The sequence below is a fragment of the Chlamydotis macqueenii genome, chromosome 5 (genome assembly GCF_036417535.1).
Source record: "Chlamydotis macqueenii isolate bChlMac1 chromosome 5, bChlMac1.mat, whole genome shotgun sequence".
Classification (NCBI taxonomy): Eukaryota; Metazoa; Chordata; class Aves; order Otidiformes; family Otididae; genus Chlamydotis; species Chlamydotis macqueenii.
Genome location: NC_141560.1, coordinates 11,217,575 through 11,473,129, shown reverse-complemented (window position 1 = coordinate 11,473,129; position 255,555 = coordinate 11,217,575). Strand labels below are relative to the sequence as shown.

Here is a 255,555-nt window from a genome sequence, read left to right as displayed (position 1 = left end):
ACAGCCAGGTTTTTGGCAGAGGCAGGCATTTTCTTCTTCTCTCTACTGGCCTACAGGACAAGGAGAAGGGCTATGTGTTGCCACCCCATCGGGACACCCAGCCGCACAGTCTGCAGGTACGGCTGCTCCGAGGTGGTGTGATGTGAAGCTGCCTGAGTGCTCCTGACCCCAGGGACCCTGCAGAGAGGAGAGCGGTGTGGTGCCATGGCAACAGCACAGCATCATTCCAGCCGCTGAAGACCTCAGCCTGAAGTTATTTTGGTGGGGACTGAGTGGGTTGATGCTAAATATCTTATTCCTTTATAGTTCTTAAGAGGGCGGTTTGCATGAATGGTTCCAGTGGAGCTGTGGAGAAGCTCTCCCCAGGGGTCCAGATAGCTGCAGGAAATGTCAGAGACCAGGACGGATGGAGCTTCTGCTCCCAGAGGTGCTGGCTGAGCAGTCAAAGCTACGTAAGTAGAGGAAGGAGCTTTTTCCATCTTTTTCTGATAGCGCCAATACTGATTCAGCATCAAGCGCATGTGCGTGACTAGTTCTCGTCAGCTAGGAGAAACTGTTGCTTTAGCAACCTCCCTTTGTATTCGGCACCATGCAGGAAGGGGAAGTCTGCGGTGGGATTTTCCTCTCTCTCCCTTCTGTTGCTTTGGGGAGACTGTAGTCTCCTGTCCTTCCATGAGTCAAAAGTACGTTAGCAGTAGTTACTCCTAAAGCAGGTGTCTGGGACTCGCCACGGCTGGTCCTTGGGCACGTGGAATGAAAGTTTGTGATGCTAAAATATTCTGAGCCAGAAATTACTTTATTCCACTTGGGGGAGTGAGAAAGATGATGAGATTGTAGGCTCTCTAGTATTTTTTATATGGGTCCCCCATGTCCTTAGAAATTGTCCATAAAGCACTATTTCAGAAAAATAAAAATAAAAATAAAAAAAAATCAGGAGCCACCTAATCCTAGGAATCAGCTGGATGTGAGAACCAAATCTGCTTGGAAGAAGCAGTAGCAAGGTAGTGAATGATTTCTGGGAGAAGGCTCCTCCTTTCCTGGCCTTTTGCAATGAAGAGGCAATTCCCCAGAAGGTTCCAGCTGCTCCTCTTAAAAGCTGTGGATCAGCAATGCTCATTAGTGAGGATGTCAGTTCAGTCAAGCTGTTTTAACAAGGTGTGTAGGCTGGGATCTACAACTGATAGAGTGGAAAGGAGGGCAGGAGAGGAAAAGAGATTTTTAAAGCATCTCCATTCAGTTCAACCTGTTGGGTTACACGAATGTCATGCTGTTGTCACAAGACTGGTCTAAATTATCTTAGCAAAATATACAATACACTTACATAATATGTGTAATACAAAAAAAGAATCACCTGCTTCAATACACTACTGGGCAAGAACAAGGGACAAGAAAGAGATTTGATCACCTGTGCTGAGAAATCTGGTTTAACTATGACACCAGTTGCACATTCTGCACATTGTCTTACTGTGTTTTGGTGGTTTTGTGTCTCCTGTCAGATCAGATGGAAACATTTAAGAAAATTGATAATACTTGAGTGGAATAAATACCCCACAAGCACACAAAGCATCGCAGATAGGAGATTGATTTCCAGTTTTTACCACCCAGTGCTCCCAGGAGGATCCTTCATTGACAACATTTCCTCATCAATCTTAGCAGCACTATAGACAGAGAGGAAATTGTCCTTTTTCAGCAAAGAGAGCAGATATTCACGTGGTTTGGGCTGATTGTGCTAAACGCTGCACATGGAGCCTGTCTCGAAGAGCTCACCAGCTGAGCCAGCCACGGGCTAAACAGACGTGGCGTGACCGGCGCACGACCTGCGGCGCATCAGCTAGCCCTGGGCTTTCTCCTGACCCCAGGAACAGCACTGGGTCTTGTGTGTTATCCTTCAGAGCATTTTCTGCCTCCAAGGGAATACGCAGGGCTCGGTGTTTCCTTCTGACTGAGCAAGTGCCTTTGTACCTGCCAGCTCTTTCTGTACCACTTCTGATAGAGGTATATTATAAGAGTCAAGGTGCAACATACCTCCCTAGGAGAAGAAAATGCAATTCTTCCGCATGATAAATCTCCATGTGAGACATTTCTCCTTTGTAAGGAAACAGTTCCTCATTTCTCATGCAGTTTGATTTTGATCCTGCAGACACGTACTCAGGGAGGGGAAAGGATTTGTAAAACGGCTGTGGCAGCAGACGGAAGTACCTGCTGCTGTTGTGTTGGTGGTACCTCCACGTTAGGGAGCTGCTGGCTGCCTGAAGAAAGAGCAGATTGATCAAAGCAGGTAAAGGGATTTCATGCCCCAGCTCCCTGACTTTCCCTACTCATTTATTTTGGTGGGATTTCAGCATGACTCCCTTGATGACGTCGCCCTGGTTGCATAGGCTTCTTTGGGAATCGTACAGCACCATACTCATTTTCAAAGCTGATGCATAAGGCGATCGTGCAAGTTGGTGGCAGGATGGAAAACAGGACCCGATGTCTCAGATCTTCCCTCTGCTAGAAGGGTCACAGCTTCTTCCTAAATAACAGTGCTCTCCTAATGCTAAGCAAGAATCAGCTCCAGAGCAAAGCTCTCACGTGGCGGCATCTTGTTGCCCACAAGTTCTTACAGTACCTGGATGCAAATACACTTAGATAATGTTCACCGTGTCATGACTCATTGCCAAATCAGAGCATGCAGCCATATCAATGCTTAATGATTTTCTGAAACTTTAATTCATTTTACTCTGTAGCCATTTTCATTAATTAGCTGGATTCATTTTATACAGATTAAAAATGTAAGTCGATCTCTTTGAAGAAGAAGAGTGGCATTTCAAAATCTATATTCTATCCCAAGCTTATAAATACATCTGCCTCATAGAAATCAGCTGGTTATGGTTGGTCTTGTAGCAGAGAGGATGACTCAAAGAGGCTTATGCGCTGCATTCTTTTTATCAGAGCTGAAAAAATCTCCCCAAATTCCCTGTGAATTAGAAGGATCAGTGACTATAGATAGATCCTGTGCTTTCCCCCCCCACCAGATGAAACATGGCACTGGTTTTGGAGAGTCTGGATCCAGTGCAGTCCCAGTAGCAGCAAACAGTCACATTTTGTTGCACTTTTACAGAATACCAGCCAGCATTTGATTTCCTCGAGTAAGAATCAACAAAGCAGAAATACCACAGAGGCTGCTAAGGGTCAAAACGCCTCGCAACCAGTGGTTTCCTCTCTCTCTGAACCACTTCATTATAGAGCACCTAAGAGTGGTTGAATTCAATTATACACCCCAAAATAATATTAAAAGACCATGAGTGAGGCTGCAGAGCCACCCATGCAAAAAGCTAAGGAATCTAATAGAATTAAGGCACTTTCTGAAGGCATTAGTTGTAGGATAAATAAGGCTAAGTAATGAGTTCAGGGATAAGGGACGGAGGGCAGAGGTCCTAGCTGGGTCTCGCAGGAGCATGGAGGTCACAAGTGGTGTCCCAGCATCCATGCTGGTAACTGTGCAGCTCAGCATCATTATAAATGACCTGGAAAAAGGGCTGAGCACTTAGCTGAGGAAGTCTGCTGATGGCACAAAGTTATTTATGGCAGTAAGGATGGGGACAGGTTGTAAAGAACTACAGAAAGACTTTACAGGTGAGTCCTTCTTATGAATGGCTGACTGGGCAGTAAGGGCAGGTGAAGCTCCATGTAGGTGAATGTAAAGGGCTACGAGAGGGAGGGGAAGGGAGGCAACTCTATTGGGAAGTGTGAGCCGATGGGTGTTGGGTACCAGATGTTGAGACTGCAGCACAGAGAGAGAAGCTCAGTGCTTAACAGCAGCTCACACCGTCGGCTGCTCCAGGCTGAGCGACACTGCCGAGAGAAGCACCGTCATCCTCTCCGAGGGAAGGACAAGCTCTTTCCTTTCCACAGGAGCAGTTTTAAACTTCCTAGCAGAACATGGAAGCTAATCTAGGAGCTCATGCCCATTTACTCCAAGGTCCCTCTGTACCCTCCTGGCAGTGATGGTGTAAAGCTCCCTGACACTTCCCAAAACATGTAATGGCTGCTTGCTGCAAGTCAGGGTCAAGTTCCAGTTGTGTTTTCAACCACAGTAACAAGATTTAGATCTGCAAAACGCTACTGGTTCTTAACAGCACATTTGCCCACTTGTAAGATGGGAGGTTTTCGTTATGACTTTGTTTCCTAAACATTTGAAAGCCTTTGAAAAGCAGAGGGCTTGCTCAGCTGTGTCCATAAACATTCCAATTATGCTTGACTTGTTTTCTACCCTGTATTTATCCTCTGAGTATGCGTGTTGCCGTTTAGCAAGTGCAGCAGTCCTGTGAGACCTATGATGGAAGAAGCCTCCTACCTGCAGCACAGCCTGGGAAGCTAAACCTCCTGGCTCCCATGCCTGAATTTGTGATGACCCAAAGAGTGAGACTTTTAAATTCCCTGTTTAAACGCTATTCTACCCCAAAAACAAGGGCAGCAACCACCACAGCGCTAGGAGGGGCACTGCCGAGTAGCACCTTTGGTTGCACTAACGGATGGAGAGCTGGGCAACCCTTCGTGTCCTGCGACTGCACCTCTCAGCCCGTTTACCTGCAACAGGGCTTGGGTGGCAAGTGGGTGGCTGCAGCGGGGAGCAGCCCTGTTCCCCTGCCAGGCAGCTCGAGTGACCTTGGGAGGTGGCACCATACAACAGGTACAGTTTGGTTTACAGGCATTAGGATTTTACCAGGATTTTTAACATCTGCTCTCTGCCTCAGGAGCAGGCGATGCAGCAAAGGCTGGTGACGCTGCTCTCCCCTATGAGACACCGCACAGCTGCAGGGAGTACCTGTTGCACTGCTTCTGATCACAGCTGCCCATGGCATTTCAGCTTTTTTCTGCCTACTACTAAGTGCAACTCTTCCACTTTGTTTGGGAAAAAAAAAATGCAATAAACACACACTACAATTTGCATGAAATTTTTCAACAGCCCAGGCTAAAATCAGTCTTTATGTACTTGGAATTTATTTAAAATAATTGCTATTTATGTTTTCTTTTTTTGGCTTTTTACCAGTCTAATCAGCATAATTTGACTGTGCTGGAACAAATCTACAAGGCTCCAGAACTGCTCTTGCAGATCATGCAGATTAAACATGAACTAATTAGTAGATTTCTGGATCTCTAGCTCCACAGCTTTGGAAAAAGCTGCCAATGCCCATCAGTCTTCCCATAAGAAGAGAGATAAAACCCATTTGCACCAGAAAAATGGCTATAGATGGAGATATGTGTGAGAAGTCTTCACAAAAGAAAAAAACAAAACAAAACAAAGACATCAGGAAATTAAGCAATAACAATTATTTTTTTCTTCTTCTAAACATTTCAAGAATAAGGACTTTAGTTCACTCTTCTGTGGAAATTAAACACGGTCCTGTAAGAACTAGTGGCCGTAAACTACTGTGGGATAAAAAGGAAAACATAGCAGAAGCTACGAAGATGAATATTGAATTCACCCACGAGTTAGTCCAAGCACATCCAAAAGCCATGACGTCAGTAAAAAGGAAAAACTCTGACTGTCACCCTGGGAACGAAACCAAAAATTCACTTTGCCAATATGCAAAGGCTTCTTCATTCTGAAAGTCTTCTAAAAGTTTCCTCAGGAGACAACAATAACTCAATCAGAAATGTTCCAGCAGATGATGAAGAACAATAACAGCTGCTCTGAAGCTCACGGCAAACAATGGAAAGTCCCCAGTTGATTTGCTCAGTCTTGAATGGGGTCCAAAATTCACAGAATTTTGGAGAAGAGGTAAAAGCAGCTGTCTGCCTGCAAGAGCAACGTTCACACAAGGAGGGAACTGGAATGGCCTGGTAATTCAAGCCCAGACCAACAACTGCCACTGACAGGCAAGAGTCTGAAAAAATGCTCTGGGAAAGTGGGTTCAGCACTGGTCTCGGAGAGGGATGCTGCCTTTCCAGACCCTGTGTTTAACGCGATAATGAGGACAAACTTGGAAGGGTCCCTCTAGAATTAGATCCATCATGCATAAGGTGACATTGTTAAAGCCCACGTGCATTAAAGAGGTGTTTTCACATTCCTGTTTGCACACGCAACGAGGGTGCCCTCCTGATCCCACCGGTACCAGTTCTATGGGAGATCTCTCAGTTGTAGTCGCTGGTGCTGAGCTTATCAAGCTGCCAGTCAGGGCTGATTGGACTGGACAGGCTCTGCTCTTTGATCTGATCTGATTAACGTCCCAGACGGTTTCACCTTCAGCAGATACCCGTACACCAGACTGCTCTAACAATTTCCCCTTGTCATTGCCACCAAAGGCCTTCCTTGCCACGCAAGAACAGGAGGCCACCATGTCTCTGCCCGCAGCCCCTGTTCTCATACCCAGTGCCATTACAGTTAATGAGGAAATGTAAACCAATGCCATCAGAAATTTGGCTCATTATCTTTGGAATACACACAAAAGACGCAAGATAGCTTCAAAAACATCTGAAGAATGTCCAGTGCTGGAGTCCGAGATTTACAGCTGCGTAATGGTGGCCAGAGCCGGCTGCCGGCACCCGGGGAGCGCCGGGCTGAGCTCCGCAGCCACACAGGCTGTGGTGCCAGGAATTTTGGTTCAGTTTACCTACCCATAGGGAAATGTGCTGCCACGGGAGTGACAGCATAGACGGTGGGTTTTGCCAGCGGAAGGACAAATTCCTGTTTCACCTCTTCAGGCCCTGGAACAATCCTGCGCAGCAAAGCTTTGGCCTTCGTCGCAGTTCAGAGCAGAGCAGCTTTGTGCAGCAGTACAGTAGCTGGGGAACATAAGCACGAACAAAGTGAATCCTAATAACATCTGCTTCACTTTCATAGCTCTGACTCTCTCCTAAAAAAACCCCAAGCATTTGGGAAGTCCAAGAGACTCTTTCTCCACGATGCAGCTTAAAGTCAGTTTCAAAAAAAGACCATGCTTCTCTGTAAATGAAGCTTTAACAGTGCAATTATTTCTTTAACAGGAAAATCAAGCCAAAGATAAAATAAAAATTAACCCTATTCCTGAGCCTTTCACTAGATACATGTTTATTTTGTAATTTGTCACAAAACTACATGGTCTTGTATTTGAAGGGAGCTTGTGTTGCTCATACCCTTTTGGCCAGGTACAATAAATACTCCTAAAAATAATCTTAGTAAACCTTGTGCAAACATGCACATTAGAAGCACGCTCCCTTCCGAAATTCCTGTCCCTGCCCCATGGAACTGAGATCAGGCTTTTTCCATGACATGGTTAAAGCCTGTGCACAGGCTGAGCAGAGGCTCTGGATCCTCATCCCTGTAGTTAAAATCCCTCTGGAATTTGTGTCAATTTATCCAGAGAGCCACTTGGAAATACTGCACAGGGCTTAAAACCCCCTCCCTCGTGCTATGTTCAAGCGCAAACTCTAGCAGCTCTGAAGCATTTATTCAAATTGCACCCACAACTTTTAATTTTGGTCCCTTTTTAATGTGTCAGTTTAACTCTCTTCCCCTGTCTCAGGCAGCTCTTGGGCTGCGCGGTGGCGTTGGGGCTGATGCCCGAGAGCAGGAAGGGTGCAAGGAGCTCTTGTGGCAGCAGCGGCACCGTGGGGATGCCTTTCCCATCTCAGGGCTTCGCACATCTTCATAGGCATGGGGTAGGTTGGTTTACACCTTGAAAGGCATGTCACTTTGGCATGTGTGGAGGCAATGCAGCCAGCAGCCTTTGCTTTATCTCCGTAATCACCTCTATCGCTTTACCTGTCTGCGTCATGTGCTGCAAATTCAGACATTAGTTATGGATGGGGTTTTTTTTTGCGTTAAAGGTTTTATTTGGGGAAAATGAAGCAGTTGTACCCTCACCACAAATAATTGCACTCTGTCATCAATACGCCCTTGCAAAGCAAAGGCTGGGCAGCAGCAGAAAATTCCCCCCTCAGCTGGATGTCCCCCAGAGACAACACTGCCATGAGCTGCAAGAGCGGGGGGAGCACACGCGTCCCTGTCACCTCCTGGGACACTGTGGGGGACTGATGTTACCCCGCTGGAGGAGCCACGTTTTGTCCCTGTCTGTCTCGCCAGCAGCAAGCAAGGAGGGAGGAGGCAACTTCAGAAACTCCAGCACCAGAACTGGGAAGGCTTTGGCTACGTTCCTTGCTGAAAATGGTCTTTCCACTTCTCTGCCAGTCCTCCTGCTCCCAGTCAGACCTGTCGCTGAGGAAATGCTAAATCCCAGGAACATCAGTGCCGATTTGGGGAGGGCATGGGCACAGAGGCTGCTTCCCCTCAGGGGAATCAATCCTTCCAACTGTAGGGGCAGTTTCTTAAAAATTCAAAACAAAGAAATCAAGGAAAATGTGATTACCTGTACAGGAAAGCTTCATTTGATGGAGCAAGGCCAGTGTCCCTGCTTGCTGCTGCCAAACCGGTCTCTGTATTTGACCTTGGGCGGGTTGCTCAGGTCCAGCACGGCACTATCACGGGCAAGGAGTCTGCCGTCCGCCAGCACGGGGCCAGATACTGCTGCTGGCTCTGCCCTTAGCATTCTGCTGTCTTTTTATTATTCCTATTAAACCTTCTGACATGCTTGTTTACAATATTAGTTCCTACTCTACAAAAGCCTGATGGACATGATCATCGATTACATGCAGAAATCAAACTGAAGGGTGCTTTATAAAGTCAGCATATTAGCATTTTATTCAGTAAATTAATGTATTTTAGAATGCTTATGTACATTGAAACAAAGATCTGTCATAAATTTCATAGTCTGGGCCTATGATTTATATCCAAGCTTTCTGAAAGCCAGGGAACAATCCAATATAATTCAGCCCTATCTGCACAAAATGAACGCTCTATGCTCTTCATCCAATATGGAAGCAAAGTGTTTGGAGGTCTCTGGAGCAGATTTGCAACAGCCAAGCTGAGCTGTAACATGCAGTAGCTGGAAGCCAGATGCGCTTGTGGTAGCCCAGATTAAAGAGAGCGTGGTGTGATGCAGCCCAGTGCATCCCCTGCTCCTCTCACCTGCATCCCACCAGCCTGGGTTGCACAGGAGCAATGCTTCAATTTAGCAAAGAAAATGTTCTGTCATTTTTCTCCAAATCTTCACAGGATATGGCCTGTTCTCAATGCAGATATCAAGAATCTCAAAAAACCCTCCCTCACAGCACACAGAGCAAAATGAAAATGTCTCTTCCTTAGAGCTGGCATCATTTAAGAAGCCTTAATGAGCCTCTCTTATTCATAAAAATGCTTTGTTTTTAAAAGCTTGCTGTTTCATATTTCAGTAACAGCTTTTAATGTCTTTTGCATCTCTCCAAATTTACAACTTTCTTCCTCCCGCCCTCCTCCAAAGTCCACGTTACGGGGCATTCACGATACACCCTTGCAGCTACCTCTCCCTGAGGAAAGTCCAACAACTCACCAAATGGCATCTAGGAGGAACTATCAGCAGGGAAAGTTAATTTTAATGAGAAGAAAGGAAAATGCCCAGAGACAAAAGTCAAAGCCAGCTTGCGCTACCAGTGGAAACCACTTTGTCCCGTGGGACCCCTGAAAGTCATACCCTGAGGACTCGACTCACACAAGCACCTTTGCCTGGCTGTCTCTCCAGCTGCTTCTTTTAAGGCACAGCACCACGTAACATGGACACCTTGCAACGCCGGCATGGTATCTCTCTGAATTCTGCCTGCCTGCAAGAAGTTGGGGAATTGGCATTCTCAGTTAATTTTTCTCCAAGCAAGAACTATTCTGTTAATTACAGGTTTTAATATGATACAATGTCACTCCTGTGCTCTCGCTCCTGTGTGCGTTTGCAGAGCAACAGCAGTGTCCTAGCAGTGATAAGATCTTTATAAACCCATTGTCCTTGTTAAACAAAGAGGACTTTGATTCCATAGTAACATTGCATTTGGTGAAAACTTTGTTTGCAGACAGTCCTTTCCCTTCAGCCTACTAGGAAACTCTACCATTGACCTTCAAAGGCCTTTGAACTCATGTCTAGCGAAGGAACTGCAAGGTGAGCACCTGGCTTTCAACCTGTTTGCCAGACCTGCCATTGCTGGCCCCACCTCAGCACGTAACCTTCAGCCGTGGACTCCAAGCTTGCAGTCAGCACTTTTACTCCTGAGCTCTTTGAAATGCCTTTCAACCCCATTGCAAATGGTAACACCGGTGATAGAGAGAGATTAAAGGCCGATGGGGATGTCATAGGAATTATGGTATCTCGCCAGTTCTCTGCCGATAATTTACAGGAGCCTATTTCCTCTTATATCAGGAGATTATTATTATTATTTTTTTTAAATCTATCTGCCTTCTGCAAATACTTCTTATCAGCAGATAAATGCACCTGCACCACCAGGCATACGCGATTAAGGAGCCTGGGCTCGAGGTGACACAGTGGCAGCACACAGTACTGTGCAGAACAGCTGGTGGACTCTTTCCATCTAAAAAGTTATTTGTACTGTAAGGAATGAACCGGTCACACAAATGACCATCTAGAAAAATACTTTACAGAGCACCCTTGAGTGGACCTTCTAATCTACCCTAACTGTGCCAGTTCAGGATCAGAGAGGGGGGAAAATGTCACTTTAATCTCTTAATGTCTTCAGATGGGCAAAATAATATAAATTTGTATAATACAAAACTAAATGTCCATGATCCAAGGTGCTATTGTGGCACCCAGGTGTTCATCAGCAGTGCTTCCTTTCTCAGGACAGTAATTTGGGGATCAGTTTCCAAGGCTGCAATGTATTCAGTGTTTTACTCCAAGAAACCACCCCCAGGATTTAGGGATCAGATCTAAACCCACAGATGTTGTTGGAAACCCTCCCATTGATTTCAGCAGCCTTTGAAGCAGCTCCCCGTTCCTGCAGGTGCTGCTGGAACAGGGATACACAGTGCCCTGCAGCCGTGTTTTTAAAAATGTATTTGGGATCATCGCTCCCTCTGGCAACCTTTAGTTTGGCAGCTTAATCATCAGGCAGGAACAGGAGTAGCTGAAAGATCTTCCACCTTCCTGCAATGAGTTAATTTTCTCCCCTGCTATATTAGCACTCACACATCTATATATACTGTCATTTGTTTCTTACCCTCCTCCAGATCAGGGAGCTGCTTAATCACCGCTTGTCAACTCCTGCCGTGCCATATTTCAACCTGCTCATTTAAAATGTTGTTATTCGTTCCCTGGGCAGCCGGTAGTAAACCAGAGAAGCAATCAATAAATGTCCTTAACTGGACCTCGGGCTGCAAGCGGAAGCATTGTCTAAAACAACAGAGGGAGGATAAATCCTTGTTTCCTTCCCCCGGCACCGCTGATTACACGTATGCACTGATTCACTTGTCAGCTTGCCATTAGCAGACCCATTCGCCTTCCCAAAGCAAAGGAGCTGTGAAAGAAGAGAGGGGAAAGCCACGTATGAGAGCAGCCAGTGCCTCCCTGGGCAAGCTAAACCTCCTCTCTGGGCTGGGCTCACACCTCCAGGACATCCCTCCCTGGGAAGGGTCTGGGTGCCTGCAGCCTGTCCCCATGCTGACCACCCAGGAGGTCCTGGTACTGGCTGGCATCTCATGGCCCTGCAGCATCCTAAAGGCAGGCCACTGCCCCAGGGAGAGCCCACAGCATGGCAGCAGCACACCAGCATCCCTGCTAAAGGCTGAGCTTTCCGATTGTCCTGCTCAGTGCCGCTCTGTCACTGCTGCTGCATCTCCCCACCGGACCCCCAGAACCTGCGGTGCAGGGCTTCCCAGTTAGAGCGGGTCTGGCAGACGGAGGAGCTGGGCAGGGACCATCCTTTGGCGATGCAGTGGGCAAGAGGCACAGGTGTCTAAGAAGCAACAAGGGGACATTTTCAAGGACAAGACACTAACTGCTTTTGCCGCTCCACAAGCCAAGACATCAGAGTGAACCTAAACCAGGGTGACCACAGCCACAGCCGGCAGCCCTGAGGACATGTGCTGGTTGGAGCTGCTGCCCCTACAGAAGCAGGGAGGAGCTGGTCTCCTCTCCATCATGACAGCATGTGCCAGGTGTCCCATCCTTCCCCACGTGTCACCTGCTGCGTAGCTCATCAGCAGGAGATGGAGATTTCCTTCTGGCCTCATGCAGCAGTACCTCTGCACCCCAAAGCCTCCAGACCCATAACTCTTGTTGCAAACACTGCTCAGATGCAAGTGACTTTCTCCTTCCCTTGCTGCCCTCCCAGCCCTGCTCTATCAGGATTCTTTAGATGCAAATAAATGTCGTTACACTCCCACCAGTTGTCCTTTTGGAAACTAGAGAGATTATTTGTCTTGCCTGCACTCTACCCTTGGACAATGCCACAAGATTGCAACAAAACAAAAGCAAAAATCCATCCTGAGTGTTGCCTGCTGCAGCTAAGCTCAAAGATGATGTCTAAACTGGGAAGTTGTCTCCTACTTGCCAATTAAATTGAGGCACCAAATGCCTCTTTAAATGGCAACCTAAATCAGGGTTGTTAATTCCGCTGGTGGCACAACCAGTAACTGACGTGGAAAATGGTTAGTGGGTGGAAAAATGGTAGAAAACAGTTTTATTTTGCTCTGCCAGTGATGGAGGTCATGTAGGTGACTCTGTCCCTGTGTCCCCTCACTCATGTCTGAAGCTCCTCCCTGTCAGCATGTGGGTCGTCACATTCCCATCTGGCCTGAGCTCCTGAGCTGATGCTTTCATGCCATTTAATGTCTCCGTAATGCACTTCATAAGGCAAAATCCTGGCATTAGGTGAGCACTGGGGACATAAGTCAGAAGCAGGAGCTACCCCTTCTGGGGCCAGCGAGCTGCCAGAGCGGCTCCCTGGGGTCAGGGATGCATGCTCAGAGGTATAAGCATCCCGGCAGCACCCACAGCCCCACCCACAGCAAAACTGGCACAGAAAGGGGGTGCCCAGCCTCAGCAAAGGGGTGAGAAATGCTGTGCCAATCACAAGTGTTTGTAGGCTTGAGCCCTATATTTAAGTGACTCCAAATGCTTAATGCCAATGTCTCGTTGGAGACAGTAAAAAGGCATCAGCCATGTGGAATGGGCTTGCGTGAGAGCTGTTTTACCCCACAGGCATTTCAATAATCACTACATTAATTGCATCCCAGTTTGTACATTTTAGCCCAGCAAAACTAAAAACAGTATCTGTCTTACACAGATGCATTTTAAGCCCACTTAAGCACACAAAGCTGTGAGAGGTGGTTGTCTTTCCTGCCACCTCTGCCTGCGATCCTGTGCATGTCTCAAATGTTTCAACTTGTTCCCCTTATCATAACATTTTCTTGATACAGTAGAATACTGGCGATATCTGTTAGATTTAATCCCAGTCCATAGAATGGATCTTCTCCAGTTTTAGCCTTATCTTTCTCTGTAAGCCCTCAAAAATAAGTGTTCAAAACTTATTCAGTGTTCCTGAGTTGACCTAGAGACAAAAGCTAGGCAAATGAAGATAATGGAACTACATTTTCCTAATAGACACACCTTTTAGGAAAGATTCAAATTAGAAATAATCTACTATTAAACAAGCAGGATACTTCCCTGTGGGTAAATCAGGCACTCCAAACTAGGAGCTGGGATAATTCCAGAGTTTGGGAAATGGAAAATACAGCTGATTTTCTCTCCTGATCATAATGGACATGGTTTAGTGGTGGACTTGGCAGCGTTAGGTTTATGGTTGGACTCAATGATCTTAAAGGTCTTTTCCAACTGAAATTATTCTATGATTCTATGATTGCACTTCACTGCAACAGCCTGAAATGGCTGGGTGGACTCTGCTTGTTTCAGTAGCCTTGTGTGGCCTGTGTTGAGCTCTGTAGGTGCAGATGCCACTTAGGTATTATTATTTTATTTTTAATTCATCACCTGTACTCCGATCATTGCTGTTGGCCCAAACCTAGCATGACAATTCTCCTACAAACCACAGAGACAGTTAGACAAGAGTCCCTTCCAAAGGGACTGGACTGCCTCAAGTCAGCAGAGGGATTCCCAGAGGTGCTAAAGCAGATCTGAAGTAGATATGTGATACAACAGCTACAAATAATGAAAGGGGGGAATATTGTGGGAAAAGAATACGGAAACAGAAGGATACACAGATTGCTCAAAATATCCTTTCATTCCTGCCAGCTATTAGTCAGTCTCGTCTCCAACCACAACACGTCTTCTACTAAAGCAGCCCTAAGAAACACTGTTCTCTGTCCTCCTTCTCCAAATGTGATCTGACATCTTCTGCCTTGCCACTGGAAGCTGGGAGCAGGCACTCATGCTGTCACTTTTGCAACTGTCAAGGTGGAGAGAAAAACTTTAGGCAATCCCAGCTGATCTATTCATGTCCCTCAGGCATCAGCTGTCAGCAGTGAGACACTGGCTGTCCACATTGTCCTGTCCCATACACACCCTGAAACCTGAGAGATGCACACACAGATGGACCTGGCCCACACTTTTAACAATTTTTTTCCTTCTGCCTCCATCTTCTCTTGCAACAAACCAGCTCTTCAGATGGCTCACGCTACAGAAATACTCCACTGCAACAGCTCTTAGATACAACCAAAGTTTGAGAGATGCTACCACAGTGCTGGCTGGAAGAAAAAATGTCTTGTCAACTCTGTTCTCAGATGACAATAAGTGTGACATGAATCATCACCATCCCAGCCAGAGAGCACTATTAGTGTCAAGGAGAAGAATAAAGAAGATAAGGAGCATGGAAGAGCACGTGCAGCCCACTCTAATCACTCCCATCATTAACAAGTCAATGATTCGAAGCATGCAAAAAGGTGTAAAGCTGAAGAAAGCCCCCTCTTATTCCCTTATGGACAGGGAGAAGGCTTTTATCAGCAGATCAAAGCCTCAAAAGCAGTAAGAAAAGTTGAGCTTGAAGTTGTGCTGGCCACACTGCGCCCTTGGGTGACTTTGAATAAAGTCAATCTCCCTTCTGCAAATAGAGATGGTGCCTCCTTTCCTGCACTGTTCCCCAATTGGATCTGTTGTTTTCCAAAGTTCTCCTGGTAGGTGACCACGCTCTATCCAGTGCAGAGGAACTCCCACCTCTAGGCAGAAATCCCTGAAACCTAAATAACAATCTGCACAAACTGTGGCTCCTCTGCATTAAATGTAGAGGCAATGAGGCATGAGGCTCTGTAGTGGGCTGAAGGTTACTAGGTGTACTCTCTGGGATCAGCACATTTCTGTGAGGAGATTGAAGGTGTCCTATTTAGTGCCCTTTCTCCAAGATGATCATCATTACTGCTCAAGAATACTCCTCTTTCTATTCCTCCCTCTTTTCTCCACTTCAAAGGGTCTGTGACATTACTGCAAAATGGCTGAGAATGAGAGCATCCAAGCAGTTTTTAATAAAATTGTGCAATTAGGGTCTTTCCCTTCTCACTCTGCCAGGCAAGGATGCTCACCATCACGCTCTGTTAATGCCCTCTGCTCTGGAGCAGAAATACCAGCTCAGACCTTGATTCAGGCCCTCCGTGTCTGGGAAGGAAGGGCTGTTTCACAGTCTGATTCAGAGCCTCCTGACACTCAGGAAAAGGGCTCGCTCCAGTCCTGATTCACGCTGTTGTGATCTGATTCAAACCCTCCTGGCCCAGAAGGGAAGTGGGATCGTGACTCAGATGTCCGGGTTCAGAGCAAGGTGACTCAGGGCTCTGGCAGACCACAGCTGGGAAGATTTCTTCAAAAACACCTCTGCAACTCTGCTACCTACTGGGGGGCACGCTGCTGCCTTGGCGCTTGGGATGAGCTGTTCTGAGATGCACCTTGGAGCAGATCAATTCAAAGAAGTCGTGTGTTCAGAGAACAGTAAGGCACCAGGATATCCAGGCTGAGGTTGCCCCATGGGTAAACAGATGCTAATCCACCTCTGGTGATCACTGCACTTTCAACCTGCTGCAAGAACCTGCTGGACATGGCCCCTCCTTCTGACACAGTGCCAGCTCCTGTTCTGCAGACGCTGCTGGATTGATGCCCTTTGCGTCCTGCCTTGAAGAATTCAATGAGCTTTTTCAGCATCAGCAGCTCAGGGCTGCTGGGTTTTGTACCTCGTGCTTACACTTATGGGACTTGACAGTGGCTCTTTAATTCTTAATCCTTCTGAGAAGCAGACTGTGTGTTCCTTCCAGCTCAGATCAGTCTGGACCTCATTAGCTTTTCTCACTCGGGTGTGCCTAGAGGAGGTGGCAAACGTACAGACCCAGGCAGAATTGCAGTCCTTCACTACAGTGTTACTGCAATCAAGGCCCATGAATTTTACCCTAAATTGGAACTGAACTCCTTGGTAAAGTCCCTGTAGCCTCCTCAGCATTTCTGATTTCCCTTGGTATATTTTCCTTTCTTGCCTTCCAGATTTCTAATTACATCAAAAATAGAGGTCAGGGCGGGCTGCAGGATATGAACTGGTGGTCCAGTCCAAGTAGGGGCCCTTACACTCAGTGGTAGGTGTTGACTGGCCCCACATCTTCAGGGATGGGTATTTGGGTGTGCATACATGGAGGAGGCTGAAAGATTTAGAAAATCTTGGCTGACATCCATCCTTCTCACAACAGTGAGAAGAGCAGACAAAAGCTGCTAGAGAATCCAGAGGAGGGTCAATAATCGTATCTTGCAAACAGGACAGTCCTCGACTGGTGCTGCTGGTAGGCGCTGTCCTTGGATGAGGTCTGGACAGGTCAGCTTTCAGGCGGGCTTGAGACATCAAACACTTCCCACTGGATCTTAGTGCCCTCCCCGGGGAACAGAGACACATTGCCCATTGGTATGTGCTGAGTTACAGGTCGATCACCCTTCCCTTGGAATCTCAGATCTGCAAACTGCGCTTATTTTTCAGAAAAAAAAAAAATTGTGTGAGGTGGGCTGTGAACTTTGGCAGCTGATTTGGGACTAGTGGGACCAGCCTGGTACCAAGAAACACCATGGCTGCAATCTGGGTTTGTGGAAGCTGTTAGCTAGATAGGTTCTCTAAAAGGACCAATGCTGATCAAAATCAAACACATAAAAATGTCACTAAACATAGCAGCACTTGAATCCTTCCCACGGGCCTGGGAGTCTGGAACCAAAGGAGAGCGGGATGTCTCTAACATCGGCTGCCTCTGGCTGTTGGCAGAGGGCAGGAGTGAGGGACTCAGCTCTCCATCCTGAAGCCTTCACACCACTGCGGGTCCAACCTCCTGCAAGGAGAACTGTGCCTTCTGAAGCCCAGTTCAGAGCAGATCCCCAGATGCGGCGAGACCAGTAAGCACTTTTAACATGGAATTTTATACCAAGACATACAGAGTTTCCTTCTGCTCTTTAAGTTTGCTTCCGCAGAGTAGTTTCTAGTTCAGAAAAGGAAAAAATGCCTGGCACGTCTGAGTGCTGCCTGAGCACTCATAATGGAAAAAGGCAGAACTTCTCCTGGGCACCGCAGCCCTGCGACTGTTTGCCTTACTAATAAAAGTGATCCTAACTTGTCTTAACCCTGAGATCCCTGGCGTTTTCCACAGAACATCAGACCAGTTGCAGAGAGCCGAGGCTGAGGGCTCAGCGTGGTGATTGCTGGCCAAGTGGGAACAACGTGCTCACTGTTACACAATGTAGATGGCAGCGTCCCCAGTTCAAGAAAAGTAAAATCCCTGCTCTATGGGCAACAGAAAACAGGCAGGGCCGTTTGTCCAGGGTGAGCAGGATTTGGGGTGGGCTTTCCAAAGAGGCAGGCATGGACCAGAGCCAGCTACCAGCATCATTTCTTAAAGATCCAAGTTTATTAAAATTTGAGAAACGCTTCATTCTTATTGCTGTTTTTGTCTTGACCCTGTTATGCTAAGCATGGCAGGGTCAGAGAGGAGAGGGAAAGATGTGTTAAGGACTTAAGTGTGCTTTCACACTGTATCTCAGGGAAACTGTCTTTCTCTCGTGTTGCTTATACTGGGGGGTTTCAAAACGCACCAGTCTTGGAGACTTAGCTCCAGCCTCCCAACAGTTAATGCAAAATAAACTGTAGCATGGTTAGGTAATCCTTTTTTACATGATGCAGCTGCAATTTATCCTTCATTGTCATTAAAAGCAAAAAAAAAAACTGGAAGTAAATTGTTTTACCCAAATCAGGACAGAGCTAAGTGACCAACAATCCCGCTGCTATGTTGGCCCTAAATGTTTTTTTTTTTTTTTTCCAGAGACTGAAGCAGGCTGAGCTACTTGCATTTGCTCACTCCCTCTCACATGATCAACACTGTTTCCCTCCCCCACTTTGCATTGCAAGAGGTATATTAGCAAATACGTAATCTATGCAGCTATACTACCGTTTTCCTCGCCGAAGAGCAGCGTGTGCACGGCAACAAATCACTAGCACGGGCAGAGTACAGAAATGCATCCCTGCGGGCTGCAGCGACAGCAGAGGTACCAGCCTGGCTTTACCGTTATGCTCAGCACCCTTGGGTGACCTCGCGGACATTTCAAGCCACACACGCCGTTTATCTGAGCAACGTGTGAGCCAAACGTAAGCCTGCATAGGGTTAAATGAACCTCACACTGCTTGAGTAAGAGCTATGTATGTCCATGTTTCCCTCCTGCTAGTGAAATCTTTCCTGGCCCCTTTTCCACAGGGGCAAAACTGGTAGATTGGGTGGAACCGAGATAAGTGCTGTCAATCTGAACACAGACAAACAAATGACTGGTTGTGTGGCTTACGCTGAATTAATAACCTGGGCCTCAGTTGATTTACATGAGTGTAGCTCCACTGCTTTCACTGCTCTCTGCCTGTTCATGTGAACTTTTTTTTGGCCCACACACTGAGGACCATTTTGTTGAAAGGTCCATCACCACTGCACCTCACCTGCCCTGCTCCTAGCCTCATCTTCAACACGAGCCTGCCAAGGGGCTTTGCACGCTGCAGCGGCCTGCTGGCATTGAAGTCACTCCCAAGATCCCTTTTTTAAATTAACAAATCAAAAGGAAGCACATTCATCAGAGAAATTACGGTTTTATATTTTCCACTGCCCATCTCTGGAAGGTGAGGGTACAAGAAAAATGCTGTTTGTGAAATAAATAGTGGTGACCCCATAGACTTTAGCTGAAAGAGGTTCAGCCTCTTGTTCCCAAATCCAAGAAATCCTAGCTTAGTTATTAAAGTTAGATCATCTTCCTTTACTTCTGATTTTTTTTTTATCCCATAAATGCACAGGTTTCCAGCCCCTGCTCTTGCCTGACCTTTACCGAATGACCCTTCCTAGACCCAGCTATTCAGTACCATGCTGTCAGGCATCTCCTGCCTTCACCAGCTGCATGGGAGCTGATTTATTTGCTCTTTAAAAAAATCATCTTCCCCTAGACATTTCTTCTAATTATCCAAACCTTTGTTTCCTTTCCAATGCCTGATAAGTGCTATTTATATCCACAGCTGCTGAAGTATCTTCTTCCCGATAGCAGGTGAAGAAGATTCCTATCACAGCACATGCTCTAAAAATCCTAATCTGTTTTCTAAAGTCATTTGATGCTACCTGTCTTTTGCCTTGCAAAATTGCCTCTCTGTATTTTGGTGGCATGCACAAAATGACAGGAATGTCCCTGAGAGGGGGGGGGGGAACAGTGGAAATTAAAGGAAAGCACCAGGACAATACAGCTAAGCTGATTGCAGAGCTAAAAATGGTGGTCCCACCTCCCCTCCCCTACAATGAAGCACTGGGGCTTATTCAGCTTTGTGGAGGAACCAGCCAGCTATTCTTCTTTTCCTTGTGGGAACAGTTTTCTGATTCTCCATCTCCTTGAACCCCCTCACTTTACTGGCACAAGAGGAAAAGTGGAAACAGCAAGGGAGGAAGACAGTGGAAGAAACACCCCTTCCAGCAGCAGCTATCCCATACTAGAAATATGCTTTGAAGATCTCTGTCCCGGGTAATTAATTTGATGGAGTCACAAATCTGCCCCAAACTCAGAGGAGACGTGGAATGGTCATACAGGAGGTCAGTTTCTTCTGGCCCTTGCAGCCTGTGCTGCAAACCTCATCCTATGCTGCAAACAAACCTCAGGCCATGCTGCAAACCTCACGTGGACCTGTTCCACACAGCTACATCCAGGCAAACATTCCCAGGGTCAGCACACCTGCGCTGCAAAGCCCAGAGTCAGATTTTCAGCTTCTTCCCTGTGGTATGAAGAAAACCAAACCTTTGTTGCACCTGGGGATTTTGAGCTCTGCCATTTGTTTGTCATACCACAGAGCAGAATTCACATCTGAATTCAAATGAGCTTGGTTCTCTTTTGTGTTGGTCAGGCTTCAAAGCAAATGTGGTTAAAATTGAAGCTTGTGTTAAAACTGACCCTTATATTGGCAATTTCACTGCAATTATTGAGAATCTTTTCTATTTAACCTGGCACAACAGAGCCTTCAGGCTCAGCTGCGTGACCAGTGATTAAAATTAGGAAGTCCATCCTAGAAAAATGAAGAATAATGCTATTGAACCAGCTGAGAAAGGAGTGCAAGCCCAGCTCTCTGTAGCTTAAAGGATGGGTTTTGCCACATGGAAAGTTGCAGACCAAAGGGCAGAGGCTCTGGTAAGAGCGTTGAACCTACCCACTGCAGCTATATGCCAGGCAACATAACTGTTATGGACTTCGTCCCGTAGGTACCTCAGCAAGATCCATCCAAGAGAGCCATTGCAGGATTCAACCTTCAAAATTGATGCCAATCGCATGAGCACACTAAAGTGCAGCGACTGGTCCTCAGTCTTTAAAGGTTTTGCAATTGCTCCTTGTGCCGAAGGAGGAATGAACCAACTGCAGCTCCATCCGGATAGAGGTCAGTAAGCTGCACTCCAGCAAATTGCCGATCTGATGATGGTCTCTGCTGGCTTCAGCTTTATCAGGCTCGTTCCAGGCACCCATGTGCTACAGCAATTAATTTTAATTCAAGTGCTGGCACCTTGTGCTCAAGTTCAATGTACTGGCATCTCATGTGAGACTGACAAGATGTATCACCGCTCCAGGAGCTATCTTAGTAACACTCCACTGCCAAATATTTCAAAGGAGTGTTGATGCTAAAGAGATGCTCTGCATTATTTGCACCAGAGGCAGCTTGGTGGACCCACTGTAACGTACATGAGGGCAACCTCCAAAATAATAATGAAAAGTGCAGAATATGTAATGATGATTCACCTGGAAACAAAAAGCAGATACTGCTGTGATCCCTGAGATATGCCATAAAGAAGGGCAATAATTCCAGATAAAGAGTTATAAAGTTATCCACAGAGGGCAAAGAGGAGGAAGTCAAAACAGAGCCATGAGAAGAAGAGAAGAATGTTCCTGAAAGAAATGTAGAAAAAGTCTTCAGAATGACCAATCCCTGGAAGGGAGCTGAAACGGCACAGCGAGAGCATTGAATAGACCATGATATGATCACATATCCCAACTCTGAGGGCAAAAATGCCAGTTTTGTGCAACCTCTGCCAGGACACATTTATTGTGGTTTCTACTTACTGTGCCAGGCCAGCATGCCAGTGCCCGTGCATCACTGACTGACACCAGTTAGGCAGCCGCTATAAAATGCTGTGCCCTGGGAATGCTGTACACAGACAAGCCTTCACGTGTGCACTGGTGATGAAGAAACTTTACATGTTATTGGAACCTAATAACCTCTACTCATAAAAGTCACTCACATTTTGGACCTCTCTGCCTTGGAAAACCAAGCCTAACACACCCTGAGAAACCACCTGATAAAATACAGTCCTTGCTGCAGCTCTTGCATTGGGCTCCTAGGAACAGGGGTTCCCAGATCCACCAGCCACGTTTCCCAGTAAGCACCCCGCGGGCAGCAGGAGGGACAGCCCTTCCTCTGCAGCAGGGACACCGCAGCACAGGTCCCTCCATGCTGTGGGGCTGGCCAGAGAGAGCGAATGCCCTTTGCTTTTGCCAGGATCTGTTGCCTCCCTCGGTGCAATGTCAGAGCCATTATTCAGAAATACTTTGTAAACAGAGGTGTGTTTGCTGCAGTGCGTTCCCGACTGGGCTGGTCGGAGCTACCCTGGCAGGGCAGAGGGAGTGGAGCAGCTGCCTTTTGTGTGATGCAAGACGTGTGCTGGTGCCAGCAGCAGCCACGTCATGGGGTTAGAGGCCCTTGGGCTTTCCTTAGAAAAGGTCCATCCTGGCCCCCCTCCACACCTACATTTGTCCATGAGTACTCCCCCTGCAAGGTGCTCTGAGCTCCCATGGGCCAGCACTGGCCCCCCACCAACCGCGTGCATCCCCTTCCTCCTCAAAGCATCCCTCCAATAGTCACCAAAACAGCCTGACCTCCTTTGTAGCAGCCTCCCCAAAGGTGGCACGCACAGAGACCTCCAGCCGTGCCAAAGATCTTCTGGCTGTGCCCAGCCAAGGAGGTTCACCTCCCCCCGTGCAACAGCCCAGCGCTGAGTACAAGAAATCCCGTCTGCCCCATCCCTTCCCAGGATGGATTTGCATATTGGGTCAGGCGAGTGTTTCCAGCCGCTTGATTTTCAGGGGATAATATTATTCATGAAGCTATTGGCAGCCCCCAAATCCTTGGTTGCTGTTTGTTTGCTTCTTTCTCGCTCCCTCTTCTTTCCCTTTTACTCCCCTTTGGCTGTTTGTCTCTTAAAAAAAAAAAGTTTCCCTTGGCTGTACTTTCCGTAGGACATTTTAAAGTCAGGCTGAGATGGGTATTAAATGAGGATGGATGCCAGGTTCCCTTTTGCTACATCCAAAACTACTAGAATAGCACCGAAAGCTGTAAATTAGGTCAGCTTTGCACAAGAGCTTCCTGAGCCTTTCCTGGGAGCGATGCTGCGCAGCCTTCGGGTGACTATCACTTTAAACGGATCTGGTGCAGCTCGTCTTGGGGGACTGGAGTGATGCAGCGAGATCTCTCCCAGGGCTGCCCCCTCTCCTATATAGACACGATTTGGGACCCAGATCTGCTCCTCTGAGGGTGCACAGTCAAGGGAAGGCATGGGAACCCCATGGCACCCCAGTGCTGGGGCCTGATAGCTGAAGGAGATAGTGAGCGTGAATATGGGGCAGGGTCCCAGCCTGCAGAGGAGAGAGGCTGCACAAAGGCAAGACGGGCAGCAGCAGCAGCAGCTGCATCTCTCGGATGAACAACAGCCTGAGCAGCAATGCTGAGGACTGAGATTGCCTGGGGGAGCTTCCCGTCAAGTCCTGCGCGGCTTCCAGCACATCGCTGTAGAGGCTCAAAAAGGGCTTTTCGGATACAACCAGGGAACCAGGAGGATTTCTGGTGCTGAGATGATGCATCCTGCGCCTGCGGGCAGAAGGACAGGCAGCCGGCTGCATGTGCTCTCTTGCCAGTCAAGCCACTGCCACCTTGGTACGCCATTCGCAAGGTGAAGCCGGTTCCCTGCTCCCTGCAGAGGAAGATTAGCTCCTTGGTTTTGGAAATGTGAAAGCGAGCAAGTGGGGATATGGGCAGAGGACATTTTGAGATAAATTCCCGTGGAAGAGAATTAATGGTCTCATATGACTTCTCTGACTTTGCAGAGCACTTGCTGGCGCAACTCAGGGGAGAGCTAAGAACGGAGCAAAAACATATGCTCCTTCCTCAGAACACTCACCCAGCTTCCTCCGACCTACAGCTGAGGGACGTCCTGTTTTAGGCCTGATGCCTGTGTGTTTAGTAGCCCTGGGCGTATTTGCCTTCAGTGAGTTTATCTAACTGCTTTTGGATCCGGTGTAACCTTGGGGCAACCTGTCCCACCCTTCACATGTGTGTTTGGGCATACACAGGCTCTCTCCTTTCTGCTCACTCAGATTTCGGAGTCCTGCCGCTTCCCACACGGCACCCTCAACGCTGGCTCTTTGCCCAGGGCAGGATCATCTCCTGGGCTGGGGACAGGTACGCCAGGAGGAGAGAAGGAAGGAGGAACAGGTCCAAGTCCTCAGCCATTAATGGAAACGCAGGAGCACGAGGAATGTAATTAGCGTCTTGGCATGGTACTTGGGAAAGCCAGAGAGGCACGTCAGAGGGAGGAGGAGGAAGGGATCAGAGGATAAGCTGGAGAGCAGAGATCACGAAAACAGAAAGGAAACACAGGGCCAACATTCTGAGGCTCCTAAAGGACAAAGGTCTCCTGGCTTGGGCAGCTCCACCGTGCCTCTCCTGGTGGCTTCAGGCACCCATGGGGACTCTGGGGATTTAGGTGACAAAGTTGATGGTGTGAAAGGCTTCTTCAAGGACCTGCGATCCTTTCCAAATCCTTTCTATCCTGAACGCCACTTCTGCGGTTTCCGTGGAGATGTCAGGGACAAGAGAGCGAGCTGAGGTCTACATGTCCTGGGTGGGAGGGACTGGCAAGAGCAATCTCATTCTCTTGCACCTATTACAAGTCTAAGGAAGTAAATAGATACAAATTAGGTATGAAAATTATCTCACTGCCCTGACGCTTGCAGGAAGCACAATGAAGGTTCACATGTGGTGTCTCTCTGAGATCTTTATGTGCTGGAGGCAGACAAGAGGAGATGGAGAGTGAGAGGAGTGGAGAGCTTCTTACTGCCTCCAGCTGAGCTCCCCAGCAGCAACATGGTCCAAAACAATAAGAAAATAACCTAGGCAACAGCAGACCTTCAGCAAAGGCTTCAGTTTACTTAAACTGCAGGAGCAACCCGCAGCTCCACTCAGAGAGGCCACCTGTCCCCACTCCCTCCCGAATGGTGCAGCCATTCTCTCCGCAGCACGGCCATCACACCCCAGGACTGAGCAGGGTGGTCTCAGTCGGCAGATAGAGAGAAGGGATGGCTTGGGCCTCACGGCCGAGTGTTTATTTGCAAGATGCTGTTGTGTTTGGATAGAGCTCCGGGCAGGATGTGTCTGCAGTAAACACAGGAAAAGGGCTGACGCTGGAGTAAAATGGAAGGGCTGGCAATAGTTTCAAGTTTTAATTAAAATGGCCCCTCTTGGATTATCATGTGCTTCCCGAAATGAGGGCTGATAAGGGCAGGCAGGTTGCTGAGGGGGTCCCTCTTCAGGATGCTGTGGAGGTGCCTTGGCCATTTGGGTCTCCTTTCTAGAAATGGCCCGAGAAGACACCAGATACGTCTGGGAAAACACGCATGGATTTAAAAACTGAAACCACTCTTGATAATTTCCTTTCACCTCCAAACCAAGCATCTGTTTGAGATAGAAACAAAATCTACGCTGTGCAGTCTCAGTTGTGGACAAGCCCTCCTCATTGCTGCTTCTTGGCCAGGGAATAAGAGGGACAGTAAGGAAACAGCAGCTTGCTGCTGTGGGCTCTGTCCTTTCACAGTCCCCATACCCAAAATGGCTGAAGGCCCGTAGAGGGATTTGCCATGGAGCACTGCCCCCTGCTGTGGACTCACCACTCCCACATTTCATTCCTCACAAACCCTCCCTGTAGGAATGATCTGCAAAATAATGGTGGTCTCACGAAATTCTGGGCCATTCGCCTAAAGGGGGCCTACAGGAAAGATGGGGAAAAACTCTTCAGTAGGGTTTGTTGTGACAGGGCAACGGGTAATGGTTTTAAAATAGAGGGAGGTAGATTCAGATTAGATATTAAGAAAAATTTTTTTACAGTGAGGGTGGTGGAACACTGGCACAGGTTGCCCAGAGAGGTGGTGGATGCCCCATCCCTGGAAACATTCAAGGCCAGGTTGGCCGGGGTTCTGAGCAGCCTGATCTGGTTGGAGATGTCCCTGCTCCTTGCAGGGGGGTTGGACTAAATGACCTTTGAAGGTCCCTTCTAACCCAAACCATTCTATGATTCTATTTGTCTGCTTGATGTCCTAAGGTCTGCCACAGAGCAGAGGCTTCCTCAAAATGTGAGGAAGACAAAATACCAACAGAACAAAAGGGAGGAACAAGGGGCAAAGGAATTCAGTCAATGTATCTCTTTACCTCAAGGAAATCCCTGACTGATACCTGAGATCAAGGGGCACCTGGGTCTGTAGCAGCTGCAGCCCAGGCCTTTGACACTGAGGCTTACTGCGCTGCGGAGGCACGTTGTGTGACTAATGCAGCAGCTGGAGACGGACAGGACCAGTTGAGCACAGTTGCTGGTGCCACCAGGGCAAGCCCATATGGATGTGAAGGGCTTGAGCTTGCTCAGCCGCAATAGAGGAAATACACTTCTCTAAAGCATCGCTCCTCTTAGTGCTAATAAGGGGCATGGGGTCAAACCCTCAGCTGTGATGCTTGGGGAGTTGTGGTCCTGCACAGCGGTGGGAGAGGCACCCCAGGAAAGTGCAGACTGCCTGCGGGGAGCAGCACTGTAGGAGCTGTGTCCAATGAAATCCTGCTGCCGGCACGCTCACAAAATTTTCACAACCAGTCAGGACGTAAAAATGCACCTCAATGACACTATATTCGTGGCAACCAAACCCTCCCATGTGGCTATCTCGCTTGCTGGTTCCAAGCAAGTTTATTTGGCACAACAATGTGATTTTCACAATATGATTCTTTTCTCAGCATTGCCAGGGCTAACGTTTAAAGTTTTTCCTGACAATTTAGCTACACTCAGGGTAAGTCTGCTAACACAAAAATCTAATTTCTGGTAACTCGATCTGTTGTTGAGTGAGTGGTCTGCCTGCAGCTGTGCTGCTGGACTGCCTCGTTTTTACGGTGGATAATGTATTTCAAAGGTGCCCTGAGGTCCCGTGGAGGTGATGTTGGTCTTCTCATTCCTAGTAGATGAACGCAGTAGCTAAAGACCCAGATTTCCACCTGCTGAAGTCCATCACAGCTTTGCCTTTGTCTTCAGGAGAAGCTGGTAGTGACTTTCCGTTAAAGAAGGAAGAGAAAAGGTAGAAGAATGAAACAAAGTCCTGTTAACATCCAAGCTGCAGGAGGAAGAGTTAAAATTTTTGTAAATAGAGGACACAGAGAGGACAGGAAGTTTGGGAAACCACACACAGTCTAGATTAAATGAGCTTAGCATGCATTTACTCTGAATAAACCATGAAATATCTTGGCAAAAGTCTACTCTACAGTAGATTGTAAAGTATTATACAGTAGATTATAAAATGACTAGTCGGAGAATACCTTGATTGGCAGATAAGAAGAGGTGGCTGCTGCAGTGCGATTCACAAAACGAAGCCCCGGGGCACTGCTACCTACAAAACAGTGATTCCACCCACACCACAAAGACATGGCTGGAAGCGAAGGGAAGGGAGAGGAGGGTTTCTCACGCAATTGTAATAGGGACCTTGGGTGAGCAGAGATGGAGATGGCTCTGGGAACGGTGTTTTTAGCCAGGAAGAAGGCACTTTTTTTTTGACATTTATACTGGGAAAGCCTGTTGGCGTTGGTAAACTGCCAAAGGCCACAAGAGCCATCACAGCATTCCTTGTTGGTCTGGGAGACACGAGGTTTGATTCTGCAACCTGGCTTCTTATTCCCCTTGCCAGCAACTCCCAGCAAAAGGCAGAAGATTTCTCTTTATAGTGGCATCTATGGCTGAGCTCAGAATTGAAATAGCAGGTACTGAGGAACATCTCTGCTGGCCTGGAAAAGTCACCAAAGTGATGCAGTGTAAGGTATATTTCTGCATCCTCCATCCACTTTGCAAAGTCTTTCTGAGGAAGCTTAAAGAAAAGGTTTGGGACTTTTTTTTTTTTTACCTCTTGTGTCATTTATTTTCTTGATGTGACACCCTGTTGTCATTAAATTAAATGTATCCAGGTTATAGGAAAGTGAATTTATGCAGGGATTAAAATAGGCTAGCAATATGTCATTGAAAAATTACTTAGCTTGCTACTGAATGAAAGCTCAGTGCTGACCTGCACAAGTATTTCTGCCCAGGAACAAAAACAGGTCTAAAAGACAGAAATGAGAAGACAGCTGGCAGGATGAAATGAAGAAAGAGAGAATGTCAGCTGCCTCTGCGGGGACCAGGCGTCTTTGAGATGAGCCCTGCCAGACAAAATAGAAGTTCTGTTGCTGGGCTCTTGGAAAATATTAGCAAAGGCCGGATCCTGTACGCCTCAGGGCTGGGGATATATCAGTGTAAGATAAAAGTGATAAGCAAGAGAGTAATGTGAATGCTCCAGCTCAGCATTAAGGCTTATGTCCCACCAGTCTCTGCTCGTCAGCACACCCAAGAGAGAAGGAACAAGTTTGCAATGGCCCTAAGACTGGCACCCATCAATGCTGTCCCCCTTGTGCTAACCTCCTGCAGAGGACCAGGGACAAGAAACTATGCCCAGAGCATAAGGAAGATGGACAGAGGGAGATCCAGTGTGGGTCTTCTCCTCAAACCACCATGATGAGCCGTCTCAGGTTTAAATAGGGTTTCCTGCTGACAAGCCACGCTATTAACTGATGTAGGTGAGCTGAGAAGCTTATTGAAATGTCCCAAAATAAGCGAAAAGTCTTTTTTTCCTTTATCATATTGGTATGGCTGAAATCTCAAAGCCAGAAGGGTTTTGGACTGAGGGAAGATCCTAACCCATCTCTGGCCATAATCATTTCAACACGGCTGCTGAGACAGGACATGGGCAGTCTTTATCCTGCCATCATTATTTTTTGCCGAAGTATGGTTTTTTATTGCTATATCCAGGAAACAAACTGTTATAGAATCCTTCATACTGCTAGCCATATGGGTCCATACTGTGCTATATAGGACAGATTAATAACAGACTTGTACTTATTTCTCTATAGATAAGAATAAATTTTCATCCTAACAGGGGATTTAACAGTTGGTAAATCCCCTTTCAACCACTGTATATAGTTCTACTACTACCTCCCGTAGTGCATAAATTGTACTGGTATAACTGATATGTATGTTTTAAATGGGAAGAGTTATTCCATTTCTGTACAGGAATAGATATCCTGATACAGAAGTATTCATACCAGCATGTCTGTGCCCACACAAAACGAGTTTTGCCACATTAATTGTGTGCACAGCTCAGTGTGAGGGCATCTTCCAGTCAGCAGAAGGTACCAAAGAGAAGATAATCTATTGTAACACGTACTCTGCTGCAAGAGATGATGAGCACCTTTCCTCTAGCAACACAGAGGCATGAGCAAGAAGTAGAGCTAGTGTTGAAAAAGAAGTAAAACAGGTGACTTATAATATCAGGAGAGTTTATTCAAAGAAATCATGTCTTTCCTCCAGTAGGGAAAGTAAAGTTGTTTACTCCTTTATTGGTCCAACAGCAGTGGATGTAATTAGAGGCAGCCAAAAGCATGGCCTGATTTCTTTGACTCATTGACGAACTGAATAGCTGCCCTGCATTTTGTTTGGCCGCACCAGAAGCCAACTTGGTGTACAGGGTGACACAAGGCTGAGGTATAATGGGTGAATAGCCCTATTTTTAAGAAGCTCCCTTTTCCCCCCTGAGCCACCAGGCTCTTTCAATGTTTGACACTTCTGGAGAGCTTTCCCCCCAGGGATTTTCCATCTTGCTTTTTTCGGGAGATTTCAGAAGTGCAGCGCAACTTTCGCCTGTTCAGCTTCTGTCTGACTGTAAAAAAGTCTCTCTGCATCACTAACCATCTAAGTGTTTGGTATTAAATTATCCATCAGAGCTCCTTTGGTAGCAGAGGGAGTTGATTGCACCGTCTTTACGGTGGATAAAAATAGCCAACCTCACAGGCAAGTGCAGCAGGGAGGGCTGAGGCAGGGCTAACAAAGGCAGTGGCACTTTTGCTGTGACTGCAGTTGGTATCTTCACCTGCAGACAGCAGGGACTGGTGAAAAAGGATCTCATTTCTGTAATCAATTGAAATGTAAATGGTAGTGTCTGAATTCATGCTGATGACCTTCATCTGTAAGGCAGGGAATGAGACACTGAATACTGCAAATTTTCCCACAGCAATGTGAAAATTCCCAGTCACCAGCCTAAAACCCCTGCCTGCTTCTTCAACTGCCTCCGGAAAACAACCCTGCTTTCCTTTTCAGTGCCAGCGCTGCGCTGAGCTCACACGCTGCAGCGTTTCAGGAGGCACAACAAGCTCCCTGGGCTCTGAGGAGGGGAACCAGCTCCTTGTAATGTTTGTAGCCGTTAAAGAAGTGGGGCAGCCTCCGTGGGACCCCCAGGCCCTGCCCACCCGCTTCCAGCTGCTCCACTCCTAATCCAGGCTCTGACATCCTCGCTCTACCAAGTCCATCGGCATCGTCGATGCAGTGCAGCAGCTCTCCCTCCAGACTTCGCTGAGAACTGACAAAGTCACTGTTGCTTGTAACCCAGAGGCAGAGCTGACATGCGGAGGCAGGAGTCATTTGCCGATAGCATGTCCTGAAGCAAGGAGGAGGTGGGATTTGCCTCCTTCGGCCCATGCACCAGCAAGCCCATGGACACCAGCATGCTGCGTGTTGCTCTCTCTGCTCCCTGCAATGGCCTGGCCCAGGAGAGCATAGCCATCTGGCAGCTCCTAAGTGTGAATGATGCCGCTAAAGAAATGAGCATTTCACATTCAGGTCCTTTTTGTGTGCAGAAGTGCCAATCAAGCACGTGCTCCTTGGGCTGGGAAAATGGTTTAAGAAGTTTGCCAGGATTAATGGAGCTTCGTATCAGTTCAGAGGGGAAAAACATCAATAGGAGCACATTTCCCTGCAAGTCCAGATCATTTTGGGCCCAGAATTCAGCTTTCCTGGGGCTAAAGTTCTGCATGGATATAGAAAAGACCCAGTTATCAGGAGTATTTCAGGAGACAACAGAAGAATACAGTGCAGGTATTTTACCTAAGCACAGATCAAAGTGCAGCTTTGGGTAGCGAGTTTATACCCTTTAACTGTGGACAGGAATGTGCTCTGGTAGCAGACCAGAATCAGATCTCTTTTTCACTGGTATGAGTGACTGGTGGCACAAATTTCAAGGATCTGAACCCACATCCTATGGTACAATAAAAGCTGAAAAGAATAGGCAGCGAATCCTTTACTGTTCCCTAGCACCTTCTAGGGCACTGTCAGAAATCGCACACTCCCACAGACGCACACCTGTTCAGCAGGGACATACCATTTATTTATCTGAGATTACTTTCTTGCAATATTAAGCTTTTATTAATCAATAACTGGATAGCTGTAGCATGTCTGTCTCAGAAATGCTGATGCTCTGTGGTCTTGATGTTGTACCTACAGCCAACAGCAATTCTTCCCCAAAAAGCAGACAGTGAACCTAATCCACCCACAACCCGTGTGCTGTCTAGGAGCACCTGTGCTCTAGTAGCTCAGGCGGTCTCTGAGAGCCCGTCTCAGGTTTTCACATCCACAAAGCTGCAGATACCATTGGAAACTGGCCATAGTACCGAGTTCCCAAGAACTTGCTCAGGAAGTGCAGAGCCAAACCAGCCCGGCAAAGTGTCAGCGCTACGGGCCAGCTCCTGAGGCTGTGACTCATCTGAAGAGTCCAGTGTTCCCACGTGGGTGTGAGGGAACAAGATTTTGAGACTTACAGATATCTGCACTGGACCTCAGTGAAGATCTGCTGTGTTCCCCATCCTCCCAACAGCTCAAACATTTCCAGGACGAGTGCTGAATGCAGAAGGCCATGGGGTGGGGGGAGCAAGTGGCCACACTTCAGGTGAACTTGGTTCACAGAAGCTGAGAATCTGCCTTCTCATTTGTATGATTAACCACAAGTTACGTATTCAGCCCTAGCACAGTTTCTCAACTGATGGAGACACTAAGGCATGGAGGATAAACAGTCCAAAATGATCCCAGTTTGCTAAAAGTTACATCTGCAACTTAAAAGCAAATTGCCATGGTAAATAGCTATCAGTAAGGCTGAATCATCTTCCCATCCTCTGCACATTTTCACTTTGACATTTGTTGTCCTTCTTCTGTTTAATGAGTGAGTGAAATATATTTGAAACTTGCGTCAGGGCATCCTAGCAGATGAAAAACTATTTTAAAGAAAAAAATACATTTAAACCAGCTTAAAGCTTCTCAGTGTAAAGAGAGCACATAGAATGATTCACCTAAGCTATTGTGCATTTTATTCTGGTCTGTAGCGCATCAGAAATAATAAATCTGAAGATCTAAAGCAATTAATACCTTATTTTCTCCCTGTCTTTCATTGGCGTCAGCTACACTAAGCATTGATACACTAAGCTTTGCCTAGGTGAACTAAGCTTTGATACATCAGTTTTACATATTTTGCATATGACATATGCATTGAGACATTAATTGGGAGCTATATCTCAATTCTGAGATACATTGTTTAGGAGAAAACTGAAGTTTAATGATACCTGTAAAAAAGATAGTGAGCATTTCATACAGAAGAGTTTTGTGAAGATAGCAATGTGATGACTGCTCTCTGGGTTACTCACACTCATTAGTCCTTTTTCCAGGCCATTACTAACATCAGGAAAAATGTGTCTTTCTGAATAACCTTCATTTGGGTGCAGTGTCACCAAGATCTTCACAAGGCAAATATCAAATGCAAAGGGCTCCAAGCCACTAGGTAAGGCAAACCAAGCCACTTGACTTTATATTCTCTCTGTGAACGTCCCAGTGGTGTGCAGACAACACTGCTTTCTTTTTTATAAATGGGAATAAATTGTTGCAGATTCAGGGCCCAAGTTACTGCTAGTATGAACTACTACTCTTTGCTGACTTAAAGAACTTGCACCAGAACATGGTAGGACCAAATAGGACCTAAAGCCAGCCTGATTAGATAACCCCTTAAAGGGAAAAATCAAGTATGCCCAAAAATTATTTTAAAAACAATTTTAATAGAATGTGGTAACACAACATAAATCACCTGGAAAATCCAGCTTTCTGCAAACAGACAGTAAAAGCAAAACAGTGAAACCTGATTGTTTATCAGCACCGGGAGCTGAACCTGGGAGCCCTGCGTGGAACGCGCAGAGCAGCCTACTCACGGCGTAACTGGAACTGTGGGGGGACCTTCACTTGGTGATCAGGGGCGGTTTGGAGCAACAACTTGTTTTGCACAGAGGAGCTGTGCCATGACGCATAGAGCCGTAGGCTCAGTTATTTATGAATCCTTGGGAGATCGGTGGGGATCCTTGTCAAAAGCTGCAGAGTATGTTGGAAACACGAAAAGGAGCTCTGCTAGTTAAACGAACAAGGAGCTCAGCTTGTTACCCAGTGACAACAGGATCTCCCCTGTGAAAGCCACCAATATGCTTCCCTAAACTCCAGGAGACGATGATCAGAAATATCAGGGAGCACCGCACCGACACTGAACTAGAGGATTAATGCCACCTCCTGAACCACCTATTCCAGCATGTAATGTGAACGCATGGACTGAGCTCACGGCTGCGCAGCCCCGGTGCGCTTGGCCTGCAAGGGTTCACGAGACCCTGCACCAGAGAGAGCACAGAGGCAGGCAGGGATGCTGGCAGGAGAGAAATGCGTTCCTTGTGACAACTGTCTGCCAGCAAGGAAGGCAGCTGGACGGTCAGGTATATCATCTCAAGGAAAACAAAGGTGAACACAAGCAGAGAGGGGGGCAAGGCATGCGCGCAGTCAGCTATAGCTACTGTTAAAGTGCAATTTAAAACAACAGGTGGATACAAATATTAATAAACAGAGTGCATAGCTGGTAACTGCTCAGATTTAGCTAGTACCTTTCTGTAGAAAAAGTAGAAGACGAGCCCTGAGAGTTACAGCCTGAATGGAGTCCTACAGGTAAGATCTGTAGGTCGTTCCCTCGTTAGCTCCAGACACAGCCAGCATCCAGTTGCCTGAAATGCCAGAGGGACATCAAACTCCTCCTGACATGTCCTTATCTTGCTGGAAGCTCCTGTGGCTGCCATGCCTGGTGCTCCCAGTGACACCTCAGGCCCTCTCCTTGCACAGAAACACCCGCTGCCTGATCAGGTATGAGATTTGCCAACAGCAGTACTTGAAACAACACATTTTCCATGAGCAATTTTCTTCCTTATGCTCATACTGCCCTTTTATTTACAAGGACAAGAAGAAAGAGTGTTTGTTCCCCACCTGAGGGAAATTCTGTTTGCAGGTCTTACACTGCTGAATAGGAAAATCTAATAATTATTCCCTTAACAGAGGTACTCTGCTCTTTGCAGAGATGCTCTACACTTAATTATTTCCTCAGTGCCTGAGGCATTACACCTTGCCAATTATATCAGTGCTGGCAACATATTTATCCTAGGGCTTGTAGGGCTCTACGTTATTCTTCATAACTCACAGGTATAAAATCTGTCCTCATGACCCCCTGACATTTCAAGCCAACATGGAATTGATAAAGCACACTGAATCACCAGCTTAAAAAATGAACTCAGCTGCAAACACCTTTGTAAGGGCGACAGAAGAGCGCTACTATTAAACAGTCAGAAGTGTCATTTATCCCCAGCTAGGTCCATCGCTCTGGTCTTTGGGGTATTTCAGAGCAATTCCTTTCCATCGTGTCACTTAAGCAGCAAAGGGGAACCTTTTATAAGCTGAGAAAGGGCCACGGTAGTAGTTGACATGATTTATGCTTAATAAAGGCCCTTCAGCACCAGGAAAGAGGGGCCCTGCCAAATCTCAGGCGTCTCGGGAGCCACTGCTATTGTCCCTGGGGCAGGAGCACTTTTTAGGTTCCCTCTCCATCTCTGTAAACAAAAGGACAGCTGTACGCTTGGCTGGCTCCGGACGGGGCTCTTTGTGCACGATTAGTACCCCGCGCACATCATTCATGGCTCTTGAATAAAGATGACCTCTCGCAGGACGGGAGGGGAGAAAAAAAGCCTCTTTATTCAGCAGGGCTTGAATTAGCATAAGGACAGGGAAACCGTTCCTTGGAAGTCACGGGAAGAGCTAGATAAATAAATAAGCAAACAACAGGTTCCCTGGAAATACGGGATGGTCAAGAGTTGGGGCTGGGAACTGTAAAAACCAAGGGAAGTTGTCCCTACAGGCAGTCGCTAATGCGTGTGCCACCCCTCGCTCTCCAGTCTGGGCTCTGTATGGCCCAGCCATCCATCTGCAACTGGGAAAACACTTTGTCACAAAGGTTGTGGCCCAAAAGAAGGAGAAATGAAGCATGCGATGCGGCCAAAGTGAACAAATTTCCACCACCTGATCCTTCCACCTCTCTCAGCTAGGCAGGACGATGCCTCGGTCGGTGGCTTGTGGAGTGGCACTAATATTTGCCTGTATTTTCCCAGTCCTGTGTGCAGAGGGCAGGTCGGGCAGCGAGCTATGCAAACAGACAATGACATACCAAATTTTTTCACATGCTGGGTTTCCTGGCCGATGAAAGGCAATTCAGCAGCTTATCACCATGTATGCTGCTGCAATTAAGAGCCCTGGGAACAGCGGCAAACGAAGCTCTCCCTCCCCAGCCCCCTCCACCTCCCGTCGCTCCCCCGTGCCCACAGGAACAGGCTGTCTCTCACCACCCACCACACCAGCACAATTACAACCCTTATGCTCAGCGCTGAGCTCCCCCGAATTTCCTCTGACCTAGCAGCCAGGGGCACAGCAATATGCACCAGGGTGTCCTCCAGACCCAACCTTCACATCGGATTAGTTTTCGGCTGAAGTCCTGCCATGTCAACTGCAACGGCCCTTAGAAACGCGAGTTTCTCTCCTGGAAGGCTTAGCAACAGCAGAGTTAGCTTGGGCTCAGAATGAGCTAAAGGCAGCAGAGAAGAAATGAGACAGGGTTTAAAACTAAATTAAATTCCAAAATCGTATTTAATGCGGTGTTGCCACCTTGTTTGGTTTTATCAGTGCTCACAGTAGTTGCTGTTCTTCTGCAGGTTTAATTTCCTGAAAATTATTCCTTCTTTCTTTTTGCCTTTTTAACTGCACTCTTTTTACTGAAAAAAAAAAAACCTGAAAATGTGGCCCTGGATGTAGCTGGAGGCTCCAAACGGAGGAGGCAAACAAATTTAAAAATATATATTATTTTATGACTTCTGATTTTATGTCAATCTCATTACTTCTAACCCTCTGCAGCCAGCAGCGCAATGAACAAGCGAGGCTCTTCACTGTCACTCTTGTGTTCTGTAAAAGCTTCCTGAGTCTCCCCAAGGAAGCTGCAGCAGAAAAATGTATAAAAACACAAAACAAAGTTAATTGCTGAGCCGGCATCTGACTCCTCCAGTCGTCTGGATTACTCTGGGGTGGAGATTAACACAGGCCAACTATACCCATAGGTATTGATATGATTTACCCAGGTGGACTTTTTTCCCCTCATTCTTAAAATCATGAGAGGCCAGGTGTCTTGCCCTGATGGTGTGGTTCGTCACTGGAAAACCGGGGAGTAGGCCATTACCACTTCATTTAAACCATGCACCCACACAGAAGGACATGACACACTGAAGACTTTTGACAGTGGGTGGCCAAGGAATATTGCTGGAATAAAGACATTTCCTGTTGTACATTAGCCTTTGGACCTCAAATGACAGAAAAACAGCCATTTTAAAGTTATTTCAGTGAAAATCACTTCCATGTTCCTCCCACTCTTGCCTTCTTCCAGCTCCCAGGCCTGCAACTCACGTGTGCCTTGCTTGTCACTGTTCATCGCTGATAGGAAAAAAAAGAATATCCTGAGTTTAATAGAGGGGGCTAAACTCAACATTTATGACAGGTATCTCTGATACATGTGATAACTCGATGTCTGCACCATGAACAGCCCTGTTGGAGTTGCAGCAAATCAATGAATGAGTCCGTAAAGAGCTGAAATACAATAAAAATCCATGAATGGGGCTGTAAGAAAGCTCAAGTGCATCAAAGGAGAAGCAGTAAAACTGAATGAAGTGACTTCTGAGAAAAGCAGCTAGTGAGAAATTATTATCAAAAGTGCTTGTTATTTAAGAATGTTATTAATGCAAGGGAACTCCTGCCATCCTGAGAGGTACTCTCCTCTCTGCTTCATTATGGAAATGCTTCCCTCAGGCCCCATCTGTCTGGTTTTCTGCTGCAGATGAAGTTGACCCAGAGGAAATTCATTACCACACATCTACGGCAAAGCAAGCCTTGCTGCAAATCAGACAGCACAGCCTGGTGAATGCTGCCTGAAGAGGCTCTGACAAACGTGTGGACTCCACCATCAAGAAGGTTCTCATGTGACAGCTTTCTGCTTCGCTCTCATGCAGCTGGACATCTTGGCAGCAGGCAGGGGTTTTGGGAGGGTGATATGACTCATGTAGGGTTTTTGCTGGGAACATGCTCCAACAGGACAGAAATCACAGAAATCCTTCTTGGATCAGATCTGTCTTGGATGCAGGTGAGACATGAGAGCTGTATACAAAGGAGATGCCTCTACCAGAGAAATCAGACAAAATGCTGTGGGTCTCAAATAAGGGAGAAAAAAAAATATATATATATAAAAAAAAATAAAATATAGATATTTGTCTCTCATCTTCCATCACTTTTCTATAAACATTCACAAATTAACCATCCAGTACAGCTGGGAGTACTAGGGCAGGCTTCACTAGCCAGTGTTCATAGAAAAAAACTGGGGCATAAAATCTGAAGTACTTCGTTAAAGGCCAACAAGAAGTTATAGACAGCTCTCCTGCCTGTTTTCCAGTATTCATGACAAACAAACAAAACCCAAAGAGTGGAGTTAGGCTTTGCTGGCTTTAAGGAAAAAGATAAAATATGTAGAGACAGACTTGGCAGTAAAAGAAAATCCCCATGTGACGAAGAGCGGTGGGACCCCCCCACTTCTAAGTAAAGCCAGGGCCCACCTGACCATCAGATTGCAAATACTTGGCATCTTTTAAATGCGTAAGTGAATTAGCAAAATGAATAATCTCGTGGCTTATATGTGTCATAAATCAGGGAGATGAGAGGTGGGTAGGAGCTGTATGCCAAACTTTGACTTTAATGTGGAAGATTAGCACAGCAACAGGATTATCTGGCAAACGCCATCCCAGGTACAGTTGAGTCAGGTCAAACAAGCAGTTGAAGTTAGTTTCTTGCCAAAAGTCTCAGTCACATAAAAACTGTCTGTAATGTTACACACCCTTATGACTCAGGCTCCTAGCATCTTCAATTTTATTCCACAATAAAAAGAAATACAAATGTGAGCCTCTACAACAGAGAGGCCCTTGCAGCTGTGGCCAACAGTATTTTATGAGGGTCCACCGTCCTGCAGGTCATACTGCCAGGCCAGCAGCTGACTGGTGTCTTTGCTCTAGTCCTCAGTTCTCAGGTTGGGATGGCTGGACCTACAAAAAGGAGACACTCAACTTTTCTGTGAGACTTTGCCCTACTCAGCCCCTGGTTCCTCTGCTGCTATTTTTGAGAGGGCGAGGGCCTGGTGGAGACATGGCATGCACCTGCAAGTTGCCAGGAGTGTTCCCAGCAGAGGATGAGCTCAGTGCTTTCTCCGTCAGGATGTCAGGCAAACAGCAGCTCTGGAGAGGTTTGGGGAAGGCGATGCCCTCTGCTCCAAGGCACGCCTGCTCCAAGCTCTGAGGCACCACGTCCTGCGAGAGGGTTGCCCGAGGAAGGGGGCCTGTTTTCTCCCCTCCAGTGTATAAATGGTTAACGACGTGCAGTGCTTAGTTTTTTCATGTATCCATGGAGCTGACTCTCTGATCTTCTGGGGTTTTTCCATCTTTACTAAACCCCAGTGATGGCTGAGGGATGTGGTCCTGCGGAGCATGTATGGGAGCAGGGGGAGGAGGAAGGATTGTGGCAGTGTGCAGGGGAGCAGGGCACATGGAGGAGACCTCACGGCACCAGTGGGAAGGGCAATCCAGTAATACAGGATTTCAAGGGCTGGTTTCTGCAGCCTGGACTATAAACCTTGAGGTCTATAATCTGTTGCAGTGGGAAAGCTGTGGTACTTTGCCTGTCTCCTGCCAGCTTCTTGTGGACTTTCTCCAGCTCCTTAAATTTCTAATCTGCTTCTTACTTCATTTCAGCATGGGGCTGTGAACTCAGTCTGGTCTGTGGCACGAGCCATGTGAAGAGCGATCGCAGAAACTTGTATTTTCTAGTGAGATGGCATTTGTGTGTCACTGGGTGGAAAGAGATGTCCAGGAGGCCACACGTCTCCTGCCATTGCGCTTAGCTGTGCCATGTCCAGCACAAAAATACAGGCAGACTCACACATCCAAACCGTACTTTTTGGAGTATGAACTGTCCTCAAAGACCTCAGCAAAAAAAGAGTTGCTTCAAGCCTCAACACAGGCTTTAAAGCAATGAATCCTAGTCTTTGCTGTAGTATGGCAAATCCACAGAGTGTTTACAAACATTTGCAGGCATAGCATGGTAAAACAAATGCTGCCAGTCCTCCAGCAAAATGCATGATTTATTTTCTATTTCACACACAAATATTTGTGCTGTTCTGTTCTTGAGAGCTGCTGAGTGAGAGCTGTGAAGCAGCCTCTCCAGCCGGCTGGGCCCGGGAGCTCTGGATGTACGCGTTGCCTCCAGCTCTGCGAGGGCAGAGATAATGCGAGTGGTCAAACTGGGACCCAGCCTGGCTCCCACAGTAGCAAATCATCCTGTAAAAATTTGTTTTGTACAGGCTGTTATCTTCCTGAATGGGAGGAAGGTGATATTTATACAAGATAAAACCCAACGGGGCTTTTTTTTTGCTAAAAAATAATAAGATAGAGTTCATCCCTTTGCTGTGATGGACAGAACTGGTGACAGATATATGAGGAAAATTGAACAAAAAGCTTGTGAGCATCTGCTCTGAGAATACAAGAATCCTCCAAAATGGTCCCATCTCCTTTTTCTCCCACTTCCAGCTGCTGCCCTCGGTGTTGCTGAAAGGGCTGGATGCCCGGTCCCTCTGCCCCACGGTGTGCCAGCTTACAGCCTTGGGCAGGAACACCAGCACGGGAGCGTTTCATTTCTTCTCCCATCCTCCCAGCACCGAAGCAGCTTGCAGAGGATTGCTGGGGGAAACAGCACTTGCAGCTCGTCAAACCACCGGCTGAAAAAAGTGCAGATAAATGCAAACATGATTTCCTTCTGATCCACAGCATTAGTAAGGGGTTTTCACCACAAGCGGACAGGATAGGGATATAAATACACTTACAGCTCAGGGGAATCTGCTGCATCATCTCCACTGCTGCAAGCCTCTCTGCAGGCTCCTTTTTTTAGGGAGAGCATTTCTCCCGGGCCCTGGGCAGGGCGGCTGCCCTTGCCAGGGTGGGATTTATGTGAAGATGTGGCTGTGGAGAGAGAAGGTCAGTTTTCGGGAGGTCTGGCATCCTCACCCCAAGAAGGCAGCAGAGCAGACAGGGCAGCAGGACACCAGGACTAAACGGCAGAAGGGCAGCAGAGCTGATGCAGGTGAATGCAGCATCCACAGGGAGACTTCGCATGCGGGGAAGGCTCAGCTCCTTCAGCCTGGGGCATCTACCAGAGCTTCTTAGGCTTTATGCAAGGGACAAGGAATTGGCCTCTATTTCTCTCCTAAATCATGTTCCCAGCTGTCATTGCTTCTGTATCCATGCTCTGTTTGTTTGGGCCGACAGCACGATCCCTGTCTGAGCAGTAACTGCTCACATTTACTGATCAGGGCAGGCTCAGGTCGGGCAGAGATGAGACCCTGGCAAATCTCTGTTGCCTACCACGCACTTCAGTTCAGCCCTCCCTTCCCCAGCCAGACCTAAGCAGCTCGTCCCTCCATCTAGAGTCTCTTGCGAGGATTAGATAGCGAACATAGCATGGTTACCTGAGACAGCCCAGGGCTGGATTCAGTGACTCAGGAGCTCCCTCTGTTCCTAATGTTTGCACAGACTTTTAAGAGAGAAGCACTAAGAAGTACCTGTAACGTGCTTGCTGATATTTGCAGCAAACAGGGATGCAGCTGGGGAACACTGCCAATGGATACGATGAGCAGTTGTGAGGAAGATGTTGCAGTCTGGCTGTTAGCAGGCATGACAGTGCACATACAGCTTTGATTTTTTTCACCTTGCAGAGGGTGCACATGGTGGGGTTTGCACCCCAGGGGCCCTCCGCAGCTGCAGGTGCAGCAGCCTGGGATGCTGCAGCTGAATGCACCAGCCACTTGACCTGGTGTCCCCACTCCACGGACCTTCCCCAGCCTACCCTCCCCCTGCCACCCTCGCCGTACCCTGTGGGCAATGAGACGTGGAGCCCCTCCAAGGGCAGGCAGGAGGGAAGGGGAGAGGACAGGGACAGTGGTGAGAGAAAGGGGGTGCCTGGGGGCTGTGGCAGCCCTGCACCCCAACACCAACCCCAGACAGGGATTGCTTGCTATAAAGGCTGGGTCACATTTGTCAGACACAGATTATTTTTATTTCATTTCCTGCATGAGCTGTGTCTAACTGCCTGCCCATATGTTGGCTCACTGGCAGCTCTGGGTACCTGGGGTGCGGAGTGCTCGCGGTCAGATGGTGAGTGGCTTCACCCATGCAGGGAGCTGGCTCTGAGCTGCATCCTCAGGTGTTGGCTCTGCTTTCCCATCTCCCATGTCACCAGCTTTCACAACAAGCCAGCCCTGACTATGGCATTATGCCCTACCAAGTGTCACCAAGGGACCCTACCACTGCTTACAGACCTGGCAGTATTCAGATATTGGCCTCTTCGGGATGCTTAAAATGAACAGTGAAGCCTGCCTCATTTTACAGAGTACTGCTGCCCTGAGTCCCCGTCCCGCTGTCAGGTTTGACTGGGAGTTTGCCTTGCTTCTGTGATAGCTTCATTTCTATTTCCGTGCTGTGTTCCCAACCTCCCAGCCCGAAGATGTAAATATCTGTTAAAAAGCAACCCCTGTGCAAGCATAATTTCCACGGTGTCTTATAACCCTGAATGATATTTAAATTGCTGAACCCGGGACTGCTTTGTGGTCATTATCCAGCTGTGACTTCAAGGGGGCTGAGAGGGACACCGTGGTAAAAGCCTTCCCCGCTCTCTTCTCAGGAAGAAAGGAAAGAGAACAACCAGCTCTGATTAAAAGCTTTTTTTTTTTTCTCTAAAGCAGTCTCTGCATGCAAAGATTTGGTTCAAGGAGCATTAAAATCACTGCTGTCAGTTCAGAAAGAAGGGGCTGAAGGAAATCTGGGCCATTGGCATTGTGCGAGGGTTGCTATGGCAATCCCCGCAGAAAGGCAGCTTAATAGGCTTTCTTCCCAGGAAACTCAAAACTGCAGCTCTCAGGCTGCAAAGCGGCGTGTGCAAAAATATTTTGATGAATAGCATCTCTGTGGAAAATTTTGTTGGCTGATTACATCCTCCCTTTGGAAGCAGGGTGGCAAGGAAGGTGTTTGAAGATCACCTAGCGGTGGCTGGTGACATAAAGAGGGTATAGGTGACGTAGTTTAGGGACCCACGGGCGGGCAGCAGCAATGCAAAGGGAACAGCGAATTTCTCCACACAAGACAGGCGTTGCGAGCAACTTCAAAACACGTACAGCGATGATCCGCCTTCGCACACTGAGAGATGCTTTAGCAAACAGACAGGACCAATGAGCTGTTTGCCCCGAATGCTGTGACTCCGCACCAGGTTATTCCCAAACGCAGCAAAACGCAACATGATGCTGTCTCTCAGCTCTTCCCCATAATACATACCATATTAAAAAAAATAATGACATTAGCTAAAATATTCATGAACATCAGTTGCTCACGCTCTGATTTTTTCCACTGGAAGCTTTAGAGAATACCAGGGATTCCAGGCTTACCTGAAAAAACCTTAAATATTGTGGATTAGGGAAACATATTTTATCTGAATCAAAAGGAAGAAAGATCAGGGATTAAAACATGAGACTGCAAGAGAGGATATCTCTGGGCTCTGGCAGACCTTCATTTCATGATGTCTGGCGAGTCACACAAATCCCTCCGTGCTCCTGTTCCTCCGTGCCACCTGTAAGCTGGTAATATTACAAGCAATTATTTACTTTCCTAGGCATTACAAGATTTAATGAGTTTGACATTTGTGATTGCATGTTAGTAATATTATATATAATTTATCATAAAGAAATGACTGTCAAATATGTACCTGCGCATCTTATTGGGAAAAATAAAAACTCTTCACTGGCCTGGCGTACAGCAAGGAAGATTTTCCTTTTCCTTCAGCGGTAGATGCTTTATGCTTTGGACCAAAGGGATCTGAGTATCTCTCTGCTAAAGCCAGGAAACTCCACGTTATCACAGTGTGCGGCAGAGCTTACCCACAAGTCTTAAAAGGTCATCAGTTAGGTTTAACCTGCTGTACTTTTTGCAGTAGCTCTATTTTCCATTTCATCTGCAATTCTAGGGCTGCTCTCTCTCAATGCAGGGATAATTAGTGCATTGGTTGAATCAAACCTGCACTTATTATAAAAGACAGCTGTGTGGCTGGGAGGAAAAAAAATCAAACCAGAATTACATTATATTTAACAATTTGAAGAAACCATAGAAAAAATTACTTGGGATGAGTCAGGATAGGAAAACAATAGATAAGGGTCTGAATGCTTCACTCCCCACTGAGTTCTGGGCCGCCTGGCAGAATTGTGCCATTTTGCCATGTTATGTAAAGAGATTATTGCCCTCACAGCATTAGGAGGATAGTCTGAGCTCCTAATTTTTAGATTCAAAGTCAGGCTCACGTTATGAAACTGAAATCAGAAAAGTGTGAAGACCTTGGCATCTATGTTTTTTTTTTGTAGGCTTTTCTCAGTTATAGGGAGGTTTTGAAGACAAAGAAGAGCAAAAATGATGCGCACGCCTTTTGCTTCTCTCTGCTCACCGAGACAAGTCAGATGTAGGAAATCCCAAACAAGGTATAGCAATCCTTCCTCTGTCACTAGTGGACTGTGGTGCCAAGAATGTAACGAGACATTAATTTTTAAGGGTTGGAAAAAATTATGTGTAGAGGAGCAAAACAAATCCCCCAAGCTCCCACAGCACATCACAAGCAAACCTGTGAAGATTTCTTGAACTTCAACACTGAACTTCTTTCTTAACTTGATTATATAACTTAGCTGGATTATGTAATACTAAAAATTCAGAAGTTTTTCTGCTCTTTAACGTACGAGATAATGAAAAGATGGTATGGAGGCAGAGCTACAGCTGCTCCGTTGTACCCAGGTGTGCAGTGGGAAAATTCCTACTGGCTGGTTGATTCTGTTCTTGGTAGTGAATGGCCACAGGACAGTGCCTCCCGTTTATCTTTCAAGCCCTTTCGAGTAATTAGTACACAAAAGGCCTCAGTTGCTTGATTTTCAGGAGCCAGACAGCGTGCATCGCTTTACCGAAGTTTCGTGCCTTGGAGCCACAGCTGGAGGAGACACTGTAGACATTTAGAAACCTCAAGATTGTCTCTAAATTGAAAGCTACAGAGAATCCAATTTTTAAAAAAGCAATTTGCATGTGATTATAACTCATCTGCATAAAATGCAGTTGTTTCACTGCTATTTTTGGCAAGCTTAAGCTTCAACAAGTCCCTTTCTTCGCACTTTAAAATTACTCATTTGCATTTCTCTTTTTCTCACCTTTGTTTCCCTGAAGCCCTGAATGGCAGAGGATCAAAGGATTATCTGGGTTACCTGGCTGTGCGGGTGCTGAAGACTACGCTGGGACCTTGCTTCCCTGACCCTCTAAGAGGTCTGGTATTTAGAGCCAAGACACAACTGTATTATCTGAATAACCCGGGCTTCCCTGCATTCAGAAAACCTATTCTTACAGCAGATACAAGGACTTAATCCACTCGGTTTTGCTCCCTGAAGATTCAGCCAAAGTTTATCCAGCGCTGGCTTGTCTGAAGGCATTCAGAAATTGCCACAAAACCTCATTTGGAGCAGCAGCTAAAGCGGCGGGCTGATTACAATGGATGAGCTCATGCTTTTCCTTGTAACAAGCGCGGCTTTGTTCAGGGCGCTGGGGATGGAGCCGTGAATGGTGGGGAATACACCAACTGTCAGGGTCAGATGATGCAGGAGTGAAAACTTAAATTGTTTTCAGTGGTGGGTTGGTTAGAAAGATTAAAAAAAAATAGGTTTTACAGATGTGCTGGATAGGAGAGGAGAGGTTTGTGCAAAAATCGTTCAGCCCTGCTCTCTCCTGCGGGTGAGTAGGGTTTGCCCATGCACTACAGAGCCTGTTCTCTCTCCCATTGATGCCAGTTACGAAATTCTGGCTTCAAGAAGCAGAATAGCAATTTTATAGTCTGCAGTGCTGTTCTGCGGTGCCAACCACGAGCCCTTTAATTTCACCCTTCAATTACTGAGACTACAATTTTTCCTATAGAAGCAGTAATGTAGAACTAACACACTAATAATAAACCACTGCTTGTATATCAAAGTAGAAGACATTCTACCAAAAAAAAAAAAAAAATCAAGGAGCTAACCAGAAAGGCATTTTGAATATTATGTTTTATCTAGATGTGTAATCCTACCAAAAAAACTCTCAAGTGAAATTCTTCCCAAGTGAAACCTCATGCAGAACAATAGTGGAGACTGCAAATACCATTAAATGGCTGAAAAGGTTAAGAAGGGATTTATGTGGAAAACCTGGAGACCATTAATTCAGGTTCCTATTTTGAGATCAGCTTGACAGTAGGAGATTAAGACAGAAACAAATTCAGAACAGATGCCAAGATATGCTCGTTTACTACAGAGAACAAATAATGGCATTAGTCTGCTTTGGCAAAAATATTAAGCCACGTAATAAATATTTAGATAAAGAAACATTAAGAAAACGTGGAATTGCTGTACTTCTCTTCATAGCACTCCTGTGTTTTAAAACAATGCAATAAATATAGCTGGATGATTAATTTTGCAGAAATAAAGAAAGGGTGTTAACCTGAAATGAATCACAGCTCATGAAGTTTATGTCGTATTACTGAATGGAAGGAATTTCCTCCAGCCCAGGAACATTTTGAGCGGCATCTCCGCTGAACAGCATGCTCCGAGTGCCACCTGATGGCCAAGCCTTGCTTTCCTCTCACCCCAGCTGCCTCCAAAATGTGGAGGGGCTGTCCATGATCTCATCACTGTTTTCCTAAGCAACGAGAAAAAGATTCTGCTTAAATAACAAATGCTCATTTGCTCAGGAAGGGCTATCTTCGGTGTTACATTCCTACCGGCTATTGTCAGTTAGATAAAGCAAAATTATTTTATTTATTATTTTATCGTCAGTTTGGCCTACACTGGATCTTCATGTCAGTGGGTGCATTTGGGGGACACGCTGTGGCACTCAGGGGAGCTCAGTGGGTCGGGGGGTCATCCATTCTGTCTAGGGAGGACAGGCTGGGGAGATCTTCCACAGCTCCAGGTCATTCCCAAATGGGATGGAGTCAGCTCCAAGCTTCAGAGACCAGTGGCCTATGGATTTTGAAAGACACCTCTGCATTTTGTGGATAAATAAAGCCATCCTCAGTTAATACTCCTTCCTGCCTTCTCAAACTCCACCAGATCTGGAAATGACCATGACTCCTTCTGGGAGCTTATGCTGGATGAGCCAGGTAACATCCACCGAGCTGCAGCCCGGATCTGATTCCTCTTTATTGACACTACAGAGAAAACATGAGATTTTTGATGGATCTCTGCCAAGACAGCAAAAGCAGCCTCTTCCTTCAGCACTCCGTACAGGAGTCAGACATGGTCACGTCCTTGAATGCATCATCCGCACTGGTGGCAACGGGGCCATGCTCCCACCCTCCCTTGCAGGTTTTGACAGAGGGGAAGGAGAGCCTTTGCTCTTCCACACTGAGGACAGCAGCCGTGAACTTGCTTTCTGGGCAGGGGATGGCAGGTGCCCTTCCAGACAGAGGCACAATTCCAGCTGACTTCTATAAGAAAAAGATCTCATTCTGTTTGATACCCAGTTTTCACACAGAGGGGCTCCACTTTGCCACCTGCATTGGCCAGTACCTGCTAAGACATAATGCAGCCTGAGGTTTGGCTTTCCGGCTGGAACAGGCAATCACAGAACAGCTGCAGAGGCTGTCCAAGCTGCCAGAATATAAAATAAGAATGATTGAAATATCACTTTGTGTTCTTACATATCTCTGGTTCTCCAGAGAAACTGCAGGGAATGCTTATATACAGCAAGTCACGGTTTTATTTTCCCAGAAGGAACCAAGAAAGAATCTAATATTTCTTTTTTAAATAACTATATTTAGTCTTTAAAACAGTGTTTCTCATTCCTCTGCTAGGGCATGAAGCTGTTAAGAATTCAGAATAAGTATTCACTATGGTACCATTTGTAGGAAACCAACATCAAGGACAATCTCACTTTATTTAAGGATCCTTGGAGGTAAAACGGAAATGCCTCTAGAATTTCATAGTCTCTAATGGAAAACAGAAACAGCACCATTCTTACAAGCCAGGTGTATCAGAGGAAGACAGATATTGAAACTGATATATAAGAAAACAGTATTTCACTATGACAGTGGTGAGACACTGGAGCAGAGGCCCAAAAACAGCTGAAATCTCCATCCCTGGAGATACTGAAACCTCAACGGGGAAATGTCTTGAGCAACTTAATCTAACTTCAGTCAGGCCTGTTTTGAGCAGGTTGGGCTACATGACCTCCAGGGGTCCCTTGCAACCTAGATTATTCCCTGACTCCACGATGCAGACAAGGTTTTGTGTCCTTTCATGGACAGGAAAACCATCCCACCCTTCCAGCAGTCCAGCAGTCAATGAATGCAACTTTGCCTCTCCGTCCTCAGGAAGGCTGCATCAATCTGGAGCCAACGAGTCGCTGATTCACCCAGCAGTCATGTCAAGCCAAGTCCTGCAGCATCACTCCTTAGGAAGCTCTTCTCGCTGAGGTTGACCAGCATGAGTGTGTGCTGTCCCACATGACAGTGAACTCCCAGAGACCACTACCTTTAAGCAAATGCAATACTTCAAATACAGCTGACAAAACAAAGTTTGGGGACCGTATAGCACACCCTTTCCTTTTGAAAATCCTCATTAAGTGCAGGCATATTTCTTACTCATCACACTAGCTTTCCCGCAAAACCTTCCTCCAACCTGTACATCAGAGCTGACCCTGTTTTCATCATCCAAAAGCAAAGCTTCTTCATTACAGCAGCTGCCAGTTCACCCAGCTGGGCCAAGCTGCAGCTCTTCTTGAGCCTATATGGACCTTTCCTCTGCCCAAACAGCATTTTGTTTCTGTTGCTTTTCTAAAGCCCATCTGAGATGGACAAAATATGAATTTCCATGAGATGACTTCTCTCCATTCTCCTGTGGAAAACACTCGTAAGGTTTTCTTCAGGCCAATGTTATGTTTGTTATCAAAGCTGTTTCTGCTTTGTCGTTGCATTCTAGGGATGCATGGTCCTATGAATACAACTACATCTGCACAGTGGATCTCTGCTGACTGTTTTGACCAGTTTTGACTGGAAAATTCCTGACCTGACACCTTTTTCTGCTCAGTTTTCACTGTAAATTTGCCTGCTTTTACAGCTACTCAGAGTGAACTTCTATGCACTGTAGAGCCTTTCGCAATCTGAAAACCTCGGAGACGGGCCGTGAAAAGGCACTGGGACATGCCTAAGAGGACACTCAGTGTCCCCTTATGGACGATGGTTAACCTCACACATTTCAGTGCGATGGTGTGAGAGGGAGTGAGCAAGCATTCCGCAGCACGCAGCCCGTGGCCAGGCATGTGCCAAAGGCAGGGCAGACTGGACCACTCCTGGACTCTGCTGCTGCCGGGGGTCCACCTCAGCAAGGTCCTTGAGGTCCAGGACAGATGAGGACTAACAGCATCCACTGCCTACCCTCCTGACATTGCTTAAATTACTCTCACTCTGCCAGACATGATTCACAGACTGTGAAAACCAGAGGGCCCACTGCAGCACTCCAGTGTGACTCCTGCGTAGCACAAGCCAAGGTCCCTGCCACTAACCCCTGCAGCAGAGGGAATTATTTTTCCCTTGTTATATGAACGTGTATCTGCTGGGACTCAAGCTCATGACATGCTGCGTCACGTGGAGTTACGAGCAAGGCAAATAAATGGGCTGTGTGTCATACTCAGAGATTAATTAAATGGCTATTGAGTAGCACAACTTCCTCAGCTAGCAAAAATCTTCAGAAGGTACTGGGATACATCAACCTCCAGCAATGTGTCATAGTATCACTGGTCACCATCCTCCCTCACTGAGGTCACTGAAACATTTGACAATGCACTGGTGCTTTCAGATCCCCTCTGAGAAAACAGAAATGACCAGTAGAGCCACCAGCTGACACCTTGTTCTTCAGAAATCTTGAGGTTTTAATAAGGGCCTGGAGGCAAAGTAAGGGAGGAGATGAGCCCATTGCAAAGTGCCCTGGTATTTCTGGAGGCACGTTCACTCAGACACAGACTCGCTGAGGGCTTGTGTTTGCTGACATCCTCTCCTCATCAAAGCACCATCAGAAACAAACCTGCCAGCTGAAACACCGTGTCCTTCACGCAAGCCAAAACGAGTATCAGCCGTGTGAGGATTGACTTTGTAACTGACATCAGTTCTTTCCATTAGCTCACGCAAACAGCTGCAAGGCATCTCTGAAAGTCACAGCCCTGGCTTCAGTGGAAGTGAAATAGAAACGGGGGGGAGATGTGCACAGGAGCTGGCGGGAGCAGAGGTAGCCTGCAAAGGCAGGCACTGGCTGCAGGGTTACTAATGCACCCGCCGAACAAGTTCATAAATTATTTCAGCAATCCCCTTCCTAATCCTTAATTCTGAAAAATCTGTGGATGAGCTGATAACCTTTACAAAGTGTACAAGGGCAGGAGGCACGGACAGAGTTATGCTCTCTCTTAAGGCACCCCAGGGGATTCCCATGAAGGTCCCTGGCCATCATGCCGCCAGCGCAGGGTTGAGCTCACCCACTGCCGTGGACACAGTCCCAAATGGAGGGGTTGGGGGCTCCGTGTAATTCCCAGAGCAGCTCTTATCACCCAGCCCTAGGCTGGCCAAAAGGTCTGTGGGAGGAGGAGGAAATATTGCAGGTGACAAAGGCAGGTGGCTGAGGGGATCAAGGTTACAGTGGGTGGTGGCTTGCTTGGATGTGAGTCTCATGGACATAAATACCTTGATTAAATGCTACGGAAAGGCATCTGTTGTGTCTGCCACTGATTTTGCTGCTTAATTCCAGGGAATTGTCCCAAAACCAGAGGAGACATTATATTGATTGCATGCAGTGCTAAGGAATTGCTGCAGACCTTTATCGTAGGGGCTTAGGAGATAGAAAGCTCTTAAGGTGGAAAATACAGTAGATAAAAAGTGAAATTAACCTGAAGGACAGAAGTCTGGACTGCCTGACATGAAGCACAGTGCAGAAAACACCAGTAGCAGGATTCAGGGAATATGCAGCTCAGGGCATGGGGACAAACTTTTACTTTGCACAGAGCTGGTGTTTCTGAGTTCCCATTTAATTGCAGGGAACAACAGAAAAGGCAGTCTGCCAGGGCTGCCTCTGTGGACAGCACAGCCCCGGGACAGCCAGAGCCCTGGTGTCCGAGGTCGCCAGAAGCCCCAGTTCCCCAGAGCATCCTCCACCTCCTGTGAGCTGAAGAGTCACGGGGCCACGTCGGCTTGCACCCATCACTTCCCCTGCTTGTACCATGGTTTGGTAACTTGTAAGAGAGAAGTGACGGCTGTGAAAATGCTTTTAGATCCATGTACGCAGAAGTGCAAGTGAAAGCTAGCAGCTGCTTCCTGCTAAGGCTGCCGCCACTGCTGTCTTTGGGAAGCGAGGCAGGGCTGTGAGACTTAGCTTGCTGATTTGTTAGCGGTTGAGTTTGCAAAGAGTAATTGAATACATGTAAGGCAGAAGTCAGACACCAAATTTCTTTAGTTTATTCCTCAAAATAAGCACATAAAAATGTAAATTCTTTCCGATTTCAGCCATGGGGAAAAACCCAAGGAGAGTCTACTTTCCCTGTCCAGCCTCCTCTGGTTGCACACCAGAGGGCAAAAGGTGAAGATGAGCCATTCTCCTCTGACATTCACCAGGTCTTATCTGTTTCATCTTCAGCCCAACCACACAAATGATGCTCTGCTCTCTCCCTCTTCATCCAGTCTCCCTTACCTGGCCACTCACGGGTGCACATACACAGCGTGGTTGCAGCTGGAGCCACAGCTTGCATCATGAACAGTTCCATCACTCAGAGGAGGAAAATCCAGAGCAGAAAAATTATGAGACTGCAGAGAGCATTCATGGATACAAGTGGATCAGCAGTTATCTGCCAGATCATGACTGCCCACTTCCAGGCTCCTTTGAGCATCTAACACCAGAGCTCTAAAAAGTTCTGTGGCTACCCAGAGAGCAGCCCTGCAGCCCTGAGCCACAACCACACTGATGCAGGAGCATGAATGTCCCTCTCCTTCCTCACAGATGGACTGACCGTGCTAAAGGACCTTCTAGCATCTCATGTTATTTTGCAGACAGAGGGCTGTCAGGCCTGGCTGTCGGTTGTCCTGCCTTGTCCCCGAGGCACATCAGTGGTGGCAGAGAAGTGGAAAATAACTGTCTCCCCTCTTCGCTTTTATTCAGGGAGGTTAAAATAAAAATGCTTAGTGGCAAAATTTGTAGAGTTAACTACAAGAGATCGATAGCTGCTAGATTTTGATATTGTTTGTGACTACTCAGCACAAGGATAACAGCTGTTTTTTTGCTTCTGAGAAATGTCTAGAAATAAATCATCACTCAGCTGTTCAGCCAGGTGCTTTTTATAAAATGAAAAGTCATTTGCTTCACAAGGAAAGGCTCCTAAATTTGGATTCACCTCATCAAGAGGGTACCAGGTACCTGCACTGCATGCTGCAAAGAAGGGTAGAAGAAAAATCCAGCCTTTGTGCATTAAATAGTTCTCTAGGGAGAGTGCGCGCTGGTGGGGCAAAAAATTAGCGAATGCACTATCAACAAGGGGAAATTAACATTGAACAGTGCTGTGTGTGGGTACATGTGTGACTGCGACACATCCTCTGTGGTAAGCCTTGTACAACCCTATTTATATCATTCTTCTCTGACCCAAATACAGCAAACACAGCACCCTGGCGCTGTCTCCACACAGCAGAGCTGGTTCTTGAAACAATATCCCTATTAAAGTACCTGCACCCCTCACACCCACTGACTTACATTCTGCATCTCTGGAGAAAGCGGGCAGTTTTTCAGTCTCCTGTGCAGGAGAGACAGGATTTACTTTCCTCAGTGCCCTGGGCAACAGTAGCTGCATGCAGCCAGGTTGGTGTTGCAGAGGGATGAATGAGAGGCAAGGCTCAGGATGTCTGTGGGGCAGCAGGGATGCAGTGGAGCAGGGACACCTCCATGTGAATTTTAACTAATGCATCTCGGTTGGTCGGTGTGACGTGGCCTGAACTCACAGAGACAGACCAGAGTTTGTAGTAGGCAAAGCAGCCAGGAATAAATTAATGCACAGATAAAACACTTGCTGAGGAAACGTGAGAGAGGTTTGGAGAAACAGTGATAAAGTTATTTATTGAGGAGCAGTCCTGCCACATTCAGACTGGCGAAATGTGCCCATGTGCCTGAAGATAGAGACTCTGAGGAAACCCTGCACAAACCATGCTGGGGAGGGCTGCTGTGTAAACACAAACCTACCCAGGGGAGGATGTGCTTCTGAAGCTAGAGGACAAAGCTAGCACAAGGACACATGATTATAAACTGGTTGTCAACAATCTTAGGTGGGACACTGCAAGGCCACAGCTAGCTGGGAGATTTGACAACAGGGTGGTGGGAGCAAAAATTATCTGTTTTGGGAGGAGGCTTGATTAGTTTAAGGAGGAGATTTGTACAAAGTGCTGTTTGCAATAGTCAGGGTCAGCAGGCAGTGACTCACAAAGTGCCAGCCAGCGCGACACTGCTGCATGTTCGCTCTGATCCCTGCAAGGGCAGGAGACGGTGTCTACTAATCTGGGTGCCTGGGCATGAGCCCGTGCTTCGCCTTGGATGATTTCGTGTGAAGGGTCTACGCTCCCGTCTGGCAGCTGTGAAGCTGTGAGCCGGCGATAGAGCAGTCGAGGAGCTGGAAGGATGCCCTGGGTGTGGCCCACTGCCTATCGCAGGGACTGAGGGCTTGAAATCGCCTTGTTTGCTTAACGTGCTGTAAAAACACATGGAAAGCAATTCTCGGAAGTGCTGCCCTTCATATGCTAAACCAGCAGGAGTGGAAGAACAAAACACCCGGGTCAGCATGTGGGACTTCACAAGTGCACATCAAGCACAAACTCGGGGTCAGATTTTTCACTGAGACTTCCTATGGTCCATTGCTGTTCTGGTGATTGTTATATTTATTTTTTGTTGTTGTTGAAAGGTGAATCTTCTGTTCTTTTATGGTCAGTATGGGGTGTTCTCAGCCAGTAAGACCTGGCTTAGGTTGGGTCTTCAGGTGATATCAACCCTGAGGTAAAAGCTCATAGTCCCAGGCAGTGTTTGTTCTGCTAAGCAAGTTGTAATGCAGTTAGCATCTTGCCTTTCATGCTGTCTCTTGTGTGTGGGTTTGCACATACAAATGACTTTGCTGGCTGAAGTCACAGTCTGCATTTCTGCCAGCCAGAAACAACTGAGAGACTGTTGTAGTTTAGCCCCATTCAGGACCAAGCTACGCGTCTCTTACTTACTCCCCTCACCCTCTGAGGGAATGGGGGAGAGATAATATTAAAAAAAAAAGGCTCGAGGTTTGAGATAAGGACAGGGAGAATCATTGAAGTTACTGTTACAGGCAAACCAGACTTGACCTGGGGAAAACAATTTATTTATTTTTATTATTAATAAAACTAAAGCAACAACTTCACCCCACCTCTCCCCTTCCCAGGCTTAACTTCATTTCATTTATCTCTACCTTCTTCCGCTACCCCAAGCGGCACAGGAGGGAATAGGGAATGGAGGTTCTGGTCAGTTCACCACATGTCATTTTCCATCACTCCTTTCTCTCCTCACATTCCTCCCCTGCTCCAGCGTGGGGTCCCTCCCACGGGCTGCAGTCCTTCATGAACTGCTCCAATGTGGGTCATTTCTCCACGGGGTGCAGTCCCTCCAGAACGGCTGCCCCAGCACGGGCCCTCCACGGGCCACAGCCTGCTTCAGGCATCCACCTGCCCCGGTGTGGGGTCTTCCATGGGCTGCAGGGGGATCTCTGCTCCTCCGTGGGCCTCCATGGGCTGCAGGGGGACAACCTGCTCCACCATGGGCTGCACCACAGGCTGCAGGGGAATCTCAGGCAGGAGCAACGTTTCTCCTCTCCTTCCTTCTTCTCTGACCTTGGCGTCTGCAGCCGTTCCTCTCACAAGAAATTCTTCACAATCGTCTCAGGCAGATGCCTCTCAGGTTCTCTTCACATCTCATCTCCTCTCCACTTCTTGCAGCCAGGCCGGGCCGAGTCAGCCAGTCGGCCGCCCAGCGGGAGGCCAGAGGGTGAGGGCCACTGACGTGCGGAAAACGGACTCCACAATCTGTAAGATTGTAAAGTAGGTATGTTTATTCAGCGCTGGGCAGCACAGGGGGGTAGTCCCACCAAAACCGTGCGCGCCTTACGTGGCAACTCACTTTAAATTTATACAACCAAATGTTACATATACATAAAGTTTCACAATACGCCTATACATATGCATGACCTATCCCCGCTTCGTATTAAAATTAGTCCCAAGGGGTCATTTTCATAAACTCCTCCTGTCTGGGCTTGCGCAGTGCCTCCTGGTGGTGGTCGTCGGGGGTCGTGGGGATGAAGGCAGGTGACTCCTCTTCGTCACCGCTAGTAACCTTTTGTTCTTGCGCAAACTCAGTTATCCCTTGGCTTTCATTCAAGCTGCAGGGTCGGTTTTAGCTGGTTCTTGAAGCGACCCCCCTAGTCCTTACCGGGAACTGTCTTTCGTGAAGAATTGCAAGACTTTCTGCTTCAAATAGTTTGCACAATGGTTAGCAAATTATTAAGCAAGTAGTTAACAAAACATTAAGCACTATTTATCAACTTGATTCCTTAGGATGCACAGCAATAATTAATCAATGCCATATCTATTAAGATTTCTTTAACTCCTTCTCTCACCACAAGGCTGACAAGGCTCACTCCTCCCCCTCTCTGCACCAGCTCAGCTTCTTCACTTCTTCCTCTTCTTTTTTCTTATTTTTTCCCTTCTTAGATACGTTATCACAGAGGTGTTATCACTGAACATTGCATCGCCAATTGGCTTGGCCTTCACCAGTGGTGGGTCTGCCCTAGGCCTGGCCGAGTCCACTGACACAAGGGAAACTTCTAGCAGCTTCTTGCAGAAGCTGGCACCGTAGCCCACCCGCCCCCCCCCCCCCCCCCCCCCCCCCAAACTAAACAAACACAGAGACAAAAAAAAAGCTGGCTAAGCATTAGTTTCATGATATTTTTTGAAAGGAACTCTATTAACTTAAGCTTCCTCTTGCTCACTGAACCTCTTAGTGCTTCTCCTACTATTTACTTTTGTGAAGAGCTTTTAAAAACCACCTTACATGCCAGCACTTACGCTGGTGAGTTATATATTTAAGACATCTACTCAGTCTGAAAAAATGTAGGCACATTCCTTTACTCCCATTTTATGGTTTCATTTTTGCAAAATCACAATCTTTTCTTCACCGGGCACTCAATGAGAGCAGCGGCAGGTCTCCTCTCTGAGCGGTTTATCAGACACCTCACAGCCTCACATCTTCAGGAATTTAACACCAGCAACTGAAGACATGACAGCACCCTATAAGCATCTGCCAATGCTTTCTTGGTACTGTGAGCAGACAGGCTGTCCCCTTTCTCCACACAGGCCAGGCCACTTGAAGTGAGGAGGCCCTGGAGATTTTGCAAGATTGCATCCCCAATAACTTTGGAGAACCATGTGTTGTGAGACGAAAGTCAGAGCTGAGTTCTCTAGCTAACTCCATCTGGAGCTGAATTCTGCTCCCTATAAACCCACAGGCAATAATCCCTCTGACTTCCTGCACTGCCAAAATGACATTAAACTACATTTATTTTATTTGTTCTACTAGCTGACTAGCTGCTTTGTAAAAAGAGGAAGCTAATAAAGACGTAAAACCCCTGCTGCTTTCAGTTAGAAAAGTAAGAAGTCAGGTTAGCAATAAAAGCCCTCATGAAAGCTGAGGAACTATGTTTCCTATTCTGCACCCCAGGACAATACAGCAGCCGCTAAGTACTGCAGCTTATTTTGGGAAGTGTGTCATGCTCTCCAGTTATATATAGAAAAGAGCAGATTTGGTGTTGCCCTGTTTCTTTCAAAACCCTTATGAGATTTAGAGGACCAGGCACAAGTCTGGTGGCCAAGTGCAGAGCATGTCAAAAAATAATGGTAAAGAAGAGAAGAAATTTAATTTCTCACACTCTGCAAGGTAGCAGCCATGCATGGTGGAGAGTGAGGATCTGGAGTGGTGTACAGAAATAGAAAGCTGGTACCGTTCCTGCCCTTCCTTCCTAAATGAAACCTGCTTCCATCAAACTGCAATAACACTGCAACTAAAAGCACACATGACTTCGTGCTTCAAAACAGAACCATCCTGGTAAGATTAAGAAGTCACAGCCGGTATCAAATCAGAAAGAAAATCAAGGAGTGGCACAAGACACTGGCAGGTGTTGCCAAAGGTGATTTTTCCACCCACAGAGAGGAGGAGAGATTAGACAACCTGCAGCAGAGAGTGATCTGCTGCCTTGAAGGAAAGAACAATAGTCCATGAAAACAACAGACACTCCCAACACACCCAGCAGCTCATACAATGGCTGGAAGTACCCAAATGCCTGTTGCAAATAAATGAAGTGTTTAACCCTTTGACATGAGAAAAGGAGTAGCTTTCATCCATACCAGTTGCACAAAAGGCTGGGGTTGCCGGTGTACTCCTGCGTTAGCTGGTTTCTCCAGGTGGGCTGATGGCCTCGCATCCCCATGGGAGGTGGGGACCTGCTGGGGAAGGAACTTCTCCCTAAAGAGTGGCTTCATCTGAGTCAGAGGCTGAGTTTAAGTTAAGGTTAGCTACGACAAGTAGGGGTTGTGGTGCGGGTGTTTATGCGGGAGGGTGTGTATCTCACAGAAAGGCACCTTTGAGAGAGCAAAGCTAGCATCTCAATATTTACATTTTAAAATCATATTAAAAACAGAGTCAGCGATCTGCGAACTGCTGTACTCCTGGGGAAGGCTGCTCTGCTATTGGTTGTGGGGGCTTATCTTCACGTGCCTCCAGCCAGACGCACCCAGGGTCGAAGTCGAGGTGGGTTACTGAAGTCAGGCTGGAAACGCCAGTTTGGCTATTGGGTTCGGATTGAGACAGTTACTGAAGTCATGCACAGCCATCTACCCTACTCCCCAGTGTCACCAGTCTAACTCCTCACTGTGCTGGGTATTCAACCAATACATAGAAAGAGCTAAGCACTAACCCAGGAACTGACAACTCAAGGGTCAGATATCAAAACAAGATTTTCCCAGGCCTGTGGTAATGATTGCCACCCACATCCATCTTCTTACTTTGAAATATTATTCCCTTCCAAGTTAGAACACAGATTAGAAATACAGAGTACACAGAGAAAGCTTCACCTTAAAACACAGCCTGCCAATCACTAATATACGTGATGCAATGCACTGTCTACCTTAATCCAGATTATGTGGAAGGGAATATGGTCATTGTCAATGAGCTACACAAGCCTATAAAACCCCAGATAAAGAGCTCTCTTTATTGACGGGAAGGCTAGAATGCCATAAAGCAGAAGGCACTCCTACTTTCAGCAGCTGAACATGTAAAAGTAAGAAAGGGTGTGGGAATCGGAAGGCTCAGCAACACGAAAAGAACCAAGATTTTAATGTGTTCCTAGTGAGTATGGAGATATTTTTCAGTGCCCTGTTAGAGCTCTCTGAGCAGTACTTTGTCTTCCGAAAACGCCTGGGAACTATCTCAATAAGGCCTCTTGAGGTTTCAGATCAAGTAGCTGAAATATGCTTCCTCCTCTGGATAAAGACCTTCCCTCCAGTTGCCAACCTTCATAATTCAGGGAAGTTTCTGTCTGAGTTCCGTTCTGACTGTCAAACTTTCAGAAGATGACAGCAACAGGAAAGGGTCTGGGGGTTGCAGGCTGTTCAAGCATTCATGTAAGTTAATGGCACATCAAGATGCCTGGCTGCGCAGGAGCTGTCTGGCACCTCCATTCACACCATGGGGCAGTGGGCACAGCTCCAGGCTGCAACAGGAGCGGTCTTCTTCTTGTGGGGGGGCTGGTTGGCAGTCAGCACAGCCTTAGTCAGTGAATCACGGATAGTGGCAACCAGCTGTGGATGGCACGCCGAGCCACGGTGCAGGCAGGAGGCTCTGCCTGGCACAGTAAATACGCGCTCTCGCCCTAGCTGCAGGCAGGCCGGAGTGGCATGAGTCCCACACTTGATGTGTGAGATCAGACAGGTCCAGGCTTATGCAGGATCATATGCTGAACCTGAGTCAACTGTGTGATGCTCTTGGAAGGAAGGTGTGTATTTGTAGGACTGTAAGAGCGAAAATATGAGAGGCAATTATGCCATGCTACTAATTGCTGATGACTCCCCAGGTGTAGTCTTGTGTCCATTTCTGGGAATAGTACTTCAAGAAATAGGCCCATGGCGAGTGTCTAGGGGAGAGCCACCTAAGGAACAGAAATTTAAATAACATGTGATGTTATTCTGTGATGGAAGACTGAAGATGTTTGGGTGCTTAATGCATTAAAGCAAGTGCTGAAAAGGGAACTGGAGAAACAGCTATTTTATGTGAACAATAAAAGATGAGTTATTTATTACCAATTATTACCTGATTATCCTCCAGATTCCTGGGGATAGACTAAGGTGGGAAAAAAATCAGTATTATTTATATCTTTAGATGAAAAAAAGAGTCAGGCTTTCAGGAAAAACTTGCTAACTGTAGAAGTAGTAAAGACCTAGAACAGGCTACCTGCAGAGGATGTGGATTATCTGAGAAGGTTTCACAAATATTGGTCACTCATGATCTGTTGATATTAATCCTCTCTTAATGCAAAGCGTTTTGTGAGATGATCTCTTTAGGTCCCTTCCAAGCTGATTCTGTGACTTAGTGTCTGCCAGACATCTGCTTTCTGTACTTCCTATTAAAAAAATGTTTCCATTTGGTGGCTGTGGGCTCCTGGAAAGTGTACTCCCACACAGTCAGTGAAGGCATGTTAGAGGTGCCCATCTAAATTTTAACATCCTGTGTACTAAGCATAGTGCAGTCTCCTACATGGACCAGTCTCCAAAGCCCTCATTGTTTAAAAAAGGGTAATCGCAACCTGCATGCATTGGGCAGCTGAATTAAAGTGCATGTCCTAAGTGAAAGTGCACTTCCTATGTTTTGAGGGTACTTTGAAGGCTTTACTTAGCCACATCACCATCAGAGCATGGCTGCTTGTCTGTAAGAATTTAAACAGAACCTTACAGCTACACTGAAGCGGATGGTGCATTATTTTCCAAAGAGTAAGCTAAATAGAAATACGTGACATGTACCAGCACATCCACAGAAGACTTAAGAATGAAGATACTCAAGGACTCAAAGGTACCTTTGGGGTAATCAAGTCAAGGGAACATCTCATATAGCTTCCTTCAGAAATTGTCTCTTCTCATTTCCAGCCTGGCTAATTTCTTTCCACTTGTATTTCTGCCCACAACATCCATTAGCTTAAGTAATTGCTTTTTCATCTTTGAGACTTGCCCTGCTATTTAGAGAGAGCAATTGTGTTTTCTCAGCTTTCATTTTGCTGGGCTACAAGATCCAACTCTTTTAATGCCTTCCACTAAAGCAGGTCCTTCATCCTCCTGGTCTGTTTTGCACCTCTCATAGTCATTAAGTTTTCCTGAGTGGGAGTGACCTGAAATGCATATGATATTTCACAGAGGGTTTCCCTACCGCCCTGTGCTTCCCTTTCCATACTGGAGATATTGTGTCTAGTGCATTGTAGGAACATTTTCAGATTCTTTATGGCCATATCATAGGGATAGCTGTGTAGAAAAACTCCAGAAAGCTCTGCATGAGGTAGTGCCAAACTTGAAAGCGATACTGCAGTGACCACCCAAATTTCCCTGTGAAGTTCTGTGCTTGTGTGAATCAAGATCAATATTCCATCTGCTAGTCTTCAGTCATATAGCATCATCCTATATAGCATCATCCCAAGTGGGAATGCAATTCCATCATGAACTTGTGGATCTGCTGGTGTGTGGCTGTTGTATCGTATGGTCAGAAATTGTGTAGTTACTGATAGTCCAGACCTTTTCCATGCTCAGGTCCTTGAGATATTCAGCAACTGCACAGCACTCTGAATTTATAGGAATGCAGTCTTATGAGGTGAGATCAAGAACAGATTTACTATAGTTTACCCTTGTGCCGACTCAATTGTTGATTATTTTGTATTACCAACTCTTCAGCAATGCCGTAACTACTTAGCAAAATCCATCTAAAACACAGCCATCTTTGACTATTCACATCCTTGATTATTTGGACTTGCTGATCGGGACCCTGACCCCCGCCCGCTGTCTGAGTTCCCTGCTTAACCTCAGGCCTGACTCACCACCAGCCTTCTCTGGCAATCTGGACTGCTAGTGGAGCCTGGATATTGTCACTGGACCTGCCCTGCCCTGCTGTCACGCTGCCTCCCGGCACCCCATCCCATTCTCTATCTTGTCCCCCAACTCTTTTCACCAGTGGAGTATTTCAGCAGTAGTATTTTGTTAGTCACTGTATTGCCTGTTCTTCTACCCTCCCGTGTTTTCTTATCTGTTGTTACAACCTCCTAATGTCCTCTTTTTCTGTACCAGGATGAAGTTCATAAAAGCCCTCCCAGCTGTCTTGTATCTTAGTTTAAATAGTTTCTTCATAATTACCAGAGCCTTGGTCCCAGAGATCCATGACACAGGAGCTCATTTGGCATGCATGTATTTTTTTGGTGTCTCCAAATCTGACCAAGTGAGTAAAATTGACCTTTGCCAGACACCTCAACTAATAAAAACATCCTGAATGTAAACTGTAAGGTTTCCACCAGGACAGAGAAAGATTTCAGTCATTGGTGAACTGGTGGAAATGGTATCCACAGAAGAATTAGTAACTTGGGAAACAACTTGTGCTTGGGAAGAACAAGATGGACCAGAAACAGAAATGAAGAAATCTGCCACAAAACTGAATTAAAGGGTTATAACGACAGACAGAGACAAAATACGTCAGAAACACAATAGCTCTGTGGAAATGAAAGAGACAATAATTTTGCTTCTGCTCTGAAAACAGGGATGCTGAGAAATGTTCCAAAACACTGAGTTGGAATGAGGCTGTTCTGAGGCGTCCTAAAGCAGCCGCTGGCTTTACTGCATTTCAGTAATCTTTTTTTTTTTAAAGATTATTGCCCTCATTACTGTAAACTTATTTAAACCAAGCAAGGAGCCACCTTACAGCTAGCATTCTGCAGACTTCATCCCTGGCATACTTTTAGAAGCTCCTAAAAGACAACTACTGTCAGTAGATTTTAATTTGTCATGTGTATTTTTTTTTGAGTTTATAAGAAGGTTGGAAACCACAGCACATGCACCATAAGAACGTTCACTTGTGTATGGATGTTCAGCGTGATCTTTTGTAGGTTATTAAATATGTTTTTCTCAAGAGTTTAGTACTACTAATAATTCAAATTTGAAAGCACATATATACATTATATCAATGCAAAGCATCTTTCTACACTATGGCCACACTTCATAAGTAGTCTCCTGTTTTAACTGATGATTTCAAAGATCTTTGTCATGAATTGGGGTCAGCTCTCCCTGGAGAAGCTTTTGATCTAGTTTGGATACTACTGCATTTGCCTCAATAAACTCATGCTTCCAGCCAAGTGAAATGATCAGTGATAGCTTCTGATCTAAAAACCACTCACACATGGTTGCTTCAAACACCACCACACCTGCAGTTGATGCAAAAAAAAAAAACCTATTAGAGGTTGAAAATGTTTCCACTCCCTTTCTGCAGGTCACTAAAAATTATTGATGGGTAGAGTATCCGAACAGCAAAACAGGCTGGGCATGAGGACAATGCCATGAAGAAAGTACTAAATATACATAGTTCTGTTTTTTACAATTGATGTTATATTCATTTTTTTAGACTTCCTTTGAAATAATGCATCAAAAGTGTACCTGTACTGACTCCTACTTAAGGTTGGAAGTTTTAGCATTAGATACGGTCAGAACTGGAAAAACTCCTGAAAAAAAAAAATGGAAAAAGACTATGAAGAATTTGCTTTGGATTCAGAGAGTAGAGATTTTCAAAGGAGCTCAGACTGTTTGGGTGTATTTGCTTGTTAGCCAAGCAAAACAGGAGCTGAGAGACAATTCAGCTGTGGCCAATAAATATATTCTAGACTACACGTTAAGGGAGAAGAAAAGCTTCTCATGAATATGTTTATACTGGAAATTAGGTGGTTACTCAATCCTCACAGCAATGATGCTTTGGAACAACTTTCCACTGGAGGAATGAGGGAAAGCCAACTTAAGTTGCAGCTTGATTAGCTGCAAGGATGATCCCATGGTTGTCTGTGACAAGAAACGACATGTGAGGGGTGTGTGGGTCTATAGATGGGCTCCTTTTCAAAACGTGGCCTTATCACAGTGGGAACTTTGGGATTCTGAGTATTCTGGAAAATCTGTCTTTTACTGGATGTCTGAAAGTGAGCAAAAGCCATTCATTAATATCCATAGACGGCAAAGCACGTCAAATCTCCTTTTCATGTGGTATTAACATGAGGCACCTGGAAGCTAAGAAGTAGGCATTCAATCATAGGCTACAGGCTGATTTGAATAAAACAATGTTATGAAGAACTTTCTTTAAAAAAAACTAAAAAATTCAGCATAAACACACAAATGATATCTTACTCAGACTTGCTATCAGTTACTATACTACCCCTTCCAACTACCAGTTTAGTACAGGATAGAACCTTCATGTTGCACACTGTCTTCTGCAAGGCACGCTGATATTCCAAGCACATGCAAAGAGTTGCCATGACCAGACATTTCAGAGAGAATGAGGGCAATCATGGCATCCCTGGAGATGGGTGGCACCGTCTTGCCCAAGGGCACACCAAGGCTAACCTCCATCAGCTAGAGGTTGGACCGTGCCCAGGAGGAGCACTTAGGGTGGCCCAGGGTAGAAAATAATGTTAAATTGCAGGGTGTAAACTAGGTACAACTGCCACAGGGCAAAAGGGAACTTTGCTTTGTTTGCTTTTCTTATGTCATAAAACTGGAAAAAAATCAGCCACACCACAGCCTGACAATTTTACTAGTCTTTTGTTTTGTTTTCCTCCAGCCTTTCTTGTCTCTCTCTAAGTTTTTCATTTGGCTTATAGACCTCTTGGTGGTCACGATCACAGATTTGCTTTGGGGTCTCTGTTCCAGAGTCAACACAACTGGGGAGATAAGTAAGATAGGACCTTATTAAGGACATTGCGCTGCATCATTGTGTTTCTTCCCTCATGAGATGCTTTTGATTAGTTGCCTGAAATACAGGTTTCACAGGGAACTCCTGTGGCGCAGAAGTTTGTCTGGCAAAACTAATTGAGGAGAAATGGCCCAATTAAGAAACTCATTGTACTTTTCCATTTCTAATGGCAAACTCTGCTACAATTTATGTCCTGTAGGAAGAGTCTGCAGACTTAGAAAGTGTTCTCATTATTTTTGCACTGACAAGGAGTGCAACTCATGCATTCATCCGTGTTTGGCAGGCCGCAGAACCAAACGCTGCAGAGAGAAACGGTAAGTGCTGTGCAAAGCATCAATGAAAGCACACCTCAGCCTCAGCTTCTTCAGTTAGTGACCAGCTTTCAGCTGACATGGTCATGCCTAGTAATGTAACTGAAAGCATTATGTACATTATTGTTTCATGTAGCAAAACAGAATGATATCCAAGCCAGCCAACAACTAGTACGTGCCCCCACTGTGGCTCAGCAAAAGCTTTAAATGTAATTTTTCAGCTTTAGCTGAAACAGAAAGCCTGACAGTATTTCATGGAATACTACCCCAAGAATCCTCTTTCTCAGTGAAAGCTCGTAAGCAACAGGAGAACAGGCACAGAGATTACTCAAAACATCAACTCTGAACATTTGGTCATGTCTCTGTTTCCTCAGTTTCCTCTAGCAGGAATGTTTTCCAGGATCCTGCCACTTAAATGTCTACTGCTGGCAGCCAGCTTAAACCCCCAGGCCTTTGATCCATGAGTTCAGTACTGAAGTCCTTCTACTCCTTCAAGTTCTCACCTGAGAATTCTCCAAAGGAGAGAATACACCTATATAGAAACAAAATACAGAATTTTTCCAGCTAAATCATTTCAGGCACCAAAATCTGCCTGTCCCAAACATACACACAAAAAATTCTCAGCAAGGCAAATTCTCTCCTTTGACAAGTCAACAGCTGATCAAGACAAACAGGTCAGCAGCTAGCTAAGCAACACCTAGGGCCATTGCCCAGATTATTTACCGGTCTTGGAAGAATGTATTTCCTTCAAATAAGTTATACTGTTGAAAGGGAGAGAAAGAAGATACAGTGAACTTGTTACCTGTAAGAACATTCAGCTTTTCTAAACCTTATTCTTATCCAATGTATTCTGGGTAAGACTTTTCCAGATTGTGTATAGTACTCCAACATGATCACTTGTGCTTTTCATTGGATGAACACTTACTGTGCAAGACAAAAGAGCAATTGAAAGCAACAGGTTTATTTTCCGTGCATGATTCATTTGTATTGCCTTCATCCATATCCCCATTACTAAAGCAGCAAATTCCTACCTGTCTGTAGGAATCGATAGTGTGACCGTCTCTCTTTCCTTCTCCTCCAAAAATTTAACTGTGCAGAAGGTTGATCTAATGACTTATTGCTACTGAAAATTTGCTCCCTAAGCCACGTGACCCACCCATTCATTTTGCAGTAGCTCTGGCCCCCATGAAGCTTTTCTACAAGCCAATTTGACTCACTAAAGCCACAGAAAACTCCCTCCTCCATTTTGTTTGTTTTCTCCTGTTTTATTGGATTACATCAACTCATAGAAGTTCGCCAAGCAGCAGAAACTGCACAAAGCCAGCAGCTTTCTGGGCAGAAAGAGAATTTCTGATTGCCATCAGCAGTGAGCTGGTAACTTGGCTCACTGCATCCTGAGAAACCATACTGAGGCATCAGAACAATCATGTGAACATGCCTCATCTACACAGTTTAAGACCAGATTAGCTTAACTCCTACTAACAGTTCTTTAATCCACATTGACTTTGCACATGAAGAGACTTTGTACCATCAGTTTTGCAGCTCATCTGTTAAAGCAGCATCCTTCAACAGAAAAGCAGCAAGATCTTAAAACAGCAACAAGCATTTTTGCAGTGATCACCCAGCTGAAGCCCAGGAGTATGCAAAGGTATCACTGAAGAAAGAATACAAGCAACAACGAATTATTGTAATGCAAGGCGGAATGCAGAGAAAACCAAAAGGCACCAGATTTAGCAAGCAGAGGTAGGAGTGGCTTCCATGCAAAGAACTTTATTTTCATAAATACAGCAGTGAAAAAGCAAACTTTTAAAGAAGGAGGAAAAAAAAGGAGAGCTTTATGTCTATATGTTTAATAAAAACCACTTTTTCTAAGACAAAAATAATTTACATTCTGATAACTCACATTCAAAAATAAATAAAGGCAGCAGGGCATAACATTCAAATGAATACCTAGTAAAAGGTGGCAATGTATTTTTATTAATAATCAAGAATATAACACTGCAATATTTAATCCTGAATCTGTATCTACAAATGCCATATCCAACACAGCAATAAATCAAGACATATACACCACAAGGAGCACGTACATAGAAATTGAAAAAGTAGGAACCACACTTCAACAAAAATCTCCTCCAAACTGGTAACATAGAAAAACCACTTTCAGTGGTAAACAACAAAAATAAACACTAAAATAACTAAAGAAAACTAGTTTAAAAAGAAATACAATTAACAAATAGGAATCACGATGTAGGATTACCTCTCCTCCAAATAGCCACTTATTTCGCTCTAAGGTAGATTACTCAACACACAGAAAAGTTACTGTATTTCTGTATAGTACTAAAATGCAAGCTTTTGGAATTTGGTCCATTTACATTTTGCTGATTATTTTAGCCTGCTGTATCAGAAAGAAAAGTTGTGTTCCCCTCAATCTTTGGATATAAAAAATGGAGAAATTACATTCTTCAGCACAAAAGCAGGATTTTGAGAAATCTGTGCTTTTTTTTTTTTTGGTTAAGCATATTTATTTTATTATTTTCATTCATGCAAAAACTGTGAATTAATCCCATTCCAGATGAGGATTTTACCATTGAATTTAAATAGTCTACTTATTAGATTATAGAACAATGGAAAAAAGCTTAATCCACACAATACCTTGCTACTGAACTCTACTCAGTCAAAATTACACTAACCTTATACATTTGCCTCCTTAGAGACGCAGGCGTAACAATTCATTCAGAAAAGCTAAAAGACATAAAAATTTAAAATAGAACAGATCTGAAAACTATACTTACTCATTTTCACATAAGAGGTTCAAACATTTATAAAGCTACACGTAACCTCCAAAGAACAGACACTGAGTTGTTAAACAATCTACAAGTCACCACTGACAGAAATCCTAAATTAATAATATCATTATGCTATCAAATTCTATTTCCTAAAAATGTTAGTGCAAATCAGAAGCTGCAGTTCAAATACGTAGAAAGCTTGAAATGAATAAAATAATACAGGTGTATAACATTATTAATATTCTGTGTTAGCCACATAACATATAAATATAGATTGGAATTTTAACTAGGGGAAATTATTTTTTTGAGGTCAGGAGAGATAAATTCAAGAAGGTTATACCTTTGAAGGAGCAGAGACAATCCTTCAACAAACATTCTGTCATTGCCAAATTGTGCCCTAGGCACTGTACTTAATTGAAAAAATAAAATCATTTTTGGCAAGTAAAATCACAAAGTAATCACCTGTACGATCACAAACAAAATACAGTCACACTCTGAAGTTACAAAGCCTTTCATCAACATCTCAAAGCATGTCATGGAGCAAACATATTATCTCCTTCTTGTAGGCATAGGCACAAAGACCTGGCCAAAGTTCCCCATCTCCACATCAATGCATTTGTTAGCAGAATTCCTATTTCCCAAATTTGATAATCATTCTCAGTACTCTATAAACAACTGCCATCTATCATATTATGTCAATTTGATCTATATTATAGTAGAATTATATATATTTGAGAGATCCAGTCTGCAAAGATTACAAATATATCAAGCTGCCAGTAAACACTTCCTATATCTACATAAGACGGTGCAAGTTAGTGGTGTCATGAAGGCACTTGTCTCTCACAGACAGTATTGTCTTCTCTAATCAGTCAAAAATAGATCTAAAAATATTTATTTTAACATTCGAAATGGTTTTTACTCCTTAAACTGGTGCAAATCGCCATCTATAGAACAATAATTAATTAATTCAACATGAAAGAGCTAAGTGCAAAATATTCATAATTAAATGTATATTTATAATTAATTTATTTTAATGCCATGCTCTCAAAAAAATGCCAAAACCCATGCTATAGCAGAAATGTGATTGGCACTAGCAGCCACAAATAAAAAGATAAGTGCACAAAATAGTACAAGTAAGCTTCCTTACGAAGTTACTAAAACAATTAAATGATGAGTTGCAAGGAGAGACATTTGCTGCAAGTCTTTTCCAAGATATGCTTGAAGCCACACCTGACCAGTAGGAAACACATATTTACATCATTAGGGACATCTTTATACCTAGCTACCTAATTTTACAAAAATAATTCCAAAATGCTCATTCACTTCAAAGTGAATTCTGTTTCTGTTTTCACCGAATGTGAAAAGACATGTCAAAACCAGATTTAATAGCAGAGTTTAAAAAGACACCTAAGCAGCCACTAAATAAAGTTCAGTGCTGTTTTCAGGGGTTTATGGATGGCAGTGTGAAATTCTCAAAATCCCATTTATCTGGTCAGTATTTATGTACAGTTTCCTCTCCGAGTCTCAGTATCTTAAAGCAATAATTTGAAAGCTTCCACCAAGAGAAGATCTGATTTTGCAAATCAGAGGGCTCAGGTATTACAAAAAATAAACATAATTGGCTTTGCCTGTGTAAATACTAATTTGCAGTTGGCATTATAGCTCCATTAAGTGAGAAATCTTAACACCCAGAAAGGTGTGGTGGATGGAATACATCAAGTACAATCCAAAAGCCACCAAGTTTTTTCCATTTAACACTTTCTGTCATAACAGTACATTAAGAGTATACCCAGACTGCTATGAAGTTGCTGGAGGGAGCCTCATGCTTGAATACTAATTTTCATGTCCAGTCCTCTTTAAATAGTTTTGCCTGTACTGTACCATAAGGAAGGTCCTGCATCTTTGAAGAATCTGCATTCACTGAACATTGCACAAGGTTATTAAAACAAAAACGGGGGGGGGGGGGGAAAAGAAGCCACTGGATCAAGTATTAAGCTATTCCTTCAGAGAATCACGCTTCTTTGCTTATAGCAATGACCAGAATTGCTGATGGTGTACTGACAGTTGCCATGGCAAGTGGGTGACTGCGTGGGAGAGCAGACGTATAGCCAAGTCAACTGCTTATGCAATCTCCGTGATTTAAGCAAGCACAGAACACACCACTTTTAGTATGTGCTGCCAGTGATCTGCATAAAGTGCCAAAGGAAAAAATGTTCTTCTATGGTAGGCCACGGCTGTTTCAGTATTCCCATTCATCTGTTTTCATGTCCAGATAGTAAAGAATATTCTGCGCAAGCTTTACTGCTTGCTTTCGGGCAGCCTTACACCGCTCGTCACCTTGTGGATCAACAGCATCAAGTGCTAGAAGTTGTTTTGTAAGAAGTTCTTCCAATCTCATGTAATTTTTATCCGTTCTGTTTCCATCAAAGGAAATCACCTCCTGCTGAATTTGAGACAGACTTCCAAGGACAGTCCAAACTGCTTTATGAGACTGATGTTCAGCAGCAGTTTGCTCAGGATACATTTGCCTTTTTTCAAGGGCTTCCTTCAAATCAATGTATGTTATAAGAGCTTGAATTTCTATTACTGCTCTTCTCCTGGCTTCTCTAATACAGGGGTTTTTTCCTGGACTCACCTCATCTAAGTGGGCAATTAATCCCTGCAATTCTGCTTTGGATCCCAAATACAAATCAGAAGCATTCTCTGTTTTTAAAAGTAAAGAATTAACTTCCTTCATTTTCTTGCGGATCTCTTCTATTTTTAGAATGGACTGATTTTGTGCCAAGTCATAAGCGTGCGTAGAATTTGCTTCCTCTTCCAAGTCCAGGTATTTCTGCAATTTATTGATCTCTTCCACTACTTCCTTTCTGTAATTTCTTATTTCCGTGCGACCACAGACATCTAAAGCATCCAAATCAGCAATAAGGCCTGTAAGCACACAAGACAGATGCCTGCAGGTATCGTTACTATTCACTCCCATCAGAAGCGCAATCAGAGTTCCTCTTGCTTTGTTCACATCACACATTACAGAGTTAATTTTGGAGACAGAAGGATGCGCATCATTAGAGAGTGGCAGGGACAGCTGTTGCTTTACACAGCTTTCTATAATCTCCTGAACAGCACATACTTTTGTCAGAGTGCGGTATCTTGCTTTGCGTAAAGAAACTTTCCCTCCAGTTTTCACCTGGGTAAGCCTCAATACAATGTCCTGAATACCTTCTTCGAATTCATCACTTATACAGTTACCTCCTTTGTAAAAGGGTGTAATCTCACGTTCCACAAGTGACTGTGCCTCCTTGAATATAGCCTCTATTTCCAGTCTGCACGGATGGTTTGCATTTTGTTCCAGTTCCTTAAGCAGCCTCTCTGTTTCCTGAGCAGCTCGCTTTCTGGCTTGCTGAATATCCCCCTTCCCTTCGGTGTCTACAGAATCTATTTCAAAAAGCTGTTTAGTAAGACTCCGTTCCAGTTTCTTGTAATCTCGATCAGTAGACAGACCACTGAAGACAACCACCTGCTGTTCAATCTCTTTGACTTCTTTCTGTATTTCATGCAACCGTTTTATGGATGGGTGTTGGTTACCCATATCCATTCTCTTCTTCCGTCCAGTTTCAGATGAACTACAAGGGAAGGAACAACGAGACTCACCATTAACAACTGCGATGCAAGCGCTTCATTATGCCACGTCTAACAACTTCCACGACATCCTGAAGCACTTCGGCATTACTGCTACTTTAAATATCACCAGCAATAGGGAGATACCACTTGGCTGGTATTTCACAGCCGTTCCTGTTGTTGCACACCTCTCTCTCCGGTCCAGGCTGCAGGGGCGATGCTGTAGTGACCGCACCGCCAGCCCCCAGCGCCCACCCGCAGCCTTCCGCCCTCCCGGCCCCGCCTGCTCTGCAGCCGAAGGCACCGCAGAGCAAACCGGACACCCGCAGCCCGGGGGAAAAACAGCGGCCAAACCCGACGGCTCCTGGGGTGTCACAACCCGCGGGCAGGGCCGCCTTCCCCCGCACAGGCCCCACAGCCGCCGTTTCCCCCTCTCAGCACCCGCCACCCCCGGCCCCGCCACGGCGGCGACCTCCCCCCCGCCCCCCGCGGCAAACCCCCTCAGCGCCCCTCGCCCGCCTCACCCGCCGGCCGTCCCGGCCAAAGGACACGGTGCCCGGCCCGGCGCTGCGCTGCGCCACGGGCCGAGCGGCAACGATCCCCAGGAGCCGAGCCGAGCCCCGCCCCGCGGCCGGGCCGGGCCGGCGGAGGCGGGAGCGGCGCGGCCGAGGGACGCGGCCCTTTCCCGAGCGCCGCCCGCCACCGCAGCGCCGCGCACCGGGCGGCCTTGACTTTGCGACACCGCCGTAAAGCGCCAGCCGCCGGCAGGAGGCGAGCAATGGCGGCGGCTCGGGCGCTGCGGGCGGGCGGCTGCTGCCGCTGCCACCGCCGCCGCTTCCTCTCCTCCTCCTCCTCAGCCGGCGGCGGCCCCACGGCTGAGCGCGGGGAGCGGCAGGAGAGCGCGGTAAATCCGGGCTGGGCTGGGTTGGGCTGGGCTGGAGGTGTGGGGGCAGCTCCTGCGACCCGGCGCCGGCCTGCTGCGGAGGGGGGGGCCTCGGGGCCTCCCGCCCCTGCGGAGCCCCGAAGGGGGAGCGGGGGAGGCCGCCCCGGCTGCCCCCCGCCGTCACTCTCGGCGTCGCTGGGAGGGTGCGTCCCGATCAAAGCCTGCGTTTCCCGCGGCCTCTCGTTGTTTACCTGTTTTCCAACGCCCCCAGCGTTTGTCAATACCGGACGGGGCGCTGAGGGACGAGGGAGGTAAATCCGCTTTGACAGACGGAGCGGTAAGTCTTGGGCTGTTAGAGCCGGTTCTTCCTGAGCTCGGCCTGAAAGGCCACACGCTTGTGCCCGCTCATCTGGATGCTTGAAGAAAGCAGCGCTTAGGAAGACTTGCATACCTGCTAGCTTGTGCCGTCAGATATTTTAATGAAGTGAATATTGGTGATACAAAAATGCAAAACAAAACAAAAAAAATATTCATGTGTGTTGGAAAAGAGTCAAAGGTATCTTCTCTGTAGTGCATTTCTAAGTGAATTTTAAACTTATCACAATTTTTGGTCGAGGTAATTGAACAGGCATCACTTCTGAACTTCTTATGCTTATGTGTTCTAACGTTGTGGAGTTCTGGAATTTATTTCAAAACGAGATGTTCTTCAAAAACCTCTGCTAAAGCGGTCATAATGAATTCTGCCTGTATTTTCAAGGGCGCGGGTTTCAGCCCCCCCGCACACTCCCGTAACGACTGGATCGGCCCCCCCGACAAGCACTCCAACCTGCGGCCGGTCATCTTCTACGTGCCCCCCGAGGAGTCGCCCCTGGAGCGGCGGCTGCGGGAGGCGCGGCAGGAGGCCCAGGCCTGCAACCAGCGCTTCTGGGCACGGCAGAACTGCGCCTTCCACCAGGTGAGCCTGCCGCGACGCCCGCTGCCGCTCGGCTCCCTCCTGCCCGCCCGAAATCGGGGGGGGTTTGGTTTCCGTGAGGTAGGGTCAGTTCTGCCCGCCCTTACTGGCTGATGTTTTTGATAGCGTTTCTTTTAATGTGCATGGTGTCTTTCTGGAAATTACTTTTTTTTTTTTTTGTCATTCATTTGTTTAAAGTGGCATAGAAAATTAAAGAGTCTGCATGTTTTATTACTGTTTGGTGGCATACAGTGATATTTGCATTTTTCCTATCTTGCACTGAAAATATAAAGTAGCCATCCTACGTGCCAGACCTGTCCGTGACAAGAGCAGCTATGGAATGTGATTCTGCAGCTCTTCTTGCTCTCTGTAAGTGAGAGAAATTAGGTGTAATTAGCCAGGGTAAATGAGGGGCATGCTCTGTTTCACTGGCAGGGCACGCCAACAAGACTAAAAGTGAGGACTTTTCAGTGCTGGTCTGTTTTCCCTGATTGCAGCATTGGTTAGGAGACACTTAATGTTGCTGAAAGAATAGTAACAGATCAGTAATTCACCTTAATTTGTGATGATCTTTGATCATAATCTCCTCCCAAAACTTACAGAGATCTCAGAGAAAAAATGAAGCTTGTTTTTTTAGTTCTATAGAGCTGCTTTTTAAGTTTGAAAAACTTAGGTACAAATAATTATTCTGTTTCCGTATAGGTAATTTAAATGTTTTTCTCTGTGCTCAAATTCTCAGTTATACAGTACAGCACATCTTCACAGTTTGTATTATAAACTGAAGGTCAAACAATACTGAAACTCAGTTGTTACTCAGTTGTTATGCCAGCTCTCCACAAATAAGTTGCATATGTTTCAGTAGAACACTTGCATGAATTACTTGATGCATACAGGTAGCAGGCTCTAAGTGACAGAGTTACTGGTTTAACTAACTCTCTGGAGTCAGGAAGATGTTCTGTTGACATCCCAAGTAGAATGAGTATTGCTTGTTATTTCAGAGGGTATTAAGCACCACACTGCTATTTGATTAAAAACAGTGGTTAACGTCAAGGACTGAGTACATCAGATTCTAATGTGGAAAAACGTGTTTTAGGAAAAAGAAGAATTTATTTATTCAAGACTGAAAGCCAAGGGTCTGGAAATGAGAGATGAAACAGGTTAGTGAGATCTTTGTTTATAGTTTAGGATGCATTCTGAATTCTGTTTGGCTTTGAATTTTATTACTTTGTGCTCTGTGTTCTGTCACAAGTAAATCTTGAGGGTACAATTTAGAAGTGTTTTCAGAAGCATGATAAAAAAAAAAAAAAAGAGGTGAGGAACTCTTCAGAGATGTGCATGTGGGGGTCAGATCATCTGTTGCAGTGTTCTTCCCCTAATTCCTTCCCCACAGCTGGAGGGAATGCATTAAAATCCTAGCCAAGTAACCCAGTGAGCTAGCTGAGCTAAACATACAGAGCATTTGCCTCAAGTGAATGTTATGGTTGGGAGGATAAATTCACACTCTTTGGTTTCAGGTCCATCGTGTATATAATGAATACAATATTTTTCCTTGAGGGAGAATAAGACGGCTTCTGAGGAGAAAGCAGCTGCTATCTGCCTGTCTTTGAGCACAGTTGCTGTAAAATAGTTGCCTCTCTGATTAATTATGTGAAACTGAAAACAAGATGCCTTCATAATAACAGTGAATTGGCCTTTGTAGTATGAGGTTGAACATTTTGTTCATAGAATAACGATCTGTTTGACTTCAGTAAATCATCTGCTCTCACGTTCTGTATATCACAGACCATTATTTTTCTCTTCTATTTCCATCCTGGTGATCAGTGTGTGGTTGAGAAATAATTAAGTTCTGTGTTGTTTAGGAAATGCTTGTTTTATGTGCCATTTTGATTTTGGTTTGGATTTTTTTGTTGTTTTGTTTTTATACCCTAGAAATAAAAAATAATAAGCATATACATCCCTTAGAAATAAAATTATATTGGCTGCATGTGTTGATTAACTCTGTTCTATAATATAGCTGCATGTGTATATAAAAATAAGAGTAATAACAATATACATGAACAGTTGGAACAAAACTATATAAGTTCTGGTGATACCAGTACGAAGAAACAAATTAACTATAGGTGTTAGGTAGGCAGCCTTCAAATAGAGTAAGATTATCCCAAACTATCTTAATCTATTGTAATCTATTAGTTTTGTAAATAATGACAAGTAGAACTGATCAATAATTTACATTTCTGTGAACAGTCTTGGGAGCTTTAAAATGCATTTTGGAACCAAAACAAGTTGAATATCACAGTTTCATCTTCCTCATGATATCTGTGTCCCCTGGGATGTTGAAATTTGACACTCATTTTAGAAACACTGAAAGTTTGTATTGAAATTATCTGGCAGAGTTGAGAATATTTGCTGGTTCTCAGGATTCTACATCTGTGCTGTAGCCACAGGTCTTCCTTTCATGTTCTGTGGAGAGAATCTGTTTCCTATTATATTCTGCTTATGAGATGTCATATTCAAATTCATCTTTTGTACTTGCCTCTTTACAAAATAATTGTCTACAATTGTCTAAATCTGACATCTCAGAACATATACTCCTTGGTATAAGTTACTTGGAATTTATCAATAGCAACAGAAAAAAAGTACCTCTGAAAATATCATGTTAGTCATGGATAGTATTTCTATATTTATTGACTTGCTTTAGGGGGGAAATTTAAGTTACTGAGTGCTTTTCCTGGTGCTGTTTAGACTTCAGCCCCGTGAGAGGTTATTTTTACTCAAAGGATAGATACTGCTTGATATATGGACTTTTTCATCCGGGTCCACTAGTTCCCTAAATAATCGAAGACCTGCAGAACATTATCACTTTCACAAATAATAAGGGCTTAAGAGTTATGCCAGCTCCAAGATGATCAGTATTTTTAATCTGCTGTGCTCCCTAGATAAGTTTTTAAAAGCTGGAAAACAAAAGCATATTAACTTGTTCAGGGTTACACGGGAAGTTTGTAGGAGCAAGGAGTCAGACCTAGCTCTCCTGCGCCTGAAACTAGTGTTTTAATCCAAAGAATTGTTGACATTATTATACCAAAACTTATTTTCAGGTCAAAAAGCAACACTGAATGCAGAAGAAATGGCTGACTTTTACAAGGACTTTCTAAGTAAAAATTTTAGAAAGCATATGCAATATAACAGGTATGTAGAAGGTATTTATGTTGGCTATTATACATTACAATCTAAGTGAAAGGCATAAGATCAAATATAAAATTTGAACTTTTTTTTTTCATAATTAGTAAAGCAGCACCTAGAACTATCAGTTTAGATTTTTTTTTTCAAATGCTGTTATTAGCATTTGACAGAAATTTGCATTATCATTTGAGTTTATTATTGTTGATTTAGTGGAGAGATGAATCTCATGTCTGTGATTCAGAGACAACATCAGACACTCCATTTTTTCCTCTCATGGCATGGGTCTGTTCATGTTGCTAATTGAAACTGCAAGTAAAAACAGCTGAAATTTGTATATAACAGATTATAGTTGACTGTTAAATAAGGACTTGTAAATGTGATTCATCTCAAAGGAAAATTGTTTAATGATAATAATATTTTTGTATTCTTGGTTTTATTATTTTGCAAGCATATAGTAAAAATAAAATAGTTTAATCTTGAGTTTGAGGGATTTTTGTGTGGTGAAACATTGGTAAGATGATCACCTGAACTCATCCCTGTGTAGCCTCTCAGCTACAACCGGGTAAGCCCACAAACATCGTGCCATTTCACAACATATACTGCCTTGTTTCAGTGTTGCTGTTTGTACAGATTAACTGTATTGTGGATCTGAAGCAACTGAAAAATGACTTGCGAACACACATTATGCTGCAAATAGCTGTGTTCGCTTGGTAGAGGGCTAGAAATGAGGAAGGAATGGGAGGCTGGAGGAGAATAGTGCTTAATCCAGTTACAGCAACACTGCCCACTGAATATGAAACCACAACTTCACTTTCTTCTCTGTATTGGATTGAAAGATTGTTGGGCTCAAAGGTGTCAAGTGTTACTGGGTTCCTAATAGTGTAACAGTAGTGAGAATTCTGCCATGGCTGTAACTGATCTATAGCAAATTGTGGTTTAGAGTTCTTTGTACGTATTCCCGTATACTGTAACATACTATATACTCTAAGAACAATTTTAGTGTAACAAATATTTAAAACAGATATGTCCATCTTGTCTTGCCCATGGCAGGGGTGGGGAGGGAAGCCTCACCAAAAACCTAAGCAACAGCATGAAAAGATGGAAAGTAAAAAGTTCTTTTTAATAAGAGGATTGTTTTTCAAATTGCCTATAACTGATGAGCCAGTTTGCAAATAGTTTATCTTAGAATTTTACAATGAGGGTGGTAGAACACTGGCACAGGTTGCCCAGAGAGGTGGTGGATGCCCCATCCCTGGAAACATTCAAGGCCAGGTTGGATCAGGCTCTGAGCAACCTGATCTGGTTGGAGATGTCCCTGCTCCTTGCAGGGGGGTTGGACTAGATGACCTTTGAAGGTCCCTTCCAACCCAAACCATTCCATGATTAGAATTGGTCACCAGATACCATTATTGTAGTGACCTTGGGATAGTGTTCCATCTTCATGGTAAGACAGTTCATGCTTTGTACCTAAATATGACCTTCCCTGTTCCTGCCCTGTAAAATGAGAGAGTGTCAGCTGTGTCATCGTAGTTTCGAAGTGGACCTGCACAGCCTTGAAAGCAGTGGAGCATTCTGATTTTGAGGGGTCATATTCATAAAAACCTGCTTATGCAGTCAGCTGCATGTTCTCTTGCAGTGTTGCCAGCTGGTCTGAAAACTGTGGCCACTGATGTGCTGCAACTTCTAAAATTTAGTTAAAATTGAAGCAATGACTGTGCATAGACACCATGACTAGTTCAGGGTACTTACATGGGAAACACAGTCTAGTTTAGGGAATAAAAAATTGAGCAGGATATAGGAAATGAGACATGAAAGGGGAAAATACACAGTTGCAATGTCAGCATGATATTTTGATTTAATGTGGCCCTTAAGGGGGTAGCTCAGTGCTGCTTGTCAACATTTTGGCTACTATCCTTATGGAGAGACTAGTATCTCAGGTTTATGTTAGATCTGTATGTGCAAGGTTTCCCATAGAGATCTCAAGAGAAGACCTAAATCCCTGTGTTTAATATTCCCTGCTAGTTCTACAATAAGCATATTCTGTTGCTTCTTGTGCAGCATTTTACAAAATGGGGGAGGGATCCTTGTTGGAAACCAGAAAGAAGCTATGAAATAGGTTTGTAACAAGGGCAAGAATTTGAAGCAAGTTCTCAGTCTGCATCAGCCCTTTTCAAACCTCTGTCTTATCTATATCTTGAATTGGCTCCAGAAGTCACGCATGTTGCATAAAAACTATTTAAAGGTATAAATACTAACTTTGGCAATATTAAAAATGTCTTCTTTAAAGGATAGTCCATTAGAAACCTAATGTTTCCTGTGCTGGGTTATATAATTAGTCTTTGAAGTGTCATTTCATTTTATTTTCCCCTCCTTTATTGGTGACCAGCTATGCCCTTTCCAACACACATATCTTCATACACACACAAACAAATCTTATCCGTAGCACAGCACTGGCAGGAAATTCTTCTAGATAGCTTGATGATCAGCTGTACTTCTCAAACATGAGATATGGCTACAATTATTTTATGTTACCTGATTCCAAATGCAATTGGTCATAAAACTGCCCATCCCTTAACTTTTTTACAGTTAAGCTCTCAAGGATTGTAGCCCTACAGTCTACATGTAATCTGTTCTTGGATGTAGATATTCATACAGACCTTTTAATAGGTTATTTAACTCTAATTAGGCAGGAAAAGTGTTGCCACAAAGAAAGGAAATGCATGTTGTCACTGATTTGTCATTTGTCAATTCTAAAGGATATTTTAATATAATTGTGTACCTTTCTGCTGTTCTTGTTCCGTGTGCTGATGAATTTCCTGGCTTTGGAATCCTAGAGATTGGTATAAACGTAACTTTGCTATCACATTCCTCATGGGACAAGTAGCACTGGCAAGAGCTCTGAGATGGCTTCGTTGGAAAAAGAAAAATGTTGGAAATTAGTGATCACAGCTCCATCAAGAATGCAACACTAGCTAGGCCTGCTATAAATTGGTTTATAGTGATCTGAATGATTAATGTAATAAGTACTCAAATCTGTTGGTTAAACTGCATAAATAAAAGTTGCAATTCATCTTAATTTATAACCACTATGTAGATTTCCTTTACCTTTTATTCCAAGACTATCGAAAATATTTCCCAACCAAAATACAACTGAGAAGACTATCAAAAGCTGTTTCTCACTTACGTTAAATGGAAGGGATCACAACTGTCACATTTTTACCACAGAGTCATAACTCCTAAATAACATGTGATTCAGTATGCTGTACCTGAACTTAGGTCAGAGAGTATCTCCACCAAACATATTGGTATATAAAGACAAAAATGCCTCATTTTGCAGCAGTTGTCTGTCTGGGGCAGTAGCTATTCACAAGTAATAAAACATGGCTGAAGGAACAAGTATAATTTTTGAGTATATATACAATCAATTTAGAATAATCCTCTTTTCAGTGTGATTATTTCCTATTTTTAATAAAGATTAAATTAAAGTCATTTAATAAATGACTAATGCGATAGGGTCTTCTTAGATAATTTTGTTTTAATGAAAATAAATGTGCTCTTCTTGGACACGAGTTCCTCTAACCTGTGTTTGGTAAAGATTTTAGTTGCTGAGCAATAAAACCGATGCATTGCCAGTCACTTAATTTTGGTAGAAAAGGAAACTGATACTTGATTGTATGGAGGAGAACATCAGTACTGATAGGCACTGCTTTCTACTGGTTCATTTCTTTCAAAAAATATGCTATTCTCACCAGTTTCTCTGAGGCACTCAAAATAACTCACTTGAGGGGGATTTTTTCTGGCCTCAAGGTATGTAACATCAATTGGAAGGAGGTTTGTTTAAATGAAGTCTTAAAATGTTATGCCTTGTATCTGTAATTTTTAAAAAGTTCAATTTTTCAGAATGTTCTCCCTGTCCATTTGTACAATTAAATGATTTTTTTTTTTAATACAGGAGCTACTAAGAGGATTCTGTTAAAAAGAATGTATGTTGTCAAATGAAGTGTGTTTTCCTAAATCTGTGCTGTAGGGAAGGTTCTGCTTTTGGAAATGTCAGCTCAGTAGCCATTGATTTGTTTTCCTGATTTATTCACAGGCTCTTTCAGCTGGAGCAGAAAGAGCTTTGCCAGTATCAACTGTAATAATTCCTTTGCAAGATGAAATAAATATTAATCACACTGTTTCATACAATGATGATATCATAATTGGGGCTAAAATGGTCACTGAATTGTGGTTTTAATTGTTGTGTTATTAGTAAATGAAAACAGTCATTAATAGTGTTTGCAGAGGTTACAGCCAACACTTCTAGGAAAATACCTGTGAATGTTATTTAATGCATCAGTACTGTAAAAGGTAGATATTTATTAAAAAGTTACAAAATGCCATGTTTCTTTAGGAAAATAAATTTTTGAAATAGACCACTGTGAGTATGTAGTGTAATTCTTCAGGGCTTTACAGTAAAATCGTATCTTACAGTATATAAGCTTTGACCACAATGCGAATGCACACTTTAATAAGTGGTTCCAATGTGAAAGAATGATTGGGTAATATAAGAAAATATCCCTGAAAGGCAGAGACCAGAACCCCGATGGACTGGTGGTTGATAGCCATATGTTCTGACAGCCTACGCGTAAGATCCCTAAGGTAGTTTCACATATGCTTTAAGTGGATAGAGGTCAATCAAAAGAAGCATTTTCATCTTCTGAGCTGCCTGCTTTTATTAACACAGACATTTTTGTGTCTGCCTGTTGAACCAGATGAGGAAATTGATTCACTACTAGAACTAATCCAAGGGAAAAAAGTGTTAGATGTCAGTTTAATTAGTCTCATCATGCAGATATAAATGTTCTACTGTTGGCACAGGGGAAATGTGGTTTGGATTGTGCTTCAGTCAATTTATAGTTAATACTGTTTTCTGAACATGTAATTTTAGTGTTGGTCACCCAAAAATAATATAATCAGCATCCGATGGATGATGCTAGGACTGTGCTCGGAGCTGCTTGTAGGTAAAGTCCAGGCCTTTGTGGCATTGCTTGCATTAAGATTCTGTGTGGGGCGCTGGGTCCCTTCGTCTGAACTCTATTGAAGGAGTGAGCTTTTTATCTATTAGGAAAGTGTTGAGCTCTGATTTAGAATATCTAATAAAGCCACTGTGAAAAGATGTTATTAAAAGTAATCCATCTGAAATTTTGAGTTTCATTACTGAAACCACATACATTTACTGAGATAATTACATTTTCTGAACAGCCAAAAGCCGTATCGTTTTTGCCAGTGTTGCATTACTTTAGATATTTTTTCTGGACTCAGAGCAGTTGTGATAATGCCAGCTGCTTTCAGACATTATTGATCATAAATCCTTTATACATCAAAGGAAGAATAAGGAGCTGCCACAGACTACTAAAAATAAATTTTGTGTGTATACAAAGGCCTGCTCCAGTAACTGAAGCTAGTGAAATAGATCAAAGAGTGACTTCTCTGTGCACATTTTCTGAGCACACGAAGAATACAGGAAACCGTTCTTATCACTTAGGTATATAGCTAATCCTGTCAGAAGGAATAGCAGTATTTCATATTTAGTAGTGTCAGCATGTGCCTTTTAAATCTGTCTCATGCACTCAATAAGTGCATAATGAAGCAACAATATTTTGGTAATATTCAAATAATTTTAGATAGTTTGTATTGACTTGGGTGGTTATGTTCTGATAATGTATGGGTTTTTGTTATTCACTGGATTTCTCTACCAGAGCATTAATTTCAATAGAATATGAGAGGAGTAAGAGGAAACCCAAATAAAAGTCGGGTTGATGTGACTGTAGCACCTCTATATATGATTAATAAGGAACTGTATGTCTTAAAAAAAAAAAAAAAAGCATTTCTGAATTTCATTAGGAGTTTTAAAAGTAATGGTAGCAGCTACTGAGAAGGTAGCATCTATGTTTAACTGAACATTTTTAGGGATAAAATTAAAATCTAGTTCAAAACTCAGATTTGTTATTTAGAAGCTGACCCTTCCTGGCCCCATTTTCAGGAGACTGTTCTCCTTGCAATTTTTAGCTTCCACTACCGCTAAGCAAGATTGGTATCCTACAGGTTAATCAGATTTAGCCAAACAAGAACTTAATTTACATCCTATGCAGAGCCCATGGGCCAGTATTTTGCATAAAGACTGGGAGATTGAATTGCTTTCAGGAAAGGATAATATATGCCTGGAACTGTAATATGCATGAATAACATTTTCATATAAAAAATTATATCCACTGATTGTTGTAAACAGTATAACCCTATAATTGAATATTCGGGTTCATTTCTAAAAAAAAAAAAAAGTAATGGAAACATAAGTTTATTTATTATGAGTTTATTTCTTAAAAAAGAGTTTATAAGTACATGGAATGTAATAACATTGAAATACGTACTCATTAATATTAATTATTATATAAATCACTTGTCTGTGCCTTGAATTTGCATTCATTAATGGACTAAGATTTACCCAAGTAATGTGAGATTTAGTTGATTGATATATTCGAATAGCAGATGCTGTGGAAGTGCAAAAGGAGTACTTTTGGCTAGAAATAGTCAAGGCAAAAAATTACATGATCCCTTTTTTAAGTGTGATCTTACTCAAGAGAAACATTATTTTATAGTACTACCCACAGTCAAACTCAGATTTAGAAGCTGTGTAAATGCTCTGAAGACATGGTCCCCGTTTCATACAGCTGCTTGTGTTTTACTGGTTCAAACCAGGTAGCCATTTAATCGAGTTTCTTACATTTTGCAGGGAAAGGCACAGTAATTCTGCTTTCTGGTGCATGCAGGTTCTCATCCTTAGGGGTGGCCCCAGGTGCGTTGTGAATGGGGCCCGAGATGGCAGGAGGCAGCAAGAATGATTGTATGCATCCCCAGGGACTGCCAGGAGGCAATTAGCACACAGCCTGAGCCGGAGTAGCCCTGAAGCTACTCTGATGGACCATGACTGGCATGGGTTTCTAGCAGCCCCCATGCCAGTCAGGAATTGCTGGCACTCAGCAGTACTCCGTTCACACCGCTGCCTCCGAAGAACCCACTGATATGATTCAGCTGCAGAACTGGCTGTGATAACGTTCATCGGCTGAGCCAAAACACATTCACAGGCAAAACGCAACTTTCAGAATCATAAGAAATTCAAGTCACTACACATACCTCATTGTTAAAAAACTTCCTGTTGACAAATTTTAGCTCCGTCTTTGTAATAAATCCCTGCTGTGGAAAAGTCTTCATATGATCAGTGTGTAGCATACATTGGCTGTTTTTAAAGGGTTCCAGAAAAGTCATAGATTTTAATTTCTAGAATGATTTGAATAATTAGAAGTCTAGATTGGGGCTGGGGGGGAGGTGTTTTACAAAACAGATTTTGTAGTCAAGGCTATATTAGAAGACAAAATCCATGAATTGCAAATTTCAGAAGAGATTGACTGCCTTGATTGCTTTCCAAGTGATTTTATTATTCTAGAATGTCATATAGAAAGTAGATGGTGTGACGCAGCATAAATATTCTATAACAAACCAAGTCAAGACAGTTCTGACCTTAGTAGCTGTAGAAACCATAAATACTTGGGTAGAAAACTCTTATTTTTCCCAAACTGTATGAGTCTGAAAGACAAAATGGAAGCTAAATTCCAATAAATATGTAAGAAAATGTCTTCTGGATGTACCAATCTTCTTTTCACATTTCCCAAAGTAATATTTCACTTTTAATGTCATGTCTGGAAAACCTCCAGTTTCCTCAGGCTTCATGAAAAATTCCACCACGAAAAACAGAACAAAATCCTAAGCTGACATGTGAGTAAATAGCCACAGGTGCTAATTTGTGTCAAAGGAGAATTCAAGCTTACTTCAAAGAAAAAATCATCTCTGCCACATGATATTATAGAGCAATTTTAGTTGACAAGAGATGCTCAAAATTAATTCGTTTGCTATGCTCCTCTGCTGGTGCTGCTTTTGCTGTTGAGAAAAGAGGGCTCTATTCAGCGTGACACCTGGAGACTTGCTGGGCATGCTTAACAGCTACCGCAGTATCGCAGCTGAAATCTGACTGCCACAGGACGGAGTGAAATAGGCTGATGCTGGGAGAATGTGGCTGAAGAGTCGCCACTGGACAGGACATGTTTCCGTCTTAGGAAGGTTTTTCTCAGGCTTCTGAATCATGTGGATCACATTTTCTCTAAAAGCAGCAAAGCAGGTTATTACTTACTGTCGAGTCTACAATTTATGGGTGTTACCTAGCAGCCACTTGGCACTCCATGTTCAATTTCCTATGGGATTAACAATGCCACTTCAACTTTTAGTTCTATTATATGTTTGCATGTAAATTGGAAAAGCAATGTCACTTATTTACAGTATGAACTTTTGTTTATGGGCACCGCCCAACAGACTTCACAACCAAAAGTTCAAAGAGAAAGAAGGTAAGTGAAATTAATGAGAATGCCGGTAACACAGCATTCCAGCCTCCTTTGGTTGCAAAATGAGTGGGGTGGGAAATGACAAATGCGTGAACCTTCCTTTAAAGATATTTAGAGTGCTTTCTGCATTGGTGCATAATAAACCTGGCAGTAACATGTTTAGGGTTATGAAGTTAATTATAAGGATGTGGGGCACGTTAAATTGCTGCTCACAACGGAACGATTTACTGGGTAGATTTCTGGTCAGTGTTATCCACTGATGAAGGAGGATGCTATTATTCATCAGCGTTCTGTATGAGTCATGACAGTTTTCAAACATATGGTGATGGTGTACTTTGTGGCCCTTCAGCCCGTAATAGCAAGTGTAATGCTGTGTAGGCAGTACATTTCACTTTCATGGCTAATTTATATACATCAGTTGTTCCCAGCTTTCTCCTAGTGTTTATTGAGGGATGTTTCAGTTCCTGTTTACAATTACATTACTTCCACTATGTAGGGTTTGATAAACTATGTAAACCTGCACTATATATGTTTTTGAAAAAATGTCAATGTATTTCAGCTTTCTTTAAAACATTATTTTAAATATTAAAGAATAATTTGATGTTAGAATGCAAAGATTCAAAATCTAAAGTTCCACATATGGCATGTTTCAGCAATTCCCCAGAACCTCCCCAGGAGACTGTTGTTAACTGATGTGACAGAGTGAACTGCTCTGTGTAATCAAAACACCTAAAGCCGTCCAGGTATTTTAGGTGATGCTGGTTTTTTAGAGAACCATGGTGGCTCCGATTTTCACCTTGAAATAAATTACTACAAGCTCTACCTTCTGTGCATTGTACTGTGCCCAGCTGGCCACCGAGTCAAAGGCCAAGGAGTCCTGCTTTACATTCCTGTCTTCAATTATTTCTCCTCTGAAGCAAAATTGCAGACTCAGAATATCTGTGATGATCTATATATTGATGAGGTAACTGCCTTCTTAGCCAGTTTCTGCATAAATTACAGCTTACCTAAATTGAGTCTAGCCTTTTTGGCACAAGGAAAACCTTCAGAACATGATGTGATGCAGCAGTATCTGCTGAATTTGACAACTTAATAGCATCCCCTCACTGTTTTTTTTTTTTTACATACTGATCTCTAAAACACCGATACACAGATGTATGAGGAATTCCTTTCTTCAGAAATAGACACTTACAGGGCTAGTTTCGAAGGCCTCCCTTCAGACGCCCTAGTACAGGGGGTATACTCAGTGTGGTTGGGCCGGGTTACAGATGGACCCCATGGAGGTCCTGGGCAGAACTATCACATGGAAGGCAGATCCTTGTGGTTTTCTAAATAACGCAGGGAGCAGGGAATAGTATAGGATTGGGAAGGCACAAAGATGATTTAAAACCATTCTCTCAACCCCTTCTCATCTGGGGTATCAGACTCTGTTCCAGAGCTTTTGGAGACTGTCCATACATTGAGTTCTTCAACACTATTTGCTCTCAATTAACTGACAGACAAGCCTGTAGAGATCAAACACATCATCCATCCTGTAGGCGTAAATTATGCAACCATCTCAGTAATATTTTAAGTCTAAAGCTTGATAGCAGCAATGTATGTATCTTGTTTTCTTCTGTGTCATTGTGAAGATGGCATGTCTTTGAACGTAATACTTTTCTATGGATATATCTGTGAACTGGCAAGAAAATGTTTCATTAAAGCAGATAAAAAAAAGAAAAAATTACAACAGAAAAGATCGAAACATCTGAATGATACAACATCTGAAATTGAAGCAAAAACTTCACAGTACATACTGGGGAGCAAGGAGAAGGAATTCATATCCAAACCCTGGAAATAAGATAATCTCTCCTTATCCTGCATCTGCTCTATTTCCCAGGAGATGGGATGAGGAACAAAACACCAAGCACAGGCAGTTCTGTTTCCTATTGATTTCTAGAGTGACTCTGCCCTTCCCAGCCCCATGTACTGTATACCATCCACCTAGCCACAGGCATCTTCACAGAAGCCATTTTCTGTACGACATAATTGGTCATTGGCACAGAAACTATAGAAACAGTTGTCACACAGCAGAAACATTCCCATTTCCCTTTCCCTCGGGGCAAAGTGTATTACCATGAACTGTCCAGTCCAGTGCAGCTGAGTACTGCCTTGGTTTGAATACCCTCCTAACCACGGCAGACTCCAACAATGAAAAGTGAATATAAAATGGCCTCCCATAAAAAATGAGGCATTCCAATCAACCTTGGATGCCAAGTGAATTTGGTATAATTCCATATAGAGTATTAGTTGAGGCGGAGAGAAAGGCATTTATCAGAAGAACTGAAAGGGGGATAAGGGTTTGGCAATCACTGAGGCATATGCAGAAAAAGAATACATCACGGGAGGTTACTGATACATCAGACTTAGGGACAATCTTTTTCAATTGTGACCATGGCACAAACAATTGCAGCACATTAGGCTCAAGAAAGATGGAGCAAATGGGAGCAGAGAAGGGCAAGCTGAATAATCGGGGAGATGTGGAATCTCTCTTAAGGAGATTAAGAGTTCAGTTTGCTTAGCCAAGCAAATTGATGGTCAGGGGGGTAGAGAGGAGTGCAGAATCTCCTAGGCAGGTGAGTGGAGGAAGGACCAGCTAAGACGGTTACTCAAGGAAGAATCCTCTTATCTACAAGATTTTAATCAAACATATAAAAGAGAAGTGTTACATTTGAAGACTTCCTTAGAAATGCAAACACATAGAGAAACTGAGCCAATGACTAGCAAGGGAAAAGAGCTAGAAAGAAACGACACCATTTGGCACGCTATCTGTATGCATATATTACCCTTGAGACCGAGCACTGGAGGAGTGAGGTTCTTGGGCAGGAAGGGGAAGATGCCAGCTTGGTTTTCAGTAGAGTTTGGTAATTACATTCAGAAAAATAAAGAGATGAGGTGGTTATCTGCAATGCCTTTTAGACTTTTGAGACTTAGTTCTCTTTTATCAGTAGGTGCAAATTTCTACTTGGAAAAGGTCAAATAGAGTATCCCTTGGCATTAGCATTTCTTGTGATTAGCATATGCATGAGCTTTAATAAAAGGCAGCACTGGAAAAATCACAATTTCCTTCTTTTATAAATGTATGTAAGAATCTTAGTGAGAATAAAGAGAATACATCTTCCATATCTCCATGAGGAAGCACCAGTTTCCCTGGTGCTGAGACAAGTTTATGTCCCAGTCTGTGCCTCTGCCTAATGTTGGCTGGGAAAAGGAAGGCCTTTCTTACATTTTCAAAGATTCACTTCTCAAAAAAAGAAAAATCTCCTACTGGTTAATGAAATCCCAGAGGTACACTGATGTGTGACTGAAATTAAAATCACAGCCCTCATAGGTTTGGTGGGTTTTTTTAAGGGAAAAAAGTACTTTCATAATAAAGCTCTGGAGAATTTAATGAGGAGAAGGTATCTTAAAAATCTTCTTCACCATGGAAAAAACCCTGCAGTCACTACCAAGATTATCAAGCAGAGAGTCTCACCTAATCTAATTGCAAGTAATCGGGTGGCAAAGCCTGATGAGTTAGCAAATCTCCACAAAGGAATGCTGACAAGCCGTATCGGCAGCAAACAGCTGGTGTTCAAAGAAAGGGAAGGGGATAAGGTAAGTAGTAATAAAGCAGGCACTTAGAAATCAGTAGAGGTGATCCTTCTGTTTTCTGCTTTTAGCTGTGTTCCTGGGTTTGAACACAGACTTTGAACACAAAGATTTTGTTGTGTTTGTGGAATAAACTTTTTTTTTTCTTATCAATATCAAGCTGTATCCCAATAGAAAGGTAAAGAAGGGGAGCACAGGCATAGCTGAGAAGTAAAGATATGGGAGAGAAGAATGAAGTACTGTATCTCACACTGAATGTTCTTACTCTAGTAGTGGCCAAGATTGTTATATTCCACCAACAGCGTGGGTTTTTTTTTTAATTTCCTCTGAAGGATTTAATACACTTCTGCAATGGTTCAGCGACTGATGCAGGTGAATACAGAAATAAAAGTAACTTCTGGTGACTCATACGCAGTGATTAATAATTCTCATAACCTTGAATGACCAACTGAAACCCCAAGAGAGAATAAACTCACTGAAAAGTGAGAGTACAGAGGAAGGAAAGGAGGAGCGCAAATGGAACACTATCTTTCTTCATTGTATAAGCACTAAAAGTCATGCAGAGTGAATATGGAGAAGACACTCTTTCCAAGCTTGAAAGGTGCTGGTAGTTAACTGTCAGCTGACTACAGAACATGGAAGCGAGTACGGAAGTAGGTTGCTTCATCTTTCAATGAAATGAGAGATACGGCAGGAGGAAAGAAAGAACAGAAGTTGCTGGTTGAGGGGAGTAAGCGCGTACTGGCGTGAGCATTCCCTTGCAGAGGTGGGAACCAACTCCTTGAATACAGAGAGTAGAGATCCAAGTCTAATTATCATCATAAGCTCTCCTCTGCAAACTGTTAACCTGTTGGGAATTTTGATGCTTAAAAGTAGGATCTTGGAAAATACTGACAGCGTCTGTAAATTTGTATAGCATAGAGTATTACACTTTGTCAAAGGGTGCAATTCTTAGCTTCTTCATCACTACTTTGAAGATCACAGTGGAAATTTGGATATATAAATATAGCTATGTTGCTGAAATTGTCTAGTATTTTTCTTTATGTTCATATTAATATTGACATGTACATTCTCTGATAGTTTCTAGCTTTCAAGTGGTTACTTTAAATGTATCACCGGAGGTTTAAAAGTCTGATTTTCATAACAGGATGGTTTTAAAGCTAATTGATTGGGCTTTTTAAAATGTTACAGTATCTTTTGGGCTTTAACAATAGCACTGCTCTGTAATAGCTGGGAGATGAAAAGAATTCTGGTGAGCAAAATGCTAATGTCCACAGCAAGCATCCTGCTCTGTTTAAAAAAAGTAAGATAAATTAACTAATGAAATGGCCTGTTAAGGGTTGAATTAACACTGCATGCTTTATTTCCTTGATATTTCTCTGTGGATAGAATCCGGCAGGGAAAAGCACGCTGGTTTTCATTTGTTACAGCTTTCTAGCCTTCTGACTCTGAAAAAGGGAATTCACTTGCACGTAAATAAAGCTGATTGACATGGGAAGCAGGATCATGATCAGTGTTTATTTTACTTAGTACTTTAATGCCATGCCCACCAGTGGGTTCCCCACGGTATGTTCAGGCACCTTGTCTATGACAACGAGTCACATCACACAAAATCCAGTCCTTGTACTCCAAAGTGCCTGAACTCCCTGATAACAACACAGCTCTGCATGCAGGAATTGCACATATGCACAACGGAGTTGGGCCAAAATTGTGTCTGGGACTGCATACTTGATACTTTTGACTCTTGAGCACTGATTTTTATGTTTCCTCTTTTCCATAAAGAACATTCTTGTAGGAAATATAAACTAAAAGCATATGCAACTGTCAAGTGATTGTGATGAAAAGCCAGACAGGTTGCTGAATCTGGCCTTTCAATATTTATTACTGCTAGGATGCTTTTAAAGAGCACTTTAGCAGCAGCTGAAGTGCTTTATTGAAGTCCATATTTATAAAATGAAGTAATAGATTTTATAAACTGTAGGATTAGATTTAAAAAGCTTTTTTTCTCTTTTGGGAGAAAGACCCTCTAAGCCAGGAGGATAAATTTTTTGAATAACAATGGTCAAATAAAATGACCCATACTTCTTAAATGAAGTGAACCTCAATTTCTTTATAGAGGCTTGCTCTATTTGTGGATGTCAGTCACACCGAATCCTAGTTTGCTGCGTGTATTTCTCACACCGTTGCACCTCAAAACAGAAGAGCTTTGTGCTGCATTAGTTGACCTGTTTGCTTTTTTCTCTCCCACTATGAATTAAAAACCTCCCTCTCTCTTCTGGGAGAGGAGGGAAATGGATGTATTTGGAATAAAGAATCTATCATTGTAAATAATGTGTTTGAGGGTTTTGTTTTAATATCCACTCAGATGTCTGCAGAAAACCACAGTGACCTTGTTGGTGGCAGATGAAGAATATTCTAGAGACAGTGTCACTTCATCCTAACAGCAGGTCACAACTAGTTCCCTAAGAGAAGAGGGAAATGTGGGTAGTAAATAGTTTTTACTGCTAGATGAACTTGGATAATTCTTATGTAGATGGGACAGGAAAAACAAGATCCAAATGGAGAGGAACTCTTAGGATATTTCAAGTGAGGCACAAGCCTGAGGAAGAAGCATGCTTCTTCTGTGTCTATCTTCTTTGCCATAAACAGAAGGGAGTAATACTGCACTTCAGTTTCATTGAGCTAATCAACCTTTCTGCAGGAGCGAGCGTACAGTGTGCGCTGCTTATGTGGGAAATTGCCAGCATGCACACACTTGATTAGCCAGTGCATTATGAATCAGGGTCATAGCTGCAGTAGTTGCTTTGTTCAGAGATGCTCAAATCCCTTGGGTAAGCAGCTAATTGCAGGAAATCTTTTAAAGCAAATGTGTGATAGGAAGAAAGCAATGAATATTGTTTATTCAAAGGACAGGAGTGGTTCCTTTGAATCAGTTCTCTTGCATAATTATGTAATTAGGGCATGTTCTATTTTTAATTAAATCTCTTGCATATTCATGAAAATTCTCTGAACCTGTGGACCAACTGGCATGACTCTTGCTTTTAAAATGTAGTTTGTATAAAGGAATGCCCTTCAATCTCTTTTTTCCCTTTCATATTACTGTACAAACATACATTTCACATTATTATACATTGTTAGCCTGCATCACCTGTCAAAACTAGCATATGATGATAAACCATTAATACAAAATTGCCAAAGAAATGTTTTAAATGGAGATGAAGCATACAAGAAGCTGCTGCTCTGAAATACTACTATCACAATTGCTTTTTGTTGGACAGCTTGACCTGTGTAGGATCTCAATCAGTGATACTCAGAAAGTATACTTCAGTTCCCTCAGCTTTTCAAATCCAACAGTGACTCTCTGTACTTGCAGTCTGTAAACAATCCATGTTCCCCTAACTTTGTTTTGTTTATTGTGGGCTTCTGTGACTCTTCCTGTTCTTCTGCCTCTTTAACAACAGCATTGGCTTTGATTCCTCTTCCTGGCTCTTCTTAGGAGCCTTCTTTCACACCTGACTCTTTCTCACATCTGCCACTTTGTAGACTTGCTCTGTGTTGCACGTGGGAGCAAAGAGATGTAAGCTCTGCTTTCCTTGTGTATTTTGGATATTACCATTTAGATGAGGTTGCACATTTTTATTTACCACCATATGTTTCCATCAGCTTATGATTCATACCCTGTATTTACTGCAGGAGTTACACAGGCAGTCAGACTTGATGATCGTTGTAGGTCCCTTCCAACTGAACTATTCTGTTCTATTTTATGTGGAGCTCAGAAGATAATGCACCACATTCTGCCCAGATATTAATAATTCTTTCATAAAGTTTGGCTGTCACTGTTCCCTGACGATTTCCAGTGTACATTTTGCTGCTTTGCTATATTTAACTTTTTTTTTTTCATTTCAGACCCCAATTCCTTCCCTCTTTCATTTCTGGGCTTAACTTCTACCTAGGGGAACGTAAAGCAACGTGAAAAAAATACTGTGACCGTTTCTTCCTTTCTAGCGAGAGCAGGAATGAAATTGGAAGCTGCAAATAAATAGTTATTGTGACAAGTACCACTGAGTTCTAACAGAAATCTTACTTTCATATGTAAACTTGTAGAAAAGTAGAGATCATTCACTGAAGTTCAATGTGGAATAAAACCAAGGGTGTTGAAATGTATTACCGCCACATAATTAGTCCTAAGGGGAGACACAGCCTTCACCACAGAATTTGTACTTTAGCCTTGGTTTCCCTCATGTAACCTGCACTGCGAGATGGCTGCATGCTGTAGGGCCCTTCACGTGCATTTGCCCCAGCAGTGGTCAACTGAGAAGGGAGCATCACCTTTACAAGTCCTACTGCCAGACTGCTTCACAGAAGCAAAACCCTAAACTTCCTTCCAGGACACTCAGACCAACCAACACGGAAAGCACCCACGGAGGTACCCCACCCTGGAGCAAAACCACCTCACTATCACCAGAGGAAATGGCGGGTTTCGCCCTCCCCTGACGCACACTTCAGGCAGACAAGGCCTCAGCGAGGTTTAGCACGGCCTCCCCCACCCTCGGGGATGTCGGCGTGCGGCCTCGCACCTCCACCCCTGAAGGCTTTGTCTCTGCATCCCTCCTCTTCCTCCCGAGGCTGGGCGGCTGCCGAGAGCCGCCTTGGGGCAGGCCCCGCGCTACCGCAGCGTGGGCTGCTGCAGCAGCAGGCGGGTGCTGGGCTGAGGGGACGCCAGGGCGGGCCGGGGGCGGCCATTGCGGCCGCGCTCTCCCCCTCTCCCCTCCGAAGGGCAGAGATGTCGTCATGGATGGGGGGGAGAGGGAAGCGCTAGGAAAGAAGGGCGCCCGGGGGCTTGTGGGAGAAGAAGGGGGAGCCGCCATGTTGGGCGGGGCGGCGGGAGGGAGGGGAGCGCGGGGCGGGCACAGGGGCGGCGGCAGCCGGGGCGGTTGCGGCGGCTGCCGGCAGCTGTCAGCGGCCGCTCCTCGGGGGCCGGGCCGCGCGTTGACCCCCGCGCTGTGCCGGGCCTGTCAGCGTCTCGGTGCCGACCCGCTTCCTTCCTTCCCTTTCTCTCTTCGGTCCTCTCTCCCCCACACCCCCTCAAAAAACCCTTTTCCTTCCTCCCTTCCGCCCGCCCATCGCTGACATCCTCCTCCGGTCGCCTTCCCCCCCCAACTCCCCGCCCCGGGCTGCGCGGCCCCCGCCGCCTCTGCGATCGCTGCGCACATCGCCCGAGCCTGCAGCACCGAGCGGTGAGCGGGGGGAGCCGCCCGCGCCCGACCCGGCCCTGCCGGGGGGCGGCGGGGGTGGGAGGCGATGGCGGCGGGGGCGGTGGGATGTGTGCGGTTGTTTAATATTTTTGCCTTTTTATCTGCAGTTACACAAACAACAAAGGCTGCGCGGGCCGGCTGGTCCCTCCGCAGCGCGGCTGACAGCCAGCCCCTTCCCTGCGCGGAGGGTTGGGGCGGGGTGGGTTTTTTTTTTTTTTGAGGGGGGCGGCGAGGTTGTTTTTCGGTGTTTTGTGTAAAGCTGTGTCAGTCCCAGTCACCGCTCGGCTGCGGGAAGGAGGAACCCCCCCGGCGAGAGTGGGGGTGGGCTCGGCTTTGTCCCCCTTTTCCTCTCCTGGCTCCCTCCGCTGCTGCGGCTCGGGCCGGGCGCCGCCCAGGGAGGGACCCCGGGCCCAGCCCGGGGGCGAGGGGGCTGCCGGCCGCGCCCCTCCGCCCTGGGCAGCTCGGCTCCGTGGGGCGGCGACGCTTTGGGTTTGCTTCACGTCCTCAGCTTGGGTGGTTTATTCTGTTGCTAATTCGGAAATGGGGAAGGGAGAGGCGGGGACAGCTCTTTCTTGGGTTTTGTAAATAGTGACCGGATTTATATATTGTAGGTCACCTACCCTGCTATAGTCGGAGGCGATTCGTGTACTTAGGTCTTGGCCAGATTTCTGCACTTCCAAAGAAAAGCGCTGATTAGGAGCACGTTATTATAGCAAGATGACATGAACACATAACTGACTTAATTGATAACAGAATCTTTAGGGCAGAGATTAATTAGAAAAATTCTGGCTTCGTGTTTCTAATATTTTTAGGTAACAGTGCTTGATCTGTAGATCTGCATAGCAGTAGTCTGTAATCACAAGAAGGAACTTCTTGACTCCTTATTGAATTCTGCGTTCTAAGCATATTGAAGCATATTTTAATGACCAAAGTGGCATCACCTGGTGTAATGCTACCGTCTGGCTCTTGAAAGGCTACTAGATCAATGATGCTGCTCTTATTTTTTTTTTCCCCCTCTTAATGATTTCTGTTAGTGTATATGACTTAAATGTATTCAAGTACTGCACATGGAATCAGAATACAGAATCAGAAAATAAAAACAACTGGAAAAAAGTGAAAGTTTGTTTTTATAGTTTGCTTTGAACAGCAAAATGGTGAGCAAATGTCATTCATGATATAAAATACTTTGACAGTTATACATAAAAATGCATAAAACGAAGACTGTTAAAATGTGATTTTAGTGTTCTTGCAGTTGGCAGAAGGCTTAGTAACAATTACTCTGGGAAGTAATTGTCTGTCTCACTTCCGCTTTTGTATTTGCACTTCACTTAAATAGGAAACATGCCCAAAGGATGTGCACTGGAAGCTAAAAAGGAACCTTCGAGATTTAGACAGCTTAGCATTTTAATTAAAAACAAAACAAACAAAAAAGCCCAGCAAAACTAAAACCAGCACCTTTTTGGATGCATAATTCATTTCAAGCTCTCGGAGAATAGTTTTATTTTAATTAGTTATGAATTCCAAAGCTTCAGCGAAACATGATAGAGGATATTATAACTCTAGGATTAGAGATACAATTGAAAGTAACACGTTCAGCATTTACTGGCAGCAGAGAGAAAGCTGATCCATCTGGTGATTCAGAGCAGAAGACCTTGTATTTTGTAAGTCACTTGCACAGTTATTTTTGTGAACACATGGTCTAAGAGAACCTTTTTGTGAAATTACAACAGATGTGGAGAACTCTAGCAGTTCCATTGAGGTATGCATTTTGTGTAATGCAGAACCGTGTGGATGAATGTAGGGAATTTAAATTGTCAGTTCCTGAAACTCATACGACAGTGCAGTATCACTTCTGCATCATGTTGCAGTTAGAAGTTTGGCAACCTTTCTGTTTCCAATGGATGGTGATGGAACTGGACAATTCCAGTAATGAGAAATTGTAACAGCAATTCCAGCTTAGATTCAATTCAGTTTCTAATCAAAGAAAATATGCTATCATATATAATTAAAAAGGAGAATGTCGATGTCTCATGAAATAGCCTCTTTTACTGTCTGTCCTATTACTGTGATATGCCAACTGCCTTATTAATGGAAACATTTTCAAAAAGGTCTGTGTTTGACAAAAGAGGAATTGCATACAAAATTGTGAATTAAGTTTATAAGAGTCCAGAATACAATCTTCTGAATATTTTTGATGTACAGGAATCAGAATAATACTGTAGAGACACTGACGGGATATAGAGCAATTTGCTGCTTCCTCTGTTTGTGAGGAACTTACCACAGTAATGTCAGAAAACCTTCACTTGTGTTGTGTGCTACTCTTATGCGGTGTATCTATCTATATATGTTATGTGTGTATCTATTTGTGTATACACACATACCTACATATGTCTCTTATTTAATTGGCAGTTTGGGGAAATACTGTAGCCTCATATTCAGGTCTGAGTCCATTTAATGCAGCTTCTCTTTCTCTTGAGACATTTGGGCTCGTGCAGTTACTCTTTCGTCTCTTCCCTTGTTTGGCTTCTCTGGCAGATGTGCTGTTGAACATATTCTGGGATTAATAGCATCTCTTAAGATGCATAGCTTGTGATTATTTTAAAACGTTATTTTAGGAAGTATTTGTACATAGAATTATGTTTTTATAAGAAGAGTGGAAAATAAGGACATTCTGGTAAATTCATAAATAAGCAAAATATACTTCTGTATTTAATATTGAAGAGCATAGTAGCAGACAGTGATGGGCGCAGGCATGATAGGTTATTTAAATAAACACTTCTTGTAGTCTGTCTGCATCCAGGGTGTTGTTCAGTATGAGGCAACTGTCATAAAAATGGACCAGTTCCATCATCGTTGCAATGAAGTGGCTAGTCACAGGCTTTTATCTTAATCCAGTCTGTGCAAAACATACTGTTTCCAAAGTATTTTCTAATTGTTTTATAATAACATCATATTTATCTTGACTAAAGTTTAGAAAAACGTTTACTTTCAATGTTAACTCTAATTTTCCTTAAAACAAAAGCATGACACATATAATGTCTAATAGATACTTTGTGGTAAGCAAGTACCAGTAAAAGATTGTTCATTCTAAAAAGAAACCTTTTGATCTCAAAATAGAACTGATTATAATAGTTAAATCCAGAATCACAGTCAACTTCAGATATTTTGTGAGGTATTAAGGCTTTCCCAGTAATTCTTTCAGTGAAATGTTTTCCTTTCTGAAAGCAGGCTGTAGAACTCAGAGTGGTCCCTTTGAAAAATTACTTAATCAATAAATGCCTGAGCAGAAAAAGGTGCACTTATGCTAGCTTAGATTTGCTGAGATGCTTCTGTTGCCTTCATCTTATGGGATTTAAACAGGCTACTTTGTTAGAGGATCAGAGACAGAATTACAGATGTTTTCGTAGGATGTAGGAATCTTTTCCATAGGGTTTTGTGTGAGGTGCTTTGCAGACATCAGGCATAAGATGACACTATACTTGGGTTTTTTTTTTTTCTGATAGACAATTAGTATATTTAGTAATGATGGGCCATAGTAAATAGGCAAGCATGAGGGCTGAGGATGAGTGCTTTCTGTACCCATAACGTATTTAGGAATGTGAACAAAGGAGTTGTTTTCAGAGGATGAACACTAAAGCACAGTTAACACTAGATATGCTAATTTCTTATAATATATAAAGAAAATTAATCTCTGGTAGTTGACAGTTTCTTCAGATTCAGTCAGCTAAGAAAACAGATGCAAGTAATAGTATCTGTATGTTGATTTAATCACTGTTTGTTTCTTTCAGTCCAGCTTATCTCCCATGGACTCTGCTGTTTAACTCTTTTTTTTAGTGCAATCAGAAACAATTTCTACTGTGGAAGCTGTGTTTTGACATAGAATTAAATTGGATTTATTTTGTTGAATAATTATTCAAAATTAGGGAGCATGGGATCATGTAATCTTCTATTCCAAATACGCTTTCCCTCTATTGTCTACTTAAATGTCCAGATTTTTTACGTGGTTTTTCAATATCAAGTTTTGCTTACAGCTAAAAGCAGTAAAATATCTTTTGGGGGTAGACTTAAAAGTGAGCACTTTCCTATTTTAGTTCTTTTGTAAATATCTGCCAGAAACCCCATTCATCGTATTAAGATTGTGTTTCGGGGATTATGTCAGAACTAAGGCTGACTTTATTAAATTTTGAAGAGAACAGAGCAAATGATGTAACCAGTCTAGTCAGTAGTACTGGCTTCCTTACATAGCAGCAAGGTTGGGGTGATGGCTAATTGTTCTCTACTTATTATGTGTTGTACCCCAGCAAACAATTTTTAAAGTTGTGCTGATTAACATTCAGAAGGTCAAGAAATGTCTGACATAAAGCTGAGCTCCTCGGTGCTACTTAAAAAGTTGTATCTAAAATCAGTCTTTTTAAAGGACAATACTTAAATTTTTCGGCATTATCGGGTAACTGTATATCTTAATTCTTAGTAGTTTGCGTTACATACAAACACTGATGTTATATTCATAAACTGTTTCTTAAATGCTGTACTGCTGTCCCTTTTGGCACCATATGACTACTGATATTTTATGGTGTTCTGATACTGTGCTTTGTCTGGAGATGGCACAAGTAGTTAAATGTTAACAAAAAATTAAGATTGCATTGCATGTTGTTTGTGCATGTATGTCATTCCAGAGTGTGGAGGGTGGTGGTTTGAAACTTTTTACAGGATTGCAGTAACTGCATTCCTGCAATATATCTTGAGTTTGCTTCTTCCAGCTGACAGTAGTTGAATGATTTCCAAAGCATATCATACAGAATATGGACTGGCAGCGCAGGAGGGGAATTCTGTGTTGGGGGTCATTCTGCCTTTTTTTTTTTTCCCTAGATAGAATACTGTTGTTTAATATTGGATGCTTTTGTGGATGTTACTTTAGCAAATGATGTCAGGCTGAATAATGTAGGAAGGTCATGGTAGTATCTTTCCCTTCCAGTTTGAGCAGCTTCCATTTCAGAGACTGCTGTTGCTCCCTCATCCCTTTCGTCTCTGCCACCTCTAACAGTTCATTTGTTCATATGCTTAAACTGGATGCTCCTCTCTGCTCCCCCCAGTCATAGTTTGTGTGTTTAGAGGGAGAAGGGCTGGTTAAAAAAGTGGGATTCCTCTCCCCCTCCTCAGTATAGAGGGTTGCTGTGTGCAGTCAGATTAATGCAATTAGTGGGATGGTAATCTGTGAGGATTTAGGGGAGGTTACGGATTTGAGACAGGAGGAGGACAGCAACCTCCGAAAATGTTTCTGCTGACAGAGTAGGAATATGTAATCAGTGTTGAAGGATATAGTGGAACTTTTATTCAGTCTCAGTGCTGGTTTATATAGTTCCACACCCCTGTCACTTGTTCCATGTCCTCATTCTGTTAACTCAGCTTGTTGCATGGCAGCATGGTGAAATAGGTGCATTTTGGCTGTGATTGTGTCCTGAACCTTTTCCTTTTCTGTCCCCTCACCTCTGACTGGAAAATAATCCAGTAAAAGGCACAGATCTTTGGTATGGTTTGTTATGGAGTGCTTGTGCTGCGTGGTGGAGGATGCGAATGAAATGTATGGCTGCATGAGGGGCATTACTTGACATCTCTAACCATAGCCTTAGTGAATGAATGCCCATGGTGTTATGTTTGCAGGAAGTCAGACCAGATGATTAGATGGCCATTTCTGTCACCAAATTCTTCTGTGCATAGAAGGCAGTAATGTGTGGAAGATAACAAGAATGCACTATTGTTTATATTTACTGTTTCCCTGCATGTAGCCCAGTTGCATTCAGGATAATGAGTATGACTGTGTTGAAATATGGAGGTCATGGAGTACAGAAGTCATGACGGTGTTTGAATGTATGCCAGCACACATCATAGTGACCTAGAGGTCTTACTAGAGGTATGAATGAATGAATCAATTCTCAGGAAAATATATTAATTCTGAGGAGTGGTCTGTATTGTGAAGGTTTGTTGTGTGAACCTGATTGCTATGCCTACTGTAAGGCAGAATTACATTTAACAGAGAGGATGTGCCCCCAGCATAAGAAGGAAATGGACCTATTGGAGTGAGTCCAGAGGAGGCCTTGAAGATGATCAGAGGGCTGGAGCACCATCTGCTATTATGAGGATGAGCTGAGAGGGTTGGGGCTGATCAGTCTGGAGAAGAGAAGGCTCCAGGGAGACCTTACAGTGGCCTTTCAATATATATAGGGGGCGTATAAGAAAGATGGAGAGAAACTCTCTAGTAGGGCCTGTTGTGATAGGACAAGGGGTGACAGTTTTAAAATAGAAGGAGGTAGAGTTAGACTTGATATAAGGAAGAATTTTTTTACAGTGAGGGTGGTAGAACACTGGAATAGGTTGCCTAGGGAGGTGGTGGATGTCCCATCCCTGGAAACATTCAAGGCCAGTTGGGATGGGGCTCTGAGCAACCTCTGGTTGGAGATGTCCCTGCTCCTTGCAGAGGGGTTGGACTAGATGGCCTTTAAAGATCTCTTCAAAACTGCTCCATAGGGTTCTGGTCTGGGACCATTCTGAAATGCAGAAAGCTGGTGCTTGGTGGGCATTCTTGAGGGCCTAAGAAATCATCCAGAGATGACAGGTAAGATTTTGTTATGGTACTGATAGATGTCTTAGCCAGATGTCCTCATTTGTCACAGGTTTGTTATCCATCCTTTATCTTTTGAAAAGGCAAGAGGCACGACAGGGTGACTTTGACTCGGTGTCCCAGTAATTTGCCATTACTTAGTTACATCTCCTTTCCATTGTTCAGGAAAGAGGTAAAGGCAGATTAATGATTCAATTACTCTGCTTTTAAGTCTTTCTTATTCAGTTAGTATCAATTTCTCTCACAGTACTTTTAAGTTAAAATTATATGCTACATGTTTATTTTAGAGCACACTTAAAATATTGCTGTTAAAGTACTAGTTTAACTGTAGAAAAAGAATCTAAGTTTGGAGTTTGTGCAGAATGCAGGTATAGAGCAAAAACGCACAGCATATTTTTTTTAAAACAACAGCCAGTGGGGTTTGAATTACAGTGCCTGCTTGTAGTTTGTGTGGCCATTGAATCTTGATCCCCGCCCAGTTGTTATATTAACAAATGGCCTGAAAATATGCTGGCTGGTTTTTTTTTTTTTTTTTTAAGTTCCCTGTGCACACTTCCCCCCCCCCCCCCCCCCCCAAGTCTCGTGGCACATGGAGCAGTACTTGAAAGTGCAGGATGTGGCACAGTTGTTTTAGGAAGTGACTGTTTTGCTGTCCTCAGTACCAGCATGGTTTCAAAACAGATTTATTTATTACAAGATGGTTTAAAAAAGAATACTTAAAATGTTACTTTTTACTACTTTTGGGTCTATTTTCCAGTTAGTGTGTACTCTTGTTCTGTGTCAGTCACCAGAAGGGTGATGTAGTGCAGCAGGAGGGTGGGAGCTGTCACGCTAATGTTGTTAGCACAGCAGTATTTTGGGAGTTCCAAAGGAGCACCGGATGCCCCATTGCTAAGATAAATCATGAATGTGAAAGAATACTGAGAGGGGCTAAAACTACGGTTTGATCCTCAGGTGTGAGTGCACAGAATGTTAAGGAGACAGTGTCAGGTGCTGGGTTAGGGCTTGCTGTACTGCTCCGTACCTCCTGGCCCAGTAGAGCTCAAGACCATCTGAGCAAGCCCTGCAGATTATGAAGTACTTAACAAGGAAATTATTCCCAGCCTTACAGCAGAATCCACACTCTGCTGTTTTAGGTAAGAAACAGTGAATGATACAGGATTGGTTTGTTTTTTTTTTTTTTTTTAGACCATTGCATCATTTGCTATGCTGTCTATGAAATGAAATTTGCAAGGTATGAAAAAGTATTAGTCTGATAACTGGTGATTGCCACTGAAAGTGTGATTTTCGATGTAATATTTAATGGCGTAGAATTAGTTCCTTTTCAATACTAAGGATAATGCCTGAACTATTTAATTGTGCAATTCTTTTTCTGTAATCATTTTGGAAGAATTAGATTAGTGGTTTGGGATTTTATTATTTTTTAATGGACGGATAAGCAGGGGGAGGCTATTTTCCCTACAGCTTGAAGGGAGACTGCACAGTTTGTGCTTCTTAATGTGAACTGTTAGATAGCTTTAAAACCACATTTAAGGATTCGTTAAACCTAAAGGCTAGTGTGTGCTGAAGCAACGTTAGTGGATGTTCCTTTTATGTCCGCAGCAGAAATTGATGGGTTTCTTGTTTTGGTCCAAATAACCCTTCTCTTCAATGTCCTCAAGTGTGTAAGAGCAACATAATCTGTACTCACAGTGAAGCTGCCCACGTAGATCTGATAATATGAGGCAAGATGTGGTTGTCTTTGCCCTTCCTGCATGCATTTTTTTAAATGGTTACAGGTATGCCATAAAAAGTAGATTCAGTTTGTATTATAGGTCTGATGTTAGTAAGTGGAAGCTGATGGGGTTTTTAGTGTATTATGGAAGTCTGGTTTGATGGGAACATTCCTGTGCTTTTACCTAAGTGCTATTTAGAGTTAAGATAAATAGATAACGTAAATGGATGCTTACTTTGATTAGTCAATAAAGCAGTTCTTTTCCAAAAATAACAATGCAAAATGAAAGAACTAAAGTCAAACTCAAAAAATGTTTTGTCTACACTATTGACAGCTTAAAATTGGAAGACAAGTAACTTTGAAAACACTTGGATGTTTCTGTACCTCGATTCCAGTCCCAGCTAGAATCAGTCTGTTAAAAATGGCTTCTGAAGAATGAAGATTCACTCAAGACACGGTTGCACAAGTTGGCAAGTCCATGAGGAGACAAGTCACATTTCCACACAGCAATAAATGTAGATTCTTGGAATATTGAGGGTAGAAACTCTGAAATTTGGTAATGATTATGGATTTGTAACTCAAACTATCTTCACAGTGTTTCTTTAAAAATGCAGTCAAAATTTCCTTTTAATCCATTTAAATTAGATAATTTATGAAGCCTATCTTCGTAACTGCAATATACTAAACTACAATACAATTTTTTTTTTAATAATTAGCCCTGATTTTTCCTGATGTATCTTTGATTCTTGTCACAAGCATTTTTAATAACTAAGGGTAAATATAATGACTTTTTAAATGATTCAGCTTCTGCCTTCTGATACATTTAAGTCTGTTCATTCTGTCTTTAGATAACTACTATTAATACAGTAATGATAATTTTGTTAAAATGATCCGGTGAGGTGGACTTTGTGGTCGTAAGCACAAGGCAAATCCTGTGTGGCCCAGACTGGTATGTTGTGTCAGTGTTTTACTGAGCAGGCAAAATGCTCTGCTATCTTGAGTTCCATTCGTGGCTGCTTGGAAGTGTTTGTTAGTGCTCACAAGAAACTAAGGAAGTGCTAGCTTTGAAGGAGATCAACAGATGCTGTTTGCTGTTGACGCAGCAGTAGTACAAAAGAGAGACAACTCCCTTGCTCCAAGGGGTAGGAGGCTGCAATTTGCAGGCTGGCTGTCTTCAGAAATTGCATGGATGTAACTAAAATTAATAAATTGGCATTAGAGCTCTTTGCCCCAGACTACCAAACAGTGGAAGAGGTTTGTGTTAAATTTTATTATGCTGGAAAAGAATGGGGGTTTGATCTTGTCACAGGTTGCAAGGATATTTAAGGATATTTAAGGATATTGAGGATATTTAGTAAGCATGTTGTTTCAGATTTAGAATAAGGGAAGTATGTACCACCAACCTGTAACAGATGATAGTAATGTCGATTACAAAGAGTTAATAAGCATATACCATCTTGAAAGTACAGCTTTTGGTGTCATTCCTCTAGACTCCTGACTGGGTATGCTAAAATGCCTTAGACACATGCCTGTCAGATTTCTCTTGCACTTGCTTCGGCTTTATTATCTCTGATGTGATAATAAATGCATAGAAGGATCTTATTTCCATCCAGCTTCATTTGAAACCTGAGATGTTAGAAGGACTTGGGAATGTACACAGATAACAAATTTTTCCCTTACATGCTTAGGATACATGCAGACTGATTGTAGGATCCAAACAGACGCCAGTTTTCAAAGGGAAGAATAGTCTGCTGTGATTTTAGGATCTGTCACTATTCTGCATTTTAATCTTAATTTAATTTTACCTTCAGAAAGGTAAAATGTAGTGTGTGAGATAAGCCAGAGAGAGGATACTTTCCCTCGGTTCCTTTTACACAAATAATGGAGGTAAGCACAGTAATGTGTGGGGGGGTAGCCATACCATCTGAGGATATCTGTCTGCTGCAGTATGTGAGGAGGAAGAGCAGGGTGGGATTTGGACACGGTCTGCAGCATTATGGAATTCCAGACATAGTTGAATCTAAAAGAGATTTTGGGAATAGTTAAGTTGGCAGATCATCTGGAGTCACTGCAGTTAAAAGGATGCAGATTTGACTGTATCCTGATAATTGAAATGCTAGCTAGTGGCTCGTGTTTATTCAGTGGAGTACTGTCAAGGAATTGACACCATTATAACCTTTTATTTAAGAGGAAGAATAATTTGTGTAGTTCCAGGACACTTCTATGCCACTGAGTACTTTTATACTGTGTAAGAGTTTTTTACTGAATTAACTGTTTCAGCAGGAAGTAATAATTTTAATGTAAGTAGTTTACTTTCTACAAAAGAAGAAAGGCTGAAGGCTGAAATTACTCCAGCGTTTTTTTTTTTTTTGCAGTTATCCTTGAAATGTGCAAAAGTATTTATTTCAAAATAGTGTTGATTGTTACTTGTAAGAACACAGATATGATTGCTAAGAGACAGTGTATGCTTCATTAGTGTTGATGAAGTGTGCTATAGAAATCTGAATAAAAGAACTCCACAGCAGTGCAAATCTTCATAGTTTGTGCACTCTCAAAGATAATTGTCAGCATCACCCTTGCTACGGGTTTTATAGGAGCTATTTTTTGCCATCGTCCCTTTTATTAGTGAATATAATTTGTTAGCCTGCTTTTCTCCTTAATAATTTTTAATCTTCCATAGAATCCAAAGATTTCCCCTGAAAGATAAGTTGTTTTTCTATAGCAGCCTGAGACATTAAAAGATTTCAAGATTTATCAAGGCAAATGTACAGTGGCTGTGTTCTTCAGCTAAAAAAGTACGTAATCCTCTTCACTTAACGTAGTTTAACTAACTTAATTTAACATAGTTGAATTAATAACTTTCATTAAGCATAGTTTAATGTGGTGGATGGGCTTATTGATAGCCGTTGGGGTTTCCTAGAGTCTGATGCAGTGTTTTTCAGTGGTGGCTGCTGTTGTGATGCAGGGGTAGAACATGTGGCCACGCAGCCTCTTCCCACTGCTGCAGTGTGGAGAGTAGGCTGCACCTGGCCATATTAACTGAAGAGCAACAGCCGTGTTCATCCGGTTGAAATCTCTGCCAATATTCAAGTTTTTTTTTGTGTGTTTTGCACTTTTCAGTCAAGCTGTCCTGTGCTTATTGTGCATTTCTTTAGAAATTTCTGGGTTTACCTTTATAAATGCTAAGCCTTTACAAAGTATGTCCAAGGTTATAGTTCAAATTATGATCATGATTCTGAGCTTTTATTGTGATATGTGTCATTGACATTGAAGGACTACAAATGTCCTTTCGGTAGTAGTTACACTGCATACCTTCATTTTAAACCCAGTGGCAGGGCGGACTTCTGTGTTCAGGGTTAGCTCTGAGTTGAAGGCTGGCAGAAGGAGCTCAGTAAGATTTTATTAAATTCAGATGCTTACTAGCTGGAATTTGATCGAAAAAGTGACTCCAAGAGGTTAATTATTTTTTCAAACGTGTTGTGTATTCTAAAGGACTTCTCTGTAGCTTAATGGTGGTCGCTAGTCGTGTGCAACTGCATCCTCTTACCTGCTTCTGGTCAGTGATTTGTGGCCTCCAGTGTCTGCCTCTAATTGTTCTCACTGAGTTATTTTTAAGATAGGTTGTGTACATGGGTGCTGATTTGCGAGGACGCTTTCTGAGATCACTTATTTGGAAACCTGAGGCAGTACAGAAGTGCAGCAGTATTCTGTTTCTAGAACTGGGTCAGCAAGCATACATTAAGTCTGACCTCCAACAGTACACTCTTTGCAGGTGCAGCTCAGGATTTTCTATTCTGTAGAGGCTTATATGTGGATTCTGCATGATGAAAAGAGCGATAGATAGCATTGGGAGTTCAGCTACAGTCCTGAGTATGTCAAAAAAGGAGAAAAAGCTACGCTGTTTCTTTTGTGGGGTTAGAGATGAATTTATTGGAATAAAATTCCTGAGCATAAAGATAATTTTAATTAAAAGGAGGGCAAGTCAAACAGAAGAGAAAGACTATAAATGGCGTTATGTATGGTAATATGAGTTGTGATAGCAGAAATAGCCTCACAGAGAAAGAGGAATTAACATCTTAGATTTAAAAAATAAACATAATAATAATAAAAAAAAGTATATATATATATAACACCATTGCACATTTTCAGACTTGGAGATTTCTGACTGCAAACCATAACAGCAATATATTCAACTGCAGTGTTTCTTATCTGAGTCCTTTTGCAAATACTTCTCTAAGTGTATGAAAGACATCTGTGGTGATTCATCCTCGCCATTTCTGGCTAGCGCGTGTCACTGAGCAGCCTCGTTAGAAAGGGACGCGGTTAATGTAGTGTCCGACATACTGCTGGTGTCCCTTGGCAGACTGTATGTCATCACTTGCCTTTGTTGGTGGAAGGCTTGTGATGTTTTGAGGATTGTTTGAGAAGGCGGTTTTCCACATCATGAAGATTAGCAGTTAAAGCAGCTCCTCGTGTTTCGAGATGGTGCGTTCCATGATGTAATGAGATGTGTTCATGGTCTGAGCAGGGAATTGATGACTTGTAGTTTGCAGCTAATACGAAATGAAACAAACAAGTGCCAGATGTAGGATGCTGAGCCTTGACATTTAATTAAGGAGGAACTAAGAGTGAAATTAGGGTTAAAAACCCTGAATAGACTGATTATTGTTACAAAACAGTGACCTGATAGATACATTTTGGAGATACAAAAAGCTCAAATTAGTGTATACTACATCTTCGTGGGATTTGCAGTGCTTGTAGATGACAGGGCCCACAGATATGGCTTGAGCCGGCCTTGTATTAGCTGTTATTGCTAGGAAGATTATTTACTCTTTCTTGTACACAGACACATTATTCTATAATTTTCAACTGTGGTGCCTGCTATCTGTATATTCAGAGGAAAAAGTTTAGGGAGAATTTGATTTGTCACAGCAGTTTACAGACATTTTATTTTTTTAAAATTGTGTTTTTGAAACAGTAATGATCAGACATTGGATACATTAAAAATTTATCTTCCAAGCTTTTAGTACTTGAAACTTGACTAATAAATAAATAAAATGTATCAATACATGGAAAGGATATTCTTAGGGAACCGTAATAAGAAAATAAAAATAAAAAATTAGAAGTGTTTTACTTGTTTAGTTATTTGTTTATCTTTAGGACCCATGCTAACGTTTAGTCAAGGAAAAAAAAAATCTTATGGGTTTCTTAGAAGAATGTTCTTCCTTGATAAGTTTTCTATGCAAAGAAGAATTCATATGGTTACGTGTTTCAGTTCAAGAATTCTTTGAGGTGATCTGCAGGGAAGTGACTTTTTTTAAAAAAGTAGCTGAGTAGGAAAAGCTATTTATGTTTAAGAGATCCTTAAATACGAGTTGAAGAGCTTAAGTAGTTACTGCTGATGTGTATATGTCCATAGGAGAATTTAGGCACAAATTGTGATGTCAGCATTACTGGTGCAATTGATCTGAAAGTTTTATAGGTAACAAAATACTTAAACTGATTAAAGATACAGCCACTTAAGTCATTTGTATATGATGAGATTATCTCAGCAGTTACATGACTGGAAAGGCAGTAGGCTTAGCTCTATTTTTTTTATGCTTTCTTTGGTTCAGATTCTTGCTATTCTCAATCTTTTTTTTCACTGGAGTTCATGTTAGGAAATTCTGCAAAAACCTCTTTAGTAGGTGTCGTTGTAGGGCTTTTTGTGTTGATCTATCCCAGTTCATTAATTTTTGTGCATTTGAAAAAAACGTGATTTTTAAAAGTGTTTGAAAAGTATTTGTACTTTAGCATACTCTGTGGTGTGGTATATAAGCCAGGACGGTAATACTCAAGATCTATATGGGCACATTTTTAATATGATACATACATTGCTTAAGCCAGCTGACTAGTCTGTTGCGTTGCATGGGTTTTTTTCCCCATTTTCCAGCAAACGCTTTGTGTGTCTTTATTTTTTGGTTTGTTTTCAATTGTACATTGAATTCGAAATTGGTGTTTGAGTCTAGAATTCCTGCCCTGTAGCAGGTAACACTGCAGTGCAGTGAACTGATGATAAGAAGCCTCTGACTATGCCCTTTTTTTTCTTTGTGTGGAAATATAAAAGAAGAAAGAATTAACTTTTTTTGAAAAGTGACAGTAGGAAGGCTCTTTTCCTCTCTATACGTTCATTTCTGCTTCCTGCATACAAGGTTTGCTGCCTCAGGGTATGCAAAATTAATTATGTGATTATTTATTCAAATACGGTCTTTGGTGAATAGGTATGCCCTTTTGTAAAATACATTTTTAAAAAATAATGGAAATTGCACCATACCTCCACACTGTTCTTAAGATATTAGATATTTATTTGTTAATCTTACTCCTACAAAATCAGACCTGATAGCAGTATAAATTACATGTTTGTTATCCTCTCATTTTCTAAATAATTCTCACAGGCATAATCTGTAAAACTCTTAACAACATTGTCCAAATTTTCTGCAGTGTTTCATACAGAGATCATTTAAATAGACGCTCTACAAAACCTATGCAGAAAGATTTATTCCTCTCTTGTCAGTGGGAGAGATTAGGTTTCTAACAGTTTTCATGAGAGGAAGCTTAAGAATCCCTCTCCCAGACAGTGTGGACAGACCTTCCAATCAATCTGTGTTTTTATGTAGCTTTTGACATGACACCAGCTCCAGTATAGTTGTTTGTACTGGTAGCTCTGAGGCAGTGAAAGCTTATAGCCACATTTGGTTTAAAATGAGGTGGCTTCTGAGACGAAAAGCATGTACATGTAAAGCAAGTCTACTGCTGTGATAGGCTTTAAGGATGTTTTTGCTTTGTTGGGTTTAAATCTGCTTTTCTTTTCTTCAAAAACTTCTGTACTGCCTTAGCCTTCCTTAATTGTGACTGCAGTGTATTCAGCTGCAGCCATGTGCCTGATTCTGTATCTATGATCTGACAGCCTTTTTTCCTTACACTAATAAATCAGTGTCCGTTTCACACCTCGGATGTAATTGTGTACATAGATGTGTCTTTTGGATGGATATAATATGTTTGATGGGTTCTTCTTGGGCTACTTCATTGTTTTTGCACGAAGGCATAACCATTGCAAGGCGCAATGTAGTTTTCGGTATTACTTTCTTGGGTTTGTGTGTTCTTTTTGTAACAGTGAATGGCTGTTAATTTACCTGTATTCATCACCTAGAATTCATTTAACTTCTACTGTGGTGATTAAAATGTGCAACTTTTTTTTTAAACAACATCTATACATGCATTACATTCATACATGCACACACCTGCATTCCATCTTTGGTGTAGAATGACTACAAAATATTGAAGCAGGCAGAAGGAATTACTACCACTCCTCACATAAGATAGACAAATGATCACATACTTATTTTGGAATGCTGTAGAAAAACTGTACGTGTTTGAAAAATCATATTTCGCAGAACTTCCGTAATACAAACTGGAAGTCCCTATTCATTAGATGTCCTCTGCTGGTTTTGTTTCCTTGTGATCAAAGGATCAGTTCTTTGCATTCAGAAGTTGTTAATTGAAGGCGTGAAAGCATGCTGACAATAATTAGGGTTGAGCTCTATGCTGAAGTTAGCATAATCCATAACAATTTAATATATGACTGCACGTTAGGAGCATTTATTTACACATTTGGCTTACATAAATTGCAGTTCATTTTTGTACAAAATTTTAGTGAGTATGTGCTTTAAAAATGCCATTTAAGCATTCTGAGTAATAGTCCTCAGGTTGTAAATGGGAAATGTGTAAATATTTTGCTCATCCAGTTTTGGCGAGTTGATTTCTTACACCATGCTAGACTAGATGTTTTATACAGATGTATATGCTCTGTATTACATATATTTGTGAACATGAAGTTCTTGCAGTAAACTGTGGTAAAACCCAATTCATTGCTTCCCCAAATTAACTGTGTGTTCAAACAAAAGATTATTACAAAATAATCCAGTGTAGTGTACAACTTTTTGTGACAAATGGGTATGCCTGTTACGTATCGCATTATAGGAGATCATAACAGAGAGGAAAAAAAAGCAACTTTTTTAAAATTTTAAATACAATGTGAGAGCATAAGAGCACATCCTTTGCTGTTGTCAGGAAGTGGTGCATATGTGCATGTTCCTTATAGCACTCTTATTCAAGAGTTGTAATTTTTTTGGCTTTCTTCTATAACTAGACTTGTTTCTGTACAAAGTTTTAATGCACTGTAGCTAATTTATCATTTAGCTAGTTTATCAAAGCTTCCTCAAATGTCTTCATGTAGATCTGATAATTTATTGCTTTTCAAAAATCTTTCCTCCTTTATTCTAATTTATACTTCCTATTACACTCGAAGATACTTGTATCTTAAGTATAAAAGAGCAATTCCTGAATTTTTTTTATTTTCATTATGGAACATTTTTCTGGTGACACTTAAAAGGAATCAAGTGATTTCTGTGTCTTCTATTTATATTTTTACATTGTTACACTTGTATGTCACTTCAGTAACAGCATATATAAGATTACCTCAGTTTCTGAGCTTTTTAGGATAGTCATTTGCATTTTGTGGAGGTGTTTACAAACATCCAGAAATTTGCTAGCCTTAATGTATTGCGTGAGATACTGACAAAATAGCACAGTGAAATGTTTCTTGCAAGGTTTATGTTATGCAAACCATTTTTTCCAGCACCAGACAGCTGTTGCAACTTCATCAGAACAGCTGCATCTAGATCTGTAGGCAATTGAATGTCTATATGTAACTGTAGAGTTACAGTAATGAATGTAAAGTGATCTTAGGGGGCAGTTGTTATTTTCAAAACATACAGTGATAATTGCTTTTGTAGCCCTTGGAAAAGGATGGAGATGGTATTTCCTTCTTACTGGAAAGGATTTCCATTTTTCTTACTGATTTTTCTCATGATTGATCAGCTGTTTTAGAGGGTTGGATAGTATTTCTTCAAATTCCTCAAGCTTTAGTTTGTGGATATTTGTAAAGACAGTTGTAGATCAGTGACATCTGCAATAACTATTTTATAGTGTATGCTTTATACACTAGCTACTTTGTTTGCTTTTGCACATCCTGGGGGTACAGCCTGATTCTTCTGTGCTCATTAGAAATTCTTCTGCCATATTGTAATACAGATTTTATTTTCAGTTCTTGTTTGGCTTATGAATTAGTGCTAACATTAACTCTGGAAATAGAAGCTGGAGAACTTGAAACACTGTTCAAACTCGGGACTTAAAACACTGTAAAAATTGTGCAAAAATACCATTACATTCTGAATATGTATTTCAAATTTGTGTGTTTTAATGACTTCTTAAAGGAAAGCTTTATTCAGTTATAGAGAATTGCTTATTTTATTTTTACTTCTGGATTAACTAGTGTGCTCTTCCATTTCAGAATGTATGAAAACATGTCCACAATGGTGTATTTAAAGGAAGAGAAGTTGGAGAAGCTTACTCAAGATGAAATCATTGCCAAAACTAAGCAAGTGATTAATGGACTAGAGGCACTGAAGAATGAACACAATTCAATTTTACAGAGCTTACTTGAAACACTGAAATGTTTGAAGAAAGATGATGAAACTAATCTGGTTGAAGAAAAATCAAACATGATTCGAAAGTCACTGGAAATGCTGGAGCTTGGCCTTAGTGAAGCACAGGTAAAAAAATGCAGTAGAAATAAAGCATTTCAGACTTCGAATGAATTTTTGGTGTAAAAAAATAAATGAAAGATCATTATTTGACCTATAATTTAAAATTTTGAAGTAAACAGAGATTGGTTTTGAATAACTGCTTTACTGAATATTAGCAACGTGCTGGGACATTGATGTTATTATTGTATGTTAAGGAAAAAAACTGCTGTACTTAACAGAGGTAGATACCGGCTGTCTTGCTGTGCTACGGAACTAATTATGCATTTGGTGTTAAAGCACATAGCTGAGCTCCTCTTTACTTCAGTGAGACAGTTGCTATTTTCTGTTTGGACTTTTCCACAGCAATAGGCAGGTGATGTTTGAGCAGCTCAAGAACGGAGCACTGACCTTTTAATTCTAAATTATTACACAGGGAGGTCTCACAAATAAGTTAATTTGCTCCAACCTTTAAGCTCTGCTGTAACCTTAAATTAATATTTTTTTTTCCCTTGATTTTGATATTCTTCGTAGTAGCTCATGATGCTCCTGTTGCTTAAGGATCTCTAATGTTTATTAAACATTTTACTAAAGCAAAACTGAATATAGAAACATTTTAAAGGTAAAGAATCAAGTACAGAATCTGAACAACTTTCACCGACGCATTAAAGAAAGGACTCTGAGCTAGTTTTCCTGAACTATCGTAGTCGATGAAGGTATCGTCTGCAGGATATGAGTGAGAAGATGCGTGTTTAGTCAAGATGTCAGGACTGTATTTACAGTCCAACGTCAGGGTATTTTGTACTTGTTCAAAAACCTGAAATGATGTGATGCGACACAGTTATCAGTATAAATGGCAGAGTGTTTGCAAATGAATTGAAAATGCCAATGAGTTAGCTTTATATTAATAGGCTTTATATTGGACTGTAACTGTGCTCAGTCTTCTCATGTGGATCGAGCTATTATTGTTTGGTGATCTGGAAGCTGTATGCATTGGATCATGGTAAACTGGGGCCTGAGAGAATGAACAAATATGGGTTACCAGATGTGGGAATATAGAACCCCTGGACATTATAGTACAGACTGTCAGGCCTTAAGAGTATCGTACAAGCTTTGATCCCTTATGTTGAAAGAAAATACTAGAAGATACATGGAATAAAATTGCAGTAGTTGAGTTACCTCAGTTGTAGAAGATCTGTGAGTGAATGAGTATCTTCTCTTTCCTAACTTTGACATGGTATTTTGACTCCAGAAAGCTAGTTCTGATTCTTGGCTCTATCAGATTCAGCTGTCTCACTTGCGAACGTTACTGCCTTCTTAGCCCTACGTGGTGTTGTGTGAACTGTGGTGGCAAGGAGCCAAGAAGTTTGCATTTACTGCCTTTGTTAGGAAAGCAATTACACTTCAAACTACTACTCTCGGAACTGATAAGCCTAGTCTCCCTGCACACTTTGAATTGCAATAATGTTGTATTTTTTTTTTAATTTGCAGTGTTTAAGTTAAGATATGGGAATATTTTATAGATGTTTTTCTGACATGGATGTAGGTCTGATGACGTGTTATATCCATGAAAATTAAACTGACTTTTAAACTAAACTTTTCTTTCAGTTAATTCTAGAGAGTAAGATTACAAAGGATTTTAGTTTGCCATTGTAGCTTGTAGAATGTTGTTTGAGTATGTAACCCTATTTGATATCACAACATTCTTAAATATACTTTCAGATGTTACAAATGCTACTGTTTGACTAGGCCAAGTAATTTAAATTACTAACAGTTTTGGATATGTAAATAGGTAGGTCCTACAGTCTAGAGATTTGGGACTGGTGTTAGGAAACTATACCTGGAGTTTTATCTTGCGTTTCTAGGAAAAAGTTGCCTGATGTCTTTTTTTTTTTTTTTTTTTTTTTGGTATGTATTATTAAAGGCTTGATGTATTTTTTTTGAAACCTAAAATTTCAGCTGAGGACACCATCTGTTTTGCATGAAATACTTAGTTTAAAAACACTTCAAGGTAACTTTGTTTTAAAGAAACATGAAACTGAGGAGATTAAATACTAATAACTTGGGGGTGTCAAACTCACCTAAAGGAAGATTTTTGTTATCACTGTGGCCCATTCTTAGACGATTTGCTTCCTGGGATTGCTGTCAGCTGTTCTATGTGTATTTTAAGATTATATGTAATCTTTAGGGAATTCTAAAAAAAAATTGACTTCTGATAGCATTATGGAGAACAATCATTAGTAAAGAGTTCCGCTAGGTTAATTCTGACTGAAGAAATTATAAAAAAGTTCACAGGAAAAGTGAGAACCAGATATTTAAAGAAGATAAATCCAGACACTTACCGAATTTCACAGCTGACAAAGGTTTTAAAAAATAAAATGATTCTATGTTAAATACGGAACTGCATTCTAGAGGAAGTATGTCATGTGACACTTTCTGCTTTTTAGGTGATGATGGCCTTGTCAAATCACTTAAATGCAGTGGAATCGGAGAAGCAGAAATTGCGTGCTCAGGTTCGCCGGCTATGCCAGGAAAATCAGTGGCTGCGGGATGAACTAGCCAATACACAACAGAAACTACAGAAAAGTGAGCAGTCTGTGGCTCAACTGGAGGAAGAGAAGAAACATCTAGAATTCATGAATCAATTAAAAAAATATGATGATGATATTTCACCATCAGTAAGTAGCTGTATAGTAAAAAGCACCTTACATTTACATGTGTTGTAATCTGCCCAGTTACCAAGAAATGGCAGATATAAGCTTTTTATTTATCTCTAACATAAACTTGTCATTAAAATGCTTACCTTGTACCAGTGTCACATAGTTTGCAGAAAGATTCTAACAGTTCAGTTCATTCTTATTTTAAGACAGTAAATGTTTTACTGTCTGTAGATAATAAAATACATATGAAGGTCAAAATAAATACTTATTTAGTATGATATTAGCTTAAAAGAATATGAAGAACTGAACTTCAAGACAAAAATTTCCTTCTGTAAATTCAATAGTTAAAATAAGTGGGAAATGTAAGTTGTTAGAAATTTTAAGTACATAGGGGACTTGGCTTATTTTGACGGAAAAAAAAAAAAAACCAAACGTTTTCGTGTAGTGAAATCAGTGTGTAGCTTTTATATCTGTTGAGAATTTACAGTAGGATAGGATGTTACTGAATCCCCTTTCATGACCTTCCACCAGACATTGTGATAATCTGCTTGTTTTCAGTGATGTTTAGCTAGCCCATTGTGGTACACATTCTTAGATTCAGAGAGAAAATTAATAAAATTTTAATTTACAGAAGTAAATTATAACTTTAAAAGACTTCTGAATTATTTACCCATCTTACTATCCTTTTTTTTATTGTCTTAAGTTAGATGGCACTGTAAAGAAATTCCTCATTCTGTGTGTTCAAAAGTTCTCGACTGTGTCTTGGAAAGAACAGTTTTTCATAACCAATTATTTCAGCAATATCATGGTTGAAAATGTACGCATTTAAGTCATGCTTAACCGACTGCTTGACTAAATGCTTTTTAAACATACTGTGAGTAGCGAGAGTTGTTTTGGTCAGTTGCACTTGGAACTTTTCAGTGCTATTTAATGAGTTTGTATCTGTAGCTGAATCCTGCCAGTGAAGCCTGTTTAGAAAAGGGGCAGGAGGAGGGGATATTGGAATTTTGATGTGCTAACTGTTGAACTGTAATCTGCAGATGGCCTGAATAGCACCATTATTTGAAGCTTAATTGGCAAATAGGGGAAAGCAAGCAAAGCATACCAATGGTTTCACTAACCATAAGGACAGTCTCTGTTGTTAGCCTTTGAAAATAGTCAATTTTATATACTCAGTATGAGGTTGGAATTGGCACACTTAAAATTATGGAGTTCCCACCTGAGATTTAGTCCCATCAGTCTGCTGGTTTTGCAGAGCACCCAGTTTGCCACCATTGAACTTGGATGGCAGCAGCAGCAATTGTCTTTCTCATATGTGGAAAATGGTATTGGATGGAGAGCCAGTAAAATAGGAATGTGTTCTCCTCCTGGGTTTTCTCCTTACTGAGATTAACCTTTCTGAGAACGTCAACTGTTTATATTGTGTAGACTCCACATTTAAGAAACAGAATTGAGGAATGATCTGTTTCTTTATTTTACGTGATTGTGGAATTTGGAGTGATCTTTGGATGTTTAAAATCAATATACGCTGATGGATTGTGCAGAAATTATTATGGTTCCAGATGGAGACTATTGGAGATGAACTTCCATCCAAGTGGTTTTTTTTGTTTTGGTTTGGTTTGGTTTTTTTCTTCTTTCTGAACCTTACAGATCACAATTGCAGAATTTATTATTTGTGCAGAAGTTGAGCACTCAGAAATTGAGGTGACAGTTAAAGTTGCTGGTGCAACTTTATTCTCCTGCAGGAGATGAATCTCTTTATTCCTCTCCCTTGCTCACCTATAACTGTGTTTATGACTAAAAAAGTACCGTGGACAATTCTGTGTTCGGGAGTGCTCACTCTTCACTGGGTACAGTCATTAGGTATAATGTCTCTGTAAGAATAGCAAATGTGTTCTTGTGTGCTTAAATTGAGACTGAAATCTAGGAGACCTGATTTCTATTTCTGGCTCTTCTAAAGGTGTCCTGTATTGTTTTGGGACAGGGTATGTAAATACATTTGAACAGAAGACCTTCATTAAACTTCTGTGAGAAATGTTATTCTTGGCACTTCGTAAGTTCTGGATGTGGAGTTTTCCTTTAACATTGCTAGTTAAATGGACTGTCCCTTTATGCCTTAGATTTAAGTGTACCAATATGTTTGGGTTTGGGGTTGTTCTGTAGGAGGATAAAGATACGGATTCCACCAAAGAGCCTTTGGATGACTTGTTTCCAAATGACGAAGATGACCAAGGACAAGGAAGTAAGTGCACTTCAAATTAGTTAGTGTATTTCTGCAATGCAAAATATAAAGATGCTCTTTACAAAAATGAATCTATGCTTGGGGTTCTTTGGGACCCATGGGAGTGGTGAATGCCTCTATTAGAATAAGGAAACCAGTCATTGATATACATTCTGTACACTGATATGTATAGAATTGGAGCCTAGGTCTTCAAAGAATGTTTACTAGCTGTTGTAAAGTTCTTGGGACTGACTTCGGTTCAAAATTGGTCCCAAGGTCTTTCACGTGGGCCTCAGAGTGGAAAAGGTTTGTTCCAAGTGACTGAGGCAGATTCTGGAACATGAAGCTTTTTGATGGTCTGCGTGAATTCTGTTAATGATGTTATTAATGATATAATTTACCATTTTGGGGCAGGTTTCAGTATGAAGTCTTTCTCATGTAACCTTTTGTCCTTTGATAAGGTTGTCTTCTTTAGTTATACTACTCATTCTAGAAATATTGTCTTCAGGTCAGAAGGGCTGATGAGTATGCAGTAAAGGTTAAGGTAGAGGTTTGGTAGCGTGATTGACAGAAGCCATTAACAGATAAGCCTGGCTTAGTGAAATGTGGCGTTTTGTATGGGTGTAAAGCTGATGCTATATAATGTGTTCTAGTGTATGTGCAGTTTGCTAGTAGTATAATGGTTCTTAGTAGACAAATTACTTCAGAAAAAAATGTCTGAAGTGTCCCACCTTTGTAATCAGCAGAGTTTGGAATTTCCTTTATGGGCACATACACAAGATACACTGTATGCTCGATAGCACGGTAATGCTATCCACAGCCAGCAATTGAAGGAGGACTTGAAGAGTTTGGAATAGCTTAGCGGTGACCATGAATTCCACCCTGAGCTCATCCTTCCTTCCCTAGAATTTAATAGGAGGAAAGGTGAATGGCAAAGCCTATATAGTCCCATCTACCGTATTTTGCTTTACAAAAGACAAAGTTGACATTTCAGTAATTTCCTTGACCTCCAGGAAAAATACTGAAATGCTTCAGTGCTATAGTAGGCAGTGACTATGGGTGTGGGCTTGGAGTTGTATGATTATACTGACATAAAAAGGCTCCCACTTGCTGTGAGTGGTTTTTTTGCATAATAGAAAGGAGAGAAGAAAGTCGGGCTCACGGCTGGAGCCCTTACCCTGTTTTATCTAGAATTTAAGGAAAATTAGTAAGAGGTAATTTTCTCAATCTTCCCAGAAATCTGAGGTGAAAAGGGGTAGTAGATTGGGGGGGGGCGGGGGAATGAGAGGGTGGGGGTTGCAACAAACAAAGCTTAAGAGCTACTGGAAAATAAGTGGCTAAGGCTGAGGGTTAGTAAGTAAAACCAAAAGTCTGACACTGGCTTTGATGACTCAGTGCATTTTCTCTTGCAGCTGTTATTTGTGGCATCCTAGGTGTTTTAATCCTTTATGTGCCAACCTTAAGTACTCCTTGGTATAGCAAACAAAGGGAAACAAAAAAAAATTGTATGCTTAGAGAAGGAGAATAAAGGAAAAAGAAAAAATCATTTGAGCTTTTCTGCAGGTATTTAGCTTGTCTATGTTAACGTTCCTTTCCATAGGGAAATGTCGATAGTTGAAAGTGCAAAATTAATATATATAATCTTGACGATTGTTAAGGATTTGCTGAGCTGAAATGTTTCCTGCTGTCTTCACTGGTTTGTTGCATTTGGCCCTTTGAACTAATAGAAGTATAAAATAATACGGATACAATACTGGACAGAGTATGAAGAATAAAATGCTAATATTTCACAGCAGTCATGCTGTCTTGAACAGTGATAATGAAAATATGTTCCAGTACTAATGCTTTGTGTTGAAGCAGTACAATTCAGTGAGTCTTATTTTGTGTCATTGAGCAGTAATGTTAGATGTTTTAGTTACAATCATTTCTTAAACAACTTGAAATCTCGTGGATTTCTTTCAGTTCAACAGCAGCATAGCAGTGCAGCGGCTGCTGCCCAGCAAGGTGGCTATGAAATTCCAGCAAGATTAAGGACCCTTCATAATCTTGTTATTCAGTATGCTTCCCAAGGTAGATATGAGGTTGCTGTACCTCTCTGTAAACAAGCTCTTGAAGATCTGGAGAAGACTTCGGGTCATGATCATCCTGATGTTGCCACTATGTTGAACATACTTGCTTTGGTGTACAGGTTTGTATACTGACATAGATCAATATCAGTTAAATAAATAGTTAGTATTTGGCTATAACCTGTTTATGTTTAGACTAACATTTTTAATTTTTGTATTATTTTCCATTCCCTGCTTTTTATTAAAATCCTCCAGAGGATCCTGCAATATATATATATGTCTCCCTATACTAAAAGTCGAACCAGTTGCTGTCTGTTTGCCTATGCCTTTGTTTCGGGAGTGAAGCTATTTTTAATACATTTTGTGTGTGTGTCTACTGAGGGGACGTCATAATTATCCGCTTACAGATAATCTAGAGGTATAAATTGGACAGCAGCAGAAAAGTAGAACATGCTAGTCTTCAACCGGCAAATTACTTTAGTGACAAGCTTCAGGTTTTTACTTCCTGATTTCTGAATATGTTATTAATTACTCTTCTTTTGTATTATCATCTGTAGGCCAGTGCTGAAGTCAGCTTCATTTTTATGACTTTCTTTTCTGAATCCTCAGTATTAATTATGACTCTTTAAAATTTAGAGACCAGAACAAATACAAAGATGCAGCAAATCTCCTGAATGATGCCTTGGCTATCCGTGAAAAGACTTTGGGCAAAGATCATCCAGCGGTTTGTATAAATGCAATATCATATTTTTAGTTGTGTTTTTCACTGAATTTTTTTCAACTCATTCTAATGTTAAACTCAACAGGAAGGTTTTTAAGACCTGGCTTATCTCTAAACAGTACAGGTAGGAGGCCGCAATGTAATGTTCTTTGTTTTCTCTTAAATATTTACCATACCTTTTGAGCATTATATTGAATGCTGCTTCACCACAAATGACTTGCACATACTTGATTTTGGATTGCATGGATTTTCTATGGGAAATTAATTTGTGAAGAAAGTTTAATTTGCTTGCTCAAATCACTTTATTCAACTCCGATTGAAGGTGTACTTCTGATTTCTTTTACTGATACTTTTAAATGAAACGTCAATCAAGCTTTTTAAATTAGTGTTTAAAATTAATGTGTAATGTCTTACTTCCTGTAGCCTGTGTGAAGCAGGGCAGCTTTGAGTATAGATTTAAGAGGTAACTTTGTAAGAGAAGAACGTATGAAGAAAATGTATGCACTAAATGACATTTCCACAAATGAAGCAAAAGTATTTCTTTATTTTGTTTTTTTTTCCTTTCCTCGTTTATGTGTGTATGCAATCAATAATAATTATTTATTCGTTTGCAAATTTAAAGAGGTCTGCCCTGTACATGGAAAATTTGAAAACATCAATGCATTGCAGATGTGTTCATTTGTCAGATATTTGTATCAGCAAATTCGAGGATAATTAATATTTTTCTCTTTTGCTGACAGGTGGCAGCAACTTTAAACAATCTTGCAGTACTTTATGGTAAAAGAGGAAAGTACAAAGAAGCTGAACCATTGTGTAAGCGAGCTCTGGAAATCAGAGAAAAGGTATGAGTGAAAGAATACAGCACCTTTGATTGGATTCTTTGAGGGAGGGGGTGAAGATAAACACTTTTACTTTTTTTAATGTTTTGATTGGGTGGATCTGGCAGGTAGACCATAGAGTTAGCAATGCCCTAGTAGTCTGAAATTCAAAACAGTGGTAAATTCCAGTAGTCCTACGGAGCTGTTGGAGCACTCTGGTTATATTCTTAATCCTGTATTTTATAATTAACCTTCTTTACCTTTTTCTTTCCCCTTTGATAGTTAAGTAATCTTTGATTTGACAAGAGCATTAGAATTTAAACTGAAACATCATTAAAATTTTTAAATTGATTATTCTATGTGGATATTTATTCTAGTCCATGAGACTGAATGTCTGCATCTTGAGGCTTCTTTGTATAATACACTGCGCATAATGTTGTTACATTACTTACATTATTCCTGTTACAAATTGTTCTGCAGCATTCTCAGTTTGTAATAGAATTGAGTAATTTTCGTCTCTTTGAAATGCAATTTTTGCTTTTGTCATCCTCATGTTGAGTTGATAAGGAATAAAAACTAACAAGATATTTCTAAATTATGCATTTCTAAACCCTGATATGAGGATTGGAGAATGTTTTAATACAAGGTATTTAATTTTCAGGTCCTGGGGAAGGATCACCCTGATGTTGCCAAACAATTAAATAATTTGGCTTTACTATGCCAGAACCAGGGTAAATACGAGGAGGTTGAATACTACTATCAGAGAGCACTGGAGATTTACCAAACTAAGCTGGGACCAGATGATCCAAATGTTGCAAAAACAAAGAATAACCTGGTAAGCCTGTTATAAAGTAAATGTAAGAAAAATTGTCTGATGAATTGAAATGCACCTTCACTCAGAATGTATTGTGTTTATTATTCATCAAGCTAAATAAAACAGTGTGCTGATATCTTTTGGGGGGGTTGTTTTGTTTTTAGGCATCCTGCTATCTAAAACAGGGCAAATTTAAGCAAGCGGAAACTTTATACAAAGAGATTCTTACTCGTGCTCACGAACGGGAATTTGGCTCTGTAGATGGTAAGAAACTTAGTCCCTAGATTTGAATGTGTGTTTCATTTTTGTAGTTGTTATGAAATAAAATCTGCAGGAAACTAATTGTATCCTGATTAAAATTCTTATCTCACTTTAAAGTCTACCTCAGGCAGACCATAAATGCATTGAAGTACATTTATCATAAGAAAGCATTTAGATACAGCAGTAACATTTTATTCAAAAGGAGAGTTTTTCTTACCTGAGGTACACTTGGTAGGTTTGTGTTTTATGGATTGTATTTCTGGCGTAATTTATCTTATGACTGACCAAAACCAATTTTGGTATTTTTGTAGGTGCAGAAAAATTTATATCACTTTGCAGTCACAGGAAAAAGTCAGTGCAGAATTTTTAATGATATAATAAATACATTGTTAATGTGAGTCCTCCATTAATACATTTAAGAAATGAGGAAAATACCCTCGAATAGTGAATTACACTCTACATTGAAGTCGAATACATTTTATCAACTGCAAATCACAGTGAAGAATTTTCATTGCATTCCATGACAGTAGCATATGGACCGCTTAGTAGATGTCAAAATAGTTGTTATGATAAAAGAAATATATGCGTGTTTTCTAGCACAGAAGTAGGCACATTACAGATCGATGGCAGCATATACTGACTTCAAAGCTTCTCAAAAGTACCTGTTTCTAAGTTCAGATAAGAAAAGAAGACAGAATTGTAAAACCATAGGACAGGTGCATGTTTTATTTATCTGCCACTTGTAGTATGGACAGTAAGTTTTTTTGTGATGGTAATAGTATAATTCTCTGGTTCACAACTTCTTTTCAGAAGGGTGACAAATCAAACAATGAATACTCTGTAGTTTTGTACTTCTATAAAATATTTTCTTCTGTTTCATCAGATGAAAATAAGCCTATTTGGATGCACGCAGAAGAGAGGGAAGAATGCAAAGTAAGGCCATTGTCAGAAATCTTTTTTGGAGCTTTTACTATTTAAGTTACAAATCAGTTATTTTTCTTCAATGTTACTTTTGTTTTAGGGAAAGCAAAAAGATGGCACATCTTTTGGAGAATATGGTGGCTGGTACAAAGCTTGCAAAGTTGACAGGTGGGTAATTTATTTACAGGACAAACAATGTTGCAAGACCCAGTATCCAGAAATGACAGATTTAAAGCATATTTAAATATGAAACCAAACCAGCTGCTTGCTTAGAACTATAAAAATTATAGTATTAAAAATTCAGGCCCCAGGACTGGGTTTCAGGAACACAGTAGCAGTTTTCACTCCTGAGGCTGCTTTTAATCTGGGCTGGTTAGATCATAGAATCATAGAGTGGTTAGGGTTGGAAGGGACCTTCAAAGGTCTTCTAGTCCAACCCCCCTGCAAGGAGCAGGGACATAAGTGACATAAAAATTCTCCAGTTGTGTTCTTGGCAGTCCTTCATGTGGAAGCACAGGTCACCTTTCTTTCTTTTTATACCATTGGTTGGCATACGTGCTCTCTCTGCCCCAGGAAGACCTCTGGAGAGGGCCAGAAGCAAAAAGGAGACTGTGGAAATAACTGAGCCTTGAGTTTTCTAGCTGGCACGAGAAAACAAAGTTAAACTGCAACAATTCAGCATTATTTGAGTTTCTAAAGCATAAAGAATATAGTTCTGTGTGAATGAAAATGTAGAAGTGGAAGAAGAGAAGCAGAGACTTCAGCTTGGATTATACTTGGTGGAATTTTTTTAATTATGTTGCTTAACTGCCTGATTTTTTTTAACGTGCAGGTGGGACAATTAAGAAAAAAACCTGCACCTAGAACTGATAATGTTCAGTGCAGGTTTTTTGTTTCTTCAGTGTTTGAATTTCTGTAACAAGCAACAGAACCTTTGTACTATTGAAATCTGCTCTTTTTTTCTTCATCCTGAACTCTGGATGCAATACATATTGTTGGTTTGTTTTTCTTGTACTAGTTCATTCTAATGCATGAGGAAATCTTTTCTCTGCTGTTACTGGAGCAAAACATCAAGCAACAATACTGTGACTGAGCTAATTCTTATTGTGTCATTGAAACAAAAAAGTCTTGTTGGAGTGTGAGACTTGTTAATGGAATGTGCTTTTTTTTTTTTTTTTTTTCCTTTGTTCAAGCATAGTTTGAATGCATAGAAACTGCAAATAGGTATTAAGTAAAAGCTGATGAAATAAACTGTTAATTTGTTTTGTGACTAGCACATGCTACAGTAGTGGTCTGTGTATGCATGAGCAGGCGTATTTTCTGGAAGCTTCACAGTTACTCAGTTGGACACACACAGATTGAGCTAAATTTTCACGTCGAGTTGCATCTGAGAAACGCAAGGATATAGCACTCTAGTTTTTTCTTGGGAGATCTAGAGGCTAGTTACTGACTTCCAGTTTCAGGGCTGTTGACTAATCATACTATGAGCCATTAATGCACTTTGAAAGGGGTTAACAGGTTTTTCCATGTACATGAGGTACAGTGTAGTATATTTTAAGAGAAGCTTATTAAATAATTAACAAGATGATAAATACTACATTAATTTAATTTTTTATTAGTTTGTGAATTGAGAAGAGTTTAACATGTATGTGTTTATATACACACTTTTTTTTTTTTAATTTAAATAGTCCTACAGTAACAACTACCTTGAAGAACCTTGGGGCACTTTACAGACGACAGGGCAAATTTGAAGCTGCTGAAACGTTAGAAGAGGCGGCAATGAGATCTCGTAAACAGGCAAGTATGAAAATTCACCTTAATGATATTTCTGCATTGTGGTCATGCAGATTTTCAACTTTGGTGTCTATTGTACATGCAGAATGTATAAACTTTTAGCTATTCAGTGTCTGATGCCTGGTGTTGCTCTCTATTTTCAGTCTGAACTGGTGATAAACTGATACCGTCTTAACACTTGCAAACTGGTTAACTGCTGGGCAGCGGCACCATGTACCTGGGGCACGATTCAGGTTGGGAGTGAAATTATGTGGAAAATGAAAGAGAAGAAAACAGTGTCAGCCAGCAGCCCTCAATTGGCTATATGTCCTGGGAGAGAGACTGTAGCTAGGGGAAAATGGAGAGTTTCTCTTGATAATCTCCTTTACCAGTGACACTGTTCTACTTTTAATAAGGAACTGTCAAACTTAATGTTCTGTTCCTGCATACAACTGACTGGTGCAGACCTTCCGAAGACCATTAGAAATTTATCAGTTGCTCTTTGTGTTACTTTTGCAAACCTGTGGGATTATTGCAGTTTAAGGGGCGACTATTATTCTTTTAATATGGAGGAATTCTGTGCTGTCTCTACTCTCAAATCTGCTGTCCAAGTAACTCTTTCTCACAGCCTCAGAAGGTGGAGAGAGATTGTTTTTATTAGGGGTTTATTGGCTTTTTGTTTTGCCTTTCTCTTTTGGATTATTTGATGCAATGTTTTTATAAAAGTACATAAAGCTGGGAAAGCAAGCATGGCTTGTCAGTCGGTGTTAAAATGGAAAGCAAAATAAAAAAATAAAAGTGAATTAAAAAAACGTGGAAAGTTCAATTTTAATTTTGTTTTTATGTAATAGTAAATAAGATTTGTATTTTTTTACAGAAGTGGTGTGGTTTGTTTTGTTTTCTTATATGTCCATATAACATTCTAAACTCAAATTTTAAATTCAAGTAAACTGACTTAGATGATGGACCATATCTTTCTTGATAATATACTGGTTGGTTATGCTGAAGTTGTATTTTAAAGAATGATACTGCTATGCTTGATATATATAGAAGCAGATTTCTGGAAAAAGGAGAGAGTGAAAAAGTTCCTGGCAAACCTCACGGTCTTCTAGTGAATTCAGCAGCAGTTCCCTGTGACATAAAGTGGCATTAGTTCTTTCTTCCACAAAAGAACATGGGAAACTTTTGAGTGTTTGCCAAATAAATTGAGTGAAAATGGTAGGAGGAAAGTATGAATCTGGGAGAAAAGTTCTTTAGCAAGGAAAATTCAATGAGGGGGGAGGAAATAGTTGATACAGATTCTTTTACTGAGGATGATTTTCACATACTTTTACCAAAGGTTCATTTTCGGTGTGTCTCTCATTCAAATGTAATTTGAAAATAAGAAATGAACATGCACTGCATCTTAACATATGTGCTTTGGTTCTTAGTTTTAAAGTTGCCATTGCATGTGATAATTTTTTACTGTGAACAGATACAACCAGGATAAATTGACATAATATCATAGTAATGAGAAGACTGGAAGAAAACTTGGCTTGTAGTTATGTTTGTTTCCTTTTTTTTATTTATATAAAAAAAAAGCCCAAAACAAAGCACCAACATTTCAAGTTCAAATTTTTACTATGAAGCTTGGAATTGATTATTTGGGAATTAAGGATGGGAAGATCTTGCTACTGGAGAAGTCTCTTTTACAGTCACTGTTTAATGAGCCCACTTCTGACTTGCCAGTACCACTGCAAAAACTGTTCCTTGTCTCCATTTTCCATACAGCCTGCTGGAAGCTTGCTGCTGCTACTTTATTTTTATTAAGCATACTTCAGGTTTGCATTGGTGTATCATCACCTATACCGTTATACCATAATCTATCATATTACACACAGCACTAGATTTGGACATCTAGGAAGCAATGTTTTTTTACTAGCACCACTTAACACTACCTTTCTATTCTAGGCCATTAAAGTAAAGGAGGACAGATAGAATTAGTGCATTTCCCCTTTTGAGCTGAAAGCAAAGAGGTACTTTTGTTCCCAGGTGTGGAAAAGCATCAGTCCTCCACAGCTCTGTTCTTCACCCATGTTTTGTTTGCTTTAGGTACTGGGATGCATACGCTAGATTTCTGAAGATCAGAGGAGTTCTTTGCAGTTCCTTGTCAGTTTTTTCTTGTTGTTGTTTTGGGGTTTTTTGTTTTTTTAACAGGTAAATAAGAGATCATAGCTTTGGAACAGAGCCTAGAAGGGGATGTATATGATACATCACCTCCTTAGTGGTGATTTGAAATAGTTTTATGCCTTTCGTGTTTGGTGCTGCTGAAGGAATTGGTGCAAAAAGCCATTTTGAGCCTACGCTTCCCTGCTATCTGAGAGCTGTACCACTTTCTGCACCATACTGCCACGTGGAAGTGAAAATACATGACCATTATATGCTGGTTTCGTGCTTCCTTGTGTGTAGAATTCCACTGGGGAGGGCTGTTCTGCTCTTCAGTTAGTGGAACCAAGAACCTGATTTCTGCATGCCACTAAATCAGCTTTCATTTCTTATTCATGCACTTTACTTTTAAGTAGAACTTTGGCATGATTTTCACTTTCTGTATTGTGGCAGACTTTATGGATTTGTTGCACAGATCCCCTGCTGCATTTGCTGCTAACGCTGCGCAGTGAAAGACGCAGATCTTAAGTGTCCTGTTATTGGTGGTATTCATCTCTGATCTCTCCCTGTCAGCAAACACTGTTTGTGATATGGAGTAAGTTTATTATAAAGAAAACAGAACTAAAAATAAATATGATTTAAGCTTTGTTACTTTCTGTATTTCTTTATTTTTAGTGCAGGATTTTCATAGAAGATATTTTATCACTTTTAAGATATTTAAAGACTATAAAGATGGGCATTCTTTAACACAAAGTAAACATATTTTATTGGCCATATATATAGTCTGTTCTATTATAAGCTTATTTGCTATTTGATTTCTTTGTGGAGGATAAATTATACTACTGTGCCAAGTGTCGTATGTCAGCGTTTTTAAATAACACAACCTGTGTCTTAGGTGTTAGATATTCAGACACCTGCAACGTTCTTTCCGAAGGTGGGTGTGTACTGCACCATTTGATGGTGGAAAACTGAGAATTGTATTAACAGTTCATGATCTATGAATTGCTTAAATATTAAGCTGGTGGCCAAATGACTTCAGGTGAGTGATATGAACACTATGAGGCTTTGACAAGTGATAGGGAAGGAGAAAAAGAATTGCAAGTCACTGAATTCTCAAACTACCAGACCCCTTCATGCTGTGTTGATTCCTGCAATGTATAAAAGGCAACTCATCTTAACTGCCCTTTGAAAACAGAACTGGCATGATGGGAGTTACGGGTTGGTTTGACTTCTTTCTTGATATGGTTATTTTGTCTAAGTTGTAGATTAATACAGCTTGTAATAAAATAAAACCTTTTCCCATTTTATCTAATTCTCAGGGTCTTGACAATGTTCATAAACAGAGAGTTGCTGAAGTGCTGAATGACCCTGAGAGCATAGAAAAAAGGCGAAGCCGAGAAAGCCTCAACGTTGATGTGGTAAAGTACGAGAGCGGCCCTGATGGAGGCGAGGAAGTGAGTATGAGCGTAGAATGGAATGGGGTAAGTACAGTACACAGTTTCAGAAAATAGCCTAGATAAATTATCACCATAAAAAATATGGTTGTCCACTCACCAGCCTATCGTATTTTCAGTAGTTTCTTGGTTGATCTACTTTGTATTTTGGAATTTTGCAGAATCAATTAAGAAATTAAGAATAACACATTGTTTTTCGTAACATAGTGTAAAAAAATTGTAATATTTTAAAATTTTAAAACCTCATTTTCTGTTGTTGTCCTGAATGGTGGAATTTATTCACGAATATGAAGCAGTTGTATTTAACTCTAAGTTGTTTAATGCTGATTGAGTGTCCTGGTTGTGGTCTGGTGTACAATTGCTTGTCAGTGGTTTCTTTTTACTGGTAGAAATATTCTGGCAATTAACTTACTTTTGCTTTTGTCCTTTTGGTGCTATATTTGCCCATATTTTAAATGTTTCTTTAAATATCCTGCATCTATTGGAATCACAAAGTACACTTGCTATAGAGATATGTAAAGTGTTAGCAGTTTTAGAGTAAATTAAAATTATCAGTCTAACGCTAAAATAATGCCAATCTCCTCCTTAACCAACTTGTTAGAGGAAAGAACGTAACTTTTCAAGCTTCTCTATCAATCCGTTTTTAAGAGGCAGTGCCATCACATAACAATGTGATAGTAACTTCAGATTTCTTAAGTGAAATATATTCTTATCGCTTTCCTGTATTAGAATTTGACTGGAGTCAGGACTTGTTCCTATTTGTTCCCATATATTGGCTTCAATGTTGAACACTGATGGTCATAAAGTAAAAAACATATATATATAATGTGGTTACAAATGCATTTTTTAACCATTGTTTTCCTTTATTTGAAAGATAACGCAAGCGTTCAGTTATTGATCTGGCTTATCTAGTTGTTTGCTTCTGTCCCCACCTTTCCCATGCTTTATCCCATTGCTGGCAATGGGATATATATTGCACTGTTAGCTAGCTCCCAGCTGCAGTTCTGCTGAAAATACTCTGTTAGATTATAAAAGTGGTGTTGCCTGCTTTTGCTTTATGGGAGGGGAAGTAGCCTACTTTGCAATATTGAGTGTTCTGAAGTTTCATTTCTCTTACAATAGCAGTCTTTTTATTTTCTTCTTCTTTTTTTTTTTAGCCACATGAGATAAAGTTTAGCATTCCAAGGAAAACTTGATAAAACACATACTGCTTTAGTCTTAAAGGAGAAATGTTCTTTCCGTCTTTGCTTTTGTCTCTTTATTACTGTTTTCTTGGCATTGATTGGTGTTCTCAGTGCCAAGGCAGTCAATCAGCATCTATTGTGAATAATACTGCATCATTAATAAAGCCAAAGTAAGGTTGGATAACTTTTTTTTTTTTTTTTTTAATTCTCATTTTGCCCATTCAGCATTAGAACTGTGTACTGTACTCCTCCCTTAATTTTCACTGTACTTTGCATGACTAAATGTTCTAAATGGATTAAACTTTTTTTTTTTCTGTTATTGACATTAATTAAACAAGCATGCAGGTTTTGGATTGAAAAAGCCTTCTGGAAAAGCAATAGACAGTATTTCTAGGTCAATATTTGAATCAAACTCGGTGATAAAATTTGTTATCTGAAAAATGAAATTTCGACCTCTCAAGGCAAATAAACTTAATTTTTCGTGTGCCGAAGTGGCATTGCTTTATTCTCATCTTCGTTATTTCTTTTTTTTTTTCCCCTCTTAAGAGAAGGTGTTTTGTAGTATGTGTTTTACATAAAGTGGGCAACTCTCTCTCCCTCTACCCTGCTAAGTGTTTCTATCTCAGTGCTGTTCTTCCCTCTACTTTATATCATGTAGTTGTTTGGGTTTTTTTTCCCCCCTCGTGTGTTCCCTCCAGACAAAATATTCTGATTCGTAAAGTATAGTAGAATTTTTTTATCAGGCAGATACTTCTGTGTGCAGAGCCTGAAAAGAGTCCTGCCTTTTCCCTTTAAATTCTTCTGAAGTTCTCAAGCTGACTCATATTCTTGACTGTCTGAGAACAGGCGGCATGTGTAAAGCAGCAAACTTCAATGAAAAAAAATTAGTGGAAGATTTATTGTAATTCAGTGACTTCCATATGGAGTGTGATCCCTATTGAGCTTTGTGTGCTTTGATGTAACGTCTTACATTCTTACAAAAAGAACCAAAATATCTGTTGAAGTAAATCTGTCATTAACTGTTAAAATGCACAAGCCAAGTGAGGTTATGCACTGCATATTTACGCATTTTTTATAAAGTCCATCCCTTCAAGTTTACAAAATATACTTGAAAATGCAAAGAAATGCTTTGTCTTAAAAATTCAAGAGATTTTTATACTTTATTGTATTTGCATATATAGAAAATGACAGTGGGTATCTGTAATTGGCATTTTTGTTGATCCTGCAGCCAGTTTGGAGGATAGATGAAAAATCTGAGTGGTCCGAGAGGGTTTAATTTAAGATAATGTTTTTAGTGAGGAAGTATCTTTTATTATTCTAAACTGTATGCTTCAAAAAGACAAGCTTTTGGGCACATCAGGCCACTTTCAGGTGTGAAATGAAGGCAATAAATCGCACTACCATAGACTAGCTGGTAAGAGTTACTCTTGCTGAATAAGAAGTGTCACCGTGTCAGAGCAGCATTGTACCAGACAACTACAAAGTACAGGAGGTTATGGTGATAGGGAGGTGTAAGCACAAGTAATAAGGTGATTCTCATTCTGAGCGATGTAAAAATTGGTAATTAATCTTTGCTATAGAAATAAATATCTCTCTGATTTTGCTTGTTTGCACTGGATTTAGGATTTTTTTTTTTTATCTTAAGCTCATGTTTTAAAGGTGTTTTGTTAATCATGCTGTCAGTGTTTAACCTGGAAGTTCAATTTTTTATTGCAGATTTGAAGTACCCAAAAGCTTGTCTGCTTATTCCTAGTGTGCCAGTTAGCATAATAGAAGTTACACTCGCTGCCTACCAAATTTGTCTCGCCTTTGTTCTTTGGATCGTTATCACTACTATAGCATCACTGGTTTAAGACCATAGGAATAATTAGCCTTTTCACTGATCTAATACTTCTAATTGGAATTTAGACTTCAATTTATTAAATCCTGCAAAGCTGAAGTCTGTTTTTGAAAGTGTGAACAGTATATGGAAATTAGTTTGAAATATAAATACTCAGTTAGATTTTGATCTTCTAATCATCTGGTAGCAAACCATTTTACCGTTTCTAAGAGTAATTTTAATTACTGTTAATTCCAGTTGCTATAGGTAAAGGCTCTCAAAACCGTTATCTTAAGACTCAGTAATTCCTTACACGAGGAACGGAAAGCATGTAAATTGAACCACAGCCTATATTTAAAGGTGGGTTCTTTCAGCTGCCTTACTCCATTAGGGAAAGTACAAAAGTTTCCACTTGGATAATATATATACACACCAATATGTTCTAAAAAAGACTCATGAGGCTGAATTGACACAGATCACTTGGATTCTAATTCCTTAAAGGAATGAGCAGAATTTTGTCTGGAGGTTAGGGGAAGACCTCTTTCTTCTTGCAGTTTTGTTTCAAGGAAAATTCCTGACAGAAGTTAAAGCTGAAATGAATGCACCTTGCTCTGTTCCTTTCTTCTGTTGGTTTTCTTTTTTTTTTTCTCCTTTATTTTTGTGTTAATGTCAGCTGAAATAAAAAGTCCTTTGTTTACAAAATGTAATACTAAAGAGATCCCTTCTTAAAGGTGTTGTGTATTTTGTACAAATCCAAACTTAAGGCACAGCCTCATTCATGCTCATTTCTAAGTCGCATGTTAGTAATACAGGTGAAACTGTATAAAGATCTACATTCTGGTAATTGCAAGGGCCTGCACTTTGTACTTAAGGGCAGTCCAAATACTTACTCCGGAAAAAAAAAAATGGTTTGGGTGTGACCTAGAAATACTGTAAACATAACTGTTCAAAATTGAAAACTGTTGAATTTTTCCCAACAGTTTCATTCAGTTTTTCTCTCTCCGTTTCTGACAGGCATAGATGCCTTTTGTGATTCTTATACTGTCTCCTGCATGACGGGCGTGCACCATCTTCAAGCTTTAACTTCTCTCTTCAGTACTGACTGCTGTGTTTTAGCAAACCCCTTAAGGTTCTTGTCAGAGCTACACTTCCCTGTAAACTGGCCACTCCTTCAGTGCTGGTGTCTTTTTTGGTTTTTCTATTTCTGTACATGTGTAGCTTTGCCAGATATGTATCTAATCACACAAAATGTTATTACAACCATTTGCTGTGTAATACATTAGTAAAAAAAAAAAAAAGTAACAATGAACTTTATAAGTAGCTGTTCACTATGGAAAAAAGGTAGTTAAAAGTATCACACAAGGTATTATTGAAATGGCATGATGGTGATCTTTACAGGAGAAAAACGAAACAAATCCCTTAAAATAAGGCATGTCCTCCAAGTGCTTTAAATTGTATTTAGAGACCTATTACATGGTTAACATCAATATGGAACTCTGGATGTCTTCACTTATGATTATTATAAAGTAGCATTGCTGTTTAGTCTTTGTGTGAGATTTTGGCAATTATGCTTTTCTCTACTAATCTTGGTGTTCAGTGATTTGTGTATTTGTCTTTCTAACTTCTAATAAACTCACTCCAACTCAGGTGTCTGTCTTTGTCTGCTTAGTAGTACTTTCCTTTCTTCTTCTACACTTCTTTCATAGTCACATAGGATTTCTATGAAGTAGGACATGGTCACTTCTAATCTTACTAAACTGGTGGGTTTTTTTAAAGAATAAAATAAATTGTGGTCAGTTGGAAGTTTCTTTGGATCAGCACAGCAGTGTAAAGTATGAACGCAATATATGAAAAATTAATTTCATCGTGTTTTATGTTTTCTTTGGTGAGAGTTAAAATGAGGCACAGGAATTTAACCACACATGTTTCTGATCAGAAAGATTTTTGTTTAAGGGTTTTAGGATTAATTAAACATGTTTTGTAAGTAATGCAGATGTTTAGAAAGAATAAAACAGTTTTTTCTTAGAGACTGATGGAAGGCTTTTGCTTGGGGCTTGTACTCTTAACCACAGTGCACTCATACGAAATGGTAACGTGGTGGTGGTGAATTGTTTGACTACTGTGGTGGGGCTTTATTAACTATCATGAATCATGGCTTGAGCATGTCTTCACATTTCAGAAATGTTTGTTACAGTTTGGAAGGAATCCTTTTGGTAAAGTTACGGGTGTATGGTATTATATGTTTGCATAATTGTATCAAGTATATATTAATAGCAATACTATTTTTTTTGTTTTTTTAATAAATGAAATATTTTTGAACCAGTTTGGGGGAGGGCAATAAACTCTTGCAGTTTCACATTTGTTCAATTTTTTTCAGGATGGCACTGGATCTTTAAAACGCAGTGGTTCCTTTAACAAACTTCGTGCTTCCATTAGACGCAGCAGTGAGAAGCTGGTTAGAAAGCTGAAGGGAGGAAGTTCACGAGACAGTGAACCAAAGAATCCAGGGTAATTATCTATTCGTAGCTGTGCTGGTGTGCCCTCATTCTGTGCCCCCACTGTAGCCTAGTGCAGTACCTCGGGCAGTGTTTTCTTCTCAGCTTAACTAACTGCATATCGTGTAGATTTATAGCTTAAAGAAAAATAAAATAGGAAATAATTTCTTAAACTTATAATGAAAGTTCTGTAGCATCTGAGGAATTGCATTTGCTTTTGAGTTAAGTCAGTTTTTCAGTGTTTTTGCCCTTTTTACTGCTTTAGCCACTTGAAGAATAGAAAAGCCTCGTAGAATTGTTGATAAATGTTAGTTACCTGCAAAGTTCTCCTTTTCACGCAGCAGTGAAGAATAATAAGTGTTACTGATTTTTACAATAAAAGCTTGAATACCCATAACTAACATTCTCTATATAACTTAAAATTTTAATATATTCTTGATATAGCTTTATATATTACTGTGAGTATAAAGAGACTTACTGACTTGAGCCCTTCTCAGTTTCTATATTCGGAAAACTCAGATTTCAGAGAGCAGAGGATAGTGTTGAAAAACTTGAACATAGTTTTGTATCTCATTAACATTTTGGCTTCACTGAAGTCAGTGGCAAAAATTCAAATTTTAATGAGTCCGACTTCTCACACTTTCCAGTTTACCGTATGATTATGGATTTCTGTGTATGTAATATTTCTGATAAATGCATTAAAACATGCATCATGTTTTGGCTGCTGCAGAGAAGTTGAAATGTTAACACGTATACTGCTTTTCATAGTAGCACTTGTGGGTGTTCCCCTTCATCCCTAACATAAATGCTGTCAGTTTTGCAAGGTTTTTTCCTCTTGCTGTGGAAAACTAGAACTCATTTATTTGATAGGAAACTGTATGAGAATGTGAATTTCAACGTATGCTTTAAAACAGTTAAATTAGAGAACTTGGATTGACTTCTGATAGAGCAACTGGATCTATGAGTCGCATAGTAGATGATGATGATGGTAATACCAGAGACAGTGATCTGGAGGCAGGTTCTCAACGTGTTTTGTAATTGCTCCAATGAAGTTTTGCCTTACTGTTTTTTATGCAGCTGTAAAACATTCTGTACAGCTGCAGTGCACATAGAATTCTCTTCCTCACATACCTGTTTCAACTTCAGCCTGATCTGATTTTCAGAATTGATAATTAAAATTTCACTATGAGCTGTCAGAAACTTGATGGTGAAGGCACTGAATCAAATTCAAGGTCAAAACTCCCTTTGCCTTCATTGATACATCATTAGAAACTGCCTCTGAGATGACAGATTGGGAATAAACTGTGAAAAACATGTAATTAGAAGAAGGAAATATGTAAATGTAAAATGCTTTAGGGAAAACAAACACATGCAAGCCAAAATAGACTAAAAGGAATTTCCTTCTTTATCTTCCGTACTAGTGTTTTTGTATATTGGTTTTCTGTTTCTGTTCAGTTCTGTATAGAGTTAATGCATCACAGTTCAGGTATATTCTTATATGAATAGATCCATATATTCATAGCTAATTTTGCATTTTCTCCTCATTTTTGTGAGACATCGAAAGGTTTTCCGTTTCTTAAAAGCCAAGAGTTTTATTCCTTGTTCTCTGTAGTAAGTAGAGCTAACTTTTTCTGCAGGTAAAGAACTCTGTGATTATAGATGTAGAAAACTATGCTTACATATAACTGAAGACGTTTGGCTTTGCAGTGTCCTCTAAGAAGTCCCCTTCCTTTTGATTGCCTGCACTTCCGTAGTGTTATTTGACCAATGTATAATTAATCAGCTCACATTAACATTAATCATATTGTGAGGTCTGTGTCACCAGATAACATTTCCTCAAATAGAGACATTAAAGTGAAACAAATTTGAAAACAAAGCCATTACCTTTCTTGTTTTCCCTTTTTGACAAAATATTGGGTTTTAGATGTCACTGTAATTCTCAAAGAATAATTTATTCTTAAAACTTGCAGTAAGTGTATTGCATTGACAGGCTTTTATGTAGATATTCATGTTGAGTGTGTAAGACAATAACTACAAGAACATTTCTGTTCTTATAAGATGCAGGCTTTTTTTTAATCCTAATTTATATTTGCATTTGTTACTAAAACCAGCTGAGATTCCTGGTATTAAACACCAGCTTTGTAGATCATGAAGCATAGCTGTACACACTGATATCCCAAGAAGTAATTTTTATTTCATTTTCTGAAGAAACTTTAGTAAATAGAGTTGTTTGGATTTTTTTTCCTGCTTCTGAGTTTAATAAGAGGGATATTAGGTTCTTACTTTGCAAACCTTTGGTTTTTAGTGTGTTTGATAGCTGAATATTACAATACTGACATAGCATACATATAAATAATTTTTGCTGTGAAGTCAGCCACTCTAGGTAGAAGACTTCTGTGCCTCTCTCCCTCCTTACCAGCACATCTCTGCATTCCCTGCCTATGTCTCTATGAAGACTTTACTTTGAAATTGATTTACAGCTTTTTATTGCTTATACTGTGCTTCTGTAAATAGTAATTGACAGTGCTGGTATGATTCTGAATGAGAAGTACTCAAATACAAATACGTTAATATCACAGCGTGAAAGACTTCGTTTTCATGTTGTTGCTTGATACAGAAGGTTGACGAGAATAAAGTGAAAAACTCATCAGGGAAATTTGTTTCTTTAAATAATGCAAAAGCCTTTTTGACAAAGAACAAATCTCTTAAGAGCTGTTCTTTGAAACATACAACACCTGAAGCATGGTATCAGTTCGTTCTTTCTTTATCATATTTCAGAATTCAGTTCTGCAATAATTTAACTTTGCTTTACCTAGTGTTAGGTTTGATTTTTCACTTTTAAAATTTGATCATAGAGCAGAACAGTTAAGATTTGTAATTTTACAGGGGTGGGGAGGAAGCTTTCATTATTGCTATTACTTATGCACCAGAGAAGCAACTGCGTGCTATTTGTGCTGTCATGTTTCTAACACAGAGGGAATTAAAAGTGCATTTGCTAGACTGAAGTTCTTAAGTGGGATGATTTAAAAAAAGAAAACCCAAAACCAAAACAACCTACAAGCAAGCTAGTATCCTTGTGTGTGATTAATTTTTTTTTTTAAATTGGCATTTCAGCAAGAACCTAAAAATACATGTGTAAATTTTTACTGGTGGATTTTCTATTTCCTTGGAATGTTTTCCTTGAACTTTTATGCTCTTTTCCAGAGTTTTATGTAATGTTTTGTTTGTGTTTTACAGATTAACTCTCTTTGACTTCCATATATAACCTCTGTTGTGAGAGGTGTATACTGTGCATGAGTCCTTGCTTTGATGTTGCTAACACTCATGTCAAATATTTTAAATTGTGTGCATTCTAGCTTTTGAAACGTGCAGATTTAATGCTAGCAAAAAACCAGTAAGCCTGTGTTATGTAGCAGCTGTTGCCTGTGCTTGTTAGTGTTTGGTTCGTTATTCTGCTAAGCCTTTGCTTTATGAAAGCATTTAAAACACGTGCTTGACTTTGGCTATTAGTAGTCTTGCTTCAGTAGAAAGAAAAACTGGTTGATATCTCATGTGATCTGTACGGATAAACCTTTCCGTGTTCCTGGAAGGCACTGGAAACTTAGCATCGACCAGTTGTCTCTAAAGCTGTAGGTAGCACGGCAGGATTAGGGCCTCATTGTCTTGTGAATAGTTCATCAAATACGTATTCAAAGCCCTCATTTAGTAGTTTTGAAATAGTTAAAGAGCTACTGAAAAATCAAAGCAAATGTACCACCTTCTGAGTAATGTGCAGATGCTTTGGGATAAAGGACATCAGCCATTCCTTTGTAGTCCCCATGATGATAGGAACCAAGGCAAACCTTGTAATTTCATTACACACACTTTAAAATATTTTTGTTAATTTTGTATCTGTTTGAGAAAAGCAGGTAAATGATTAATCCTCATCTCGTGGCAGTAGATATTATTGTTCAGTGATATTTTGACTGTCAGTAGTTGCTGTGTAGGTTAATTTTTTTTTTCCTCATCTGTTGCTTTCAAGACAGTATTCTACAGTTGTTACCACTGCTCAGGGCGTTGTAAAGCCAAAAGCATAACCGAAGTTAATAGCAGCAACCTTCCTGTTTCCCTTCATTTTGAAGTGTTTAAAATAAAAGACTTTTAAATGGTTTTTGAAATGGCATCTGGAGACTTGCCTAGGTGAGGCAGAAAGTACTAAACTAACGTTTGTTGTAGCTTTTCCAAGTTAAATGCTGCCTATGTGATAAACTTACTCATGTTTCACATTTTTTTTCCTAAACTGTCTGAATGTTTTGATGCTTTTGTAAGAAGTTTCATAAAATTTAAACTGAGAATTAGTTAATTAAAAATCAATGCTAAGTCAGTGTATTAATTTGATATGCTTTAAGAATTGAGATTTTATTTTGTGTTGAAATTAAATCAATTGCCTAAAATGTTTAAGCTCTGAGGAGCTTGTAATTTTTTTTTTGTTTTATATGTTATTTAAAACCAAATACAAACATATTTTAAGTTACATACTTACCTTCAAGTGTATCCCTCAGATCAGTTTTGGGGTGTTGTTCAGACTCCCTTAGCTGTGCATTGCTCATTGTTTTACTTGTGTTTTTGGAGCTGTTAGTTTTCAGCTATTCTGATTGGTTTATCCTTGCATGTTCACTGTCCTGGTTGCAGCATGAAGCGTGCCAGTTCTCTGAATGTTCTTAACATGGGTGGCAAGGCTACTGAAGATCATTTTCAAGTAAGAAGCCCTACAATATTCTTACAAAAATAGGTATCACTAGTAGGGTTTGGGATAAAAGAAGTACGATAAGTAATAAACCAACAAACTCCCAGTGATTGCTAGTCTCCTACTTAAGATGTTTAAAGCATCATTCCGTGACACTTTTGTGAATTATGCTTAATTTTAAGCAAGTGCCTAAGTCTGACCAGTAAAGATTGCCTTTTATGATATCAAGCAGTCTCTGGCTTTGGACCTTCTGACTATTACAGTAGATAGGAAACTTCCAGAATCTTATGTTCTTGTAAACACTAATTAAAAAACCAAGAACTTTTAAAGCCCAGTTACTAAGTATTTTTTACTTCAGCCCCTTTATTGCAAAGGGGCCAGTCACCATAATTGCTGTACATTTTCAGATTCCCTTACAAGCGACTTGAGTTGTTTCTGAGGTTGTACAGGAGCAGTCTCTAACAGTTTGTCTGATCTATGTTATGCTTCTGCTAATATAAAACCTTATTTTGCTTAATTGTACCTGGTGTGCCCCATGGCTACTTCCCATTTCCTGTTTTTACCTAAGTCACTGTTTCCTGTATTGTCAAATGAGCTAGCAATGTTCTGCATTCTAAGCACTGTTGTCCATTTTACTAACACAATAACTGTAACTAATTTTAGGAAGAATAAAATTACTTCCGTACTAACAAAACTGTATGTCAGGATCTTCATCACTGTTTGTCCTAAAGTAGCAAGAAAGCCCAAACTGTATGACTTCCATTTTACTGCTGAGTGGCATGAAGATGTCACTGTATTACCTCTAATGAACATACTGCAGAGTTTTCTGTGGTGTGAAATATATGCAACGCTTTGCTCAGGGTGAACTTCAGCCAACAAAAAAAATCCAAGGTAAAGCATAATTATTTGCAGCAGCAGCACCAAGGTTTCAAAATGTCATGCCCTTAGGTGCCCCTGCACTGAATCCGTAGTGTACAGTTGATGTGACTTCCAGAAGAGTGATGTCTTGTTTGAGTGTACGCTGTGATATTAAGATTAGTTCTCACTTCTTCCGAACTTTTCTAGTTCAGCCACTGTAGACACCCATGGCAGTTCCCATAGATGGGCTCTTGCATTTCTGGTGAGACCTGGGTTAGGATTGTAGAGGGTGTACATACGTATCAGTAGGTCTTTTCATTTTGCTAGTTGAAAGTTGGGGGAAGATGTTGTTTATTAGAATATGGAAAAAACATCCCCCTACCCAACATGAACAAGGCCAGTTCTCTGTAGCTCCTCCTATTTGTTTGTTCCTCTTTGTTAAAGCCAGTAATTTTGTTTACTTGCTTGAACTATCTGGACATCTGCTTAATGTGTTTGTTTGTTTTTTTCCCCTTCACACAGGAACGAAATAATTGTCTGACAGACTCAAGAGCTCTGAGTGTCAGTCAGACTGATTTGGCGCATTGAGATTCTTGGACAGAAGCTAGCTAATATTCCTTCGTGAATAAAGAAGCACTGAGACCTTCAAAGCTTTGGTTCATCCCTATGTACAGGAACACCTAGTTTGTCGAATTTGTTATTTTTTTCCCAGTGGACTGCTGGTTTTACTTTTCTAAATAGGGACGATTTTAAACACAGCATTAGTGGGTATTTTCTTCTAAAGGAAAACTATATAGATATATATTGCTCATTGCACTGCTCCCATTCATGCTACTTACGTAGATCTGAATACTACAGCAGCCAAAAAAATGTACAAATACAAACATATTAAAAGCATACCAAAATGCAAAGGTGTTTGAAAATGCAGGCAAAATGAAATGTGTAGCAGTAAATACATACAGTGCTGGAACGAGAAAAGGATAAATTTGTGTGCATTACTGTATAAATTCAGATTGAGCGTACTGTGTTGGTGGGGCTTGCCTTTGCACCACTGATTATTGTAATGTTAGAAACCTTAGCTGGCAAAACAGCACTTAGACACGGCTGGCTTAACCACTAGATTGAGCTATTCAGTTTTACAGAAGAGATGATTGGGGTTAATTACGTGTGGATAGCACTAATAGCAATGCCTGTGACCATAACTTTGATAGTTGTTGATATAAGTCTTAGGGCACAATAATCGACGGAGACAGGACAGTTCATGTTGATCAGGAGAAATGGAAAATATTTTGACCTTTACCTTCTATGGTTGACGAAAACTGAAGTTTTGGACTGCAACTGTCCCAGAGCAGCTGCTGCTGCTGCTCTTAGGGAAACATCAAGCCTCAGGTTGACTTTCTTGCTTGTCCACTGGAATTCACAATCCCATTCTGTCTGCTGCAAGTGCTCCAACATTTCCTTGTGCTGATTCCAAACCCTGCCTTTCTCCGTAACAGCTGATGACAGCAGAAGCAGGCAGCTGCACGCTGGGCTGTTACACTGTGGAGCAGCTGCTGTGCGAAGGACCACTTGAACGCGAAGGGCCCCAGCGGCAGCAGTAGATGGCCACAACTGGCAAGCGACTCGTTTGACCACACGTCCACGTTAAATCTACTTAACAGTTCATATACACGCTGTCTGTATACAGGACTGCTGCTGGAACTAAGTATGTGTGTTTTAAGTATTTTATAGACACTAGGATTGACTTTTGCTTTTTTGTAAAGCTTGTAATTTTGTTAATCTTCTGTAAAAATTCTTGTGAAGTTGGATGAGAAAGTAAAAAAACCCACCAGTCTGCGTACAAATGTATTTGTGGTCATAGCTGCGAGTTGGAAAATGCTGAATGAAATTAACTTTGGGAAAAGCTGGAATATTCACTCAAGGTTAGTGCCAACTGAAGGAGGCAAAACACGGGGACAGAAGAAAGTTTTAGTATTTGAACAGGCTGTGAAGAGTCATTAGAATTAGTACTTCGTTAGGAGTATTTGGCTTTGTATCTGGTTTTAAGTTGTGTTACAATAGCTGATGCAAAAAGTTGTATACGTAATGCACTTCACGATGTTTACCAGGAGGTACCTTATTAGCATCTCTGGAAGGAAGGCTGCATATGGTGTACCTGCTGTAAAGGACAGTTTAGAAACGGTGGGATTTGATGCTGCTAATGTGTAGAAGTTTTAGCACAGAGTAGTGCAATTCATTAATGAACTCGAGCAACAGCAGATTGTTGCTCAGTTTTCTTAACAGTATGTACTCATATAATGTAGACTCTTGAGTTTTAATCTTTTTATTAAGAGCTTTTTATATAAAATATACATAATATATTTACTTTTTTTCCCCCCTAAAGCAAAATGTTATATGGACCCATCGGTGAATTCAGTTCTCTGCACAAAGCCAGGCTGAGCTAGCTTTGCCCAAAGAACCGTACGTCAGGTCGCTGAGCTGGGTGGGCGCCCGTGTGCATCCGACAGGCAGGGCGGGGAGTCGGCGGGAGCGCCGTGCCACAGCTCTCGTGCATGGAACTGTGTGCAAGGGTGGGTGTCCTTTGTTGTACCATGAGAAACCCTCACTGCAAACACCCCGTGCAGTCACCCTGTTCCTCACCAGCCCATGCTACTGCTGTAGGCGTGGCTGAGCAGGCCTGGTCACACACTGTTCTGTAGAGCTCGGCGTTTCACTCGGAGACCGTTCTAGAAGTGTGACTTCCAAAAAAACCCACAAAACCATTTAGACACAAAACTGATTTCAGTAATAAGGAATTATTTAAACTGAAGAATGTGTTTTACATGTTCATTTTTCAGCTTTGAAGGAAAATTATTTTTGCAGCCTCTCAAAAAAAAAAACAACCCAAAACAAAACTTGTGTAAATAGCAGTAACATATTTAACCATGCCAGATTACAGTGTATATTAAGTGTATAAAATGCAAGACCATGGTATGTTGATGGTGATCTCGTTCAGGATCTTGCCGTTGGTTGCATTACTAGTACTGTGCTTTTAAATGTTTTAAACCTTTTAATATATTTTAAAGTGTGTTGGAAGATTGTTGGGCTACTGCTTATTAAACAGTTCTTACATTTAAAAGGTTAACTTTTTTTTCAGAGAAGAAATTTCAAGACTTCTCTAATCTGTAAATTCCCAAGAATGTTGGCCAAGGCCTTTCCAGTTAGGAGCCAGTGAGCTGTTTGCAGTTTGAGAAGAACTTGTACAAAACCAAATGTAAGGTCAACCTTCCGTTTGAATCATGAATTAATTACTTTCAGGACATGGTTTGTATACATTTATATTTCAGGTGGGCTTCTCAGTTGGCTTTTAGAACTGCAACCTTAGTAGTGCTCATGTGGTTTTGATCTGGCATGTTTGTCCTTGCCGGAATTGTAAGGGTGAACCTCATGAAAAACATCATGAGGCCTCCCAGTTAGGCCAGTTCCTCTAGATTCTGCTCCAAACAGTGGCTGGTTCTTCTGGGGTCTACAGTCAGCGAGGGTCACGTGTGGGATGTATGTTGAATTGTTACTGATGGAGAGGTGGCTGCTGCCTCTGTTGGTCTGGTTGTGTGCTAGTCTTTAGGAATACTGGCAATATTGGGTCTTGACTTTAGATCTTACTAAATATTACTGTAAAATGTAACTGTTTCATGATTTGCTCCTCCTTTAGAGGAATAACTGAACTATTGCTGTGATGTGTGTGCTTGCAGTACTGCAGTGAGAGAACATAGCACTTACTTAACAGAAAAACAAGTGGACACCTTATTTAGATTTTGTACCTTTTCTTAAAATAAACAGCACCCCCCAAGCCCTCCTGAACGGTAGTGAATTGGTTTTAAGCTTGAGAAGTATTTGTGCTTAAATTTGAATCCAGTAACTTTGAAAACAGCGTGGTTCTATTGTAAATATGTAGTAAAAGGGGTGTGCAGTGCTTCATTGAAAGTGTGTTTACAGTACTTGATGAGTTCAAGTTACTTTAGTTTTTGTTATGCAGGTCATGTATTTTGTCTGAAAGCTGCTAAAAGAATTGCATTTTTGGTAATGTTAGCCTGTACTGAGAGAATAAATGTTAAAAGATGTGATGCTGTGAAGTTTACATTTAATTGTAGCAACTTTACATTGTCACAGACTTAAATAAGTACTGGTTATAAATATTGGGCTTTTTTTTTTTTTAAATAGTTTAGAATTGAGGGAAATCTTTAACATCTGTGTTTGACTTTTTTTTTTCTTTTTCGCCGTAAACCATTCACAATAGCCTCAGTACACTGAATAGTCAAGGTCAATAGTTTCAAGAAAAGAAGAGCCTGAAACAACAAAGCAAGAAGCAAAACACAGTGCCACCATCTGATAGAGGTCAAAAGACCTGAGCTGTTGAGAAGATGCTTACGCTCACAGTGAAGCTGCAAAACTGTTCTTTAATTATGGCTGCTTTTAAATGAGAAATATTTAGAGCACCATACGTGGCAGTTCATTTCATATACCAGCTACATCAGAAAGCTCAAAGCTGCTCTAACAGTTGTGCTGGCACACACAAGTGAGACTAAAAATTGTATGCAGCATGGAAAAGGTGCAGTGAAGTAGTTTTTAAAACCAGATCAATCCTCAGGCTCCCTGTACCTACACTCGAGCCTCTGTCCAAGCAGGGAAAGGGACTGAGTCTTTAGTTTTAAATTGCAGAGTTGAAGCATCGTAGAGCAGCGGTGGTAGGTTACAGTATAACTAAGCCAGATGAGTTCTATGCACTCAGGAATGGGACTTTCTTATTACTAGGATTTGATTTACAAAAACAAAACCCAACAATGGCACAACCAGAAAACCATTTGTAATGCTTTCCAACCAAAACCACAACACCATCTATCCTTCCTGAGGAAAACTCTGCCCCCTCTCCCAATATGTGGATTTCATGTTTGATCTTAAAAAATAAGAAACCTTCCAACATTGGCTTTAAGATGCAGCATTTTATCTCCCTGTGTAGTTACTGCTTGTCACAGCTCTGATTAAATCCCCTTCAGAGTTCATCGGTCTTACCCCATAAAGCTTTGTTGAAAAATAAACTTCCACAAATGTTATTTTGTAACAAATAGTAGTAATTCACTGTGATGTCATCAAGAAACTTGTAATGAGATTGGTCAGTGTGTTTTACTACATCTGTTTTGTTAATAGGTCAGTTGTGTAAATTTTTTTTATCTTTATCAAACACAAATTAATTTGGCTCTACTTTTCCAGAGCAATGTTTCCAGAACCCTCTATGATCTTCCTGCTGGAAAAGGCCTCTTTAAATACATCACACATCTGTAGACTAATTTGAAACTGGTTAAAAGTTTCTCAAGTGTCATGTAATGTTTCTTTTCAAAGTGGAGAAAAATATTTAAATGTAGTCTTACAGGATAAAGATGATAATACTTACTTAATACATTCTAGGATGTAAATCATCTTTGTAAAAATTACTTCCTTTTTTTTTTCCCCCCCCTGTATAGAAACAAATTTCAGTTGTGAAATCCAAAGATGAATAAAGCTGTATAAAGGGATGGTTCTTAAATTGCATTTATTATAACTAACTAAAGCATGTTTCAACATTTTTGACACAAGGCTTTAAAGAGGACAGACAGTTCGTTCAGTCTTCGTGAGGGTTTGCACCCTGAAAGCCGTTCTAGGTTTCTGACTGTGGATGGAACTGAAGAACGGGGTAGAAACTGCAGAAGAACAGTCAACTGCTGCATGTGATTGAGTGGAGGCTTTGGGGGTCAGTTGCATTTTAGAGGTTCAGGGTTTGCCTGTGAGGTGGGAAACAGACTGTAACATAGTGACTCAGGTTTAAGCCTCCAGCTGGAGAGTTAAGTAAGAAGAAATACGGGCAGGGGCAGGAAGACTTGCTCAGGGTTACTTAAATTTGCTGGTAGAAGTGTTTTTCATCAAGTGAACTGGGACTTTGGTGACTCTGTAACCCTTATGACGCCTCATTCCTGCAAGCAGTCATGTTGCAAAAAAAGCTATCAAAATATTAAAAACTGAGCCTTAAGATGCATATCAGACTGTTCCAGACATGGTTCACAGTGAGGCAAGCTCCTGAGAGTGGAGCCTGGGCTTTGACAAGGTTTTTACTAATCAATTGTGTTGTTTTTTAAAAATCAAATTAGTACAATAGGATAAGCAATATATTGACTAAAGAGAGGCCAGGAGTAGAAAAGAATATTTTCAGTGTTACTTATGCTCCATAAGTTCATCTTCTTTAAAATTGTTGGGAAGGAGGCACGGAACATAATGAAGACTGAGGTGGCCATGCCTCTGAGCTATAGCACTCTCACTTTTTCCTTGGATTCAGTACACAAAGACTCCAAACTTCATGGTTGAATTTTATTAAAAAAAACATCAGAGAGCATGGTCATTTTCACATCCAGAGAATGAGGACATTTTATAAGAGACAGACATTTAGAGAGAAATTATTTGTTACGCTATTTGCACAAGGTCCCCTTTGAAAGGATCTCAGAAGGCAGTGAAAGCAACTCGTCCTTCTGTCTGCTTAGGAGTTCCCTTCCATCAGCTTCAAGGTGTGACTGTGCCTGTTTTCCTCAAGAACTTCCCTGAGGCAGTCACACAGTCCCTGTCTTCCTGGGTCTCTTTCTCCTTGCATCACACTCAATTGTCCTCTGAGAAGTCTTCTGCCAGAGAGTTCCAACTGTCCCAGCGTACAGCTTGACAAAACTCAGCCTTTCTGCTACCCAGCGTGCTTCCACCAGAAAAGGTGGCTGCTACATCCTTAAAGGGCATTACTTGGGGGGAGAGGGGAAAGGTAGAAGAGGTGGCCATTTCACCGATACAGTGTGCCTCAAGAACACCAGAGGAATGGGTCTGGACTTGCCTTTTACCAAGTGACAGTAATTTCTCTGAACTTGTATTTATGGAAGATGTTAAAGCTTCAACGCTGGACTGGAAGCTCGCACTGCGAAGAGCTTTATGAATACAGAACCAGCTCAGTCCTTAAGCCTGAAGAGATTTTTATCACTTAGACTATGGAGAACAAAAGGTTCTCATTTGTCAAAGACAGAACTGAGTAATTAACTACGCAGAAAAAACTAGGGCTCTGGAACAAGTCTGACACCGCTCTTTGGCAACCTGGGGAAGCGGGTGGAAAGGGGAAATCTGAGACCTTGACAAGTGAGCATAGTATACTGGTGGGAGCAGGCACCCACATAACAGGCTAAATAAGGTCTAAGGCCTTTGGAAAATGTGCATGAGGACCTTAATCCAGTTCTTTCACACTGAATTCAGCAATGACTAGAAGAAGTAGGTGTCATCGCAGTAGGCTGAGAACAACAGAAAGAGATGTGATAAATAGTGCAAAGATGGAAAGAAAAACACTTAAAGCTCTGACAACAACAAAAAGCCTGAGAAGAGTAATAGCTCTGTGGATGGATGAAAACAGCCAAGAGCCCAGCAGTAAGGACAGAAGATGGAGGTAGTGCTCCAGAAGCTGATCAAGAACGCTATCCAGATCCAACAAAACACAGAGCCGGGCAGAGCATCAGGAAGAACACAAACAGAGCCCTTGCTCTGAAACTACCTGGTTACACACCGTCAGCAGCTGGCAAACAGAACAAGGAGATGGGGGATGTAGTTTGTTATTTTTTAAATGGAAGATGTAAAGAGGCTTTTTCTATGAGAGGAAGGAACTGGAAAGCAGGAAAAGAGTGGAAAAGAACCATTTCCAGAAAAGCTGTAGGGGTTCTATGAAGTTAGATATGCCCATGTATTACAAAAGCAGTATACTCTTTAAAATTCTTACAGTAATATGTTAAAATCAAGTCTCTTTCTGGTATTTTTTAAATCCCAATATTAATAACAAATACTTTTAAGATAGGATAGATGCTTTGTGACAAAGCTGCTTCATGTTATTTCGGAGGCCCTACAGATAGAAGAATGGCCATACATAATGGCAGCACAGGGACTAGAAACACCATCAGGCAGTGTTAACTGGTTGAATTTGAGTCCCTTTGGGTCTGGAAACAGAGAGGCATACAACTGCACTACATGCTCTTTCTAGATTATCATGCTATTAAAACAAAATTAGAAATCCAGTCTCCCCTGACTCAAGGGCTGCCACATCACACTTCGTTGGGCAGCCTCCACCTGCCCACAACTTTACTCTCCTTCAGAAAACTTACCTCACGAGGAAAAGCTGAGGCACATCATACATCCAAGTATAAAAAAAAATCTTCTTTCACAATGCAGACAAAGCTTAATGTGTTTTTATCACCGTTTATGTATTCCAACATCTATTCCTCTCATCGAGGAAGAATTTCACATTACTAGTAATTCTTCCTGAAGTAAGGTAGCTTTGATACATTTTTGGAGCAGGATGCTTTACTATGCAAAGGATTTATTTTATTCCTTTTACACCTTCCAATTTTACCGTATAGTAGCAAGAGGATGGAGGGAGATGAGGAGCAAAAACTACTCTTAAAGTCCTCACAGTTCCAGCGTGGCCTGACGCAGCTCCAGATGCTTGTTCAGGATGTGGTACTCGGCTGACCATCAGTCTCATTAGCAGCTGATTTGCCCAGGTTATTCCGAGTGCTGGAGAGACTCTGTTATCCTCTACACTATGAAGAAAGCATTACAGATTTCCGTGTGTATGAATTTAATATGAAATAATATTGTCACTCCTGTTGTAATAAAATTACACTGGAAGTGACGATCTGCTGTTTCTGTAGTTACCGTTGTTTGCTGTATTTACAACTATAGGCCTTCAAAGACAGAGATTACAAAACGATACACTAGGTTTTCACTAGAGCAAGGTAACAATTGGAAGACAAAAGCTTCTACACAGAATAATTCAGTTGTTCTTCCAACTACAGTCATGGTGAATACCTGCCTCTGTCTTGATGGCTCCCCTTGTGACAGGAAAATAGCAATAGAAAAATGGTTGAGCTTTAAAGTATTTGAAGTGTGTAGCTGTTGGCCCTGGATGCCATCTGAAGGTATATTTAGAAACGCTGGGTAGATATAACACTGCGTACGTATTACTTTCAACATGACGTTTAAAACAACTTTTTTTTTTCCTGGAAGAAGTACAATCTCTCCAGTAAAAGAATTACAAGGAAAAAAAAAAAAAAACAAACAACCAAAACTGAACCTTATCCTTGTTCTGTGTCAGTTTCTGACTCTGAGGACAAAACAACGTCCTCACAAAAGCACATTTATGTAGCGCCTCTCTTATCTAGTAAATCAAGATTATAGGTAGAAATCAAACAACAAATATGTATGTTTGAATTCTGTTAATATCTTCACGTCAAAAGATACTTTTTTTTTTCTTCAACAACGAACAAAACCAACCCATAAGATTTCATTGCTATATTTTTTTTAAGCAGACAGTAAATGCACCTGGTTATATCAGAAACAAGGAGAGATGCAAAAATACTCTTGCGTAAGCAAGTACACCAGCCATTAACTCCAGGGAATGCTCCCCCCTAAGTTGCTGATTAGGGATTACCACATAAGCGTATACGACAGTTTCCTCCACTTCACAGCCCATTAGTTATTGCTGATCTCCAGCAAACGCAGCATTGCTGGGTAAATGCACTACTGCTCTTCACATGCTCTGGTAGTTTATATTGGAGCTACAAAAAATACAGTGGTTAAATGCTGCTGCGTACGACATTGTCACATTTCTGTTGCGGGTGACTTACCTACAACTGCACTGAGCAGCTTCTGACTCGCTCACTGCATCGGTCACCTGAAGCAGAAAAACAACATTTGAAGTTGCCCTGTAGTTATGCATTTGTTTTTAGCAGAAAGGGCAGGGAAGGGAACAAAGCCAAAATCCAAGTTACTGAATCATGTATTAAGCCAAGTTAGAAAATCCTTATTCTTTCTAGGTAAACTAAGAAGGGAGTTGTGAAGTACAATCTTAGTTTACTGTGCTACAACTGTTTAGCTAGCTACAGATTAAATGAATTTAACTACTACTAGATGCTTAATTTGTTAAAGAGAAAAGCAAAGAAAAAACCCACACATACACAAAACTGTTCCAATGCTGTATCTGTAGATAAAAGGTGCTGAAGCCTAAATCTCCTGTTCTCAATGACTTCACCGCCTTTCAAGGCCTGCTTCAGGGAGCAGTTTGACTACAACGTAGAAAAAATGCACACCTCTTGACTCCCTTGATTGTCTTCTAATGTCACGATTCTCCCACACAAGTTCTTCACGAAGTACGACAAATTAACTTACAGGTATTTCTCAAAACATAGTGTACAAAAAAAATATTACTTTAGAGCCATAATCTTCCTCAGATATTATTACATTCATGGTTTATTTCTGTAGTTACGGACTTGATATAATGAGTCACCTTCCATCAGAATACAACCTTTGAGGACCCTTTGTTAGCAAGTGGTCAGACTGTTGTCATTCAGCGTTGGGCAGTGACCTCATCTGTTGTGAGCCAGCACCAATGTGAGACTCCTGGCATGGGAAGGTAGATGGAAGCAGCTTTCTTAAATCTCTCTTTTCCCTCTCACACTCAACCGTTCCAAGGTAGAGACTGGATACATCTAAACTTGTTTTACCCTTAAATCAGATCTTCTTTTGCCTGCTAGATGGGTCCTCAAAACCCCCAGGAAGAAGGCAGACAGCCTTTTCCAAATGCCCATTCTCAGAGTATCCCAGAAGCCAGCCAAGGAATTGGACTCCATTGCTTGGCTTCATAGCACAAATGCTGAAACACAGAGTCCTTCGCTTAACAAAAAGCAAAATGTAAATCGTGATTCACAGGGAGAAAAAATTGTCTCTACTAATGCCAAAATTCAGAAAGCAGTAACAGAAGTCTCAGTTTTCCTTAAAAGCCAGCTGACCCTATGAAAGACTATGTAAGAGTCCTAAGACTAGGAGTAACTCAAGGCTGAAATTTAAATCCTAGTAAATCTTAATGGGAATCTTACTGAAAACAAAAACGCTGTGCATGCCTGAAAGCTGTTCAAATTGCTGCTATGTATGAACTCCAGTACACTCCCTTCCAGTTACGGCAGTAAATGTAAGGTTTTACACCCTGCCCATTCTGTAGTTCCAGAACTCCTCCTAGGGAACAGAAACAAATAAAGTAATAGTTGACTGGATATTTCTAGAACCTCTTTCTTCCCGATATAAAACTCTTGTTTATGACTTCTAAAGTTCAGCTTTTCTCCCTACCTCTTTTCTTCTGCTGTGAGAAGGAAACCTCAGGGCTGAGTACTTATTAATCTGATGGAAGGGCCTTCTGGAAAGGAAGTTTCCCCAGCAGTGGCCTGCCTGCACATTTCCTTACCTTGTTCTCCAGCTGCATTCCAAGTGTGAATGCTTCATCTCCAGCATTCATATGTCCTTCAGTTTGTGATTAGACTAAGAGCAGTGGCACACCATTTCTACAGGACAGAAGTAGTATCTTGTCTAGCTTTCTCAGAAGAATATTCTTTTTGACTCATATCATTGTGGCTTTTTTTGTTACAGCTCAAGTCAGCTTGCATCCGTTCTAATGCTTTAGTAATCCCAGCAGTTGCACAAAATGCTGAGCTTCACAAACGTGCAGCAAAGTCCCTGGTGTTTCACCATCTCCTATACACGTGGAATATAATCATCCATGCAGAGCTCCCAGAGCACTCTGCTGGCGATAGCATTTGAAGCTAGTATTAAGAAAATGCTGTTGTTTTAGTTGGAAGCTTTGTGCAGTTGCTATACATACCCATGTTAACTAGCTTTCATGGACAACCTTTGAGAACATTAACAGTATGAAAAGCTTAAGTTATACTCTTAAACTTTGAGAAGTTAAAATGTACCGGTTTAAAGTACACCAGTTTAAGGAAACTTCAGTTTCCATCAGTCATCAATACTCAGCTGACAGTGTTAAACACAACACCAAGAAATCTACCTACACAGATTTTTCCCCACCCCAGCCATTTATTAATGGTCCCTAAAAAACAAGAAGCAATTTTGATGTCGTACCTGATTAATGCACATTATGGGAGTCCTGAATCTAGTGCTCAAACTGTGAAGCTGTGCTCCAAACGTCTGTAAATACCGAGCCTTCATAACAGAGTCCGAAACTCCAAATTCGCATCGAAACAAAGCAGCAATAGAGTCTATGACCACCAACCGCACCATGCCTCTTGTCAGCAGGAGGGAAATCCTTTTAGTAATGCAGTTGTAAAAGGTATCCTACCACAAAACACAGACAGCCAGCATTAAAACAGCTCAAATAACTCTATTTGTAAAATCAAGACAGTAACTATAGATACCATCGCCGAAACACAAGCTGATGGAGTTTCTAATCACAAAGTGAGTTTGTGGATCTTTAAGTCTCACTAGTAACCATTTTTCACAAGCGTCTTGTGGTTTTACCTTAAGAAAAAAAAAAATAAATAAATAAAGAGACCAAACTGCAATGTACAGTTATCTGCAGCTCTGACTTAAATAAATTTGTACCAACATTTCAAAATCTTAGGAATGCAATACTACAATCCTAATCCATTCCTATTTTGCAGGAGTGGTTCTCACTGAAACACTGAGGACTTGGGACTAGCAGTAACTACTCAAAGCAGAAGTCAGGGACTACACTGCTGTGCCACTAATGACATATTAACAATAAAATACATTGTTGCTACATCAGCGATTGATTATAAACATGAGTACCTGCAGCTTATATCCTCCCTATTAAAAGTTTTACTAATTGAAAATTTTGAAGTCACCAAACATTTCAATTGCAGGAAGTTTAACTAAAATATTTTGTATGGTGCAATTTCTATCACATAAGAATAATCATATTAGTCAGATGAAAGGTCCTTGTAGCCCAGTATCTGGTCTTTAACAGTGTGGTCTACAACAGTTGAGTAGAAAGGAGAACAAGCTCATGGTGATAGTCTCAGCTTATGGCCATCAGAAACATAAACTCTGGCAAAAAAAAAAACAACCCAGTAAACATGAGAGTCACAGTTCTTCTGACTCTTTACATCCAAATAGAGGTTCACAGCTAAGAGCTTACATGCATCCAAAATTATATATAATATCCTCCAGCATTCGGCAAGTTAGCTTTAAAAACTAAACTGTAATTCTCAAGTCTGAATTACAGTAAGATCTATTGTACTAAATTAGTTGCTTTTTACAAAATAAATAATATTATAATATCAAACACTTCTTAAAAAATTTTTTAAACAGAAGGGAAAAAGTTACTCTGAAGAATACATGACTGCTTTCCATTCTGGAAAACTGGTTTGTTTTTTTTTTTTTGTTTCACTTACTGCTATATCTACAGGAAATTATGGTGCACTTCAAACCCTGCAGTGTTTGCACGTGGTCCTTCTGTTCATACAAGACTCATATTTTTCAAGTGAATACATGAACATCTGGATTCCTCAGAATGAAGCAAGTCAAGAACATTTTTACGTGAAAGAAAATACAAGACGTAATTGTGACTTGGGTTTCTACCTCAGCTGCTGTAATCCGCCTATCTCTGTATAGCAAGGCATTCTGTGTATACGGATACACACAAACGGAATCTACACACAGCAATGAATGAATTGTAACAATCTACTGTGCAGTTGCTGGACTCATCAGTGAGTGCAGTGTTTTACTTTTAAAGGTATTTCAGAGAGATGAACATAGTACAATAGGGTGATTCTCTCCATTTTACAGTAACATAGCCTGTATCTTCCAGAAACTACAATTGGAACTTTGATTAATATTTTCAATATATGAGACATGGAAAAGGTAGCTTAGCTGCTGCCTGGGCCACACAGTGAGTGGCAAGCACACTAATGTACAAGATCTTACTCTTGCAAACTACAATTAAAAAACCCCAACCCCTACAACCCCAAAAAACCCCAACCCCAACAAGTGCTACTTTCAAGCCTTAGAGAAAACAGAGCTTCTGACAATCTATCAATAAAGAGTACACTCATGGCCACTTAAGAAAAAGCACACAAATGTGGATTTACAAGGCACGAATACAGTACTGAAATTTCTCTCTTTTTCTCTCCAATTCTTCTATAACATCTTACAGGGAGAGGGCAAGACAGCTGCACTGCTGTGGTTATGCTGTGCCATTACCTATTCCAGGCATCTTTTTATGTATCCTTTCCTTCCATCTGCTTAAATTGCAGTTTAATAACTCTGGTGTTATACTGCAAGCTACTCAGGATACACACCAACTTTTGCGTATGTATTGAATGAAGATCTCCCTAGGAGCTGCAGTACAACTAGTAACAATAAGTGTACTACATTTTAATAAACATGACTTACAAAAATCCCCTACATGATTCATTCTAAAAATATTAATATTTAGCTTTTAATATTTTCATAATAAAACACTGTAATAGACAATTCTCTAACAGCAAACTGCAGAGATTAAGAAGTATTTGTTACAGGTCTTAGTTCGCTTTTAGTCTTTTGAAAGCTCTCTTATATCAAAAAACCTCCTGTGGTTACTGGATTATAGCGTAATAATTATGCATTCTTAGTTTGTGCTACTACTTACGAGGTCTGCTGCATGCTCAACAAAAATACTGTTTCCAAATTTGATCTTCTGTATTATTTCAGCTGGAACATCTGCACGCAGCTTAGGTTGTTGATCTATGAGTTGCTGCAAACGTTTACTTGGGAATACATCTTCTGTACAAATGTAGACAGCTCCTATAATCAAGGAAACCACCTCTGTTATTACAGTAGGGCCCTTACACACGCAGTTTCCTTGCAGCACAAAGATAAAATAATACATTCTGCACTCAAAAACTAGATAGATCTACCTGTTACTTTTTTTTGCAGACATTGAATCAGTGATGAACAACAACAAAAAAAACACTCCTGTGACTTTCCTGGAGTTGCCAGGTCCTTTTTTTGGTGCCTGCTGACACAACTGGATTTTTGTCCTCTCCATGAGGTGACACTCATTTTGCACAGCTGCAGAACACCTGCCTGCCCAATTTGGGTAATTACAAGTATCAGAATTTATCCAACCCACAAATAGCGATCCTGCATAGTTTGCCTGTTTTGGTCACAAATACAAAACACAGCACTATATTATGAAGAAAATTAACTATTGCAGCCAAAACCAGCACAACTAGTATTCTGATTGATTTCAGTCACTGTTTTCAAGTTTCTTGGTTTTAAATTTACATATGGAGGGTACTTATTGCCACAATTTGAAAGCCAGTTTAGAGGGGTTCACCCATCCAATCTCAGTGCAATTAACTCTTCCTGACAATGGTAAATTACATAAAAAGCATTATACTTCAATCACATTATTGTGAGCGATGTCTATATATTTTTACTGTGGTTTCTGGTTAAGAAGTATGCATTACTGCAGAGAAAATTAACAATATACATCAAAGATGTCAAGAAAACAGAAATACATGCAATATTTTTCTTTCTAAAATAATGCTACTGTTATTGCAGAACTAGCCAGAATTATCAGCTAATAGGGTTACATCTAAGGATGAAGTCCACTCACTAAAACGGTTGAGCCTGTTAACACAAGCTGAGTATTTCAAATGCAGATTTGTGTTTCTAAATAGATCGGTGCTCCATTGCTTAGATAATTGTATTTCAATCCAGAGTTACTGCAACATTCACTACATTTCCAAACAGCAAACCTAAGACACTTGCTGAAAAAATACAATTTTTGTAAAATTATTTGGAGAAAAAGAAATGTAAAATCCTCGTAAAGACTTTATTTGCAGATAATTTCAGTACAGTACTAAGAACAGTAATAGGAACAAACACAAGGTAAAAGCAGAAAAGTATAAAATGATCAAGCAATCTTATTGTATTATAAACATATGCAATTGTGCCCGAGTTTCACATTTATACCTGATGAACAAGTAAACTGAAGCAAACAAGATAATCCTACAGCTGTAAAACCTGCAAGCGAAAAAGAACAGCGGGAAAAGCAAAAATCTGGACCCCTCTGAACCACTGGTCCAGCAACCTAGATTTAAAATTCCTGGCCAACACTGATGATGCACACTGTCCTCTTCGTAAAATCATGACAGCAATTTCAAAGTTCAAGTGAACACTTTTATTCAGGTTAATGTTTTTAGTGAAACACTAGTAAAAAACAATCAAGAAGATTAATTCCTTCTTAAGAACACTTCTCCTTCAGAGACTATTTTCTGCCTCAGTTTAGTTTTGTTTACCAGCATTCAGACACCTGCCAATCTTCTACTCTGCTGTAACGCTTCTTTGACCCCAGTTAATTCTACTACAACAGATACTGTACTCTGAGTGCATGTGTGATTTCTCCAAAACATACAGTAGGACAATCTTATTTTCTTTTTCTTTAAGTGCTGCTCATTTCACAAAATCATGGAACTTTAATCTTAAACTTTGAGAGAATTAAGCCACATAAAACATATCAGATGAGCTTTACCTTGGTTTAAAATCTGAGTTTCACAGTACAGTGAGAATAGTACTGTCTCCTATCAGGCCTCCATCAAGCCTCTTCAGCTTTTGTTTGTGCTCTTCAGTTTGAGCCACAATGGAACATTTGATTAAGGAGAATACACATTCCTGCATTAAAAATACTGGAGGTGCTTCATAGCAAAGTTACAAAAACTAGAAGAGATTGACAAATAACTAAACTCAGTATTAAAGACCAATGCCTAATTATGAGGCAAAAGCACATATCTTTAAGGATAAGTGAATTGTCATAACCTAAATAAAAAGGGAAAACTAGTACAACACAGACAGAAGAGCCCGTGGCACCGTGCTGTGTATAGTTTATTAGGAAGCTGTCAACACTAACAGCAAATCACGAGTCAGGGTACTTATCTCTTCTGAGAAACAAGCTCAAGAAACAAGAGGCACTCTGAGGAAGTCAGTCATCCCCAGTGGTCTCATGAGCATCTTTCCTCACAGGTCTACAAAAATCAAAACAGAAAACAGCTATTTCATCAAATTCCAGTGCTTTCTGTTATTTAGCCTGACAAAAGTGTTATGCTGGTTGTTAACCACAAAACACCCCAAAATCAACTAAACAAAAATAAAACACGCTAAGAAACCTGCCTCTCAAAGAAGGACATATTTTGAGACCCGTGAACATAATCCGTCGTGCACCAAGCCAGCTTGTTACCAAGACTCAGTAGCAAACATTTTTTTGTAATTCAGAATTCTAGTATGGATATGAATTTGTCACATTATATTCATGGGCATATAAAATAAATTTGGCCAACATGCAGTTGACCATAACTGACATTCTCAGAATGGCAGAAAGATAACCTTGAGGCAAAGGATGTCCCACTTTCTTTGTTTGCTGTCAGCCTCCTAGCACTGAGAATTGTAAACAAGATTCTCACCAAATCAAATGAAGTAAATACACAATAAATCTATACTGTCTGAAGAAACGTATTTCAACATTTCTACCTAAGAGAAGGGAAGTTTCTAGCACTAAAAAACCCAAACACAGTGACTCACCACAATTTTAAATCATGAGCAAAGTTTTAGCACTAAGATTACTCTTCTAGTGATAGTGCTAGACTTATGTGACAGTTACTAAGCATTGCTGTTCTCCTCAAGTTCCCTAAAGAATAAAACTCCTTATAGTTAACCTAAGCTTTTCATTCCTGTATTTTTCAAAAAAGACTCAACACAACCTTTATTTAAAAGACTGCAGAGAAATAAAGTTTCATTTTCTAAGTGCTATGCAAACAATATCTGCTGCTGTGACTATATGGAGTCTAACATACGGTGAGATATACACTGAGCATTAAAAACTGCAAAAATTAGGATTCCACCACTCCCTTAGCTCTCCAACTCCAGCAGCAGGATATTTCTGCCTTCTATACCTTCAAGACCCTCAAAAGTTCTGTCCTCTCAGCCGTTCCAAAATGCTCCGGTTCTCTCACAGGAGCATTGAGATGATGGTTCTTCTACCCTATCTTCCATGAAACACTTAGGAGTGGGTGGATGTGGAACACAGACAAGACAAAGCAATTATAATGGCACCAAGCGCTAGGTGCATAAGAAAAAAAGATCCATTTTCAAACACAAATAATGAAAAGACTTGCCATTCTGTAGCCCTACAAGGAAGGCTGTACTCTGGCACAAAAGACAAGAGCGCCATTAGGATGCTGGCATCTTCTTCTGTACTCCATTCTGGTTTGTTCCTTTCTTTCAGCATAAATAGGGAGAAGTGCTGGAGCACGAATAAAAGTGTATTTGCATTCAAACTATTTGCTGCAGTTAGCAGCAGCACACAAAGGAATCGAACAAAATATATTTGCTTCTGCTCTGATTAATGCCATGACTTAAAGCAAAGTAATGTAAGCCACAGGCTAATTACTACCCTTTAAGTAAGATTTGCATTTGCACATTCGATGATTTTTCTGCATGGGTGGACATGGAGCAAGAAATAATTAAGTTTCCCCACAACAAACCACTGCCAAATTAAAACTAGTGCTGCATGGAAGGAAGAGCAAGATCACAGCCAAAACACACCTCAGACAGACTACCAGGACACTGAATTCTCAAAAGTAACACAAGTTTCCCCTATTTCTAAGACAGTATATAACACCAAACCCCCAAAATATTAGGAGTCAGATTAATGTGACAGATGGTTAAAAAAACCCCCATACTCTAATCAAAGCAAAGCATAAACCTACTTTGGCAAAACCAGGAAAATCACAAGTACAAAACAATGTTAACTTTCTTCAATTAGATTTCTATCTATTTTACTATGTAAATCACTTTAATTATTATAAAACTAAATATGATTTGAAATTTGAAACCCCCAACTAGGGAATATATACCATACGTTCAAGATGTTTATGGAAAATTATCCGACAAGTTCTTTTGCTGTCGTTGCTACCAGAGGAGTCAATAAATACTCATGACAGCAACACCTTCCATATATTGTTTGCATGTGTCTAGTTTAACTCACAGTGGCAGGCAACAGTAATTTTGTATTAAATTGTGTTGTGACGCAGGGCAGGTACACAGTATGCTTTTCTCTCTATAAAGATGCATGACTAACTAGTACACTACTAATGCTAACAGTTTGCCCAGAGAGGTGGTGGATGCTCCATCCCTGGAAACATTCAAGGCCAGGCTGGATAGGGCTCTGAGCAACCTGATCTGGTTGGAGATGTCCCTGCTCCTTGCAGGGGGCGTGTTTTAGACGACCTTTAAAGGTCCCTTCCAACCCTAACCATTCCATGATTCCATTGCAGAAGGGTAAGGCATGCACCGAACGCATGCATATACTTAAGTGCACTGATAAAGTTCTTAAAGACAGTATTTTCCTTCAAATGGCAAATTAACCAATATTTATATTTCAGTACTTACCAGATTCTAATCCACCGTATTTGTAAGGATACTGCACGCAAAGGCACAGCTGTAAGCTAATCTGAGTCTTCCCAGCAGAACTTTCCCCAGCAAGTTCTGTGATTCCCACTAAAGGAATGCCACCTTTTAACAAGTTATCTAGTACCGAACATCCTAGGCTCAACTTCTGGTGCTGGGAGGTGAGACGATCTTTATCTTGGTAGAGCTGAAGCGCTGCAGCGTTTTGGATTTTTTTTTAATTATTAAAAGAAAAAAAAAAATAAATAAAGGAGTTTTATTTAGTATCTTTCTAACACACAGTGATACAAAATAGAGGCTGCATACCAGGTTTCTATCTACAAAGGACGCTTGCTATGTTGATGGGAGATTTTTCTAATTCAGTCTGGCATTCCCCACCTCTCTTTCCTTACAGGGCCTACTAACTGAATGCCTGTTCAAAAACTGATAGTTTACATTGAGCCCTTTCGTCCTCTTGAACTTTTTTTCCTTCCTCTGCCTCTAAGGAATCTCTATGGAAAGCTACGCTCTAGGAAAATATTGCCAGCAAGGTTCAAGGACAGCAATTATGGAAATAGAAATCCATAGCAGCCAATGAAACAGCTTTGCAGGCATCTGGCCAAGGCCTGAAGCTATATGCAAATCACAAGAAAATAACTTTTAAGTAAGAGCTGCCATGAAGCATTTGAACAGCAGGAATTATTAAGCCCTGCCTGGTTTGGAATGAGGTGTTCATATAAAATCAGTTTGTATAGTTTTGAATATAAGTATTTCAACTAGTCTTAGTCCAAAAGGAAAATTGTGAGAGAGAGGGAGAAAGGAAAAGGAAATGTTTTGTTCCTCTAATCAAGTTTTCCAGACTAGAGAATCATTTTATCCAGTTTCAAGCAGGCCTGATCCTGAAGAATGACACCCACTGACTTCCATCTACCTTCAAGGCCTCAGAGGATCTGTCCTTAGGATAGTTAAATACTTCATTATAGCATAACAAAACCACTTGCCTTTTCATTTGTAGAATCATATTATTGTGACAACGAGGAGTCAAAACCTTATTTTCTCCCAGTGACAGTATTTTAAGTTTAAATAGAAGATGGTTTTGTATTGACTATATTACCTGTAAGCATACTATTTCTCCTCAGCGAGTAAGAGACTGTTTTCAGTAAGCACTGTATATCCGCACTGGACAGCTTCATCAATCTTTGCAAGTCCGCTCCAGAAAGATTTAAAACCTCTTTTATTGATTTTATGTCAGCTGAAATTAGAAGAAGTTTTATAAATACTTTTTGCTGGATTACAGTCTTATGCACGGAAGAAAACTTTTCCCCAATTTCTACTACTCATTTACTTGAAGTTTACCTAGATTGCCTTATTGTAAGCAGGGCAGGCAATGAACGTATCGACATATGCTACAAAGTTGTTTGGGAAATTATTATTAAAGCACGGGGAAAAGCCATCACTTCTAATTACTCAAAAAACTTGCTTATGAAATACTTAATTACAGTTCTAAAATGCTACTGTACATCTATATGCTTACACCCACAAACACACAATTATGTAGAGGAAGACACTACGGTGACAGATCTATTAGTGAGACGTTAGCAAATTAAGTTACCTTTCTTAAGGGCAGCAATTACTTTAGGGTTCAAGTCAAACTGGTCCCAATCCATTTCCTGATACAGCACGGAGGTGAATTACCTGTTATTAAAGTGGCTTTTATCAGATATACATGCAACAAAAAAATAAGCATCATTCAAGGTGAAAAGTTTATAGGAATATTCTTTCTTATTTTAAAACAATATATTTATCAGCTATCTTAGAAAAATAACGATGCAGCACATTGGTAGAAGTCTTCTCAGATGCTGTTTACATACATGCTATTAAAGGGTTCAACTAATACTAGTGCAGTTAAAAATTACTAGTGATTTCAACTGCTTGTAATTCTGCATAGCGCTTTTGCTCTTGGTTGAAGGCTGCACGTACATTGGATAGTTATCTCTATCCTGCCACTCTTTACATGACCTTTTCATTTTCACATGGAAAAAAAAAATTAATGCATGTGGAACGTGGAATGATCTAGGACTATTCATACACTGGGTAGTCAAGTATGTTTTGATTAGCTAAAAGCAAATTTAGTACGAAACATCCAAATCAGTTTCCTGCTTATAACAACATTACATGCTCTTTTTAGTACCTTGATCCGAACCACCACAGTTTAGCACTGCAGCTGCCTAGAAGAGTACTGTGGGGGTTGTTACTGTTATTCCGATGCCATTTATGAAGGATTGGGGCAGACACAGAAGAGTTGTATAAGAACGTATGTCTTCATGAACAACCTCTTTTTCTTTTTTTTTTTTAAGATGGGGGAGGAGAGGTTGCCATGGATCCTGACAACAGGATGCAGAAGAAACAGTCATTTTTAAGTGACACCTCCTTAAAGCGACATTCTGACGAGTTAGGAGTCGAAACTTACTGAAAGCAATCATGACTGTGACGACCTTTGACCGGCAGGACTCCAGGCCATTCCGTGCACTCCGCTCAGGCCAAGCCGCTCCATTGCGGCCGCTGAAGAAGAGAGGGAGGGAGGGAAATCACCAGGAGCGAGTTTTGGGAAAGCCAGGCCTCCAGGCCTGTCCCACGGACAAGGCACCGACGGAGGCCGCAGCCCGCCCTGGCACCGGGAAAGCCCGAGCGGCGGCACCCACTCGCCAGAGGGGAGCGCGCTGAGGCGGGGGCGACGGGGCGAGCGGCGGGGCCCACCCCGCCTCAACACCCGCCCCGCAGCCCCCCGGCCCTGCCAGGAGCCGCCTCGCCACAGCCGGAGCCCTCACGGGGCCCTGAGGGCGGCTGGTGGCGGAGAGACCCCGGCGGAGGAACCGCCCCCCGCCCCGGGGAGGGGGGGGCCGGGCGCAGAGCCGCCGCCGCCGCCGCCACACCGCCCTCACCCCCGTTACGAACCCCCCGCCAGAGCCCGCCGCGACAGGCCGTAGCCAATCGGCGAGCAGCTTGCCTGCGACGTCGCTAGACGGCGGCCAATCAAAAACCCTCAAAACGACGGCTCCGGCAGGACAGCCAATGGCAGGGCGGGACGCTTTTCACTCCGGTAACGATCTTTTCCGCGGGGTTGGACGAGGAGCGGCAGAGGAGAGGAGCGTTCGCCGGTGCTGGCGGTGGCGTGAACGGCTGGGGGGGGTCCGTCAAGGGAGGCCACCCACTTGTGGAGCCTCTGCAGAGCTGCTCCTCCAGGCCGCGGCCAGCTGACCCCGCTCCCACGCGGCCCTGCTCGCTGATTGGCTAGCGTGCTTCCTCGAACGCGGAATACAGAGGCGTGAGTGAGGCGCGCACGCCCTTCGTTTCCGGGTTGCGGAGCCAGCAATTCCTTTTGCGCATGCGCTTCGAGCGCCTAAAGGGGTAGGGAAGGAATAACATACCATCCTTAAACTCCAAGCGATACAGGATTGGCTGGGAAGTCTGGAGCCACTGTTCTTACTGGGCGCCCGGAGCGAGTGGGCGGGGATTGGAGGTTCGCTGCCTTCCATTCGCCTCGCGTCGTGCCCGTTCCGAAGGGTGTAGGCGGTGATTGGGTCGTGGCGGTGCCAGTCCTGAGGGAGCGAGTAGCGGTGGCGGAGTTTGAGGGGGAAGATGTCGGCCTGCGAGGCCCGCGACGCCAAGAAGCTGGTGCGCTCGCCCAGCGGGCTGCGCATGGTGCCCGAGCACCGCTCTGCGCGCAGCCCCTTCGGCTTGGACGAGCCGCCCTGGGTGCCCGACAAGGAGGTATCGGTAGGGCCGGGGGCGGGCCCCGCTCGCGCGCCCCAGCGGCTCCCCGCCGCCTCCGAGGCCGCTGCCCCGCGGGTGGCCGGGGCGCGCCCGGCCCGGCCCTGCCCGGGGAGCCGGGAACCGAGAGTCGAGAGCGCGCTTCTTCCCCTTTCCGGCGCGGCCGTTTTTCCCGGCGCTTCCCGCTGCCTGCCGGGGCACGGCGGCGGCCGGGGGGCTCTCGGGGGGGACCCTCGGGGAGCTGGCCCGCCTCTCCGTGCGGCCGGGTGCTGAGGAGCGCCGGGCAGGCTCGCCTCCCCTCGCAAACTGACCGGGCAGCGCTTCAGGCTCGCCCGCCTGCGGGTTTTCAGTTGTAAACCACATTTTTATTGTTATTATTTCTCTTAGATTAATGGAGTGAAAAGGGCAGGAGTGCCGCACGTTCTTCAGGGATGTGTGGCCCTGTTACCGGAATTAGTGAGGAGCTTAATGAGTTAAAAACGTAGCGAGCTATGCAGCGTTAATGTTTAATAGTTGTCTCTTTAAATGCTTATAAAGGTAATACTGAAGACCATGTTGATTTTTTTAAAAAATGATGCAAAGTATTAAGGCAATAAAGCGAAGTTAGAATGGCCCTTCTGGCTCCCAGTGTGAATGTTCTTAGTGTTAAATGAATATCAGATAACTTAGAGCCTTTCAGTCAACTTTACCTTTAAATACTTTTCAAGTAAACTGTGTGATCGTGCTGTTACGTTAAATTTCATGTAATATGCATTATTTGTTACCAGTCCCTACAGTTAGATGCTAATACAACTTAGAATGAGTTGTCTGTTTATGTATTGCAAGCATTCTGTGGTGTGGATGGATGCCAATGCATTTAACTGTGGCCAGAATTAAGATTTATTTTAGTTGAGCCAATGTGAATTTAAGCAGGGAGTCATTAAACAAAGCCATTCTTTGCCAGATACTGACATGGTTGATGTGTTTTGTGTGGGAACGCTATGTCCTCCTTGGTTAGGAACGAGGAAGGAAGTTTTGTCCCTACCTGGTATCTCTTGACGCAAAAAGTTCTGTGTAAAAGTAATAATTCTTGGGACTTGCCTTGCTAGCACAGCTTCTGCAGCTCAGGCTGACCTTTACTGTTGTAAGGCACACGACTGGTAAGTTGGTTTTGTCCAAAATAACAACTCTTTTTTTGGAAAGTGACTTTTTCAACTTACTTTATGCAAGTGGTCTGCTAAAATATCTTATGGGTATTGTCTCAAGTTATTCTCTTCCATACCTGGAGAATAAAAAAACCTCACTCACTGGAGCTGGCTGTCACTTGAAGGTATTGGTACTCAGCTCTTGGGGCTCCCACCCAGCTGGCACCGTACGTGGTGTGCTGTGCTGGGTGTGTTGCAGATGGGGTGTGGGTTTATCAGGGAGCACGTAGCAAAGTCTGAGCCGTTATTGTGTGAGTGGTTTCCCCTTGCGTTGTGTGGAGTCTGCTTTTGCTGTGTCGGTGACTTACTGTGCCCTGTGTGCGCTGACCTGCGCCGCCTGGAAACCTGGTTCCTGGCGTCGCCATCACTTGGTATAGTTTCTGTAACAGTTAACTTGAAATTAGTTTTCTCCCTGATCTTCTGAAATACAGTTTTATATTTCAGTAGCCCTTGATTATAGCAGACTAGCTTAATTTTAAAAAAGAAAGATACTTCTAACTGAGTCTAATACATAGTGCCATCTTAATTCAAATAAAGCTTGCTTGAGGACTGTAGTAGGTTTTGTTTAAACTAGTTAGATATATTTAAGAATTAAGTCTGTATAGTGTAAGATTGAAGCAGGACTACAGGAAACTATTTTCTGTAGTCTTATTTGTGATATAAATCATGAGTTGAGTTAGTTAACATGAAAATTGTGCTGAGCATCATTAAACTTGAGACACAGCTTAAAATACTGCTCACTGCATGTGTCTTGTCTAACCCAAAACTACTTTGGTAATCACCAGCAGAGCTCAACTGATGATGTTCCTATTAAGGAAATCTTGGACTAGAAATTGAGTAAAATTTGTATATTTGCATGCAGAGGTGGACAACACTTGTGACACCCCGCTATGTCCCAGATCTTTATGTGGCTGAGGAACACGGCGTGCCTCGGAGCTGGGATGTGCGAGAGGAGCACACGGATGCGATGACGGTGGTTCTCTGGGGCTCCTGGATCCCTGTGGGAGGCAACTGAGCTTTGTGTAGCTGGGTCCTCTCCTGGCTCAGGCTCAGGGTCAGCACTAGTTGTATGACAGAGCTGCACTCGAACTGCTGGAGGCTGGTGTAGCTCGGGTGATGAATTGACCCTGTACAGCTGTAATACCACGAGCATTGTGAGCTGTGTCTGCTCTCTGCTTGTGTTGTGTTGTTTTCCACTCTGGCATCAGCTGTTTTGGTCGGGTGTGGCTTGATGAGCTTGTGAACTTTCACGTTTACAAAAGTTCACCATGTTAACAAGCTCAACCAGGTGTTACCTTGCATCACTTCTTGAATCACTTTGTTATTGTATATGCAAATAAAGCCTATGAAGTGTAACTACAGCTTCCTGTCCATCTACAGTATTTTCACCCTGGCTGGATCCAAAGTATTACGCAAATTTGTTACCACACTTCAGCAAATGCGTGAGAAGTTCCGCTCTATTTGTAATGCACTAGCTCTCAGCATTTTTTAAATTAATACCAAGATTCAAAAACTGATGGATGTTCTTCCATTTTCCTCTCGCTATATGAAGTAATAAGATACCAGTATTAGTGGTATGCTGATTGTATGTGAATGAATATACTTGTGGCATGCATTTTCATTTAATTTCTTACTTCATATCTTTTATTTCCACTTGACAAAAAAAAAAATTGGGTTTGCAGTAGTTTTAAAAAGCCTGTGTCCTGAAGACATGAAAAGTAATTCAAACGTCATGCTTTCTTCTCTGTAGATGTGATAAAAAAACCCTTCAAGCAATAAAGCTTAACTCAGTATTCATGCACTTTCTAATTTTGTCAGCAATGGATGATGAATAGGAAGGATTCACCTTTCAAGATGTTCTTCAATGGTGATGCCTTCCCAGGCAGTGTAGAAGTTGGCATTATGTAAATGGATTCACTTGATTCTGATTGCTTAAAGCAGAAGGCCTTGAAGGAGCAGTGTATCGAGCCTGCTTGTGTTAGAACGTTGTTGTAGAAAATCTTATTCCCTGATGCCTGCTACCATATGCCATTTAGCTTGTGATTTGTTTGTAACAGTATTTATTTATTTATCAGGCAGTGTTAGCATGATAGGTCTGGAATTCAGAAATATTTTTCTGCAGAGTTTGTATTAAATATGAGGATGGATAACTTTGTTCCTTCCTGAAAAGCAACTTCTATGTTGAGTGTAACATTGTGTATGAAATCTGTTTAGGAGAATATTTAGAATAGTGTTTTCCCCCCTAGTTGGTGGCTTGTGCTTTCTAATTTCTGGCACACGCAAAAAAAACCCAAAACAACCCAAAACAAAACATGTTTTCATTAAGAAAACAAGTTGGACTTCTGATAAATTTGAAGTATACCAAAATTCCTGCCAGGTTCAGCTCTCAGACAGGATCTTAAGCCGCCTGTGTCCAAAATTAAACCACTAAATCGAGATCAGTGTAAAGCAAGATGTGGTATGAGCTGTAGAGTACTACTTGTTACAGAGGTGAAACCTGGGGAATGCTGAAGTTGCTTTATGGTTGTTAATCAGTGGATGTTAGAATCAGCTTTTCTGCAGCCATCGTGGAAAGAGGTGGCTGGATGCCTTAATTCACCACACTATTTGAAACAATACAGGAACACTTCTCATTCTCTTTTGTGGGAGATTTAGAAACAGTTTATTATAGCAAATATTGCAGGTAGCTATTTATGTTCCATTACAGTGACTGTGCTCTCTAATTTGTTAAACTTTTGTTCAGGTGTTGGAACACTTCATATAAACTGTTGCAATTTATTAACAATCTTAAACTTCAAAAGAAAATGAAAAGTTTCTAGAGAATTTTTAATTTAGCTGCTGTAGTATTTTCTTGGCTGTAGTTATCGAATTTGTGACAGTGGTTGGGTAGCTGCTGAAGCAAAAGTCCCCGAAATAGATGACAAAAGCTATTGTAACCTGAAGGAATTTATAGAAGATAAAGGGTTAAGTACTGAAATGTGTTAATTAAAGGCAAATGGTGATTACTGTGTGCTTAGTAAATAGCACCTGCTGGGCTTAGGGCAAGTTTGTAAGGTGACATTCTGTTGTAGTCTGAGATAGTTTGGTTTGAAGAGGGTAGGTTTGTAGAGTTATAAAACTTACTACAGGATCTAACTGTGTTCTCCTCATTCAGATATATAAGACAAAATTTTGCATTAATATTTACAAATAAATCTAACAAAAATTGCTTTATAAGCAATTGAGAATGGTTTTCAATATGGTGCCTAAAAATCCATGAAGTCTTGGTGAAAATGTAGGGATCTCAGTGCTGCCTATCAGCCCTTTGGTAGGTAGAGAAAATTCTAATTGTCATAATCAATCACTGATCACTTCTGCTAGTTCAGAAAATCAAAACTGTCACCCCTTAAACTCTACTGAGCTGCGAGAGAGAAACTTCTTCAGTTTTTTCCTGGCTTTTCTTTTGGGAGGAGTGTGGGCATAAGCTTGTTTTAGGAAAGAGATATTTCAGGAAGTGACATTTTGTAGCTGGAATAAAAATTAAGCCTTAGTGGCTTGGAAGAAAACCAGATATTTCCTAGCATGTTTCAAAAATGTCTAAGTATTGAGAGCATTACAATACGTAAACAATGTTTTAGAGAGTCAACAGAGCATCACAGCATAATACAGAGAGGATGCAAACTTATATAAAACCCGTTGACCCTGGAATGTATGACCATCTGGACAGCCAAACATAATTAAGCATGATAAGAACTTGTGAAATGTAGTTTTGACTGCTGGCAAGATTCCTTAGGGTGAATAAGCTTGGCAGGTTTTTGTTTGTTTGTTTGTTGTTTTTTTTTTTTTTGTCTTGCAGATAGGGATATTTTTTTGCTGCATCAATATTAAAATAAATGAAAACAATCCATGGTGAAAAGATAAAGGATGGAAATTTGTTGGAGGTGTTTCTTTTTAGGGCAAAATATAAAAATCGATCTTTGTGTATGGTAGTAAGATTAAAGGTTTAGAGATCTTGTACATTAAGATTAATTTGTACTGTTTTCTAGTGCCCCAGATGTATGCAGTGTGATACAAAATTTGACTTCATAACTAGAAAGGTAAGAAAATCCATGTAAAGCATTAACTGTGGAAAAATACTAATGTGGACTTATTTTGATTTAAAATGTAGAAGACTTCAGCAGAATAGCATGCAAAGTCTGGTGTAACCTAAAGTAGTTTTTCTTTCTGTTCTGCTTTTTCTGAGTAGACGTCCTTTTTGTTTTAATTTTGTTTCTTGGAAGTTCATCTTGTTGCTCAATGTGTAAGACATAGTTAGGGTTTTCCCAAATTACTGCATACGCACTGGGTTTACATTCAAAGCAAGAGTTAGAGGAAGTCATGCTGGAGTGGGCTGCTAACATCAGTACTGACATAGAAACCAAATTGACCAATTCAATTGTGTTTTGAGAGAAAATTAATTGTGGAAAGGTAAGCAAAAATGCTGCAATCTTCCATTCATGAATACTATTTTTAAAATACAGAGAACCAAAACTCAGATTCTCCTTCTGTTCTAAAAGTAAACCAGGATTTATCTCAAGTTTGGAAAAAGAATTTCTAATTTAAGTAAAAGTATAAACCGCCTTGATTGCTGTGAGCCATGAGCAGGCTCACTGTATGAAGAGAAAACACTAACATTAGAGTTAAATTATTTTGTTAACATAAAAGTAAGCAGGTCACTGTGGAGTGCATGCTGGTGTACGCAATACTACTATCGGAAAACATTCTGCTGATACTGGAGTTTCTGCATGGAGAAGGAAAGCAGCCTCCCAGAAAAGGCCAACAATGATTTTTAGCAGGGAATATCATTCCATTGTAGGACTACAGTGACGCATGCACTTGTGAAAGTGAGGAAAGCTGTAGAAGTGTGAGTTGTAGTGCATTGATATAACCAATGTTTTTTTTTAAATTTATTGGTTGGAGGGAGAGGGAAGGAGAAACTGTAAACCAGACATAGTAATATGTCATTCCAGATAGGTGTAAACTTTTAGGAGGCCTGAAGTGCTCCTAAATCATGGAATGTACTTTCTCCCAGTTCTTGTTTTCTCTTTTAGTTGGATGAGTTAAGACCATGGTGGGTGGTTGGTTGGTTGGAGTATTTTGGTTGAGAAGCACTAATTCATTAGGCTGCTGTGTTTTACTTCTGTTAGCTTTGAATAGTAAATGGAGGTAGCCCTGGGCAATAGGTACTCCAGAGAACTTTGCGTAATATTTGGAAGGAAAGCCTAACGCTGACCAAAACTGCAGTGTATCAGTTCCTTATATCAAACTGTTCAAACTTGCTTTGAATCACAGATCCATTCCTGCTTGCCTGGGAATACTTGTTCTGACACGAGAACTTGCGTCAGGGAGTCCTGCTGGGACTGTCACACCCCAGTAGTGATTTGGAGCACAAGGCACTTGTTGCAGATTTAGCAGCTGTGAAACACAGTGCAGTACTAGTTCTGATTTTGCAACTTCATTGGATTTGTGCTATGCTGCCTGAGATTTCTGATAGTTAAGTACCTTTAGACTTTAAGTTTCCATGGGAAGAAACTTTAGAATAAGTTTTAAGAGAGAGGAATAGGATCTCCAGTTGAAGTTTCCCAAGATCTTTGCTTGGAAGTGGGAAGAGATCTAGAACCACTCTTCTCTTGTGTTTTTATTGACAGTAAGGTGAAGGATTTACTGGACACTAAAGAAGCCTTTTCAGTGTCTTGTCTGGTCTGCTTTAGAAGCATTTTTACAGAGTGGCAACAAAGGCTTATAGTGCTGCTGTTCATACTACGCTCAGTCCTTTGTGTTCAGTCTTCACAGGTTTCTTTCTACCACTCTAGCAGTTAAATTTCCTGTACCTATCCCTCAGCTTGTGTGTTTCACACCTGAAAAACTGTTCTGTTTCTTGGGGAGGAGGATATTTAATGTAGTAACTGTATCAAATTATTCCCTAATTGTTCCCTGTGTAAATAAATAAATGTTCTCTCCTGCTTAGCATCACTGCCGAAGATGCGGAAAGTGCTTCTGTGACAAGTGCTGCAGTAAAAAAGTGCCTCTGCCTCGCATGTGCTTTGTGGACCCTGTGCGCCAGTGTGCTGAGTGTGCCCTCATCTCTCAGAAAGAGACAGAGTTTTATGACAAACAGCTTAAAGTGCTCATGAATGGTAAGGGCTCAACGCGTATCTGTGCTGGTTTGATCTCATTTATATTTGTTCAAATGCAGTGTTGAACAAATGTGATAAACAGCAGGGCAATGCCTGTTGTCAAACAAGCTGCAGTTTTATCTACTTTAAATACTCTGTTGTTGTGTTTCTTGTTTGCCAGTTAATAATTCTGCATTGTCCATTTATTTAGAGAGAAGTTTACATTTTAGTCAATGTTTACAAAGATTTAATTAAACACTAAGGAATTTTTAATGCTTCTGAGAACAGATGTGTGTGTAGTTGGCATTTTTCTTAAAATAATGCATCTTTTAGCGGTGTTCCTGTTACATTAAGTAAGGATGAAAAGTGCTTAACAATAGAGAATATTTTAATATTTGCTAACAAGACATAGTGCTTGTTTCAAGCTTCATCTGTGAGCTTTGATCTCGTCCATGGCCTCCAGCCATGGTTGATGGCAAATCATCATGAGTGGTCAATTTTGCATAGCGTTAAAACTACATGCAGTACAGTAATTTGTGTTCCAATTACATCAAGAAAGCTGAGTCTTCTGTTTTTAAAATATTCAGTGATTGTTCAGTGCCTTTTGATAGGCTCTCAACTCCCAGCATGATCCCAGTGTCTGTAATCAGTAAGCTAAACCGCACGTCTGATTAGCGTGAACGTGTTCCTAAGGCGATTCTAGGTTCAGGAAGGAGTATGCTCATCCCTGTCACAAATCATTCTTCGCTCTGCGTTGCAGGTGGAGGTGTAGATTAGTTGTTAATGTATTTTAAACTTGAGATTTTTTTAGAAGCTTGTCCTGCTTACGTTTGTGTTTTGCAGTTAAAGTCTGAAGTTCTTCCTAACTTACTGTAGAGCCACAGATCTCAGTCAGAGAGATGGTGGTTGGTGATGTCCCTCAGAGTTTTGCTGCTGTCACCTCTGTCTCACTTCAGCAGCAGCCTGGGTGTCCGTGCTGAGGGGTCAGTGAGACTGTGTAAAATGGTGAAGGAGACAGCGAGTGAAGCTCTCTGAGGCTGCATGGTTCAGATTATGGAGACAGATTGCAGAGCATTTGGCAGGGCTGTATGTTATTTGTTTCATTTCCCAGACCAACAGGATTGGGATTAGGTAACACAGAGAGCGTGAGGCATGGAGGAAATAAAGTGGTTAGGCGTGTAGTCTGCTTTATTTTAAGTTATGAATCACTTCACTGATGTAGTTAAGATGACTTTCTCAAAGTCAAAAGAGCTGTTTTGAGCAGGAGGAAACATAACATGAAGGCTGAAGTTCATTGACCTCAAAATAAGACTGAGCTAGCCTTCAGCAGCGAGAAAGAGGTGTCTTTACTATTTATTAAGCATAAAGCTTAATAAAGCAGAGAGAAGGTCACATCCTGCTATTAGATTCTTTGGATGATTTTTTTTTTTTAATACTGAAACAATAGTGTGTATGATGGTGACACAAGATAGGGTGTTTAGTTGCCCATTTGTGCCATCTCCAAATCTGCTCTAATTTTTAAAAGATTTATCTTGGATATCATCTGTATTTCTACAACAAGTGGGAGAAATTACATGGCAATTGTGAAAGGTCCTGTGATTTAGAACACGATAATTAAAGATCGGCTTTTTATACTTGAGTGTTCTGCTGATGTTAATCAGTTTAACATTTCAGTTAGTCTCTTAATTCACCCAATTCAGGGTATTGGGTGCAGTAAGTAAGATTAGTTATCATTTTTGATACTTGAATGTTCCTTCGTAAGCTCTGCATTAGAATTCTGAAACCTTTCCTTCCAGGTGCTACATTCTTTGTAACTCTGGGAACATCTGATAAATCTGAGCTCATGGTTTGTCGACTTTCCAACAATCAGAGGTGAGAAAGATTGATAGAAGTTACACTTGTAAATTATATTATTGTTGCACTTACAGCTATATTATTATCTAATAACCTAAACAAAACATAAGAGTACCTTGTTGTGAGGATATTGGAGAGAGTAACTGGAATGAAAGGATAGATACAACTTTATTGGAGTAAGTTTATTTGAATTTACTACCAGTGTGGATCAGAATGTGTTGGAATGGTGGAGCTCCGTTCTCTGGTAATGCCTTTCAGTGCCACTGGAATACAGCGGTTTTGCCAGGTAATAGGGGAATCATGGGAAGGGGGGACAAGGAAAAGTCTGTAGCCGCTGAAAAAGGCTTGTTCCAGAATGATTCTAATGTTACAGCCAAAGCAGTACTTTGCTCATCCCTACAATTTGGTTGGCTAGAACACTTTAGACTCTGTGTTGCCTTCTTCCCCCAGCACGTTGAAGAGTGCTTTTAATATTTTGAAAGAGTCTCCTGGCAAACTGAACTAGAAGATTTGGGTTTGGTTTTGTTTTTAAGTGAAGAACTTCAATGACAAGTAATTTTTCCTGCTTGATTTCTCTCCCACCCCACCCCAAAGAACATACAAACAGCTTGTCGTTGTTTATATTTTTTCCTTTGCTTTGGACTTGATATTGTAGAAAAAACACTTTTTTTTTTTTAAGAAGTTTTTCTTCTGTTATGTAGATACCTGGTTTTGGATGGAGACAGCCACTATGAAATTGAAATTTTACAGATTTCAACTGTTCAAATACTTACAGAGGGATTTACTCCTGGAGGTAAATTTTTCATTGAATGCAAATTAACTATTAAAAAAAAAAACCTGTGAAGTTGTAATTATTGTTTGAGCTAGACAGTGCATTTCTAGGTTATTGGTAACTTATGTGTAACTATGTTAGTTATAGCTGCTCTCAGAATAGTGCAGTCTGTGAGACCCTGTGCATGTGGCTACTGGGATCTTTGGGGAAACTGAAGAATTGAGAAATTGTCTTACAGCTCTAATATGGGAGAGCTTCTCAATAAACTTGAGTAAAGGTGGTCACCATCTGTTCTGATCCTTTCTCTTGGCTAAATACAAACATCTGTTGATTGAAAATCTCATAGGAAGGAACTGCTAGTCTTTGGTAGCTTCCATTTCAGAATCCAGCTGGGATCTCTTCTACTGGTGCAAACAATTGTGAGGAGAGTGAGAGAGAAACTGTGGGGAAAAAATAAATAACTGGACTCTGCTTTCTTAATTTCATTCAAGATGAAGGGGTGGCCAAATGAAACTGGTAACATCTAAATCAGAGGGCAGCTACTTACTGCCTCATCTCTTACCAGATTTTAGAGTATGTCAGGATGAACTTGAATATGATCTCACTGAAATAAGAACAAACAAGGTCAGGAATTTTAATAATTGTTCTTTAGCAACACCTTTGTCACTGCTGGAATTTTCTAATCGGACAGCCTGTCTGTGCCATATTGTCAGTACAGCACATGAACTTTAATAAACTTATCTTGGCATTCAAATCACCAGATGTGTTGCTGAGCTACTTGATGCTCCTGTAATTCCTTGTTCACTACTCTTCTGACTGCTTTATCTTTTTGCCTGCCTGCCTTCCTTCTTGATGGTAGAAAAAGATATTCACTCTTACACCAGCCTTCTGGAGAGCCAGCATATTACTGAAGGTATCACCAGTACCTTTGAGCATGACTCACCTAAGCATGTTGTCACGGACCCTCTCCCATCTTTCTTCCTCTGCAGTGCTTTCTTTTTTTTTTTTTTGCTTGATCTGTAGCTGTTAAACCTTAGACAAGTTATGTTCAGATATGACATCTATCTGGTTCCTTCTCATCTGTCTGTTTAATAAACTGAGAATGAATGTTTTGTAACCTTTTGGAGGAGAACTGAACCACTCGAGACCACATGTGCTATTGTCCATGCTAGAAAAGAAAAGATGAGAAGGAATATCTTTAGTGGTACACAGTATTGCGCATCACCTACTTCAGCAGAGGTGTGCTGTATTGTGCATACCAGAAATTTAATAATAAAATTCTTGGGTATACCAGAAGTGAATAATGTACGTCACTGCCAGGAGCCCTGTCATGCAGACAGTTTACAAGAAGTGTCCTCTGTATAGTGGGGTTGTTCCTGGGGCTTAGTTTATGCACTACTACTTCATGAAATAAGCAATGCCAGTAAAGTCTACATAAAGCATCAGTGTGCTATTCTAAACAAAGCTTTTGTTCCATTTCTGTGTTTTTGCTTTGGTTTATCTTAATCCCTATGCAGCTAGAGTAAAAGACGTATGAACATCTCGCTCTCACACTGTTGTCAGAGCAACATCCCTTGTAGTGGATTTCCCTCAGGAAGTAAATGACGTTGCCAGTTGTCAGCTAGTCTTGCATGAGCATTTTCCCCACCCTCCACCCTTTGCCAGACTCTGCATCAAGCAAGGATCCTGTCTTTGATACTGGTCTAACTGGACACTAGTAATTATGTTTACCAGCTGCAGGCTGCAGTATGAAACTATGGCACCCACCTAAGAGAAGACAAGGTAATAGTAAAACATGAGGGTATTGTTAGTGTGCACAGCTAGTGGCTTTCCCCGATGGCTTATGCAAGTTCTGCCTCAGTGACTGCCAGAGAATTAAAAAATATTGAGTGTGCACATTCCGTTGCCTGGCATTAACACCCGTGGTCACTACCTCCCCTGATGCGGCAGTCCTTAGTGCACCTGCAGTTTTTAGTGGTTTGAATTAAGTGGTGAGATAGTTTTCTTCAAACATGTTTATTAATTAGAAGTTGTGTTACTTAGTTGGCAGAACTTGTTGCTGGTTCAAGATTTTATGTTTTTTTCAGGAGGCAATACTCGTGCTATAGGTATGATTCTGCAGTATAAGGTACCAGGATCAGAGGAGCTCACACAGATGAAATTTACAGCCAGTGAAGACTTCAGCTGCAACAAGAAGCTGTCAGCAAGTTGGCTGGCAGCTATGCATAAGGTAAGCAAAGGAGGCAAAACTTGTAGAAGGCTGAAGTAGCACTGAAGAGAAGGTGCAGCCTCAGGAGTCTTTTTTTTTTTTTTTTTTTTTTTTTTTTATTGAAGGATTTTAGGGCCCTTGCTTAAGAAAAGAGAAGCTATGGCTGGCTGTTAGGATCATGACTTTAACTTTATGCTCAGATACCTGAAGATACGTACTACCAGGGGTTTCCCAAGATTTTATGTATGCCATGAGGTGAAAAGAAAGTAGGAATTAGACTTTCAAGTTCCTTAGGTTTTTGTTACTTTCTGAAGAATACGCATCATGAAACACTGTTTTGAACTTAAACTCAGCTAATTGTTTTTAGTACTTTGTGAAGGTTCAAAGAAGTTGATTTTTGAAAACTGGAACAGAGGTGTGGGCAGGACCCTGAGGAAGACTGTTGCATCCTTTGTTCTTAAGCACTGTACAGCCAATGAACCTGGAATTTATTATTTCATAAGTCAAAGTTATGGAAGATGGAAGACAAAAAACCAAAACCACCCCAACTAGTTCTGGAACTTTGTTCATCTGATCAGTTAATTAGAACTATACCTTATAAGCTGTCTCCAAATGCAGGTGTGTGGCTGTTTGCTGTGTTTTCACCATTGTAAAGCTCCCCAGCCACCCCTAACCCCAGTATTTACCTTATGTTCAGCACAGTGCACTCAAACGTTGTATTGCCATGTGAGTACAATTTAGCACGCCCTTACACCTGTCCTATTTCATCTTTCACAAGCGATGCAACTCCTGCAAATACAGTGAGAACCAACATTGGATGGATAAGCTTAACACCCTCCTTCCACTGGATTGTCTCCTTCGACAGGAGTTTAAGTTTTGAGTAACTGATCAGTGCAGTGAGAGGTCCTCATTAACAGCACGTTAAAGGACTTGTTGGTAGAGAACGCGCGTCTGCTCCCATTGCAGGGATTCATTGATCCTGTAGTTTGAGACAGATGGAACACCTCACCAAAACTTTCCAAGGGGAAGCAGAAGAGGTAGGAGGAATATAGAACAGAATATAGAACATTGTTTACTGCATAATTTTAGACAGATTACCAAAATGTCAGAAATACTACTCTTAACTCCTCCAAGGCAGTTTTGATCAGGAATGGTAATTTCTGACAAAGAAGAAACAAATGTAAGTTCATCTACAATCTTTAGTGACCTCAGGTTAGACTTAAAGTAATCTTGAATAGTTTCAAAAAAATCACTGAATGCTATTAAATGCCTTAGACTAAGCAAAACTGCAGAGGAAGAATTAAAGCCTTGGGTTTAAATGAAATTTTTGGAGGGGTAGGAAGGAGAGGAGGTGGCTGCAAGTGAAACTTCACTTAACACAATGATTTTTTTCCCTTCATGTTAGGCAACAAAACTTCTTTATGAGTCCCGGGACCAGTAAGAACAGCAAACTATTGGCCACTTGAGGGAAGACACCAGCCTCCACAGACCTGCCTCTCCCCTTTTTGCTAATTTGACAGCTGGTAACGTTTGCTATTCTTGACCCTTTCTCATTCCAGTGTGGTTCACTATGTAAGAACTGGCAAATGCAATGTGAGTATTTTTTTGAACCATGAGTGTTCCCTATAGTGTGCAATATGTATACAATTAATGCTTTAAACAGCCTCACCTTTTAAGACTTTGTATATTTTGTGAAGCCTTTATTGGCACTTAATATGAAAGTGACCTGCACTACAGCTAATGTACAGCATAACTTTTGTAGTAACAATTATATATACTGTTTGCTACAAAGAGCAAACAAATACATATGTCTCTTCTGCAGAGAACAGCTTTTCGGTATAGATCTCAGGTTGTTTCCCCTCTATCCAAATGTTGAAAATCAATGTACAATAAAATCTGCCTTAGATATGATTTTATAGAAGTAACTTGATTTTTTTTAAACATTTCAATTTAAACATTTAAATATTTCACCAAATACCACCAAACTGGACTTAGATGAACATGATCTTGAAACTTTCCTTCTCTATCCAGAATAATTTTTAGTTTTGTATTTTTTTGTTGGTAACTAGCTTTTGTTAATCTAACTGTAATACTATCGGAAATTGTATACAATTTAATGTACAAATATGAATAAATTAATTCACTTATTTAAAAGAAATGAGGTGATACTTTATTTCACAATATATAACTTCTTTAATGATGGACACTGATCTCTACTCTCTGAAACTTCTGACTTTTTCTACACAGTACCCTAATTATAGTTCTAAGTGCTGATAATTAGTTCAGCTATTGGGATGAATCCTCTGGCTACAGCTGCTGAGCCTTTGTCTGTCTGTCCTCTGTCCTGCTACACTGGTAAAAACTGAGAAAACAAGCACAGAAGGCTGAGCTGTCAGCTTCTGTGTAAAGGACCCCGAGAGCATTGCTAGACAAGTATTAACTTGTCACAGCTGGAATACTGCAGTACTAGTGTACAGAGGTTCCAAAACTGTCTGGCAAGTCACTTTCTGTGCAGGTGGTAAAACAATGACGAAACTTGAGTTAACAGAACACGGCAGGTTAAAGTTTTTCTTTTTTGTAGACTATGACTAAAGGCATGTCTATTGTTGCTACCTATATAAAAATACTGGAGCATGCAGCCATGCCTTAGCAGAACTTTATTGTGCACATTTACATGTTCTCTGAATTAGTGTATCGTAGGCTCCTGAAATCATCACATTCATGTAGCAAATTCTTCAACAATAATACCCTTTCACTTTTCACCACAATATATACAGTTAATGCTAACCTGTGGTAAAAGCAAGTTACAGCACTGCAGAAATGGATATATAAATTATACACAGAACTTGTACGTGAAGAATTAATCAAATTGCATACTGTTAAATGGGAGAAAATTACAAGAAATATGGCTAAAACTTATAATGGGAAATTCAAAATATACTTTTGGTATATAAAATCATGTACAATTAAAATCCCAGTGAAGTGCTTTTTTTTTTTTTTTTTGCTTGAAACTACAATGTAGTGGAATATATTATTGCATAACTTGCCTTGGCAACAGCTGTAGGCTGCCAAGAACCACAGAATCTGTCCTCAAATAAGCTATTGCCTTTCTTAAATCCTTCTCCAGGCCTTGTTTCTTTCTTCTCCTTGACTTTTGGCATGTACACAACCCTCTTCCTACTTCTATCCAGTCCTTCATATTTTCTCCTAGACTGACTCAGGCAGACTTCAAATTACACAGTGTAACCCTCACCAGACTCTTACCCTTTTCGACTATTGCACTTACATCCATACAGACATACAAATCCCTTAAGCTGCTGCAAGTTCAGTACTGTTTTGTCCAGGATGGACGAGCTCAGGCGGTTAGTAGGGGAAACCTTTACATTAGTAGAGGTAACACTGGTGCTGTAGGCTGAATAATAAGAAAATAAAACACCAAGTGAAATATTGTGTGGGGGTTTTGAGATGTGTGCAAATACTGTTGTTTTGTTAGTTCTCTAGCTTGATTCTAAATGCAAATACTACTAGATGCTAGACTATAAAGCTTTTGTTGGGGTTGTCTAGACTAGGATTTAAGTGTATATTATGTTACCACTTAAAATCCCAGCCTTCATAAAGCTTTGGTGACTATTTAATAGATCTTGTGTCCTAGAACCCAAAGAGTTGATGAGTAATGAGAACTCAACATTCACTGGTATTGAACAAAATAATACCCAAAATCCTGACGTGGGACAGTTACTGTGGGGTTGGAGCAAACTGGACAGCATATCTGCACTCTGCAAGTGACACCTCTGAACATTTAACACAAGAAAGCTCCTACCACCAAACTTTAACTTAAAACACTGCTTCAGACGACAGCTGGCGCAACACTGTAGGTAGTGGAGGTATCACGCTCCTCATCAGTGGTGGGTCACATAAAAACAGTCCTCATTTACAAACTGCAGATCTTGAAAATCTTGGATGCTGTCCATTTAACAAGAGAAAGCACCATTAAAACTAAATATCATAGTTTTATTTCTCTGTGTGAAATGATCAAAAATGATGGCTCCAGTGTATGTTTTAAGTTTCCAGTTACCAGCACGGTATTGCACTGTTGTACAACTGAATTCAAGCAAGGGTTCGCTGTCTAGGTTTTATTCGTGGATATAACTGTAAAAACAGAATAAAAATATTAGGCTTTGCATGGCTGATACCAAGCTAAATATAAATCAATTCAGTTATAACCAAGGGGTACTCATTAACAAGAACTGGGTGATGAAGGGGGGGGGGGGGAAGAGTTTTTTTTTGTAAGCTACAGCATGTTCTTAGGTAACTTCTGAAAAATTAAACCAGAAGCAGAAGGAGGCCCAGGGCTGACTTATTCCTGCCAACAGCACCAAAATTGCTGCTCTGAAAATGACTTGGTTCATTTAGCTCAAGATCCCAGACTAGACCAAAAGATGCTTTTATGTAAGTACAATAAGTCCCTGCTGAACCCTAGAGAGAGCATATTTCCTGCTCTATAAGGTTTTCTTACGCATTTTGCCCTCTGTATTTGTCTATTTAGTAACCTTACATTCCTCATCTCTCATCCTAGCAGCGTTATATTTGACTGAGAGCAGCATAAACAACTCGCCTACAGTTGGCATCTTTGAGACTCTCTTCTGTTTTAAATTCATACATATCTACATATTGTTTATCTCATGCCAGCTATTATAAAACTTCCTAAAGAACTTCCTGCGCCAAAGCTTCTGGCTGCCTAATAGAGAGCCACCACACTTTACACAGGGGCCCTTCTTTTAGCCAAGGGGGCAGGCGGGAACCTTACTAAAGATTAAAGCATAAACTATATTAAATATACTAACTTGCCAAATAAAAACCAGCATAGTCTCCTAGCCTCTCCTTTTTGTTTACAATGACACAGAGGCCAGAGAGAATACGGGTAATCTGCTTTGCAGCACTTCACAGCAGTGTATCCAGATGATACACAGAGGGATTCTGAGCAAAGATCAATTCTGTTTGTGTTTCTACTTCAGGAGGAAGTAAAAAAATAGGAGGAGAAGGTAACTTTAAGAGCACTTACCCCAAGAAGATTTTTAGGCACGTAGCCTTCTTTGTCGTTGAGGCGGGCCCACCACCACTCTGTTTCATTGTCATCTTTGCGTCTTAGAATAGTAATGGCATCGCCCTCATGGAATGACAACTCGTCATTATTCTGAGCTTCATAATCCCACAGAGCGTACACCACTCCTTTATTCATCACTCCCAACTTCTCCTGCACTCCTATTAACAACAAATGAGAGAACACAACAGATATGATAGTCAAATGCCCTGTTTTTCCCTCTGGGATTTAGTGTGGGCACAAATAGTAGTCTCTTATTAATAAAATTTCATGAACAGTTTTCAGCACTTCCATGACAAAATGCTTTCAGAAGTTTAACTGAATGATAAAACCAGATGTTATAGAATATTTTAAAACAATTCAGAGTATCAGGTTTTTCTCTTTTATTATATATGCAATAGAAATTTTATAATCTTTTATTCAAATGAGGATAAAAACAGTTTTACAAGTGTTTGAGCAAAGCAGCTTTACAGAAGTGCTGTGTATTTCTCACAGGCCTGCTTTCTACAGCAGGCTTTACACAGTTAACACTTGAAGCTTTTGAAAATCTGCACAATGTCAGGTATATAGAGCTTTAATGAAGCTTATATCCTCTGATGTAAATGAAAAATATGTCTGCTTCATCAAGGTAACTTTTCTTGCAAAATAACTTAGTAACTAAATACAATCAGTAAGGTAATTATTCATAAAGTATGTGTGTTTCTTCACGTGATCTGCTAGAAATTTGTGCATCTGGAAGGTGGAGTATCTCTGTCAAGATACTTGACAACTCACTGTTACTGTCAAAACCTCCCTGTGGAAGCATTTCATTGAAATTAAGTCTAATTAAACTTTAAAAACTGGTAACATTAGAAGGAGCTTGTGAAGTAACTCTGAGAACAGAAGGACTATGATGAGCAATGTAATAACAAAAAGACTATGTTGTTTTCAGCATTTTGAAAGAACAGGTAGGTGATGGCCAGTATTGTAAAGTCTGGGGCCTAAGCAGATGTTTCATGCAGATCAGAGACACAGAAAGGGATGAATTTTAGAAAAGCTACAACAGTTTGTAAAGTCATCTCACAGCTTACCATACAAGAACTGGGAACACTGAATATAACCTTCTTCCATTTCTTCACACTTGTCTGCAGCAGTTTCTATATCACTTATAGTTGAAGCAAAAATAGCTGCCCCAGATTCAACCAGTAGTTTACAGAGATGAACACTATTGCAAGAAGCAGCACAATGCAAGGGTGTCCTGAAATAAAGCAAAAATGTAGACATGAAAAAATACTTCCTTGATTCCTAACTATTTAGTCTTGCAAGGCAGAATTTAGCCTGTCTATTTTTAAACGAAAATATTTATTAATATTATAGTATATTTATGCGCTGTCCAAAACCTGTCAAGCAACTGGAATGGATTCCAGGATTTACCTGGCTCCAGTAAACCCAAACATTATAAAATAGATGTTAGCAAAAATGTAGATTTTCATAGCTTATATAGCTGGTGGGTATAAAAGGGTGTTTTCCAATATGAGGAAATTTGAAAGGTAAAATAAAGGTGAGGGTGAATCAGATCAGCACACCAAGGTTTCACATTCCCTCCAAACACTTCAGAAGTGCTACATCTACCTGTAAGGCTAGATTCTTCAAGAACAACAAAATCTGTCGTGGGTTATATGAAGATGAAACTTAAACAAATTAACTTTCGTCACTTGTTACTTACAGTTTAATTATTTCAGCATCTGAACAAGAAATGCAGCTATACCACTAAGTAAAATCAAGATGTAGCATACTTTAAGTGTGCTTGCACATGTGTTGAACACAATGGAACCTTGCATTTGAGTTCGTCACCACCTCGAGATTAGAAACTGCTCATTTGCTGGGGGTAAAGGCGAAGGAAGTTGTTCCCAAAACAGGTCTCGACTAAATTTTGAATGTGCATCAAAATAGTGTTTTTCCCAGATGCTAAGTTAAGAATCTTGACACTTACCACCCATCACTGTCTGCTGCATTTACATTCACACCAAAATCAAGCAGGAACTTCACAATGTGGTGATGACCGGCACACACTGCATTATGCAAAGGTGTAATTCCTTCATCATTTGGTTTACTGGGATCATCAACCTATTGAAAACATTAAAGAGTTCAGCACTTTTTTTTTTACCCCCTAAATACTGAAAGAGGTTGCCATTGTTTAGAAGCTCACCTCATATATGATTCGTTGTACAAGATCAAATTCTCCCTCCAGAGAAGCATCCAGGAGGAGGGCCAATGGATTGAACTTCACTCTCAAACCATGGCCTGTTCTTTCTGAGTTAGGTTTCTTCAGGTTGGTGCGTTTTGTCTGAGTAGAGATGAAAGTTGGAAGGCATCGCTTCAGGTTGTGTAAGTATTACAGACGATTCAGTTACTCTTAAACTAGATTAAGAATCCCATCCTCCTTAAATGGTAATTAGAACGATGCAAACGCTTCTATTACAAAGTCCCTAAATAAAAGGGTTGGTATCTTACCATGTCTTATTCAGTTAAAAAATGAAAAAGCATGCCAATATAATTTAGAAGCTTTAATTAAAGGTAGGAGTACAAGGAGGAAAGTACTTAAGTCAATGATTTTTGAGCACCGCTGACTTAATCTAATGTAAACTGAATGTGTTTCTGGTGGATTGCCTGTCACAATTTTTGCTTAGACTAGAAAGCATGACACAACGAAGCCCAAGTATCAGCCTCTAGTCAGAGGAATCTTTGCCTTGAATTAGCAAAAGTATTTGCTGTAGGTCAGTGCTGACAAGTTACAAGTTTTGCTATGGTAAATAAAAGTATAGAACATCAAGCTATTTTATGTGATATTCTAGCTGGTGTTACCAGAAGCAGCATTCTCAAGATCTGAAACATGTTTAAATGTGTTTTGAGAATATTATGAATCATTCACGTGTGTCCTTGTCACTTTCCAGAAAAGAAAAAAAAAAAAATCTATTATTAATTACAGCTTTTATAGAATGCTTTTAGTCTCCGCCACTGTAAGATCCATTTTCATTTATGCTCCTATTTAGTATGGCTATTTCAGTTTAGAAAATAAATTTCTCACAGTATGAATAATATCTGTTGCTAGGATATTCCATTCTCCAAAAAGTTTCCTGGCCCACTTGTGCTCATGGAAAATGCATACACGGCCCTGTGCACAGTGCAGTCAAATTGTCAGAGGAATGCAAATCAAAAAGTGGAGATATTCTTTGAAACCAATGTTAAAGTGAATCATATCAACAACTAAGAATAAAATTCAGTCTTCTCCTTATTTTTATTCTCCATATGCTGTAGATTTTGGTAGTGACAAGTATTTAAAAGATCTAGATGCAGCTGGAGGAGGGACTTTGAAAGAAATTCAAATTAGGTGACAAGCCAATTAGAAAAACATTTCTGCTCGAACAAGTCAGCTGTGTGGCTGTTAATGTTATCAGCCCTGGTCTCACATCTCTCTGCTGAAAGTGGAAAAGGAGTGCACTTCTCCCAGAATGGTTATTTCAGCTTGTTTGCAAATTAAAAAGCTTCCCGCTGCCATAGCTTATACTTAGTCTCATACAAATAAGTTCTTTTTTTAATGGAATCTTAGATCCCAGAATTAGTTCTACAACAAGAGTATATCCCCAAAATGTTCTACAGCCTGAAGTACACACACAACCTCCTGTTGCCTCTGTTCATATTTTCCATATTAAACAGCTATATTATTAAGAAACTAATCCATCAGAATCCTTCTTGCAGCCCCTTGGGTTCTGTTTTCTTTTCTTTTAGTATCATGAAACCTAAGTAAGTACAGACGTGCCATTTAGCATAAGCTTACCACCTTCCCAGTTATGCTTAACACACAGGTAATTCTATAGTTCACAAAATTGTCTTTTTGCTTTGTTACTTACTGGAGGAAGTGGAGCAGGAAGAGCAGGTGGCAAAGGAGCTTCATCCTCTACTGGAGAACTGTCCTCAGGTGTGGGACTGGGTGACTCTTCGGTAGAAGGAACTATAGCAGGATTGTTGTTGTTATCTTCAGTTGTCTCAGATGTTTGATTTGTGGTTTCAGTGCTTATCAGTTCCTCAGTAGCAGGAGAAGGTAATTCGTTATCATTGGCATCTGACGAAGGGGGTGGTTCATCAGGAAGAGGAACTGTAGGTTGCACGGAAATAGGTTCTTCAATATTGCCATTGGTACTAGTGTTACCATTATCAACATCAGCTAAGATGCCTATGAAGTCCTGTGGATTGCTTGGCTGATAAAAAGGAGCACTTTCTATTCCTCCAGCAAGTGTATTAAAGCGCTGATACAATAATTTTTGTATATTTGGTCCACTTGGGCCTTCTGGTTCAGTGATAGAACTACGCTTCTTTAACGGCCTAGGAGCATTGGCCAATTTTCTTCTCAGAGCTTCAAGGTCAGCGTCACTTTGATATCGTAGTGGTGAATGCACAATAGGTGTGAGCTTAGTAGGACTGAGAGGACGAGGAATGTTTTCCACATTGCTATTTTCACTGGATGGTGGAGCGTTTTCCAGCTCTTGATCTTTTTCAGACACCTCAGGCTGAGGTTGAGACTGTGGCTGTGAAGAAGTCTGGGCAGGCAAAGAACCATGAAGAAATGGCAAGGGTGAGGGAGAAGTCGAACCAGATTGTAATACAGGTTTTCCATAAACTGAAGAAAACAAAGATGGAAAACAGTGAAGAACTGTTCTCATATTACATAATAAAAATCTACAAATAAACCGGGTATATGTCAGCTGCTATGTGTTTGACACTAATACAGAAATTAAAAAAAAAAATCAAATTAATTACATTGGAACCTAGCAAACAGAAATAAATACTCACCTATTGGTGACAGTGATGCTTCTTACAATTATAAGCTATAAGTAACACCTGGAATGTTTTTCCTCTTTCACAAGGAAACAGTAAGAGAAAAAACTCCTCTCTAGACACTGTTTTTTCAACTTATTTCTGAAAGTATTGGTAAAGTATCCAGACTATATTGTTCTAATTGCATCTTGTTTTAAATAAAAGGTAACTGAATGTATACTTTTTTATCACCCCAAAAATACATGGGATCATTTTTCTGCCATGCCGTTTACATAAAAATAATCTTTCCTCCTCTCAGACAAGTTTTTCAACCTGATACGGAAAGTAAATTAAGCCCAATAAGTAGATCTTAACAGTCTATTTCAAAGAAAAAAAATAAAGCAAAATATATTCTACCTGCTTTTACTGACTTATTTAAGGTATTGTATACAGCTTGCTGATAATTCTTTGGTGGTGTCGCTTGCTGAAGATACATTGAGTAGATGGAACTGGAGTTCACTGTCTGTGGCCCTTTTCTGGGAGACTGAGGTCTTGATCCTTTATCAGCTAGAAAAGGTCTGATTGCCACAGTTAAAGGGAGTTCTGGCCTGCCATCTCCTCCTGGAAACAAGGGGGGACCGGAAGGTTGATACGTAGGGCTGGGAGGTACAGAAATTCTCTGTTGAATCTGTTGTGAAGAACTGGGCTGATGTACATTGCTTGGTGGCGGAAGTGGAACAGGTCTTTGCCGATTTGTTATACTGGTGCCAGGTCTGGGCAGACTGCCATCCTTCCTTCTTTCTAGAGAATTTGTAGAACCTGTTCCTAAGGGAACTGGACTTGGATAGGTCCCATAGTTTTGAGGCAGCTGCTTGCTTACACCAGGAATTGTTGGTGGCACCTTCCCCAGGTCAAGACCCTATGTAAGAACAATAAAAAAGTATTTAACATTTAATTAAATGAAATACTTGTGAGCAAGAATATACCTCATTCAACAAAACATACTAATAATCTTGTGTGACAGCAAAGGAGTCAATATAAACAATTTGTGTTCCTTTATCACTAAGTATGATTCTACCTGAATTTACCACAATCGTACATCAGACAGAGGCCACTGTTAAGGCATCTTCAGCTATAATACACCAATATGAATCCAAAACTATTTGCATACTTTCAAGGCCTGAATAACTCGTTCTAGGTTCTGGATCTCAGTATCTAGTTGATAATGTATTTGATAATATGTAGCGTGATAACAGAGTTTACCAAAAGTATTTAAAGACAAGGTCCTTATTCTTTAAAGATTCCAGTCTTAAAAGAATTTAAAAAGTACTAGAACAACAGTGCAGACAGACAACACCATGGACTCACTCAAGGATGGATTTAATGACTTCTTTTGTGAGATTTTTGTGAGAAAAAGAGTGCATTCAAAAAGTGATAATCTACACCAAGGAAAGACAGTAACAAAGATGTGAATTAGAAAAACAGGAAGGTGTGGGGGATGATTAGGGGAAGAAAAGGGAGAGAAAAGGAGAGACCAGATATGTAAAAGAACAGGAAGGAATACAAACTACTGAAGTTGAAAAAAATATATATAAATTGTAATGTGATAAGAATAGAAAGGAACAGAAGGAATACAAAGGTAATTTTCTTTATGACTTCTAAAATAATCATCAGCAGGGAAACTGAATGTGTAGGTAACTGAAGTGAGTTCAGCTACGGAAGCCAAAGATTCATAATTTCAGCAAAACAGATCTATAAATATATCACAGATGAAACCCACCAGCTTATCAGTACTTCCTAATACTGAAGTTGGCAAAGGCTGGCTGGATATAGTTCCTTGTTTTAAAGCAGTATCCATGCTTGATTCTTTCCAGTCTGTGTTGGAGATCTGAGGGGGTTTTACGACAGGGGCTGAGCTCTGTTTAAGTACTGGCCAATTTCCATCATTAGCTTGAAAACAGACAAAAATACTATATTTAAGATAATCCACACCACCACTGTAAACAAGCAAAACAACATGTGAAATGGAATAGTTTAGATTACAACAGTATTAATTTGATTCCAGAAATTACATAAATCACTATTAATGTTTGATTCAGATATCAATACCAAAAGCCCAACCACTGCATATAATACGCTGTTCATTACCCTTTGACATTCAAATTGTATTGAAAATTCCTATAGAAAAAAAGATGGTTAAAATTTTAGTTTGAGCATTGCATATTCTGCTATTAGAAGGCAAACAAGTTCAGAACAAAAATCCTTATAGAAACACTTCATCAACACCTTTCTTTTGGTACTACCTAGAGCCACTGTCAAATTACACTAAATGTTAAGTCTACGCAAGCTCTGAATGGACTTACTCCAAATTTAAACTACGGTTACTAGGTTCATTCACTCGTAACACCATGTAAATCTCTTTTCAACAACAAGGTGGAACACAACAGCATATATTCCTTTGCTGGAAGTGGCGGTTAACTTACCTTTTGTTTTCCCTCAACATACTCACTTGATTAGAATTGCCCCAGAAAAATTTAATATTAAAAAAAATGATAAAGTCAGCTGACAACTTCAAGTCAGTGTAAAGACAGAAGTCATGGGCTTTTATCTTCATCATATGCAAAAAATGATGCATAGCTGCACATAAACTAAGGCAACAAATCCTTAACAAGTCCTAGATGCATTGATATGTTACTTCATTAACTCCGTGAGACTAGTTTCTGTTCTCTAAGTAAGCAAGACAGTTTAAATAGGCCGATAATTAAGCCTGTTTTATAGTAACTAAATAGATCCCTGGTTAAATCCTAAGGCTTTCATTTGCCTTTAAAAGACTAAACTTCAGGTTTCTCTTACTCTAAGGAAGACCAGGGATCATTTCTCCTTCCCCACTGCCTATAATTACCCTGGTGGAGCACTGAGGATCAGTAAAGATGACACGTAACGCGTAACTAACCTTACTAGGGGATAACAACTAAAACGGAGGAGGGGTTGTGTGTGTGGAGATTTACTGAGATTTCTGGACTCAGGTATTTCTGGAATCAGATATTTAAAGGTAAAACTTCCCATTTCATTTCAGTTTTAAGCCCCTAGAAGCAAGGATATTTCTAGAATTCTTTGCCATCCTCTGTCTAGCATAGTGGATAGTCTAAGAATAAGCTGCATAGGAACGTTCTAATTGCAGTGAATTTAACATCAGCACGCTACTTTCTAACCATGAGACCATGATTGCCCCCCCCCCCGCCCCCGAAATGACAACCTGAAGATTTCTTGACAATTACCACTCAGTGTTTTCACTATGAGTGCAAATTAACTGTATTGGCTCATAAACCTATTTATAGGCTTTTTAAAAATCATATCACTTTTAAGTGAGCAAAAACTAGAAAGTTATACCTCTTACATTTAAGCTACCATACTAATTAGTTTTTAATTACATGTGCAGACCATTCCTTAATATTACACACACTATATTGTATTAAACTTTCAAATTCTGATTAACTATGTTCAAATTCTGAGAGATAATTACTTTGGAACAAGAGTATTTTTGTGATTGGTCATTAAAATAGGGTTAACACTTGCATATTTTCACACTGAGAATATTGTGAATAGTCCAGAAATCCCTTTTCATGCTTACAAACTGCCAGGAAGTAATGTTAATGAGGCCCAGCTTTAGTACTGGCAACATCCAAGAACTGGACGTGTTGCATTTTTTGTTTGTTTGTTACTTTTTTAAACTATCTAGTTACCAAGTGCGAGACCAAAAAAGATGACTGTCTAAACACTTTGACCCTAAATAATGTCAGATTTTCCACGTATGCACTGAATTGATGTTCATTGTACAAAATACAGAAGATGTTCTGTAACTCGAGTAAGGTTCTGGTTCATTAAAACTTGTTTTGAAGATCAGTAAAGGTGTTACAACTGATTCACGCTAAATATGAAAGCATCTTTAACCATAAGTTTAGCTATTAAGAAAGCACTTATAGAAATGATAGCAAAAGTCCCAAAGAATTTAATTACCTTACCTGCAAATACAAGCCCACACTCTTCTATTAGAAAGAGTTATACAAAAACTTTCTGTAATCCAAATATTAGCATGTTCATCCCCAAATTCTGAGGTAACAGACTGGAAGTATATTCAGACTCTCCTCTCACTAACTTTTCTGTTTCATTCTACTCCCATAAACATCTGAAAGTAACTGTTCCCACCTTCATGTCCCTCATATTACAATCTGGCAGACTTGCCAACTACCGTGCATTTTTTATGAGTGCACCTCTCACGTACTCCCACAACCAAGCTGAATCTCACGCACTTAACTAAGCAGCTGTTGCAATCTGCAACTGCAGCGTATGGCGCCAGCGCCTGTGCGATAGGTGCTAAGAGGAGGCAACCAAACAGCATCTGCCTTCTGCTATCTTTAGTTAGACCAAACAGGTCTCAGGCACTCTTACCCATCTGATGGCAACGCCCTTCTGACAAGCCCTCACTAGCTCCTGCTCTCAGCCACCTCACAGCCATTTCAGCCAACTGGCTTCATTTTCTCCTCCACATGCACCCTCTTATCTGCCACTCGTAAGACTACCTAACCCTCAGTGTACTTCAACTTTCATCAATCCATTTTGTATTTACATAAATAAGACAGGAACATGCAGACACAAAAGGTTTTGTGCATTTTCTCTGATTTTATCTAAAAAAATTTGTAGGTCTGGATCCAGGATACTTACTCTATTTTTGTCCAATGGAAGTCAGCAAGATTCTTGCTATTGACTTGGATGGAGTGAGCTTTTATCCCAACTTTGGGGCCAGTGCAACACGGAAACTCAAAGTTTCCCATAAAGTAACTCAAGCTAAACCTGTATGGAGTACAACTATCTAATATACTAAAACATGCTTTGATGATTACCATTAATTTTCTGACAACGATGAGAAAACTTCAAGGTTTTTCAATGAAGAAAACTCATCCCTCTAGTACTCCAGGGATGAATTTGCTACAAATCTGTTTCCTTCAATAATGAAAAGCAACTTCTTAACAGTTCTAAATTTCAACAGCATCTTCTGCATGCCAGACCACAACACAAATTCTAAAGATGCTGTTTAATATGCATCTGTACGCAAGAGCTCAGATGACCATATTAAAAACTGAGTTCTTAGCTAGCCAGAGATCTTCTACGGACTCACAGTGCTGGGTGTCAAAGACAGTAGGTGCCAGACGGATGACATTGTGAACAGCGGACTGAAGAGAAGTGGGAGGTGACAGAATAGGATCCACTATTATGTCTAAATCAGAAACCTTCCAGGTGTCTGGAGATTTTTTCACACCCCCACAGTCTGTCTCTACCGGACACACCAAGGCAGATCCAGTTACACAGAAAAAGAAAGAAAAAAAGTGGTGGAAAAATTATAACAATGACAATGGAGAAACTGGAACAGGAACACTCAGATAATGCAAAATAAAAGCATGACAGTTGAAAAAAACTCTCAATTTCTTTTCTTCCTGGAAGCATATAAGCTTCTCCTTACATAAATCTATCTTACAGAACTTTCTTCAAGTACATTCAGAACAATAAATACAAGGTCAGTTCTCAGGTACAGTAATTACTGTTATAAAATAAAAATTTATCATTCAGAGATCTTGTAACCTCCTGAGGTAGGTCGAGAAGTGGGCACGTGTATCTTCTGAGGCTGATGTTTACAAAAGAGTGAATTATTTTTTGTTAATGAAATTAAAAGTTATGAACTATCTTTTCCCATATGTGGAAGAGGAATCCATGTCTGAAAACAAAACTGCTGCAAGCCTGTCAGTTCACCTCACAATTAAGTCATTCCAGATTCTTAAGACTTTTCCATAAAACCACAGTCATGGGGTTAGTACAGCCTTTGAAGTAAACTAAAGGTATTGTTAAATAATATCAATGGAAAAGACTGGGTTTTTTCAAGTTCTTTTTGGATAGTTTCACTTCCTGACCGTAGGGGGTTGGGGGGGGGGGGGGGGGGGGCATTTCTGTCATTTTTTCCTATAGAGAGGTTCACATTTTCTTCCCTCCCTCTTCAGAAGCAAGCTGCAGGCTTTACTGGAGGACTCAGTTTTAAGTACTGGAACGTATGTGAATATTGCAGAAAGTGTGCTCCCGTGGCTCCTGCTTATCTCATTTTTAGATTTCTCCTAGGAGATCAGGCAAACTAAGTCCTGTAGCTAGACCCATGGGATTGCGCATTTTCGTTTGTACTATGTGCATTTGTCCTAGCTAACCATTTCTTAAGAATTCTGATTTCGCTAAGATGTGTGCAGAGAGGTAAGTTTTGCCAGAATGAGAACTTAAGGCACAAATGTCATTACCTACTTCCTTCAGTTTCCAACATAAATTACAAATAGATGATAACAATTATATTTTATAATGTAGATTGGATTATGTGAGCCAGTTTTGGATATCAGATTCTAGGGAGTACTCTAAAGGGGCAGCTCCTTCACCAATGAAGGTAGAAACAATTAAACAGCATCAATGCTGGTTATTCCATTTCAGAAACGTTTCAAGCACCAAAAATCCTCATATCTCAGTTGGAGCAAAAACCTCCCGTAGTTCTATTCTGTTTTCCTATTTAGTCTCCTTCTGAGTAGTAGTATTATTTCTACTTGTTCACTAGTTTTGTTTTACTTGACAAAAAGCAGCATACTGTAAATAGTTGCTTATAATACAGTTTGCCACAAAGTTGATTTCATTATTATTTTCAAACACAGAAACTAATGGAAAGGTTATTAAAGACAGAACATAGGATCTGTGAAGGAACGTATGCTCCTTTTAGCCATGTACTAGCTAGCAAACTTTCAAAGAAACACTCAGTCTCCTAAGAAAAATTACAGGCAAGAGGCAAAACCACCTCATATCAAATGACTAATGTCCAATTCGCAGAACAGTATCAAGACATCGAAAACTCGCCTCTTTTACTACAGAGATTATGACAACACTGGGTCTCCTAAGATTATTCCGTTTCTTTATTACTCCTTTCCAAACCGTGTGTATTAATAAACACCACGCTTAAGTGCTTACCAGATTTTGATCTTCCATGTGTTGAACTAGAAGCAATGGTGAGAGACTGTGGTTTAACTGGATCTACTGGTACAGTGTAAGTGCCAGCACTTGGAACCTGGATGTAAGGTCCTACTGCTGCCACCCTTCCTGAAGCACTCAGGGATGACTGGGGTGATGAAGTTCCATTAATACGATTCAACTGAAAAAACGAGACAGATTGAAACGTGAACTTCCATTTAATCTAGGCATTTGTGCATGAACAGGAGGCCTAAATTTAATTATCTAGAACCATGGACAACAGCTAAGAAACCTTAATAATTACATTACCATACTCCATGCTTCTACATACACACACACAAAAAAAAAGAAGTAGCACAGATTTTATTCCCTAAAATTAACACCTCAAAAATTAAATTTCTCAGCCACAGCACACGCATTTCTTGTAGAAACTTTTATCTGTTTAAAGTCTCTTACCTTGTGCCTTTCTTCGGCAAATGGGCTAAAATGAGTTCTTAAATGATCAAATACATTTGGTTTTGGGTTGTTTTTTTTTTTTTTTTTAAAGGAATACCTGCAGCTAGGAATACATATGGGAACTGAGAATTCATCTCTCTAGTTCTTAGACCAATAGCCTACTGTGCAAATGATTTCTTTTCAAAGTTCCAGACAGCTACTGAGACTAACTTTACCAGACTATTTTTATAGTTTTATCAATTTTCTATATTGGATCAGTATTTTATAAAACTCAAACTTTTTAGGCTTTCAAACTTTGAAACACAGCCCTGAATCACACTTTCCTTCCTAAAAACATAAACTAGGATATTTTTTAATATAGTATGGTCTCTGCCATAAAGAAAAATAAAAGGAAACATATTCTAGCCATTTTCTGATATCTATGCAAAACCTTAAAATAGTTTTAAAAAGCCTGCTACTTTTAAAATGGGTTCTTTAGATGTAATTTTATTACTCAGCTGGGAAAAAGAGAGATTTACGTAGTTTTTATGGGCTCTTGATAAACTAAAGTGTGGCCCTTTTAACAGTTTATCTTACAGGAATGTTTTCTTTTTGACGTGCCTCAACTTTTTTCTTGTATAGTCGTTCACGCAGCTCATTGATTCGCTTGTCCATCATAGCCACCTCCATGTTGCGTTTGTTTAAGAGTTCTTTCTGCTGCTGAAGCTTGGAGTTCTGCTCCTGGTTAAGCCTGTTACGAATCTTAAAAACAAAACAAAACAAAACCAAACCATAAAATAAAAGAAAAAAAGCACCTGTTAAGACTTCATTTTGTCTGTTGTCAAGTTGGTTTTAAAGAATACGAAAAAACCCAAAGCACCTTGGATTGGCTATGTTCTGACATCTCTAATGTTATGCTTCCACATAGCCTGCCAAATTAGCATTTGCAACCATGAACAACTCTTAAAAGAAAATAGCAAAAGAATGTCCTAATAAACTAGTGGATACCTATCAAATACATGTAGACAGCACCCCCTTTATAGCAAATGGATTGAAGAGTTAGGTACAAAGATATTTCAGAACTGAATTCCACTATGAAAAATTAAGTCATAGAGAATATTTGTTAAAAGTTATGTTTAACCACCAAGGCAGTTTGAATATCATGACAATTAAGTGATATAAAGCTTGTAACAGAAATTATGCTATTAACTCTGTTTACAGTTGCACATGAAACTTCTTGATGTCTGGATGGGAGGTTAACTGAATTGCTCATGCAGGGACTAGGCACAGATTTTCCTCTCTACACAGGGATTAAACTGAAACCTTCACAGCAGGTTTCCAGTAGATTAGGGAAGAGATTACCCTTATGGTTTAAATAAACCATGACAGTCTTTATAATTATTTCTCTTGCTTTCCCACTGGCATTTTTTCATACCTTCAATAACTCTGACAATGTTCCAATTTTCATGGTAATGTTACATGCAAAAATAACCCACATCAAATTTAAGTCTTGATAAATGTGTATGGGATCATCATGAAACACAAGAGAGAAGTCTTATTCTATTGAGCATTTTTGCACTTAGAAATACTCGTAAGGTAGATATGCCTTGTACAAATGGTGAAAGGCAAAAAAGATGAAAAAAGGACCCTTATTCCTAATTCATGAAAATATGTGATGGATTACTTTGTATGCTGTACTTGCTCATGTAAAGAAATGAGTAAGACTATTTTTGAAATTTACATTAATTTTGAAATATTAACTATATATTAGAGCTGTTGCCTTGACCACAATAAAGTACATGAGTAAATTTTAAAAGCCCTCAAATCCTGACACATTGGCACACGATTAAGTATTTTGTAACTTTTAAACATAAAAACTGGACAAAATTTCAATGTAAATGGAATATTTAATCACTCTTATGAGAACTACACTTTAGATGTATCAGTCTTCTTGGTGGAAGATATATGACAGTGATACAAGGAATACCATGTGAATATACTTCAGCTATAGTGCACCATACAGTGCAGTGAATACTGTGCAGCTTGTATTTTTGACGATTCTGTCAAAATGTTACTTAATTCCTACGTATTTTATTTATACCAGACATTATAGCTATATTTGCACAATATTTGAATTATAGTTTTATTCACTGTCCAGTCATGTCTCCAAGTTAATATGACATCTAAGTGAGCCTGCTATACCCAGTTCTTTGAAAAACAGAAAAGTAATGAAATGAATTTTAAATTTTTTAAGAGAGTAAAACAAATACTATATTATGTCAGCATTCAGTTTTTCACTATTATAGGCTAAGAAATGCCCTTCAGAACACAAAAATAGTTTTTAAAGCTTATGAAAGTCTGTTTTAAAGAGGCTTATATGCTAACTACAGCCTCACACATTAACAGCATTCCAGTACAACAGCTTTGCAAGATGTCAGAGAACCAAATGGCCATGCATAAGAGCAGTAATACAACTTTTAAAAATCTATAGCTATCATCCAAATAGCATCTCTGTGTTACTTACCTGTAGCTCTTGATACAGCTTTTTTAATTCTACTGCTGCAGGTCCTGTCACTTGTCCATTGTAAGACTGAAACCCATTCAGTTTTCCTTTTCTTAAATCCTCCAGTTGCTGAGTAAGTTGATCCACTTTTAACACTGCAGCCTGGAGCTCCTGCTGCTTTTCCTGGAACATGGCACTTATATGTTCAATTTCAGTTGCTAAAATTAACAATATAAAAATAACCAAAACAATTAAGTAAAGCAGAAGTTTTTTTGTTTTTTGTTTTTTTGTTTTTTTAATTCTACAGTTATTGATAAATACAACACACTAGTATGCATGCACATATAAAATACTTATGTGTTGGGAATTTGCTAACAGTCATAATATTTTGTAATAGTTACAGAATAGACTTACTCTGACCTTATGTCTGACTACATGAAACAAAAAGTTGCATCAGGTACAAATTTAATAGAAACACAGCACCCTCTGTAAGATAAAGTATTGCCTGAAATCCTGCCTCAATGCTGTATTGACTAGCAATATAGCATTATTTGCTAGTCATGCAGTGAATAATAAATTAAATTAAATAAATTACTTTAAAATTCCACATACACAGATTGCCGTTCATGATTTTGCTGTAGTCTACTTGTCCTCTCATGGCACGGATTTTTTTCAGCTTTGTCTCCTGGGTTTCAACACGTTCTTTAAGCTTTTGAAGCTTTTCACTCTCAGAAACAGACTGCTGCTGACGACGTTCTTGCTGCTTCAGGTAACGTAAACGTTGTTCCTGACAAAATGAGGTTTTATACAAGAGGTACCTGTTACCCACTTACTTAAAGAAAAAGTTAACTTAGAAAAACCCATCACTATGATTTAATTTCCAGAAATCAGAAAAAGTTGTATCTAGTTAAAATATGTATCAGTCCTCCTAGAAAAACTCTAGTTTAACTTGTTTAAAAGGTTAACAAATCCATTTTAGAGCAGAAAGTCAAGATTTTTTAGACCAAATATCAAATTTACATATATGTGCAAATACAATCCTAGCCTGGACGCTCATTCAAACACACCTGTGAAGCTTCCTCTGGCATTTGTTTTCTGACACTATTAACACTTTTCCTCCTGTTGCAAAATGAACTTCCAGTGCTCTTATCCAGTTTCCCAAAGACAACAAAATATGTCCAACAGGCCATTTTAAACAAGCTGGCCTACTGTTAGATAGTGTTCTAGTTCTACATAACAGTCCTTCTGCTGGGTACACAAGGAAAATGTTTCGTTTTCTACATTGTTTCCAGGAAGAAAGAACAATAGAATTGGTAGGTTGATTCCTAGCTACTCCAAGCATCCAGTGTGTACTGTATATTATAAAACCTGCAACAATGTCAAAAACACTAAACCCACTCCCCACTCTGAAAACATACTTAGATTCTTGTATCTCAGAGACTTTGGAAATGTAATACATGAAAATATATGAAGTGGGCATATTCTCATTGCACACCACTATTATATACTGGAGTGAATGAGCTACTACAGAGGAGCATAGCCAAGCCTGGTCTACCGCAGATCATGAGACGGACCTCACAAAAGAGACAAATAGAACCTACTGATATTTTTATAAAGACACATGACCTGGCTGGACATAGGTTGTTATAGTATATTTTACACTGAAATGTTGTATATTTCTTAGGTTAAGATTAACTTGGTAAAACAGTGGATTTCTCAAACTTTTTCTTGAGGTTACCTAGAATAAATTAAGTGTGTTTTTCTGTATTCACGAAACTTATGCTTGCATATGTTGAAGGAAATTTTTATGTATTATTCTGTATATAATTATTACCTTAGCAACCAACATTTGCTGTTGATTTTCTATCTGCTGCTGTTGTCGGGCTGCCATATCTTGAAGTTCAGAAAGCGTGAGCTCAACACGTGGATTCCCAACCTGCAGAAAACAAAATGTTACATTAATGTATTGATGTATATTAACTGTGCTGACGATAGAAGCTAAATCCCCAATGCTCAGAGGAATGCTAAAGCCTCCTCCCTGATCCGCAGAGGAAAAATAATGATGGACACCTGTGAAAGAATAAGGAACTTCAGAGAAGGAAGAAAGGACATAGACCATGCACATACCAGGAACAGAACAAGCAAAAAGTGGAAAAGCAGACGAAAGAGGAAAACACTAAGAGAGAACAAGAGAAAAAGCTACGTTTAATGCTGCTCTGTTGAGATGTGCTGTAGAACTGGTACACAGTACTGGTATGGCACATGTGATAACACACATGCAAGCAGGTTTTTTAAGCAGTGAATGCAATCTGAAGCTTCTTTCCCTTCCCAACATTTTCAGTGTAACTGCCTTGAGGGCTTTAACTGGTGGTCAGCATTATTTACCTAGCGCAGGACGAGACTATATGAGAACCCTTAGATAATGGCTGTCACTAAGGTCACATCCAAAGATGGTGCAATTTTCTGGCAGATCAGAGGATTTAAGGTAAGAATGTGTGAAAAACAATCTGTACAAAATGAAGCACAGTAAAGTTGATCCCCTTTGGACAAGTACCAAGTGAACTTTGAATGAAAAGACAAGATATTAGTGGGGCTTTATCACTTCTTTTGCAATTCAAAACTAACAAATTATTTTAAAAATTAGGGCAGTTACTGAAAATTATTTAAAATTTATATAATGCTGTGACAATATGTTAGACCAAATATTACATATTTTTTTAAATGAATGCATTGTTTCAGTATATTCATAGTTCTATCAACAAATATAATTTAAACCTATACAATAAATTACTTCAATTCAACCACGTTTTTTACCACACAATCACAAGACAGTGCAGTGTAACAAGACAAATTCCAGAAGCTGACACTTCCCAAATACCTGCTTTGCTACTCAGAAAACCAGTAATTCAATAAACAATCTAACAGATTCACTACTTAGGTGAATCTATTACTACAGTATTAATAAACCAAATTAAAATTACATAATTTATTATCCCAAATATAGTCTATACTGCTGAAAAACTAAAGAGAATTAAATGTTCTGGATATATTGATAAAACTCTGTTTCAAATCAATATTTACAAGACGGAATGAGGTCTAAATATTTTACAGACACACAAAAAAAAAAAAAAAAGAAGGAAAAAAACCTGAAACAAACAAAAAGATAAAACCCTCCAAACACCGCCACACCCCAATTAATCAAGCATCAGACTGTGGATTTGATGAAACCTGATCCCAGAAGCAAGCTCATTAAGCTGCTCTGCTTTTCTGGGCCCACCCTACTGACTTCCAATGCAGTTCTGTAGTGATCTTGTCTGACAAGATGTCCCCTGCAACACTTGTATCTCACGCTAAGAAAAGTAAAATTCTCCTCTAACATCTTGTTGATACTGAAGTATCTCACCACTTTGAATGGCTTGTTTCATATTCCTACATCAAATTCCTACTTAAGTAAGTATCAGTTCTCCAACTAATGCATGACACAGAACTGTTTCCTTAAGCTTCAGTTTGGAAAGCAAAATAATATTCGTTTTAAATCAACTTATTTCTCTTTTTTATTTTTTTTGGCTACTTGAACACCAATTAATATTTCATGTTTCTGCACGCTATTCAGGTAAGATATGCAAGTCAAGGTCAGTCACTAAAGTGAGCCAGATTTGGAACACTCACTTACAAAGTTGCTGCATCTTAGATGCATGATATAGACATGTCAGACTAAAATTTTTAGCAAAAGTTATTATCCCTCTTTGAACATTTCCTACTGAATAAATTATGGAGCAAAATTATCATTCTTACTGGATACTACAACTGAAACTCCTCTTACTAGTCAACAATGATGAGAACTGTTTATGGTAAAGAAGTAATTAAAAAACTATCTATGCGTTTATTTACAGTTATAGCTATATAGAATAGTGAATCTAGAACAAAAGGTTAAATCCACACAAAACATTAATTTTCTATTTCAACATTTTGTTAGTGAGCACAGTAATTAAAAAATAAATACCCCCCCCCCCAAAAAAAACCAAAACCCAGACTGAGTACCACATACTTTTTTCATTAGCATGACTTATGACAGACAAGAGTCCTTCACAATGTTCTTTAAGGCCAAATAACTTATATGCACTTTTAGCCACCAGCTAATAAATCAAAGAGAGACATTTTATTATTAATTACAGACTGAAAGGCACTAATTGGGTAGGAAAGTAAGGAAACTTTTCCAAGTGCCATCCACAAACTAAAATATGCTCACTTGAGACAATAAAATGACATGGAAAAAATAGATTCTGCTCCCACAACGTGTTCAGGCTCTGCTGACCTCCTCTGGCATGGCTTCCCCCAGAAAAACCTAAACCCTACTGGTTTAGGGGTTCTGCTTCTGCTGGACTCTGCAGGTAATTCTTAAAGTGGCTCAGAATGGCTTGAAGGCTTCCCTCTGGATCACTGATTTTAAAAGTAAAAAAGGTGAGGGGGCGAATTGATAGTAGTTTCTCAATACACATATGCTCTGTTTCAAAAATTTACAACTTGAATCGGACTATGCAAAGTCTTCCTAATGCTTCTCTCCTTTCTGCTTTGATCATCGGTTTAAGTTCACAACATTGATAGCTCATTCTATTTCCAGTGGTAATTTTCAGTATAAAACTACCAAAGAAATAGAAAAAATGTTTTATTCTGCTAAGATGTCTTGTTTAAAGTATACCCAGACTCAAAAAGTGGTATCTGTATAGGGCTAGCGCACATTTAAAGGTAAAAGAATCCACTTCACCAAGTGAATATTACAGATTTTCTAAATGAAAAGCCTAACCTGTAATGCACAATAAGAAACAGGTTTGTAAAAGCACCAGAAACAAAAAGAGTTTGATTAAAAAGCTCATAATTGTCACTGCTTTAAATAAGCATATTTAAAAGTACATCTTATAATGCCTGAAAAAACTACTGCATTATTTTGTATTATGTAAAATACAGAAGATTAATTATGACTACAAATATTAGCTTCTCCTTGAAGAAGCTATTAACTATTGTAAAATGTTCCATTTACAAAGTGTAACGTCTAAAAACCTTTTACACACGGCGAAGCGCAAGAACATGGGAAACAGTTAACCATTTAAATATAAATGCTCTGCAAGAAATGTTTTAATGTTTACCTCACTGAATACCAGTGAGTGTCCCTTTCACTTACTAGTCATTTTTCAAAATAACTACATGATACTTAGGAAAGAAAATAAGAGGTAGCTGAGGAAACAAAGTTTTAAACCTGTAACTTCACTCGCAGTTTGTTCTTTTTCATCCACATGGCAAAAGCAGTAAACAGACCCAGCAGAATTCCTCTTCAACATCAAATCAATTATTTTCAGATAGGCTGTTGCTGATTTCAGGGCTCAAAAGCAGGCCAGCGTAATTTTTAATAGAGCACAAAAAAACATTGAATCTTTCTCTTGCTGAGATCCAGTTGAATGAATTTGTTTAGAGCATTTCATATTAGTTGAGTTTGCTTGTAATAATCTGTATGCAAACGCCACTGAAAAAAGTCCGTCTCGGTCCTTCTTCAGAACCTCAGATTACACAAGGCAAAAAGCGTGCTGCGTTTTCTCAGTTCTTTAATGAGGTCGTTGGTTTCTCAGATTCTTAAGTTTGTGCTGTTCGTACTAGTTATTAAGAATTTCATCCATGAAGTCACTCACCTCTCATAACAAACATGAGCCTATCACATTTAAGGTCCAGACCTCCTCCTCTCTCCTGCGGCGAGAGAAACCTACCACCTACAGAACGGCCTTCTGAAGGAGGTACTAAAAAGCCACTACAAATATCTACTCCTTCACATTCCACAGATTCATTTGCTACATGGCGATACATCAAAGATGACAGTTTTGCTGAATTGTAAATTTCTTTTCATTGATTCACAGAAGCATTTACACATAGAGATGAACTCTTCAATAAAATGCTGTAGAGCAAACACTGCATTACTAGGCAGCAAGGAAGTATTATGTATGTCTCATACAAACAAGAATACTTTACACTTATATTCCCTGATTTCTTAATATTGACAAGAATCTTTTTATAAGTGTATTTATTTTGTTTAGCATGCACTTTAAAAGGTCATGATGAGAGACAGAATTTGTAATGAACTGGAGTTTCAGCTTCTGGTATTACCCTCCTACTATAGGCTAATATTTTACCATTTGATGATTAATATTTTTGAGACAGGTGAAATTAATAGTACAGTAGTAATTAAATAGTTTGGGAACCAGTTTACAAGCAGCCTCAAAACAAGTCATACCTTAGGCATTTAATTAAGAAAGGGAACCTCCTTTAATATTTAATTCTACACATTAGTCTTGTCACTCTGAAAATTCATTTTCTTGTTCCTCCTTCCCTTCTACCCTCACACTATGCTGTTCTGTCCATCATCATAAACTCCTCAGTCTACATGCTTCTGAGCTATTATGAAATGGCTTACTCATTGGCAATACACAATAGTAAATGAAAAATTGCACCTGAACTGGAAATATTTCTTTGACAAGCAGAATGTACTGTAGTCAAGACATGTAAGCAATAAGGACAGATTCCAGTGGTTTATTGGTTTTACTCCCATCAGAAAACTATCTTTTAGAGGAATCTAATTATGTAAATATTAAAATTAAAAAAAACCATGAGACTGACCTTTTGAAATGGATTATTTTTAAAAATATGATAATTAGGATGTGGCTTGATTTTATGCATTTCTTTGCCTCCACATCTAAGCCATGAAGACACTTATTTTGGATAATTTTCTAAGTTTGCACTAGAAAAAACAGGAAGTTACTTTGAAAATAATAATGAAACATATATCAAACCCACATCTAAGACTGTTGTGATGTCAGAAATAAAAGCTTAAAAGGAAAACAACAAATATTCAAAAGCTTTACAGGCCATCATAATGACTGGCAATCTCGTGTTTAGGTTCAGCAACACCTAGCCACTTAAATAGCCAGCATAAAGCATAATATAACAATTAACTGAAAAAGAAAACCAGAGCAGTACAAGAATTTACCAATCATTTCCTCCACACTATCTCTTCAGATCTTTTTCTAGGTTTGCAAGAATCACCATGTCATTAACTTCCCTTATCTGTTCCTTCCCTCTTTTTAAGATAGGTGTTCACACCCATCTCCCACATAATTCTTCTTCAGTTCCCCTCCCAACACCTTGCACTAGAAAGTGTAGGTTCAAGTACCTCAAGCCTCCTGAAACTGGCCAAGCTCCACCTTCTCCTCTGAGTATTCTTGTACAACGAATCATGTACAATTAACTCTCTCTCACAGGTTTTCTAGTCTTTCGCCTGTCACTCACCTCCATCCCCTTTATCTTTACTCCCTCATTTACTGCTACTCTTTTAGTACTCCAGTCCACTCTTCTCTCTTGTCGCAGTCAGAGATGATTCTGAGGTTAAACCACCAATTGCCAAGGTCCAACATAACCTAGATAAAAAGTAATCAACCAGCACGCAGGGGAGGCGAGAAAGTCTGCGTCTTAGCTTCCACCTTGCAGCCCAGATGGCTAGTTCTGACTCTGGCCATCAAAAGGGCTACCCAGAATGTTTTTCTGCTTGTATCCCCCTACTTTTCAACCACATACTAATTTACTGACAAGCCAATACAGATCAGCTACTAGAGATAACGCAGCATATATCCCAACCCAGCTGCACTGTTTATTCTTTACACAGGCTGCCACTCTAAAATTGTACATGTAAGGAACATTTTTGCCAAAATGGCCTTTTTAATTGAAAAAAAACCAAAACAAAACAAAACAAAAAAAAAACAAACCCAAAAAAACCAAAACACAATCCTTTCCTGAAGTCCTCTATACTCCCCCTCCCAAAAATGTTTGTGATGGTAAAGGCAACCATATCCTCAGTCAGAATAAATGTGAAAGAAAACACTCTTTATCAAAGCTGGGAAGACACTAACACATCAAAGGCTAGAGACAGTGGGACGAGGGGACACAAACACCACAAAAACAAAACCCCAACCCTCCCAAAAAACAAAGACTGAGGACAAGATCAGTACTGAATTACGGGCAGAAATTCCAAGAGAGAAAGGGGGAGAAATCCAAGAAGCAACTCCTTTGGGCTCATGATTTGAAGAATTTACCCCTCAATGTGGGATGCATTGATGAGGCACGCAACTTTGCCACGGCAAGAAGAAAACATCTTCACAAGGCTAATATGGGAGGACAGCAAAGGGCGCAAAGCTACTGCAACTTGCTCCTGAGAAGGCTTAAAATGCCTACACAGAAATGCAAAGTAAATACTTTGTTTTTACTGCACATACTGAATATGTGAATACATACAGTATTCCATAATCTAGAGCAGATTTAAGTCACTGTTCCTTCCTAGGGCAAATGTGGGAATATAGAACTTACCTCCAGATCACAAATTTACTTTTGTAGAGCTGTCAAACCCCAGAAAACTATATAGCTACATGACAAACACAGAACTGACAGGTCTGGGACTAGGTATACAAGTATGTGAACAAAGGAAGTGAAGTCCATTACATAAACGAGCATTTGCCCAGAACGAAGCAGACTGACAGCCGTAACACGAATGGGATAGGTCGGAGTGCTCTGCAGTCAGTGAATTCCAGACTGGTATCAGGGCTCTGGCAGTTCTCAGCCTCCCCAAAGCAGAGAGCTCTCACTGCAGGGGCCATCCCTGCATTTTCCTCCTCTGTGCTGCATTTACAGCAAAAGAAAAGCTGCAGTTCTGGCTGCACAACTACCAAACTGTCAGAGCAGGAAACAAGAACAGCTTCCTTTGCCTGCAGATTCCAGCCAAAGCCTTCTGAATTCTCCCATGCTAACTTGGACTTGAGCAGCAGAAGCCTATCAGTTACACGTAACTTTTCTGCCTTAAGCCTCATTCAAAAGTACCATAGTTTAGGGGACACTTTAACTAGCCCACTTGGCAACAAAGCTTTAAAGGTTGCTGATAAGAATAGCCAGCACATCACTTGTCTTCAGCACAAGAGTAGCAATGGGGAAAACGGATACAGGAGTTTATTATACCAGTTGTGTATCAAATAGGTCTTAAATGAAATGTATGTCGCCTCCTTGTGCTGAGGACTGAGAGGCAAATACAGGATGGAGCATCTGCTGAAGGTTATTTATTCTGACCTCCTTACATTTCTGAAACACGTTGACCTTACATATCACCAAATTAAGAATTGTACTAGATTTTGACCACATTTTCCATAAAACCTGATCCTAGGCCCTCTACAGTGAAGACAATTTTAAAATCTTGTGTAAAAACTCATATATAACACTATAAGAAGGACAAATAAACTGTTTTTATTTAAATTAAAATACATTTTTTGCTGATCTCCACACGGATTACACTATTTCCAGTTTAATGGCTTTATCCATAGCTCTGCCCTGCCTTTTCCTAATTGGGTCAGAAATATGCCGACAGCAGAAATCAATTTTAAAAAATCCAATGACAATAGCATGTGCCTTTTTTAGCTTAATGGCAATGAACAAGCTAATTAAACCCAGAAAAGGCAACCAGAATATTGGGAATTAAAGGAAAACATACCTAGCATGTGCTATCTCCTGATAATAAAATAATCTTGAAATTAACACTACAAACAAAATCTGGTAACTTTACTCAGAAATTTTTTAATTAAAATGTTATTTTATCTGTGCAAATAAATACATTAACAGTTTCTTAGAATAAACACGCTTCAATTGTATCACAATTTGCTGAGAAATCTCACATTATCTATATTTGATAAAATTGTAAGATCTCAAACTACACTACCTTGTTAGCAATTCCTCCAACTTCCTGATGCTAATAAGTCACTCTATATAATAAAATGTGACACAAGTGAGTGTCCCGTATTTCGCATAGAACAGCTAAGAAAAGGCAGAAATTAACAAACATCAAAAGAATATTAAAATAGATTTTCAAAATTAGAAATGGATTTAAGCATATCTTGAACATATGCATTACGCTGCTTATAAATCACTTCTATAGGAAAGTGGGGTCTGGAACTTGTTTACTTAAGTAGTATCTTCTTCATTGTCCTTGCAGACACTTTTAAACAGCCACAAAAGTCTTAAGCATGTTTCTATTAACTTAGTGTCGGCTAAAATACCCAGTAGCCGACTTGAATCAAAATATCAACCTCATAGTCCTAAGAAAAGTAAATTATCTTAAAAGAAATTATGCATCCTTATAGAAATAACAGAGTAGTTGTAAACAGTTCTGAAGTTTTGTGCACAATATCAATCCTTTTACTCAGAGTGATTTTGAGTAAAAGACGTGTTACAATACATATTGAAAACACACTGCCCAAGTGCCTTCAAAAATAGTCTTGGAACTATATTTTTCTGGGTCTTTTAGAAAAGCAACATCTTATTCTGAAAGGATGGATAAGTGTGGTTAAGATGAACCTATCAGTTTGAATAACATGTTTAGCATCAAATGTGCGCTTATTCTTCCCTTGAGTAATTGTTTCAATATGAAGTTTTTCTGTGGTGATGTAATATCGTCTATATGGGAACAGTATAATAAAACATTTCCAAAACACAAAAGTACTGAAAATAAGTATCCTGTAATTTGAAAGATACATTGTAAAACTTAGTGTATGACTTGCACTTCCTGTAAAACGTAAGTTATTAAAAGGAAAAGTTGACCATGACATTTTGAAGTAGCAAGCTTTTGATAAGGTCCTAAAACTTAAAAATTATAGCAAATGCATCTAACAGAATCTGATTTACTAAGAATTTCAATTCAGAGATAAGGCATTCCAAAGCCCAAACTGGTCTGCATTCCAGTCATGTGACAATGAAATCCACATTTAAACTGAAGTGCAAAAGCTACACAGCATTTAAATAACACGTCCACTAAAGTGTAAAACTAACAAATTTTGAAAAGTAATTAATTACCTGTTCGCTACTTTCCCATATAATCGTAAGAGAGCACATCTTTATTGTGCAGCACTGCTCAGCGGCTGTAAACATTATTCCATATGAAATAAAGGTTTTCCCAAACTCTTTATCAATATGAAATGCTGTCTCTCTGAATTCATCAACAATCAGCTAACGGAAAAGGCTAGTGGATTTTGCCAGCAGTAAAAGACCTAATCACAGCAAGATCAAGCCAGCTGTCAACTACAATCAGCTTGATTCATTGCACTTTTCATATTCAATGGAAAGTGTTGAGCAATACACAGTTCTTTCACAGTTACCAGATTAAACTGAAAATATAAGAATATAGACAATTTATCTTCAAAAACAAATGAATTATTTGTTCTGTTTGTATTTTTGTAGTATTACCAACTCAGTGCAAAAACTGAATACCAAAAAGGTCAGGAAAATAACAACTTTTTGCATTTAATTTTACTGTTTAAAGTGACAGAAAACCATACCACCTGAAATGTAACAGTTTCTTTACAAACAGACTGCCTAAAATAAAAGATAAACAGTACAGTCAGAATAGATACCACAATCTTATGCAAATAACCTTTCAGTGTTTGCTATATGCTTTTCCCTACATGCTTCAGCTTTTCCTTAAAACTTGCATGCAACAAGATGAATATGTGAGCCAGCAATAAAGCTAAAGCATGTGTGTAATAGCATAAATCAAGAAGCTGCAAGTCAGAGAAGACTGCAGCAAGCCAAAACCTAGTTCTAAAGATTTTAAAATACTTAATATTACAGAAAATACTAAACAACATTAAGAATTTCTTATGTATCTAAAAACTATGATATTCTGGAAGATAAAAAAGATTAAAAGCTGTAATTTACCTTGTCAAACTCACGAATAACATGCAACTTCACCCTCTCTTCGTTCTTTCAAGAAATTAATTCAAGCATGATTCAGTGCGCTTACACAAGAGATCCAGCCAAATGGGTCTCCATAAGGACACTAAAGAACCGTATGTCCAAGCACAATACAGTGAACATTCCAATTGCATAAAGAACAGGCTTATTTTTAGCAAGCAAGAAAAGGTATGAGCTGTAGAGTAAGATCATCCAGTAGGAATAAGAGAAGAAAAACAAGTTCAACTCCCTTGCTCCTAAATTAGCCAGAGGGACTTTCATTTTCTCTGCTTTGATCAGAGGAAGACTGCAGGGGGAACAAACCTAACAACAATTGGATCAGGAGGCAGCTGTGGAGACAACAGGGAAATGGGAAGGTTCACTTGCCTGGGAAAAATATACGGGTGGGAAATAGGTATGCTGGGTGTCCAAAGATGGACAGGAAACTAAATGAACAAGTGAGTGAACATGGAAAGGTGTGTCAGAGAAAGGAGGTCACAGCAGTACTGCATAAGAAAAACCACAGAGACTGTGAAAAGGATGAAACACTAATCTGCACATGACACAGCTACATAAAAGACTCTAAACGTGGCCTGAAAAGGAATAGCTGGCCTTGTACGTACCAGAAGAGTCTCCTGCTCAGAACTGAAAGCTGCTCAGAGAGACAGAGGCACAGTCTAAACTCTCAAACTTTCACAATTAAGCTCTTAGAGCTCTGCACTGACACAGTCTATTTCATACAGAAATAAAGGAAAGGACAAATCCCATCTTCTTTACAATAACTTAGTATTAAAATATTTGGCTTAAATAAAAATCATGCTAATGTGATGGCAAAAGGATACAACTGTGACAAAAAGCATTGAAGCTTACTGTGCCAGTGTAAGGGCTGTGAAAGCACAGCAATACTTCATGAAAGGTAACAAATGAATTCTTTAAGTAATGTTTACTCTATGAGGTAATGTGTATAATGTTATGTGTCAGCTGAAGCACTTGTTTATTCTAAGCTATTTTCTAAGCTATTCTACCTTTATATGAGGGCCAAGCAACTCAGGATCTCTATGTGCAGTGACAGCTGGAGGCAACTCTCCACATGCTTCATTTAGTTAGAATTCTAGGGAATTGTATTGCTCCGTGTTCACAGCACAAATATATGAAAGTAAGTACCACAGTTAGAGCTTAAACAAACAAATGGACAGGACTTCTCATCCTACCTCTTCCATGGACATCTGCAACTAAGTATTGCTGTAAAACTGCAAAGCCATGCCTAAGGAAAAGCAAAGTCAGACCTGTAAACGTGGGAACTCAAAAGCGCAGGTTAACTGGTGCAGTTTAGGGCTTTTGTCCTCTGCAAAACGGGAAGCCACCTAGGGGCTGTTATGGACTAGAAAACCACATCTTTGTTCCCTGTAACTTGAGCAGAACTATCTTTGATGCCCAGAAGAGCAGCAGAACTAGGAAGTCTGTATACTAGAAGTGAACATGTGGAAGTAGCTCTATACTACAAGTCTGTATACTGTGAGTATCTCATATCCATAGCCATCTAGATAGATATTTGGTATCTAGAGTGACAGAGATTAAAAATTACATAAATACATGAAGAAGACACAGCGGAACACAGTCCTTTTGCAACGTTCCAAGTGGGTTCAAGAGTGTTTCCTGTTCCAAATTAGTCAAACAATCCTTAGACTCCTCAAAAGAAATGAGGTCAGATATTAAGAGCAAATATTAGTCATAAACTAATGCTATCATAATTAAAATTATAACAGGAAAATGATCACAGAATAAGTGTTATGAAACTTATCAAATTATCCTCATAAAATGTAAGCATCTAGTAACTTTGTCCATTATGGATTGAAATATATTTGAGATTGCACAGGAGATCTCAAAACACTGTTCATGACAATCCAAATGCAAGAATGATGTGATTCTGTTTAAAAAGTTTACAAGAGGCCTCAGAGTGAGGTATGAGGTCAGGAGCATTTGAATTCCCTACAGTTTCAGAGAAGTTCTTTCTATAAGATCACATAGTTATTAGTGTTGTAGAGATGTTACCCTACATACCTATCCCTTACTGAGGTGTGAAGAGACTGGGATTTCTAGTCCAGCAAGAACTCAAAAGCTATTTGTATGCATTAAAATTAGCTTTAGACTGCAATTTTTTTTAACTAACTAATTAATTTTTTTTTTCCCTTAAGTCCTATATTTGGATTAGTTTTTCTATTTTTTGAAGATCAAGATACTGCCAGCTGTCTGGAAAATGCTTCAGACAGACTTAGCAAAGAACTGTATCAGTCTGAGGAGAATCCAAACTATTAAGCTGACCCGGGGCTTGAATTAGAAGCCTGATGGTGCTTAGAAGGCTGCTTAGAAGGCAGCAAGGCACCTCTCTGACAGGTAAAAATAATTTTAGGAGTGTATGTCTTTGACAAGGGAACACCGTTTACTGTAAAAGTTGCAGATACAATAATTTTTGTCTCCTTAACAAAAGCAACAGAGAAAGCTGCAGCAGAAAATTAGGAAAACTTGGATCTGATTTAATTGCCAGGTTTTTTACATTGTCAAAATTTTAGAATTTCTTGTGCCTAAGTTTCTTTTAATCCTCTTTTAATGGAATTATTTGCTTAGAATTTGCTATGAGACCCCTGAAAGAATCTAGATTTCCAAGATTGACATAGTTATTTGTTAATTTTAAACAAATTTGATTAAAACCTGTCTTATGTGAACGACAGCCTCTTTCAACTACATTGTTAAATGCTACAAACAGAAAGTATTTAATACTTACAAGCTTATATTAAATTGAATTTTCAGCTCAGGTTTGAGGAACAACTTCTATTCCAGACTAAGCTCTTTATTGTTCAACATTTCAAATTAGAAACTTCAGACAAGTACATGTCATGTATTTCTCATCTCTTGAGGTTACTACTTCTGTTTAAAATTTAACTTGTTTCTCTTTTTCCTCACAATTAGATTTTGTCATATGTTTGCCTGACGGGCTAAGGAAACCTGTAAGTATTTTGCCTGTGCAAGTATTCTTGTAAAACCATTCAGCTATTTTTGAAACTTCTTTAACTGACACTATTTAGAACATGTTTTAAAAACTTTAATTGTCATATCATAACAAATATATGACAAAATGTGTACTAGATGATTAATGCCTCTTTATCTGGATGCAATCCTATGGATCAAATCGTTAAAACTAATGAAAAACAATGATACTCAAGAATTCTGGCACTACATGTAAACCTATCTAAACTCTAAGCCTAGAATTTGACAAGCCATACCACATGAACTCAAAAGCAGCAGAGCTTTACTACTGCCACAATGGAAAGGGACATAGAGACTGACTGCATCAGAGGGCTATGTGCTCTCCATCAGCAACCATATGCTCTTCTACATTAAATTAGTACTATTAAAAACTGCTGTGCACGTACATATACATAGAAGTTTTAACCTACCTGTTAATGGAATTTCCCTGAGCAATCTCCCCAGCATGGAAGTGATGCTAAAACCAGTTGGACTACCTGTTGTATAATCTTTGCTTAAAGCCTGATTTGAGCTGCTTTAACAGAAATAGTGAAGATCAGTTCTGTTATTTAATTGGCACAAAATTTTAATTCTCAACTTTATATTCTGGTCACAGCTTCAAGACTAAGAAAATTTGCAGGACTGTGATTCTCCAGTTTGAGATGATGGTGAAGTTTTCCTCCTCTACATTAATTTCTTTCACACTAAAGCTAACAAAAATTTCACATTGAGAGACAAAGTCAGCTTCCATTTTGTATTTCTTGGCAAAGCTTCACTCAAGATCTATCAAGAAAAAAGCTTAGTGATGTCACTCTCTCCAAATTAAGGGAGCAATTTTATTATTAGAAAGTATAAAAGTAAGCTAAAGAGAGAATGGTACAGGAGACCGCAAATTGACATTTTATTCTCCCCAACTAAATTACCAAGTAGAAAAATAACTTCAACCAAGCAACTACAGCAAACGAGTATTGGCTTCTTATACAGACTGTTTTGATGACACTAATCTGCTTCTATTCAGTACAGTAAACTTTGCTTCCATCATATTCTTGTACTCTGTCCTTTTTTCCTCTTGAGCTGCATCTGCTTTCTTCTTTCCTCATCTCCAAGAAATTTCTCGTTTATCTGGACAACTGTCATTATCCTATCAGTCCCCTTTCTGGGACTTCTTTTAAGTACCCCTCTGATCCACATTCCCGACAAATGACTGCTAGCTGCACCACGACTGTTGGCTCCCAGTCCCTCTCCTGTCTACCACTGACCCCCAGTGGTTATAACTGGATTTACTCCCTCTCACTCTTTCCAGACCGCTGCTGCTTCTGTGAAATGAACCTTGGATCATGCTAGGACTTCTGGAAGCAAACAAGACCCCAGCATTTTATGATCACTGTTTCATGACCACTGATCACAGAATCAAAGAATAATTTGGGATGAAAGGAGCCTTCTGGAAGTCACTCAGTTCAATAACCCCTGCTTGGAGCAGTTCAGATTGTTCAGGACTTTATTCAGCTAGATGGAAATGCCACAGACTCCAAGCAACCTGTTCCCATATCTGTTACTCTCCTTGAGAAAACATTTTTCCCAATATTTAATTAGGATTTCCCTTCTTACAACTTGTGTTCAAATCAAAGTGGCTCAGTCACACATGCAAAAGAAAGGATGAGGAGGAAGAGGCAGCTACTCTCAGGGAAGAGAATCCTTCCTGAGACCCTGCCCAATCTCCCTGGCAAAGGGAAACGTTCAGTTATGTAAGTATTACCTCCACATATCTATACCTTTGTGTAGTGGTGGGAAGAGATCAGGCCCTGATTTCACCATAATTCCACTTCCACGAAGGAAAGTTGTAAACAAAAGCAAACCCCAAAAGGTCACCTCAGGAACAAGAGAACCACTCAGTTTACAAAATCTCGCAGTTTTTCCTTTAGACTTAGTTATGCAGAATGCAAAGCTCCGAGATGAGCACTTACAGAGAAGTATTCTTTTTGCAACTATACAAGTTTCACTGTTTGAAGAGACCTAGCCCATTCTATTTTTAACATTAAATCTTTATTTGGAAGAGAATCTAATGAAATTTAAGCATTTCTATAATGTGATTTTAAGATAACCATTATTTAAACAATTGCTTATCAAGCACATACAGTTTCAAAGGACAAAAAAAAAAAAAAAATAATCCTACTGCATATGACAAAATGCCAATTAACAGAATTATCCAAATTGAATTCCAGACAGCTTACCCATCATTTTTTCCAAGACTATTGATTCAAAATGTTAAAAGTAAACATTCATCCTTAAGTTTTCTATGCATGTCACACTTTCATCTCTATCCAGATATTAAGTAAAAATCAATTATTTCATCATTAAAGCAGTACACATAATAAAAATATACCTGAATGAAGAATATTTGGTAAGATTTGAGCTGTCTTCAATGTTCCATTGGTTTGGATTGATTTTAGCGCTAGTCTAACACTCAGCATGCCAGTAACAATGAATAAGCCTAATGCATTACGTAAGTGTAAGCTGATTAAATCCTTGATCCTGAAGCCACCTCTTTTTCCCCCTCCCCCTCTGATTTAAAACTTGGCACAATTGAAAATCTTCATTTTATACACTTTCAAAACCTAATTTGTACCATTTTTACATTAATATAACCCCTTCAGGTTTTAGTCTTTCTTGTGTTTGAATAATTTCCAAAATCTGGTAAAAGTCCACTTTAAACTTAATAGTTCCTTAATAAATTTTAATTTTGAGGGCAAATTTTGGGGGTTTTGTCTTTTTGTTGTTTTTTTTTTCTTTTTTTTTCTTTAAATATATACTGAATGGCACAGAGGTAGCAGTGTTACCAGGTCTGAGCTTTACCCATAAAAATTAACAGCAAATTGAAATAAATACAAAGCCACACTATGATAAGCTTTAGTGCTGCCAAGAAGTGACATTATAAGGCATACTGCACATGCCAGTCCTAATTTCAAAAGATATTATGTCTCAAATTAAGGAAATGTGCTATGACTTACATGGAGGAATAGACGTGGGGAGGTCATGAAAGAGTTATGTTCCCCTAGCACATTACAGCACTCTGATCTCACAACATTGTCAATATGACAATGGAAGCAGGATAAACGGATCTGTGCAGCAGAGGATATCAGCTAGTGTTCTCTACAGAAAAGGAACACAGAAAGCAATATGTGATTAACTGTTTTGAATAGGGAAAAAAATTCCTTCCACTAGGCCAGCATGCCATACACAAAAGGAGCTGCTGAGAGCTGCAAACTGACTGAGCAACTCTGTTGCTGCATATCTAAGTGTGTGTACGTGTGTGTGAATTTTGGATGCTGATTATCAGGTAATATACAAGCACAGAATTGTTTAATCTGCATCATTATTTTTAACTTTTTAGTTCTTTTTTTTCTTTAAAACATCTCAACTTGAAAATCCCAATTTGTTTGCTTTTTAACTTTTGTAAGCATTATTTTACCCTGAGAAAGAGCCCTATGCATATTTAGAAACTGACAGTGCTTCATAGAGACATTACAACTATGAATTGATGAGCGCAAATATTTTTACTGAAATTTAGAAATGTTTAAAAATAGTCAACTATAGCTACAGTGCCTCAGTAAAGGCAGCAGAATGGCCGCGAGCAAATGAGAGCAGAATACGCTCTGTAGAGTCTTCATTACCACTGAGGATGAGAAGAGAGAGAAGAAAGTGAAGTGAGTTTCAGTTCACGAGTAGAAGGTTTTTAAGTCATGGTAATTTTGAAACAGATGTACTACATTTTACTTGTAAAAGAGAGAATGTTCAAGCCAAGTTTCACTGAATGCCACCAAACAGGTTGCCTATGCTATGCAACAGGTATTTTAAATTAGAAACCTAGTGACATTTTAATACAAAAAAAACAGGCATAGAAATGAAAAAAGTGCATAAAAAAACAGTATAAAGAGGTGTCTCTGAGAAGTATGCAACTTCTTCTACCAGCATCTGAAAACATCCCAATCCATAAATAGCTTCTTATGTTAAAAAATGAGAATGTATGTGATGAATCTATAACAGTGAGACAAGTCAAACAAGAAACAATGTCTGGACACGCAATACTAGTATGAAAGAATAACGTAGCTATTTTTTTCTTCACATAGGGTAAATAAGACAGAGGAAGATAGATTAGAAAGTGTAATAATTAATAAGACAGCAAGAGCTCCACACATAAGTTATTTTCTTTCTAGACAGAAAACTTAGAGCAGTTCATTAAAAAGTCATTCTCCCATTCACTTCATAACAAAAGCAAGCAATCAAAAAAATCAAACCAGAGCAAGATCTACACATTTTCCACCAGTTCCCACCACTACAGATTTAAAAATATTGAATATTTGAGTGGAATTGATCCAAAACCTTTAGGATTTACTACATACCCCATTCTCTGTACGCTTCTCCACAGGTATATTTATGCCATTTCTTTGATTTTGGGCTTGACGTCCACCTAAAAGTAAAGTATCACTCTTAGTGCAAAGTTCTGTTTTCAACACGAATTGTTTTCACCCTTGAATTTGTTCTTCTCAATAATTTTTACGTGAAGCTTTTACTTGTGAATTTTTATTCTGCTAGTTCCAACTTTCTTATTAGGCTATTCTCTGTAAGCAGTGGAATCAGCAGAAACAAAACGTTTACTTCACAGACTTCCTCTCTCGAAGTACAGACATACAGCTCTACTTTTCTGACTTGTGTTTAGGCAATGATGTCACAAAAGGGACTGTACTGAGCATGACTAGTGAAGTTTTAATATTTCTGTGGCCACAAGAAGCAGTAGCTTCAGTTGAATACATTACAAATGAATATAGTAGTGGAAGCTTTTCCAATGCTTTATAAACAACTTGAATCTACAAATTGATTCATAGGTTAATAATTAATTTAAAAGCCTTGCACGCATGGTTCACAAGTGACATTTTCCTTGTACAGCAAGCTACGTGGCTTCAGGTGTATCTTCGACTTCTTAACATACTTTAAATTTGTACTGCCCAAAGGAATACCGACTATTTTACAAAATGCCTAACTAACGCAAAAACCCCTCATACATTATTAGGCCTGCTACTTCCGGCATTCAAACCGACCAGCAACCACTTAGAAATACAAAAAGAAACCTCAGCTCAAAGCAATAAGGACTCAGCCAAGACTTGAAATTCGGTTGTCAGAAGTAGTTAGATTAGTTGAATGAGTAATGATAATCTGAGCATGCAAATATACATCTCACTTTGAGTTACCTTTCCTATCCTTAAGACACTCTGACAGTCATTAAGTATAAATGCACAGCCTCAAAATTCTTCCTATAAATGAAGTACAGTCTATACTAGTTAGATCAGAAAACCAAAACCTTCTATTTTTTTATTCCAGTCTTTTAAGAAAGCCCCACTTAATATAGCACTGTTTTATACAAACACTATTCCTGCAGAAACAAGCAGAGCAGCAATTTTTCAAGATGCAAACTATCACCACTGTTAAATATATCTACATGAAGTACTGAGAAAGTAAAGCCACTGAGATCTCTGACAAGGATGTCTGTAAAATAGATTTTAAGTTTCTAAAGGAGGCAAATGAATTTACTGAGTCTTTTCTCTGGGGCAACTGAAAGAGAACAGGAGGTCAAAAAGAACAATGTCACCCTCTCAAAACGTAGGGACTTTCAACAAGCAAAATAAAAAAAATGCATTAAGCCTCTGATATCCACCATTTTTGGATCAGTAATAAGCAGAATAGAAAATCGCTCTTACTACAAAAATATTACTCAACAGACTTGTGGAAATGATTCTAGAGAAGGGAATTTGAGAACATGAATAAATGTGCCACTGAGGAAGGCTCAAAATGGCTTTGGTACAAGGAAGTTGTATTGCATATACCAAACTGACTTCAGAAATCTTTCAAATATGTTCAGGTAACAACACTATGTAAGCGTACTTACTCTGTTCATTACTTTCAGCTGGTGACTCCTCATGACGAAGAAAAAATTTCACCTCTTCCCTGCGGGGACCCCATTTCTGTAGGTGGTCATACATCATATGATCAAAGGGTATGGGACGTTCTAAAAATACAAGACCAAAAAACTTATCACAAATATTTTAAATTAAACAAAGTTTTATAGAACTCTCACTAAGAATCAGAATGTCTTTTCTGGCAGCAATTCAATCTATTCAATGTATTTTGTCTTGCGCAAAGTCCAAGAAACAGGCACGAACAGACAATAGGTGCACTATACTAAAATCTAGTTATTGTAAATACCTCACTGCTTACCAGCAGTACATAAGCAGTTTGCAAAACCATACAAAAAATACCAGTGTTTAGAAAGCCTAATTTAGGAATTCTTCATCACAACCTTTTCCACAATGCTGATCCTTGCATCTTTGCTCCCCATCACCACCACATGGATATTTTGTTCTATTATTAAAATTATTAATTCAATTTGAACCTCAGGTTTCCACTCAATACTAAAAGCCTTATCATTATATTGACATTTCACCTCCTAAGAACCTGAGCAGGTGCTCCCACTCCAATACACTGGAAGTTAATGTCTGGCATAGTGTATGTGGAATTACTGCCAAATCTTTGAACAAATAAAAAGCTAAGTTCTATGCAGCAGTCAGTCTCTGTTTTCCCCCAAAGAAATGTAAAACATTCTCAGGGTCTAGTTTTTTTCTTCCAAATTGATCAAATATATTATTAATTTAGTATTTCAAAATGAAAGTACATTTCAAAAGCAAAGTTTCCACTGTTTTCACAATTATACTTGCATTTATTTTTAAATGTTTTCATTATGATAAGAAAAATCTCCCTTTTAAGATCTTATACTCAGCATAGTATTAGAAGATGTCTTCTAATCAGGGTAAAATTATACTAGAAGATATTTAATTAGCTTCCCTACATGCAGAACCATGTCAAACCAATATTGCTACAGAAAATCAGGCTTGGATGGAAACTAAAAGGTGTAGTTTGTGTTCTTCACTGTTAAAAGCAAAATCCTCTCTGTCCCCAAACCACAGCATCTCCTACCAGGCAGAGCACGGCTAGCAATTTGTTATCCATTTCATATTTAACCCATCTGAGGCGAGAAGACAAAATGGTTCAGAGATGTAACAGATATCTTGGGGAAAACTTGGGGAAACCACATCACAAATAAACCTTTTAGTAATAAAATTTACCTAAATTGATATGCATTATGAACTACGTGAATGTGTACATGTCTTGATACTCTTTGGATACTTAATTGTAGTGTTTAAAGAACAATATATTTGCATCACTTGATTTGCAATGCATTTAATACAACAAAGTGTCTTGTCAAAATCTGGCAAATAACAATTAACACAGCTTAGCCACAGCAAGATCTAGCTACTTTCAATGGGGAAGGGTCATTTAAACCACAAGCTAATTATATTCATCAGCTAACTGCTTACCCATCTTGCCAAAAAAAACCCCAAACCCCACAACCAACAAAAAAATCAAACTCACACAATAAGAAAAAAAAAAATCTTAACACCTGGAATTAAAAAAAAAGGACACTTTGCTTTTCTTTTTCTTGTTCCTCAGTTAAGTGGACTCCAAGAAACATTGTCAATAGCGTTTATGCACACAAGAATAATAGGGTCAGTGGCTTATTACAACTCAGTTCTTGAAAAGGAATTTTAAAAACATGATTTTCAGGTTTTTCAACTCCTACAGTAAGGTATGATTTCAAGTGCTTTGAAGCATATCCACTAAAATTGTAGCATGAGTCTTCTAAAGATCAGAGAGTGTAAAATATTTAGTTCAGAGACTTCAGGACACAGAGCATAAGAAACTTTGCGAATTTTTCACAAATAGAAAAAATTGCTAGATAAATCTAGCAAGAACTGAAGATTGATAACAAAGTACCAAGAAACTGGATGTCTGAACAGGGTTAGGCTAATTCTGGAATGGTGAGGAGTGGCTGCAGCATTGCTCCTGGTTAGGCAGGTCTCCCATTAAAAGCAAGGCACTGAGCTATTCAAAATAAAAGGTTTCATTTACACAATTTACCTGGAAGAACTAAGGCTAATATTTTTTTCATACATGACCATGGAGAGAAATGTGAAAGATACTTTCTACTACTTTTGGAACTCTTCCACCAAAAACAATTGGGATACATTGCCCTAAATTTGATAGAAGACACGTTAAAATAATTTGCTGTAAGTTTGGATAGCACAAAAGGGCTATTTTCTGGAAATAACTGTTCTTTGAGAATCAAAACCAAAACAAACAAAAAACCTGCAGTTAAACATTCCCAGTTGTCATAGCTTCAGACATATTTGTCTGCAATTGTTTTCATAATAATTGTTTTCACAATACTATTTCAAACTTTAATTTTATTTTTTTCAAGTTTAAATAGAAGAGAATAAAGAAAACGTGAAATAGGAGTAGAAGTGTAGAGTAATAATAAACAGGTTGGATCTCTATACTTTAACAACCAATTAAAAATTATCTAAGGAATGTTTGTTTTCATGAATAACTAAGTAGAAAACTATGACAGATGCATATATCCATAATTATTTGCAAAAACTGCCTTAAAATTTAAGTTGGGTGACAAATTCTGACAGACCAACTTTTGAACAGAGCTTGACTCCTTTCCTTTTAAGCAAAGGTTTTGAGGATGAGCCAGTTTTAAGCATTCTGAAATGACTGAAAGACCCTGAAAGACCAAAATACAGGTACCACATGAATGTTTTAGAAGAGAATTTCAAAAATCTTTCTGCTGGAACTATTCTGTTCACTATTTAAAACAAAATAAGTTTCAAACTTCAAAATCTGTTTTTATCCTGATTAAAAGTATCCTGCTGTTTGTAATAAACACATTTATGCCCGCTGTACATGAAATCAGAATATAAAGTAATGGAGCAAACTCCCCTCACCTAACGGGGGAGTTCACTGCAAGATCAGGAACAAGTCTTTCCCTGCTCAGGTTTGCAGAAGTACACTTGTAGTAAACAACTATTTCTTTCACAGTCACTTGCCTCTATGTTACAATTAAATTCAGGAAGACTAATTAATACTAATTGCTGAAGGAAATTCCAGATGTAAATGAAGTGAGTAATTGAGTACTGGATAGATTTAAGGTTGAAATCGATTCTCTCCTGAAACATACTACAAGTTCCTGGTGTCACACCTGTCTTTCGACCTCCTTACCAATGGTTACTTGCAATAGCTGGGGAATGAGGAAGAATATTCTGGGGTGGTTTTTTTTCCTCCTGTTGTAGCATGAGAAATCTGTACAAAAAGAGGAAGCTTCAAACTAACAAAGTACTAGTTGCTACAAAATGTACTGATACATCATGCACGAATGCTATTGACTTTTTCAACTATTACTCATCTCAAGAAACTGGAAAGGAGGGGGAACACAGAATGAAATACAAAAATCAAATGCAAAGAAACTAAATGCTTATGCCATGCAGGTCTGAAGAATCAGTTTCTTAACTCTAAGACAAAAACCACCTAAACTATTTTACAACTCTTGGGAAGCTCCTCAACCACCTCTTTGCCACACAAAAGCAAGCAGAGAAAAGCTAACATAATAAACAAACATTTCTTCCAATAGCAAAGTTACTGTAATCCTCCTCTGAACTCTAGAAATCTCACATAGTTTTTAGAGCCAAACTTGCATGGATTTTAATAATATTTTTCTAGAAATAAATGGTCTATCTTTGTCACCCTCTAAAAATAAAATCAAGTCTTTCTCATTTATTTGTACATACACATTTAGGAGAGGACAATTATTAGAGGAGACAGTATTTTGTTAGATCAATACAGTTTAAGAAATGGATAAATTTTTGGGCACACAAACTGGTTTTTTTTTGTATGTGATAATAAAACTACAACCTACAAGCCCCACTACTTTGAATTTGAGTAGACATTTACTATTCAGTTGGGCTACCTAAAAGGGGCTGTGGCTACCTGGAGAACAGAGGAGTTAAGAGCTGTGATTTGTCACCTGTGCAACCTGGAGAGATTACCAAGAAAACAGACCACTTAAGGTGTGTGACAAAAGCTAACGTGTTTATTCAACTCATGATTTTCTGTATTAACTTTTGTTTTGAATTTTACTTCCCGAAATGTCTCCTGAAAGAACATTTGTAGATCTTTCTTGAGGATAAAGGCTAAGGAGTCAGAACAGTGTAATAGAAGAGAAAGAACACTCTTCCAGTGGCACAACATGCCAGTTTCATTGCAAATTGCTTCACACTTCCCACTCAGAACCATAGCTCAAGTTGTTTGTTGTTGTAACTGTTGCATTTAACTATTCAGACTCTTGTTTGCTACATCAGATCCTGGCTCCAGGCAAAACTGTTTTCGAAAACTTCAAGGGAAAGAGTTCGATTTAGCTCTCAGGAGCAGCTGAAAGAAAAAAATATCATATTTATACGCTGTTAAAAAAAAAAAAAATCAGGTAGTTTCACTGAGAAATTTACATACCCCAGACTTTGGGGCAAGAAGTTGAGCCCAGCAACACACAAATATTTTTAATGGTATCCTACATTTGCGAACAAGAAACAAAAAGCTTGAGCTGAAATTCCTGACAGAGAGACTTAAAATCAGCGTGCAGGACACCTTTTTTTGCTGACAGTACAGGCCTGTTTGAGAGATCCAGAAACTTATGTGTTTCATTCTCTAGTCTTTTCTGTTCCATACTTTGAGTGGAATAGATCTATACAGTTATCACCTTGGATATTTAGCAAGTGAAGCTAGATTTGTGAAAGTACCTTCATGTGAGTTTTAAAAGAAACTTGGAGCCACAAGCACATTTTGAAAAGTTTTACAAACCCACTCAACAGGTAGAAGCCTCAGGCAGGATTCTGCTCCTAAACTTAGGTGTCTGTATGTAGTTATCTGCTTCAGAAAACTGGGTGAGCTCCAATGCTCAAAATCGAGCAGATAGCAACTACCTGAAATCAGTGATCTCCATGTTCTACTCACAGTAATATCTAGATCTCCCTTGACTATAATGAGATCCAAAGATGCACAATTCAGAGGGTAGATAGCCAAATTTAGTCCTAGTCTCTCCATCACAACTTCCTGGATAAGTTTTATTTTCCACTTTACAGAAACTTACAGCTTTAGATATTGAATACTTCAAGAAATAATGTATTGCATCGACAAATAAAATATTTTTTCAACCTCAGAAGTTATTACAGAAAATGTGTTCTTGTGCTTCCCAGAGTTGAAAAGTGTAAGCATCCCAGAAGGATGTTGTGGATCACTGGCTACAACTTCCAGCCACCCTTTGAAGCTAGTTGACAACATTCTCTGCAGTTTTTAAGAAGTACACCCTCAAAGTATTGTGAAAGCAGAAGAACAAATAATACCGTGTATGTCACAGTTTCACAGACAAGTGATTAGAAAATATTATATTGAGTGCTGTTAAGCACAGCCTGCAGATCCATTTTAGAAATTTATGTGACACACTTGGCATCGTACATGGTCCATAATCTAAACTTCCCATGTGAAAAAGTTTTAACCCTCCTGTAAGTTTTATCCTTAAAGACAGTTTTCTAACTAAGTATGAATTGAATTTGTATTCCTAGAACTGCAGAAACGCTTAACCTCTCCCCTCCTCACTCTTGCCTAAGCTTTGCGAGTTCCCACTGAGTTAGGAAACCACTTCTTCAGGCACTTTTCCCTTTACAAAGTCTTAGAACCGTTCAGAAAAGTGGAGGAATAGCTTCCCCAAGAGGAAAATATTCTAGATTGCTAATACTTAAAAGCTCCAAAGGCATTTGAATATTGCCTGTTTTGTCTGTTTGACAAAAAGCCCCTGACCAAAGTAAAACCCATCTATGCAAAATTTAGGAATTCAGTATCAAGTTATGACCTTATCAGTCCTTATACAAAAGAGACGACAAACAGCTTAAACGGGTGACCTTAGTAACTGAGGGATAAGAACCTGCCTATTATCCTCACTCATCCACTGATTCTACTTACATCAATACATTGATATACTATAACCTGGCAGCTTGCACTGTACAGAACTGCAAGAATACATTTAGAAACAGAATTCATAATAGGGCTGTTTTCACATGCTCCTGAAAAGAACTGCCCACCTCATTATTCTGTGAAACAATGACTGCAACACAAATAGGATGCGGGCACTACCACCTGCCTCAAGGGAGGCTGTCAAATCTTTGACAGGAAATGTTCAAGAAGCTGGAGATACTGTGTCCGACTCTGGCACAATTCTGTCTGCAGAACACCTGCTATTCATGATACAGAAGGATAAAATCTGTACTCATTCTTAAATTTCAGATTGTGTTCACATGACTCATAGCGAGGAAACTAGACTGGAAAAAAAAAAAATGCAGGTGGTGATCTGCACCCACTTAATATAAGAGAAGATCACTGAGATTCCGTATTGTCATTTAAATATCCTCCATACTATTTGAAATGGCTTCTAGAAGCGAAAATACCCTCTCCATTTTTTTTTTCTTTTAAGATGGGATTACTGAATACTTTGTTTATGTAATCTGAAAAACTGAAATACAGAACACTAACATATCTTACACATCCATTTTATCAAATACTCCACGCTGAGGAAGAAAACAGAGAAGGAAAAAAAAAAAAAAGCCAAGAATTGCATTAATCTCTACAGATACTGAATTACCATGCTTTGTGTCAAAGTTTGCTAGAAAAAAAAAGTACAATTTGAAATCATGAATATTGAAAGTCAGTCTTACCTTTTTTTTTTTTTTTTATAATCAGTACATATATTTAAATCAATTTCCACCGAACATTTTACTTACCATTTCCACGCCATACTTCAGCCAGATGGCAGCTTCCTTCTCCAGGCTCCTTGCAGAACTCTACTACATCGCGACAGGTTGTTTCTGGCGTAATTGGAACTTCTGTCAAAATCTGTTCATTGTTGCTCAAAAACACAGTTAATATCATCTGAAAGGAAAAAAAAGAAAGTAACAGAATATTAAAAAAAAGACAAGATTATGGGTAAGATTTCTAACCCTTCTGTAAACGAAAACGTATGCTTATGGTTGGTTACTATGCTCCGTCAAAGTAGTTTTCAGTTTCTTGTAACTTTGCCAAAGCTTTAGTCCTTTGTGTTGATTTTTTGACAGTGCATTGAACTGACAAATTTTTTAAAGAGTTTCAGTTGAAATGGTTTAGTTCTGTCTGAAAATAAAGCTGGGAGGGAAGGAACAAGTTTGGGGTATGTTAGATGCTTGAAGTCACAGCATTTAAATGTTGCAAATAAGCACACACTTTGGCAAATACCCCGAGGCTTCACAAGTGGGCAACCCTTTGCACGATGGACGTCATTTTTGCAATTTGTTGAAGATACAATTATATTTGGTTGAATTGTAAGCCTTTGGTTAAATGGCAAAGCCTCAGAGTTATTAAGAAAAAAAAAAGGAGGAAAAAAGTCACATTTTTCAAAGGATTGCATTTGGTTAGTATACTTGCTAGAGCCAAAAACCTCTGAAAAGTCAGTTCTTTCTGTACTGATTACCCCCACCTTCCGAGTTGGCCGTGTTGATTAGACTGTACATGCAGCCTTTCCCACAAGCAGTACTACGTGTGCTCTCTTCACTCGAAGTTAGAACATCAAAAGACTACTTTTCCTCTAGTAACTGCTCCCAGCTATTCCAGCTGGAAGGTAGCCACAAAACAGAAAATAGTTTTCTTCCCCTGCTTGCCTAGAACAACATTCAAAATGACTTGATATCAAGGAAAACGGAAAGAAGAAAAAGTGGGATGAAATCTATAAAGGAAAAAGCCTAGCACTAAGAGCTGGAACTAATCTGGGTTGATGTAAACTTCTACTCAAATTCCTTGCTCCACCTTAAATAAATGTGTGCACAGATACAGATATCCAGAGATACTCCCATGCCTCTTCATGTGAGCAGGTGTAACTTGCTGCAAAGTTAAACACTCAAAAACTGTGCACATTAACTTACCACACCCCCTTGGTGCGTATGTATTATATGATCATTAATAATCTGTCCATTGCTACATTCCCCCTATTAACGGCCTCTGTCTCATACATTATTCTCAATGGATATGTTCTGAAGGCCTTCATGTAATTTATTGCAAAAGCTGGAAGCATACAACTAACAACACAGGGCCTCGTAAGAAGGAAAAGGTAAAAAACATTCTACCAAGAAACAGAGTCCTAATACAATGATGCTGAAGTGATTAATTTTTTCTTCGGAGTTAGACTGGCTGAGGACCAATAAAGGTTGTACTCAAAGACAAGTATTCCTATGTTATGCTAAATCCTCTAAAAGACACCTGACCCTAAGCTCCTGCTTAAAATTTAACAGACTTTTAACCATTCTCTCTCTCTGCACCTTAACTTCCCATCTGTAGTCACAATACTGTTCTGTAAACTCAAGAGGACGGAACAGAGATAACAGAGTTTAAAAGATAAGGATACCATATAATAAATGTCCCTAAAGAATGTGACAAAACTAGTAATTTTGTCTGCAAAGAAAGTTCTTTCAGATCTTTCCAGTAAATAAAACCTAGCATCACATATTGAACCACAAAAATTAAACCTGATTATTCAAAAGCTCTTCATTAAATAAGCACTCTCCACTTAAACAGAGTTGTGCTTCAGTTTGCACAGGCAATTCTTAAAAACACGTCCTTTGGGACGTACTTACACGTAGCAAACTGGAGATTCGCATTACTAACAGCTAGATACTGAGCAAGAGCAGTCTATCTACTTTAGAAGCAGGCACAGGACAAATTCCAAGAGAGCCCAGGCTTCAAGCTCTGTCTCCTCACCAGTCCTCCAGGCTATTTTAGTCCAAAGTTTCTACTCTCCTCCAGCCTGCCAAGTTTGTACACTGTATCCTGAAGTTTTCAAATAACTACACTTCAACACAAGAGCAGTCACTCAGGGCTGTAAATACACTAGAATTCACCCCTGAGCTTCTCCAACAGCAGCATTAGAGAAAGCTAGAGCAGAAACTATAGGGCAACCTCAGAGGAAGCTATAGGATGCAGAGACACAGATAATAATTAAAGTGCCTGTAACCACTTAGTGTACACAGCTCACAACGTTATTTTTCCCCATAGAAGAAAAGATTCAGACACAGTCTCAACATTCAGTGGCTGTGGAATCTTTCAAAGAACAAACATCTGATGTGGAATTCAGTAGTGGAATTTGACCTCATATTTAACAGTCATATATGAACATAAAACAATAGGCTTAGAAGAAACCTTAAGAGGTCATCTAATGCAGTCTCTTGGCCTCAGGCAGGATCAACTATACCTACATCATTCTGCAGAGATGCTCGTTTAACCTGTTCTGAAAAGCCTTTCATGATGGAAATTCCACCACTTCCCTGAACCATCCACCCCAGAAATCCAGGATTCCTCTTGCAAGGAGAAGTTTCTTCAACTCTAGTTAAAGCTTTCCTTGCCACTATTTAAACCCACTAGCTCTTCTCCTAGCCACAGGGGTGATAAAAAACCACTATTTTTTTCCTTCTGCACTTAAATTTAAGGAATATGTAATAAGCAAGTAAATTAAGTAAGTTAAATTCAACAACACCAGTTTGATAGAGAATTATCAATGCCTGTATTCTAAACATAGTTTCCCCATAACACTTCATAGTCATTTCAAAATAAACCCCAAGTTTCACAAACTTTATGAGAATGCCAAAAGACCCTGACTTTACTAATCATGATATGATGCATACTGACTCTGTATCATTTTTCTAAAAGACTTATCTTGTTATGAAAGGATAAATAAAATGACTTAACATCATGTGGTTTTACATTATTTGCAAGTTTTTATTTTTCATTGCTGTAAATATAACACTGGCCCAGAAAACTTGTTTCGTGTATTCAAGATTATGTACCTGCAGACAGGCTGAAAAAGAAAACAAAGCCTTGGAGGTGTGAGTTATCCCATACATGTCAGTCAATTCTCCATAGATTCAGACCTCAACAACTACATAAACTCTCAGTTCCCTTTGCAAGACCAGGCCAAAATTTGCTGTATCTCAAGCACACCACTTTTTTTCTGTCAGCTCAGAGTCCACCAGTACTGCCTTCCTCAAAGCTAGGCATCACTCCCAATATCACCTGCTAGACAGCCCAGGGAAAGGTATCTTACTGAGGAGGAGGCAAGGTGCTATAGAGCCAACTACTGTCACACTACTCCTCAAGGAAACTTGGTTAAGAACGGATTTGTTTTTAACAGGCTATCTGAATAACACCAAAGGAACTGAAACACTGTGCTGTGAAACTCATGTCCTGGAATATACACATGAAGACTCAAAATACTGAATGTTATTAACATATTGCAGTATTAATTAGATTTTTCCAGTCAGTGTTAATGGACTCCTAAATAGGAACTAATATTAAAACCCATATTCTTTAAAATGAGATCATAACCATTGCAGCATTTATTTGATAATCTCTTAGTTCACTCATTCAAACCCTGTAATACATGGACACAATGTCACAACAGGATCAACCCAATACTCATGAGCAAGTCGCCTCACTGCTTCTAAATAATGTATTGTTTCCACAATGAATACCAAGCTGCAAATCTTACACTTCCCTCCTCAATCCAGACTCAGATCTTACCTGTTACTCTCCCGTACTGCTCCTGGTATCAAACCAATGGCTTTGTTCCAACTTTCACCAATTCTCATCTCTTTTCCTCTTCTTTTTAACTTCCCTCCAGCCTCTAGCACCTCTCTTCACAGTCCAGGTCTTTTCCACTTCAAAGAAGCTATATCAAACATCGCAACCTGCCTTCAAAACTACTCTGTCATCTCACTAATTTCTCATCTTACAGATAATCTCCTCCTAGGAGAGCTTCAGAATCAGTACTCTACCCAAATCTTCTCTGCCCAATAGATGCCTGTCAAACAATCATATGTGTTCCTCTTGGTATGTTGTCTCCCCTCTCTCCATTCCCAGCCGAAATCTCCTCTTCCAACCATACTTGCCATGTTACTTAAAGGACACACTTAATCATCCCTGCAGTTTCTCAAAGAGGTAGAAAAGAGGGATAAATCCACAAGATCTTTACCCTCGCTTATTATTTCATCTCTCTCTTCAGCTGGATAACATAATCTACAAAAATGTCAATCAGCATCATCCATAAAGATAACAGTTTTATCTTTCTAGACCTGATCTCTTGCTAAGGAAGCTGAAATGATGGCAAACTTCAATCATCTGTTGTAAATGCCTAGCTATCAATTCAAGTTCTATATGGCTGCAATACAGTGCTTAACCACTTTTCTCCAATGACTCCCTAGATTTCATATTCATCATAACACACAGGTACCTATCATTACGAGCTGTAACACAGGCATCTTCGACACCAATCACATTCTCAGCCTTGTATCTCAGATCTATCTCTAGTTTTCCTGTACAACATGTACAGCATAGATAGTTTTTTTCCTATCAACTGGTCTAGCTCGTGCTCTCAGAGTTTGGAAACTGACCTATCACTTCAACGTCTCTACTTGAGTTCCGAAACTTCAGTTGCACTCCCCTAGTACAGTGCAATCATTTACAACTGGAATAAAACTAGATACCACCACAAAACCAGATGACGGCAGCCAATGTAGCTGTTGTTTCTTAGTTACAAAATAGCCTAGAAAGCTAAAGCTCCAACTGTTGAATTCAGTATTTTCCTCGCCATTTTTCTACATCTTACTGAAAAAAACCAAAACTTTTTTTGATCTTCAGCTAATATCCTGAATTAAAAAGAACAAGTATTGATTCAATTAGATGCTCTTTAACCACAATTTTCATGGAGACAAGAAATACATCTTACTCAACTATTATCTTATGCTGCCAAGACCTGAAACACTGGTGCTTGAAAAGAAATAAACTGTACATCCACTCCTCCATTGCCTTATTCTCAAGTTCATCTACTAACTTAGATAGCTGATACAATAAATATTGTAAATAAAATAAAATAACACAGTCCATTTAAGTATGTATCTACTGATACCCTACTCATAGAAAACTGAGCTACCAGAAAGCAATCAAATACTATTTCAGGACATGCTGAAATATTAGAATTTAAAACAAGTCTGAGATAATTTTCTAATAGTAACAGTCATATTCCAACTAGAAAAGGAGAAATAGTGAGTTCTGGAGATGAAGATGGGAAATAACTCAGCTGGCTTTTTACTTTATATATAACTGGTTTTTAACAAACCCCCCGTGTTTCCACTCAAAACTAGGGTTCCTGGCAAAAACAGATCAGATGATCATTACTTTTCCTGCATATAACCTATTTTATGTCCTATGATACTGTGCTTTGCCATTCCAGAGCACTTAGTGGTGTCTACAACTGCAAGATGAGAACAATCAGCAAAGAAAAGACATCTTCAAAGTAAATCTCTCTTGCACAGTAGAGACCTCAACATCTCCCAAGAAGTTTTCATAACTTATTCATGATTTTGCTGACTTGGGAGTCCAAGGAGTTTGCTATATTTAAGGTGCTACTATAACAGAGTTGTACCTGAAATGTCCAAAACTATATCTTACTGAAATGTCAAAGCCCCATCAATCAAATACAAAGTTTGATTAAGACTGAGATATGTAGCTCCTAAAAAATTAGAGGATGGGATACAAGCAAAATGTGAAGAGGGAAAAAACCATCCCTCTGGCGATGAGACATACTGATAAGCACAACTCTGCATGTAGAATGGTCAGAGAAAAGAGTTACAAGTTCTAAATTATCTCACGCAAGTTTGCCTGCCTGGAATTCATGCCGTCTACATAAATCTTGCATCAGCTACAGCTGTAGAAATTCTAGTTGCATGTTTCAAGCACTAAAGCAGAATTTCAACTTCATCTGCAGTATGAACATTGTCCCTTTTTAAGATGATTTACTTAATTAGGTGAAGCTTTAAGCAATTACATTTTAAAAGAAACCAGACTATGAAATTATAACCATAAAACTGTTCTAATTAAGATATTCTCGACTCATCATGAGTATTTCTTTATACTGCTGAGATTTCAGAACAAATAACAAACTAATCTCTGATGTTGATTATTATGTGTAAAACCCAGAAAAACAGTAATAAGATTAAACAATTTCACTTTTCTATACGAAAAAGAATCATTTAAAGTCCATCTAATAAAAGTTATTCACTAGCATGCTTTGTTCCAGCATTTTTTTTGCATAAGCTTGTATGCTAGTTGCATTAACTTGCACTGAAAAAAAAAAAAAATTATCAACCTTGAGATCCACCTTCATCTTGCTCGGAACAAGCCAACCTGGCTACAGAAAACTCAACCAGGAGAAAAAAACCCAGTCTTGTCAGACAATAGTTCTACCAACAGACTTAGTGATGGAGTATAAAATTATTTCTATTGCTAGAGCACGAAAATAGCTTTAAAAAAATAAAGTATTTAACTCTTATATAAATGTGGAAGCATAGCATTAAAAGAAATTCTTAAACAAGATTGTCCTACATTTTTGTAAGGTCTACATCTCTGCAATGGCTTAAATACCTGACAGAAAGATACAAACATTTCCTCTCAGGACTTTCAGGACTGTAGCCTTTGCCCTCTTCCATAAGTGAGCTTTCATATGTGACAGCAAGTGTTCAACAGGATTCAGACTATTTCAAAAACTTACACCTACTTGATATTTATTTGCTGTAGGGATAAATATGACACTTTCTTGCTCTTTGTTACTGAAAGATAAAAAGCTACAGCATCAATTGTAGACCTGGAATTTGAAGCCTCTTACTCTTTCAATGGCAGGCTTTTTGCAGGGCAGAGAAATAAGCCAACATTTTTGCTAGAGGAAGGAAACAGCAACTATCATCACATACTTAAACCCATTCAACTAAGCAAGCTAGATCCAGAGATTATTAAATGAAAGGTATTGTAGTAGTTAACTGAAAGACTTCCAGAGCTCGAGAAAAACAATACCTAATGAAAACAATAGCAACCAAAAGTTCACTTGTGTAAACAACACAAGCAACCTACAGACTCGAATGGGTGTTCTACAGGCTGTGAGGAGCAAGATATGAATAGGGATAAAAATAATAACTGACCTAACAAATGCTGAGTTTCTAGCATCTGCCTAAGACAGAAGAGGGACACGACCATTTAGACATTATAATCCTATATCAGATTTTAGACTGTACTGTTATATTAGAAGTCACTCCATGGTACTAAACCTCTGCCAGCTCTCCAGACATAATCTTTATAGAGGCTGTTTGTTGTTTGTCACAATACTGGAATGCCTTCTTTTAGATTCAGATGGTTCTGATAAAAGCAAGCAGGAGCTGAGATGTGGATAAATTAATTTAAAAGATGGGCAGTAAATATGTGGCTACAGAAGGGAAAATGGGTATAGTGGCAAAGGGACAGGTTAAAGAATAAAAGAGTTTGCATTAAAAATAAAACTATTAATTTAAAAGGAAATCTGTCCAAATGCAATATTTAACGTCATTAGCTAAAGGAACACAGCCTGAAGTTAGAGAAATCTATAAAACATGCCTCTTGTGATGTTTTCAGGAAAATGTAATTTGGCACTTGCTACAGAATGAGTTCAACATCCCTGCATCGTATTATCTGTTGGCTTGATTCCTAAATTGCTACATCTGGAGAAACAGCAAGAGATCTTGTTATTGCTCCTTGACGCAAATAACTCTACCAAAGGACTGTCAAGACACTAGTTACCATGTAAGAGACTTTAGAACGTGGGGATAATTCTAGGTACACTGACAAGTTCTTGCTGAGCACATTTCTCCATTAGGCAAAATAAATTACAAATGGAGATTTTTATTCTTCCCAGAACAAGACTTTGAAAATTTGTTTTGTCCACTGTTTAAAAGACTGCAGGGCATATGCTATCTTTCATGATATATGCAGCTATTATTAAAAGGTGGAAGTTGGAGACTCTTCTTGAAATACTCTCTGCTCTAATCAGTTGATGCTAGGTTTCCCAAATCCCTTACAAAGTTCATGACAACACAATACAGAAAAGTAAGTATTCTCACCTTGCAAATTAGTATTCTCTGTTTTGTTATAGGATTATTGCAAATGAGTCTCTGCCATCTATTAACCAAGAACAGAAGACTGATCTTCAAGTCAAGCAGCTCTGAAGAAGTCCAGTAGTTTTTCTGACACTTGCTGGCTTCATCAAGGATACTTTTTATCTTTTAAAATATTTTTTGTCTGTGAATCTTAGGATGACGAACCTTATCTAGTACTGCCTGTCTAATTTCAATTTTTACCTTGAAAAAAAAAAACCAAAACAAAACACAATAAAAACCAGCAGGCACATCAATTTTGTGCTGATTATTAAATTAAAAAAAAAAAAAAAGAAATTTCTAATCTATTTAAGAAGCCAGCAAATACTCCTGCTATAACTGAACATTTTAGTAGTTGTTTAGGCCTATATTAATATGAGAGTTCTTTAAACAATGGATTCTTGCAAAACTCTTCAGAAAACCGCAGCAGATACGGCATTTGCAAACGCACGGAACAGTCGTAATATACAGGAAAAGTCAGAAGGTCAAGGGACAGTGAGACTCCAGATCAAAACAATAGCTACACTGGGGGAGCCATCTTTCCTGAAGTCCATTTGTCCATAAACTCTGACAGCTCCATAAACACAATGTCCACATTTCTACTAATCTTCACATCTCCAGCTCAGGGCTCCCCAAAACCAAATGGTTCATAGCGTTAAGGGGGGGAACTCCCAGTATAGGGTCAGGTCCCCACAGCACCCATGGAAAAGGAGGTAGGACCCACTGTGGCACTACGACTGCATCTCATTGTACAAGATCACAAACACAACTTAGTGCAGAGGTCTAAATGTTTCCTATCTGTCAAGGTAACCAGCATGCTGCACATCAAATGCATGACAAGCTTGAAACAACAGTCCTAAAACATTAACTGCCCGTTTCATTTCATCAGCTGATGAGACATGAATAATATGCTAAAAAACACTAGTAAATACTTTCCTTTCTGAATCATTACCGAAGATGTGTTGCTGAAGAACACCACCACTGTAGTACTGTAAAATTTGCGGTTAACTCAGGTGAACTGGCAATAAATTAAAAAAAAAGTAAATTAATCCAAGATGACTCAGCTTCAGAGATCATTTTATTACATAAGAATCTCAGCTCTCCAGTCAGGAAAGGAAAAGAAAAAAAAAAAAAAAAAAAAAAAAAGTCATATCCACAACAAGGAAAGTTTGGGGTTTTTTTAAAAAGAAAAAAGTCAGACACACAAACCCAAACAAACAAAAAAATCACACATCACATACACAAAAAAAACCTCTAAAACACCAAACCCTACAAAACAGGAGACCCCCTCAAAGACTTGAGCCAGAAGACAGATAAAAAGGTATTTTACTTTTATTGGGTGGAGGATATCGGGAGAAGTCCTATTCAAGGTTTCTGCATATTAGGATTAGCAGTATGGTAATTTACTTTGAAAGAAAGCTCATTCTGACAACACAAGGCGAAGCTGAAGAGGCGGGTGAAGCATGAGGTTTTGGGTTAATTTTCCTGAACAACAACTTCATCTTCAAAATCTGCATGCAACAAAAGTGTCCCATAGAATTTGTATCACAGAACTGAGTGTTCTCAAATTATTAAAAATATTTTGGCCAAGGCTAAGGAAAGGGAGGTGCTGATGTTTCTACAGTCTTGTGTTCGACCTTGTCAACAGTTACAGCAAAGTCATCCAAAATCCACTGAATTCCAGAAAAGACTGACCTACCTACTGCATTGAACAATAATCTCATCAAAAAAGTATAGGATAAAAAGACATATTCCTGTATTTTCATTTACAACTTTTCAACAGAACTAAATAACGCAAACAAAAAAAAAAAGGGAAAACCACAAAACAAAACCAACAAACTAACATAGTATTTTGACTAAAGACATTGTGCTTTTTGTCAATTAATAAAGGTGATCTGCAGCACAGAACACCACTTTTTCATTTTATAAACAAGGAAATCTACAGACACACACCCATATGTAATGTTGCAACTGGAATCAGTGCTACTTTTTCCTTTTATTTTCAATAGAGCTAAACAAGAAGGGACTGCCACAGCTTTCTCCCACTGAGCGGAAAGTATTAACAAAATAGTGATTGTTTTGTGTTTTGCTTTCAGGGAATACTAACCATTCAAACTTAGACGTAATGTTATCTGGCTTGGCAAAAATATAAAAAGTGAGAAGTGAATACATCCTTTGGGGTTCAACAGGCAGTCTACAGAGTTTTCATTCCATTAGAGTGGAAATTGCACATAACAGAAAATAACTCTTTTCAGTGCATTTCTTTAGGTTTTAAATGGCAGGTTTAAAAATTAAAAGCTGTTCTGTTTTAATCTCAGATCTCCACCTCGGCTGACTCAAAACCAATAAATAATAATAATTTAAAAACCAAACAACTTATACAAGGTAAAATTAAAAGTTTCAGATATTTCACATACAGAAGAAACCCACATAAGGCAATAATCTCTGATTTTCAAGTAAAAATCCCACATATACACACACACTAAACCATTTATAAGGCTACACGATTCGATTTTACAAAAAGAAATCTCAAAATGCTTAATTTTACAGCAAATAAACAAAAAGCAAAGTAACCCCACCTTCTTTTTTGTAATTCTGTCCTTTGTCCAGTGTTTAGACTTCAGTCCAGTCTTTTCTGGTAGCCAAGATTTCTCTTTTGATGTTTTTATAATATTCTGAAGAACCATCCTTAAAATATTCTTCATGTGGACAGTTGTAAATAGCAGTGAATACAAAAATATTGTGTAGAGCTAAAACCTAAGAACAGTTTCTGTGCAACAACTCCAGTGAAAAACTACTTAAATGGGGTATTTTTGGTCTACTGGCATATGAATTCAAGCAGTAGTGACGAGCAGTGATAAGATGTTCTAAAGAAACAAGACAGGCCACAGTTGTGACAGGAACAAGATAGGCTAGATCAAGTTTCACCTAATTAGGCAAGGTTGCAGGAGGGGAGTTCTGCTGTCCTCTCGTTGTGCAATAGTAATCTCTGTTTGCTATTATAATAATGACAAACAGTAAGTATTCATCTTTAGTAAATTTACATATAAGGCTCTGGCTGTCTCTCAAGAGACAGAAGTTATTTTCCTGGTGAAGGGGGCAACGATATGAGCAGAAGTTCCAAGAGCAAATGATCCTAGCAACTATCAAAAGACATTTCCATTACACATTTTCTTAAATCAGGAAAATGTTTTAAAAAGACCAACCAGCTTAAAACCAAACCAAACAGCAACAACAAATCCACCATGTATTTAAGCCTAAAAATACTACAGTTCAAGCACTACTCCATTCTTGGCAAACTCTGTCTTCTTGCTGGACGTAATTCAAGCAGCAGAAAATATAAAATGGTAAACTATGTTTCTGATTGCCTCTTCACGTCAAGGGACAGCAAATGCTTATCATCATTCCTGTCAACACTATACAGGATCCAGAGTGGGGAACTGATAGAGATGGCACCAACAGTGCACTCAGCTCTTACTCTACAGTTGCAGGAGCAAAGCATATTCTTCAGCCCAATCCATTCCCTTAGTATCGAAAATGGAAAGAAAGAGTGAGCAAGTAAACCAAAGGGGGTAAAAAAAAGAAAAAAAAGAAAAAAAAAAACAAAAAGAAAACAAAAAAATCCAACCCACATTATGAAAGATCGACAGAAATTGAACAACCAACCTCTCTTAAAACAGAGCTATGAGCTACATTTTCTGTGTAGCACCATACACATTAACTACAGGAAGGGAAAAGTAAGGGGTTCTCAGCTTTATTTGTGATCCACAGAACTGTTACATCACCCTTCTCTACAAACAGCAGCAGAGAAGAAAAAGTAAGATACCGTATTTAGCCTGCTTCAACATTCAGAAATAGTACTGTCCTCCCTTAATGCTTTTTGTCAGTAACAAAAACATTCTGATCCCATGCAGTCTTCTTTCCTCCTTAGCGAACATGTATCACGTTGAGAGGTTTATGGAAAATGTTACTGGTAAAATAATTTCAAACTTATAAAATGCTGCAACTTAAAAAAAATTAGCCTGTTAGCAACTGAGAACATTTTAAATAGATGAGAAACTGGAGGATATTTCTTAAAAGGGAAGGGTTGTTTTGCTTTCAGAAGGATGGAAAAATCTAATCTGGTCGTTCTCCAAAACCAGATTGTATCTTTATCTGCCAGAAAAACAAACTGTATCACATGAATAAATATTTGAGAGGAAAAGCTGGGCCTACATTAACACATAATGTGCCACTCTTCCAACTACGGCTACTGGCTGAATTCCTCTAAACAACCCCCACAAACTTATAAAAGCCTTACCTGCAATAGGAAAAGCATGACATACACACGCAGGCTAGAGGTGTACGGGACAGTCCAACTCCAAAGCCTGCCACCCCTGTTGGATAAGTGGGTTCTTTCAAAAGAATATGAACTAAAATAAACACGTGTCACTGAACTTCCCTTTTATCCTGTCATCCTCCCTTCTGAAGTAACTGAGAACACCAGTGCGTAGTTTGCTAAATCAGATAAATAATAAAAACCAATACAAGCACAGTGTAGCCCCTTACTTTCTCTCACATAGTCTGTAGAAGCATTGTCTCCATACTGAGTATCTGATCAGTTATTTGGTTGACTGTAATAATACTTAATGACACAGGTAGCTAGGTTTACTTACCACTTCCACTTAGGTAAGTTGACAACTAAGTTTATGTATTTCTTAAATCTATTTTACTGAGGTAAAAAAAGTGCTATTCTATTACACTGTAATAACTGTATGCTCAGTAACCTATGCAGAGTGTGATTTGGTGAGCATGTTTCCTTTTTCCAATCAAAGGGTAAGAAAATAAAAGTGAAAAAGAATTTGACGTAAACATGTCAAATACATACATTCAAAACAAAAATCGTGCTTAGCATGCTCTTTTCTGGGGGATGGGATAGGGTATGGGGGTGGGACATATGGAAGAGATTTTACCAACTGCTCTCCAAATTATGCTAGAAACACAGTAGCAACCCTAAGCCCCCAGCATATCAGACTTTTTACTCCAGTATCACTGCAGACACTAACATAAAAAGATACACGGCTACATGACAACATTCACACATTTGCGTTCTTTCACATATTTGAAGACATCCTTTCTCCTAAGAAAACTGCAGTACTTAACAGAACAAGGAGGATCACTGAATGACTTTGGACCCCACTTCAGGTTGGGAAAGGAAGCCAAAAGGTTTACAAAGAAATTCAGACACAATCAGAACACTCATCTCTGAGCACTGGAAGAAAAGGTTCACTGCTTGAAAAACTTCTATATAATTTGTGAGATAATAAGATAAAGCTGACCAAAAGCTTCTTCCTGCTTCTGAAAAGATACTAGGGAAGTACATGCACACTCCAGATCAGGCTTACTTGAAATTTCATGCCAACGCATCTCAGTTCTTCAGAACTCAGAGAGCGAACTGAGCAGTAGGTTCAGGTGACTGGGGGAAAGGGAGCAGCAGTAAATCAGGGCAATCCAGTAACGTGCTGAAGACTCAAATCACAAAGATTTGTTAGCTTAAATGTTATAAAACACCCAGAAACACAAAAATACCTTAACAGAAACATTGTACAGTAAATCCTCTGATTTAGTGTGTCATGTTCTTTAAAGTTTTTTCAGACTATAAGTTTGCACTGTAAATCCAAAACAATCCACCAGTAAAAAAAGACATCAAAGTAGTCTAAAGATTGGTAAATGTGAATCAAATTTAAAAGTTCTTTATGTTTAGCTAATAAGCAACTGTAGTTGATACAAAATCGAATTATTCCAATGTAAGTACTTGAGTTGGACTCCAAAAATCACACTGGGGTAAACAGAGCAGTTTGTAATTCAGAGTTTAAAGTGATTTAAGCCTCCTTCACCACTTTACCTCCTAACAGTGTTACAAAACCAAATACTACTGCTCTCCATTGGGGGGGGGGGGGGGCGGGGGATATAAAAAAAAAAAAAGTAAAATTAAAGTGCTGCAGTCAGGAATTTGTCAAGGGGAGGGAGGGACATTGCAAGCAACAGACTTGAAATTTATTTGTTTCTATGTAAAACTTGGATTTTTATAACATATTCCTATATCAAACTAGCTTTTGCTGAAGTTGTGATAAATTACAATAAAATAGTAAATACACTGCACTGTTAGTACACCAGGCAGCTAGTCAGAAAAAGGACTGAAAAGATTTCCAAGTGGCATGGGCTAGAACAGACACCAGTCCATGCGATATGGTTTTAAAATAATTCAATTGATCTTGACATGATTTAGAAGTGTAAAGGAGGTCAACCATTACAGATCTTTTTTCCATTATCAAGAGTACATGATTCAGACTTGCAGCTAAAGTTTTTTTGAATTTAAATAACTTGGGACAAAATAAAGCAGTATGTAAGGAAATTAAGCATCAGGCATGCTGAGACATTCAGAGGTGCATGCAGAGATGAAGCTGCACACAGAGATGAGTTTCACAGTTTATTTTCATAAGACATTGTTTCAAGAATTCAGTAATCTCCCAAAGTGTACATACAGTCCAACTGTTTGGAGCCTGAACAGTAATTAACCCATTCATTAGCCTGCAGAATCATCCAAAATTTCAATTCCAAGAATTTACGTTTTTTAAATACACAGCAGGAAAAATCTAACCACTTCTCTGTTGATGTATCTGAATAGCATCTTTAGCATTAAGAACCCTGTTTGACTATTTTTAAGTGTATATTTGACCTAAGCTAAGTATCTAACAGATCCGTGTACTATAAGAATTGTGTTATGGAATTTGTAAGAAATGGCTGTCAGTTCATAGATGACAGTATTTTCTCAGATGCCCAAATAATGAGTTAGCTAAGCTGTCAGCGGGTAACTTACAGTTTCAGGCAAGTAATCACTAGTTGAACTGTTTAAACTTATTAGAGATACTAGATTCCTAAGCTACCCACATCATAACACGCTATATGCTCTGGGTATCACATTCTTCTCTCTACAAAATGCTAACAGCCTGCCAACCATTTTACAGGCATCAATTACACAATAACAATGTACAAATATCCTCTCCTTAGATACCTTTCCCAAGGAATTGATTGACATATTAGTAACATTTATTAAAAGTATATTTTGACAATATTTTGAATTTAAGTAATTTGAAACCTCCTATCTTTGGCTAGATGGGATAGACTCAGGTCAGGTTTTGACCAACACACTGGTTAAGATTTTACAAGATAGCTACATACACTTTCTGAAGCCAATTTTGTTTTGTTTTGTTTTAAGTAGTAAGCATGAAGAGAGGAGAAGGTAGAAAAAACAAGCTGAACGTATGATAAATATGTTGAAAGTACCACCTTCAGAACAGGACTAGGAATGCCAACAGGTGCAGCATTGTCTTGAAACATAAATTAGACAAATCGCATTAGGAAACAGAATTAGAAAAGGATTTTCTCATGCAAACATGCAAAGTATGTCTCCTCAACCTAAACTGTACCTGTTTTGTAAACTAAGACTTAATCCAGCTTCTTTGAGAAACTAAAAAGAAAATATTTATATGCAGGTAAGCCTGTACTTAATGGCTTTGCTAGTCTCAAAGTGCTCTATTTCTTTTCATTTAAAGATCAAAGCACCATGCAGGCAATACTTTTCTCCACATATTAATAATGCAGCCCTATCTACGGCTTTTTTAATCTAATACTGTAACTCTCAACAATTCTCAGCTATGCACCTTAGTAGGTCTCGACAGATACATTCTGGTTGTCAGGAGAGTGAGGTTTGCTAGTCTCTAAGTGTCAAAAATTGGTTTCCAGGAGAGCAGAACACTGAATTAACTCGGATGCTAGTCAATGCACTGTGCTTGTGTGCATGGGGCCAACCCACGTGATTTGGGAAAATCTCCTAGATCAGCCTGGCAGAGACCTTGGGCACTGCAGTTTCCTTGTTTGATTTCAGAAAGCAGGAAAATTACTCCTCTTTGCCACTTGGGCCATGGATTACATGCCAAAATCATCTAGATATAACTCACCATACCCATTCAGTACCAGGGAGTTGTTTTAGGCTGAAAAATCTGAACAACCTAAATTGACTGCATCCGTCCTGCGATCTACGCACTTTTGCCCTTTCTTGTGCCGGTTTCAGTGTTTACCCGACCCTGCATCGAGCTGGTTTCAGTGTGCTCAGCTGGCAGAAAAGTATCTAGGGGGGAAAAAAAAACCAAAACCAAAAGCAAACAACTTCCTGCTGAGTTCACACACTGAAACAGCTCAGCACAGAGTCATAACAGCAGAGCCAAGACAAGAGAGGGGGCAGCAGGGAGGCAGGACTACAGCAGTCCCTGCAGTTACATCAATTTCACCTACACAAAGCTGAAGCCTCAGTTTTCCACATCCTCAATTTATAAACAATAGTTTAGTCATGTGAAAGCTGAAATCCTTTTGCCAAACTTAAAGCAGATCCATAGGTGAAACAGATCATCTGCGATATATGCAAGTTTAGATTTGATTGCTTCCTGCTGAAGTTGACATTCCTTAAATAAAATATTAGTTTTACAGCTACAGTCTCCTCACACGTAAACAGAATTCTGCAGCTAAGCAAAGCAATTAATTGGAAACTAAAAAAAAAAAAAAAAAAGAAAAGAAAAAAATCTTGATCGCACTTCCACTACTGAAAAACTACACTCAATTACACTATGAATCTTCGAGAATAAGCAAATAATGGGCAGAAACCAAAAGGAATGCAGTACTGCAAAGTGAGGGGAAAAATGACAGCTGAGTAGTGACCGCCACCTAACTTTTATTGTTTTTCTTTTTTGGGTCCCAACTTTACATTTAGTTTCTCTCAAAGACCACACATTTTATTAAAAAAACAATACCCGTTACTTGTTCTTGTTTCAGGGAAAAAATAAAGTATTACTGGATACCCAATAAATATACGAAAAATGGTGAAATCATAATTCACTTCTGAAGCAACAATGTTAGGAAACTGAAGAGATCTTTAGTTTCACTTCACAGTTCTGCTCACCTAGAGTAGTTAACACCTAGAGAAAAAAATTCAAAATACGTCACCTGGGGTACAGCTCCACAATAAACTAAACTGAATAAACAAAAATACGGAAAGGAAGATATTTCACTTCTCTGTCCCCTTCTACATGACCAATCTCAGCCAAGCGATCTGCTCCCTCCCGTACCAACACGGCCAATATAACAGTCACAAATCTAAGCTGATTTAATGCACTAGCCTGGCTATATATATATATATATATATGCACACGTACATGTATATCTTCAGTATTCTTTGAATACAACTATTTCCTACATTTTTAGTGACCTGGATCAGTTTACAGAGCCAAGCAGTGCAGTCCATTCAAAGCAAACGGTGGGAACGAGCAGCAAGGAAGAGGAAACAGCCTCTTCCCCCCAGGAAACGGCCAACCTAGCTCATCCCTATCGGGAAACCTCAGCCCCGAAAGGAATACAGTCGCTCCAGCATTCCACTGCACCACAGTGATAACCCTGCACTCTCCTATACAGGCAAGATTACACGTACTTGCTTCTAAGCAAGATTTAAGAAAATTAATAGTGACCTAAAATCTAGGTAAAGAGACTGAAAATTTATGTTCAAAACAATTCTTGTCCTCGACTGAGCAATTCATATCCTTGCTTGTGCTTTTAGATATTGCAGAATTTATGTTTTGTCCTCCTAGTAGCATTGTTGCTTCTGACACCCTAACCTACTTCTGAAGGATGGTATCTGTTATTGCACAAGATAATTATATTATTGTCGGTCATAAAAAAACCTGCTTTCTGAAGCTCAAAATATTGAGTATTCCATGGATACAGCCTAACACATTAGAGACTATTACATGCTTCCAAGTTTAATTGATTCTAATGACAGATTTCCAGACTACCAGAAAAATGTACCAACCTGAAGTGTTAAAATTAATACTTTATAATATTTATCTACATTAAATCTTGTAATTTATGAATCAGTGACATATAGGATGGATGACTGATGGAAAAGTTGTTCATAAAAGAATTGAAGAAAGATTTTAAATATATTTGAAATCACGTAATGAGATCATTTTCCCATTTAAGGAAAAAAAAAAAAAAAAAAAAAAAAAAAAAAAAAAAAGGAAATCTCACTTTGCTGGGGTCTGACACAAGCCCAAGAATGAATCTCCTACATCCCAGGTGAGCATATTCAGTCACAGTTGAAGTATTTTGAGCTATCCTCTGCTACTAATTAATATATGGTAATACTAAGCTTTTAATTTAGACAAGCATGTAAGACTTGTAAATTCCAACCATGAGTCATGATGGAGAGGGAGCAAGACACCTTCTCCCCCCACAATTAGGCAATAATTTGTTTGCTTCTTCAAACCTCCATTCTCAACAATTATTTTTTATTTCTGAAGCTGCCTACAGCCTTTAAGGACAAAAAAAAAAAAAAAAAAAAAATCTAAAAACCCCTTAATGTTTAAAAAGATAATAAATGTGAGCTTTGATTTTAATACCAAGCATTAGACTGCAAGTTCTTCAAAAAAGGCAGTGTCTTTATTCTATGTATGGACACCTACACGATCTTAATACAAACAAAACAATAAGCTATAATGTTTTTTTACAATATAGTAAGAGGGCCTGTATTACACATCAATTTGTTAGATTAACATAACATGATCTGGTGGGATGGAATTTTGTTGTCAGATAACTACCTATTCCATCTAAAGTCTGCAGTGGGCAACAATCTCATGCGTGTTAATCTATGAAGAGAAATTAACAGAGAGTATCCTTTCCCTCAACATTTTCTCCTATATTTCATTAGAATTCACAAGTCTCTATTAAATATATTTAAATATTCTATTAACAGAGTAGCCTATGAATAATACTTTTTGTTGAGATGGTGAAGCGGATGAACTTATTTTTACCACAGAATAGGCCATATTCTATCACGCTAAAAAATCCAGTGACACGATTAAAAAAAACCCACAAAATGGCCTTTAAGCTTTGCTGCAATAAATAACTTCATTAATAATGGCTGATAAACTTGCAAATTATTCTCTACAGTAGGTTCAGATTTATTCAGCAAACAAGGATGATATCAGTATTGCTGATAAAATATATTGCAATTAATTCAGAGCTGTATAGTTATCTCGACATCACTGAAAATTCCTAATTTTAGGAATTTTAGTGTATTAAACTGACAAATCTTCCTTTAGACTTTTACAACATAGAATTATATTAGTAGTGACCTTCCTAAGGGAAGAGAACTGTGTCCACTGATTTGAAAATATTTTGGTTTAAAATTAGGAATAAGCAATGGCCACTTTGGACTTCTTGGGACAGGTTTTAGACTGTATACATTAAAACTGTGTGCTCGTTTGAAAAACAAAACAAAACAAGACAAATAAAAACAACAATAAAAAAACCAACCCTTTTTCTTAATTTGCCTGGAAGATAGCTTAATTCAAAACTAACTACTGCAGATATCCATCTTTGGTTTGTGTTTTATCAGTCATGTTATCCATCTCATAGGTCACAAATATATGTAGCAATTAAGAAGATATTAATGCACACTGTAACACTTGAGATCCACTTCTATATTGTCTAACATAAAATATGCACCAGTCATGGTCATCTTTGGAGAAGAGTCACAGTGTCACACAAAATAAACTAGATTAAAAAAAGAAATTGCTAAACTCTCCTCAAACTTTTCACTCTCACGTCTATTAAAACAACAAACACAACCGCCTGATCTTACATATAAAAACAGACGCGTCCAACAAGTCTTTGACTCTAAGCCTCGCACAAAGTCCCACAAGGCTCCTCCTAGATGCGTTCAAAAAGGTGAATGCCAGTAGCAACCTCACCAATACTCATTTCTCCCAATTAAAGGCAAAACCAGAAAAGCTCTGCGCCAACTGGTGCTAGAGGACCGTGCAATACTAGCTATTCCTCCTAAAAGATTCAGTCCCTCACAATTTTTTACACAGCATCCCACATCGCCTCTCCTATCACTTTAGTGATGGTGCACAGACTCTATATCGTTCTATGCCTTTGGCACGATATGTTTACATTACATATGCTGCAAAATAATGATACTCAGAATTTAGGTAAGAAATAGGAAGTGTTATATAATTCTCAACTATAGCAGTTCTTTCTTCCACTGTATCTCTTCTTAAGTAGGAAAACAGTGCTCCTCCTAAGTGGCTTTTTCTTGTCTGTACCCTAGTGTCCAAGGAAAAATAGCCAATACTTGTCAGCAGAGGCAATTTTGGAACTACCATCCAAGAAGAAAAAGCATTAATTGCATTCTTTAAGGAAAAATTTACACCACTCTTCCAAAAACAAAATCTAAAGTTTCACCAAAAAAAAAACCAAACCAAAATGTACTGAGGCAGAATAAAAAAAAAAGGAAAAAAGGTAATTAGGCTCCTCCAGACACATTATAGATTACGTTGCTGAAAGAAGAGCTACATCCACAGTATTTTTGCAAACAAAATACAACTGTGGCTGTTTTAACCCAAAAGCTTTCGTGTTTGAAAGGATATGGCACACTTCCGTGTTTGCACACTTTATTCTAAGAATGCAATAAATACTAACTTTTTTTTTTTTTAAGTGAAGAAAACATCATTATAGCCAAGGCATACTTATAGAAATTCTAAGTTCCTAGGTAGAGGTGATAGCCAGTGCAGCATCATAAGCACATCATACACATAGCCCTTATGTCCTGAAGGCAATAAAGAGTTTATGATGGATGTGCCTTATCAGCAAAGCAAAAAACAACAGGTGAGAAAAGTACAGTCCACAACATTATTACCTCTCAAAGCTCAACTGCGTTCAGGACCAAGAATATAGTTATTTTCATATTTTTTTTTAAAAACAAAGTAGAATAAGCAATATGAACTTATATGGAAGGGATGCTAAAGAACAGAGAAGGAGGTATCCTGGTCACAAAAGCAATCATAACTGATAAAAACCTCTCAGAAGCAATCCTGTTCCCCATGTGGGAAAAAACCAAAACACACCATCGGCAAAACACAGGAAAAGAGGAAAACAGATCATTCCATTTTCTATGCTTCAGATATGACTTCATTCTTAAAAATGGTTGTACAGAACGTAAAAAAAAATGCCAATCCAAAAATGGCCTCAATCAATTATTTCAAATCTAATAAATGCAAGTCATAAGAAACTAGAAAAGTTTGATAATATTTCATTTTAATTTGTTGACACAAAACCGTAGTGATACCCTCTTTTTACAACAGTTCATCTAGAAGTATTAAAGTCTCTCCTCTTGCTGTTATATACTTTTGTTAATGATAAAAAGAAAAAAAAAGAACAAGATCAGGAAGAAAAAAAGCTTCTATAAATATGGATTCAAGGAATTCCATCATATAACAAGTTAGAACACTAGCTTTTCCTTCAGAGAATACAAAATCTCAAGTGAAAAAAACCAAAGAAACAAAACCATTTGGTCCAGTTCTACAGCCATATGTTCACATTACTTTGATATTATATGTTGATTACTCCAGTAAATGAGGTTGGTTTTTTCATCCTTGAAGTCCAGAAATGTAAGAGCTGGGATGAGAAACTGCAAGACTAAAGGTCCTGTCACAGTGTCTACTTAAATACACATATTCCTCACTACCTTACAATAGACTGTCCATCATGGCGTCTAAAATCTATTCAGAAAAGTAAAATATTTATTATTTTAGGATTCAGACTCAGTAAGCTCTGATCTGTAACATTACTACATTGCAGCAAGGTAATTTGTTTTTATTAAAATTCAACTGTCAGTACAAAAAAGGCTTTGAAGTATGTTTCAAAAACATAATAAAAAGCCCGAATCTTATAACACCTTCCAATAAGAACAAACAATCACTACATTTAAATAGCCATGAAGGTAACATAAGACACTGGCAGAAACACTCAAATACGTTAAAAAAAAAAACAACCCAAACCACCAAACCCCAAACTTGGTATAAGAAGTCAATCACTGCACTACGGAAGTTATGACATTAGCCTGAAACCCACACATGGGTTAGTAATGAGAAGCAAATACATTTGTTCTGACTTGGCCTGTCATTGGCATGCTAGGTTTTCAATAAGTATTTTATGAATGTAAAGCATAACCCAAGTTGCGATGGAAGCTGAAAAAGCTGACAGTCGCCTTAGTTTTGTTTTTACAAGCTAACATCCATATGTTTATGGAACAAGCCTGTAACTCTATGAACTTTGTTGCTGGCTTCTAGTGTGCCCAATACACTGAAATTCTTATACAGTAATAGCAGAATATTTTGGTACCTAGCAGTTGGAAGTTAAAAAGGACATAATGTTAAAAAGCCTGTCATAATACTTGTTTTTTAAATATTACTTGTACTCTTCAATCTGAAATTTTACATCCAGTCTGAGCTATTTATTTCTTCCTCTCAGTCATGAAACAAACTTAGAGCGATGAAATTTTGTAAAAGAAGACGTCTTTAATATTCTTACGGAAAAGCATTCTGCTGCAGTGCTTCAGTTGCAAACAGTGCGGAGGAACTGTAAATAAAAAGCTCATTTCTATTGGAATTAGAGAAAACAGGGGAGATATCCCCTTATATGGAGTATCTCATAAACCCACATTTGAGATCAAACAGACTTCGAAAGAAATCAACAAAAAGAATGTAATTGCTCATTACTCAGTCTCAGAGGAGCCTGTCATAAAACGAACAGTCATCGAGACCAACTCTCTTCTGACCACTGCATCAGCCCACAGGGAAAGGGGGGGCGGGGAGGAAAGAGACGGGAAGGAAACGGAGACACATTCTGTCACAGAAGACAATCAGGGTTGTTTGCGGGGAAATGAAAGGTTTTATCTTCGATAAATAAGCGTCGGTTTCACAGAAGAGGTGGCAGAAACCGAGGAGGCAGAACCGCCTTTCCCTCAGAGCTGGCGAGGCCGGTGTGAAGCTGCCGCCTGCCCGTGCCTGACAACCGCCCGAAGGGCCGGAGCCGTCTGCCCCGGGACTGGTTAACCCTTCCCCCCACCCGGGCGGCGAGAGATCCGTGTTTGGAAAGAAAAAAAAAAAAAAAACAAACCAAAACAAACAAACATAGCCCCCACGCACACCCACTCACGCGAACACTGAAAACCCACCCACGCGTCACACAGGGCCTCGGCGGCCAGCAGCCGGTCCTCCCGCCGGCCGATCCCCGAACGGCGAAACCCGCCCTCCCCGCTGCCCCCCGCCGAAAGCGTCGGGGGGCGGGGAAGGAGCCCTGTCAGGCAGGGGCGAGGGCAGAGACCGGGGGGACGCGGCCCTCGTCCTGTCACGGCCGGTGCAACGCCGAGAGCGGCTCAGCCGGCGGAGGGGAGCGGCAGCCCCGGGTCGTGTCCGTCCCGTCCCCCACCACCACCACCACAGAAGCCAGGGACGGCGGTAACCGGCGGCCCCACCCCCGGCGCTGAGCCTGACGGCGTCTCGGCAGCACCGTCGCCCTCTGTCCCGCTGGCCGGGGCACAGGCGGGGATGACGGCGGCGCCGCGCACTCCTCCATCCGCCGCCGGCCCCGCAGGAAAAGGCAAGGCGCCCCACCGCCCGGTAGAGCGGCGCCAGGCCGGGAAGGCGACGACGCGAACTCAACCCCGTCCTACTCACAGGCATCATCTCCGCAGCCGTCCCTCAGCCAGCCCCGCCGAGGCTGCCGCCGTGCCGGGCCAGGCCGAGCCGAGCCTCTCCTGCCGCCGCCTCTCACCGTGGAGGACGCCGCGCTCGCCCTGGCGGCTGTGACAGGTGCCTCCCGCGCGCCTCACTCCCCGCAGCGGGCGGAAGGAAGAGGCGAAGGCGGCGGTGGCCGGGCTCCCAACCCCCTTCCTCCTCCTCCTGCTGCTGCTGCTACTCAGCGCCGCGGCGGCGGCCTCCCAGCCCTCCCCGCCTTCCCTCGGCGCTTCCTGCTCCGCTCCGCCCGCGCCGCGCCGCGCAGCCAGGGGTTAACCGCCGCCGCCGCCTCATTGGCCGAGGCGGGAAGGGCCGGGGGCGGGGCGGCGGGAGGCGCGCGCACGATCCGCGTTACGGAGGGGGGTGGGGGAAGCGGGAGCGTGTTTCGGTGCTGCACGTGACCGGGACCCGCGTCCTCCCCTCGCCGTCGCGGTGGGGGTGGTCTCCCTCAGAGACCCGCCGTGCCTCCCGCGTCCCCCGTACCCAGCTCCGTGTTTCGCGTGGACCCAGTCCCGCCGGTTCTTTCCGCGGCCTCGCTCTCTTCCTCCACCCCCGGTGCTGTGCCTCCCTGCCCCCGGGCCGGGCCTCACTTTGGGGCAGGAAGAGGCAGCAGCCCTGGCCGCTTTCTGCCCCTGGAATGCGGTGGCGGCTGGGCGGCTCCTTCCGGCCCGGCCCAGCCCGGGAGCGCGGCCGCGGTAGCTGCGCGGTGGGGCGCGGAGGAGCGAGCCGCGGCCGGTGGGGTGGGAGGTCGCAGGGCGGTTGTGGTTCCCCGCGGGAAGGCGGGCGCGGAGGGGAGGTCGCTTCCCGCCAGTTTGTCGAGGTCTACCGAAACGCACCTGGGTGCGGAGCTGTGGCTGGAATAACGTCATGTCTGACGTCACCCTCGTTTCACCTGTCCATTACTCGTGAAACGTGTCCGCGGCACAAAACTTCCCCTGAGCAGCAGCGGAGAAGGGCTGTTTGTGCAGGAGCCTGTCGGCAGCCTCCTGTGAGATCTGGTCTCGCGTTTGCAAGGAAGGTTTGGGTTTTTTTTTTTTTTGTTGTTTTCTGGTGTCTCATTCTGTAGAGCTACAACAGCGAGATGAAAGTTAACAGCTTGGGAGAAGCCAAGCGCAGCTATAAGTCAAAACATCGCCATATGTTCGTACTGCAACACATGCAATGTAGACAAATTTCATATTGCTGTGAGTCTCAAATCCTAATCTACAAAATACACGGACCTACCCCATCTTCAGCTGCTCCTGTAAATGGCTGGTTTCCAGTCTTTGTTACTTTTTTTTTTGTAGAACGCCGTGACAGATCTCAGCTAGGAGTGATAAAAAAAAGATAAGCTGGGAAATTTTTTAGAAGAGCTTAGATATTGTTTGTGTAAACCTTTGAGGGTAAGAGACAATAGCATATTAATCTTAAATATGAGCTTGTATGTTAAATGTAACCTATTAATGTGAGATTCTGTAACAGATAACTGTGCAAACTATCTTAACATAGACATGCTTAAGATTTTGTTGGGCATCCTTGTCAGTATATTTAGAATCACAGACGTGTTTAGGTTGGAAAAGACCTTTAAGATAATCAAGTCTAATCGTAAACCTAACGCTGCCAGCTCCACCACTAAGCCACGTCGCTAAGTGCCACATCTACGCATCTGAAATACCTCCAGGGATGGTGACTCCACCGCTTCCCTCAGCAGCCTGTTCCAATGTTTGACAACCCCTTTACTGAAGAAATTTTTCCCAGTATCCAGTCTAAACCTCCTCTGGTGCAACTTGAGGCCATTTCCTCTCGTCAACAGGCCATAATGTGCTAATAGTTATGTATTTTAAGAAAAAAAAAGGGGGAGTTTATCTTCATCAAATTCATACCAAACTTTAACAAACAAAAGAATATAAGTGAATAGAAATGTACTGGTTGTCTTACTATTTGTGGTGAAATTCTAATTTTAGCAACAAGGGAATTGTGCACCTTGTGTCATGCTTGTTCTTTAAAAATTACTGTCTTTCTTATTAACCAGGTCAGATTTTTTTTCCAGAGATTCTTAAGTGATGATCTATAATTTCTTTCCAGGTATACTTTATAGTTGACTTTTCCCTGTTTTCAGTGATTGATAGTAAAACCTAAAATACTATAAATATTACTCCACTAGGGGAATGCTGACAAAGTGAAAATTGGGAGAAAATGGTGTAGAAAATTGGTACTGGGAAGGAAGGCACTCCTCCATTGCCTCTGTTGGAATAATGGCCTCTAGTATAAAAGTTTGTCAGCCTTGCGTTGCTTTTGGCAGATGCAGGTTCAGCCAAATGCAGCAACCAGACAGACTGGATACTGTGGACAGAGAGGAAATGTCTTCAAAAGGTATAGTACATACTTTATATGCAAGTCTGTTCCTACTCCTAGCTCTGCTTCCCTTAGAAAACAAACAAACAAACAAACAAACAAAACAAAACCAAACAACCCCACTTGGCTTATCCTTTCTCATCTCCATTTTCCCGTAGAAATAAGGAAAGAAAAAAATGTTTACAAACCATACATAAATCAATATTTACAAAGCATAAGACTTAAAACTCTATCTGAGCATGGCAAATTAATTAATATCTCCTCTCTCTCAGAAGAATCTTTTTGGGAACCACTCTTTTAGCAGTCAAGGGACAAAGCAGCCATTATAAAATGATTGCAACTTACAGTATCTACACGTTTTGTTTACTGTGAGCAGGAAAATGGTGACTTGTAATAATGTAATTTTTTTTTCCCCTGTTGCCCATGTATTTCCATACCAAATGACTGGTCTGATTTTGTAGAAATTATGTTGCTTGGCCAGAGAGCCCAGTGATATCTGCAAGTTAGTTGCCTGTCTTATCTAAGTGAGGTTGTGTGAAAGCAGTTGTGATTTGGGGAATGCCTAAGAAGATAAGGTAAGAGAATTTGGTTATGGAAGCAGATAAAGCCAGAGATACAGAACCCAAATTATTTGCTTCTAAGTATGTTGCCTGTGCGAGAGGTGCTCTAATTTTGTTGGCCTTTTTCTAAAGTAAAGGCTTTGTGCTTATTTGTTGCGGTAAGTATTAAAACAAGTTATGCAAATACCTTTTATCCTCCTCTTGATTTTTAAGAAACCCAGCAATACTATTTCACTTTACAAATTAAAGCCACTGTAGCTTAACAGACATTTATTCAACTTACATTAAAAAAAAAAGAAGAATTACTGTTTATTAGTTATGGTGTGGTTAGTTTTTGAGATTTGTGCTGAGCTCATTTTTAGCTAGAAATTGAAAAGTGAAATGTATAAACTAACATTTTAGTGTTTTGCTAAAATACTTGAAATTTACAGGTACATATAGAAAAATTATCAAAATATATTTTGTATTTAACCCAGATTTATTGAAAAAGGGAGTATTAACTGCAGTTAATAAATTGGCAAGCCTCTTAGTTGATCATGCACAATGTTATTCTTAGGATAAGCAGAGATTCCCAAAGATACAGATGGGAGCCTGGGAGACTAATGAGACTTTCAGGAGCACTCCTCATGAAGTTTCAATTCCCAGTTATATTTTTTAAGTATTGTCTAGTGAGATTTTCAAATGTAATGTTTTTAAAGTTTTAAAAACTACTGGGTCTGAATCTCTCCTACTTCTTTTTTATGCACAGACAAAAGGAGGAAAATGAGCTTTCTTATCTTCTCAGATCCAAATTTTCTTCAGTTTTGCATTAACTTGTTAAGATGCTTTTCTGGAGCACAGGAAATTGTTTTCAGGCTTTTTAAGTGTCACAGGAAAATAAGTTTAATTAATTTAACAAATTTAACACTTTTTCTTTGCATGTAGTATTATTTAAAATAACAGGTACTCCTATTTATAGCCAGAAATAAAGTCTCGGAGGTCAAACGTTTAGGGTGGGGTACATCTTTTCTAACTTAGTAATGTAGAAGTTAGACAGGTAGTCTCAATCAGTCACCTAGGCTCCTTCTATAGATAAATTCGGATGGGGAGGGAAGGGAGAGAGGCAGTTCTGCAGGGAATTCATTCCAAGCTGAGATGCTCATCCCACTATCTAAATCTCTTGGTCTTTGAAGGTGTGTATCTCTCTATGGATTAAAGATGGAGCCTGGATGACTAGCTCAGATTAGAGAGCAGACTTCTGGATGGCTACAGTTAGGATGGGTTTTGTCACAGCTGGCAGAATAAAATCCCTAAAAAGTGAGTGTGGGTAGGAGTGCTGGTTTTTTTGTGTGTGTGTATTACAAAAAAAAATTGGTAAGTTCTTTCTAAATGAATGAGTGGATTACTTTATTACAGAATACAACTTTCCTTTAAAAAATTATACTTTGCATTTGCTGTAATGCAGGAGGAACTGGCCATGAGTAGGTAAGCAATTTTAGAAGCTGAGTGCCCAAAGTACTTCTAACTTGCCAGGAAGTTATTTGCAGGTGCAGTGCAATGTAACAGATGATACAAACAAAAAACCCGTGAGTATTTCAAGGGGAGTTTCACAGTAGGTAGTCTAAAATCTTTAGTGAAATACTATGTAAATTAAGTGCGTATATTTAAAGGAAAGGTATTTTAATTTGTTATTGTGGCCTTAAGTAACCTCTCATTCCAGAATCAAACTGACTTCCTAAGGCAGCAACAATAAGGAATTCATACTGAACAATAGTCATATGCTGCTATGTTTGAATTCATATACAGCCAATGCATTTAAAACCCCACCAAACCTGTTCAGAGATAAAGTATAAATAGTAATCTAAAAGAAACACTTTGATGTCTGTTTTGTATACGGTATTTGAGACACGTGAACAGGAGAAAGATACTTTTTCATCACTACCTTGTAATATTCTAAAGTAATGTATGCTGGACTAGATGACTAATGTTCTAAAGTTTCCATAGCACAATCCACTCTGAAAAGGAATATAATAATTAAAGCAGGAGTGAGGCCGTATGATCTGTATATAGCATAGCTGTGTACACTTCCTGGGGATTTGAGTGTCTGATACGTCATGTGTTTCAGCCCTGCGTTTGGTGGATTAGAGATGTAATTTCTTTAAACAATAACATAAATTGTACGCTTAATCCAATACACATGATGCAAAAGAGTGTACTTAGTGGACAATGCTGTGGCCTCACTGGGAATGTGTTGCTATACACCCTTATAAAATTCTTACACGAATAGGTATTGTTAATTTTTTGTGCTGTAGCTACAGAAGATACAGCTCTGTAAGACAGATTACATGCCATTGTTTTTACAGACGGAAAATCTTGTTCTGCTCCCCTGTAATTTATAATGATGAAACCATTAACTATATTTGAAGGGGTGGAGAAAACAAAAACTGTAAATGTCCTGGGAGAGGTTCTCTCTGCTTGTACCTTTAAGCTTATAACTATTGAGGCTTTCAAGATGTTTCTTTACAAAAATCTTCTTTCTTAAATTTTCTGAATGCCCATGATGAGAGGAAATATCTGTGACTAGCTACATTATGGGTGATTAGTTGAAACATTAATTAGGGAGGGGATAGAGAAACAAGTCAATCCTTCAGTCTTTACTCCTTTTTATATGCTACTTTGTTTTGGGTGTATCACTTCGCTGAAGTTTGAGGGAGAAAAAGGATGGGTCATATTTTAAGATTGAGTCCAGCCATTTTATTTGTTACTATAAATCTAAAATTGCTCTTAAGTATCTCAGCCGTGATTCCGTGAGTCAAAGACTCAAGTGCTTTTGACAGTTTCTGTATGAAGTGGTTTCAAGTATTTCCTCTCTCAGCTAAAGGCCTACTACAGAATTCTGTGATCCATGATTAGTTTTTACCCCATGCTGCAGAAATGGTGGGTAGCTAATCTTCAGCTTTTATATTAACCACCACTTCCTTGTTTAAGATCACAGAATCATAGAATCTTTAAGGTTGGAAAAGACCTCCAAGATCATCAAATGCAATCATACTATAACTGAAAACAATCTGCTTTCTTTTATGTTTACTGCTGGATCAGATGCGAGTTTGTTTTCCTGTTAAATTTGTATTATTCCGATATTCAAACCCAGTAATTCCTATTTTGAAACATGTATCTTCTGCTGGAATATGTCTTACCTAACACTAGTAGACCTAGTAAGGAAAAACATGCAGAGGGTATAATGTAATGGAGCTCATGCTTCTTGCTGCTGTACCTGGTAATGGGTGAACTTGAAGGATTGCAGCTTGGAAGGGGAGATTAGCAAAGTCCTCTGCTTGATTCTGAACTCTGGGATATATTGGAAGGTGGTTTTCAGCAATTACTGAGACAAGGTGATATGCAAAGCAGGACTGGAGAGAAAAACGTGTCTCTGAGTGGAAGAATACTCACATACAGTAGGAGAAAGAAATTATAAACTAAATTAAATGTCTATTTAAAAAAAATAGTAATCTGTTTTATACTTGGTATTTAAACAGTAACAGTATTAAGGCTACGCTACTGGAAATAACATTCTTTACCTTTTTGTGTGTGTGTGTATTCATCACAGATTTTACAGATCAGAATACACAAGGCAAGTTTCTTCCAGAAATACAATACATAGTATTGAATGTGTTTAAATAAAATACCATTACAGCTGTGAAACGGAATATGGTTATTATTTAAGATACACTTCTGTGGAAAACATTTCTGTGCTATATGTATCTTTCACACACACACACACACACACACACACATATATATATATATATATTAAAATCCCCTCAAAGTGATCACTCTTTGGGCTTTTTTGATTGCCAAAAATTGTCAGAGCATGGCTGTCTTCTATACAGGTATATACAATTCACTGTGAATCTGAGTTTTTCCGTCACAGGAATTTTTTAATAGTGCATTTTTATAGAAGAGCAGCTGCACTCAGATAATCTGACCAGCAGATGTGATCTAAGACATTTGCAATGATGTTTTTCCATGTTATTTAACAAAAATACTGGGTTTGTGCCTTACTGATGCTTAAGGTTCATCTTTTCTCACTGTTTGTGTAAATATTGCTTTTCCAGATAAAATAACGATGTTCTAGTCCTGGGAACATTAATGGGACAAGTTGATTTTGCCTCTAAGTAATCTTCCAGAAATGTACTTCTGAATAATTATTTTTACTGTTTCGATCCTAAAAGTTTACTGCAATTCTTAGCTGCATAAACAGAAGAATGTCAACGGTAAAAGGGAAATGAATTGTATAGGGCATTGATGGAACCCTACTGAAAGTGATTCCGTGAAAAGCTCTAGAAAAAGTGACAGTGGAAAATGTATCACCAGTATGCGTTTAGAATCTATTTTAGGTTGATTTAGTCAAAGAAGATACCATAATATGCAGCTGAACCTCAGAAGATTTGAAAGACTGGAAAGGAGTGTGTTCATCATGGAGGAGTACACACAGTAATAACCTACTTGCCTGCGGATGATTAGATGCTACTTTAAAGTTTGTCTATTGCTTATGTCTCAAATTCAAACACAATATTTGTTTTATAAAAGGACAAGCTACAGCACAAGGTAAAGTAACTTGGATCTTTTCTCTTTTTCTTCCAATTGCTATGCGAAAGTTTTATGTAATTTTTTTTCTTGCCTTCTGTTTCTGTCCTTCCAGACAGGCCTGAGTACATGTTTGAATTAGTAGCCCTAATTTTAAAAGGGGTCATAATTAGCATTAATGAGATAATGTAATCTGAAAGCAAAGTAAAATATTTTTGGCAAGATTGCCTTTCTAGTTGCATTACTCCAAAATAATTAGCTAAATCAAAGTATGCTGAAAAGTACTTATGTCTCGGTGTTTACTGAAACAGGAGCCAGATCCTTTGTTAAAACTGATATGTCTCAAATTCTTACCTTACTGAAATAAATGCATCATTTAAATTTTTGCCAATTATTTTAAAGAAGTGTCTTGAGATCCTAACTGGGACCAAAAGAATTTTCTTCTCAAGCTGTAGGTGAAACGATACGTGGAATACAACATAAGGAGTATATGGAGAGAATAGTAATGTCAAGTATCAGAGAATTTAAACAAGGCAATTTTTCTGTACAAGTACACTAAATTAAAAGGTATACCGGAAGCATCAAGAGTAGAGAGTCAAAAATAATGTTGCACAAAAGTATAGCTTGAGACTGCTCTCTATATACCCTTAAGATAAATAATGGAGTTAATTATAAAAGTGGAAATGCTTTTGGTTAGACTCCCCAAAAAATGGTATCCGGTCCTGTATCAAATGCCTGTTCACATTCTAATCCACTTTATTAATCCCTCCTTTTCCTTCCCGTAATACTCTGGTTCTATTTACAGTTTAGTTGTTGCCATTTTGCTTGTTTATGTAGCATTCCATATGAAATATCTCACAACAGTTTCTACTGCATACCTAAAGAATTCCTCCTTAATTGCAGCAATTCTTAGTATTATCAAAAGCATGCTAAACATAACAAGTAAAAACAAGAAATGAAGACTCCAACTGATACTGCAGGAAAAATCTGTGTAGGCAGAAGTAGTCATCACAGATGGATTCATTCAGTATACTGCTGTTAGTTCTACCACCCACAGAATCCCTATTACCATTTCTTAGCAAACACACTTCATTAGCGCTGAAGAAATCTCTATTGTCTGTTCCAGCAGACAGCTGAAGTTACTGTGATGATATGGATATAAAATAATTTAAGGTCATGTCAATTTAAAAAGTTACTTTAGGTTTTTGAAGGTCATGATAATTAAGTGTATTTTCATTTGATGACAACCAATAATATAATTGAAGAAGCACTACCAAATTTATCCTTTATTAGAAAGTACTCTTTCTGCAAGTATTGAGCATTAAGATATTGTGGTACATTTCTTCTCCCCTGTTCTCTACTTGTTTGCTTGTCCCAGTTAATTAAATGAGAACTCAAGAAAGCCATGTGCTGTCACAGAGGAAGGAAGCAACGTTCTGCCTTTTTGCTGAAGCACAAGCTGACGTTCCTGATTTGTATACAGGGTGGAGTTCTGCATCCTTTTTATTCCTGTGAGCCTTGACAGTGATGACAGTTCTTATGGGAGAGACAGTACTTTGATCATGTGCGTAGCTGGGTATGAGGAGGAAACTTGCATTAAATTATTTTAAGGGACACAATGACTTAGGAAAGCTGAGTGAGTGAATAAGAAGCTAGAAATTCTGATTCTTCTGCCTCTTTTCTGAAAAAAAAAAAAACAAAAAACAAAAAAACAAACCAAAGAACTGTTGTGCTGTAATGCAAGTTGCAAAGCAGTTTTGCTGTAAACAGGATCAGGAGATGGATCAAAATTAAAACAGGAAAAAAAAACAACTGAGTACTTGTTTTGTTATTTTAGAGGGAAAAAACCCTGAAATTATGAAAAATTGCCTGATCTGATTCACAAATAGTTGTATCAGCACAACTATGAGGAGCAAGGCCCTGTGGTGTAAGGGTGGAAACTCCGCAAGCTGGTGTAGCTGCCAGAGTACTCATACTGTTAAACCACAACCAAAGAAATCATAGTACCCTTAGCAGAATTTAATTAAAACTTCCAAATAATCCATTCTTGTGGTGGTCAGTTCATTTTGAGTTAGGGGAGAGTAATTGTTTCCAAGTAGTTTGCCTGCAGCAGTGGAGTAGAATACAGGAATTTCTTGTTTACGAGTTCTTCATAAATTACCAAATCAGAGTCCCGTGGCTTTATAGTCTAAGTAAAGAGAATATTAAGTGCTAAATGTTAGTTGCTAAAGGTAATAGAATTATAGTCTGAAGAGCTTGCTGTTAAGAACTATTCTGTCACTTCTTGCTTCCCCATTTACTGAATTGTTAACCAACATATTTAATGCCTGAGGGAATCTCCTATCTTAGTAGTAGCATTACAGATGTCTCTGAATGAAACAATAGAGATTTCACATGTTGATTTCCTCAGTTAGTTTCATTTCAGCCATCTGGTGGTGATGTCACATATAATCACCTTTGTCTAACAAGCACCTGATAGTTTTCTTTCCTCGGGGACTGAAAGTACAATACACATATACATACCAGCTCTGTAGCAGGCTTTATTTGTACTTCAAACAGTGGCTTGCTATCATGATTCAGATAAACAGGAGAGTAGTTCAGCTGTTTTAGTTACTTTAGATCATTTCCTGCAACTTTACTCATCCTCCCAATTAACATGAATACACATTAGTTTTTTTTTTTTCAAGTTAGCCATTAAAGAGGTTAAGTAGGTTGGGCACTGTGACTAATGTTTCCTTGGCTCTGACTGTATTTTGCTGCTCCCCCAGAGTATTCCATAATACTTTATTAGCATGCAGGGGATACTCTGAGATTCCTAATTGTAGGACAACACTTGAAAATGTTCTAGAAATCTCAGAGATCCACAATGAGAAATCCTGGCCCTAAGTAAGACTCAGCGTGGAGGGGCAAATACAGAAGTACTTGTACTGTGAAAAGACCACATCTTGCATTAGCATTGTCATTATTAATACAGCTCCCTACTGCTGAGCTTTTATGTTCTGTATTGATTTAAAAATAAATAAATAAATTACTAATGCCACAGCAAAACTTGGTCAAGATGATGCTGCAATAACTGGATGAGGCTTTTCAACCCTTACTGGAGTTTGTTGTTCCACTAACATTGCAAAGGTTGTAAACATGCCAGTTTTTGTCACTGCTGATTGCCTTATCACAGGCAACAAACTAAAAATGCAGTTGCTGAACTATTTTTCTACACAAAGTTTAAATGTAATCCTCTCATTTTAGAAATGTCAGCAATATAAAGAGGCAGCAGCTAAATGAGTACAGCATGATCTGTCAATGAGCAGTAAGCATTTCCCCTACCAGCGTTTAATTGTGAATCATGATGAGTATTACCTTCATGAATAAAAATCCTGATCTTAAAGAGTTGTTTGCATAGAAAATGGGTTTGTTCAGGAGCTGAGGCTTGTCTATATAGACACTTATCTGCAACAAGAAAACCTTTTTGTTTTGAGTTAGTTTTAGAATTCACGTTAGATAAATTAGGAAAAAAGAGGCACATATTCTAAAATAAGTATGCACTTCAAGGGTACTCCTTTGCAATGCATCTGTACCTAAGGCTACACTCCCATGGTCGTGCTGCAAAGAAAACTGATTATTCCTTCTACACTTCACTGTAAATAACAAATGGCACTTACAATGCCTTTGTTAACATTCCTCTATTCCTCTACACTACCTGGTGTGTTCCAGCATAGAGGAGCAGAAAGTATATATACAGTACTACAGGTATTACACGTTATGGGTGTGTTGATTTCTGCTTTTGAGTCAAGCCTCTGACTGATTGGGGGTTGGACTAGATGACCTTTACAGGTCCCTTCCAACCCAAACTATTCTATGAAAGTTAATTTCCTCCTTCTGTATCCTACTCAAGTTAAAAAAAAAAAAAATCTCTTTAAACATGAACACCAGTTTTACTTCCCTTATCTTTTGTCTTAAGAATCACAAACAGGAAGGAACACTCTGCAGTCTTCATAGAAATTTCCCAGAGATGCACTAATGGAAGAATCAGTTGCATTACTGCATTACTACAGTAGAAATGGTAGTTTTCACAACCCAGACATTGCTCCCCGTATGTATCTTTCCCTACTAGAAAATCAAGCAAGACAGATATCAAGAAGTGTTAAGAGTTGAAGTAGGTTAAGTTTACCTAAAAGTGCAGTTAACTGTGCTCCTAGGGGAGGTTAGCAGAAGCTCCTCTTGCTTTTCAATTAGCATCTAGATCACACAGCATGCTGATGTAGCTCAGTCCACGTGTTAGGTTCTAGCTAAGGTTGAAGCAAATCCTGCAGTGATTAATGTTTTTTCCCTAGCTTGTTGTCCA

At 40.1% G+C, this 255,555-nt stretch overlaps 6 protein-coding genes across 22 annotated transcripts; 3 read left to right on the top strand and 3 right to left on the bottom strand.

Moving 5' to 3' along the window:
• Positions 1 to 65,240: 65,240 nt before the first annotated feature.
• On the bottom strand, positions 65,241 to 70,572 carry BAG5 (BAG cochaperone 5). The gene is made up of 2 exons (XM_086750192.1): positions 70,416 to 70,572; positions 65,241 to 69,896 (listed from the first exon to the last, which is right to left on the bottom strand). The coding sequence occupies exon 2, from the start codon at positions 69,866 to 69,868 to the stop codon at positions 68,516 to 68,518; it is 1,353 nt and encodes a 450-aa protein (XP_086606318.1). The 5' UTR covers positions 69,869 to 69,896; positions 70,416 to 70,572; the 3' UTR covers positions 65,241 to 68,515.
• Positions 70,573 to 70,632: 60 nt separating this feature from the next.
• On the top strand, positions 70,633 to 88,466 carry COA8 (cytochrome c oxidase assembly factor 8). 4 transcript variants are annotated; one of them, XM_086750195.1, is made up of 5 exons: positions 70,633 to 70,795; positions 71,532 to 71,729; positions 72,820 to 72,883; positions 74,822 to 74,912; positions 77,741 to 79,321. In XM_086750195.1, exons 1-5 carry the CDS (start codon positions 70,670 to 70,672, stop codon positions 77,844 to 77,846), a joined length of 585 nt encoding a protein of 194 aa, XP_086606321.1. In that variant the 5' UTR covers positions 70,633 to 70,669; the 3' UTR covers positions 77,847 to 79,321. The 4 variants fall into 4 exon arrangements, with proteins under 4 accessions (XP_086606321.1, XP_086606319.1, XP_086606320.1 ...); XM_086750193.1 differs by having other exon boundaries at positions 71,532 to 71,807; XM_086750194.1 differs by lacking the exons at positions 72,820 to 72,883; positions 74,822 to 74,912; positions 77,741 to 79,321 and adding exons at positions 86,729 to 86,974; positions 87,301 to 88,466.
• Positions 88,467 to 91,903: 3,437 nt separating this feature from the next.
• Positions 91,904 to 141,215, top strand: KLC1 (kinesin light chain 1). 4 transcript variants are annotated; one of them, XM_086747912.1, is made up of 16 exons: positions 91,904 to 92,205; positions 109,948 to 110,209; positions 112,627 to 112,857; positions 115,003 to 115,081; positions 117,023 to 117,248; positions 117,763 to 117,850; positions 118,588 to 118,689; positions 119,327 to 119,500; positions 119,644 to 119,743; positions 120,624 to 120,673; positions 120,762 to 120,829; positions 122,350 to 122,458; positions 125,899 to 126,033; positions 131,414 to 131,544; positions 136,203 to 136,269; positions 137,638 to 141,215. In XM_086747912.1, the coding sequence occupies exons 2-16, from the start codon at positions 109,949 to 109,951 to the stop codon at positions 137,701 to 137,703; spliced, it is 1,887 nt and encodes a 628-aa protein (XP_086604038.1). In that variant the 5' UTR covers positions 91,904 to 92,205; position 109,948; the 3' UTR covers positions 137,704 to 141,215. The 4 variants fall into 4 exon arrangements, with proteins under 4 accessions (XP_086604038.1, XP_086604037.1, XP_086604039.1 ...); XM_086747911.1 differs by having other exon boundaries at positions 125,899 to 126,060; XM_086747913.1 differs by lacking the exon at positions 136,203 to 136,269 and having other exon boundaries at positions 125,899 to 126,060.
• A 2,261-nt stretch (positions 141,216 to 143,476) lies between these two features.
• On the bottom strand, positions 143,477 to 159,516 carry XRCC3 (X-ray repair cross complementing 3). Of its 3 annotated transcripts, none has more exons than XM_086749567.1 (9): positions 159,440 to 159,516; positions 158,903 to 158,994; positions 158,045 to 158,127; positions 157,547 to 157,684; positions 156,436 to 156,648; positions 151,634 to 151,788; positions 149,107 to 149,319; positions 146,823 to 146,869; positions 143,477 to 145,736 (listed from the first exon to the last, which is right to left on the bottom strand). In XM_086749567.1, the coding sequence occupies exons 3-9, from the start codon at positions 158,097 to 158,099 to the stop codon at positions 145,514 to 145,516; spliced, it is 1,044 nt and encodes a 347-aa protein (XP_086605693.1). In that variant the 5' UTR covers positions 158,100 to 158,127; positions 158,903 to 158,994; positions 159,440 to 159,516; the 3' UTR covers positions 143,477 to 145,513. The 3 variants fall into 3 exon arrangements, with proteins under 3 accessions (XP_086605693.1, XP_086605694.1, XP_086605692.1); XM_086749568.1 differs by lacking the exon at positions 159,440 to 159,516 and adding an exon at positions 158,624 to 158,816 and having other exon boundaries at positions 158,903 to 159,113; XM_086749566.1 differs by lacking the exon at positions 159,440 to 159,516 and having other exon boundaries at positions 158,903 to 159,113.
• A 60-nt stretch (positions 159,517 to 159,576) lies between these two features.
• On the top strand, positions 159,577 to 174,514 carry ZFYVE21 (zinc finger FYVE-type containing 21). 7 transcript variants are annotated; one of them, XM_086750227.1, is made up of 9 exons: positions 160,068 to 160,203; positions 161,292 to 161,342; positions 165,413 to 165,463; positions 167,374 to 167,542; positions 169,318 to 169,393; positions 170,077 to 170,168; positions 171,007 to 171,060; positions 172,235 to 172,377; positions 173,762 to 174,514. In XM_086750227.1, the coding sequence occupies exons 3-9, from the start codon at positions 165,425 to 165,427 to the stop codon at positions 173,795 to 173,797; spliced, it is 609 nt and encodes a 202-aa protein (XP_086606353.1). In that variant the 5' UTR covers positions 160,068 to 160,203; positions 161,292 to 161,342; positions 165,413 to 165,424; the 3' UTR covers positions 173,798 to 174,514. The 7 variants fall into 7 exon arrangements, with proteins under 7 accessions (XP_086606356.1, XP_086606349.1, XP_086606350.1 ...); XM_086750228.1 differs by having other exon boundaries at positions 160,105 to 160,203; positions 161,297 to 161,342; XM_086750230.1 differs by lacking the exons at positions 160,068 to 160,203; positions 161,292 to 161,342 and adding an exon at positions 159,577 to 159,757.
• Positions 174,515 to 174,996: 482 nt separating this feature from the next.
• On the bottom strand, positions 174,997 to 243,940 carry PPP1R13B (protein phosphatase 1 regulatory subunit 13B). Of its 3 annotated transcripts, none has more exons than XM_086750220.1 (17): positions 243,694 to 243,940; positions 219,833 to 219,980; positions 212,998 to 213,117; positions 211,457 to 211,524; positions 194,068 to 194,169; positions 192,846 to 193,020; positions 192,255 to 192,451; positions 190,328 to 190,492; positions 189,296 to 189,476; positions 184,032 to 184,201; positions 182,669 to 183,170; positions 181,348 to 182,114; positions 179,646 to 179,783; positions 179,430 to 179,563; positions 178,528 to 178,694; positions 177,419 to 177,618; positions 174,997 to 176,505 (listed from the first exon to the last, which is right to left on the bottom strand). In XM_086750220.1, exons 1-17 carry the CDS (start codon positions 243,700 to 243,702, stop codon positions 176,464 to 176,466), a joined length of 3,285 nt encoding a protein of 1,094 aa, XP_086606346.1. In that variant the 5' UTR covers positions 243,703 to 243,940; the 3' UTR covers positions 174,997 to 176,463. The 3 variants fall into 3 exon arrangements, with proteins under 3 accessions (XP_086606346.1, XP_086606348.1, XP_086606347.1); XM_086750222.1 differs by having other exon boundaries at positions 190,352 to 190,492; XM_086750221.1 differs by lacking the exon at positions 243,694 to 243,940 and adding an exon at positions 243,192 to 243,224.
• Between the last annotated feature and the right edge of the window lie 11,615 nt (positions 243,941 to 255,555).

Excerpts from the sequence above, each read along its gene's own strand:
- BAG5 (XM_086750192.1), bottom strand. The coding sequence starts at position 69,868 with ATGGATATGGGTAACCAACACCCATCCATAAAACGGTTGCATGAAATA.
- ZFYVE21 (XM_086750223.1), top strand. The coding sequence starts at position 160,072 with ATGTCGGCCTGCGAGGCCCGCGACGCCAAGAAGCTGGTGCGCTCGCCC. Across the intron at positions 165,464-167,373 it reads TTGACTTCATAACTAGAAAG|CATCACTGCCGAAGATGCGG; the intron begins GTAAGAAAATCC and ends TCTCCTGCTTAG. Across the intron at positions 172,378-173,761 it reads GGCTGGCAGCTATGCATAAG|GCAACAAAACTTCTTTATGA; the intron begins GTAAGCAAAGGA and ends CCTTCATGTTAG.
- XRCC3 (XM_086749567.1), bottom strand. The coding sequence starts at position 158,099 with ATGGATTGGGACCAGTTTGACTTGAACCCTAAAGTAATTGCTGCCCTT. Across the intron at positions 146,870-149,106 it reads CCATAATGTGCATTAATCAG|GTGACCGATGCAGTGAGCGA; the intron begins GTACGACATCAA and ends TTTCTGCTTCAG. Across the intron at positions 145,737-146,822 it reads GCTGCTCAGTGCAGTTGTAG|TGTAGAGGATAACAGAGTCT; the intron begins GTAAGTCACCCG and ends CTTTCTTCATAG.
- PPP1R13B (XM_086750220.1), bottom strand. Across the intron at positions 190,493-192,254 it reads AGCTGTATCAAGAGCTACAG|ATTCGTAACAGGCTTAACCA; the intron begins GTAAGTAACACA and ends TTTGTTTTTAAG. Across the intron at positions 177,619-178,527 it reads GTGTTCCCAGTTCTTGTATG|GAGTGCAGGAGAAGTTGGGA; the intron begins GTAAGCTGTGAG and ends TGTTGTTAATAG.
- COA8 (XM_086750193.1), top strand. The coding sequence starts at position 70,670 with ATGGCGGCGGCTCGGGCGCTGCGGGCGGGCGGCTGCTGCCGCTGCCAC. Across the intron at positions 70,796-71,531 it reads GGGAGCGGCAGGAGAGCGCG|GGCGCGGGTTTCAGCCCCCC; the intron begins GTAAATCCGGGC and ends TGTATTTTCAAG. Across the intron at positions 72,884-74,821 it reads GGAAATGAGAGATGAAACAG|GTCAAAAAGCAACACTGAAT; the intron begins GTTAGTGAGATC and ends ACTTATTTTCAG.
- KLC1 (XM_086747911.1), top strand. The coding sequence starts at position 109,949 with ATGTATGAAAACATGTCCACAATGGTGTATTTAAAGGAAGAGAAGTTG. Across the intron at positions 112,858-115,002 it reads ATGATGATATTTCACCATCA|GAGGATAAAGATACGGATTC; the intron begins GTAAGTAGCTGT and ends GTTGTTCTGTAG. Across the intron at positions 119,744-120,623 it reads GGAATTTGGCTCTGTAGATG|ATGAAAATAAGCCTATTTGG; the intron begins GTAAGAAACTTA and ends CTGTTTCATCAG.